This window comes from Anomaloglossus baeobatrachus, chromosome 7 (genome assembly GCF_048569485.1).
Source record: "Anomaloglossus baeobatrachus isolate aAnoBae1 chromosome 7, aAnoBae1.hap1, whole genome shotgun sequence".
NCBI classification, from domain to species: domain Eukaryota; kingdom Metazoa; phylum Chordata; class Amphibia; order Anura; family Aromobatidae; genus Anomaloglossus; species Anomaloglossus baeobatrachus.
This window is the reverse complement of record NC_134359.1, coordinates 265,825,100-266,113,457: the sequence shown is the minus strand read 5'-3', so window position 1 is coordinate 266,113,457 and position 288,358 is coordinate 265,825,100. Positions and strand designations below refer to the sequence as shown.

Below are 288,358 nucleotides of genomic sequence, written 5' to 3'. Positions count from 1 at the left end.
GGGCACAGGCTCCGCTCATCCACTAAGCTGGATTTCCCTGGAACCTGCAGTACCACTGGCTAACTGTAGGTGGCATGTGTCTTTCAGCTGAAGTTATCACCATTCAGATACAGCTAATGGGAAGACACCACACCCTTCTAATTTCCCCTCCTGTCTGCTGGTCACTGCCAGAGATAGTTCTGAATTTCTGCTTCCTGGTTCACATTCTGTTCTGTATAGTGATTCCCGTGTTTTGACCTCTGCCTGTTCTCTGACTACCCTCCTGCCTGCCACTTTTGTACCTCGCTACCCGATCCGGATTTGACCTCTGCCTGGTTTCCTGATTACGTCCTTGCCTGCCTGATTTTATCCCTGTTCTGCATTTCCTGGTTTGACCCTGCCTGACTACTACTCTCCTCTGGACTGCAGCCTACCACAGGTAGTGATCTCCAGGACCCTGCAGTAATTCCAAATCCCTGTATATGGGTTAAAGGGTTTCAGGGTTCTCAGGGTCCTGCTTTGTGAGCGGCTTTCCTCTAGCCTGTCCGTGACAGCCCGTCAGGCAGGCGTTACACATAGCTAATCTGGAGAACTATCCTAGATTTCTAATTGGAGGTACTGTATTTGCAAATGTTTTTAATATGACACCTACTATATATTAGGATAGAATCTTGGAGATGGGAATACCCCTTTAAAGATAAAAAAAATAAAGGCTATTTTGGACTCTGACAGTCATGAAGCCCTTGCGGCATTCTGATTGAAAAGCAAAAAGAGGATAGAAAAGTGACTTAAAAAAAGAGCAAATGATAAATCAGGGGCTGTTGTCCCGAATCTGAAGAGCGATCAGTATATTCAGTGCCTGTGTGACCAAAAAACCGGAGCACCATGCTGGGTCTATAATCGTGTCATCAAGACACACAACATGGTCGAGTAATCCATATAATGCCTTCATTAAACACATATTTACACCTAATCACTATATATATGTATATATGTATATGCACAGTAATTCCCCTATCTGAATAGCGCAGATGATTGCGACTTTTCTTCTTCCTTTTAATCTCCTGCGGTGCTAAATCGCCAAAAATCAGGCATATGATATGCAGCCTTGTCATTTTCCACCTCCGCGAAATAAAGATTAGGAGCAGTTTATACGGCGGAATCCAGAAATGGAGCTAATTTTTCTTTATTACGGCCATAATGATCGCTTTATAGGATTAACCTCTTGGCTCTCTTACTTTACTGCTGCCATAAAGCGAGAGGCATAAAAGCTGCGAAGTATCAGAACAGGGAAATGTGGAGACATTTCGGAAGCACTTAACCCCTGTCCTTGAGATTTAGCGGATATTTAATACCTTCAATTATAATTCTACAAATGGGAGGTAAACAGCGATTAGACAGAAGTGAGGAGGGCAGGAGGCCGCACCTGGTCTCATCTTCCATTATCGAAATCAGCGCAATTTCATTTTATCTGAAAGCTTTATAATTAAAACAGAAAATCTTGCGGCTTCGGTTAACGATGTGAGTTTTGCTCAAACTAAATGTATTTGACATTGAAAAATACCTTTTGCATATGCTATGTTGTGGCCCTGATTCACATGACATCAGCGTGGTGTTAGGACCAGGAGGACGGGTAGGCCCAGGAGGTGGATCCACTGGACTGAGCACCCCACCGAGGGCAAGGTGCCCGGTAGCTGGAGCACTACGGGTAGCAGGACAGTCCGTTCAGAGGAGTGGAGTGAAGAAGTCCCTGGGACCACGGAGTCTCTGAAGGTAGTCCGGGTGACGGAGCTCAGGTTCGGAGGCCGAGATGATGTCAGGCAGAGTCCGGAACCAGCTGAGCGAGGAGGTTGGTCAGCACACGGATCCAGGGATCGGAAAGGGTAGGGACTGACGAGATGGCGGACAGTCACCGTTCGGGGTTCTGGAAGCGTCAGGACCGGTTGGCGAGACAGGAGCGACTCTACAAGAGAGATAGGTAAGTACGGGACAAGGCACAGGGAGACCTGACTCCTAGCTTAGCAAACATGAAGAACAGGCCCCGCCCACTTGGAAAGGATCCCCCTATATACCCTGTACCTGAATCTTCAATATCCTGTTGGAGGACGCTGGCCCTTTAAGAGAGGGTCAATGACCGCGCGCGCGCGCCCTAATGCGCATGCACGAGGCCCGGGTGCCAGAAGCCAGAGCAGGAATCGGTGCACAGGACGCAGGAGTGCCGGGCTGGCTCAGCATCGCAGACGGGCGCCGGGAGCGGGGACCGGGTTGCCTGGAGGACGCAGGTGAGGGAGCATGGAGGCTGTGGAGCGGGGGACCGGGGAGCGTGGCACGGGAGGGGGGAAGCATGGCAGGGGAGCCGGGAAGCGTGGCAGGGGAGCCGGGGAGCATGGCACGGGAGCTGGGGAGCGTGACAGTACCCCCTCCCCCACACCCCCCTCCCCGCAACAGGGACAGGAAGGCACGTATCAGAGGAGTACCCACATTCTCCCGGGGTTCCCAGGACCTATCCTCAGGACCATACCGAGCCCAGTCCCCCAGGAAGAACTGTCGGCCCCGCACGGTCTTCATGGCCACGATATCCCTTACCGCATAGATGTCATCGTCAGCAATAGGAGGAGGAGCAGAACTGGCAGCAGCGGAGAAGGGACCAAGGACAACCGGCTTGGGCAGGGAGACGTGGAAGGAGTTGGGTATCCTCATCGTGGCCGGGAGCTGCAGCTTGTAGGAGACCTCATTGATCTTGGCGATGACTTTAAACGGCCCGATTAGTGATGAGCGAGCATGCTTGTAACTACTCGGTACTCGCACGAGTATCGCTGTACTCGGGCTGCTCGGCGGGGACCGAGTAATCTCGCGATACTCGTGCTGTACTCGTGGTCTTCATTTCTGCATGTTGGCGCTCTTTTGAGAGCCAGCCCTCATGCAGGGATTGGCTGGCAGACCACTGCAATGCCACAGCCCTGTTAGTTGTGGAATTGCAGTGATTGGCCGGCCTGCACAGCGTGACCGAGCCTTTATACCGGCCGGCGCGCTGTGCTCTGCTCACAGCTATCCAGACAGTCAGTGCAGGGAGAGTGTCGCTGATTCAGGGAAAGCTTTGCGGCCCTTTATAGCTTTTTCAGTTGCAGGGCTGCAAACAGTGTGACCAAAAGTCCTTCTCAGGACTATTCTAGTTGTATACAGGCAGGCAGGGTATAGCCAGGTCGGAGTACAGTAGCAGAGTCCTTCTCAGGACTATTGTTGCTATATACAGGCAGGCAGGGAATAGCCAGGTCTGAATACAGGCTAGTGACCAGAAGAGTCCTTGTCAGGACTATTATACCAGTATACAGGCAGGCAGGCAGGCAGGGTAGTGGTGACCGTATACCAGCCTTCATCATATCTGGGGCTGGTGTACACAGTGTAAAACAGTCCAGATAGTGTCTGACTTGTCTGTAATTGTCACTCCCCAAAAAAACCTGTTAGGTTCTTATTGCGTCCGTGCTTGGTTTTTAAAACCGCACGTGTGTGCCTGTTGGTGGCAGCGTACAGGTGCACTTGTGTGCAATTTCCACAAACTTTGATATAACGCACAAGTAGTGAATATACACGTCAGCAGTGCACAGCATTGCAAAATGCGCAAGGGCATTGGCAAGGAACAAGGAAGTGGACGTGATGGTGGTGCAGGCAGAGGCCGAGGTCGTGGGCAAGCTCTAATTTCGCCACAACAAAGGGCCACATCTAGTCGCTCGCACGTCCTGTCCCAAATTCTTGGGGACCGCAGCAGTACACCGCTCTTGAACCAAGACCAGTGTCAACAGGTTGTTAGTTGGATAGCAGATAATGCTTCCAGTCAGATTGGCACCACCACAAACACTCTGTCTTCCACACGGTCAAGTGTCAGTAGCCGTGATACTGCACCGCACATTTCTGAACCTGATCCTCCTTCCTACCACCAGGCTGAGTACACGTCCTCCTCGGACATTAATGATCCCACACTTGGACACTCGGAAGAGCTGTTCACGTTTCCATTCACACATTCTGGCCTCTCGCCAGCTCATATTGAAGTGGGTCATGAGGAGATCGTCTGTACAGATGGCCAAATATTTGAGCAGCCACGTTCTCACGAAGTTGGCAACGTGTCTCAACAAGTGGTGGACGATGATGAGACACAATTGTCAGGAAGTCAGGAGGAGGAGCAGGGTGCGGAAGAGGAAGACGACGTGGTGGATGATCCAGTAACTGACCCAACCTGGCAGGAGGATATGCAGAGCGAGGACAGCAGTGCACAGGGGGAGGGAGGCGTAGCATCACAACAGGCAGTAAGAAGCAGGGTGGTGGCCCCAGGCAGAAGTCAGGCAACCGTTCCCCGGAACAACACGACGACACAAGGTGCCTGTACAAATGTTAGGTCTTCCCGAGTCTGGCAGTTTTTTAAGTTGGATCCAGATGATTCAAAAAAGGCCATTTGCAACACCTGCCGTGCCAGCATCAGCAGGGGTACCAAAACTAGCAGCCTGACCACCACCAGCATGATCAGGCACATGTCAGCCAAGCACCCGACTTTGTGGGAAGTACAACAGAGTCGAGGAGCAGTGCTTGCTGATGTCACTGCTACGTCTTCGCTGGTTGTGCATGCGAGCCAATCCTCTGTCCATGCTGCCTGCGAACAAGCCTCCTCCACTCCTGCACCTGCAGTTGCCTACGCAGAAAGAACACCATCATCAAGCACGTCCTTGTCCCAGCGCAGCGTTCAGTTATCCATTCAGCAAACCTTTGAACGCAGGCGCAAATACACTGCCAACACCCCACATGCCACAGTTCTAAATGCTAACATTTCGCGACTGCTTGCGCTGGAAATGTTGCCTTTTAGGCTGGTGGAGACAGAAGCATTCCGTGACCTGATGGCGGCAGCTGTCCCACGTTACTCGGTCCCCAGCCGCCACTATTTCTCCCGGTGTGCCGTCCCCGCGTTGCATAACCACGTGTCACAAAACATCACACGTGCCCTGAACAACGCTGTTTCACCCAAGGTCAACCTAACCACAGACACGTGGACAAGTGCTTGTGGGCAAGGCCGCTACATCTCGTTGACGGCACACTGGGTTAATATTGTGGAAGCTGGGACCCAGTATGAGCGAGGGACGGAACACGTCCTTCCCACACCAAGGTTTGCAGGCCCTACCTCAGTCAGTGTTTCACCCACACTCTACAGCTCCGGAATGTCATGCTCTTCAGCCTCCTCCTCCTCCTGCGCATCCTCATCCACTGTACCCTCCACACCAGTCACAAGCTGGAAGCACTGCAGCACTGCCTCGGCGAAGCGGCAACAGGCTGTGCTGAAGCTAATCTGCATAGGTGACAAACCCCACAATGCAGAAGAGCTGTGGACAGCTCTGAAACAGCAGGCAGATCACTGGCTCACACCTCTGAACCTAAAGCCAGGAAAGGTCGTGTGTGACAATGGCCGGAACCTGGTGGCGGCTTTGAGGCGAGGCCAGCTGACACATGTTCCATGCGTGGCCCATGTGCTCAACCTCGTGGTTCAGCGGTTTCTAAAGTCATACCCAGAGCTGTCTGATCTGCTGGTAAAAGTTTGCCACCTGTCTGCACATTTTCGAAAGTCACCTACTGCTTCAGCCGGCCTTGCCGGCTTTCAGCGCAGTTTGCATCTTCCGGCTCACAGACTGGTGTGTGATGTCCCCACGCGTTGGAATTCAACTCTGCACATGTTGGTCAGGATATGTGAGCAGAAGAGGGCAGTTGTTGAGTACCTGCATCACCTAAGCCGTCGGGAAATGGGTCAAACTCCACACATAACACCTGAGGAGTGGAGATGGATGTCAGACCTATGTACCATCCTCCAAAACTTTGAGGACTCCACCAAGATGGTGAGTGGTGATGACGCCATTATTAGCGTCACCATACCGCTACTCTGCCTTCTAAAACGGTCTCTGCTGAAAAACAAACATGATGCATTGCAGGCGGAGCGCGATGAGTTGCAGCAAGAAACAGTAGTGGGTGTGGGTGATAACACACAGCCCAGCCTCGTCTCATCACAACGTGCAGTGAAGGACTATGACGAGGAGGAGGATGAAGACATGGAGCAACTCTCCGGCCAAATTGAGGATATGACATGCACACCAGTCATATCCTCGGTTCAGCGTGGCTGGCCAGAGGACAGGGTAGGTGAGGAGGAGGAGGAGGAGGAGGAGGAGGAGGACAGCATGTTCAGTCATCTTGTTGGTCAGGCTACTGAAGTCCTGGCTGTTAAGAGTCTGGCGCACATGGCTGACTTTATGGTAAGCTGCCTGTCTCGTGACCCTCGCGTTAAGAACATCTTGGCCGACAATCATTACTGGTTGGTAACACTGTTAGACCCACGCTACAAGGAGAACTTTTTGTCTCTTATTCCCGTGGAGGAGAGGTCAACCAAAATGCAGCAGTTCCGGAAGGCCATAGTCACGGAAGTAGGCAAAGCATTCCCCTCACAAAACGCTAGCGGCATAGGTCAGGAATCAGTGGACAACCGAGGCGTACAGCCGAGAGAGGCACAAGTCCAATCCGCCAGAGGTAGGGGAACAGTCTTTAAGATGTGGGACAGTTTTCTCAGCCCCTCACGTACCACAGCCCCTGAGGTGCGGGGTAGTGCCACAAGAAATCCTAAGTTTGCCCAGATGCTGAAGGAGTACCTTGCAGATCGAACAACTGTACTCCGACATTCCTCTGTGCCTTACAATTATTGGGTATCCAAGCTGGACACGTGGCATGAATTGGCTCTCTACGCCTTGGAAGTCCTGGCCTGCCCTGCTGCTAGCGTTTTGTCAGAGCGTGTTTTTAGTGCCGCAGGTGGAATCATTACAGATAAACGCACCCGCCTGTCAACTGAAAATGCTGACAGGCTGACTCTGATCAAGATGAACAAGGGTTGGATTGGGCCAGACTTCACCACACCACCAGCAAATGAGAGCGGAATTTAAAGTTTGCCATGTACCTCCACTCACCCATGGGTACACACTTCTGGACTTTGGATAATCGCTGGACTGCTCCTCCTTCTCCTCATGCGCCACCATGATGATGACCGTTACAAATTGCAATACTTAGGCCTTTGTTTCAGGTATACCCCCAGTGGTAAATTTTTTCGCCCATTCTTTGCAGAATGGACATTACAACGACAGGAGACCCGCTCCTTTGCAATGGGAACAATGTTTTGAGGCCCTCATGCACGTCTCTACCCAGGGACAACGTGGAGCCTCCCAATTTTTGGCTGCCCTGCCTAAGGGCTATACTACAATAGACCCACTTCCTTACAATGGGCACTTCAGGTTTACAGGCCATCATGCACGTCTCTATCCAGGGACAACGTGGAGCCTCCCAATTTTTGGCTGCCCTGGCAAAGGGCTATACTAAAATAGACCCACTTCCTTACAATGGGCACTTCAGGTTTACAGGCCATCATGCACGTCTCTATCCAGGGACAATGTGGAGCCTCCCAATTTTTGGCTGCCCTGCCTAAGGGCTATACTACAATAGACCCACTTCCTTACAATGGGCACTTCAGGTTTACAGGCCATCATGCACGTCTCTATCCAGGGACAATGTGGAGCCTCCCAATTTTTGGCTGCCCTGCCTAAGGGCTATACTACAATAGACCCACTTCCTTACAATGGGCACTTCAGGTTTACAGGCCATCATGCACGTCTCTATCCAGGGACAATGTGGAGCCTCCCAATTTTTGGCTGCCCTGGCAAAGGGCTATACTAAAATAGACCCACTTCCTTACAATGGGCACTTCAGGTTTACAGGCCATCATGCACGTCTCTATCCAGGGACAATGTGGAGCCTCCCAATTTTTGGCTGCCCTGCCTAAGGGCTATACTACAATAGACCCACTTCCTTACAATGGGCACTTCAGGTTTACAGGCCATCATGCACGTCTCTATCCAGGGACAATGTGGAGCCTCCCAATTTTTGGCTGCCCTGCCTAAGGGCTATACTACAATAGACCCACTTCCTTACAATGGGCACTTCAGGTTTACAGGCCATCATGCACGTCTCTATCCAGGGACAATGTGGAGCCTCCCAATTTTTGGCTGCCCTGCCTAAGGGCTATACTATAATACACCCACTTCCTGACAATGGGCACTTCAGGTTTACAGGCCATCATGCACGTCTCTATCCAGGGACAATGTGGAGCCTCCCAATTTTTGGCTGCCCTGCCTAAGGGCTATACTACAATAGACCCACTTCCTTACAATGGGCACTTCAGGTTTACAGGCCATCATGCACGTCTCTATCCAGGGACAACGTGGAGCCTCCCAATTTTTGGCTGCCCTGGCAAAGGGCTATACTAAAATAGACCCACTTCCTTACAATGGGCACTTCAGGTTTACAGGCCATCATGCACGTCTCTATCCAGGGACAATGTGGAGCCTCCCAATTTTTGGCTGCCCTGCCTAAGGGCTATACTACAATAGACCCACTTCCTTACAATGGGCACTTCAGGTTTACAGGCCATCATGCACGTCTCTATCCAGGGACAATGTGGAGCCTCCCAATTTTTGGCTGCCCTGCCTAAGGGCTATACTATAATACACCCACTTCCTGACAATGGACACAATGTTTTGAGGCCCTCATGCACGTCTCTACCCAGGGACAACGTGGAGCCTCCCAATTTTTGGCTGCCCTGCCTAAGGCCTATACTACAATAGACCCACTTCCTTACAATGGGCACTTCAGGTTTACAGGCCCTCATGCACGTCTGTATGCAGGGGCATTGGTGAACCTCACAATTTTGGACTGCCCTGGCAAAGGAAAATACTACAAAGACTCACTTCCTCAAAATGGGCACATTAGACTCAAGAGGCCTTCATGTACGTCTCTTCTCAGGGACATCGGAGTGCCACACAATGTTTTCACGTAAAATCTTTCATGTATTAATCTCAAAAAGTAACATACACCAGCTCTATCTCACTATTGGGTATGTGCCCTTAACATTTCCGCCATGAAAAATCATTTTGGGGTCATTTTGGAAGGTTTTCTGGTGAGTCCGTAAAAATGGCGTAAAACGCGGACAAAATTGTTCACAGCTGTGACTTTTCAGTGATAAATGCTTCAAGGGGTCTTCCCCATGCTGTTGCCATGTCATTTGAGCACTCTTCTGAGACTTTTGTGACATTTTTAGGGTTTCTCCATGCGGCCGGGGGGTCATTTCACAAAAATACTCGGGTCTCCCATAGGATAACATTGGGCTCGTTGCTCGGCCCGAGTACACGAGTATCTTGGGAGGCTCGGCCCGAGCTTCGAGCACATGAGCTTTTTAGTACTCGCTCATCACTAGGCCCGATGTATCGAGGACCCAGCTTGTACGATGGTAGCTTCAATCGGACATATTTGGAAGCAAGCCAGACCAGATCTCCTGGAGAGAAACACGGAGGATCTAGACGCCTCTTGTCCGCGTGTCTCTTCATCCGCAGGGAAGCGCGTCCAAGGGACGTCTTGACAGAGTCCCAAATTGTTGAAAAGTCACGGACTACGGTATCAGCAGCGGGGACATCCGAGGACGAAGATACAGGTAATGGGACGGAAGGCTGAAGTCCGTAAACGACATGTAAGGGAGAGCTGGAGGAGGACTCACTGACGTGATGGTTATGGGAGAATTCAGCCCAGGGAAGGAGCGTGGACCAATTATCGTGATGGGTGTTAACGTAGTGACGCAAGAAGGAGGTCAGGATCTGATTGACTCGTTCCACTTGGCCATTCGACTGAGGATGGTAGGCCGAAGAAAAGTCCAGAGTCACTCCCAGATGTTTGCAGAGAGCCCTCCAGAAGCGCGAGGTAAACTGAGTTCCTCTGTCGGACACAATGTGTGATGGAAAGCCATGCAACCGGAAGATGTGCTGTATGTAGGCGTCAGCGAGCTCCTGGGCAGAGGGCAGTCCAGCCATAGGGACGAAATGAGCCATCTTGGAGAAACGGTCCACCACGACCCATATGACCGTGTGTCCGGAGGACAAGGGCAAGTCTGTAATAAAGTCCACTGCAATGTGTTGCCACAGAACGGAGGGAATTGGCAGCGGCAGAAGACGACCATATGGCAGGTGTTTGGGCGTCTTGTTCCGGGCACATGAAGAGCAGGCTGAGACAAAGGACATGACGTCCGTGCGAAGGGATGGCCACCAGTAGTGACGTACAATTGTACTCCATGTTCTCTTCTGACCGGCATGGCCAGCTATTTTCGAGGCATGGCCCCAGTGCAAGACTTTTTGTCTGTCAGTTTCAGAGACATAGGTCTTCCCGGGCGGTATCTGGGCCAGAGTGACAGGAGCCACCGGAATGACTTTACTTGGGCAGATGATGGGTTGGGATGTCTCCTCCTCCTGTTCCATGGGCACGAATGACCTGGACAAGGCATCTGCTCGCACATTCTAATCCGCGGGACGAAAATGGAGTTGGAAATCGAACCTGGCAAAGAACAAGGACCACCTGGCTTGTCGTGGGTTCAGTCGCTGAGCAGACCGCAGGTATTCCAGGTTCTTGTGGTCCGTGTAAATGATCACGGGGTACACTGCTCCCTCCAGAAGGTAGCGCCATTCTTCCAGAGCCAGCTTGACTGCTAATAGCTCTCGGTCACCGATGGTGTAGTTGCGTTCCGGCGCTGAGAAGCTCTTGGAGAAGAAACCGCAAGTAACCATCTTCCCGGTGGAGGACTTCTGCATGAGCACTGCCCCGGCTCCAGAGGAGGAGGCATCTACCTCCAAGGTGATTAGCAACAACCAGGACAGTTAAAGCAGACTTATATAAGGTAAAAGGCAACAACTTCAGGGACATATTGAAACAGCAGAAAAAAAGTCTTTAAATTTGCCTTATATTACATCATATCCCATGGCCCAAGAACCACCAACACCAAAGTAAGTTGCACATAGAAAAACTTTAATTGGTTGGGTCAAGCATATAAATATTACATGGGATATAAAAATTGTGACAAGTAAGAAGGTTAAATGACACATAAGAGCGAATAAAAAACCCCATGTGGGGCTACATGGATCAAATTAGGTGCACACAAAAGGGTGTACTCCCAGCAGGGCCAGTGTAAGTGCCTTTTACAAAACGCAGGTTCACCTAATCAAGAACTCTAGGCACATTACAAATAAATGAACAGGAATATATTCCCAGCAGAGCCAGTGTAAGTGCCTATACAAAAGATAAATTCACAGTCAGTGACAGAATAACACTTTAGTAAATGACAATAAGCATGTTACCCACACACATCATCCGGTGAACAGGGATATGTTCCCAGCAAGGTCAGTGTAAATGCCATTGCAATAAACAGGTTCACAGTGAGTGATAGAGTAACACTTAAGTATATGAACATAGGCACACTGCCCAGGCATCTAGTCCAATGGACAGGGATATATTCCCAGCAGGGCCAGTGTACGTGCCATATCATAAACAGGTTCACAGCAAATGACAGAGTAACACTTTAGTGAATGACAATGGGCACATTACACAAACACATGGTCCAGCGAACAGGGAAGTATTCCCAGCAAAACCAATGTAAGTGCCTTTCCAAGTTCACAGTAATGACAGGATAACACTTAGTACATAATCATCGGCACATTACCCAAACACATAGCCCGGTGGATATTCCACCAATTATAGCACTCACATGCAGTCACACAAGGGGAAAAAAAAAGTCCCAATACGTATTTCGTGATGACTTCCTCAGGGGACCATGGTCCCCTGAGGAAGTCATCACGAAATACGTATTGGGACTTTTTTTTTCCCCTTGTGTGACTGCATGTGAGTGCTATAATTGGTGGAATATCCACCGGGCTATGTGTTTGGGTAATGTGCCGATGATTATGTACTAAGTGTTATCCTGTCATTACTGTGAACTTGGAAAGGCACTTACATTGGTTTTGCTGGGAATACTTCCCTGTTCGCTGGACCATGTGTTTGTGTAATGTGCCCATTGTCATTCACTAAAGTGTTACTCTGTCATTTGCTGTGAACCTGTTTATGATATGGCACGTACACTGGCCCTGCTGGGAATATATCCCTGTCCATTGGACTAGATGCCTGGGCAGTGTGCCTATGTTCATATACTTAAGTGTTACTCTATCACTCACTGTGAACCTGTTTATTGCAATGGCATTTACACTGACCTTGCTGGGAACATATCCCTGTTCACCGGATGATGTGTGTGGGTAACATGCTTATTGTCATTTACTAAAGTGTTATTCTGTCACTGACTGTGAATTTATCTTTTGTATAGGCACTTACACTGGCTCTGCTGGGAATATATTCCTGTTCATTTATTTGTAATGTGCCTAGAGTTCTTGATTAGGTGAACCTGCGTTTTGTAAAAGGCACTTACACTGGCCCTGCTGGGAGTACACCCTTTTGTGTGCACCTAATTTGATCCATGTAGCCCCACATGGGGTTTTTTATTCGCTCTTATGTGTCATTTAACCTTCTTACTTGTCACAATTTTTATATCCCATGTAATATTTATATGCTTGACCCAACCAATTAAAGTTTTTCTATGTGCAACTTACTTTGGTGTTGGTGGTTCTTGGGCCATGGGATATGATGTAATATAAGGCAAATTTAAAGACTTTTTTTCTGCTGTTTCAATACCTCCAAGGTGAACTGTCGGTTGAACTCAGGACGGTGGAGCACAGGAGATGAAGCAAATGCCCGCTTCAGGGAGCCAAACGCGGCGTCGGCTGCAGGTGACCAGTCCTTCGGATTAGCCCCCTTCTTGGTCAAGGCAGAGAGAGGCGCAGTCAGGGCAGAGAAGTGAGGGATGAACTGACGGTAATAGTTCGCAAAGCCAAGAAAACGTTGAATTGTCTTCAGTCCGGAAGGAGGGGACCAGTTGAGAATGGAAGAGACCTTCTCCGGGTCCATCTGCAGGCCGGTATCGGAGATTACGTAACCCAGGAAGGGAAGAGAAGACTGCTCGAAGACACACTTCTCGTACTTGGCGTACAGACGATTCTCTCTCAGTCTTTGTAGTATCAGCTGCACGTTCTCTCTGTGGGTCTGGAGGTCCGGAGAGAAGACCAGGATGTCATCCAGATATACTACCACACAGACGTAGAGAAGGTCCCGGAACACGTCGTTCACTAATTCTTGAAAGACTGCCGGTGCGTTACACAGGCCGAAGGGCATCACACAATACTCGTAGTGCCCATCGCGAGTGTTAAATGCGGTCTTCCATTCGTCCCCAGAGCGGATGCGGACAAGGTTGTAGGCACCACAAAGATCCAACTTGGTAAACACACGAGCTCCTCTAAGCTGATCAAACAATTCGGGGATGAGCGGCAGGGGGTATTTATTCTTTACAGTGATTTGGTTCAATCCCCGGTAGTCAATGCAGGGGCGCAGGTCGCCCTCTTTCTTATTAACGAAGAAGAAGCCTGCTCCAGCAGGAGAGGAGGATCTCCGGATGAATCCCCTTGCCAGGTTCTCAGTGATGTAGGCAGACATGGCTCTTGTTTCAGCAGGGGACAAAGGATATATCCGTCCTCGAGGTGGTGTGGTTCCTGGGAGTAGGTCGATGGCGCAGTCGTAAGGACGATGTGGCGGCAGTACCTCCGACTCTTTTTTATCAAAAACGTCCGCGAAGGACCAATAGGCCGAAGGCAGTCCTGGTAGGGACTCCGGAACCGGAGGGTCGTCGGATGGGCTGTATGGACTTCAGGCAGTTCTCGTGGCAAGAGGAGCCCCATCGGGTAATTTCGCCAGCACGCCAGTTGACCGACGGTTCGTGTGTCCGTAACCAGGGGAGTCCCAGCAGGATTTGATGAGACATGTGCGGGAGGATGTAGAGAGTGATTCTCTCGGTGTGCAGGGCACCAATGCGTAGTTCTACAGGCTTGGTGATCCACGATATGGTGTCAGAGAGGGGTCTCCCGTCTACAGAGGCAATCACGAGGGGTTTGTCGAGTGGAGTAACCGGCACCTGGAACTTGTCCACCGTGGCCTGCTGGATGAAATTGCCTGCTGCCCCGGAATCGAGGTACGCCTCTGCCGTGAACCGCGTCTCTCCTGCTGTCACTTGAACAGTCCACGTAACCGGGTCTGAGAGGGTCCCAGTACCTAGGGTGGCCTCTCCTACCAACCCTAGGCTTTGGAGTTTCCTGGCCTTTCTGGACAGGAACGTAGCAGGTGTGTGCCCTCTCCGCAGTAGAAGCAGAGGCCCTTGGCGAGCCGTTATGCTCGGCGTTGTTCGGACTGCCACAAACGATCAATCTGCATGGGCTCGGGGACAGAGACGCCAGACGACGCCAACTGAGGTACGATAGGCTTCTGCGGAGGAGAGGAATGCCGTATCGGACGTCTGTCGCGGGACACCTCATTGGATCGTTCCTGAAACCGGAGGTCCACGCGGGTGGCTAGTGCGATCAGGGCATCCAGGGTGGAAGGAACATCGCGGCCTGCCAGCTCGTCCTTAATACGACCGGAGAGTCCTTCCCAGAAGGCGGCGGTTAGGGCCTCATTGTTCCACCCTAATTCTGAGGCCAAGGTGCGGAAGCGGATGGCATATTGACCCACCGACAAGGTCCCCTGACGTAGCCTGAGGAGTGATGAGGCGGACGCGGCGGCACGTCCGGGTTCGTCAAAGGTGGTTCTAAATGCCTGCAGGAATTCCTGGATGTTAGTAGTTACAGGGTCCTCCTTCTCCCACAAGGGGTTCATCCAGGCCAGTGCCTCACCCTCTAGATGGGACATCACAAACGCCACCTTGGCTTGGTCGGAGGCAAACAGATGCGGAAGCAGCTTAAAGTGGAGGGAGCACTGATTCAAGAATCCTCTGCAGGTCTTAGGATCTCCGGCATATCGGGGTGGAGAGGCCAAGCGGAGTTTAGAGGCTTCTGAGGAAGCTGTCACGGGAACTGCGGCCGTGGACTGTGCTGGTGAAGACTGAGATGCCAGGGACGTGGCTGTTGCTTGCAGCGTATTCAGGCGGGTGTCCACCGAGGACATGAAGGCCAGCATGCGGGACTGGGTCTCGCGCTGTCGTCCGAGTTCCTGCTGCAATCCGGCCAGCTGGGACGCTAGTGCTTCGGCGGGATCCATGGCCTGTTCTTACTGTTAGGACCAGGAGGACGGGTAGGCCCAGGAGGTGGATCCACTGGACTGAGCACCCCACCGAGGGCAAGGTGCCCGGTAGCCGGAGCACTACGGGTAGCAGGACAGTCCGTTCAGAGGAGTGGAGTGAAGAAGTCCCTGGGACCACGGAGTCTCTGAAGGTAGTCCGGGTGACGGAGCTCAGGTTCGGAGGCCGAGATGATGTCAGGCAGAGTCCGGAACCAGCTGAGCGAGGAGGTCGGTCACCACACGGATCCAGGGATCGGAGATGGTAGGGACTGACGAGATGGCGGACAGTCACCGTTCGGGGTTCTGGAAGCGTCAGGACCGGTTGGCGAGACAGGAGCGACTCTACAAGAGAGATAGGTAAGTACGGGACAAGGCACAGGGAGACCTGACTCCTAGCTTAGCAAACACGAAGAACAGGCCCCGCCCACTTGGAAAGGATCCTCCTATATACCCTGTACCTGAATCTTCAATATCCTGTTGGAGGACGCTGGCCCTTTAAGAGAGGGTCAATGACCGCGCGCGCGCCCTAATGCGCATGCGCGAGGCCCGGGTGCCAGAAGCTAGAGGAGGAAGCGGTGCACAGGACGTAGGAGTGCCGGGCTGGCTCAGCATCGCAGACGGGCGCCGGGAGCGGGGACCGGGTTGCCTGGAGGACGCAGGTGAGGGAACATGGAGGCTGTGGAGCGGGGGACCGGGGAGCATGGCACGGGAGCGGGGAAGCATGGCAGGGGAGACGGGAAACATGGCAGGGGAGCCAGGAAGCGTGGCAGGGGAGCCGGGGAGCATGGCACGGGAGCTGGGGAGCGTGACACGTGGGCACCATCAAAGCTCCGCGAAGGGTTGTCACCCAGCTTCCCCAGAGGCCTGACAGGTAAATAGACAGCTTATAGAGACCCCAGGGCAATAATCATACTTGGCAACTTTGTATCATGCATGTGATGTCCGTCACTAGGTGGCACTAGACACTACAGTGAATGGAGAGGTAGTCAGACAAGCCGATGTCAGAAGCCAGAAGGTAACGACAGGACACTGGGAGCAGACAGAGACGAGGTCAGGATACAAGTCGAGGGTCAGTATTCCAGGACAGGATGTACAGAATACAGGGAGCAGGCAGGGACATGGTCAGGAGGAGGTCTGAGGTCAGCAGTCAGGAGGTAACGACAAAAGCAGGGAGACAGGCAGAGAAGAGTCAACAACAGTCCTGAGTCGAGAGCCAAGATCAGATCACTAAACAATACGGGAGCCAAGAGCACTACTGTATAACCAGGAAGTACAAATGGCAATATTCCAGACGAACTCCCTAATGAAGCAGAGCACTCACCAGGAACGAGGAACATCTGGGTAGGCACCTCCCAGGACCAGTGTAGAACCCAGAGCTGAGAGGCAACCCATCCATAGGTGTTCAAGACAAACAGCAAAGCATCCAAACCTGCAAAATGCTCTGTGCGATGGAACGGCAAGTACAGGCTCTGCAGGAGAGCATGGAAAAACAGAACCACACAAGATGCACCATGCATTGAAATCATGATAATGCACATACAAGCAAAGAAAAAAAGAAAGTGGAAAGTGAAGGGTACCATTGAAAATGTTGTTCCATGTGTCCTCACTGTTGCAGATTTCATCAAAATAATTCAGCACTCTAAGAATTAAAGGGATTTTCCATTACTTTTTCACCCCCTTTGCCATATATCATAGTTCTTCTACACAATATCTTTTGTAATATACTTGGATGTATAGATTCTATAAGCGCATCTCAACAGGGATCACATAGTAATGGATTGTTGTGCAAATTCGTCTTCCTCATCGGATACTTCCTTTTTAGGCACAGAAATCAGACAAAATGAAAGGAAAATGTCACTGGGCTCCTGATGGTAGGTGTAGACGTCTCGGAGTGAATCACAATTAGTCTCCCTCACTGCCTCATCAAGCTTAGCTAAGAGTTTCATTCATCAGGGACTGACACCTTTGCTTTTGAAATGCAGATCGCAGCACTTCACTAGCCAAGGGTTTAGGTAATCTAATCAATGACATGGACAGCTGAAAAGCGGCAACATTTGCATAACACACCGTGTCAGGGCTGTACTGGCAATCTTGCAATTGCTACATGGGCTGATACCTACCCTGGGCTGCTCTGACACTTGATATCTCCCAATATCTTCAACAGCAAAGGGTGGGGAAAGGATGGGGCGAGCTAAGTACTGGATCACAGGCTACTGCATTACTTTATGGAACTTTAAGTAACACAGCACAGTAAGCCAGTGAAGACTAAGGGATGGATGTAAACTTTAGCGCTGCATACACTAAGTGATGCTATCTGCTTGATAAAAGGTTTATATTACTGTAATAAGAGTATGGATGCATTTAGTGGCACATAATAGCACAATTGATGAAAAAAAAATGAAATGAGTTAGGATAGTAGATTACGTCTTTACATCACTTGCTAAAAAATAATGAGTTAAGTAACTTGTAAAAATCCCTGAGCTCCCCAGTTCTGCTGCTCTTTTACGTTTTGTTCTACGTCACTTTGTTACAGAGATATTCACATGTGTTGCTTTTGGAGTGCAGTATGTGAAATCTCTGCTTTACAGTCAACTGGGCATTTCTTCACAGTTTTCTTAGGACTGTTCTTTTTAACCCCTCCAATCAAAGCTCGCCAGTGTCTGAAACTACCAGATCAGCTGTCATACTGTGATTGACAACATCTTGAAGGGAGGGAAGAGAAAACTCAAGAAATGCCCAGTTGAACTCAAATCAGAAATTTCACATACTGCACTCCAGAGGGAACAAATGTAAATATCTCTGCAATGGAGCGACGCAGCGTAAAACGGAAAAAAGCAGCAGAATCAGATGAGCGCAGGGATTTTTACAAGATCTATAATGTTTTTCGAGTATCAGACAGGTTCTCTTTAATTGAGAAAAAATATTGTCCCCACAAGTGGACTACCTAGTCAATTTAGATATTTTGAACTTTTGAAAATCAAGTGATCGGAATTAGCTCCGATCTTGCAGTTAGACCCGGTTTAACACAACCGGTGCCTGCCCCATGTGGAATTGGCTCAGTTACATCTCTTCATTACAGAGATATTCACATTTGTTGCTTTTGGAGCGCAGTATGTGAAATCTCTGTTTCACACTCAACTGGGCAGTTCTTCAGTCTGCGAGTTTCACCCCTCCAATCACAGCTCGACAGCCGCTGAAACTGCAAGCTCAGCTGCCAACCTGCGATTGACAGCATTTGGGAAGAAGAGAAGAAAAGACTTGTCAAGTTGGACTGATAGCAGAAATTTCACATACTGCACTCCAGAAGGAACAAATGTGAATATCTCTGCAACAGAGCGACGCAGCTCAAAACGAGAAAAAAGCAGCAAAATCAGATGAGCTCAGTGATTTTTACAATATATTTAATGTGGACGGGGTTTTTTTTCCATTTTTTTGTTTGCACACTACATCCGATCACGCTGTTGTTACCCCCAGTGCGAGCCGATAAAACACTGCGCTGAGCTGAGCACCGAGAATACCCGAGCACAGCGATGCTCACGCAAGTAGTTTGCATACATAAAGCACCCGATCTCCGAACACCGAACATCGAACCTCGGGTTCGCTCATCTCAATTCCTGAGTTCACTTTATACACCCCAAACCCTTACGGATATATAGCAATAAACATCAATCACACAATGTATGAGTCTAATGATTTATAGTGGGAAAACAAAAATGCAGCAACATGGAGAATTTTTCTTTTAAACTATTTGTATACATTTCTCCAGTATTATTTTATTTTATTATTTTTTCTAGATAAAAAAAAAGCCAAGTTATGTCTCTGATCTGCTATTAAAATTCCAGCGTTTCAGCCACAAACACGAAGTAACAAGACGATAAAATGCAGCGTGAAGACAAAGATAAAAACTGTCACATTAGCGCCTGCTGTCCCGAAAGCAAAATGATAGACTCTATGAAGGCTGCATACATCTCCCAATTGAAAAGCTCTTTATACTTTTCCTTTGCTGTAAAATTGTCTCAAACAGTTATACTAAAGGTGTTGGAGAACGAGGCGGCCGCAACCATCGAGGAACCCTGATAATAAGCTGATCACCTAGTGTCCTGGTGGTGGGATCTTCAAAGAGTAGCAGTAATCAGGTTAGGTGCCTGGCAGCAAGTGTGCAATTCTCCTGTAGCGCCCCCACAGGTGAATGGAGGTACTACAGAGTTTTCATTAAAATCAATGGGCTGTTCATATTAGGCTGGAGTTCCACTTGCGTATGACTCGCGCGAGTCTCGCATCACATCACCCGGCACAGCCTGATGCTCTCCAGACACAAGCGTGCAGCTGCATAGAAATACATGCAGCCGACCCACTCCTGTCAGGAGAGTGTGCAGCCGTGCCAGGTGATGCGATGCGAGACTCGTGCGAGTCATGCACAAGTGGAATTCTGGCCTAATGCACAAAAACATTGGGTCCTTCACTATTATTAGCTAATAAATGAGTATATACACAGGGAAACACTGTTTTTTAAATCTAATATATATAAAGCTGAGTGTATGTATGTGTGTGTGTGTATGTGTGCGTGTGTATATGTGTGTGTATATGTGTGTGTGTATGTGTGTGTATGTGTGCGTGTGTATATGTGTGTATGTGTGTGTGTGTGTGTGTGTGTCCAATAAAGGAACCGCACCATCACATTTACAATTACAAAATTTTTCACAGACACCGCATTTGACTCAGCGAACGTCATAGACTATGTTTTGAGGGGAATATTTAATCCTGCGCTTTACAGTTATTTGTCAAAAAACCTGCTTACATTAAAGTTGATGGAGCTGGGAGCTACAGGTTAATAATAGGAGCTGTGATTGGTTGCTGTAGGCAAGTTGGGCTGCAGTGTGTACATCGCCCTGGCCAAAAACTGATGCTCTAGCAGGATACAGCTAAACCCCCACTAAGTGGAGACATCACAGGTGCAGGAGAAGCACATCACACACACACCTTCATGGAATGGAGGGGAGGTGACTGCTAGATGATAAAACTGCACACAAGTGGCTTGCATAGAGCGCTGTTCACATGCAGATGACACAGTCACAAACCCGCAGCCTATTAGGTAACGCCCTTCTATTAGATCAGGCGGGCTGCCAAGCCGTACTCCACTGTATATCATGCACGGACAGACACTCTACAGTGCAAGGCCCAACAGAAAGGGGCCTGGCTGTATCCTGTACAAACAAAAAAATATGAGGTTTTTGTTGGTATTTATGGCCATAAAACGTAAGCCTACACCCTCGTCAAGGGACCTCATGTCTGTAGGTCCCTGCTAGAGCATCAGTTTTTGGCCAGGGCGATGTACACACTGCAGCCCAACTTGCTGTGAGTAATACTTGATTTTTGGAGGACATTATCCTCTTATTGTTGCTTTTTTTTTTTTTTATATTTAGTGTAGGGACCTACAGACATGAGGTCCCTTGACGAGGGTGTAGGCTTACGTTTTATGGCCATAAATACCAACAAAAACCTCATATTTTTTTGTTTGTACAGGATACAGCCAGGCCCCTTTCTGTTGGGCCTTGCACTGTAGAGTGTCTGTCCGTGCATGATATACAGTGGAGTACGGCTTGGCAGCCCGCCTGATCTAATAGAAGGGCGTTACCTAATAGGCTGCGGGTTTGTGACTGTGTCATCTGCATGTGAACAGCGCTCTATGCAAGCCACTTGTGTGCAGTTTTATCATCTAGCAGTCACCTCCCCTCCATTCCATGAAGGTGTGTGTGTGATCTGCTTCTCCTGCACCTGTGATGCCTTCACTTAGTGGGGGTTTAGCTGTATCCTGCTAGAGCATCAGTTTTTGGCCAGGGCGATGTACACACTGCAGCCCAACTTGCTGTGAGTAATACTTGATTTTTGGAGGACATTATCCTCTTATTGTTGCTTTTTTTTTTTTTTTTTTTTTTTTTTTTTTTTTTTTTTGTTGCTGTAGGCAACCAAGGACATTCTTAGTATAAGAAGCTTATGTGTGAGGTAATATGATTTCGGTGGAGAGACAGAGACAAGGAAAGAGACATAGACAGGGAATGAGACAGACAGACAGACAAAGAGAGAGACAGACAGGGAAAGAGAGACACAGAGACTGAGACACTCAGAGACACACAGAGAAACACAGAGACACACAGAAACAGAGACACACAGAAACAGACAGAGAGACAGACAGGGAAAAATAGATAGCTGGAGAGACAGAGAGAAAGCAACAGAGAGAGACAGAGAGATGCAGGACGAAACAGAGAGAGACAGAGAAAGAGAGACAGAGAGAGACAAACAGAGAGAAAGAAAGAGACAAACCGACAGACAGAGACAGATACTTAGCTAGTTATAAACTAAATATACAGTTAGGTCCAGAAATCTTTGGACAGTGACACAATTTTCGCGAGTTGGGCTCTGCATGCCACCACATTGGATTTGAAATGAAACCTCTACAACAGAATTCAAGTGCAGATTGTAACGTTTAATTTGAAGGTTTGAACAAAAATATCTGATAGAAATTGTAGGAATTGTACACATTTCTTTACAAACACTCCACATTTTAGGAGGTCAAAAGTAATTGACGTGCCCGTAAAGGTCTGATCTCTCCAAATATAAAATTAATGAATACGATTGGTAAAAGCCATGAAAATCGAAAATCAGTATTGTAGTTTTTAGTTGCCACAATTCTGGCAAAAATGCAATAAGAAGAGTTCAAAACATTGTATCAGCCATCAATACAAATGTCAGCTTTCAAAAATCACATCATCACTAACGAAACATGGAAATGTTGCGAGGCTACAGAAAAGGTGACACAAGCCAAATTTGGATGGGAGTGAAAGACCTAATTAAATATCCCCTTTAGTGATCTGTAAGATCCCCTTATGTTGACTCAGTGCAGGCGTGGACTGACCCAACAGGCGCTTGGACAATATACCATGGCCGTCAAGAGCAAAACTTAAAAAATAAATAAATAAAAAATAAAGAATAAAATATATATATACATATATCTCCTCTCTCTCTCTCTCTCTCTCTCTCTCTCTCTCTCTATATATATATATATATATATATATATATATATATATATATATATATATATATATATATATATATACAGTTAGGTCCAGAAATATTTGGACAGTGACACAATTTTCGCGAGTTGGGCTCTGCATGCCACCACATTGGATGTGAAATGAAACCTCTACAACAGAATTCAAGTGCAGATTGTAACGTTTAATTTGAAGGTTTGAACAAAAATATCTGATAGAAATTGTAGGAATTGTACACATTTCTTTACAAACACTCCACATTTTAGGAGGTCAAAAGTAATTGGACAAATAAACCAAACCCAAACAAAATATTTTTATTTTCAATATTTTGTTGCGAATCCTTTGGAGGCAATCACTGCCTTAAGTCTGGAACCCATGGACATCACCAAACGCTGGGTTTCCTCCTTCTTAATGCTTTGCCAGGCCTTTACAGCCGCAGCCTTCAGGTCTTGCTTGTTTGTGGGTCTTTCCGTCTTAAGTCTGGATTTGAGCAAGTGAAATGCATGCTCAATTGGGTTAAGATCTGGTGATTGACTTGGCCATTGCAGAATGTTCCACTTTTTTGCACTCATGAACTCCTGGGTAGCTTTGGCTGTATGCTTGGGGTCATTGTCCATCTGTACTATGAAGCGCCGTCCGATCAACTTTGCGGCATTTGGCTGAATCTGGGCTGAAAGTATATGCCGGTACACTTCAGAATTCATCCGGCTACTCTTGTCTGCTGTTATGTCATCAATAAACACAAGTGACCCAGTGCCATTGAAAGCCATGCATGCCCATGCCATCACGTTGCCTCCACCATGTTTTACAGAGGATGTGGTGTGCCTTGGATCATGTGCCGTTCCCTTTCTTCTCCAAACTTTTTTATTCCCATCATTCTGGTACAGGTTGATCTTGGTCTCATCTGTCCATAGAATACTTTTCCAGAACTGAGCTGGCTTCATGAGGTGTTTTTCAGCAAATTTAACTCTGGCCTGTCTATTTTTGGAATTGATGAATGGTTTGCATCTAGATGTGAACCCTTTGTATTTACTTTCATGGAGTCTTCTCTTTACTGTTGACTTAGAGACAGATACACCTACTTCACTGAGAGTGTTCTGGACTTCAGTTGATGTTGTGAACAGGTTCTTCTTCACCAAAGAAAGTATGCGGCGATCATCCACCACTGTTGTCATCCGTGGACGCCCAGGCCTTTTTGAGTTCCCAAGCTCACCAGTCAATTCCTTTTTTCTAAGAACGTACCCAACTGTTGATTTTGCTACTCCAAGCATGTCTGCTATCTCTCTGATGGATTTTTTCTTTTTTTTCAGCCTCAGGATGTTCTGCTTCACCTCAATTGAGAGTTCCTTAGACCGCATGTTGTCTTGTCACAGCAACAGCTTCCAAATGCAAAACCACACACCTGTAATCAACCCCAGACCTTTTAACTACTTCATTGATTACAGGTTAACGAGGGAGACGCCTTCAGAGTTAATTGCAGCCCTTAGAGTCCCTTGTCCAATTACTTTTGGTCCCTTGAAAAAGAGGAGGCTATGCATTACAGAGCTATGATTCCTAAACCCTTTCTCCGATTTGGATGTGAAAACTCTCATATTGCAGCTGGGAGTGTGCACTTTCAGCCCATATTATATATATAATTGTATTTCTGAACATGTTTTTGTAAACAGCTAAAATAACAAAACTTGTGTCACTGTCCAAATATTTCTAGCCCTGACTGTACATTTGTTTTTTTCAAAATCAGTCAATGCCTGCCCTTTATGCTTCATCCACGTACATTATGAATTGGGTCATAATAGTCTATGTTTTCATGGAGCCTCCATGCACAGGGCTGAAACAGATAAAAAAAAATCCTAATTACATGATATAATATATGTATATAAAAGTGCTTGTTTTTATAAGACAACCCTTTTGATAAGCAGTCGTGAAGGAATATGAGGATATTCAATATCCAATTAGACACACAATACATTTCCAGCTAAGCAGTAAACAGCAAACATCCTACTTGATGATGGGGGTTTTTTTATCTCTTTTCGATACCTACGGAAAAAACACTCCAAAAATACATAAAAGTGCAAATGTATGAATTATGCATCTCAAGTTCCATAAACAAGTGAAGCTTCAATTTCATGTCTACCTTCTTAAAGGATACGGATATATTTGACATAGTAAAAAAAATTTTTTACATATGTTAGTGGCTACCTTTAGTTAATTATTAAAGCGGCTGTCCACTACCAGCACAACCCCTTCTGGGCTCACGTTCCCCCAATTAAAATAATAAAGACTTTACTCAACTCCTCTACCAGCGCCCTTCCAGCAGTGTCCAGGCTCGCATGGGGTTGGCATTTGGCTCAAAACGCGCCAAGTGTCATGGCGGTATCTGATGCTGTTCACACCACAGACTCTTACACTCCACACTATGGCGTCTCTGGGGCTTCGGAGTTGCACAGACAAGCTCGGGCGTCAACCATCTGTGTGCTCATTAGAGATCGGGCTAGCAGAGGTTAATTTCTCCTAGCCTGCTTGATACCTCTAGGATCACATGTTATGAGAAACCTATCACAGCTTCTCCCCACCTTTTTAAGATGGCGAAAAATGACTTCCTGTTCCGATTATAGCTTTAAGCAATCCCAGTCCATGTGCTGTTGTGATCTAGTTGCTGGGGAACTACTGAGTGCAGTTTGGTGTGTTGTGGTAATTCTCTTGTCATCTGTTTATTCCTTCCCTGCTCTTTATTTCCTCCTGATCACGTATTGATTAATATATCTGTGTGATTTCTGTGAGATAGAGTTTTGGCTTTCCCGTTTGTCTATTTTTGTGTACTCCTGTACCGGCCCTTCCCTGGGGTGGGGGAGAGGATATATTAGAGCAGGACTGGCCAGGAGCAGGGATAGGTTGGCGGTCTAGACCTCTTCACCATCAGAAGTACCTCTGGGATAAGGGACAGCTAGGGCCACGTTATCCTGAGGTCTAGTCTAGGAGTCCCGGTCCCCGGTTATGCCCTTATATTTCATGACAGAAAAGCCCCATGTCCATTCAGCCCTGGTTTCCTTCTCCCCACCTTTGCACCAAACAAGCAATCAACAGGAAGTGTGCGCAGCCGCAGCCCTCACTTCCTGTTGATCAACTGGTTTAGTCCGAAAGCAGTGAGAAGGAAACCGACGCTGATTGGACAAGGGACTCGTGCGATGTCACAATCCCACACGAGTCCGGACACCGCTAGAAGGGCACCGGTTCAAGAGTTGAGTATAGGCTTTATTATTTTAACTGGGGGAAACATGTGGAAACAGAAGTAGTGGACAACTCCTTTAAGTCTTATGCGGGCGTCACACGAGCGATCGTACCAGCCCCGTCGTTTGTGCCTCACGGGCAAATCGCTGCCCGTGGCGCACAAAGTCGTTAAACTGTCGTCACACGGACTGACCTACTGAGCGACCTCGCTGTGGGCGGCGAACATCCTCTTCCTGAAGGGGGAGGGACGTTTGGCGTCACAGCGACGTCACACAGCCGCCGGCCAATAGAAGCGGAGGGGCGGAGATGAGCGGGACGTAAACATCCCGCCCACCTCCTACCTTCCGCATAGGCGGCGGGAGCCGCGGGACGCAGGTAAGCTGTGTTCATCGTTCCCGGGGTGTCACAAGGAGCGATGTATGCTGCCCCAGCTACGATGAACAACCGGCGCAAAGAAAAATAAACGATTTTTTAAAAATAAGCGACGTGTCACCGATAGACGATTTGTAAGCGATTTGCGAATGTTCAGCGTCGCTCATAGGTGTCACACCGGACGACGTCGCAAACGATGCCGGATGTGCGTCACAAAAACCGTGACCCCGACGATGCATCGCACGATAGATCGTCTCGTGTGACGCCCGCATTAGTCTTCAATCTTCATTCCTTCTTTCATTTTCAGATCCTCTGAAATGCAGTTTGCAGTATGATATTGTACCGCCCCGCGGGCTCGGCTGCGACTGCCGAGCCGCTCGGATCCGTGCTCGTACGGTGGGTGGCTCGAGCTCCTCACGGACCCGGGGGTCACGTCGCTCTGCAAGGTGGTTGGCGCTACACGCAGGGACTTCGGTGGGGAGTTCCACGGCCAGGGCCGCAGTGGTTTGGAAGGGATGTAAGTTCGTGACGCAACCCACGGGTTTTGGTGAATGGATGGACACCACCGCTGCCATTAACCAGGCCTCCCGGGGACGGTGTTGCGCAGCTTGGTGTTGACCCCTCCATGGGTAGGGGAGGGGTGGTCCCGGGGGCCCGAGGGAGGTGCTGAGGCGTGGGGACAGGTGCGTGCTGGATGCTGGTGCGGCGCGGTGCGCGGCCCAAAGGCACTGGTAAACTCACTATGACACAATACACTGGAGTCTCTGGTAAACCAAACGGGATGATGAACGGGGCCCGCAGCCGGCAGCAGCTTCTCCCTTATCAAGTTGGTGGTTTCCACCTTTCTCCTGCACCTCTTTGTGTGAATGTTTGACTCCTATGCCTAAGCAATGGTAGTCCGCTCCCCAGCTTGCTGGGTGTCGGAAGAGCCCTGTTTGCCCGCAGACGCTGGCCCTTTGGGTCTCTATGCCTTGGCGGTGGCTTTACCCTGTATGGTTGGGCTGTTGTCTTCTAACAGGTCTTGTGTGGGAAAGGTCCTTAAGTCCAGTCCTCATTCAGTTGATTTGACTCGGCACTGTCCGTTTGGGGCTTCGTACTGGGTCTGAGTACCCCTCCTGGTGCTCCGGTTTCCAATCGGTTCCCCGGTTCGGTACCGGCGGGCCACCGCCCAACCCCGGTCCCTACGGTTCCACCGGCTGTAATCCCAGCTCCTGCAGACGGCCACCACCGCCTGCCTCCTTACTAGAGGTGACTGGGCTCCAACCCAGCCACCTGAGTAGACTATTGGCAGGCCGGGTCACAGGTCTGCCCTTGAACTCAACCTCTCTCCTTCACTGTCAAGACTAGACTCTCAGAACTTGTGTCTTTTTCCCGCCTCCAGGCCTGTGAACTCCTCGGTGGGTGGAGCGAACCACCTGGCTCCACCCCCCCTGGTGTGGACATCAAACCTGGAGGGTGGTGACAAGGTTTTTAAGTTTGGCTGCTGTCACCTTTTCAGGGAGGGGGTGTGTGTGCATGGGACTACCTGGGACGACCTGACTAGTCCAGGGCATCACAATATAAGGTTCAGATTTTTCTCTTTTTGGAGTGTCTCTTCCAGTAATACAGGCTGCATGTGAAATCTGTGTGTATTCAGGGTGCTGCTGTCAACATTTGCTGATATATCATCAAAGCTTTTATCTTATGCTTCCTTTTTATGCACTTTTGTGCTTTTATATTGCCTTTTTTATCTGCCCTCCCTAAGACAGTAGATAGTTCCCTTCTCATAATTCTTTAGATCTGTGTATAGCTTCTTCCCTGCAGCTGTCCCTGAGGGTTTGGTCAGATGAGATTATTTTTGGTCTTTGTTTTGTCAGTGTGTTAAATGGACAGCTCACGGTCCACTGCAAGTGAATTGGCCTAAAGGTGCATTGACAATACCAGATTATTAGAAAATAGTTTTCCGCTCATTTGATGTTAATCGGGCTGTGTAAAAAGGCTGTCGATTAACTGACATAGGAGCAAAACACTCATTAATCAGGTGAAATTATTTTTTATGGCTCTCGGAAGTGAATCATGCGTAAACAGGTTGCCACAGAAGGTATGGGGAAGTACGATGCATATAGTGACAGGGAAGAGAAACCCTGTGTCTAGGAAAGGGTGAGATGGTGACCCCCTGACCAAACCTACTGCTGGTCCGTGGCTCCCTGACCACCCTAGATAGGATCCGCACCTATGCGCCGAGCTGGATACCTGACCCTGGCTGACCCTGAACTAGGCCCTAGGTAAGGAACGGATGGGATGAGCGCTTAGTCAACCCCACTAAGCTCTAAAGAAGACACAGGGATAACAAACGGGAAGAGAACGAATAATGTATCTCCAAGAAGACTCAGGGAGAGGAACAGCAACAAACAACAATGTTCCTTCAGATGAATACATGCCCACTGCTTGCATCCAAGGCCTGTATAGTAATATAACTCTATCACCAGCAAATACCAAGGGATAATATGGGTATTTAAGGACACAAGGGGAAGTTATTAACATCTGAAAGGTGAGGATATCCGCAAGATCCTAAAAGGGAAGGGATTAACACCAAGCAAAAAAGATGCATAGGATACCATTTGCTCTACATCAGGAAGAATAGAAAGTCAGGGAGCAGTGTGTGTAGCCAAATGCTGTGACCTTCTACAGCCGGACACCACAGGACTGTCTGTCAGTGGTGACACACCCGTGGCACAGGGTCTGTGCTGCCGAGAACAATTGCAGGCTATGTCCACAATGCTTGTGCACAAACAAAGTGTGGTTTGCAGTCTAAAGAGGATAAAAAAAAGCGATCAAATCCTAGTGTGTTCCCAAAATTTGTACAAATAAAATTGTCAGCTCCCATACAAAAAACAAGTCCCTACATGGCTTCATTGATGGTAATATTAAAAAGTTACAGGTCACGGAAAATGGAGACATAAACCAATTTTTTTTTTTTTTTACAATATTTAGAATTTATATAACCTAAAAAAAATAGTAATCAAACAAAACATGTATGTTCATGGTATTGCCGTAGTCACACGGACCTGTAAAATCCTGCGTCTAGGTCGTCTTTACCACACAATTAACCTCATAAAAAAACAATAGAAAAGAATCAATGGCAGAATTGCATTTCTCCACCATTTCACCCAATTTGTAATTTATTGGCATTTTCCCTTACGCTATATGGTAAAATGAATGACATTGAAAACAAAAACCCATCCGGCAAAAATAAGCTTTTATGTCTATGTCTGAGAAAAAAAAAAAAAAAAGTTCTAGCTATTTGAAAAAGGAAAAAATTAAAACATAAAAAGAAAGGTTGGCTGCATGGGGAAGGGGTTAACTGATTGGAGGTCGTCTAATGCCACGCATCGGAAGGTGCAAATACACTTTTAGGCTATGTGCGCACTTACCGGATTTTTCGCGGATTTTGCCGCGGATTTGCTGCATGTTTCGCTGCAGAAAATGTTCATAACATCTCTGCAGTGAATCACCAGCAAATCCTATGGAGAAAAAAAATCCTGTGCGCACTGGGCGGAATTTGACAGCTGCATGTTTTGTTGTGGGAATCCCGCAGCAAAAACAAGTGCATGTCACTTCTTTTCCGCACATCGCTGCGGGATTTTACTCCATTGACTCAATGTTAATCATGAAATCCCGCAGGGAATAACGCAGGCAGCAAATTCTGTGCGGTTCACTGCGTTTTCCTGCGTTATTCCCTGCGGTATTTTGCGGTTTACCTCCGGTAATGTGCATCGCTTGTCTGCGGTTTTGCAGGGAAGTGATGTCATTACAGGAAGAGGAAGCCGTGCAGAGTAAACACACACACATCAGACACAGACATCACAGACATAGAACACATAGACACAGACACATAGAACACACATAGAAAGAAAACGGAAATATAGAAAAAAAAGAACGTGGGCTCCGCTGCATATTTACCTTCCAGCCGAGGTAAGCACACAGCGGTGGCCCGGTATTCTCAGGCTGGGGAGGGAGAGGGGCAGGGGTAATGTCCCCCGCCTCACTCCCCCTCCGGCAGCCGAGAATATCAGCCGCAGCTGCCCCGGCACTGTCGCATGCAATATGCGACAATACCGGCGTGTCCTCGGCTCTTCTTGCCACCGTGTAGCAGTGGTGGCAAGGTAATACAAGGGGTTAATGGTGATGGGGGACCACCGCCATTAACCCCAGGCTTGATCATGGCAGCGTCTATGTGACAGCTGACATGATCAACCCGTAAGTAAAGTGAAAAAAACACAGACACCGAAAAATCCTTTATTTTAAATAAAACAAACAAGCCTCGTTCACCATTTTATTAACCCCTCCCGCAACAAAACTCCGGCGTAATCCAGGTCCGACGTCCAGCGCTGCTTCCATCCAGCCGCGACTGTCACAGACACAGGCTGAATGAAAGCAGCAGAGGTAATTACCGGTCATTTCCCACGGCCGGTAATGTGAACTCACTGCCGACCGTGGGAAATGCAGCGATCTGTCATCTATCTCTCTATCTATCTATCCCTCTGTCTATTCTTCTGTCTATCTACTCTCAGAATTAAATGACTTTTTTTTTTTTTTCTTCAATGTGCTTTATTGCATTGAATGCAATAAAGCACATCCCAACCCGCACGCGGCAAAACCGCGGCAATACCGCGAATAATACCGCGGTAAAACCGCAGCAAACCGCGGCAAACCGCATGCGGTTTTCGGGTGCGGTTTCCTGCGGTTTTTTACCGCGGGTGCGGTAATCTTTGAGGGCATGCGGAATTTTCTCAAGAAAATTCCACTTCCCAGTGCGCACAGAGCCTAAAGCTTTGCTCTTACTTGAGTATACAAAAGGTCACCAATTTTCAGCCAGAAAATTTGGACGAGTGAAATCTGCGGGTGCACGATTTTTTTGTCATCTGGCATCCGTATGACATGCGGGTTTTTTTCGGCAACTTGTATTATTCCATAATCATTTAGAGTGTCCTATTGTCACGCTAGGTATAGGGTAGTGCCAAGTGCACGGCAAAAGGGAAGGTTAAGGAAACCCTGTGACTAGAGAAAGGGAAGATGGTGACCCCTGACTGAACCTACCGATGGTCCCTGGGGTCCCTCACCACCCTAGATAGGTTCCGCACCTATACGCCGAGCCGGATACCTGACCCTAGTTATCCCTAGTGCTGGGCCCTAAATAGGGATCGGGGAAGTACCAAGCGCATGGCGAAAGGGAAGGGGAGGGAAACCCTGTGTCTAGAGAAAGGGAAGATGGAGACCTCTGAAAGAACCTACTGCTGATCCCTGAGGTCCCTCACCACCCTAGATAGGTTCTGCACTTATGCGCCGAGCCGGATACCTTTACCCTTGGTATACCTAAAACTGGACCCTAAATAGGGAACGGGAGGGATGAGCTCTTTGTCAACTCCAGTAGCCACTATAGAAGAAACAAGGAGGACACACAGGGGGAAAATACATGAACTACTTATCTACAGATGACTCAGGTAGTTTAGCAAAGCCTTCAGCAATAATACCACAGAGGAGTACAAGCCACCTGCTTGGTCCCTGGGGTCCCTCACCACCCTAGATAGGTTCCGCACCTATGCGCCGAGCAGGATACTTGACCCTAGGTATCCCTAGTGCTGGGCCCTAAATAGGGAACGGATGGGATGATCTCTTTGTCAACCCCACTAAACACTAGAGAAGACACAAGGAGGACACACAGGGGGAAAAAATGCATGAACTACTTATCATTAGATCACTCTGGCAGAAGTTCAGCAATGATACCACAGAGGAGTACAAGCCACCTGCTTGCAACCAAGGCTTGAAGGAACTGAAAATATCATCAGGACCAGTCCAAAAGAAGGAAAGGGTATTTAAACACCAAGGGAATACTGATGATCAACAGTTGGGTGGAAGTCGAGATTCTGCTAGGTCCAAAATGGGGAGAGATGAATCCAGCAGGAAAGCTACCTATACAAATGAATACTGACCGCAGGAACAATAGAAAAACTGGGAGCATTCTGTGCAGCCAAACACTGTGACCTTCTATTGCCAGAAACCCCATGACTGTCTGTCACCCGTGACACCTATGCTACAGAATGGTAATGTATCTGTAAAAACCAGGATCCAGATTTTTACCAGTTTTGCAGATCACTGGAAAAAAGGAAAATAGCAGAACATTTTTAATGATGATAATTTAGAAAGTTGCTTAATTTTATATTTGGGAAGCAAATGAACAATAAAAATAAATTGTGTGACTGTGATCATAACTTTTACGATAATTACTTTGTTATATGTGTCTCGGTGCTGCCAAAAAACAAGAGCGCCTGCGCCTCATCACACGTCAGCGCCTTGCCAGTTATACGGGATGAGACGTCGCCCGCCGCAGGTGGTTATATACAGAGGGTCCGATCCTATCCAGCAGTTTATTCTTTATAATTGTGCTCATTACCACACATCTCCCGTCAGCGGCTCCCAACGAGGGAGGAAATATTTTCCTCATTTTACTAAACAGTCCGTGTCGGAACAATTAGAGGTTTCTACAGATCGGAGAATCACGGAGCCGCATCATTCTTTGTATGAATTATAATTACCAATTAAGGGAAAGCGGCAGCTAGTTCCAGAACGCCATTTATTGTTATGAATTAACTGCGATTTTATTAGACTTATAATAATAGCGATCTGTGAGTAATTAATGAGCAATGTTACTGAATGGCAGAGGGAAGTGTAGCTACTGGGAGTCCGCGTGCCAGGGGCAGGTGTCGCGGGCGGCGGGGCGCTGCGCTCGCTAACGCTCGGGTCCAGCACTGCGGCTGCTGCTCGGTGCCTCGAGCGGTGGGCCGGATCCGGGGACTCGAGCGGCGCTCCTCGCCCGTGAGTGAAAAGGGGGTTGTTTGTTTGGGGATTTAGTCCGTGACGCCACCCACGGATTGTGGTGAAGATGGGCACCACCGCTGCTGGTGACGGGGATCCCAGGAGCGATGGTAGGGAGCAGCTGGGATGTTGTTTTCCCCCTCCATGGGTAGGGGTTGGTGGTCCCGGGGCCCAGTGGTGTGACGGGGAGGCATGGTCGGTGAGGTGCAGGGTTGCAGGGACAGCGCGGCGCGGTGCCGGATGGCATGGGTGTACTCACTCAGCAATTGATGCACAAAGTCTCCAGTAAACCAAATGGCTGGATGGACGGGTCCCGCAGTGTGCCGGCTGCTGTGTCTCTCCCCGGACAGGTGATGGTGGCTGTCCCTCCCTGCACCTTTTGTGTACTGTGTTGACTCCAATGGCTTCCCAATGGTAGTCCACTCCCCAGTGTATAGACACCGAAGGAGCCCATTTTGCCCGCAGGCACTGGCCCTTGGACTTCTTGCCGGTGGCGGTGGCTGTATGTCCTCACGGTGTGAGCGGTTGCCTTCAATCGGGACTTGGTTGTTAGGGAACCCCGGGGGTTCCTGTCACATTCGGATTTGACTATTGTTGGCGGCTCCAAGCCTGGTCGGGGTCCGATGGCCCTGCCTGGGTGTGCTTAGCTTCACTCCGTTCCCCGGTCCGGTACCGGCGGGCCACCGCCTAGCCCCGATCCTTACGGCTCTACGGAGTTCCACCAATTCCTGCAGACGGCCACCACCGTCTGCCAACCTTGCTCTCAGTGCCTGGGCTCCAACCCAGACACTCGCAGTACGTGACCTCGCACTTTCACCTCCTGAACTAAACTGTCTGCTTTTCCCGCCTCCAGGCCTGTGAACTCCTCGGTGGGCGGGGCCAACCGCCTGGTTCCGCCCCACCTGGTGTGGACATCAGACCCTGGAGGGAGGCAACAAGGGTTTTGTGTCTGACTAATGTTACTGTCCGGGGGTGGGGGTGTATGTGTGTTTTGTCTGTGGCTACCTGGCTAGTCCAGGGCGCCACATTCCCCCTTGGTAAAATGCAGACCGTCCGCGGGCTGCCCGTCCATCACCGGTTTTATTTTTCAAAACTGTAAAAATATAAATAACATGTAAACGGTAAAACATATCAACATAAGCATTCTTCTGGTCACTTTAAACGTTGCACATATAAAACATTTTTAATACTGATGGACGGACGGATGGATGTCTTCCGCTCTCCCACTCAAGCAACCTAGCCCCCAGGAGGTTCCCTTCGCTAACGGATTTGGCAAATTCACGGCGACTCCTACCCTTGCCGGGGTCCGCAAGCCCCTGCCAGATGGTGCTGACTTCTCTTTGTGTACCGGTCCGGTACCGCCGGGCCACCGCCCGTCCACGGTCCTTATGGTAGACTCCAATAGGCCACTCCTGCAGACGGTCACCACCGTCTGCCAACCTTGCTGATCCGTCCGGGCCACACACCCGGACCAACTTCAGGCTTCTTTACCACACTTTCCTTCCTCTCACTTTCACTTCCCAACTCAATCTGCCTGCTTTTCCCGCCTCCAGGACTGTGAACTCCTCGGTGGGTGGGGCCAACCGCCTGGCCCACCCCCCTGGTGTGAACATCAGCCCCTGGAGGAAGGCAACAAGGGTTTTAGTCTGACTTCGGTGTGCCTGACCGGGAGTGTGGGGTGTGTTGGTGTTGTTCTCTGTGGCCCCTGGCTTGTCCAGGGCGCCACATTCCCCCTTAGTAAAATGCAGACCATCCGCGGGCTGCCCGTCCATCACCGGTTTTATTTTCACAACTGGAAAAGATAAAACGGTAAACACATTACAATTAAAATAGCATCTTCCCACATCGGGAGGTACTCTTATTTAAACGTTGCGTAACGGTTACGGCTTCCGCTCTCTCCCACCCAAGCAACCTGGCCCTGATGCTGCCACTAAGGAAACAGGCAGCACCCCTTGACCCCAGTCCAGCACAAGTCGCCCGAGCGGGTTCTGTCCCTTTCAGGGGACCCACATCCATGGGGGACCCCTGAAACCCCCAGAGGATCGCCACCGGTTCTGGTGGTGGCTGGGCCCCAGCCTGCTCCACTGCGGGCCCTTCCTCCAATCTGCCTCTCCGGAGGCGGTAACGGTGAAAGCCACAACAACATTATTTACATGCCACAAGTTTGTGGTTGCCCTGCTAGTTCTCGGGCCTGTTCGTAGTAGTTTCTACGCATAAATTGAAAAAGGGGTCCCAACGGGGACCAGTTGCCAGCAACGACCGGTTCTAATCAAGCAGCAAATCAGATGAATCTTCTCGGTAATCATTCACTTATCATGCATTTTCCAAAACTTTAAACGGTACTTTCTTAACACACACTTTTTCCCCTTTTAAAGAACAGTTTCCCTGTACCTAAGTGGGGGTCTACCTAGGTTGGGACGAGTGGACCTCCGGGGTCCAGTGTCAGTCGGGACAGGCAGTGGGGCAATGGGGACAATCAGTTCATCTTCCCTGCTATCGTGTGGGGCAGGCGGAGGCATAGGGGAGCTGGGTACAGGTTCATCCCTGGGCACTGGCTCATGGTCGACCACTTCCATCACTTCATCATCCACGGGTTGTAGGAACAGTATCGCTGGAAGAATCACAGCGCCATTCTGTGTGGGCCAGTCCGCTGGGAAGTCACCCATCACGGTGTGGATTACCTCTTTTGCCTTCTCCACCGATTTAGGAACCGGAACTTCAGCCGCTGCCCTCAATGCTGGTGGGCACCTCTTCAGATGGTCCCGGGAAACCGTGGCCAAAGTGCCCCCTTGGTCACGACTGATCTGGTAGGCCTTCCCATCTTCCCATCCTGTGGGCTGTATGACATATGGTGTTTGCTCCCATTGATCATCCAGCTTGTGGGTCCTCCTCTTTCGCTTCAGCACTACATCTCCAGGCTGGAAAGGGCCAGCAGACGCCTTCTGGTTGAAGCGCTGCTCCTGTTGTTCCCGACTCTGACTCAAGTTCTTCTCAACATATTCCTGAATCTGTCGGTACTGCACCCTCCGCCGAGTGTCCCATTCAGCTGTCGAAGGGAGTGCTTCTGGGGCTTCCAATCCCATGTCCAGATCCACCGGTAGCCGGCCGGGGCGACCCCTCATCAGGTATGCTGGGGTGCATTTCGTTGAGCTGGAAGGGATATTGTTGTACATATCGACCAAGTCAGGTAGCTTCTCCGGCCACAGGTTCCGCTCTTCTAGCGGCAACGTCTTGAGGAGGCCCAGGACCAGGTGGTTCATCTTTTCACACATGCTGTTGGTTTGGGCATGGTAAGGCATGGTCCGGATCTTCTTGCAGCCGTACAACTGACAGAATTCATGGAACACCTCCGCTTCAAAGGCTGGGCCTTGGTCAGTAAGCACCTTCTCAGGGTATACATGTGGTCGGCAGAAATAAGCCAGGAACGCTCTAGCGGCGGTACGGCCAGTTAGGTCTTTGACTGGGACAACCACCATGAACCTTGAATAGTGGTCTTCAATGGTTAGAGCGTAGGTGTACTCACTTCGGCTGGGGGTGAGCTTTACATGGTCCAGGGCGACCAGCTCCAGCGATTGATGTGTAACGATCGGGTGTAGGGGCACCTTCTGGCTGGCCTCGTCCTTCCTTCTCAACGTGCAAGGGCCACACTCTCGGCACCAGGCCTCTACAGATTCCCGCATTCCACTCCAATAGAACCGCTATCTCAACAGCATTTCCAGTCTCTTCCATCCGAAGTGTCCAGCACCATCATGGTATGCTTGTAGGACGGTGGGCACGTTAGCTTGGAGAATCACCAACTGGCGGATTTTCTCATGAGTCTTCGGGTTAATCAGCTCACGGTACAACTTCCCCTCGTGTAGATACAGCCGGGTCCGTTCTCGCCACAGGCGTTGGGCTTCAGCTGGGGCAGCAGGGTCTATTCCAGCAGCACCTTGTTCCACCAAGATCTTGACTAAGCGAACAGCGGGTGCCTGGTCCTGAGCTTCTTGCCACTCCTGGCTGGGCAGCGGGTCCAGGTTTACTCGTTGTTGATAGACATGCACCTTCTCAGTCGGTGGTTGATGAAATGCGGGCAGCTCAATCTCTTAGAGGTCGTCATCCTCAGGCCCTTCTTCCAACAAGTGGGGCATCCGTGAGAGTGCATCAGCATTAACGATGGCACGGCCGGCCCTGTACTTGATGGTGAAATCGTAGTTGGCTAGCCTAGCCACCCACCGCTGTTCCAATGGGCCCGTCTTGGCGGTGTCCAGGTGGGTCAGCGGGTTATTATCCGTGAAAGCTGTGAACTTAGCCGCTGCCAGGTAATGGCGGAACCGCTCGGTGATAGCCCACACCAGTACCAGGAGTTCAAGCTTGAAAGAGATGTAGTTCTCGGGGTTCCTCTCAGTCGGTCAAAGCCTTCGGCTAGCATAAGCAATCACTTTTTCTTTTCCGTCCTGGACCTGGGATAGGACTGCCCCTAAGCCTACATTGCTGGCATCGGTGTAAAGGATGAAGGGGTGGTTGTAATCAGGGTATGCTAGGATTTCTGCTCCGGTCAGGGCCGCTCTCAGCTGACGGAAGGATTCCTCATGCCTTTCTTCCCACACCAATGGGGCTCCTAGGGGTCTACCACCTTTGGTCTGTCCCACGAGGAGGTCTTGCATGGGGGGCAGCCATCTTCGTGTACCCCTCGATGAAGCGACGGTAATACCCCACCAGGCCCAGAAACTGCCTCACCTCCTTCACCGTGGTCGGCCTCGGCCAGTCCTGAATGGCGGTGATTTTATCAGGGTCAGGGGCGACACCCTCTGCACCGACCACATGCCCTAGGTACTGCACTTTGGGTTTCAGCAGATGACACTTTGAGGGCTTCAACTTCATCCCATATTTGGCAAGGGACGCGAACACCTCGGCTAGGTGCTCCAGGTGGGCTTCATATGTCAGGGAGTACACAATCACATCATCCAGGTACAGCAAGACGATCTCAAAGTTTAGATGCCCCAGACAGCATTCTATCAGCCGTTGGAAGGTTCCAGGGGCATTGCACAGCCCAAACGGCATGCTAATAAACTCACAGAGTCCCATAGGGGTAGCAAATGCAGTCTTCACTTGGTCTTCTGGTGCCACAACCACCTGCCAGTACCCACTGGTGAGGTCAAGGGTGGAAAAGTAATTAGCGGTTCTCAGCACAGCCAGAGATTCCTCAATGCGGGGCAGAGGGTAAGCGTCCTTATGTGTTATCTGGTTAATTTTCCGGTAATCCACACACATCCGCATGGTGCCATCCTTCTTCTTAACCAGTACCAACGGGGCAGCCCAGGGACTACAGCTGTCCCTAATAACCCCTGCCTCAATCATGTACCTCAACATGTCCTTGGCACATTGGTAGTGTGCAGGGGGAATTGGCCTGTACCTCTCTTTGATAGGGGGATGCTCAACGGTGGGGATATGGTGTTGGACCCCTTTAATCTGCCCGAAGTCTAGGGGATGTTTGCTAAAAACCAGCTCATACTCCCGTACCACCCGGTATACCCCTTCTTTGTGATGTGTAGGGGTATCGTCAGTGCCTACGCGTAGTTGTCGACACCACTCGTCTAACTCCCCTTGGGATGAATGAGTGCTGGCAGTAGGTGGTGAGGTTGGGGGAATGGCCTCGTGGATGGTGTGGGGATCCAAGGTGAACAACTTGGCAAGGGTAGCGTACCGGGGAAGCCTGACTTCTTCCTCCCCGCAGTTCAGCACCCTCACGGGCACTCTCCCCTTCTTTACATCCACCACCCCTCGGGCGGCCATTACTGTGGGCCAGTGTTCAGAGGGCATGGGCTCTATCATGGCAGGGTAGTCACGCCCCTGGGGCCCTACCGCTGCCCTACACCAAATCATCATCTCGCTCCTGGGAGGCACAATCAAAGGGGCAACATCCATCACTCTCACCCCACCAATCTCTCCTCCTGTCGAGTTCACATGTTGGCGGTACATCAAGGCTCGGATCTCACGCTGCACAGCTCTCTGTCGGCTCCCTGCCGCCGTGGCGGCCAGCTGCTGCAGTAGGGTCAGCACGTCACTCATACAGTGCTCCATCACGTTGGTCCCTAGCACTACCTTCGGGTTATGATCACTGGGTTCATTCATTATCATAAATCATACCCTGGTGTTGCAGTTCAGCTCGCCCCACAGTCATGGCCACTTGTTTGTATCCCACTTGGGTCAATGGGAGTCCATCAGCAGCAATCAGTGTTATACTGGCATCTGGGGGAGCCAGCTCGTCTTTTCCCCAATACCGTTGATACAGTGTGTATGGTATGGTGGTTACCTGTGATCCAGTGTCCAGGAGAGCCATCACCGGTATGCCGTCCACAGCCACGGGGATGATGGGCCGGGCCCCGATGTACCGGTCCTGCCAGTCTGGGGGGCCATGGGGTTCTACTCCTGAGGATTAACCCGTGGCCCCAGGGGTTGCTCGTTTAACGGACACTGTCGGGAGTAGTGGCCGGGTTTGCTGCACCTGTAACAGATCGGGGGTCCATTCCGTGAGTCATTAGCCCTTCTCCGCTGTATCTAGGGGACGTCCTCAGGGCTGTCGGCGAGCTGCATCTTCACCGGGGCCTGAGATCTGGTCGGAGGCTGGAGTGCGGCGAGGATCTTAGCGAGGTCCCCATCCATGCGGCGAACTTGAGCAGCGAGCTCTTCCATCGTTCCGCTTGGGGCTGCAGGCACTGAAGGTGCTGATGGGGTAGGGGCCACCACGATGGGAGCAGTCTCAACCGGCCACGGGGCTGGCTCAGGAGCTTCAAATGCGGGGGTTGCAGAGCTTTGATAGCCCGTTCCTTTAATACGGCAAAGTCCACATCAGGGTGTTTTAGGGCCCACAGCCGAAGCAGTTTGCGGTCCTCTGAGGACCTCATCCCCTGCACAAACTGCTCACTTAACATTTTGTTACTGTCCACACTGTTGATGGTGTCCACCCGCTTCAGTGTGCAGAGTGCGGTTTGCAGGCGCAGGGGACAGTCCCGAATGCTATCTGCGGGCCGTTGCCGGCATTGATAGAACTGCATCCGCAACTCGGCCTCGGTACGGGTCTCAAATGCAGTCTGCAGCTTTTCAAATATGGTGGCTACAGAGGACCGGTCCCCCTCGGCCCAGGTCTCCGCCTCTTGCTCCGCCGCGCCGGTTAGCTGCCCCAGCACTAGCGCTGCACGTTGCTTATCAATCAGGGGGTACAGTTCTAGTGGTGGACTAAGTTTTTTCCGGAAAACCTGCAAGGCATCAGGCTTCCCATCGTGCTGCGGTAGCCAGGCAGCTCCGGGCACATAGGGCAAAGAGAACGGCATCACCTGAACGAGAGCTGGAGCCGCGGCGCCCCCCGCCAGCGCGGCCGGGACCTGGGCAGGCCCATTCCCATCTACGGGTGCTCCCGCGGCTGCGTCCGCCGCTCTTCCAGCGACTCCGTCGGGCGCAGACATCTTGTTTCCGTCCCCCTTAGGCGGGCTTTGCACGTTGCGACATCGCAAGCCGATGCTGCGATGTCGCACGCGATAGTCCCCGCCCCCGTCGCAGGTGCGATATGGTGTGATAGCTGGCGTAGCGAAAATTATCACTACGCCAGCTTCACATGCACTCACCCGCCCTGCGACCGTCGCTCTGGCTAGCGACCCGCCTCCTTCCTAAGGGGGCGGGTCGTGCAGCGTCCTAGCGACATCACACAGCAGGCGGCCAATAGCGGCGGAGGGGCGGAGATGAGCAGGATGTAAACATCCCGCCCACCTCCTTCCTTCCGCATATCCTACGGAAGCCGCAGTGACGCCGGTAGGAGATGTTCCTCGCTCCTGCGGCTTCACACACAGCGATGTGTGCTGTCGCAGGAGCGAGGAACAACATCGGACCGTCGCGTCAGCGTAATTATGGATTACGCCGACGCTGCACCGATGATACGATTATGACGATTTTGCGCTCGTTAATCGTAACATCTAGGCTTTACACATTACGATGTCGCATGCGATGCCGGATGTGCGTCACTTTCAATTTGACCCCACCGACATCGCACCTGCGATGTCGTAGTGTGCAAAGCCCGCCTTAGTCTCTTTCCGGCTCCTCCTCTACAGGGGCGGGGTTTTGGCCTTCGCGCCTCTACTACTCGAGGAGACGCTCGAGCAGGAATTCTTTGCGCCCAAGATGGCGGCTTCTCCAAATTTTCGGTCGGACACCTCCGGCGGTCACACAAGGCGCACTTCCACCAGTTGGTAGAACGGTAGGATCCTGTTCGTGACGCCAAGTTGTCGCGGGCGGAGGAGGGGACGCTGCGCTCTCCCACTGCTCGGGTCCGGCTGCTGCTGCTGCTGCTCGGTGGTGGCTCGAGCGGTGGGCCGGATCCCGGGGACTCGAGCGGCGTTCCTCGCCCGTGAGTGAAGAGGGGGAATTGATTGTGGGGATTTGATATTGTCCGTGACGCCACCCACGGTTGTGGTGATATTGGTGACACCACCGCTGCTCTGGACGGGGATCCCGGGAGCGGTGACAGGGAGCAGCTTTGTTGTTAGTTCTCCCCTCCATGGGTAGGGGGTTGGTTGTCCCGGGGCCCAGTGATGGGGTAGGGATGGATGGCAGGCGGGTTACAGGGCCTGGTGAGGTGCAGGGTCGCGGGGGCAGCGCTGTGCCGCACGGCACGGTGGTACTCACTCAGCCAACGATGAGGACACAGTTCTCGGTAAAACACACGGCTGGATGGACGGGTCCCACAGACGGCTGCTGTTTTGTTTCTCCCGGCAGGTTGATGGTGACTGCCTTTCCCTGCACCTACATACTGTAAACGGTTCCAATGGGTTCCCACCGGTAACCAGCTCCCCAGCTTGGATATGGGCTGGAGGAGCCCCTTTTGCCCGCAGGCTCTGGCCCTGGGAACTTTAGCCTTGGCGGTGACTGTGTTTCCCTCTCTTGGTTGGACGGTTGCCTTCTGTCGGGACTTGGCTGCTGGGAAACCCAGGAGGTTCCCTTCGCTAATGGATTTGGAAAATTCACGGCGACTCCTAGCCTTGCCGAGGTCCGCAAGTCCCTGCCAGATGGTGCTGACTTCTCGTTGTGTACCGGTCCGGTACCGCCGGGCCACCACCCGTCAACGGTCCTTACGGTAGACTCCGATAGGCCACTCCTGCAGATGGTCACCACCATCTGCCAACCTTGCTGATCCGTCCGGGCCATACACCCAGACCAACTTCAGGCTTCTTTACCACACTTTCCTTCCTCTCACTTTCACTTCCCAACTCAATCTGCCTGCTTTTCCCGCCTCCAGGACTGTGAACTCCTCGGTGGGCAGGGCCAACCGCCTGGCCCACTTCCCTGGTGTGAACATCAGCCCCTGGAGGAAGGCAACAAGGGTTTTAGTCTGACTTCGATGTGCCTGACCGGCAGTGTGGGGTGTGTTGGTGTTGTTCTCTGTAGCCCCTGGCTTGTCCAGGGCGCCATACTAGCACTAAATGTGCACTACAGCACTAAAAAATTGGTGCACTGCCGTGGGGAAGACTCTCACCCGCTTCCTCGGACTCTGAGACCGGTTCTGTATCGGGCCCGGAATCGCTACCATCCGTTTCTGCGCCAGGTGGGTTGCCGCCAGCTGCCGCGGTCTCTGCGTCTTCTTGCAGCAGCACTTCAGGTTCTGCTGTCGCTGCAGGGGGCCGCAAACCAGTCGGGCCAGCAGTGGTGGGGCACACGGGCATTGGAGAAGGAGGCGGTGTGGGGGCCAGGGGTAGACCGGGCCCCTTAGCCGTGGCGGCCGGTCCCTCGGGGACATAGGGTTGTGGGTCTCTAACCAGCTCCTCCATCATGGCCTCCATCCCGTTCACCCTGGCGATCACAGCTAACTCCTCCACCTCCGCGGTCCACTGCTCCATCAGGAGGCGTATCTGGTTCCGGTGGCGCTGACAGATCTCCACCGTTCGGGCTCTTATCCACGCCGCTGTCCCAGGTTCGGGCTGCTGGGCCTCCGACTGTGCAGGCGGAGTTGACATGGTGCTGCGGCTTCGGGGTTCCAGGAACCATATATCCTGCAGAGTCCTGGCATCCCCGCTCTTCCCGGCCTCGGCTACTTTAAGCAGGTTTTCACCCGCCCCCCCCTTGGTTCTCTTTAGCACTTCCGCTTGTTGGGGACGGGGCTTCGCTTTTCGCGCCTTCCCTGCTCGGGGAAAACGCTCGAGCGGGAAATCTTCGTGCCAAAGATGGCAGCGCTTCAAAATTTTCGGCCGGACGCCGCCGGCAGGGATCACAAGGCGCACTTCTACTGGTAAGTAGATCGGTTCTATCCTGTTCGTGACGCCAAGTTGTCGCGGGCGGCGGGGCGCTGCGCTCGCTAACGCTCGGGTCCGGCGCTGCGGCTGCTGCTCGGTGGCTCAAGCGGTGGGCCGGATCTGGGGACTCGAGCGGCACTCCTCACCCGTGAGTGAAAAGGGGGTGGTTTTTTATTGGGGATTTAGTCCGTGACGCCACCCACGGGTTGTGGTGAAGATGGGCACCACCGCTGCTGGTGACGGGGATCCCGGGAGCGATGGTAGGGAGCAGCTGAGATGTTGTTTTCCTCCTCCGTGGGTAGGGGTTGGTGGTCCCGGGGCCCGATGGTGTGACGGGGAGGCAGGGTCGGTGAGGTGCAGGGTTGCAGGGACAGCGCGGCGCGGTGCCGGATGGCACGGGTGTACTCACTCAGCAATTGATGCACAAAGTCTCCGGTAAACCAAACGGCTGGATGGACGGGTCCCGCAGCCGGCTGCAGTGTCTCTCCCCGGACAGGTGATGGTGGCTGTCCCTCCCTGCACCTTTGTGTACTGTGTTGACTCCAATGGCTTCCCAACGGTAGTCCGCTCCCCGGTGTATAGATACCGGAGGAGCCCGTTTTGCCCGCAGGCACTGGCCCTTGGACTTCTAGCCGGTGGCGGTGGCTGTATGTCCTCACGGTGTGAGCGGTTGCCTTCAAACGGGACTTGGTTGTTAGGGAACCCCGGGGGTTCCTGTCACATTCGGATTTGACTATTGTCGGTGGCTCCAAGCCTGGTCGGGGTCCGATGGCCCTGCCTGGGTGTGCTTAGCTTCACTCCGTTCCCCGGTCCGGTACCGGTGGGCCACCGCCCAGCCCCGGTCCTTACGGCTCTGCGGAGTTCCACCAACTCCTGCAGACGGCCACCACGGTCTGCCAACCTTGCTCTCAGTGCCTGGGCTCCAACCCAGACACTCGCAGTACGTGACCTCTCACTTTCACCTCCTGAACTAAACTATCTGCTTTTCCCGCCTCCAGGCCTGTGAACTCCTCGGTGGGCGGGGCCTACCTCCTGGCTCCGCCCCACCCGGTGTGGACATCAGACCCTGGAGGGAGGCAACAAGGGTTTTGTGTCTGACTAATGTTACTGTCCGGGGGTGGGGGTGTATGTGTGTTTTGTCTGTGGCTACCTGGCTAGTCCAGGGCGCCACACAGGCACCCACCGCCACTCCACCTTCACCAAACTAGACGTAGGACAAGGCATCCCCCACCACTCTACCTTCACCAAACTAGACGTAGGACAAGTCATCCCACACCACTCTACCTTCACCAAACTAGGTGTAGGACAAGGCACCACCACCACTCTGTCTTCACCAAACTAGACGTAGGACAAGGCACCCCCCACCACTCTACCTTCACCAAACTAGATGTAGGACAAGGCACCCCCCGCCACTCTGCCTTCAAAAAAACTGGACGTAGGACAAGACACCCCCCGCCACTCTGCCTTCACCAAATTAAACGTAGGACAAGGCACCCCCACCACTCTACCTTCACCAAACTAGATGTAGGACAAGGCACCCCCCGCCACTCTGCCTTCAAAAAAACTGGACGTAGGACAAGGCACCCCCCGCCACTCTGCCTTCACCAAACTAGACATAGGACAATGCCCCCCCCCACCACTCTGCCTTCACCAAACTAGACGTAGGACAAGGCACCCACCACCACTGTGCCATCACCAAACTAGACGTAGGACAAGGCACCCCCCACCACTCTACCTTTACCAAACTAGACATAGGACAAGGCCCTCCCACCAATCTGCCTTCACCAAACTAGACATAGGACAAGGCACCCCCCACCACTGTGCCTTCACCAAATTAGATGTAGGACAAGGGCAAAAAAATGATTGTGTACCCCAAGTTAAAGGGAACCTGCTATCAGGTTTTATCCTGAACTATCATAATCGCCGTTGGACTGCTCACACTGTACAGATCTTTATACAAGCTGAAGCCCCGTGCATGCGACTAGGACAATCTGTGCGCAGAGCTTCAGCTCCACATCCAAAGTGCAAGGCTGTCCCAGATTGTATGAAATAGTTGATGACATCCACATCAATCAGAGGCATAGGGGTGATGAGGATGGTCCAGACTTACAGGAGGGGCAGAGGATGGTCCAGACTTACAGGAGGGGCAGAGGATGGTCCAGACTTGCAGGAGGGGCAGAGGATGGTCAGGACTTACAGAAGGTGAAGAGGATGGTCGGGATTTACAGGAACTGCAAAAGTTATCCAGACTTACAGGAGATGCAGAGGATAGTTTGGACACACAGGAGGTACAGATGAATGTCTGGGCTTATAGGAGTGTCGCGGGCGGAGGAGGGGACGCAGCGCTCACCACGCTCGGGTCCGGCACTGCTGCTGCTTCGCTTGCTGCTCGGTGGCTCGAGCGGTGGGCCGGATCCGGGGACTCGAGCGGCGCTCCTCGCCCGTGAGTGAAAGGGGGAATGATTTGGGGGATTTATTGTCCGTGACGCCACCCACGGTCGTGGTGAGGTGACACCACCGGTGCTTTGGACGGGGATCCCGGGAGCAATGACAGGGAGCAGCTTGGATGTTGTTCTTCCCCTCCGTGGGTAGGGGGGTTGGTTGTCCCGGGGCCCGGTGAGGGAGCGATGGCAGGTGGGTTACGGGGCCTGGTGAGGTGCAGGGTCGCGGGGGCAGCGCGGTGCCGCATGGCACGGTGGTACTCACTCAGCCAAGGATGAATGCAGAGTCTCCGGTAAAACAAACGGCTGGATGGACGGGTCCCACAGACCGCTGCGGTGGTTCTTCTCCCGGTAGGTTGGCGGTGACTGCCTTTCCCTGCACCTGTGTTAAGTTCTTGGTTCTGGTGGCTTCCCACCGGTAACCCGCTCCCCAGCTTGGATGGATGCTGAGAGAGCCCCTTTTGCCCGCAGGCTCTAGCCCTGGGAACTGTAGCCTTGGCGATGACTGTATTCCCCTTTACGGTTTGAGCGGTTGCCTTCAATCGGGTCTTGACTGCTGGGAAACCCCGGAGGTTCCCTTCGCTAACGGATTTGACCGGTTTTACGGCGTCTCCAAGCCTGGTCGGGTCCGTAGGCCCTGCCGAATGGTGCTGGCTTCTCTTCGGTCCCCGATCCGGTACCGGTGGGCCACTGCCCGTCCACGGTCCTTACGGTTCACGTCAATCAGCCACGCCTGCAGACGGTCACCACCGTCTGCCAACCTTGCTGTATGTGCCCAGGCCACGCACCCGGACACGGTCAGTCTCCTCTACTACCACTTCACTCTTCAACTCCCTAACTGATCTGACTTCCTTTTCCTGCCTCCAGGACTGTGAACTCCTCGGTGGGTGGGGCCAACCGCCTGGCTCCACCCCCTGGTGTGGACATCAGCCCCTGGAGGGAGGCAACAAGGATTTTTGTCTGACTTCGGTGTGCCTAGCCGGGGTGTGGGGTGTGTTGTTGCAGTACCTGTGACGACCTGGCTTGTCCAGGGCGCCACAGGAAGTGCAAAGAAAGGTCTTTATATAGACTGTATATAGAAGGGCTAAGTGGGGGCTCATACTGTACATAGAGAGTCTATGTGGGGGCTCATACTGTACATAGAGAGGCTGTGGGGGGGCTCATACTGTACATAGACAGGCTATGTGGGGGCTCATACTGTGTATAGAGAGGCTAAGTGGGGGCTCATACTGTACATAGAGAGTCTATGTGGGGGCTCATACTGTATATAGAGAGGGTGTGTGAGGGCTCATACTGTACATAGAGAGGCTATATGGGGCTCATACTGTGTATAGAGCGGCTAAATGGGGGCTCATACTGTACATAGAGAGGCTATGTGGGGGCTCATACTGTACATAGAGAGGGTGTGTGAGAGCTCATACTGTACATAGAGAGGCTATGTGGGGGCTCATACTGTGTATAGAGCGGCTAAGTGGGGGCTCATACTGTACATAGAGAGGCTATGTGAGGGCTCATACTGTACATAGAGAGGCTGTGTGGGGGCTCATACTGTACATAGAGAGGCTGTGTGGGGGCTCATACTGTGTATAGAGAGGCTAAGTGGGGCTCATAATGTGTATAGAGAGGCTATGTGGGGGCTCATACGGTACATAGAGAGGCTGTGTGGGGGCTCATACTGTGTATAGAGACGCTATGTGGGGGCTCATACTGTGTATAAAAAGGCTATGTGGGTGCTCCTACTGTACATATACAGGCTATGTGGGGGGTTCATACTGTGTATAGAGAGGCTATTTGTGGTCTCATACTGTACATAAAGAGGCTATGTGGGGGTTCATATTGTGTATAGGGGCTGTGTGGGGGTTCATACTGTGTATAGCGAAGCTATGTTGGGGCTCAAACTGTTTATAGGGGCAATATATAAGGTGATTTCAATATACTTAATTCTGCTCAATACTAAGTTATACAATTAATATAGAATAATAATAATTGTAATTAATATGTTTATATTAATATTGAGTAGATTTAATTTCAGCCTATTGGTTCAGCCTCCACACCAGTCACTGCCTCTCATGTGGCCCCTTGGGAAAATTAATTGTCCATCCCTTGTCTGGATTCACAGGAGGTGTAGAGGATGGTCGGGAGTTACAGAACATGTAGAGGGTTCAGGCTGACAGGAGGTGTAGACGATGGTCAGGAGTTACAGGACGGTCAGATGGTGGTCCAGGCTCACAGGAGGTGTAGAGGATGGTCAGGAGTTACAGGACGGTCAGATGGTGGTCGGGAGTTACAGAACATGTAGATGGTCCGGGCTCACAGGAGGTGTAGAGGATGGTCCAGGCTCACAGGAGGTGTAGAGGATGGTCGGGAGTTACAGAACATGTAGAGGGTTCAGGCTGACAGGAGGTGTAGACGATGGTCAGGAGTTACAGGACGGTCAGATGGTGGTCCAGGCTCACAGGAGGTGTAGACGATGGTCAGGAGTTACAGGACGGTCAGATGGTGGTCCAGGCTCACAGGAGGTGTAGACGATGGTCAGGAGTTACAGGACGGTCAGATGGTGGTCGGGAGTTACAGAACATGTAGATGGTCCGGGCTCACAGGAGGTGTAGAGGATGGTCCAGGCTCACAGGAGGTGTAGAGGATGGTCGGGAGTTACAGGACGTGCAGAGGATGGTCCAGGCTTTCAGGAGGTGTAGAGGATGGTCGGGAGTTACAGGACGTGCAGAGGATGGTCCAGGCTCACAGGAGGTGTAGAAGATGGTTGGGAGTTACAGAACATGTAGATGGTCCAGGCTCACACAATGTGCAGATTATGGTCCCTGCTCACAGGAGCTGCGAAGGTTGGTTTGGACTCACAGGAGGTGCAGATGATGTTCTGAGAAGGCCCACCACACCTCTTTTGAGGACAAATATCCCACTGACAGCAATTTGAAATGGAGAAACTTAAGGGCCGGATTCATGTGCTTAAGATTTTTCATATGAATTTTCCAAAAGGAAAATCCGTAACATGTTACATTACCAGAAAAGTGGATGTAGTTCAGTTGCGCGGTCGTCTGGTGAGTACTCAGATGCCCACCAGACCACCAGGACGCCACAAGAACACACTTTTACCCTCTGTCTATTGAATGTGGACCTATAGTAACATCATAGTACATAAAGGGAACTTTTTAAGGGATGTGCATGAACAAAGCCTTTGAGAAGGTTTCCATTCACTAACAGCAAGTAGATTGTTAAAAAAAAGTCTGTCAGAAACTTGCGTGACTCGGCAACACACGGTGGTCAGGCATTTCAGCATTTTTCATTTTTTTCTGAAGCTGGAATCAATAATTAAAGTGGAGCAGAAGAAGTGTTGCTCGCTCAGGCGTTTTCAGACACCACAGTCTGGCTGGTCTTCTTCTATCTCCTCTGGACATGTTCCTTTCCATCTGGGCATTAAAAAAAAAAGACAGCAGCGCCAGTCACCTGCCGGGCCCGCGCTCACCACTAGGCAGGCCATACCACCCCATATGCCGAGGACAGAGGAAAACTTACTGATTGTTCGACCTTTGCTTCACTCATTGTATATGGGACTGATGGAGAAAGTTGAGATCAGTGCTCCACTGTTTTAGATAGTCTCGTAGACAATGAATGGAGCAGAGGTCCACATGCTAGACCTTTGCTTCATTCATTGTATATGGGACTTACTGGAGAGACCTGAACCCAGTGCGCCACTGTTTTAGGCAGTCTCATAGACAATGAATGGAGCAGAGGTGCACATGCTCGAGCTTTGCTTCACTCATTGTATATGGGACTGCTAGAGAAAGGTGAGCCAAGTGTTCCACTGTTTTAGGCAGTCTCACAGACAATGAATGGAGCAGAGGTGCACATGCTCAATCTTCGCTTCACTCATTGTATATGGGACTGCTGGAGAAAGCAGAGTTTAGTCCTCCACTGTTTTAGGCGGTCTCATAGACAATGAATGGAGCAGAGGTGTACATGCTCTACCTTTGCTTCACTCACTGTATATGGGACTGATGGAGAAAGTTGAGTTCAGTGCTCCACTGTTTTAGGCAGTCTCAAAGACAATGAATGGAGCAGAGGTCCACATGCTAGACCTTCGCTTTATTCATTGTATATGGGACTGCTGGAGAAAGCGGAGCCTAGTGCTCCACTGTTTTAGGCAGTCTCATAGACAATGAATGGAGCAGAGGTGCACATGCTTGACCTTTGCTTCACTCATTGTATATGGGACTGCTAGAGAAAGCGAAGCCCAGTGGTCCACTGTTTTAGGCAGTCTCATAGACAATGAATGGAACAGAGGTGCACATGCTTGACCTTTGCTTCACTCATTGTATATGGGACTGTCAGAGAAATCTGAGCCTTGTGCTCCACTGTTTTAAGCAGTTTCATAGACAATTAATGTAGCAGAGATGCACATGTTCGATCTTAGCTTCATTCATTGTATATGGGACTTGCTGGAGAGACCTGAATCCAGTGCGCCACTGTTTTAGGTAGTCTTATAGACAATGAATGGCGCAGAGGTGCACATGCTCGACCTTTGCTTCACTCATTGTATATGGGACTGTCAGAGAAATCTGAGCCTTGTGCTCCACTGTTTTAAGCAGTTTCATAGACAATTAATGTAGCAGAGATGCACATGTTCGATCTTAGCTTCATTCATTGTATATGGGACTTGCTGGAGAGACCTGAATCCAGTGCGCCACTGTTTTAGGTAGTCTTATAGACAATGAATGGCGCAGAGGTGCACATGCTCGACCTTTGCTTCACTCATTGTATATGGGACTGTCAGAGAAATCTGAGCCTTGTGCTCCACTGTTTTAAGCAGTCTCATAGACAATGAATGGAGCAGAGGTGCACATGCTCAAACTTTGCTTCACTCATTGTATATTTGACTGTTGTAAAAAGCCGAGCCTCGTGCTCTGCTGTTTTAGGCAGTCTCATAGACAATGAATGGAGCAGAGGTGCACATGCTCAACCTTCACTTCATTCATTGTATATGGGACTGCTCAAGAAAGCGGAGTCTTGTGCGCCACTGTTTTAAGCAGTTTCATAGACAATTAATGTAGCAGAGATGCACATGTTCGATCTTTGCTTCATTCATTGTATATGGGACTTACTGGAGAGACCTGAACCTAGTGCGCCACTGTTTTAGGCAGTCTAACAGACATTGAATGGAGCAGAGGGGCACATGCTCGAGCTTTGCTTCACTCATTGTATATGGGACTGCTAGAGAATGCTGAGCCCAGCGTTCCACTGTTTTAGGCAGTCTCATAGACAATGAATGGAGCAGAGGTGCACATGCTCGACCTTTGCTTCACTCATTGTATATGGGACTGATGGAGAAAGTTGAGTTCAGTGCTCCACTGTTTTAGGCAGTCTCATAGACAATGAATGGAGCAGAGGTGCACATGCTAGACCTTTGCCTCACTCATTGTATATCTGACTGCTGGAAAAAGTGGAGGCTAATGCTCCACTGTTTTAGACAGTCTCATAGACAATGAATATAGCAGAGATTGAGCATGCACACTTCTGCTCCATTCAAGATGGAAATCTGCAAAGCCCAGCCCAAAACTCATGATTGATTTGAGTCCCATTGGTCAGATCCGCAGCGATCAGTAAGTTATCCCCCTTCCTATGGAATAACCCTTTACATGGCAGTAATATCCCAGGAGTACAGGCTGGTAGCATTCTTCAGACGCCCAGCATGCTTCTCACTTGCAAGGAGACTGTTACATTTATTATGCTAGTTAGTACAAGCTTTAATTCTCTGTTATCAGCCACTTAGGTCTTGGCAAAGGTGAACTAAATCTACTGCGATTGGTAAAAAAAAAAAAGAAAAAAACCTTGAAAATCTGTTTCCGCTCTGGCTGTCTTCTCTCTCCAGTGCTGAGACCCTCTGGATACATTTACATACATATGTGTGACTGATAGCAGCGCTCACTATCAGCGGTGCCATTATAGGTTTGCACTTTGGGGTCAGTGGCCCTTTAAATTAGAGGAAAGCGAAGGAATAATTTATGGCTCAAATATCTGCCATGGATCAGCCATTATAGATGTGGACACAGGAGGGAACATCAGAGCTGAACCTGCTCTCTCCGGAGGAAGAAGAGCTGGCGGCCATACAAGAGTGACCGAGACAAAGAAACACAAAAATAACGCTTTATGGGGATTTGCATGGTGGAGAAAGAAGAAGTGATGAGTGAATATACTCTGTACTATTCATTACTCGTATGAATATTAAGGTATTTGGGATATTCGTTACTCGTCGGGAATTTTGATATTCTCCTTGTGAATTTCAAGTCCCCTCCCCCATGATTGGCGCCTGATTTTCAGCCACTAAACATGTGGAGACTGCCTGCCAATCACAGTAATGCCATAGCCATCTTTGCTACTAGCATTACTGTGATTGGCAGGCACAGTCCCTGTCTATTTGTGATAAAGGAGACAGCTGGGGACTGGTATTCTCAGACTGGGGAGGCCCATGGTTATTGGGCCCTCCCCAGCCTCAAGATAGCAGCTCGCAGCTGCCCCACAATTGACGCATCTGTGACGCCCTGGCAAAACCAGGTAGTCACAGATGACTGTACCCCCCACCAAGGGTACAGGAATCGCCTCCTCCTTGGAATTAAAAACACACATCCCTCACATAGGAACATCAGCCACAAATCCTAGTCGCCCCCCATGACAGCCAGGACACACCAGTGGGCGGGACCAGGTGGATGGGAACGCCTACATAGGGGTCTTGAGGTGACAGGGGGTGGGCACAGTTGAGTTCAGTGCAGTTTCAGTTCAGTTAGAGTTGGAGTCTAGAGTGGAGCTGGAGTCGATGACAGGAGCTTAAGTCCAGCGTGGTCAGGGTTGGAGCCCTGGGACCTCGGGAGGACCGACTAGGTAGCAGACGGCTTTGTAGGGCCACAGGCGAAGGAGATCCGGTCGCGGGAGACCTGAAGTGGACCAGTGCAGGGTTGTAGCCCGCCGGTACTGATGACGGGAATCCAGTCCGGAGGCTGTGCACAGGCGGGGTACCTGGACCCTAGGACGAGGCAAGCTTCAAGACCCTTGTTAATTGACCAGCAGGACAAGGTAGAGAAGAGAGAGAAGTCCAGATAGAGCAGACCAGCAGCCCAACGCGGGGGGCAGGGTGTCCGCCAAGAACCCATTGAAGTCCCACGGGTCAGCGTCTGTGGGCAACGGATCCCTCTGCGTCCAAAACTGCAGGGGAGCGGATTTCTCCCATTTCACGCGGGGTTAATCCATACACCACAAGACATGAGTACAGGAGGAAGGGCCCCTACATTGCTAACCTGTGTGCGGGACCAGCACACCCCTCCAGAGGCAACCGGCATCCGGCCTTGGTTTACAATACAGACTTGGTGTGATTTCTTCCTAATTGTGAGTACACCGGTGTCATCCGGTCCAACCTGCAGACAGCGCCCCAGCCCTGCTCCATACCTACACCTGGGCCCCGGGACCACACCTTTCCCCTACCCGTGGAGGTGATACCACCTTGCTGCCCGGTCATCGGACGTCATCGGTCCCCTAGAGGCAGCGGCGGTGCTACCATCCCATCACCGCAACTCACATGTGGCGTCACAGACAATCTCCCTTGTAAATATCCTCTTTTCACTCGTGGGCGACGGACGGCTGTGCGAGCCCCGGATCCAGCTGCCACTTGAGCCACAGCCACCGCCTGGATCCGAGTGCCTCGAGCGGCCCCTCGGTTGTGATCTGTCCCCCGCCTGCGACACATCCATTAGATACCCCAATTGTGGTGCTTTATCCAGCTCATCCCGTTTGCCCTGGCGTGGTTGCAATTGGGGTAATATAAGGGGTTGACTTCAGCTGTGATTTGTCAAAAATCACAGCTGCCATCAAGCCTTGGGTTAATAATGGAGAGGTGTCTATGAGACCCCCCCCCATTACCAACCCTTTAACTAAAAAAACACACATCAATACTTTATTTTAAATAATAAAAAGCGCACCTCCTTTAACCAATTTATTAACCCCAAAACACTCCTGCAGGTCTAACGTATTCCTGTTGACGTCCCACAACAATTCTGGCTCTGCTACATCCAGAAGCTGGAGAGATGGAAAATGTGAAGATCACTGCAGCTCTGGGGACACACTGAGGACAGCGAGGGACCAGACTGTGAGGAGTGGTGATGTCATTCAGGTCACCGGAGTTCACAGCCGGGTTCCCACAGTACCAGGTTTGATCACCGGTGAACAAGCTGCCAGATTGCCGCACTGTTGGATTGCGGGATACGGACGCACAACAATCCGGCAATCCAGCAGTCAGGTCATCGGGCGCTCAGTGAACTTAGTTGAACCCATTGCCGGTTGAACTGCCAGGGAGCCCCAGGGTGTGAACTCCGGTGACCATATTGCCGGACTGTTGGATTGCGAGACACAGCGGTACAGCAGTCCAACAGTCCGGTACTAGCAAGGCCCGGAAAGCTTAAAGGAGCCTTTAAGGTTCCTGGAGTTCCCAGCTGCAAGAATAAGTGATAACTTATTATTCGGTGGGATTCCATTCGGTGGGATGCTACTCTCCATTCTAGAAAAGATAACAATTCCCCCTTCTACCAATCCCTGCGGGTCCCAGCGGTGGGACTTGGGTGATATCTTGTTTCCATCAGAGAACTCCTTTAATAAGATATATATAAATCACATACACATTTGAACTGAAGGTTTATAAATAAATACTGCCATATAGTGCCAAATAATATCCTTATACAGTATAATACAAATACAGTGCCACCATACAGTGCCAAATAATATATCTATGCAACGCCCACACAATACTGCCAAAAAGACAAATGGTATATCTATATAGTGCTCACACAATACTGCCATACAGTACCAAATACTATAGGTATATAATACCCATACAATACTGCTATAGACTGCCAAATAATATATCCATTCCCATCCCATACAATACTACCATACAGGACAAATAGTATATTTATGTAATGCGTGCACAATATTGCCATACAGTGCTAAATATGTATTTATTCAATGGCAAGAGAATACGGACACACTTGCAAAATAATATCTTCATAGAATGCTCACATAATACTGCCATACAGTGCCAAATAATAAATCTATACAATGCATCACATAATAGTCCCATACAGTGCCAAATAATGTATCTGTACAATGCTCACTTAATAGTCCCATACAGTGCCAAATAATGTATCTGTACAATGCTCACTTAATAGTGCCATAGAGTGCCAAATAATATATCTGTACAATGCTCACATAATACTGCCATACAGTGCCAAGTAATATAACTGTACAATGCTCACATAATAATGCCATAAAGTGCCAAATAATATAACTGTACAATGCTCACATAATACTGCCATACAGTGACAAGTAATATAACTGTACAACGCTCACATAATACATTATTTGGCACTGTATGGTAGTATTATGTGAGCATTGTACAGTTATATTATTTGGCACTGTATGGCAATATTATGTGAGCAATGGTACAGATCCATTATATGGCACTGTATGGCAGTATTATGTGAGCATTGTACAGATATATTATTTGGCACTGTATGGCAGTATTATGTGAGCATTGTACAGTTATATTATTTGGCACTGTATGGCAGTATTATGTGAGCATTGCACAGATATATTATTTGGCACTGTATGGCAGTATTATGTGAGCATTGCACAGATATATTATTTGGCACTGTATGGCAGTATTATGTGAGCATTGTACAGTTATAATTTTTGGCACTGTATGGCAGTATTATGTGAGCATTATACAGATATATTATTTGGCACTGTATGGCAGTATTATGTGAGCATGGTACAAATGCATTATTTGGCAATATATGGCAGTATTATGCGAGCATGGTACAGATACTGCTATACAGTGCCAAATAATGTATCTGTACAATGCTCACATAATACTGCCATATAGTGCCAAATAATATATCAGTACAAGGCTCACATAATACTGCCATACAGTGCCAAATAATATATCTGTACAATGCTCACATAATACTGCCATATAGTGCCAAATAATATATCAGTACAAGGCTCACATAATACTGCCATAGACTGCCAAATAATATATCTGTACAATGCTCACATAATACTGCCATATAGTGCCAAATAATATATCAGTACAATGCTCACATAATATTGTCATACAGTGCCAAATAATATATCTGTACCATGCTCACATAATACTGCCATACGTTGCAAAATAATTCCCACATTAGAACATCTGTGTTCCACAAAAACGGCTATAGTATATAAATAATACTGATACATACAGTTATGACCAAAAGTTTTGAGTGAGAACTTTTTTGTCCGAAACGCGTAATGTTTTCCTCATGTCCCGGAAATTTTTTGTTTTGTATTTTTAATGAAGTTTGAATAAAAGTGGATTTTTTTATATCTTTCGGCGCTGGATTACACCTTCCTATTCTACTGCTGTTCATTCATGGATACCGGCCCTGAAGATCCGTGTATCATGAAGGTCTCCGGATGCTTTGCTGTTGGCGCTCGCCGCTTCTTCATTCTTCGTTATGCCTCATTGTTTTCGCCTTCATGTACACTGCGGACATTAGTGGTTTGCACATTCACATACTGGCAGGTTCCTAAAAATACAAGTGAGCGTGCGCGCCAATGTACACATATATACAGGGGGGGGGGGGGGACGCTACCAGTCAATACAGCTAATGATCAGGGAGTTTCCATCTCACACTGAGAATGTGATTATTAAATCTGACCTGTCACCGCCTCCCGCTAATCTATAGGAACCATAATAAAATGTGAGAAAATCAGCCATTATTATAAGCAGTCCTTTTTCCTAATGATGCACTGCCCCCTTGTGGCAGCTTCTAGATCACACTAAGTATCTATAGTAGAAAATCCTATTTTTACATATGGACTCCTATTCTGTTATATATAGGGTTTTTTTTGTTTTTCTTTATATGGAGAATAAAGAACAGATTTTCCTTTTTTTCATTTTATATATAGATGAGTGTAGCAATCCGTACACTTCAGAATATGCTCATGAAGCCGTCTGCGTTTCACTAGGTAGCTTCATCTCTTCCCCTTTAGAACCCAGCAGAGGTCTCCTTACGTCCAGTTGATTATTATTACTATTCCCCTTGTGCTTAAATACTGCCATCTTCCCTGGACTGGTGCTGGGGATATTATTCAGTTCTTTCAAGCAGGTGGCTGGTTGCAAGCAGGTGGCTTGTACTCATCTGTGATATCGTTGCTGAAGGTTGCTGAACTCCTGCCTGTGTCATTCGTGGATAAGAAAAGTTTTCCCCTTAGATCCCACTATAGCTTCTCATAAGCCAGATCAGATCCCATACTTTGCACTGACGAGGGGCAATCACCCCGAAACACCGTGTCTGTAAATTGAGTTTCTGATCTGGTACAAATCCTAAGTGATATGAAAAGACTCATTAAAGGGCCACTTTTGACTTTTAGGATTGTGACTTCCAATAGGTGGTGCTAGAGTTCGTCTCCTTCCTCCCTGAAGAGACAATTTGAATATTTCCCGAAGAATTGCAGCTATAAGACTCCTCACTGGCAGCCAGATTGGTTTGTGAGGCCTCCGCAAGGAGAAAGGTTTTCCCCTTAGTTCCTATTTTCATCCAGCAATGATAGAATGAAGCAGTATTACATAATAAAGATGATTTTCCTGCCTCCATGCTTTACACTGCAGCTCTGCTTTCTAACATTATCTCTTGTGTATAACCACAAAATCAGTTCATATGAAAGTTGCTTTTTTTGTCACGTGATGATAGAATGAAGCCACCACCAGTATTAAATAATAAAGATAACTGTTCCACCCCCATACTTTACACTGCAGCTCTGCTTCCTTGCATTATCTGTTGTGTATAAGCACAAAATCAGCTAAATGTGTAATGTGAAAGTGACTTTTTTTGGTCAATCAATGAAAGAATGAATAAACATCCAGTATTACATAGTAAAGAATATCATCCGTCCCCCATGCTTTACACTGCAGTTCTGCTCATTCATATTATCTGCTGTATGTAAGCACTAGCTCACTGCATATATTTTTATCCAGTAATGATAGAATAAAGGAACTAGCAGTATAACAATAATAATAATAATAATTATAATAATTATATTATTAATAAAACATTATTATTAATATTATTATTAATAATAATAAATAATAAATAAATAATAAATAATAAATAATATAATAACAGAGATAACTGTTCCACCCCCATACTTTACACTGCAGCTCTGCTTCCTTGCATTATCTGTTGTGTATAAGCACAAAATCAGCTAAATGTGTAATGTGAAAGGGACTTTTTTTGGTCAATCAATGAAAGAATGAATAAACATCCAGTATTACATAGTAAAGAATATCATCCGTCCCCCATGCTTTACACTGCAGTTCTGCTCATTCATATTATCTGCTGTATGTAAGCACTAGCTCACTGCATATATTTTTATCCAGTAATGATAGAATAAAGGAACTAGCAGTATAACAATAATAATAATAATAATTATAATAATTATATTATTAATAAAACATTATTATTATTATTAATAATAATAATAAATAATAAATAAATAATAAATAATAAATAATATAATAACAGAGATAACTGTTCCACCCCCATACTTTACACTGCAGCTCTGCTTCCTTGCATTATCTGTTGTGAATAAGCACAAAATCAGCTAAATGTGTAATGTGAAAGGGACTTTTTTTGGTCAATCAATGAAAGAATGAATAAACATCCAGTATTACATAGTAAAGAATGTCATCCGTCCCCCATGCTTTACACTGCAGTTCTGCTCATTCATATTATCTGCTGTATGTAAGCACTAGCTCACTGCATATATTTTTATCAAGTAATGATAGAATAAAGGAACTAGCAGTATAACAATAATAATATTAATAATAATAATAATTATTATAATAATTATATTATTAATAAAGCGTTATTATTATTATTAATAAATAATAATAAATAATAATAAATAAATAATAATTAATAAATAATATAATAACAGAGATAACTGCTGCACATAGTAGAGTGTAAAAGTCTCCATGGCACATAGGCACACACACATTAGTGTCATTTATCGATGGTGCAAAGTGACAATTTATGGGGGGTCTTTGGGATGCATAGAAAACACATTAGTAAGTGACCCCTGTATTATTTTAGCCCGTCGCTTCCAGTTTCCAAGCTGCAATCATATGACATAGAGGCATAAGACAATCACAATGTATTGTGCGTCCTGCACCATATCTCATCATCATGATATGTACAGCTGAGGTTTCCATCAGTGACATGTTCTGTATTCTATGCGTTCACTCAACCACGTAATAATAATTCGCTTCTCTTAAAGTCACAGCCTCATCTCTGAAGTCTAATCAGTGTCTGCCCCTTATGGCCAAGTACAGAAATGCAAGAGCGCAATATTACGTAGATTTAAAGGACATTTTCAAATGTAGGTGTAGCTGGCGTAAACATCATATATACGTGACTAAAGGCCTAATCCATATAATAGCAGACTTTATTACGCCCCCTTTTTGGCAGAGGGGTATGTAAAATTATGACCAGGTATTAACAGGTAATTACTATCGTAAAGGGGTAATCTAGGCTAAATATATTATCACCTTCACACTGGATAGGGTATAACTGTTAGATCAGTTTGGGTCCCACCGACCACCAAACCAGGGGACACCGCATGTGTCGCGGGCGGCGGGGCGCTGCGCTCGCTAACACTCGGGTCCGGCGCTGCTGCTGCTGCTCGGTGGCTCGAGCGGTGGGCCGGATCCGGGGACTCGAGCGGCGCCCCTTGCCCGTGAGTGAAAGGGGTGGTTTGGTTTGGGGATTTGGTCCGTGACGCCACCCACGGGTTGTGGTGAGGTTGGGCACCACCGCTGCTGATGACGGGGATGCCGGGAGCGATGGCAGGGAGCAGCTGGGATGTTGTTTTCCCCCTCCGTGGGTAGGGGTTGGTGGTCCCGGGGCCCGGTGATGTGACGGGGAGGCAGGGTTGGCGAGGTGCAGGGACAGCGCAGCGCGGTGCCGGGTGGCACTGGTGTACTCACTCAGCAACAGATGCACGCAAAGTCTCTGGTAATCCAAACGGCTGGATGGACGGGTCCCGCAGCTGGCTGCTGTGGTTTCTCCCGGACGGTTGGTGGTGGCTGCCTTTCCCTGCACCTCTGTGTGTATATGGCTCCAATGGCTTCCCACCGGTAACCCGCTCCCCAGCGTATATGTGCCGGAGGAGCCCTTTTGCCCGCAGGCTCTGGCCCTTGGAACTCTAGCTGTGGTGGTAGCTGTATTTCCTTCTGCTGGTCGGACGGTTGCCTTTTATCGGGTCTTGGCTGCTAGGAAACCCCTGGGGTTCCAGTCACTAACGGATTTGACCTTTGATGGCGGCTCCAAGCCTGGTCGGGGTCCGTAGGCCCTGCCTGTGTGTGCTGGCTTCACTTCGCTCCCCGGTTCGGTACCGGCGGGCCACCGCCCGACCCCGGTCCTACGGTTCCGCGTTGATTCACCACTCCTGCAGACGGCCACCACCGTCTGCCAACCTTGCTGTCAGTGCCTGGGCCACACACCCAGACACAGCCAGTCCAGCTCCTACACTTCACTCCTCTCTCCTTCACTTCCCTAACTGAACTCTCTTCCTTTTCCAGCCTCCAGGCCTGTGAACTCCTCAGTGGGCGGGGCCAACCGCCTGGCTCCGCCCCACCTGGTGTGGACATCAGACCCTGGAGGGAGCCAACAAGGATTTTGCGTTTGGCTGTTGTGCCTGTCTCGGGGTGGGGGTGTGTGTGTTGTAGTACCTGTGACGACCTGGCTAGTCCAGGGCGCCACACATCCACCTTACTCTCCACCGTTTAATTAGTGGTATTCTAGACGAAAAACCGCATCCCTTATCTGGTGTCACGCCAAATACCAAAATAACAATACAACCGAGAGTCCTGGCGCTAGGGGGAGGGTGCGGGGTCATCGCTTAACAATCACCTGAGACTGATCCATGCACTTCCTAACACCCCTAAACGGATCTTTCCCCCGTGCGCCGTCATGTGCCTAGGCCCTTGATGACCCTGAACTCACACTGACTAGTGAAGACCAGCAAGCCACTAGTCTCACCACTACAATTAGACAACACGTGGAAGGTAAGACAAATGGGTGGGGAAAGACACAACAAAAAGCAGCTACAACAGCAACGACACCACAGCTCTGCAAAGACAAGCTCTTAAACCATGGACAGCATAGGTATGAGCTATAGCCAGCAAAGGGAGGAGTGAGGACAGCATAGGTATGAGCTATAGATGGCAGAAGGCAGTGGCTGCAGCTGAGGTTACAGCTACATGTTAGATCACTGCAGGATAGAAATGACCCTTAACCCCTCCAGTACCAGATGGAATTAAATATGCTCTAACTCAGGGTAAATGATGAGCGTGCGCTAAAGCAAATCTGCGATCAATAACACTTTGTGACCTTCTAATGCCACATCCCCCCGAGATCACATCAGGCCGTGACACACTAATGACACCATACCTTTCCAATGGTTGCAGGGACCCCCATCAACTGCCATAATGGGGGACTTGTGTCACCAGTTCTGGCCAGGATGAATAGCATGGTGCATTTGATTCTTGATGCTCAGTCCTCAGCTATCTTCAGCGTCAAAGACTTCCATGGAGTGGCAGTAATATCCATGTACAATTGGTAGCCGCAGGCTACCAGGGTCCTGCTAATAGTTTTGATCCTCTGTAGTATATTTACTTTTGCATTCAATTTTATGACATAGCTCCAATAGCTGAAATAAAGCAACTTTACATATACACTTACTGTAATTTAAAAAATTAAAAAAAAAAAATCTACTGTTTTTGGTATACAGCTCCCATGCTGACTTATGCGTTGCAAGGTTACAGACTACAAACAAACCCTTTGTAGTCTGAACGTAGCATTGTGTGTTTTTCTCAACTGTTTTCTACAAATGTATTTGTTTGGAGGCAAATGGAAGGGAGTAACACATGGCGGCAAATCAAGTTTGTATTCCGTATCCTTGGAAAGCCATGAGTCTGCAGGTGAGCTGAGTACAGGTTTGTATTCCGTATCCTTGGAAAGCCATGAGTCTGCAGGTGAGCTGAGTACAGGTTTGTATTCTATATCCTTGGAAAGCCATGAGTCTGCAGGTGAGCTGAGTACAGCTTTGTATTCTATATCCTTGGAAAGCCATGAGTCTGCAGGTGAGCTGAGTACAGGTTTGTATTCCGTATCCTTGGAAAGCCATGAGTCTGCAGGTGAGCTGAGTACAGGTTTGTATTCCGTATCCTTGGAAAGCTATGAGTCTGCAGGTGAGCTGAGTACAGGTTTGTATTCCGTATCCTTGGAAAGCTATGAGTCTGCAGGTGAGCTGAGTACAGGTTTGTATTCCGTATCCTTGGAAAGCCATGAGTCTGCAGGTGAGCTGAGTACAGGTTTGTATTCCGTATCCTTGGAAAGCTATGAGTCTGCAGGTGAGCTGAGTACAGGTTTGTATTCCGTATCCTTGGAAAGCCATGAGTCTGCAGGTGAGCTGAGTACAGCTTTGTATTCTATATCCTTGGAAAGCCATGAGTCTGCAGGTGAGCTGAGTACAGGTTTGTATTCCGTATCCTTGGAAAGCCATGAGTCTGCAGGTGAGCTGAGTACAGGTTTGTATTCCGTATCCTTGGAAAGCCATGAGTCTGCAGGTGAGCTGAGTACAGGTTTGTATTCCGTATCCTTGGAAAGCCATGAGCCTGCAGGTGAGCTGAGTACAGGTTTGTATTCCGTATCCTTGGAAAGCCATGAGTCTGCAGGTGAGCTGAGTACAGGTTTGTATTCCGTATCCTTGGAAAGCCATGAGTCTGCAGGTGAGCTGAGTACAGGTTGGTATTCCGTATCCTTGGAAAGCTATGAGTCTGCAGGTGAGCTGAGTACAGGTTTGTATTCCGTATCCTTGGAAAGCCATGATCCTGCAGGTGAGCTGAGTACAGCTTTGTATTCTATATCCTTGGAGCTGTGAACAGTAAGACGTGGTTGATCGAATAATTTGCAAATATGTTTTATTTAATGCATCTGAGTAGAAATAAATAATGGTTGCAAAAGTATACACACCCTTTTAAAAAAAATTACAGTTTGGTCGCTCGGATGCAGAAACAGTATTTCAGCCATGTGTTACGTTTGCATGTACATTGACCTGGTTGCCTCCAGGGGGTGTACTCATTAACAGTAATTCCAGCTTCATACCCGACCTCAAGGGGACAGGATTTGCACGTTTCGCTCTCTCTGCCCAGACCAAGGATTACACGCTATGATCTCTGATACAAGAGGATAATACTGGACTATTTAAGAGCACTTGGATAATTTCGTCTTAAGGAGCTTGTCCTGCACAGCTGACCATGGGGTTTACTTATCCCATTACATTATAAGGAAAAATGCATTATACCTTTAAGAGAAGAGGGGGGAAAAAGAAAAAAAAAAAAATATATATATATATATATATATACATATATATATATATATATATATATATATATATATATATATATATATATTACAGTCATATGAAAAAGTTTGGGCACCCCTATTAATGTTAACCTTTTTTCTTCATAACAATTTGGGGTTTTGCAACAGCTATTTCAGTTTCATATATCTAATAACTGATGGACTGAGTAATATTTCTGAATTGAAATGAGGTTTATTGTACTAACAGAAAATGTGCAATCCGCATTTAAACAAAATTCGACCAGTGCAAAAGTATGGGCACCCTTATCAATTTCTTGATTTGAACACTCCTAACTACTTTTTACTGACTTACTAAAGCACTAAATTGGTTTTGTAACCTCATTAAGCTTTGAACTTCATAGGCAGGTGTATCCAATCATGAGAAAAGGTATTTAAGGTGGCCACTTGCAAGTTGTTCTCCTATTTGAATCTCCTATGAAGAGTGGCATCATGGGCTCCTCAAAACAACTCTCAAATGATCTGAAAACAAAGATTATTCAACATAGTTGTTCAGGGGAAGGATACAAAAAGTTGTCTCAGAGATTTAAACTGTCAGTTTCCACTGTGAGGAACATAGTAAGGAAATGGAAGAACACAGGTACAGTTCTTGTTAAGCCCAGAAGTGGCAGGCCAAGAAAAATATCAGAAAGGCAGAGAAGAAGAATGGTGAGAACAGTCAAGGACAATCCACAGACCACCTCCAAAGACCTGCAGCATCATCTTGCTGCAAATGGTGTCAATGTGCATTGGTCAACAATACAGCGCACGTTGCACAAGGAGAAGCTGTATGGGAGAGTGATGCGAAAGAAGCCATTTCTGCAAGCACGCCACAAACAGAGTCGCCTGAGGTATGCAAAAGCACATTTGGACAAGCCAGTTACATTTTGAAAGAAGGTCCTGTGGACTGATGAAACAAAGATTGAGTTGTTTGGTCATACAAAAAGGCGTTATGCATGGAGGCAAAAAAAACACGGCATTCCAAGAAAAGCACTTGCTACCCACAGTAAAATTTGGTGGAGGTTCCATCATGCTTTGGGGCTGTGTGGCCAATGCCGGCACCGGGAATCTTGTTAAAGTTGAGGGTCGCATGGATTCAACTCAGTATCAGCAGATTCTTGCCAATAATGTGCAAGAATCAGTGACGAAGTTGAAGTTACGCAGGGGATGGATATTTCAGCAAGACAATGATCCAAAACACCGCTCCAAATCTACTCAGGCATTCATGCAGAGGAACAATTACAATGTTCTGGAATGGCCATCCCAGTCCCCAGACCTGAATATCATTGAAAACCTGTGGGATGATTTGAAGCGTGCTGTCCATGCTCGGCGACCATCAAACTTAACTGAACTGGAATTGTTTTATAAACAGGAATGGTCAAATATACCTTCATCCAGGATCCAGGAACTCATTACAAGCTACAGGAAGCGACTAGAGGCTGTGATTTTTGCAAAAGGAGGATCTACAAAATATTAATGTCACTTTTATGTTGAGGTGCCCATACTTTTGTACAGGTCAAATTTTGTTTAATTGCGGATTGCACATTTTCTGTTAGTACAATAAACCTCATTTCAATCCAGAAATATTACTCAGTCCATCAGTTATTAGATATATGAAACTGAAATAGCTGCTGCAAAAACCCAAATTGTTATAAAGAAAAAAGGTTAACATTAATAGGGGTGCCCAAACTTTTTCATATTACTGTATATATTTTTTTTTTTATTTAGTTATTTTTTAAACAGATGCACGCACACCCAAAAATCTTGCAAGCAAATAGAAGCAACATGTGTTGTGCAAATCCAAAGATAACAGAGTTTGTATAAAAAAAAAAAAAAGAATGTGGCGCTGATGAGTTGATGCGGAGTTCATTATCGTCGCTGGCGCGGAGCAGGAACACATGTTTTGGATGAATTACACACTGCAAAGAACAGAAGAGACTTTGGCTTCTAAAGCTCCGGAAATGATGGGATGCCAATCCTTCCACAGCGCGCAGGAGGCTCGTGACGAGATTGTGCAGCGGTCAGTGTGACACGTCGTCAGATGGTTGCGGGTTGCTCCCCATAAACCGCATTTCTACAACTAATATTATATTCAGCCTGACGGCTCCGTGATGATGTAAGACGCCTCAGTCATAATAAAAACTGAAATTTTCATTTTCAAAATTAAAAAGAGTAGAGATGAGGACTTTGATTTGTGGTCCCTGGCATGGCGTGCCATCGGATCTTCCCTTCTGATCCCGGCATACTGCTGTCACACTAGGTACAGGGAAGTACTAAGCAAACGGAAAAAGGGAAGTGTGGCGCCCTGGACAAGCCAGGACGTCACAGGTACTACAACAACACACCCAACACCCCGGCTAGGCACACCGAAGTCAAACACAAATCCTTGTTGCCTCCCTCCAGGGGCTGATGTCCACACCAGGGGGTGGGCCAGGCGGTTGTCCCCGCCCACCGAGGAGTTCACAGTCCTAGAGGCGGGAAAAGGGTTCAGTTTAGTTTGAGTTGAGTTTTGGAGTGGAAGTGAAGTGAAGTGGTAGGAGAGGAGACTGACCGTGTCCGGGTGTGTGGCCCGGGCACATACAGCAAGGTTGGCAGACGATGGTGACCGTCTGCAGGAGAGGCTAATTGGAGCGAACCGTAAGGACCGGGGACGGGCGGTGGCCCGACGGTACCGGATCGGGGAGCAAAGAGAAGCCAGCACCATTCGGCAGGGCTTACGGACCCCGACCAGGCTAGGAGTCGCCGTAAAACTGGTCAAATCCGTTAGCGAAGGGAACCTCCGGGGTTTCCCAGCAGCCAAGACCCGATTGAAGGCAACAGCTCACACTGTAAAGGGAAACACAGTCACCGCCAAGGCTACAGTTCCCAGGGCCAGAGCCTGCGGGCAAAAGGGGCTCCCTCAGCATCCATCCAAGCTGGGGAGCGGGTTACCGGTGGGAAGCCATTGGAACCGTGAACACAACAAAGGTGCAGGGAAAGACAGTCACCATCATCCTACCGGGAGCAGAAACCACCGCAGCCGTCTGTGGGACCCGTCCATCCAGCCGTGTGTTTTACCAAGGACTTTGCATTCGTCATTGGCTGAGTGAGTACTACCGTGCCGTGCGGCACCGCACTGCCCCCCGCGACCCTGCACCTCGCCAGGCCCCGTAACCCGCCTGCCATCCATCCCTACCCCTCACCGGGCCCCGGGACAACCAACCCCCCTACCCATGGAGGGGAGAACCAACATCCAAGCTGCTCCCTGTCATCGCTCCCGGGATCCCCGCCCAGAGCAGCGGTGGTGTCACAACCTCACCACAACCGTGGGTGGCGTCACTGACAATATCCCTAAACCAAACCCCCCCCCCCTTTCACTCACGGGCGAGGAACGCCGCTCGAGTCCCCGGGATCCGGCCCACCGCTCGAGCCACCGAGCAGCAGCAGCAGAGCAGCCGAACCCGAGCAGTGGGTGAGCGCAGCGTTCCCTCCTCCGCCCGAGACAGAAGGGATGAGAAACCCTGTGTCTAAGGAAGGGGGAGATGGTGACCCCTGACCAAACCTACAGCTGGTCCCTGGGGTCCCTCTCCACCCTAGATCGGTTCTGCACCTATGCGCCGAACCGGATACCTCACCCTAGGTCTCCCTAGTGCTAGACCCTAAATAGGGAATGGGTGGGATGAGCTCTTCGTCAACCCCACTAAACACTATAGAAGACACAAGGGGGGAAAATGTATGAACTACTTATCCATAGATGACTCAGGTAGAAGTTCAGCAAAGTAACAGCAACAACACCACAGCTGACTGCAAGCCACCTGCTTGCAACCAGAGCTTGAATGAACTGAATAATATCACCAGAGCCAGTCCAGGGAAGATGGGAGTCTTTAAGCACATGGAGGATAATGATAATTAGCAGGGGAATAGATGCAAATCCAGCAGGAAAGCTACCTAATGAAATGATTACTGACAGCAGGAACAATAGAAAGTCAGGGAGCATTTTGTGCAACCAAACACTGTGACCTTTTATTGCCAGAAACCACATGACTGTCTGTCACCCATGACCAATCGGTGCCGATTGCACTGCAAAATTGCTTTTAGAGAGAAGATAAATGTCACCGGCCATAGTAAGCCCCAGGATGATGAGCACAGAAGTAAAGACAAGCTGCCATGGTAGATCGAACTGGATGGCAGACTAGGGCAAAATAACCAGTATTGCCAATCAGGGCCGGCGTCAGCACCCGGCAAACCCGGTCAAATGCCGGATCCTTGGGCTACCGGGGAGGCCCACTCGCAGTGGCATGGGGGCCTGGTGCCAGCGCTGTCACCGGCCTCCCCCCACGCCGAGGATCGCACTTTTCAATTGTATCGGCATCCCAGGTGCCGATATAATTGAAAGCAAGCAGCGCACTCCCTCTCTCATCATTCTACCCGCTGTGTCTGACTCTGTCAGTGCTCTGACATCCCTACAGCGGAGCGCGGTGACGTCATCACTGTGCGCCTGCAGTGAGGTCAGAGCGACAGCAGTGGACGCGCCGAGGAGACCGGAGCAGCGGGGGAAAGAGGAAAAGTGAGTATGTATGTAATCGTGGTGGCCAGACTACCATGGAGGTGCATTAAATGATATGGGGGCAGTATACTAGGATGCCTAATGCGATATGGGGCTGTGCACTACATGAAGGTGCCTAATGCTATCTGGGTGTGCACTGTGCTATATACAGGCTGTATACTACATGAGGGTGCCTAATGCTATCTGGCTCTGCACTGTGCTATATACAGGCTGTATACTACATGAAGGTGCCTAATGCTATCTGGCTCTGCACTGTGCTATATACAGGCTGTATACTACATGAGGGTGCCTAATGCTATCTGGCTCTGCACTGTGCTATATACAGGCTGTATACTACATGAGGGTGCCTAATGCTATCTGGCTCTGCACTGTGCTATATACAGGCTGTATACTACATGAGGGTGCCTAATGCTATCTGGGTCTGCACTGTGAAATATACAGGCTGTATACCATACTACATTAAGGTGCCTAATGCTATCTGGGTCTGCACTGTGCTATATAAAGGCTGTATACTACATGAAGGTGCCTAATACTATCCAGGTCTGCACTGTGTAACATACAGGCTGTATACTACATTAAGGTGCCTAATGCTATCTGGGTCTGTACTGTGCTATATAAAGGCTGTATACTACATGAAGGTGCCTAATGCTATCTGGGTCTGCATTGTGCTATATACAGGCTGTATACAGTCTGTAAATAGTACAGTGCAGAGCCAGATAGCATTAGGCACCCTAATATGGCTATGCAGTCTTTTAATTGCAGGTGAGGTCACACATAGGTTAGGGACCCTAAAGATATTAATTACCTTGGCGTTTGGTTTTGGGGCTCCTTTGCATTGATCAATACAATGGCTAAACATCTCTCATTCCTAATATTCATAGCAATTATGCACATACCATTTTCATGTTTTTCACTTTTTTTCAGAGAGTCCATTGTATTTTTCAGTCTAGTATTCCCATAGCAGTTCTGCTTTTCATTATTCCCCTATACATTGTGACTGGTGTGCAACTCTTTATCCTATTGTTCACTGTGCTATATGGCGGCTGTATACGACATGAAGGTGCCTAATGCTATCTGGGTCTGCACTGTGCTATATGGCAGCTGTATACTACATAAGGATGCCTAATGCTATATGGGTTTGCATTGTGCTATATGAGGGCTGCTTAATGTTATATGGTGGTTGCATAGTGCCATATGTGGGTTGCATAGTGCCATATGGGAACTGCATAGTGCCAGATGGGGGCTGCATAATACTATATGGGGGACTTTGGGGTCTTCATAACACTATATGGAGGAATATGGGGACTGCATACTACCATACCCTCAGAGTTGTATGTCACCTCCACCCCGGTGCTGTATACCCCCTCAGAGCTGTATACCCCCCCGAGCTGTATACCCCCACAGCTGCATGTCCCCCCACCCCAGAACCACTGCCCCCCTCTAGACCTGTATGCCCCCAATTGCTGTATACCCCTTTCCTCAGTAATATGTATGCCCCCCCCCAGTAATGTGCATGTCCCCGGCCTCTCTTGTGATGTATATACAGCAGTGTTAGTGTTCTCTATGTGCAGCCATGTCTGTTAGTAACGGCCACCAATCAGCGAGGCACAGACACATGCCCAGGAGGAGCTGGATGGAGACAAGTGGGGAGGTGAATGAAGGCTGTTGCCGGCTTCCCAATATTAGAAATATCTCTAATGTGTCTGTGTGTGCATGTATGATGTGTATCTATGTATGTCAGTGTACAGTTAGGTCCAGAAATATTTGGACAGTGACAAGTTTTGTTATTTTAGCTGTTTACAAAAACATGTTCATAAATACAATTATATATATAATATGAGCTGAAAGTGCACACTCCCAGCTGCAATATGAGAGTTTTCACATCCAAATCGGAGAAAGGGTTTAGGAATCATAGCTCTGTAATGCATAGCCTCCTCTTTTTCAAGGGACCAAAGGTAATTGGACAAGGGACTCTAAGGGCTGCAATTAACTCTGAAGGCGTCTCCCTCGTTAACCTGTAATCAATGAAGTAGTTAAAAGGTCTGGGGTTGATTACAGGTGTGTGGTTTTGCATTTGGAAGCTGTTGCTGTGACCAGACAACATGGGGTCTAAGGAACTCTCAATTGAGGTGAAGCAGAACATCCTGAGGCTGAAAAAAAAGAAAAAATCCATCAGAGAGATAGCAGACATGCTTGGAGTAGCAAAATTAACAGTCGGGTACATTCTGAGAAAAAAAGGAATTGACTGGTGAGCTTGGGAACTCAAAAAGGCCTGGGCGTCCACAGATGACAACAGTGGTGGATGATCGCCGCATACTTTCTTTGGTGAAGAAGAACCCGTTCACAACATCAACTGAAGTCCAGAACACTCTCAGTGAAGTAGGTGTATCAGTCTCTAAGTCAACAGTAAAGAGAAGACTCCATGAAAGTAAATACAAAGGGTTCACATCTAGATGCAAACCATTCATCAATTATAAAAATAGACAGGCCAGAGTTAAATTTGCTGAAAAACACCTCATGAAGCCAGCTCAGTTCTGGAAAAGTATTCTATGGACAGATGAGACCAAGATCAACCTGTACCAGAATGATGGGAAGAAAAAAGTTTGGAGAAGAAAGGGAACGGCACATGATCCAAGGCACACCACATCCTCTGTAAAACATGGTGGAGGCAACGTGATGGCATGGGCATGCATGGCTTTCAATGGCACTGGGTCACTTGTGTTTATTGATGACATAACAGCAGACAAGAGTAGCTGGATGAATTCTGAAGTGTACCGGGATATACTTTCAGCCCAGATTCAGCCAAATGCCGCAAAGTTGATCGGACGGCGCTTCATAGTACAGATGGACAATGACCCCAAGCATACAGCCAAAGCTACCCAGGAGTTCATGAGTGCAAAAAAGTGGAACATTCTGCAATGGCCAAGTCAATCACCAGATCTTAACCCAATTGAGCATGCATTTCACTTGCTCAAATCCAGACTTAAGACGGAAAGACCCACAAACAAGCAAGACCTGAAGGCTGCGGCTGTAAAGGCCTGGCAAAGCATTAAGAAGGAGGAAACCCAGCGTTTGGTGATGTCCATGGGTTCCAGACTTAAGGCAGTGATTGCCTCCAAAGGATTCGCAACAAAATATTGCAAATAAAAATATTTTGTTTGGGTTTGGTTTATTTGTCCAATTACTTTTGACCTCCTAAAATGTGGAGTGTTTGTAAAGAAATGTGACAATTCCTACAATTTCTATCAGATATTTTTGTTCAAACCTTCAAATTAAACGTTATAATCTGCACTTGAATTCTGTTGTAGAGGTTTCATTTCAAATCCAATGTGGTGGCATGCAGAGCCCAACTCGCGAAAATTGTGTCACTGTCCAAATATTTGTGGACCTAACTGTATATGACTGTGTATAGATTTAGGTCTATTTATATATGTTTTTGTGAATTTCTTTTTAAATATGTATGTGTACGTATGCCTGTATGTGTATATCTGTGCATGTCTATGTGTGGATGGGGCCCACTGAGACTCTTTCGCCCTGGGCCCACAAAAACCTGGAGCCGGCCCTGTTGCCAATGTCTATAAAATAGCTTCCCCCATAAAATGTACTGTCATATGGTGCACAAATATTCACACCGTACAGTACCTGCTGCGCTGTGCACAAATAATAGCATCAAGATGTAAGAGGCAGACTGATTGCTGTTGCATTCCTTCCCCTGAAGACACCAATCACATTATGTAGTCTGTATTATGTCATTGTAAATAATGTGCCATGTGAACAGTGATGTGTAGTAATGTTTTTGTATAGTTATGTCCACCGTCCTTAGGGGATTGACTTCTGCAGAGGAACAGACAGTGAGCAGGGTCAGAGACAGTTAAAGTTGGGACTAGCCCACAATAGGAGGGGTTAGCTTATAGGGGTAGAGAGACAGATGCCCTATTTGACATCTTCTAGATGTCAAATAGGGCTCAGCATGTAACAAAGCAGACATAAAGTCTGAAAGGCCATCAAGGCCGCATGCAGTGGGTGAGTCGTGACACGTAGGACAAAGGAGACTGAGGCGGCGTGACCTAAAGAAGCTGACCGATACTCAGAGTAAAGGACTACGTCAGGTTCGGAGACTGACCGTTCCCATCGGAGTGACCTCTTTACAAGGGTCTGGACCAAAAGGACATATAGCCGTAAGGCCCTGAACAGCTTATAGTGTCCAAAAACGGGCCGGACGGATTACTTTGTGAAACGGTCCATTAAGCGGTTGAGGGCTTGAAGCTTAATTTTGGCCATATTGGTGAACCCCTTACCCCGTGCTCTACTAGGAGAATCAGAAGAGGAACCTCAGGGAAGATAGGATGGTTTTCATGGCCTGTGTTATGGTGCTAGGCAGGGGTGTGCTGTGCTCACTTCCTGTTGATTAACCAGTTTGGTCCAAAGGCGGGAAGGAGGAAGCCAGCGCTGATTGGACACAAGGCTCACATGATGTCATAACCTCACCCCTGGAAGGGCACCAGTACGGAAGGCGAGTATAGTCTTTATTATTTTATCTGGGGAAAACATGTGGAATCAGATGGGGTTGTCCTAGTGAAGACAACCCCTTTAAGCAGAGAAACAGGTATAAAAACTGAAGTTATGTAGGGAACCAAAAAAGCCTAACCTATTAAGAATGGCAGGTCATAAAAAATCCAGGTGTAAAGTGTACGAGTCCCATAACAGTTGTTCATATATCGTATAGACAAAAGTATTGGGACTTCTAAAATAACACTCTAATTTTGCTACAGGTTATCTTTATCACCTGTCCACTTGGTTCTCTGGTTTCTGATGTGCTCTGCCTCATTTGTTATATCCTTTAAGACCTAAGAACAGGGGCATAATGATCGCGTATGCAGTGACTGCGACCAGGCCCGAGGGCACAGGGGGCCCGCCAGTCCCAGTGCCCGTTTTCGAGAGCGTGCATTCAGCTAAAATACATTGCAGTAGAGAGACTCGTTGGGTCCCTGCACTGCAATGAGTCGGCCACCGATTAAGGCTTTGTAAATTCACTGCTCCCCACTCCCATAATCCAGGGTATGGGGAGCAGAGAATATGCCGGCACCAGGCAGCTGACCACGCTGTAATTGGGCACACAGTAACGTCATTCGCTGCAACGCTTACACGCTGTTCAGTTGCGGCATGCCATTATCGGAGAAGGACATCAGGGAAGCGGGGAATGGAGAGTATATTTGTTTATTTTACTGTATGCAGCACCCGGGGGAATCATATGTACCAGGATGTGGCCACAATGGGGGGCATAAACCAGGCTAGGGCCATTATGGGGACATGTATACCATAATGGTGCCATTATTGGGACATGTATACTAGAATGAGGCCATTATGGGGACATGTATACCAGGATGAAGCCATTATAGGGACATGTATACCAGGATGGGGCCATTATGGGGACATTATACCGGGATGGGGCCATTATGGGGACATCTATACCAGGATGGGGCCATGAAGGGAACATCTATATCAGGATGGGGTAATTTAGGGGGGGCATCTATATCAAGATGGGGCCATTATGAAGACATATATACCAGGATGGGGGCCATGAAGGAGACATCTATACCAGGATGGGGCCATTATGGAGTCATAAACCATGTTATGGACATGATGGGGACATATACCAGAATGGGTCCATGATGGAGACAGATATACCTTGATGAGGCCATATATACCAGGATGTGGCCATAATGGGGACAAATATACCAGGATGGGGCCATATATACCAGGATATAGCCATGATAAGATCATAAACATGGATGGGGGATATTTACCAGGAAGAGGCCCAGGATGGGGGCCATTACTACCCAATTAAGGGGGAGGGGGGCAACTCTCATATCTTTATAGGATATCGTATGTTACAATGCTCTATACATGTGACCAACATGTGTGGAGGGGGCCAGGCTCAAACTTTGCACTGAGGCCATCGGACTCTAGTTATGCCACTGCCTAAGAATATAGGTAAATTCTAATTCAGTTACCTTTTGGCAAAGGTTTGATGTAAGGGTGGCACGGTAAGCTCAGTGGTTAGCACTGCAGTCTTGTCACCGTGTTTGCATGGGTTTCCTCTGGGTACTCCGGTTTCCTCCCAAAGACATATTGATAAGGAATTTAGATTGTAAGCCCCAATGGGGACCAGTGTTGCCAATGTAAGTAAAGCGCTGTGGAATTAATGGCACTATATAAATCAATAAATATTATTATTATGTAAGAAGCTACTATATTTCAACATAGTGCAAGTTAATGGGGTCACATTGTGACCCGTAAGGTACCACGACAAGAAAATCATAAAATAACCAACTAGTTCTGACTTTTTGCCACCTATCTTGCCAGTCGAAATGCAAACTTATTAACCCACTTTATACCGCAGTGTGGCAATATTTGACCAAAGACCCGTTGTAGCCCCCGCCTTTATCACTACTGATTGAAGTCTTCGGGGTCCACATTTATCAGCTGCACCCGGGACCCTAGTGCCCGTCCTATCATTGCTTCACATATGAGTACGAGTTCAGCAGAGGTCATCCTACTCTTTAAAATAAGCCCTCATTTTTATTTTTTTTTTTGCAGCTGGAGGTTGTCAAGACCTCCATAAAAAGAAGTCCTGGCCTCTGTCAAAGCATTTGGGTGGCAGGACAAGCCAGGCTTTGTATGCTAAGCACACGCTAGGTAACCGGTAAGCAACGAGAAATATCTAAGCAACCAGGAAACTTTTCCATCTCATCACTTTTTTTTTTTTTTTTAGGGCAAAAAAATGGAAGAAAAGAGTTAAACCCGCAGCGTGTTGATGCATATTACTCAGAGAACCTGACTGTAGTTTTCCATAAATTCCTGAGCTCGGTGTCAAAGCCAGAGCGGTCCGCAGCGTTACACACACTAGACGCCTTTCACGAGGGATTTTCTCACAAAGTTGTAATGAAGAGAGACATCCTTCGTGAATATCCAAAGGCTTTCATTGTGAGACAAGGCCCGCACAAGACATGTCAGTGTAAGACGTGGAAATAACTTATTTCTTGCCGGAGACATTAAGAACGCGCCGCCGCTTCAAGGCCTAGCGATAATGAGAGGCCTCTATTCACTAAGTGGCTTAAAGGGGAACCACTCCGGGCCTCCACTCTCGGTTCACATGTGGTTCACCTTTAAGAGGGAATTAGCAGAAACACAGCAATTAGGATTAATTGCTTCTTAATAAGAGCGCCGGCCGCTCTCGTGAATACTTCGCCTGTCAATAACATAAACACATTTAACAACTAGTCTTCAAGTCTCATTTTCAGACCAATGGAGCCATTATCGTCCGCTGAGCCTTGATCTTCCACGAACAGACCTGACTAATCAATAACAAAAAGGTTATTATGTACACTAGTGTCCTTTTTATTTTCTATTTTCAAGAGGAAAGTAATCCAGGTATAATTGTCTAGATTTATTTATGTTTTTTTTAGTAGTTGTATTAAAGGGCTTGTCTGGTGTGACAAGTGATTGGCTGCAGCGTTCACATGAAGTCATCAATGGAGTAAAGTAAACAAAAAAATTTGCACAGACAGTTCCTTTGACTCAGGGAACGTCATAGACTATGTTTTGAGGGGAAAATATAACCCTGCGCTTTACAGTTATTCGCTAAAAAAAACTGCTTACATTAAAGTCAATGGAGCTGTGAGCTACAGGTCATTAATAGGAGCTGTGAGCTACAGGTCATTAATAGGAGCTGTGATTGGTTGCTATAGGCAACGGAGAACATTGTTAGTATAAGAAGCTTATGTGTGAGGTAATATGATTTCAGTGGAGAGACAGAGATGGATAGACACAGAGACATTGATAGACAGATGGAGAGAGAGACAGAGAAACAGAGACACAGAGAGGCAGACAGGGGAGATAGACAGACACAGATGGATAAAGAGAGAGACAGAGAGAGAAACAGGGAGAAAGACAGAGACAAACAGAGAGGGAGAGTGTGAGAGACACAAAGACAGTTACTATCCTGGGCAACGCTGGGTACTACAGATATATAGATATCTATATATATATATCTATATATATATATCTATCTATATCTATATATATATATATATATATATATATATATATATATATATATATATATATATATATATATACACACATATACTATTTATATAGCAGAGTTTAACATCTGCCCATTTTGAACATATCACCCTAAAAAAAAAATGATGTCCCTCCATATACTATGTACCGTTGGATCTGTCCTGTTGACATTCCAGTGTCCATTGTTTGCCATATGCGGGGCAGTCTCTCTGCTGGCTTCATGCTCTATGTCTGAAACGGAGTTAGTCCTGTGATGGATAATGTCACAAGCAAGGGTGAGGTCTTCATTACAGGGCAAAGAGTTAATACCAGGAAGCAGTGGTGTCTGTGTGCAGGTAACTAAGATGAGTGATGTACTGCAGGATGGGGCTGTGTATAGAGAGGCTGCAAAGAGTGATATATTGCAGGATGGCTCTGTATATACAGGGCCTAAGAAGAGTGATCTACTGCAAGATAGGGCTGTATATAGTGTAGCTCAAAGGAGTGATATACTACAGCTTTACTCTGTCTGGGATTTACAAGCTCCATGGAGGCGTAGCGCAGAGTTGAGCTCTGAGAGAAACCAGCTAACAATGATGTCAAACCACTGTGCATCTGTACTCATGAAGATGGAAGAGAATATTCTGGGTCAGTCCAGGTACTATACAAGAGCAGAGTACACAGAAGCAGAAGGGGAGTTTTACTACTTTTATTTTGGACTTTTATTACTCTGACGATAACTCAGAAGTGGGGTAGTACATTTTGGCATCATAATCCCAGCAATAGAAGTAGTTTAACGTTCCCTCATGAAGGTCTCTTCATGGTGTCGCTCATATGGTCTCCAGGAGATTGGAGGCTGAAATGGAGCAACGGAGGCTGAAATAGAGGTCTATCCTCTTCGGTGATTAGTTGTCTTGGATGAAGTTATAGTTAAAGACTAGTCTGGAGAGAACATGGGCAACTTCATGATGACACCTTCCCTCACCAGTGACATAATGAGCAGAGTATTGCAAATTTTAGAGGCCACAACAGGCATACATGGGTCAACTCCAATAGGTGCATTATCCATAAACCAATTGATTGCCCTTCATTTGCAGCTGTAAACCTATCAGTCTGAATATACAGTCTACTGTGCCGTGGTGGAGAGACATTTGCAGTGAGAGCATATCAGAAATTCTACTTTTTTTTATGCTTTTGCAGCGCCAATATATTCCCCAGCACTTTACATATATGGTCGGCACTGTCCTCATTGGGAATCCCAATCTAAATTCCATATCAGTATGTCTTCATAGAGTGAAAATAGAAGGCAGAGCACTTGAAGAAAATCCACGCAACAATAAGAACATAAAATCTCCATCCAGATGTTGCCTTTGGTCAAAATTGAGCCACAAAACTAGAGTTGAGCAAAAATGATTTGGTGGACCTTGGTAGCCCATGGCACCAGACCAGACCCCTACACATCTCCTTATAGCTGTCGGCATCCCCAGAACCCCTTCTTGCTAGTAGGCCCACTGTAATGTCATGCCGCAACGATGAGACACCGTGGCCCTACTTATCAAAAGTTTCTGGGGATGCCGGCAGGTAGGAGTTTCGTAGGAATCTGGTCTGGTGGCCACGGACTACCAACATGGAGCTGGATGAGTCTTGCAAATGTTTTCACTGGAAGACAATGAGCCACCATGTTGCCTTAAATTTAAAATATTTATTAAAAACATGGCCTACACTTGAGATAAAATTAGATAAATGGCAGCAGATAGAAATCAGGGAGTACAATAAAAATGTGCCGCCCCAGCAGCGGATCGAACCGCTCGGATCCGGGTGTAGTGTCCGTTCATGGATCGAGGGTCTCCGGACCCAGGGGCTTACGGGCCACACTCTAAAGTAAAATGTGATATTTACAGGGAAGTTATAGTTCGTGACACCACCCATGGTGTGCGGTAACTGGGGATACCGCCGCTGCCATTGGGAGTACCCGGGGTGATTGAAAGGGGCAGCCAGATGTCGTTGCCCTTCACGGGTTGGGGTAGGCCCCGGGACTCTGGATGGTGCTATGTGGTGCCGTGAAGGGGAAATCACTCCGGTACACACTCAGTCAATAAGCAGACGCTGACAACCGGGTAAACCAAGTCTCTGGGTGCCGCTGCCGTTCAAGGGGAGCTTGTCCGGGTCCCGTCCCCTGCAGTGCTGCCTGGTAATCCGTGACCTGCCTCTTGGCACAAACTTTAAATTCAACTTAGTGGCCCAGTAGTCTGGAACTTGCTGGGCCCCGTTCCCCTCTATGGCTAAGTGTGGAAGCCTGCTCTCAGGGTTCACATTCGGGATTTTAGTGGGCCGATTGTATGGAAGGCCCTATCCCCCTCGTTGCGCAAGTGCCCCGATTCTGGAGTCGGTGGGAACGATCCATAAAGGCTCCGTTCTCCGCAGGCTAATTGCTGGGGATCCCCTATGCTATCAGAAATTACAAAAAGATCCCACCCTAACTTTTCAAACCGAATTGGGTATAATGTTAGATGAAGCATATAAAGATGGCATTCTCCCTAAAATAACATGGGAAGGATTGAAGATCAAGAACCCCTCAGTGCCTACATTATATCTTTTGCCTAAAGTGCATAAAGATCTGCACAATCCCCCGGGCAGACCAATTGTGTCTTTAAATGGGGGCCTTTTAGAACCCATCTCTAGACTTCTGGACCATTTCTTAAAACCAATTGTCATGGAATTGCCTTCCTATGTACGTGACTCTACCGAAGTCCTCCAAAGCTTGGAAGGAATATATATGGCTCCCAACATGTTTCTAGTCATTTGTGACGTAGAATCTTTGTACACATGTATTAGTCATAATTTGGGTATGACAGCGCTGAGATTTTTCCTCTGTGGCCGTGATTTGGATCCCAAAATGGTGGATTTTCTCTTATCCCTTATGAATTTTGTGTTGTCACACAATTATTTTATTTTTAAAGATAGGCTTTACCTACAGAAGAGGGGCATGGCAATGGGGGCAGCTTGTGCCCCATGCTACGCTAACCTCTTCTTGGGAGTATGGGAGAGAGAATTTATACAGAACAATGATGACTTTTGTGCGTCAGTCATTTTGTGGACTCGGTATATTGATGACGTGCTGTTTATTTGGCAGGGTACGAGATCTCTCCTGGACCAATTTCTTCTCCATCTCAACACAAACACATGGAACATCAAGTTGTCATACCACGTCAGTCAAACCACTATGGATTTTTTGGATCTACATATCTCAGTCGACAGAGAAGGTCATCTCCATACCGTCTTCCGTAAAGATACCAGTGTGAATTCTCTTTTACATGCACGCTCTGCTCATCCTTCTCATGTCATTCGAGCAATCCCCAAGGGGCAATTTATTCGCACTAGACGGATCTGCGATAGAGACGACGATTTTGAGACACAAGCAGAGGAACTTAAAAAGAGATTTTCACAACGGGGCTACTGGGCTGATAACATCAACAAGGCATACCAGGCCTCTAAGAGTATTGGTAGACATTCATTATTGTATCCAAAAAAGAATCGGAAGATATCACTCGTTTCATCTCCAACTATCAATCTAGGTGGCGAGAACTCACCAATGCGGTTACAAAAATTTTGGCCAATCCTTAGAGGACTCACCTCTGACTGATATCGTTACGGAGAAACCTTATTTCATTGCAAAACGAGGGAAACCCCTAAGGGATATATTAGTACACAGCCATCATATACCCTCTTCATCCAATTTTCTATTTGGATCTAAAGGCCCTAAATGGGGTTGCTGGCCTTGTGGGAGCTGCACTGCCTGCCCTTATATCTCTAGGGTGAATGTATTCTCGGATTCCAACAATGAACGAGAATATAAAATTTTACATTTCATTAACTGCAGAACATCAATGGTTATTTATGTGGCGAGATGCCCATGCAACCTACTGTATGTAGGTATGACGACAAGAGAATTTCGTGTTCGAATACAGGAGCACATCAGAGATATAGGGGCGGCAGAGAAGGTTCCTGCAGACCAAGTGTTTACGATTGCAAAACTTAAACCTCTTGCTAGACATTTCAGAGATTGTCATCCTGGACAGTCACACCTATTGAGATTTAATGGGATAGATCGTCTCTATCCAGGTAATAGAAGAGGAGATTTTTTTCAAAAAACTTAGTTGGAATGCAGGTGGATCACACTTTTAAAGTGTATGAAACCAAGGGGTCTTAAGAACCAGTGGGGTTTATTAAATGTTTGGTCTCTTTGTCTCATCGCCCTCACCATCCGTATGTTTTACATACTGTATGATAGGTACTGTGTACATTGTTTATCTACTTTCTCTATATCTCCACCTTTTTCATAGAGCTATCTGTTCTTTGGTGGATAGGTTATGTGGGTCTCCCCTTTTGGGGTATTGATGCGGAGATATCTATGCACACTGTCTAGATTGGCTCTTTAATTTTTGAACTGAGCCAGAAAGATTTCTGGATAGGCCCCCTTTGCATTGTTATAGACGACTCAGAGGATTTTCTATGGATGTAATCTATTTGACCAATCAGGCTCACAGATAAACTTAATTGACATCTATATATTATATGAGACATATGGTTAATCTTTGTACATGTATGTTCACTTTAAAAATATACACTAAAAATATACATTGATTTATAATTGCTATCTGTATTCTCTACCTATTTGTATGTATATACTTTGCATCGCAAAGAATATTGACTGATTTATGATTGTATTGATGCTTATATCATACAGATATGTGCTATGTGCATTTAATGGGTTTAGGATACTGCAAAGAGTTTACTCTGAAAACATGAACATATATATGCACAATGTATGCTCAAAACACCTTTGAACTATATAATTTGTTTGTATCGCTGGATTTTCCATGTTTTGCCTCTTTGTAAAGTTGCACGTCTGATACCATTACCAAGATGGCGGCGGATGACGCTGTGCGGCGCGGCGCGCATGCGCGGTCCGCGGTCCGTGTGTGGCTGTTTATCCTGCGTCATCAACAGCGACTGTGTCGCCCTTGATGTACGTGGGTGGACTTCCGGACGCGGAAGCGGGGCTTTGCGCATGCGCGAATCGCGCCGCCCGATAGTATGGCGTCTCCAGGATTTTCATTAGACACAGCTGCCACTACAGGTACATAAGGCACCCACTAACCTCTCTACCTCACTTCCTGACGAAGCGGTAGCGAAACGGTCGTTGGAGTGGTGGTGAGAGGGGGCTACTACTTTTTAGGATATGGCTTGATTATTCTCTGATTATTCCTACCTGGGTTTACTATTACAATTCCTCTATTACCTTATGATCTTGTGTGCTGCTATGTACTCTTGCTCTATGTACTATGCACCTAGCACTTTATCATACTTACTTTATTTATACTATGAAGTGTTGGTGCTTTACTTTATTAACTATTCATAGTCCATTGGCTGCGAAATCTAATTTTTGATCAGGCACTTATGGTTTGACCATTGACTTAATTTATTTCTGTCATTTTGCTGGTATAACTGCTGCCAACCTTGTACTACCTCAGGATTTGTTTGTACTGTTTTTCTGCACTGTGCACTTTATTATATTATATAGATTTGATTCACATCATGAAATGGTGGTACAGTGTCTGGTTTACTGTTTACAGCACATAAGTGGCTAATATTATTCATGAATTGCACCCTGTGTTGATGAATTGTATTGGGTATGGGATTACTATGACCATGTAAAGCCATCCCTTATATACCTATTTGCCCTCTATGTTTTTGTTTTTTAAAGATGTGTGTGTATAGTTTTCAAACAATAAAAATTAATTTTTCATTACACCATGCTTATGAAATATTTTTAGGGTAATGATTGTTTTGTATTTCTGAGCTCAACTTTTATATAAGTGATTTCTGGGATGAATATCTTCCTGACTATAGGTATTAAAATTGCTGGGTTGCCTGAAGCTTCTCCCAGACCTAGGGTCCATGTACCCCGCCGTGCATTCGGTCCCGGACCGGTGATAGGACTAGGCTGCTTACCGTTTACTTTGACAGGTCCAGGCACCTAGCCTCAATCCCCTGCGACTGGGGGTCCGACTCCTCTAGGTCCAGACCACCGTCTACAACCTAGTCAGCTTCTCCTGGGAGCCACTACTCCCAATCTCCTCCACCTTACTACTCCTCTTCACAACTCTCAACAACTACTGAACACTCCTCACCTCCCCTTCCTGACCCCTAGGTGGGCGGCTCTATTCCGCTCAAACTGCCCACTGGTGTGCCTGGTGAGTGTGGTGCAGGGTGTATCTAGGATTTGATTTGCTGTTGGAGGCAACACTGCAATGTAGGGACCCAGCACCATGAGGGATTTGGATAAAGCACTTAAAGAGAAAGTGCGTGCAGTACCCTGTGACGACCTGATAGTCCAGGGGCGTCACAAAAACAAAAAAAAAAAATACAAAAAACAGGTTCTACTGACTTTGTTAGTTGGAATAAACAGTTTGGTAATTTTGAGGAGGCGTGCTCATGAAGATTGACCGTCCCGTCCAGCGGCAGCTTTCCATCAGTGCTTACAGTGGTCTATTGAGACCAAAAGGATGACAAAAGGAGCGCACGGGGATGTAGCTATAGAAGGTGGAAAGGAGCAATTAACACAAGGGCATGGGGATTCAGAGATCCTAAGGCTCCTCTCCAACTCAAAAAGACCCCAATATTAATGCCCATTACAGATTTTTCCTATTCGTTTTTGAATTTTCCCAGTTTATCCACAGCCACAGGTCATTTGGGACTGGTACAAATCTACTCCCGGATTAACAGCTCTATAGAGTTCAACATGCCTGAGTCACGGACAGAATCCGGCAGAGCAAACTCATTGATTTACGGATCAATGCGTTCTGCACAAACATGACATTTCTCCCTGCAGCACTACAGGACTGGTTTTAGAAATCAGAAATCACAAGAAGAAACACGCGGGGTCGCATAAATGTCAGCGGAGTGCGAGAACAGGGGCGTTATAGTATTCTGCATGGCCATGTTACTCCATACTGCCATTGCTTAGTCGATATGTGCGTGCAGAATGTCCGGGTGGCTCCTGGATAAGAGGGGAGACTTTATGGATTCCCAAAAGAGATGCCATAAAAATATCAACGCTTTGGGAAAGTTTTGTTCCTTTCAGGCAACATGCTATAGCAATTAATGGGCAAAGAGGGAGTAAAAGATGTATTCCGAGGAATGGGGCACAGCGTTATATCTTCCTGGAAAGGAAAGGTCAAAAGTGGCCACGTGTGAGCCAATGTTTATAGTCATTTACCAAAACTAGAAGGAACCCTTTGTTTGTCCAAAACATCGTAATTTGGGAACAGTTATGGTCACTTCATGGGGTGTAAATTAAAGTTTTTGGGTCCCATGCAGAATCTGTTACAAGCTTCATCCACCATGTGACATCTAAAATAACAGTAGTTTGAGTCCACCTTCAAGAACCAGTCCCGGGTGCAACCCACTGTCCACCCTTGTTCCATTTTTTGTTTAATAGCCTTCAGCTCCATCTCAAGTCATGGCGACTTGAGTGATGAACGATTTGTATGAAGATCGATCTCGTGCAGCCTAGTTAGGTCCACCAGCGTCTTCTGCACCATTATCTTGACCATCGAGTTGCTGGCCTTCCTCTTCGCCTTGTTCCTTCAATTCTTTCAATCATGATGTCCTTCTCCAGTGATTGCTCTCTTCGTATGATGTGTCCAAAGTAGGCAAGCCGTAGCCTGGTGATACTTGCTTCAAGTGACGTGTCCGACTTGATTTATTCCAAAATTGATCCATTTGTTCTTTTTTACTGTCCATGGTATTGATAATATTCTTCTCCAGCACAACATTTCAAAGGCATTGATTCTCCTTCGGTCTTATTTCTTTATCGTCTGAGTTTTGCATCCATTTGTTACTACAGAAAGTACCAGACTATGTATGAGTTGTGATATCATCCAGGTCTCACATCCATATGTTAGTACAGAAAAGACCAGACTAGGTACGAGTCGTGATATCATCCAGGTCTTGTATCCATATGTTACTACAGAAAAGACCAGACTATGTACGAGTAGTGAGATTATCCAAGTCTCGCATCCATATGTCCCTATAGAAAAGACCAGACTATGTACGAGTCGTGATATCATCCAGGTCTCACATCCATATGTTACTAAAGAAAAGACCAGACTATGTACTAGTCATGAGATCATCCAGGTCTTGCATTCATATATCACTACAGAAAAGACCAGACATTGTACGAGTCGTGTAATCAGGGTTTCACATCCATATGTTACTACAGAAAAGACCAGACTATGTAGGAGCCATGTCTTTATCATTAATGAAATGTTCCTCGATCTGAGGACCTTGTCCAGTGACTTGTTGATTTGCCCATAGCTTTTCTCCTATTGACTTAAGGTATCATCGCTGCATCTTGAGTGGTCATTGATCAGAGTAGGTTGAACTAACTTCAATTCCTCAAATATTGAAGCATCACTTTAAGCAGAGCCAAAATATGAGCAAAAAATTATCAAATTTGTCAACTACTGCTTCTCAAATGCCACCCATTAGATCAGGCTCCTGCAGCAGGAACCTCCCCCAACACTTTTTCTGCTTTTAATAGAGGTGGATCAGGATCTTCATCTTTCAGGCAAGAGTGGAGCGAATACAAAGAGGGTACCTGCCTTTGTCCTGTAATACACATACAACACATTGATTAGAATGGGCAATGTGTAATGTTTCACTTTTCCTGTGGTGGCGCTGCAGGAAGAAGGAAAACACTGTCAGGTTTTTCTACAGATTGAAGCTGGTCAAGAGTCTTTTTGACCCTCATTTGCGTTGTTTTTGTTAAGTGACTTTTCTTTTATGTCTCGTAGTATTTTTTACCACAAAATTCAGATTGATTAATTCTCTGCAAAACCCAAGATACAAATTTTTTTGTGCCTTTTAATAGCAAAAATTCATAGAAACCTTGTCCCGCGTTCCACTTCTGTGACATTTCGATAAGTTGCAAATAAGGAATTAGGCTAAAATATCTGAATAAAGGAAACCACACCAATATTGTCAAACAATAGAAAAATAAAAAACTAATTAAAGTTAACAAAAGAGGGCAAATTAAATTAATAAAACACAAAATAAAAAAAAAGTCAGTTTTCCACCTCTTTCTCTGGAGCAAAAATGGCTTTATGAACCAGGGCCATAGGCCATCTGGATAAAGGAAACCACTCCAACATTGTCAAACAATAGAAAAATTTAAAAAAAAAACCCTAAATTACAAAGTTAACAAAAAAGGGACAAATTAACAAAATAAATAAAAAACATAAAAAAGTCACTGTTTTCACCCTTTTTATGCAGTCAAAATGGCTCTAAGACCGTGATGAACCAAGATCATAGGGTCCCTTTAAATTTTGCGAACCATTTACACATTACATTCTGGTTCCTACAAGTAATTATGTCTCCTTATTCACATTCCTTCCTCTCATTATCACTTTCTAGTACATTTTGGATTTGTGACTGCAATTAAATTTAATGACGACCACAAACCATATCATCAGCGCAAAGTTTATGGAACAATCCCTATATGTGAAAATCATAATATCGCCATAATCTGAATATTTAAAGTGACATGATGCCCAAAATCTTTTCTATGTTAGAATGTCAATTTAATGCAATCTATTGTTACCAGTTATCAACCCCATATCCCTCTTCCCATGGTTGATCGAATAAACTACTTTTCTAGGGATTTAGTGCGCACTGTTCCTTTAAGTCCATTATGGGGTTAACTTTTTGAATTTTCAATATTTTTTCTGTGATTTACTCGGAGCTGTTTTAAGTCATCTTTTGGCCACAATCTCAGTGCAGTCTTCCCATGTATAAGACTCCTGATGCTTTACAGCTGTAGAAAATACAGATTTTTGGCTCTGGTCGTTGCTGATCCTGGCTCTCATTAGGATTTTTTTTTTGCCTTTCCCCTTGAAGGGGATACAATTCCCTCTCTCCACAAGTTTAATCCCAAAATAAAAAAATAAATAAATATAAAATATATATATATATATATATATATATATATATATATATATATATATATATATATATATATATATATATATATATATATATACACATATACACACACACACACACACACACATTCACTGTGTGTATATATATATATATATATATATATATATATATATATATATATATATATATATATTTCTTTTTTTTTTTTTTTTACACTTGTGGTGGATTTCCTTAATTTTAGGGAACGAGGGTATCCCATTTTAAGGATTAAAGCATATCTGTAGGTTAGGGGGAAAAACTATTTATGGCCACTATATGACTTGAATCCTGCATTTATCAACAGTTTTCTCCCCCTAAAGGTTCTAATTTTCAGTTGTCTCTGAGCTAGTAGGTGGAGACTGGCTGCTGTAATGTCTCCCATATGCGACACACACACAGAGACATGAAGGATTGTAGCTCTCCTGTGTCTATATAACCCATGATCAGCAGCATGGAGGACATTATACAGCAGTACTGAGCAGTGTAGCTGTGAAGCCAGCAACGTCGAGTCTCTCTTTTTCTTCCCCTTTCCTACACTTCAGTGATCTGTCAGTCCTATCTTCTATTGAACAAGCCAGATTTTAAACTGTATTTCAGAGTAAATGAGGAGTTCAGCAGAAAGGTGAAGTGGCTCATAAGTGGAGAAAGAACTATTTTCCCCTTATATTGTCTATTAGGAAGAAAAGGGGTTAACAATCAGTGCTTATGTCAAACAACATCAATGTTGATAGGGTTGAGAAAGACCACTATGGCATTAAATGGTCACTATCATTTCATCAAACCTTGCATAAAAGCAAACCCTTGTTAGAACCTTTGTAATGGGTTAAAAACTGGAAAAAGGTTTCATGTTTCACCATAACTGGCTTCATCAGGGGACTAAGGATATAAAGAGTTACCTGATGTCATTTCAGCCTCAGTCCCCAGATGAAGCCAGTCATGGTGAAACATATTGGGGGGGGGGGGGGGGAGTAGCTCCAAACGGGGGGCAGTTGGCCCCCCAGTCCTTCTCTGCCCCAATCCACATTAATATCATTTGACATAAGCGTGGATTTTTAACCCCCTTTTTTCCCTGGAATACTGTCATCATCATCGTGGGGCTGCAGCAGCCGTATATAAAGTGCACTCCATCGTTGTGATTCAAGACCTTATGTTTATTGCCCGGTCAGCTTAGGGTTCATTAACTATAAACACATTTTTCCAAAGGCAAAAAAAGGCACCCTAACTAAAGACCAATCATAAAATTTAATTTTTATTCTATAAAATCAATAATCCAAGAGAATTATTTTTAAAAACAGAGGTTGCAGGGCGCTGTATTTATTTTATAGCAATTAGGACTGTGGTGTGGGGTGTCTACCAAGGGCTATAATTTGATTCCTAGATGTCCACAGACCAATTACTCCCTATCCACTCTCCTGTTTCACTTAACCCTACCCTTCATCCGCTTATTAAAAGGATTCAGCTATTTGCTTCCCCAACACATTTCACATTGACTGGCTTCATTAGGGGACTCACAATTTGTTGAAAATTGTTGAAAATTGGTAATGAGTTAAAACTTGGAAAACGTTTCATGTTTCACCATGACTGGGCTTCATCAGGGGACTCACATAACATTATAGCCTCAGTCCCCTGATGAAGCAAGTCATGGTGAAATGTGAAATTTACTGAAAATTGGTAATGGGTTAAAACTTGGAAAACGTTTCATGTTTCACCATGATTGGGCTTCATCAGAGGACTCACATAACATTATAGCCTCAGTCCCCTGATGAAGAAAGTCATGGTGAAACGTGAAATTGTTTAGAAAATTGGTAATGGGTTAAAACTTGGAAAAAGTTACCTGTTTCACCATGACTGGCTTCATCAGGGGACTAAGGCTATAAGGAGTTATACGAGTCCCCTGATGAAGCCAGTCATGGTGAAACAGGATTCGTTTTTCAATTGTTAACCCATACAAATTTTCTAACAAGTGCTCACTTTTATGCAAGGTTTTATGAAATGATAGTGACTATTTAATGTCATAGTGGAAATCTGGCCCCCAAAAGTAATGGAGACTTCCCATCAAAGTCCTACAGATTGTTACGATTATATTGGGGGCGGGGTATATAAAAAAAAAAAAAAAAATAGAACTGTTTCTGTTGTCAGTAATGGAAAGTTATAAGGTACTTTGATTTTTAAATCTTTATGGTCTGTTGGGTTGGAGCCAATTCTATTTAAATGTACTTATATAGGAAACTATTCGGGCAGAGATAAAAAATAAAAAAAAAAAGTTTGATTTGTATGACGTTTGCCAAAAATATGTAGATGAATCAGTTTGTTATAGATAGAATCCTAAACACTACAAAGAGCACAGAAGGAAGACTTTAATACCTATAAAACTATAAAGAGTCTCATCTGCTGACCATATGAAGGTTGTTACAAGAGAACCATAAACCAATGCCAGTCTGTCCAACTCCGGGATATTTATTGGCTAGGAATTGTTTAAAAATGTTTGTGGGATTAGAAAAACATGTCTGTTTACATATATTTTTATATATAAATTTAATTAAATATTATTTACATATATAATTTTTTTTTTGTAATAAAAATAAAAAAACAGCACCACTCTTGTATACAGGTTGCATGTGGTACTGCAGGTAAACCCAAAATCAATCCAATGGAGTGGAAATGCAATAAAAGACAACTAGCAAAACGGTATGAAGCTATTTTTGCATGAAACAAGTCATCTTTTTTTTAACCCTATATATCCCCTATAAAAGTACTATTCTTGGGGCAGCAGCTAATTTTACCCAACAGAATGTGCCGACTGCTATATAGCCGGTACCTCTAATGGCAGCAGATCAGAGTTAGTGACATTCTCGTTACTTACTGATCCGGTCCCCGTACGCTCTGACCATGGCCACTGCTCCCGCTTCCCCTCGTCTGCGTCCTCCGTGCCCCCTGCTCCTCGGTCCTGCCGTCTCGTTGCGGTCCAGGACTCTGCCTCTACGTCTCCTGCACTCACTCCTCTGCGTCCTGTGCTGATCTATAGCTTTGCGCATGCGCACTAGGGCGCGCTCTCCCACCTCTTCTTAAAGGGCCAGCGTCTCTGAAACAGGATATGGCTGATAACAGGTACAGGATATAAAAGACGTCCTTTTCCATTTGGGCGGTGCCTGGTCAACGTCTTCTTGTAGCTTTGTCTCTTGCACTAGGCGTTCAGGTCCCTCTGTATCTCGTACCCAAGTTAACCCTGTCTCTCCCCATAGTTCCCGACTGCCAGCCTGAGTGCGTCCAGCCTTCTGGTTTCCCAGGAGACTCCCCGGTGACAGTCAGCTGTGGATCCCATTATCTCCCGCCAGCCAGTACCAGTCGCCGGTTCTGGACTCCATCTGATACCACCAGTCGGCACCTGTACCCGGTTCCAGTAATCCATCCTGATCCCCTTCGGCCCGCATCTACCGTTGGACCAACAGCCACCACCCGCACGGACATCTTAAGGACGCTAACCCGTATTCACTTGTGTCCAGTCTGCTGTGCATCTAGGCCCTCTGGGGCGGCCGCCAGACTGTCCCTGTATAGGGACTCGCTCCTGGTTGTCTCCCTGGGGGGAGTCCAGTGCGCGGTCCCGCAGATCCTCCTCCGGACTGAATGTCACAGTTAGTTGCTTAACCATTTAAATGCTGCCATCAATCTCTGACAGCAGCATCTAACCGTATAACCGTAACAATCACAGTATATAGGAGAAGTGATGAAATCACACGATCAAACTTATTATTCCATAAATATATAATAAAAAATATTCAATAGGGGATAAAAAAAGGTACCAGTACAAATAAACCCATTGCTCAGCACACACAAAGTAAGCCATGGATGCTGTTTAAAAAAAATAAATAAAATAAAAAAAATAAAATAAAAAAAAAAAGAAAATGTTAAAGTTACGGATCTTGGAATTAGGAAAACTAGAAAAAAAAAGGTTTTGAATCATGTTTTTCGGTCAATTTTTCAACACACTGGACGGCCAAAAAAACTAAACTCTCAAAAAGAAAGACAACATTTACTCCTTGAAACGCAACTACGACTGGCACCCCCTAAAGAAAGATCAAATCGGGGCTGTGGCTACAACGTGGCCTAAAAATATACTAAAAAATTGGAAGAAAAATTAAACAAATCAAGTCATGTGCACGATTGTACAGAAAATGAAATACTTGGCAGCTGAACAGGAGAGACATCTGGACGTCGAGCTCTGAGAAGAGAACGTCCCATCAACCATCGTAGCTTCAGGCATAACCGTGTAGCTCTCTGCATCTATTGTGAATTGCCGAGCGGAAAAATGGAAGAAGAGGCTTATGGAAACAGGGCTAAGAGGATTTACTGAAAACAGTGGAAACAAATCCCCAGATGTGTTACACCCTTCCCCCTCGGACCCATCCCAAACAGAACAGCGAAAAAGCCAAACTTGTATGTACAGGTCTACAGCCGAAGCCATTGTAATACAGTCAGACCTGTAGAAATTAGCTCCACCTCCTCTATGACGCTGCCTTCTTCTGATTGGGCAACATCAAAGAGGGGAAAAAGTAAACACCCCCAAGAGAAGAGCTCTGAGAAGAGAAAGTCCTATCAACCATCGTAGCTTCAGGCATAACCGTGTAGTTCTCTGCATTTATTGTGAAATGCCGAGTGGAAAAATGGAAGGAAGAAGAGGCTTATGAAAACAGGGCTGAGAGGATTTACTGAAAACAGTGGAAAAAAATCTCCAGATGTGTTACAACCCCACTCTGACCCATCCCAAACACAACAGTACAGCAAAAAAAGCCAAACTTGTATGTACAGGTCTACAGCCGGAATCCCAAGTAATACAGTCAGACCTGTGGAAATTTGCTCCACCTCCTCTATGACGCTGCCTTCTTCTGGTTGGGCAGCATCATAGAGGGGAAAAAGTAAACGCCCCCAAGAGAAGAATCTGGTACCGCCTCCTCGGTAAGAAGAAATTTACATATTACAGTAATGACAAAAACTTTGAAAACTATTAGGAGTTGAGGGAGGATTTTATCAGCTCTTCAACCCCTTTTGAATGAGCTAAACAGTTTAAATAACACATTGGGAAAGGTTCTCTTAAATTTGCAATTGACCAAGCAACTAGGAAGAGACAAAGAGGTTTCCTAAACACGGAAGGATATCGGGTTTTTTGTTTTTTTAGCAGCACATGGAGAAAATTTTACAGCTGTACTGAGCAGTGTATATGTGAATCCACCTCTGGGATGAGATAAAAGGCTTGTTAGAACACTCAGCACAATCTTTCTGCAGCTGCCCATTTTCTCACTCTGTTCCTGCCTCCTCTTTCCCTTTCCATAATATGCTGTGTAACCCATCAACTCACAGTGATTGTAATTATCCTTGTCTGAGCAAGATGGAATTCAGCTTTTTTTCAGCGTGGATGACAAGTCAAAAGAGGAAGGGGGAGAGGTGGCTCATAAGTGGAGAAAGAAGCAACAGTCTCTAATACGATATGTAAGACAGTTTCTTCTCTTTGTGTTTTCTACTAATACAAAGTTTGTTGAAAAAGCACTGTTCTCATTTAATCATGAAACTGTATATACAGAACTGCCACATGGGAGGTACAAGGACGTGATAAAGGTTTGTCATGTCTCCTTGGCTGGCACTCAAGGAAAAGGAGCAAATTTTGCTTTGCAAATTAGAATGTGGTTCTTTACATACAGCGGTAACACTGCTCCACAGCCATATTGGTTCAGAGACAAAAACAGTTGAAGTTAACCAATTTGTATTGCTGAAAACGAATATTCTACCTAAATTTGCTGATTGGCACTAATGTACAAGATCCAAAGGAATGGGTGTAATTACTTATGACACCTTGCATTGAGGCTTATAAAAATTTTTGTTTATATTTCATCATTAATGCAATTCTTTAAATTGTTGCTGAGGTTCCTCTAAATAAATATTAGAGCATCGGCATAAGAAAATATTCTGCATCTTTATATTTGCAAATATAATAACGTTTCAAAGTACTGAAAATGTTATGCATTATTTATAACTAGCAGTGGAGGAAAAACTGCGAAGAACCAACTAAAAATTGTCACATTTGAATTCCGGAGGTCAAAATCATTACATTTGGGCACGATGCATGTCAATGTAGATTTGGGGTGGGCAGGGGGAGATCTTGAATCAGCCATGCTTTTTTTAAGCCTAACTTAAAAATTCACCACTGGGCATTTGTTGGTCGTTCTCCCTTAACTCAGGGGTATTGGGGAGTAAGAGATACACGCTTCATATTTAAGATGTTTAAGTATTTCTATGCCCACACCAGAAATTCTGTGAGCAGCCGTCCGAACTATGGACGACTACGAGAATAAATTTATTGAACACGGATATAGAAGTAGACGTTCCCTGCAGAAGCCACTAGTGCTACAAACATCAGACAACTTATATCATCAGGGCATTCCCCAAAAAGTAGCCCAAAACCCAGGTAATGCATGTAAATCTTCTAGCCAATTACTGACCTAAGAAATCTGGTGACAGAGGTTGTACACATCTGGTGTTTTTTTTTTTTTGTTTTTTTTTTTAAACTTAAGAGGAATGTCAGGTGATTTTGTATTACAACGTTAATGTTATCTTTATATAGGGCTTAAGGAGACCTTTCAGGATCAGTAAGTTTTATTGTTCTACCTTATCCTGTTATCTTGCTGTAAGCAGCATAGAATTTAGGGTACCGTCACACTTTAGCGACGCTCCAGCGATCCCACCAGCGATATGACCCGGTCAGGATTGCTGGTGCGTTGCTACATGGTCGCTGGTGAGCGGTCAATCAGGCAGATCTCACCAGCGACCAGCCCCCAGCGGCGCGTGGAAGCGATGCTGCACTTGGTAACTAAGGTAAATATCGGGTAACCAAGGAAAGCACTTCGCTTGGTTACGAGATATTTACCTTGGTTACCAGCGCACACCGCTTAGCGCTGGCTCCCTGCACTCGTAGCCAGAGTACACATCGGGTTAATAAGCAAACCGCTTTGCTTATTTACCCGATGTGTACTCCGGCTACGTGTGCAGGGAGCCGGCACTGGCAGCTAGTAACCAAGGTAAATATCGGGTAACCAAGAAAAGGGCTTTGCTTGGTTACCTGATATTTACCTTGGTTACAGCTTACCGCAGGCTGCCAGACGCCGGCTCCCTGCACATTCAGATCGTTGCTCTCTCGCTGTCAAACACAGCATTGTGTGCTTCACAGCGGGAGAGCAACATCCAAAAAATGAACTAGCACTGTGTGTAACGAGCAGCGATCTCACAGCAGGGGCCAGATCGCTGCTCAGTGTCACACACAGCGAGATCGCTAATGAGGTCACTGCTGCGTCACAAAAACCGTGACTCAGCAACGATCTCGCTGTGTGACAAGTACCCCTAAAGGCCCAGTCACACACAACGACTTACCAGCGATTCTGAAAACGATGCGACCTGATAGAGATCGCAGGTAAGTCGCTGGGAGGTCGCAGGTGAGATGTCACACAGTCAGATCTTACCAGCGATGCAGGAACTATACAGGTCACAGTAGCGACCTGTATAACGATCTCAGCAGTGACTGTGACCCTGTCACACAGCGTCACACACAGCGATGCGTCCTTCCCAGCAGAACATAGCCTTTGAAGAAAATGGCCTGGACCATTCTGCAACGACTAAAGATCTCACAGCAGGGGCCTGATCGCTGGTAGGTGTCACACATAACGAGATCGCTAACGGGATCGCTACTGCGTCACAGAAACCGTGCCTCAGCTGCGATCTTGCTAGCGATCTCGTTATGTGTGACGGTACCTTAAGTGTCTCATGCACACTATGCAAGTGTATGTAAATGCAAGTTACATATGCACTGCTTCCACCCCCCTTAAGGTACTGTCACACTAAGCAACATCGCAAGCAACATCGCTGCTGAGGCACAACTTGCTAGCGATGTTGCTGTGTGTGACATCCAGCAACAACCTGGCCCCTGCTGTGAGGTCGTTGGTTGTTGCTGAATGTCCTGGGCCATTTTTTAGTTGTTGCTCTCCCGCTGTGAAGCGCACATCGCTGTGTGTGACAGCGAGAGAGCAACAACTGAATGTGCAGTGAGCAGGGAGCCGGCTTCTGCGGACGCTGGTAACCAATGTAAATATCGGGTAACCAAGAAGCCCTTACCTTGGTTACCCAATATTTACCTTCGTTACCAGCGTCCGCCGCTCTCACGCTGTCAGTGCCGGCTCCCTGCCTACGTAGCCGGAGTACACATCGGGTAATTAACCCGATGTGTACTATGGCTAGGTGTGCAGGGAGCCAGCGCTAAGCGGTGTGCGCTGGTAACAAAAGGTAAATATCGGGTTGGTTACCCAATATTTACCTTAGTTACCAAGCGCAGCATCGCTTCCACGCGTCGCTGCTGGCTGGGGGCTGGTCACTGGTGAGATCTGCCTGTGTGACAGCTCACCAGCAACCCGTGTAGCGACGCTCCAGCGATCCCTGCCAGGTCAGGTTGCTGGTGGGATCGCTGGAGCGTCGCTTAGTGTGACATCTCACCAGCGACCTCCTAGGGATCACTGGTAAGTTGCTATCAGGTTGTATCGTTGTTAGGATCGCTGGTAAGTTGTTTAGTGTGACTGGGCCTTAAGGTAGAGCTATAAAAGTTACTGATCCTGAAAGGTTTCCTTAAGCCCCATTTAAAGATAACATTAGTATTATATGACAAAACCACCTGACAGATTCCCTTTAAATGGGTGATTTGGGGTTAAAAGTTATTTTCTTGCGTGTTTTTTTTTTTTTTTTTCATTAAATGTGTATAAATTTAGGGCTAAAAGTCATTTTTGCAATCAGGTTTCATAAAAGATTTTTCAGTATTTGGCTTCTGCAAGCTTTGTTTCTTTGCACATTCAACTTTGATGTGGTCTGTGGTGGTAAATCAGCTGAGACAAGCTTAACCCTCAACTGGTGAGGTGGGATTTTTGTCACGCAACTAGTGATGTGGGGTTTCCTATACCCCAGTGTTTAGAAATCTTTAATTCTTACAGAAAATGCAAAGATCATGTTTGTTTTAATCATTTTCTTATTGGCGATTGAGTATACCAAATGTTTGACACCCACAAGTATCGGAAAATGTAATACATTGGAAAATGCTGGTATGAATGATCAATGAACAAAATTTCTTTGGGGGTGTTGCAAACCCCACCTCACCAGTTGAGGGTTAAGCTTGTCTTAGCTGATTTACCACCACAGACCACATCAAAGTTGAATGTGCAAAGAAACAAAGCTTGCAGAAGCCAAATAGAAGAAAAAGCACATAAAAAAAGGCCATCAGAATGCACCGACCGACAGATTCTCAGTTACCCCATTGTGTAGCCAGCAATGGACCATGCACCGAAGATTCTATAGAAGGTAAAAGGTGCAAAACGTTAAAAGGAAATTTTGACTTCCGGTCCTTTGGACACCAATGAGACAGTAGAACGCAGCGACATGGAACTGGACTGGGGAGGGTCATTAGTTAGGACTGTTCTTGGATTTGGACAGTTTCAATATACAGTAGATAACCCTTGTAAAAGCAGCAGAGACGGTCAGAACAAGACTGCAAAGATGCTTCCTTTTTCAATTGAGATACACAAGAGAAAAAAAAGGTATTGGCACAAAGCATGAAATCTGCAGATGTTATCGAGACCATTCCGTAACTGAGCGGTTTCTTCTGCCACCGGTGATAACTCCTTAGGTAATCTGCAGCTGATAACCACAGATAAGACACGGAGCACAGTGTGCTTTATCACTGGTTATTCTGCCCTTAACAGATAGAAGCATCAATGCTAAAATATACTGAAGGGCTTAACGGATATTACCCCCCCCCAAAAAAAAAACAAAAAACGTTACTCCCTATCCATGGGTGTACGGCACTGTAGAAACCTGTATACAAGTCCCAACCCCCTCTCCATTAACCCCAAAAAGCTTATACTCCTCTCATATGGCGTGATCTAGTCCGGCGCGCATTGCTGGTCTTGCTCAACAATTGCCGCCATCCACATGGTGCCCTCGTTGCTGCTCAGGCGTACTTTACTGTTCTCTGCGGAGGAGAGTAGTGCAAAGTAGTGTAATGCGCATGCGCCAACTTTATTTTGTTCGTCACTGGTGCTTTTTGTGCTCTCCCGGCGCATGCGCATTATCGGACTTTGCTCTGTGAAGTACGCCTGCGCAGGAGCAAGATTGGGGGTGCCGTGTGGAGGACGTTGCGTCCGTCATCAACACAAAGTAGGGCAGGATGACGAATGCGGGGAATGGAGGAAACACTGAGCAAGATGAGCAATGTCCATCAGACAGAAGCGCGCCCGTATGAGTGAATTATAAATGAAATATTTTGGTATCTGCAGAGGGGGTTGGGGGCTTATATATAGGTAAGGAGACTGCTGTAAAGCAGGCGTTAAAGGTGATGGTCTTAGTTTATACTGTCAAAACCTAGTGATACCCTAAGCCCTATAAAACCCAGAGAGCAGGATTCTCCAGCCCAGTCCTGAACAGTGAAAGGTGCGCATGCGCAGCTTCTGCTTCATGTATTGTTTATAAGACTGCAGTGCTCTGAAGACCCAATTGCAGGTTCCCTTCTGGTCCCAGTGATCAGATTTGTCCCCTATAAGCTGTGGCCACCACCAGTGAGCCCTTATATACACCATTCTAGGATATTGTATATAAGAGCACAGGCTGCTCTGTAGAACATAAAAAAAGACCTTTATTATACTCACCTAGGGGGGGTGATCCGATAGGAGTTTCAGGTCTCGGTCCAGCGTCTCCTGTCTTCCTTCCATCGCCGTCCTCCTTCCCAGCTCCGTGTGGATGACGCATCCTACATCATCTACACAGTGTCTTCCATTGCACTCCTGCACATGCGCAGTTCGATCTACCCTGTTGAAGGCACATAAAAGTATTGTATTGCGCATGTGCGGGCATTCCTTGACCTTTCCCTGCGCCTTACAGTATTCTGTGCTGCCCGCAGCAAGAAGTGCGCATGCGCAGGAGTGCAATGGAGGATCTGTGTGGATGACATAGGACACATAATCCACCAGGAGCTGGGAAGGAGGGCGGTGATGGAAGGAAGAGAAGAGGCGCCGGACCAAGACTTGCGATGCCCATCAGATCAGACCACCCCACAGGCGAGTATAACAAAGGTCTTATGTTCAACAGAGCGGCCTGGGCTCTTATATACAGTATTTTGGAATACTGTATATAAGGGCTCACTGGTGGTGGCTGCAACTCATAGGGGACAAATCTGGTGACAGGTTGCCTTTAAAATGATAAGCTCCCGGATATATGCAGTCACCAGTAGGGGGAGCTTAAAGACGACCAACCACCAGGATTTTCATATATAAACTAAAGTCAGTGCTATACTGGGGCTATCATGCTGATTTTATACATACCTTTGTGAGATCGGATGTATACTTTCTGAAATACAGGCAGGTAAAGTTTGTGAAATACACTGTTCCTTGATTGATAGCAGCTGCAGAATATCTAGTAAGTGGGTTGGGTTTTGCTAGTTATTCCGGCCCCTGTCTGCCTGTTCTTCCTCTCCCTATCTCTGTTATTACAGGGGGAGGAACGAGGAAGGACCGGTAGGCAGAAGGGGCGGGAATAACTAGCAAAACCTGACCCACCTATTAGATATTCTGTAGCTGCTATCAATCAAATAACAGTGCATTTCGCAAACTTTACTTGCCTGTATTTCATAAACTATACATCCGATCTCACAAGTAAAGGTATGTATGGAATCAGCATGATAGCACCAGTATAGCACTGGCTTTAGTTTATACAGGAAAATCCTGGTGGTTGGTCCTCTTTAAGAGCTTTTGCACACTGGATACACATTAAAAGCTATAATAAACCAGTAAGCTCCCTCTAGTTATTTAAAGGGTCATTAAAACAGGCAAAAGCTTTTGAATGTGAAGAAATGTCAGAAGCTTTCATCAATAGTTGGAGGAGGAAAAGTCTTGGGTGTGGAGATCCCCAGTGACCGATAAAACAAAGGCTTACGAAAGTCAAATTTAGTTTATGGCCACCCCGTACAATGCTTTGGTCATCACAAGGTGTAACATAAAAAAATCACTCGGGGACCCAAATCCTAAACCAATGGCTGCCCAAACCGGGCACATTATGACCCAGACTATAAAACATTACGGTACTCATTCAAGTTCTCAGACACTTTATTAAATAGTTAAATAATATATTAATTTATAAAATAAGTAAAAAGCATTTCTGCCAACTCCTCATGAAAAAGTAGGAATTTCAAAGACTTAAGTTTTCAAAAAAGTGGAATAAAAACAAAAAAATAAAAATTAAAAAAAGGAAAAAACAAAAAACTAAGTATCCTTCAAAAAAACAAAACACATCCATGTAAAGAAAGGAGTAAAAAAACATGTACCATTCCAGGAAAGGCAGCAAATAAGGGTTCGTTTTTTTTGGTATTGTAAATTAGTTTTTGGGTTTGTTTTTTTTTTTCAAACATTTAAAATATTTTCGGGTTTGGGGTACCCAAATAGAACGAAATCGGGCTCATATAATTTGTAGAGTTTTTGTTTCCACTCTAGAGGTATCTTGGAAAACCAGTCCTCCTCCCAGCTACTCGCAGTCCTGTTCCTATAACTGGGAGGAAACTGGAAGAGTGAATCTAGGTTTAATTGTCTTAGAAGTAGAGAGGCGTCCTCGTCGAGGGTCTCCAACTTCCCTACAAAGTCGTAATCGATCTGACATGGGTGGCACAGGCGATACACTTGGCGCCAGTGCTCGTTGAAAGGTCTCTGCTCCTCGGTCCGGGCATCTAGAAGGTACTGTATAAATTGAGAAAACGATGGCTTTGCCCCAGAAGAGAAGGCTTCTCCGGCCGATAGAGGAACGTTGGTCCAGTTGGAAAAACGGGTCAATATGGGTATAGCAAAGCTCTTATAAAAGTCTTCATTTTCCAGCTCAAACTTACTCCGGAAAGCCGAGATGAGACGGACGAAAGGGTCGCGAACGAAGATAAATTTAGTGTACTTTTTTAACTTAATTTTCATCATATGTCTTGAGAACTTCCCATACCTTCTCCAGAACTTGTTAAAAGTGAGATGACTACTTGTATTGTGAACGTCCTCACGGGGAATCTCAAGAGGGTCCTGGTATGGAACTCCTTTTTTGTCTAAAAGGCTCTCGCTCAACACAATCATGACTCGTTTCCAATTGGTGCAAGCTACTTTCGGCACGGAGCAGTAAATTATTCCGTGTCGGTCGTCTACTATGAGATGATCCAGCTCTTTATTTGGAATGTCATCGAAATCAAAGTCCTTGGTTGGAAAATTAAAACTGGAATTGGCACAAAATTTGCGTAAATTCAATCTTCTTTCCTCCTGGATTAGTTCCTGATCTAAAAGGCCTTCCTCCAGTTTGGTCCTGGTGGACCAGTCATAGCCTCTTACATTTTCTTCAAAACTATTTGTTCCTCCTCGATTGGACAGTTTTCCCCCTTTTGTGCTCGGCACCTCATTTTTTGTTGCCTCAACGTTAAGAAAACTATCTAAAAACCTGTCCACGTCCGAAACATCATCTGTTTCTGGAGTTGAGAGGAAAGAAGGACGCTCAGCGCTTAGACGGGTTGGAGAAGACTTGGAGAAGGATGTGTGGTGGTTAAAATGTGCTGGGCCAACATTGTCCCAATAAACGATGATATAAAGGACCATAAAAGCCGAGCCGAGGACCAACAGCAAACAGAAGAGCCGTGACTTGGTCATTCTTCTCCAAATTATCTAGAAGCTTCTCAAATACACCTTGTACATTGGCTCCCCTAACGCCATGCTGAGTCAGCTCCGACAATCCTAAAACAAAGCAAAAAAATAAATAAAGATGAGGAAGTTAGGAGTTTCTTAAACGGGGTCAAAGACAAGTAAAGCCGAAAATACTTGACTCACACTTCCTGCTACTGGAAGAAGTTGGGAGGAGGGGGGTGCTCTTATAGTGTAACCATTATTTTCATTTTTTGTGCGGAGGGCTATGCGGGGCCCCATTACTCTACGCGGAGGGCTATGCGGGGCCCCATTACTCTACGCGGAGGGCTACGCGGGGCCCAATTACTCTACGCGGAGGGCTACGCGGGGCCCCATTACTCTACGCGGAGGGCTACGCGGGGCCCCATTACTCTACGCGGAGGGCTACGCGGGGCCCCATTACTCTACGCGGAGGGCTACGCGGGGCCCCATTACTCTACGCGGAGGGCTACGCGGGGCCCCATTACTCTACGCGGAGGGCTACGCGGGGCCCCATTACTCTACGCGGAGGGCTACGCGTGGGCCCCATTACTCTACGCGGAGGGCTACGCGGGGCCCCATTACTCTACGCGGAGGGCTACGCGGGGGCCACAACTTTGCCAAGTTTTTAATTTTGGCCCTGTTTGTATTCCAGTTTGACATCCCTGCACTAGAAAGATATTCACATACAAAATATAACTTATTCTTATGCATGCAAAGTGGGGAAATAGACCAACTCCAGGCAAGAAGAAAAAAAGAAGGAACTATCAGAGGGTGAAGAGGAATCTTGTGAAAATTAACAAGTAGGTCACCAACATAATGAAGTTTTAGTAACTGATAAATTCTTCAAAAGGGTTAACGAGATTAAGATAAGGCGCCATCACAATAAGGGGCTATCAATGAGAGCCCAAGGTAAGGTCTCCCATGGATTCTCCAGAAAGTAGTGTCTGGTGCATTGGAATTTGGTCCCCGAGCGCCCAGAGCCAATGCCCCATTATACACGTGGACATTCTGGAGTCTGGTCTGGAAAAGATGGGTGTTATCAAAAGAGATCTCCCCTTATAAAGACCCCCAGGAGAAGCAGACGCCGCGACATTCCGCTGTTTCCACTTAACATCTGAAATAAGAAAAAGCTCTGACGTCACCAGGGACCGGGAAGCCAAAGGGTTCAGCAAAACACCGCAATGATGGAATTAAGACAGAATGACGGGCCGGGGGGCCTGCAGTTAATACTAGGTGTACGTAAAAAGGGAGATTGCTATAGATATAAGTGGACACATGTTATCAAGTGGCACGTCAGGAAGTCGCCTGTCTGTATCCATAGCAATGTGGTATATAGCAGCCAGGTCTAGAAGCCAGCAACAAGTAGGAGGACCACGAGCGCTCCGAAAACAGATCAGCCAGCCTGGCCTTACACGTCACTGGTAGTAGTTCCCCCTATTAGTCAGAAATGTTCTTTCCTGACTAAAGCAATGAACACCTACAGTTTACCCATAGTAGTAAAACCTGTCTTGCACTATCGTGGCCTCGCCCCTCCAGGGACAGCGCAGAGTGGGGCCCCTCAACCGGCATCTCCCCCGGGAATGGTGAGGAGCGGGGGTCGTCCCCCCCCCCCATCAGCCTCACCCCCGGGAATGGTGAGGAGCGGGGGTCCCCCCCATCAGCCTCACCCCCGGGAATGGTGAGGAGCGGGACCCGCCCCCACCAGCCTCTCCCACAGGGGGACGGCAAGGAGAATGCCCCAGGGCCTCTTCCCTGGGGAACAGCGGGAAGCAGGCCCTCACTTCACCCGGGGACGGCGCGGAACGATCCCTCCAGCCTCACCCTAGGGTCGGCACAGAGTACGCTCCCTAGTCTCTTCTTCGGGCGGCACGGAACAAGCCTCTAATTTTCTACAAGAAATAGTAAGACCTCAATTCCCACTTCCCCGGTAGTCAAGAATGATCCCAAGAATGATACCCTCCCCCCCCCCCCTCCCCTCACCTTCACAACAGAGATTAAAGCCCACCATACACATTAGATTGCTGTAGGAAGAAGGTTGGTTTTCCATGAGAAAGCCACCGAGTGACATCTCGGCTGGTGGCTCATTTCTGGGAGACAATACAATCGGTAATCTGAAATTGGACCCGTTAGATTAATATCCACCACCCCAACAATACATTATCCAGGACCCCCATGAACAGACTGAGGGTGAGCTTGGTCGACATTAGTCTAATGTGAAAGGCAGTTTAACTCTAAAGGTGGCTTTACACACTGCAACATCGCAAACGACATCGCTGTAACGTCACCGGTTTTGTGATGTAATAGCGACCTCCCCAGCGACATTGCAGTGTGTGAAACCTATCAGCGACCTGGCCCCCGCTGTGAAGTTGTGATCGCTACAAATCATTCAGGACCATTCCTAGGTCCTTTGTTTCCCGCTGTGCAGCATGATCGCTAGAAAGATTCAGTGTGTAAAGGGGACTTTACAGCGACTTCCCTTTCAAAAAGCAGCTTTGACACGTCCCCAACAACCAGCTAGGTTGCTCTGCAGGTCCGGATCGCTGTTGCGTCGTTTGCCAGGTCTGCCTGTTTGACAGCTCACCAGAGACTTTGTAGCGATCCCGGCCAGGTTGAGATCGCAGGTTGGATCGCTAGAAAGTCTCAGTGTGTAAACCCAGCTTTAGTGTTCCATGAGTTTTGCAGTAGCAGGACAGTCACAGGTCTACAGGGGGAAGTCTCTAGAAGTCACTAGAAGTCTCCCATTAGGGGGCAGTGGCCAGAAATGTGGACATCTGTAGAGATGAGGCATCAGATTTGGGGCAGACACTTATCTAACTCCAGAGAAATAAAAGGACAAGTCAGAAGGAGGAACCAGCAGAGAATCTTATCTTCGGTGACAGCAGATAAGACTGAGCACACACAGGCTGGGTCCATCACTGGCCTTATCTCCACTAATTACTGCATCACAACATAAACTCACACCTGGGGCAACAATCGGAGGGTTAATGATCTACAGACATTCCTGCACTGTGTATACAGCAGCACAAAGGATAGAGTGCCAGTACAGCCAGCACTGGTGACCACGAGGGATCCAAGAGATCACCATCTGACATGATCCAAAAATATCTATAGCGTCCGCCCCAATATACAGCCGCCCTTACTTATATCTACAGTGTCCTCCCATATACAGCCCCCCTGCTTCAATCTATAGTGTCCTCCCATATACAGCCCCCCTGCTTCCATCTATAGTGTCCTCCCATATACAGCCCCCCTGCTTCCATCTATAATGTCCTCCCATATACAGCCCCCTGCTTCCATCTGTAGTGTCCTCCCATATACAGCGCCCCTGCTTCCATCTATAGTGTCCTCCCATATACAGCCCCCCTGCTTCCATCTGTAGTGTCCCCCCATATACAGCCCCCCTGCTTCCATCTATAGTGTCCTCCCATACATAGTCCCCCTGCTTCCATCTGTAGCGTCCTCCCATATACAGCCCCCTGCTTCCATCTGTAGTGTCCTCCCATATACAGCCCCCCTGCTTCCATCTGTAGTGTCCTCCCATATACAGCCCCCCTGCTTCCATCTATAGTGTCCTCCCATATACAGCCCCCCTGCTTCCATCTATAGTGTCCTCCCATATACAGCCCCCCTGCTTCCATCTATAATGTCCTCCCATATACAGCCCCCTGCTTCCATCTGTAGTGTCCTCCCATATACAGCCCCCTGCTTCCATCTGTAGTGTCCTCCCATATACAGCCCCCCTGCTTCCATCTATAGTGTCCTCCCATATACAGCCCCCCTGCTTCCATCTATAGTGTCCTCCCATATACATCCCCCCTGCTTCCATCTATAGTGTCCTCCCATATACAGCCCCCCTGCTTCCATCTATAGTGTCCTCCCATATACATCCCCCCTGCTTCCATCTATAGTGTCCTCCCATATACATCCCCCCTGCTTCCATCTATAGTGTCCTCCCATATACAGCCCCCCTGCTTCCATCTGTAGTGTCCTCCCATATACAGCCCCCCTGCTTCCATCTGTAGTGTCCTCCCATATACAGCCCCCTGCTTCCATCTGTAGTGTCCTCCCATATACAGCCCCCTGCTTCCATCTATAGTGTCCTCCCATATACAGCCCCCTGCTTCCATCTGTAGTGTCCTCCCATATACAGCCCCCCTGCTTCCATCTATAGTGTCCTCCCATATACAGCTCCCTGCTTCCATCTATAGTGTCCTCCCATATACAGCCCCCTGCTTCCATCTATAGTGTCCTCCCATATACAGCCCCCCTGCTTCCATCTGTAGCGTCCTCCCATATACAGTCCCCCTGCTTCCATCTGTAGTGTCCTCCCATATACAGCCCCCCTGCTTCCATCTGTAGTGTCCTCCCATATACAGCCCCCTGCTTCCATCTATAGTGTCCTCCCATATACAGCCCCCTGCTTCCATCTATAGTGTCCTCCCATATACAGCCCCCCTGCTTCCATCTGTAGTGTCCTCCCATATACAGCCCCCCTGCTTCCATCTGTAGTGTCCTCCCATATACAGCCCCCCTGCTTCCATCTGTAGTGTCCTCCCATATACAGCCCCCCTGCTTCCATCTGTAGTGTCCTCCCATATACAGCCCCCCTGCTTCCATCTGTAGTGTCCTCCCATATACAGCCCCCTGCTTCCATCTGTAGTGTCCTCCCATATACAGCCCCCTGCTTCCATCTGTAGTGTCCTCCCATATACAGCCCCCCTGCTTCCATCTGTAGTGTCCTCCCATATACAGCCCCCCTGCTTCCATCTGTAGTGTCCTCCCATACATAGTCCCCCTGCTTCCATCTGTAGCGTCCTCCCATATACAGCCCCCCTGCTTCCATCTGTAGCGTCCTCCCATATACAGCCCCCCTGCTTCCATCTGTAGCGTCCTCCCATATACAGCCCCCCTGCTTCCATCTGTAGTGTCCTCCCATATACAGCCCCCCTGCTTCCATCTGTAGTGTCCTCCCATATACAGCCCCCCTGCTTCCATCTGTAGTGTCCTCCCATACATAGTCCCCCTGCTTCCATCTGTAGCGTCCTCCCATATACAGCCCCCCTGCTTCCATCTGTAGTGTCCTCCCATATACAGCCCCCCTGCTTCCATCTGTAGTGTCCTCCCATATACAGCCCCCCTGCTTCCATCTGTAGTGTCCTCCCATATACAGCCCCCTGCTTACATCTATAGTGTCCTCCCATATACAGCCCCCCTGCTTCCATCTATAGTGTCCTCCCATATACAGCCCCCCTGCTTCCATCTGTAGTGTCCTCCCATATACAGCCCCCCTGCTTCCATCTGTAGTGTCCTCCCATATACAGCCCCCTGCTTCCATCTGTAGTGTCCTCCCATATAAAGCCCCCCCTGCTTCCATCTGTAGTGTCCTCCCATATACAGCCCCCTGCTTCCATCTGTAGTGTCCTCCCATATACAGCCCCCTGCTTCCATCTGTAGTGTCCTCCCATATACAGCCCCCCTGCTTCCATCTGTAGTGTCCTCCCATATACAGCCCCCTGCTTCCATCTGTAGTGTCCTCCCATATACAGCCCCCTGCTTCCATCTGTAGTGTCCTCCCATATACAGCCCCCTGCTTCCATCTGTAGTGTCCTCCCATATACAGCCCCCCTGCTTCCATCTGTAGTGTCCTCAAATATACAGCCCCCTGCTTCCATCTGTAGTGTCCTCCCATATACAGCCCCCCTGCTTCCATCCGTAGTGTCCTCCCATATATAGTCCCCCTGCTTCCATCTGTAGCGTCCTCCCATATACAGCCCCCCTGCTTCCATCTGTAGTGTCCTCCCATATACAGCGCCCCTGCTTCCATCTGTAGTGTCCTCCCATATACAGCGCCCCTGCTTCCATCTGTAGTGTCCTCCCATATACAGGGCCCCTGCTTCCATCTATAGTGTCCTCCCATATACAGTCCCCCTTCTTACATCTGTAGTGTCCTCCCATATACAGCGCCCCTGCTTCCATCTGTAGTGTCCTCCCATATACAGGGCCCCTGCTTCCATCTATAGTTCCCTCCCATATACAGTCCCCCTTCTTACATCTATAGTGTCCTCCCATATACAGTCCCCCTGCTTCCATCTATAGTGTCCTCCCATATACAGCCCCCTGCTTACATCTATAGTGTCCTCCCATATACAGTCCCCCTGCTTCCATCTGTAGTGTCCTCCCATATACAGTCCCCCTGCTTCCATCTGTAGTGTCCTCCCATATACAGCCCCCTGCTTCCATCTATAATGTCCTCCCATATACAGTCCCCCTGCTTCCATCTGTAGTGTCCTCCCATATACAGCCCCCTGCTTCCATCTATAATGTCCTCCCATATACAGTCCCCCTGCTTCCATCTGTAGTGTCCTCCCATATACAGCCCCCTGCTTCCATCTATAATGTCCTCCCATATACAGTCCCCCTGCTTCCATCTGTAGTGTCCTCCCATATACAGCCCCCTGCTTACATCTATAGTGTCCTCCCATATACAGTCCCCCTGCTTCCATCTGTAGTGTCCTCCCATATACAGTCCCCCTGCTTCCATCTGTAGTGTCCTCCCATATACAGCCCCCTGCTTACATCTATAGTGTCCTCCCATATACAGTCCCCCTGCTTCCATCTGTAGTGTCCTCCCATATACAGTCCCCCTGCTTACATCTATAGTGTCCTCCCATATAAAGTCCCCCTGCTTACATCTATAGTGTCCTCCCATATACAGTCCCCCTGCTTACATCTGTAGTGTCCTCCCATATACAGCCCCCCTGCTTACATCTATAGTGTCCTTCCATATACAGCCCCCCTGCTTCCATCTATAGTGTCCTCCCATATACAGCCCCCCTGCTTACATCTGTAGTGTGCCCCCATAAACAGTACCCCTAGTCATGCATATATCTATAGGACCCCCATATACAGACCCCCTAGAGATCTAGATTTATAGTGCCCTTATAAACAGTAGCCCTGGTGATGCATACAGCTATAGTGCACCCCATGTACAGCCCCCCTGGTGATGGAATCTATAGTACATCCCATATGCAGTCCCCCTGGAGATACATATATCTATAGTGCCCCCCATGTACAGCCCCCCTGGTGATGGAATCTATAGTACACCCCATATGCAGTCCCCCTGGAGATACATATATCTATAGTGCCCCCCATGTACAGCCCCCCTGGTGATGGATGCAGAGTTCTATAATACACCCCATATGCAGTGCCCCTGGTGATGCATATATCTATAGGACCCCCATATACAGTTCCCCCCCCATGAACAATTCCCCAGATGATGAATATATCAAAAGTCTCCCCCCCACCATATAGTCCCAATAGTGATGAATATATCATTAGTGCCACCCCAGAATGCATATATCTATAGTCCCCCTAGTGATGAATATATCTATAGTGCCACCCCAGTAATGCATATATCTACAGCCCCCCCCCCCCCCCATACAGCCCAACGGGTGCTGCAGATATCTATAGTGCATATATATATCTATAGTGCATATATATATCTATCTATAGCGCCCTCCCCGGTAATACAGATATCTACAGCCCCCCATACAGCCCAACGGGTGCTGCAGATATCTGTAGTGCATAATATATATATATAAATTATGCACTACAGATATCTGCAGCACCCGTTGGGCTGTATGGGGGGACTGTAGAAATCTGTATTACCGGGGAGGGCGCTATAGATATAGATATATATATATAGATATATATAGATATATTATCTATAGCGCCCTCCCCGGTAATACATATATCTATAGTCGCCCCATATACAGTCCCCCTGGTGATGCATATATCTATAGTCGCCCCATATACAGTCCCCCTGGTGAAGAATATATCTATAGTCCCCCCCCTATATACAGTCCCCCTGGTGATGAATAGATCTATAGTCCCCCCTATATACAGTCCCCCTGGTGATGAATAGATCTATAGTCCCCCCTATATACAGTCCCCCTGGTGAAGAATATATCTATAGTCCCCCCCCTATATACAGTCCCCCTGGTGATGAATAGATCTATAGTCCCCCCTATATACAGTCCCCCTGGTGATGAATAGATCTATAGTCCCCCCTATATACAGTCCTCCTGGTGATGAATATATCTATAGTCCCCCTGGTGATGAATATATCTATAGTCCCCCCTATATACAGTCCCCCTGGTGATGAATATATCTATAGTCCCCCTATATACAGTCCCCCTGGTGATGGATATATCTATAGTCCCCCCTATATACAGTCCCCCTGGTGATGAATATATCTATAATCCCCCCTATATACAGTCCCCCTGGTGATGAATATATCTATAGTCCCCCCTATATACAGTCCCCCTGGTGATGAATATATCTATAGTCCCCCCTATATACAGTCCCCCTGGTGATGAATATATCTATAGTCCCCCCTATATACAGTCCCCCTGGTGATGAATATATCTATAGTCCCCCCTATATACAGTCCCCCTGGTGATGAATATATCTATAGTCCCCCCTATATACAGTCCCCCTGGTGATGAATATATCTATAGTCCCCCCTATATACAGTCCCCCTGGTGATGAATATATCTATAGTCCCCCTCTATATACAGTCCCCCTGGTGATGAATATATCTATAGTCCCCTCTATATACAGTCCCCCTGGTGATGAATATATCTATAGTCCCCTCTATATACAGTCCCCCTGGTGATGAATATATCTATAGTCCCCCCTATATACAGTCCCCCTGGTGATGAATATATCTATAGTCCCCTCTATATACAGTCCCCCTGGTGATGAATATATCTATAGTCCCCCCGGTGATGAATATATCTATAGTGCTACCCCAGTAATGCATATATCTATAGCACCCTCATGTACAGCCCCCTGGTGATGCAGAGATCTATAGTCCCCCCCCCCCCCCCCCATATACAGTCCCCCTGGTTATACATATCCCTATAGTACCCCCATATACAGTCCCCCCGGTGATGAATATATCTATAGTGCTACCCCGGTAATGCATATATCTATAGCACCCTCATGTACAGCCCCCTGGTGATGCAGAGATCTATAGTCCCCCCCCCATATACAGCCCCCCTGGTTATACATATCCCTATAGTACCCCCATATACAGTTCCCCTGGTGATGCATATCCCAATAGCGCCCCCATATACAGTCACACAGTGCACACACTAATATCTCTTTGCAGCTCTCACATTTAACGCCTTCAGCGCTGGATAGAGGCGGATTTCTGCACTGTACCGCTAGCAGTGAGCTGTGAGCCAGCCTCCCGTGCCCAGGCCCCTGGAGAGAAGGGGGGAGCTGTGACTGCAGCCACGGGGGGGAGAACCGGCATCAATCCCGTTATACCGCACCTAAGCGCTCCGGAGGATGTCTCTCTATCGCGACACAGGCTCCATGTTATCGTCCTGCTGCACCTCGTCCCCGACATGAGCCACGAAACAGCGCATCCAGCTGGACAGGCGGCTCAGCCCGGAGTCCCAGCCCTCCACTCACAGCCTCCCCATCTCCTGACTGAGCCCCGCCCACAGCCCCAGGAAGGGAGGGGGAACTGCTCACGTGACCTGCACAGCGGGCGCCATGATTCTTGTGGTAACTGAGGGCGAATCTACACATAAGTACAATGTACACAGTGAACAGTGTAAAAACATCTGGAGCTATTCAGTATGGAGCATAATGATCACGTGTAGAAGTCTCCGCACTTACAGATCAGTGAGGTTATCAGGCCATGTGCGCACATGTGCTTTTTTCCTGCGTTTTGGCTGCGTTTAAAACTGCACTGTGTCATTGACAAAATGCATGCGTTGTACTTCCCCAGCAAAGTCTATGAGAAGTCAGAAAATTCCGTTCTCACGTTGCTTTTTTTCTAGGCAGCGTTTTGTTTGTCGAATATTTGTCAAAATCGTTGCGAAAAAAAGCAGCATGTCACTTTTTTTGCGTTTTGGATGCATTTTCCACCCATTGAAATGAATGAGGTGTCAAAACGCAACCAAAATGTTTACCTGTCTGTTTGTGTTGCATTTTGGATGCATTTTGGATGCGTTCTTGTCAACAAAAACGTAGGTCTCTATCTCTCTCTGTCGGTCAGGTCACTGTCTCCCTCCTTCATACTCACCGATCACGGGTGCGGCGCTGCACGGCATTCACACTACGGCGGCTTCTCCTGCTTTGAAAATGCCAGCCGCTCATTATTCCATCTCGTATTCCCTGCTTCCCCCGTCCACCGGCGCCCATAATTGGTTGCAGTCAGACACACGCCCACGCTGAGTGACATCTGTCTCACTGCAACCAATCACAGCCGCCGGTGGGCGGGTCTATATCGTGCAGTAAAATAAATAATTTAAAAAAAAACGGCGTGCAGTCCCCCAATTGATACCAGCCAAGATAAAGCCACACAGCTTCTGGCTGATATTCTCAGACTGGGGAGGCCTATTGTTTTTAGGCTGCCCCCAGCCTAAAAATATCAGCCAGCAGCCGCCTGGAATTGTCGCATCCGTTAGATGTGACAGCCCAGGACCTTACCCGGCTCTTCCCAAATTGCCCTGGTGCCGTGCCAATCGGGGTAATAAGGAGTTAATGGCAGCCCATAGCTGCCACTAAGTCCTAGGTTAATCATGGCAGGCGTCTATAAGACACCCCCCAGGATTACCTGTAAGTTAAAAAAAATAAATACATACACCCGAAAAATCCTTTATTTGGAATAAAAGACAAAAAAAGCCCCCTCTTTCACTACTTTATTAATCCCCAAATACCCCACCAGGTCCGGCGTAATCCACACGAGGTCCCATGACGTATCCAGCTCTGCTACATCGGAAACTGACAGGAGTGACCGTAGAACACCGCCGCTCGCTGTGAAGCTCCATGCAGCAACTGAAATGAGTCGCGCTGTCAGCGATGACGTCCCTCAGGTTACTCGCGGCCACCGCTGGATCCTTCAACTGTGACAGCAAATCACCTGAGTGACTGAAGTGATCAGTGGTGCCCCCACTCGGGTGATTTGCGGTCTCAGCTAGAGGACTTCAGCTGGCCGCAGGTAACCTTAGTGACGGCACCACTGATCGCACGATTTTTTTTGTCAAATCAAGAACACAGAATGCGGACATACCCTAATGGTCATCTGAGGAAGGTTCTGCAGGACTAAATGCAGGTGAGCAAATCATCAAGGTCCGCTGCTGGCAGCTCCCTGTGTAATTGCCGACCAATGACGTATATTAGTTTGCATCTCCCAAGTTTTCCCCCTTTTTAGATAAAGAAATGTAGAAGAAAATGAAAACTAAATGTTTACGTATTCAGTTTTGCCAGGCACAAACTTACAAGACTCCATAGGATTCAATGGGCGTCGTGGGACATTACTCTTTGGATTACGTCAGAACTTCTAGGATTCCTTTTTGAAGTAATAAATTGGTGAATGAGGGAGTCTTTATTCAAACAAACTTTTTTTCCCCAGTGTGTGTACATGTGATGGGTTAGTAATGGGGTGTCTGATAGACACCTCTCCATTACTAACCCCTGGGCTTGATGCCAGCTGTCAAATCACAGCCGACATCAACCCCAAAAGAATTACCCCAATTGCAACCGCACCAGGGTACTCGGAAAGAGCTTGGCACCATGCAAGAATTGGTGCATCTAATGAATGCACCACTTCTGTGGCGGCTGCAGGCTGCTATTTATAGGCTGGGAAGGATCACATAACAATGGGCCTTCCCAGCCTGATATTACCAGCCCCCAGCTGTCTGCTTTACCTTGGCTGGTAATCAAAAAAGGGGGGAACCCTCGGCGTGTTTTTAAGTTAGAATTGGTGCATCTAATGAATGCACCACTTCTGGGGTGGCTGCGGGCTGCTATTTATAGGCTGGGAAGGGCCACATAACAATGGGCCTTCCTAGCCTGAAAATACCAGACTCCAACTGTCTGCTTTACCTTGGCTGGTAATCAAAAATAGGGGGGACCCCACGGCGTGTTTTTACGTTATTTACTTAATTTACAAAAAGTAAAGGATTGCAGCCCCCAGCTGTCTGGTTTACCCATGCTGGTTATTAAAAATAAGGGGGATTCCACATCATTTTATTTTTTACATTTATTCCCTATCCATATTTGTTTGCAGGGCAATTGTCCTGCTCTTAACCCCATTTTTGATTCCTGTTGCAGCCCAATAGCCCTTCCTATGACTATTTCCCACCATCAACGTTCGGGTCCCCATTGACTTATAAGGGGGTTCAGGGTTTGGGGTCAAGTTCGAGTCCCGAACCCAACTTTTTTTTAATGCCCGACCGAACCCGGACATCCACGGGTCCGCTCATCCCTAACTAAAGCATAAAAAAGTTATGGATCCAGGGAGAAGTGGAGGGAAAATGCAAATCTGAAAGTTTCTGTTCATTGACCGCAAGCAGAGAGCTTGAAAAGGTTGAAAAAAATTGAAAACACACAAAATATTAAAAAAAGATAAACATCATATGCAAAAGGTAAAATAGACACGGGACAGCTCATCTTTTCAGGTTATTCTTTATCAGACATTACAGTTTTACATCATTCACAGGTTCTTGGGGGGATTGTTGTTGTTTTTATACAGTCTGGTCATTTTCTTCTTTTCTCGGGCCTTGATGGGTTTTTACTCGCTGGGTTTGTGTGCTGGTGACTTCCAGGAAATGCTGTTCTGGTTTTGCCTGGTGTGACTGGACCTGTGAAATGACAAAACATGATACGCGGGTGTGAACAAATACCAAAGAAACGTCAATTAAGTACCTATAGGTGGCGCTAGATGATGAGTGATGAGGAGAAATGGTCCTCCCTCGTCGCTCCCCACAGCCCGGACACAGCACCAGGACCCATTATAGTAATATGCTGCCCTATGGACCGGACACAGAGCACCAGGACCCATTATAGAAATGCACGGACCGAACACAGAGCACCAGGACCCATTATACAAACACACGGACTGAACACAGAGCACCAGGACCCATTATAGAAACGCGCTGCCCCACAGAGCGGACACAGAGCACCAGGACCCATTATAGAAACGCGCTGCCCCACAGACCGGACACAGAGCACCAGGACCCATTATAGAAACGCGCTGCCCCACAGAGCGGACACAGAGCACCAGGACCCATTATAGAAACGCGCTGCCCCACAGACCGCACACAGAGCACCAGGACCCATTGTAGAAACGCGCTGCCCCACAGACCGCACACAGAGCACCAGGACCCATTATAGAAACGCGCTGCCCCACAGACCGCACACAGAGAACCTGGACCCATTGTAGAAACGCGCTGCCCCACAGACCGCACACAGAGCACCAGGACCCATTGTAGAAACGCGCTGCCCCACAGACCGCACACAGAGCACCAGGACCCATTGTAGAAACGCGCTGCCCCACAGACCGCACATAGAGCACCAGGACCCATTGTAGAAACGCGCTGCCCCACAGACCGGACACAGAGCACCAGGACCCATTGTAGAAACGCGCTGCCCCACAGACCGAACACAGAGCACCAGGACCCATTATAGAAACGCGCTGCCCCACAGACCGCACATAGAGCACCAGGACCCATTGTAGAAACGCGCTGCCCCACAGACCGCACACAGAGCACCAGGACCCATTATAGAAACGCGCTGCCCCACAGACCGAACACAGAGCACCAGGACCCATTATAGAAACGCGCTGCCCCACAGACCGCACACAGAGCACCAGGACCCATTGTAGAAACGTGCTGCCCCACAGACCGCACACAGAGCACCAGGACCCATTGTAGAAACGCGCTGCCCCACAGACCGGACACAGAGCACCAGGACCCATTGTAGAAACGCGCTGCCCCACAGACCGCACACAGAGCACCAGGACCCATTGTAAAAACGCGCTGCCCCACAGACCGCACACAGAGCACCAGGACCCATTGTAGAAACGCGCTGCCCCACAGACCGCACACAGAGCACCAGGACCCATTGTAGAAACGCGCTGCCCCACAGACCGCACACAGAGAACCTGGACCCATTGTAGAAACGCGCTGCCCCACAGACCGGACATAGAGCACCAGGACCCATTATAGAAATGCTCTGCCCCACAGACCGGACATAGAGCACCAGGACCCATTATAGAAATACGCTGCCCCACAGACCGGACACAGAGCACCAGGACCCATTGTAGAAACGCGCGGACCGGACACAGACCGGACATAGAGCACCAGGACCCATTATAGAAATACGCTGCCCCACAGACCGGACACAGAGCACCAGGACCCATTATAGAAACGCCCGGACCGGACACAGAGCACCAGGACCCATTATAGAAACGCACGGACCGGACACAGAGCACCAGGACCCATTATATCTATATGCTGCCCCACGAACCAGACACATGTCGCGGGCAGAGGAGGGGACGCTGCGCTCTCCCACTGCTCGGGTCCGGCCGCTGCTGCTGCGGCTGCTGCTGCTCGGTGGTGGCTCGAGCGGTGGGCCGGATCCCGGGGACTCGAGCGGCGCTCCTCTCCCGTGAGTGAAAAGGGGATTTGATTGGATTGTGGGGATTTATTGTCCGTGACGCCACCCACGGTTGTGGTGATATTGGTGACACCACCGCTGCTCTAGACGGGGATCCCGGGAGCGGTGACAGGGAGCAGCTTTGTTGTTAGTTCTCCCCTCCGTGGGTAGGGGGGTTGGTTGTCCCGGGGCCCGGTGATGGGGTAGGGATGGATGACAGGCGGGTTACGGGGTCTGGCGAGGTGCAGGGTCATGGGGGCAGCGCTGTGCTGCACGACACGGTGGTACTCACTCAGCCAATGATGAGGACACAGTTCTCGGTAAAACACACGGCTGGATGGACGGGTCCCACAGACGGCTGCAGTGTTGTTTCTCCCGGCAGGTTGATGGTGACTGCCTTTCCCTGCACCTGTGTACTGTAAATGGTTCCAATGGCTTCCCACCGGTAACCCGCTCCCCAGCTTGGATATGGGCTGGAGGAGCCCCTTTTGCCCACAGGCTCTGGCCCTGGGAACTTTAGCCTTGGCAGTGACTGTGTTTCCCTCTCTCGGTTGGACGGTTGCCTTCTGTCGGGACTTGGCTGTTGGGAAACCCAGGAGGTTCCCTTCGCTAACGAATTTGGCAAATTCACGGCGACTCCTAGCCTTGCCGGGGTCCGTAAGCCCCAGCCAGATGGTGCTGACTTCTCTTTGCGTACCGGTCCGGTACCGCCGGGCCACTGCCCGTCCACGGTCCTTACGGTAGACTCCGATAGGCCACTCCTGCAGACGGTCACCACCGTCTGCCAACCTTGCTGATCCGTTCGGGCCACACACCCGGACCAACTTCAGTCTGCTCTACTACCACTTCACTTCCTCTCACTTCCACTCTCAAACTGATCTGCCTGCTTTTCCCGTCTCCAGGACTGTGAACTCCTCGGTGGGCGGGTCCAACCGCCTGGCCCACCCCCTGGTGTGGACATCAGCCCCTGGAGGAAGGCAACAAGGGTTTTTGTCTGACTTCGGTGTGCCTGACCGGGAGTGTGGGGTGTGTAGGTGTTGTTCTCTGTGGCCCTTGGCTTGTCAGCAGGACCCATTACACAAACGCACGGACCGGACACAGAGCACCAAAACCCATTACACAAACGCACGGACCGGACACAGAGCACCAGGACCCATTACACAAACGCACGGACCGGACACAGAGCACCAAAACCCATTACACAAACGCACGGACCGGACACAGAGCACCAGGACCCATTATAGAAACGCACGGACCGGACACAGAGCACCAGGACCCATTACACAAACGCATGGACCGCACACAGAGCACCAGGACCCATTGTAGAAACGCGCTACCCCCACAGACCGGACATAGAGCACCAGGACCCATTGTAGAAACGCGCTATCCCCACAGACCGGACATAGAGCACCAGGAAACGCGCTGCCCCACAGACCGAACACAGAGCACCAGGACCCATTATATCCATATGCTGCCCCACGAACCAGACACAGAGCACCAGGACCCATTATACAAACGCACGGACTGGACACAGAGCACCAGGACCCATTATAGAAACGCGCTGCCCCACAGACCGGACAAAAAGCACCAGGACCCATTACACAAACGCACGGACTGGACACAGAGCACCAGGACCCATTATAGAAACGCGCTGCCCCACAGACCGGACAAAAAGCACCAGGACCCATTACACAAACGCACGGACCAGACACAGAGCACCAGGACCCATTATAGAAACGCACGGACCGGATACAGAGCACCAGGACCCATTACACAAACGCACGGACTGGACACAGAGCACCAGGACCCATTATAGAAACGCGCTGCCCCACAGACCGGACAAAAAGCACCAGGACCCATTACACAAACGCACGGACTGGACACAGAGCACCAGGACCCATTATAGAAACGCGCTGCCCCACAGACCGGACAAAAAGCACCAGGACCCATTACACAAACGCACGGACCGGACACAGAGCACCAGGACCCATTGTAGAAACGCGCTGCCCCACAGACCGGACATAGAGCACCAGGACCCACTATAGAAACGCGCTGCCCCACAGACCGAACACAGAGCATCAGGACCCATTATATCCATATGCTGCCCCACAAACCAGACACAGAGCACCAGGACCCATTATACAAACGCACGGACCGGACACAGAGCACCAAAACCCATTATACAAACACACGGACCGGAAACAGAGCACCAGGACCCTTTGTAGAAACGCGCTGCACCACAGACCGGACAAAAAGCACCAGGGCCCATTATAGCCACGTGCCAGTGCACACAGAGCTGCAGACGGGATTGTCCGGGGTTTTAGTTCAGCCATCTGATCCCAGCCTTATTTACATGCTGCTTATCCATTTTAAAAAGATCAATCACCTGATATCATAATGCAAACTGTGTACATTAGATACTGAGGTAAAAAACTCATCAAGTACTCAACATATGGCCTTCAGATCAGAGCTGGATCCAACTTAGGCTATGTGCACACGGTGCGTTTTTCTCGGCGTTTTTGCGCGTTTTTCGGGTGCGTTTTTGGCCTCAAAACTGCATGACTTTGCTTCCCCAGCAAAGTCTATGAGTTTTCATTTTTGCTGTCCCCACACAGCGTTTTTTTTCAGCTGCGTTTTTGTGGTGACCACAAAAACGCAGCATGTCAATTATTCCCGCGTTTTTCACTGCGCTTTTCATCCATTGAGTTCAATGGGATGTTGAAAGACGCAATGAGAAACGCAAATAGCTGCGTTTTGGTGCGTTTCTAAGACCAAAAACGCAGCTATAAGCGCAGGAGGTGGGTAGTAAAGTGACGTGTACAGGAAGAGGATTCCTTCTGTCAGTATAGACAGAAGCATGAATCCTCCCGGTACCGTCACCGCCGCATCCACCTCCCGTCCTGTGCATGTATGCTGCCGTGCGACGCCATGTACAGGCAGGAGGTGGAAGCGGCTGCGAAAACAAAAGTTAACAGTAGAATAAAAAAAAAAAAAGTTATACTCACCTGTCTGCAGCCTCGCGGTGCCATGCCCGCTCCCAGCTCCTGTCACGGTATCGCCGCTCCCGCTCCGGCTGTGTGCAGTCTCCCCGGGGCAGGACCTTGCTTGCAGGACCTGGCGATGGATCACCTGATGCAGTCACCTGACGCATCAGCTGATCGAGTCTCGGGCTGACGCGGGCGCCCGGCCGGTATCAGCGGATGCGTCAGGAGACTTCATCCCTGATTACCGGCAGCTGCTGCAGCGATCGGACGGGATCAGACTCCCGCCCCATCGCTCCAGGAGCTGCCGGTAATCAGCACATAAGTGAGTATTATTTTTTTTTTTTTTTCTACTGATGCATCTGCTGATTGTATAATCGGCTTTTATACAATCAGCTGATGTGTGATGGGATTCACATCCTTTAACCTGACACATCATCTGATCGCTTTACCTTCCAGCAAACCGATCAGATGATATTGGATCCTGATTGGACGGCGCGGGACCCTGACCCAGGATTACTGCGGAGGGGGGTTCTTTATTTCAATAAAGATGGAGTCACTAATTGTGTTGTGTTTTATTTCTAATAAAAATATTTTTCTGTGTTGTGTTTTTTTTTTATCTTTACTAGAAATTCATGGTGGCCATGTCTAATATTGGCGTGACACCATGAATTTCGGGCTTAGGGCTAGCTGATAATATACAGCTAGCCCTAACTCCATTATTACCTGGCTAGCCACCCGGCATCAGGGCAGCCGGAAGAGTTGGATACAGCGCCAGAAGATGGCGCTTCTATGAAAGCGCCATTTTCTGGGGTGGCTGCGGGACTGCAATTCACAGCGGGGGTGCCCAGAAAGCATGGGCACCCTGCACTGTGGATTCCAATCCCCAGCTGCCTAGTTGTACCCGGCTGGACTCAAAAATGGGGCGAAGCTCACGTCATTTTTTTTTTTAAATTATTTCATGAAATTCATGAAATAATTAAAAAAAAAAGGGCTTCCCTATATTTTTGGTTCCCAGCCGGGTACAAATAGGCAGCTGGGGGTTGGGGGCAGCCCGTACCTGCCTGCTGTACCCGGCTAGCATACAAAAATATGGCGAAGCCCACGTCATTTTTTTTTTTTTTGGGGGGGCAAAGAAATCCTGCATACAGTCCTGGAAGGAGGATGCTGAGCCTTGTAGTTCGACAGCTGCTGTCTGCTCTCCTGCATACACTATTGGATGGAGGATGCTGAGCCTTGTAGTTCGACAGCTGCTGTCCTGCATACACTATTGGATCGAGGATGCTGAGCCTTGTAGTTCTGCAGCTGTCTGCTCTTCTGCATACACTAGTGGAGAATGAAGAACACATTGAAGAAGGAAATGACATCAGACCTTTTTTTTTTTTGTTCACTGATAAAAAACGCATAAGGACGCAGTGAGCAAAAACGCAGCAAAACGCAGCAAAAAACGCACCAAATCGCGGCAAAACGCGTGCGTTTTTTGCCGCGTTTTTTCGACGCAGGTGCGTTTTTGTGCGTTTTTAGCGGCCAAAAACGCACAAAAACGCAGCGTCAAAAAAACGCAGCGTGTGCACATAGCCTTATGCTGTTCACCCCCCCCCCACCCCCCCCCCCCCCTGTTAAATGGAGCAGTTAATCAGTGACAGCTGCAGTTAGGCCTCCTTCACACATCCGTACAAAACACAAACGTTTTGCACAGTCCTTGGTGAAGGTACGTATGTGTGTCCGTGTGTGTGTTCTACGTGTGCTGTCCCTGTCCTAGCCGGGTAACATCCGGATAGCACACAGACAGCATGAGCTGGTATACTTACCTGTCCCTGGCGCTGCTGTTACTTCCAGGTCTACTGTGAATGCAGTGAATATTCATGAGCATAATGAGCAGGCCAGGAAGTAACAGCAGCGCCAGAGACAGCAGCGCCGGAGACAGGTAAGTATAAAAATTCTTTATGTTACCTGTGTTTTCTCCGGTACATGTCACACTGATGTCACACGGATCACATCAGTGTGTGGTCCGTGTGACACCCGTGCTGCTGGTAGAAAATGGACACGTCGCCGTGTGGAGCACACAGACACACACATATGCTCCATACGGACACATTGTCCCTATCAAAACATGGACGTGTGCGCAAACTCATTGATTTTAATAGGTTACGTTTGTCCGTGTCTCCAATACGTGGTGTGAAAATGAACGTCACCTGTACCGGAGACATGTACGTGTGAAGGAGGCCTTTAGTTGCGTGACCAATCAATAAAAGCAACAGTTACATAGTTACATAGGTTGAAAAAAGACCTAGGTCCATCTAGTTCAACCTTCCTCCACCAGTTATACATTTTGTCATTAAGTCATTTATAACCAACAATGTTGTGTGTACTGAGGAAATCATCCAGCCCTGATATCAAGCTGTTATAGTATCTGCCATTACTACCTCTTGTGGTCGGTATTCCACAGTCTGACTGCTCTAACTGTAAAGAAACCTTTCCTATTTAGCTGCCGGAATCGCTTTTCTTCCATTCGCAGTGAATGCCCCCTGGTCCTTAGTATTGTCTTTGGAAGAAATAAGTCATGTGCCAGTCCTTTATATTGACCACACATGTATTTATACATATAAATGAGATCTCCTCTGAGACGTCTTTTTTCTAAGCTAAACAAATCCAGCTTTTCCAACCTCTCATCATACGGGCGGCCTCCATTCCTTGCAATAATCTAATTGCTGCCTTTGAACTGACTCTAATTTCTGAATATCCTTTTAAAATGTAGAGCCCAAAACTGGATCCCATATTCCAGATGTGCCTTACAAGTGATTTATAGAGGGGTAACAATACGTTGGGATCACGGGATCTAATCTCTCTTTTTATACACCCTAAAATCTTGTTTGCTTTAGCAGCTGCTGCCTGACATTGAGTGCTGCTGCTCAGCCTATTTGTAATGAGAATACCCAAGTCCTTCTCCTGTTCTGTAGTCCCGAGTTTACTTCCATTTAATGTATACGCAGCTATAGGATTACTCCGTCCTAGGTGCATTACTCTACACTTATCAACATTAAATCTCATTTGCCAAGTATCTGCCCATTCTGACATCTTATCCAGATCTTTTTGTAATATTATACTATCAAGGTCAGTTTTTAATATCCTACATAGTTTGGTGTCATCAGCAAAGACTGACACTGTACTATCAATCCCATCCACAAGGTCATTAATAAAGAGAGTAAAAAGAATTGGTCCTAGCACAGATCCCTGCGGCCCCCACTGCTGACTATAGCCCATTTAGAGAATGTACCATTTATGACTACTCTTTGTTTCCTATCTTTTAGGCAGTTCCTTACCCAATAGAGCAATCCCACGCCAGAGTTTTTCTGGGCACTCATTGGTCCCTCTCTCCCCTCACATTGGAGGGGTTGCCATGGCAGCTACTAAAGACCCCCATTGTCACCATTTTTGTGCTCCAGTGATTAGCACTAAGGAGAGATTTACACGTTGCGACATCGCTACCGATATATCATCGGGGACACGTCGTTAGTGACGCACATCCGGCGTCGGTAGCGACATCGCAACGTATAAATCCTAGGTGCGACGATGAACGAGCACAAAAGCGTTCAATATTGCTGATCTGTGTAACGTCGTTCATTTCCATAATGTCGGTTCGGCCGCAGGTACGATGTTGTTTGTCGCTCCTGCGGCAGCATACATCGCTATGTGTAAACCCGGAGGAGCGACAAACATCTCCTTACCTGCGTCCCGACGACAATGCGGAAGAAAGAAGGTGGGCGGGATGTTTTGTCCTGCTCATCTCCGCCCCTCCGCTTCTGTTGGCCAGCCGCTTAGTGACGTCGCGGTGACGCCGAACGCACCTCCCCCTTGAATGAGTGATTGTTCGGCGGTCACCGCGACGTCGCCGACCAGGTATGTGCGCGTGAAGCTGCCGTAGCGATAATGTTCGCTACGGCAGCGATCACCGGATATCACATGTGCGATGGGGGCGGGTGCTATCGCGCTTGACATCGCTAGCCGATGCTAGTGATGTCGCAACGTGTAAAGTACTCCTAAGACTAAAGCGCTGGAGTATTTAGTACAAGTGATAAAATAATTGGCCAAAAAATTAGAAAAAAAAATAAAATAAAAAATGTTTAATCAGCCTCTCTTTTTCCCGATTAATAACGAAAGCATAAAAATGAAGAAGAAAAAAAAATCGCCTGTTCCTTTAAGGGTTAATAATGTATATAGATTATATTGTGACGTGAAGTGTTTCTTGACCCTGAGCTCGGACTTTCTACCCTTATTATTTTCTCGGAGTGTTTATTATATGCATCACATAATGAAGTCGGGTGAAAGAACTTTAAGCCGCTTAACCCTGGAAACATCTGTGATCTTCATAATAGCCGGGGATTTCTCTACCTGTGTGATCAAATATTCATAGCCCCACGTTGTTTTTTTTTGGGGGGGTTTTTTAGTCGATTGACGTCACAGATCACTTAAGAGATTACCAGTACGGTGAATGCTATAGAGCCCGGTTGGAGCAGATTTGTACATGCGGTACCCATTGTGCCATGATCTTAATATTTAAAGGGTAACCCTTGATTTCATTTTTTTCCCATAAATCCATAGTACAAGTGAAGAAAATAAACTTTATCCGATCGCCTTCTTTCACGCTCAGAGTAAAATCTGTAAAAATGTGTATTCAGTGAAAACAGATCTAGGAGATGACAGTTGGTGCTTTTAAGATTCTATGTAGAGGGGAAGGAAGGAGCCAAGGACTGAAACAGACATTCTGCTGCAAGTTCTCCTCAAACCACAGTTATATTTTAAAGAAGTCATCCACGACTATAATACATCCATAATATCCACTCTATCGAGGCATTCCAGCCGGAAGGGAGGCAGCGACTACGCGACAAATCTTGTCTTTGGAGGACACATTAAACATGGCTACTGCTGTGACTTTAAAAATAGGCGTTTACTTTTTCACCCTCTATGATGAAGCTGTGTTTTGATTGGCCGGGGTCATAGAGGGGTTCCTGTGATATATGCCCAGTTGGTCGAAAGGTTAAATTTGGATATTGGGTGCTCCTTAGTGCCAGGGGGTATACAGTTAGGTCCAGAAATATTTGGACAGTGACACAATTTTCACGAGTTGGGCTCTGCATGCCACCACATTGGATTTGAAATGAAACCTCTACAACAGAATTCAAGTGCAGATTGTAACGTTTAATTTGAAGATTTGAACAAAAATATCTGATAGAAATTGTAGGAATTGTACACATTTGTTTACAAACACTCCACATTTTAGGAGGTCAAAAGTAATTGGACAAATAAACCAAACCCAAACAAAATATTTTTATTTTCAATATTTTGTTGCGAATCCTTTGGAGGCAATCACTGCCTTAAGTCTGGAACCCATGGACATCACCAAACGCTGGGTTTCCTCCTTCTTAATGCTTTGCCAGGCCTTTACAGCCGCAGCCTTCAGGTCTTGCTTGTTTGTGGGTCTTTCCGTCTTAAGTCTGGATTTGAGCAAGTAAAATGCATGCTCAATTGGGTTAAGATCAAGTGATTGACTTGGCCATTGCAGAATGTTCCACTTTTTTGCACTCATGAACTCCTGGGTAGCTTTGGCTGTATGCTTGGGGTCATTGTCCATCTGTACTATGAAGCGCCGTCCGATCAACTTTGCGGCATTTGGCTGAATCTGGGCTGAAAGTATATCCCGGTACACTTCAGAATTCATCCGGCTACTCTTGTCTGCTGTTATGTCATCAATAAACACAAGTGACTCAGTGCCATTGAAAGCCATGCATGCCCATGCCATCACGTTGCCTCCACCATGTTTTACAGAGGATGTGGTGTGCCTTGGATCATGTGCCGTTCCCTTTCTTCTCCAAACTTTTTTCTTCCCATCATTCTGGTACAGGTTGATCTTTGTCTCATCTGTCCATAGAATACTTTTCCAGAACTGAGCTGGCTTCATGAGGTGTTTTTCAGCAAATTTAACTCTGGCCTGTCTATTTTTGGAATTGATGAATGGTTTGCATCTAGATGTGAACCCTTTGTATTTACTTTCATGGAGTCTTCTCTTTACTGTTGACTTAGAGACAGATACACCTACTTCACTGAGAGTGTTCTGGACTTCAGTTGATGTTGTGAACGGGTTCTTCTTCACCAAAGAAAGTATGCGGCGATCATCCACCACTGTTGTCATCCGTGGACGCCCAGGCCTTTTTGAGTTCCCAAGCTCACCAGTCAATTCCTTTTTTCTCAGAATGTACCCGACTGTTGATTTTGCTACTCCAAGCATGTCTGCTATCTCTCTGATGGATTTTTTCTTTTTTTTCAGCCTCAGGATGTTCTGCTTCACCTCAATTGAGAGTTCCTTAGACCGCATGTTGTCTGGTCACAGCAACAGCTTCCAAATGCAAAACCACACACCTGTAATCAACCCCAGACCTTTTAACTACTTCATTGATTACAGGTTAACGAGGGAGACGCCTTCAGAGTTAATTGCAGCCCTTAGAGTCCCTTGTCCAATTACTTTTGGTCCCTTGAAAAAGAGGAGGCTATGCATTACAGAGCTATGATTCCTAAACCCTTTCTCCGATTTGGATGTGAAAACTCTCATATTGCAGCTGGGAGTGTGCACTTCCAGCCCATATTATATATATATAATTGTATTTCTGAACATGTTTTTGTAAACAGCTAAAATAACAAAACTTGTGTCACTGTCCAAATATTTCTGGACCTAACTGTAACTTTGGAGTGGAGGGGCATAGAATAAAAAAGGGAAAAACTTGCAAAATCAGTGCTACTTAGTTCCAATAAAAAAAAAATCTATATCTAATCTATCATATTAATCAATATATCTTATAATAATAATTTCCACAATGGATGTATTAAAAAAAAAAATTTCCTGTGCGGAGATAATCTTATATTCAGTATGTGCCCCTGCTATGTACTGTGTAATGGCAGTGTCTGACCATACAGAGACATTGTGTGATCATACCACATCTCATGGGTAGGGGGGATTGCAAAAGAGTATACAGACAGGACAACATGAGATTTCAGCTGATATTTTCTGTAAAACATTTCTCTGCCTGTTTAAAACCATTGTTTACCTCACAGAAAAATATATTTTACTTCACAGAAAAAAATATTTTACCTCACAGAAAAATATAATTTTCTTCACAGAAAAAATATTTTACCTTACAGAAAATAAAATATTTTACCTCACAGAAAAAAATATTTCATCTTACAGAAAAAATATTTTACCTCACAGAAAAAAAATATTTTACCTCACAGAAAAAAATATTTTATCTCACAGAAAATAAAATATTTTACCTCACAGAAAAAAAATTATCTCACAGAAAAAATATTTTACCTCAGAGAAAATAAAATATTTTACCTCACAGAAAAATATTTTACCTCACAGAAAAAATATTTTACCTCATAGAATTGTTTTTTACCTTACAGAAGGCAGCATCTGCAATACTATACTGTCCTGTCTGTATACTCTCTATAGGTCCAGGGTATTAGAAGCAAATATAGTCAATAGAGTCAAGGGTTCTCTGACCTTTCACTATCTTGTGTAGGACTTGGCCTTTCTCTGGTCCGGCATTGATCTGTTGGATCATACTGGGAGGCGTCCGGCTGACCTGAAGAACTTGAATAGGGCCTTCTTCTGAGGAGATAATTGAGTCATATTTTTAACAATCAAAGTTTCTTGAAGAAGACTGATAAATTTACATCTAAAGTGTCTCTGGGAGCTCTAGGCCCCTCCAAACAATACATTAGATACATGCTGGAAAATCCTTATACAGGCTGCACTTCACATCATGACTTCATATAGGCACATATAGCAGAAACATCTCCCAATAGGTATTACAATTTTATATACTTTTTTTTGTTTGCTTTTGTTTCTTTTTATCAAAATTGGCTTATCTCCAGAACACCACTATCGTCAGTCCAAAATTGGACATGCCCAAACTTCACATTTTTGGCTGTTGACTTCATACATATTAGAGGGTCAGCCATACCCATCAATATCAGTGGGTTCAGCTGACATTAGTCTTAAAGAGCATACGGGAGCCATTACAAACTCCTCCGTCAGAATGAGCTCACTGACTGATTCTCAGTTAACTCCTTATGCAACAATAGACAGTACATTACAGGACCTGAAGAAGCCAAATGGTCCAGCAGTTTTAATAAAGTCTAACTGTTAAAATATTTTTATAGGCCCTAAAAAAAGTGGACAATTCCTTTAATTCCAGTCTCCTCCATAGTAAAGTGCTAGATGTTATCAACACTCCTAGTGGTGGCAGGCAAAGCAAGAAGCCATATAGCTATAGGGGGTGCAGTGTTATCAGTAGCACTTAGGTCCCAGTGATTTAGGGGGTCCATAGACCGCTCTGTCATATACGAAGGCACCAGTATTATAAATGGCGCATGGTAGGGGGTACCTGTCACAAATTTTGTATTGGGTCCCAAAACCTTCAATTTTTCCAATCTGAAGAGCTGATTGAGAGATGGTAGCCAATCACTGGCGACAATGGAGATGTGACTACCTGGGGCATTAGTCCATATTCTGCTGTGGGGCCTGGAGCTATGAGCTGCACCACACCACGCTGTGTATGGCCAGCTGAATGTAACATAGCTGTGAAAGGTTGGAATAAAGACCCCCGAGATGCTCAGAAGGACTATCAATGCCACCCTATAGCTACATTGGTGATACATACAGTCTATCATGTGCATTATTACATAGGAATGAACAGACCGGATGGTTGATCACAGTCCTCCCGCATCCTGGTAGGTGGTGGCACCCTGTCCGGAACACTCTGCTTCCCCTTGGACCTCACATACGTCTTAGTATTTAGCACGACCTTGTCTTTAGAGGTAGTCTGTGTTGGCTTGGTTGGAATTCCAGAATACGTTGATGTCCGGTGATGTATGTCAGGATTTACTCTAGGTATACTGTGCGGATTTACTTGTGTCATCTGAAAGAAAGATCTATAACTATGGAATCTGTAAGATGAAATAACATACCGAGGTCGATTCACGAGAGGTCCTCATCCCTTTTATATTGGTCATTTGTAGAAAGTTCTTAGGAAAGACCACATACAATTAACAGGACAAAGAGGCAGCAAAGCTTCAAGGACCCCCAATCATCAGGACAAAGAGGCAGCAAAGCTTGAAGAACCCTCAATCATCAGGACAAAGAGGCAGCAAAGCTTGAAGAATCTCCAATCATCAGCACAAAGAGGCAACAAAGCTTCAAGGACCCCCAATCATCAGGACAAAGAGGCAGCAAAGCTTGAAGGCCCCACGATCATCAGGACAAAGACAGCAAAGCTTGGGGACCCCCAATCATCAGGACAAAGAGTCAGCAAAGCTTGAAGGACCTTCAATCATCAGGACAAAGAGTCAGCAAAGCTTGAAGGACCTCCAATCATCAGGACAAAGAGGCAGCAAAGATTCAAAGACCCCCAATCATCAGGACAAAGAGGCAGCAAAGCTTGAAGAGGACCTCCAATCATCAGGACAAAGAGACAGCAAAGCTTGAAGAACACCCAATCATCAGCGCAAAGAGGCAGCAAAGCTTGAAGAACCCCCAATCATCAGGGCAAAGAGACAGCAAAGATTCAAGGACCCCCAATCATCAGGACAAAGAGGCAGCAAAGCTTGAAGAGGACCTTCAATCATCAGGACAAAGAGACAGCAAAGCTTGAAGAACCCCCAATCATCAGGGCAAAGAGGCAGCAAAGCTTGAAGAACCCCCAATCATCAGGGCAAAGAGACAGCAAAGCTTGAAGAACCCCCAATCATCAGGACAAAGAGGCAGCAAAGTTTCAAGGACCCCTAATCATCTGGACACAGAGGCAGCAAAGCTTGAAGGCCCTACAATCCTCAGGACAAAAAGACAGCAAAGCTTGGAGACCCCCAATCATCAGGACAAAGAGGCAGCAAAGCTTGAAGAATCTCCAATCATCAGGAAAAAGAGGCAGCAAAGCTTGAAGAACCCCCCAATCATCAGGACAAAGAGGCAGCAAAGTTTCAAGGACCCCCAATCATCTGGACACAGAGGCAGCAAAGCTTGAAGGCCCCACAATCATCAGGACAAAGAGACTGCAAAGCTTGGAGACCCCCAATCATCAGGACAAAGAGGCAGCAAAGCTTGAAGAATCTCCAATCATCAGGAAAAAGCGACAACAAAGCTTGGAGACCCCCAATCATCAGGACAAAGAGGCAACAAAGCTTCAAGGACCCCCAATCATCAGGACAAAGAGGCAGCAAAGCTTGATGGGCCCCAATCATCAGGACAAAGAGGCAGCAAAGCTTGAAGGACCCCCCACGAGGACATCCAAGTGAGTGTGATTGTGCCTGGTACTGAAAGTCAATGGAGCTGTACAATAGTTTATGGAGTGTGCCTAGTCTTATATCAGACAACAAAAATAGGTCTTAACAGAGAGTCGGACGGACGGACGGATGTGCTGTCTACTTTTCTTCTGTGCTGCAGATTTTTGTCAGTCCAAAACTGCAAGCAAAAAAAATTCTCATAGACTTTGCTGGGGGAAGGAAAGACATGTAGTGTTTGTCCACAAAACTGTACCAGAAACGCATCAAAAACTACAGCGTGCGCATGGAGCCTTAGAGTGATTAACTCCACTAGGCAACACTACATCCCCCGTCTTCTTTCTCTAAGCTACCTGCATATCAGACAGCTTTATGACGCACGTTATACGCGGCATTGACGTCTCGCCTCCACTTTATGACTGTTGTTATCACCTGGATTCTGCTTTTTATGGTATGTGAGATGTACACAGTGACAGCAATCCATTACTGATCAGTAATAAATAGACAAGTCCCTAATGGCGGTGTCAACTACATTTTATTATTAACTTGCATTAGTGGAATGAAATGTGAAAAGACAGATCCATGAAATCGCTTACACCTTTACTCCACTCTAGCGCCATTTATCTAAAAGAAAAAATAATAATCTAAGGTTATCTTGACTGTTTCTGCGCCCTGTTAGCGCGGGGTAAACTTTGGCCTCAGCGTCCAGACCTTGGGAGAAGTCACCGTCTTACATCAATGTTGGTAAACTGCTATCAGGAGGTTATTCCCAAAATATTTCACTCCCAATTCCCCGTTAAAATCTGTCTTCACTGAAGACAGATTTTACCCATGAATTGAAAATATTGAGAATGAATGGAAAGATCAGTCTGGGAGGAAAAAGAAGCAGATTTTTCTGATGGGATATATTACAAAGTTTTGTATTTCTACATGTATCATTGATTAATGGGGAAAATTAATTTGATGTATACTGTTTAACGGGAATCTGTGACCAAATTTGTCCCCTATAAGCTGCGGCCACCACCAGTGAGCTCTTATATACAGCATTCCAGAATACTGTATATAAGGCCGGGGCAACATGGGGATCTACTGTGATCCTCGCATGACACTTGGCTCACGCTGGCAGCACAGCAGAAGCCGAGTGTCATGCGAGTGTAACTGCGACTGAGGTCCGATTATGCGATCAGACGTCAGCTGCAGGGGGGGCGGGCCGACACTCAGGAAGGGCGGGCCGGTGATGCAAAGGGGCGGGCCTGCACTGAGGAGGGGAGGGATTTATCTCTCTCCTCCGTTGCCGGCTATTGCCATTCTCGCCCTGCACTCGCGGTACACCAGTGTACTGCGAGTGAAATGCTATTTTTCTCTCGCCCCATAGACTTCAATGGGTGCAAGAGAAACCTGGATCGCATTACAGTCGCAGCATGCTGCGATTGTTTTCTTGGTCCGATTAGGGCTGAGAAAATAACCGCTCATGTGCGCTATGACATAGGGTAATATTGGTCCAAGTGGAATGCGATGTTTCATCGCATTCCACTCGCTCTGATTTTCACGCCATGTGTCTTAGGCCTAAGAGCCCAGGCCGCTCTGTAAGACGTAAAAAAGACTTATTATAGACACCTAGGGGGCGTTCCAATCCACTGGGTGTCACTGCTCTCCGTTCCGGCGCCTCCTGTCTTCGATCCTCTTACTTCTGAGGCCCTTGTGCATGATGCATCCACACTGGTCGGCATTGAGGTCCTGCACAGATGCACTTTGATCTGCCCCGCTGAGGACCAGAGATCAGAGAGTATCAGAGTACTGTAGTGCGCATGCACGGACGGTCTTTAACCTTTACTCGCGTTTGAGCATTACAGTACTTTGATCAGCAGGGCAGATCAAAATGTGCCTGCGCAGGACTGCAATGTCGGCTTGTGTGGATGACGTAGATGCGTCATCCATGCTGGGCTGGGAAGAAGGAGGACGGAGATCGCAGCAAAGAGGGTGCGCTGGACCGGAGAGAGGAGGCGCCGGACCGGAGAGCAGCGACGCCCATCAGACAGGATCACCACCCAAGGTGAGCAGTATAAAAGTGTTTTTTAACGTTATACAGAGCGGCCTGGGCTCTTATATACAGTATTATATAATGCTGTTTATAAGAACTTACTGGTGTTGGTCGCAGCTTATAGTCGCCAAATCTGGTGACAGGTTCCCTTTAAGTAAATGGAGCTGAACTGCAGTACCCAAGAATGACCATTAGATAGTTTATGGAGCTTAGTATGCTGTGATATTCCAGCCCTCGTAGCACATGGTGACCTTCCAGCCCTCATGGCACATGGTGACGTTCCAGCCCTCATGGCACATGGTGACGTTCCAGCCCTCATGGCACATGACGACGTTCCAGCCCTCATGATACATGATGACGTTCCAGCCCTCATGGCACATGACGACGTTTCAGCCCTCGTGGTACATGATGACGTTCCAGCCCTCATGTCACATGGTGACGTTCCACCCTCATGGCACATGGTGACGTTCCACCCTCATGGCACATGGTGACGTTCCACCCTCATGGTACATGATGACGTTCCAGCCCTCATGGCACATGACGACGTTCCAGCCCTCATGGTACATGACGATATTCCAGCCCTCATGGTACATGATGACGTTCCAGCCCTCATGGCACATGATGACGTTCCAGCCCTCATGGCACATGATGACGTTCCAGCCCTCATGGCACATGTTGATGGCTGAAGTGTAAGTACCATATATTGGACCTCCACCAATCTGATATTGATGACCTACCTAACCTAAGGACGGGACATCAATAAATTCCTGGACAACCCTTTTAAACTTACAATTCTTGTAAACATTCATGTACTTACCTGTAAAGAGGCAGCTTCAAATGAACGTGACCTTTTTCCCCAAAAGTTTTTTTTTATATGGAGTCTCTTGGGGCTGGCGGCTGATGAGAGAAGCTTGTGGTCCTCGTCTTTCTTTGGAGCTGCCAGGTTCTCGGTGCTCGCAGCCTTCCTGACCGGTGGACGGAGTACAATCCTTGGGGCCTGGAGTGCACTCAGCGAGGGGAGTGCATTCTCTTTCTTTATGATGAATGAAGACTCGGTACTGGCAACTTTTGAACGTCTTTTCGCCGCAACCAGAGAAATGCTTTTCGTTCCGGCAGCAATCTCTTCGAGGGCCTCAGGACTAAGGGGCAGGACTGAGAGCGAGCGTCTACGATCAGTATCAAATGAATTTGGAAACACCATGGTCACGGGACCTTCTTTAAAAGGATTGGTGACTTTCTAATGGAGAAACAGGAGAAATAATAAACCAGTATTTTGTCATCAGCATAATCTTGGAAGGCAGCATTAATATATGTTATTCCTGGGACCGCCATAGCAAATATACAAATGCACCTCACCCCGGTGCTGGTTTTCACCAACTCAGTTAATGTCAAGAGTATATGGCATTCAGCTGAGACCTTTGCGGTATCTGGGATTAGAAGGTCACAGTGATTAGCAGATCGTAGGTCCTCTTTAAGGGTACTTTCACACTTGCGTTCAGCGGAGTCCGTCACTATGGAGAATAGCGCAGTCCGTTAACGCACTGCGCTATTCTCCATAGACTTGTATGGATGACGCACTGTAACGCAAGTGTCAGCGTTGCATCCGCTGCATGACGCAGCGTCGTTAGTTTGACGCTGCGTCGGGCGGAAGAAACGCAGCTTCTGTTGTTTTGTACGATCCGTAGCATCCGTTGTGCCACTATATGCAACACATCCGTTACATCAGTCACACAACGCAATGCTACGGAAGTCGTCCAACGCAAGTGTGAAAGTAGCCTAACATGAGTAGAGTGGATTTAACTTCATTCGGTGTTGAAGGAGTTAAGTGTTCCTTTTTGATCCTGCTGAGATTCTATATACCTCTAATCTCAGGTACTGCACCTTAATGCCACTCTCCTTGCCAGTTCTAGTTCTTCTATGCTGACCTTCTGTCACAATGACTTTGGGATAGCGGGGAACCAGGACTTCTTAACTGTCCCTCAAGCTAAAGGGCCCTATGCTATTCCTATTCTAAGGGATACTCCTAATGATGAAGAGGCCTTAGTCTCCTTCCTGGCCCTGCTCCTGACCAGTCTTGATCTAATATCCCCTCCCCCAGAGAGGGATGGGACAGGAGTATGTTGAAGAAAACGAGAGACAAGGGAAAAACCAAAACTTTGTCACACAGCACGCACGCACACAGTATAAGACAATAAGAGATTCAGGAGAAAAACACAAAACAACAGGGGTACATTCCACAACCACACCAGGCAAAAAGCAACACTAAACACAACTTTCACTAGAGAGAGTCTGGGACGCCACACCTCAAAGACCATCACAGAATAAACAATAGCAGGCATGGGTAGAAGAATTCCACAAGCATAAATAGGAGGGGAGCAGATATGATAGGCTTCCCCAGAACATGTGATTAAAGGAGCAAATAGACCAGCAGTCTACATCGGTAACGATATATCGTCGGGGGTACGTCGTTAGTGACGCACATCCGGCACCGGTACCGACATCGCAGTGTGTAAAACCCTAGGAGCGACGATCACCGATTGCAAAAACGTTAAAAAAATCGTTGATCGGTGACACGTCGCTCCATTCCATAATGTCACTGCTGCCAGTACGATGTTGTTTGTCGTTCCTGCAGCAGCACACATCGCTGTGTGTGAAGCCGCAGGAACGACAAACATCTCCTACCTGTGTCCCGCCGGCAATGCGGAAGGAAGGAGGTGGGCGGGATGTTACATCCCGCTCATCTCCGCCCCTCTACTTCTATTGGCCGGCCGCTTAGTGACATCGCGGTGACGCCGAACGCACCTCCCCCTTGAGGGAGGGATTGTTCGGCAGTCACCGCGACGTCGCCAACAAGGTATGTGCGTGTGAAGCTGCCGTAGCGATAATGTTCGCTACGGCAGCTATTAACGCATATCGCATGTGCGACGGGGCGGGTACTATCGCGCTCGACATCGCTAGCCTTACTCTTGCTAGCCTGCCTATGAATCAGTACACAGCAGGTTGATGTCTGATTCTGCTTGTGCTGATCCCAGACACCAGAGAAACCAATGGGCGGAGTGTCAGAATCTCCAATCTGAACAGAGTCCCAATGCTACCATGACAGTCGGAGACGTTTGTGCAAAACTCTGTGTGACACCTCCCAGACTAAATTGTCCTTGTGGGAGCTGTGGATTTCTGTTTGTTGTTTTATTCCCATTTGTTTGTCTTTCTCCTCATGTTGTCTTATTGTAATAGTAAGACTAGCGTCTTGCTGCCCAGCTCACTAGCCAGGACTAGCCCAGGGTCATAAGGGCTTAGACAAGTGATCACGCGAGAAGGGGGGGGGGCATCAAGGGAGGATAGGGAGTGCAGAATTCAACCTTAGGTGAGTGTTCAGGGGTCACCCATACCCCCTCTCCCTATCGTAAGGGCCCCTACCTTTTCCCTTATCTATATGCCGCATACTGGGTGTCGTTTTTCTCTGTCATGACAGTTAGTTAAGAGAAATAATGCTTTTTCACCTGCTCAACTATTTCTGCACCAAAACTTCTCATTCCCCGTTTGCAAAGGTTGCATTACTGCAATGCCATACACTGAGAGATCAGATTACAGCTGCCTATTACAGTCTATGGACAGGAGTAGTGAAGGGAAAAAAAAAGCACAGACACAGAAATCTGAGCTATAGCTTTCTAGTAAGTATTTAGCTCATCCTAGTGCTGGATTCACAGTTACATTGCTCAGTATAGGCAAAAAGTGACCTCCATGCTGCTGGTGCTTCTGAATATGTACTACATAGAAACTGAAGAGCAGGAATCCCTCATGTACAGACATGGCAACAAGTCTTCACCCACTAGCTCAGACACAAATATGCAGGTCAAAATACCCATAGGTAAGTGCTCATTTGCTCTGGCTATAACCCAGCAGTGGTCACAGACGTACAGTTGAAACCAGAAGTTTCTATCCACTATTATTATTATTATTATTATTATTTATTATTATAGCGCCATTCGCCATCCACTATCTAAAAAGACACATCTGCATGTTTTTCTCAGTACCTGACATGAAATCAGAATAAACCTTTCCCGTTTTAGGTCAATTAGGAACCAAAATTATTTATATTTGCCAAATGCCAAAATAATGAGAGAGAATATTTTAAGGCATTTTTATTACTTTCTGCAAAGTGAAAAGTTTACACTAAGAGTACTATGCCTTTAAACAATATGGCACAGCCCATATGATGATGTCATGTCTTTGGAAGCTTCTTATAGGTTTATTGGCAACATCTGAGTTAATCAGACACACCTGTGGATGTATTATAACGCACACCTGTAAAAAACTGCTTCTTTGTGTAGCATCATGGGAAAGTCAAAAGAAATCAGCCAAGATTTCAGGAAGAGAATTGTGGACTTGCACAAGTGTGGTTCATCCTTGGGTGTAATTTCCAGATACCTGAAGGTGCCTCGTTCATCTGTATAAACAATTATATGCACGTACGAACAAGATGGGAATGTCCAGCCATCATACCGCTCAGGAAGGAGACTGTTCTGTGTTCCAGAGATGAACATGCTTTGGTCAGACATGTGCAGATCAACCCAAGAACAAAAGCAAAAGACCTTGTGAAAATGCTGGCGGAAGCTGGTAAGATTGTGTCATTATCCACAGTGATAAGTAGAAAAGGACACCAGCAAAAAAAAAAAAAGGCACACCACAATATATCACTCAATATAAATCTTTATTAAACACCACACATAAAACATTTTTTAAAAACTATGGAGACTGGTTTGCAAAGCATGTCCGATCTAAGACCGTGATAGGGTTTGTTCTTTATGCAGCATGCATAGAGTCAGACTCCCTTTAAAGTCATGGTAACAAGGACAATTATAAGCACATAAATGACCCAAAAAGGAGGTAGAAGAGTAAACCCCGATAAGGTAAGATGACAGAATATATATAACAAGAATCAATAAACAGGAGATAACATAAAATCCTAATACAATACCCCAATGCAGGCCAGATAAGGTAGCCTATATGGTAATAGAAGATAACAACAACAGAGATCCCCTGCTGCTGGATTATCTCTGTTATATCTGTCATCTTACCTGATCAGGTTTACTCTTCTACCTCCCTTTGGGTCCTTTATGTGCTTACCATTGTTACCATGACCTCATCAGTTGTCTGACCCTATGCACTCTGCTAAAATCCCTATCATGGTCTTAGATCGGCATGCTTTGCAAACCAGTGGTCCTTGTATACAATCGAGGTGTGGGTTTTATAGTCTTGTTCCATGTTTTTTTGGGGTTTTTTTATGTTTTATTGGTGGTGTTTAATAAAGATTTATATTGAGTGATATATTGTGGTGTGCCATTTTTTTGCTGGTGTCCTTTTCTACTTACCATTGTTGTTACCAGCAATTGAGCACCTCTTCTTTGTGTATATATTGTGCATTGAGGTGTATCTCCATCCTCGAAAATTATTATCCACAGTGAAACGACTACTGTATCAACATGGGCTGAAAGGCCACTCTGCCAGGAAGAAGCCATTACTCCAAAAGAAACATAAAAAGCCAAAATACAGGAACATAGACCTTAATTTTTAGAGACATGTCCTGTGGTCTGACAAAGCTAAAATTGAACTGTTTGGCCATAATTACCATCGTGACATTTGGAGGAAAAAGGGAGAAGCTTTGAAGCCTAAGAACACCATCCCAACCGTGAAACACGGTGGCAGCATCATGTTGTGGGGTTGTTTTGCTGCAGGAGGGACTGGTGCACGTCACAAAATAGATGGCGTCATGGGGAAAGAAGATTATGTGGCAATACTGAAGCAACATCTCAAGACATCAGCCAAGAACTTAAAGCTTCTGCGGAAATTGGTCTTACAAATGGACAATAACCCAAAGCCTATGCCAAACTGGTTACAAAGTGGCTTAAGGATAACAAAGTCAATGTTTTGGAGTGGCCATCACAAAGCCCTGATCTCAATCCTACTGAAAATTTATGGGCAAAGCTGAAAAGGCCGGTGGGGGCGGCGACCTCCAAACATGGCTCAGCTACACCAGTTCTGTCAGGAGGAATCGGTCGAAATTCCTACCAACTATTGTGAGAAGCTGTGGAAGGAGATCCAAAATGTTTCCCCCAAGTCATACAGTGTAAGGGCAATGGCACCAAATACTAATGAAATGGAGGGAAACGTTTGACTTTGCAAAAAGTAATAAAAATGCCTTAAAACATTTATCTCTCTGTCTCTCTCTCATTATTCTGGCATTTGGCAAAAATTAACAATTTTGGATCCTAATTGACCTAAAACGGGAAAGGTTTATTATGATTTCATGTCAGATAATGAGAAAAACCTGCAGATGTGTCCTTATAGAGAGCGGAGGGAAAAACCTGCAGATGTGTATTTATAAAGAATGGAGGGATAAACCTGCAGATGTGTCTGTATAGAGAGCGGAGGGAAAAACCTGCAGATGTGTTTGTATAGAGAGCAGAGGGTAAAACCTGCAGATGTTTCTGTATAGAGAGCAGAGGGAAAACCTGCAGATGTGTCTTTATAGAGAGCGGAGGGAAAAACCTGCAGATGTGTCTTTATAGAGAGTAGAGGGAAAAACCTGCAGATGTGTCTTTATAGAGAGCGGAGGGAAAAACCTGCAGATGTGTCTTTATAGAGAGCAAAGGGAGAAACCTGCAGATGTGTTTGTATAGAGAGTGGAAGGAGAAACCTGCAGATGTGTCTTTGTTTTCACCTAGATCTTCGGTAATAAATACTCCAATATGGACCCAAACAATCACTTATTCATCTTCTGTATCCAAGACAATCCCACCCTATAACTGACCGGATGTATCGGGGTCCTCAAATGGCGAAAAGGTGTCAGGCTCAAGGAAGAATTCTGTCTCGTTGGCTTTAATCCAGGCGTCGATTTTGACGTCCTACAGTCACTGGAGTAAAAATATAGATATGGTAATTTTTCATGTTAATTTATAAATGGGGCCATGGATTCAATTAACATTGCAAGGAGCTAAATGGACAGTGAAGACGCAGTAGGAAAAAACTCTGACCCAATGACTGTCTGCTGCAGCATAACCAGAATAAAGGATGACCTGATAAACTATTAAAGTGAGTCTGATCATAGAGCCCAAGAAGAGACTAGCCTCACAATGTCCATTCTAGTTCATCCCCAAAGTGTTGGATGAGGTTGCAGTCCGGGCTCTGCATAGCCGGTCATGTTCTTCTACACCAAACTCCCCCAACCATGTTTTCATGGACCTTGTGCACTAAACACAGCCATGGAGAACAGAAAAGGGTCCTCCCCATACTGTTCCCAAAAACCTGGAAACTACAATTGTCCAAAGCGTCTTGTATACTGAAGTGTTAAGACTTTCTTTCTATGGAACTAAGGGCGGCTTTGCACACTACGACATTGCAGGTGCGATGTCGGTGGGGTCAAATCAAAAGTGACGCACATCCGGCGTCACTTGCGATGTCGTAGTGTGTAAATCCTAGATGATACGATGAACGAGCGCAAAAGCGTCGTTATCGTATCATCGCTGCAGCCTCCGACATTTCCATAATGCCGGTGCCGCGACAGGTGCGATGTTGTTCCTCGCTCCTGCGGCAGCACACATCGCTGTGTGTAAAGCCGCAGGAGCGAGGAACTTCACCTTACCTGCCGCCGGCTGCAATGAGAAGGACGGAGGTGGGCGGGATGTTTACATCCTGCTCATCTCCGCCCCTCCACTTCAATTGGCCGCCTGCCGTGTGACGTCGCTGTGATGCCGCATGACCCGCCCCCTTAGGAAGGAGGCGGGTCGCCGGCCAGAGGGACGTCGCACGGCAGGTATGTGCGTGTGAAACTGCCGTAGCGATAATAATCGCTACGGCAGCTTTCACTAGATATTGCACGTGCGAGGCAAAAAGGGCGGAGCGCACCACTACAATAAAAAATGAATGAGTCAAGAGAAGGTGCATCCTGGTGCAGGGAGGAAGACAAGTGCAAAAAAAGGGGACAGATCCTGCACACAAAATCAGGGGCACACTGGGTGAATACAATAAACAAAGAACACCTTTATTGGGTACATAGCAATGACATGTTAAAAACATTAAAAACAAACATGAAGACAAGAAACATCCATTTGGCGGAGCCAAGCCCAAAAATATCACACCAAAGTACCAATATGTATATGAGGAAAAAATCAAACAGCATAAATAGTATAAAATACACTAAATTTGTGCAGTATCAAATATCATATGTCATGAGAATCCTCTGGTGATATTATAGCATAATCAACCTGCGTAAATAAAGTGCATAAAGCCTATATCATGAAGCCAACAAGGAGCCAAGTATATTGGTGGCTATAAATGGTTGATGTACATGCAGTCACAGCGGACATAGATGCCCTGGAAAAACCAGTAAGTAAACGTGATATCACAATAGCGAAATGGCACCAGAGCATATGTGCAACAAGGTGGTAAAAACACAATCACTGTGGCGCAAAAGCATATATAAGCCCAAAATAAGAGGGCATAAACATTCAGCCAAGGGGTGCAAACCTATGTGAGCCGGAGATGGAAAACTGAAAGCTCCAAGGGCTGCATGGTGATACAATGAATACCAAAATATGGCATGAGAAGCAGGGCAAATAGATGGTGGCAAGGGGGTCACCAGAGGGAAATGAAGGAGGTCAAATGCACATGGCCTGAGGTGGGGCAAGGCAAGAGTAACCGCTCAAAGTGGACGGCCCGACGCGTATCGCCGCAAGGGTGGCTTCATCAGGGAAAGTAAAACAAATACCCAACGGAGGAGTATATATGTACATAAATAAATTAGGTGAACACACGCACCTGTGCAGCAGCAAAGCAGGGTGCAATCAGCGCTGTGCAACATCACATGGCAATATGGTGGCATGATGATCAGCCGGCCGGGAGTGAGGCCACAATACTGGCGCGATAGTGTGGTCTGCGCGCCTGCGCAGTACATGGGGACGGAATGGCAAGAGGATCAAAAGAAAAACTGCTGAGCACAGAGCAGGAGGAGCGCGCATGCGCAGAATATGTAAACAAGACGCACATGGTGGAGTCGGCGCGGTACAGAGGTACAAAACCACCGCGTCAGATCGCCCACTGTTAGCAATGATAGCACACGGGTTCACAAAGAATAACCCTGTGTGTGAGGGCATCTCCCACCTGAGGGCAGAACAATGGGAGGATACCAACAAGAAAAGGACCAGATAATAAATAGAAATATAATAACTTTATAATGGAAAAACAGTGTGGGCCCACACAGACAGACATGTTAGTATGAGAAGACGCATACAAAGATCAATATATATAATGGATATGACCCTATCTATGCAGTAATTGCATGAGGAGGAATAAGGCAATATAGACAGTTATTAATGGGCATTTTGAACCTAAGCCATTTTTTATTGTTGTATAGCAAAGGCGGATGTACCAGTCAAAGAAAATAGCCAGACATGAAATGAATCATGGCACATACGATGGTGCATAAGTATGATGAAAACTTATGCGCAAAATGGTACAAATGAGCTGCAAATAGTACAGGCAAGCACGCACGTGCCCACATACCCATGTACGCATGTGCGTGCCCGGCATTGCGCAAAAGTAACAGCAGGGTGGCCACAATTGGGACACAAAACCCATTATAACAATAGTAATATGTTTATAGCTGTACAGAAAAAGCATGTAAAAATGGTCACAATTGGGACAAGCTGCCCATAGTGACGATGATATATTTGATACTGCACAGAAATATCGAATGTGTCGCCACAATTGCGGTATAATACCCATAGAAACAATGGCAATACACTTAATGCTGCGCCGAAGTATCATAAAGACAAATGTGTCATAACAACTAAGGACACTTGCAGGTGAGCAACCAGATGGCATGATAACAAGAGAACGGAATTCAGGATGCACGAAGAAGAAGCCAGCCCATGGGATGCCGTATTCATGATGTTTTCCAAACTCATGGACATGGGTTGGATAAACCAGGTCCAGTGTTCCACTTGAGCAGAAATCCAAGGGTAGGCAAAAACCTGTAGATCCACAGAAAAATTTAAGCAGAAATGTGCCTAAGGAAGAGAAAAAGGAAAACAAAGGAATAATTTAGAAAATTTAAATGAAAAGAACGTGACATGAAGGTGACATGTTATGGTAAAGTCCAGAAACAAGGGCAGTAGATCAACCAAGAAAACCAGTGAAGAGGAGTTCCTCATTCAACCCAAATGGGGTCATGGAATTCAATCTGAAGATCCATCGTGATTCGTTTTGGAGGAGCCATCTAGTGCAGGTGCCCCCTCTGGCATTGGTGCTGCATTTTTGTAGCCCATACACACGGATACCACGTGGGCTACCCCGATGTTGTTGCAAAAAGTGTGCTGCCACTGAGGTGAGGAGTCCAAACTGGCGAGATTTGAGGACCGCTCTCTAGTCACTACATTCCAATCTAAACTTAAGGAGCAGATGGACAAGTATGAGAAAGAAATACTTGACAGGAAGTGTGGGAAGTTTCAGCGTGATAGGGCTGACTTTGATAACAAGGTGGCTTTCAAGTGGAGGCACAGAGGTAACTCCCGTGGTCACAACACCAATCGGGCTTATAGGAATGCTGCCAATACGTTTCCCTCGGCACAGGAAAACAGTTCCAGTGATTTTTTATCCACCAGCAGCGACCCCGACGCAGGGTCAGAAGAGGTGGGCGCTAGGGGCAAGGCCGCAAGAAAACAGGGCTACAAAAACCGCCAATTACCCTTCAGGAAGACGAGGTATCGATTCTAAATAGGGATGGCACTCCAAACATGGATACAGACAACCAGGTAAGAGGCTCTCTGCAGATTATCAATTTATCCACCTACGAACTATCTCTACAGGAAATTTCAGTGTTGGAAAGAAGACTCACCTTTTCACCCACACACTCGTTTGATAAATTTTCTCTGATCAAAGACCTTTATCTTTTTTGTCGTAACCTCGTCTTCCAGGTTATCTACAGGCGACCTCAAATCATGGACCAATTAGCACCGGATGAACAACAAACCTTCCAGGATTTATTGGAGTTACTGGATGAAAATTCGGACATACCAGGTAGGAAACACTTTCCACTCAAAAATAAATCTATTGCCACTCCCTCATTTTCCTTGGTACCCGCCATAAAAATTTTCTTCGAGTTGGCCAGAGCAGATATGACCAAGCTCACATCTCGCTCCCCTAGGGCACCAAATCTGTCCTCTCAGGAAAAACAGGCTATCTCAAAATTAAAGAACAACAGTGACTTCCTTATTAAGGAAGCCGATAAAGGTGGGAACGTGGTGCTGTGGCCCACTGATATGTACCTCGATGAGGCTCATAGGCAGCTCAACAACACCACCTATTATATCAAACTTCCCTCTGATCCAACACAGGTGTTTACCTCTAAACTCCATCATCTACTGCATTCTGCCCATCGCTTAGGTGTCATATCCGAGAAGGAGAAGAAATATATGTGGGTCACTGACCCCATTGTTCCAACCTTCTATTTACTGCCCAAGGTCCATAAATCCACCTCCAGGCCCCCTGGCCGACCCATCGTGGCAAGCATAGGGAGCCTGTGCGAAAGGGCCAGCACCTATGTGGACTTCTTCCTTCAACCCCTTGTCAGTAAACTCCCTTCCTTCATCCAGGACACCATGAATTTTGTTCAAATCTGCAGAGGAATCTCTCTTCCCCCTGGTGCTCTCTTGGTAACATGTGATGTTGAATCACTGTATACCAGCATTCGACACCCAGATGGCATGCATGCGGTCACACATTTTTTGGACTTACAACTCCGCTCTGACCGCATGCATGACTCTTTCCTGATTGACCTCCTTGATTTTGTCCTATGTCATAATTATTTTCTTTTTGACAGGACATACTATAGACAGGTCTCAGGAGTGGCAATGGGTGCTCGCTGTGCGCCTTCCTTTGCCAACCTTTTTTTAGGTTGGTGGGAGTCAACCATTGTCTTTCAATCCCAGGCATTTAAAGAACATGTGCCTCACTGTTATCGCTATATTGATGACATCATCTTTATATGGGACGGCCTTGAGGAAGAGTGCCATGCCTTTATCTCCAGCTTGAATGTCAACAATTTTAACATTCTTCTCTCCCATCATATCTCGTCTACAGCGGTATATTTCCTGGACCTGGAGGTTTCCATCAAGGACGATGGCCTCTCTACAAATCTATATAGGAAGGCCACAGCAACTAACAGCTTGCTCCATTTTACAAGCTTCCATCCACGGCACACCAAATCTGGTATACCCACTGGGCAATTCCTTCGAGTTAGACGTAACTGCAGTGAAGACAGTGATTTCAATAAACAGGCTCTCAATCTTACTTCCAGGTTTTTGGATCGAGGCTACCCCAAGAAGATAATCTCTCAGGCATACCAAAAGGCTAAAAGTGAAACGCAAGCATCCCTCGTCAGACCTAAACCGAAATTTAAGGACAATTGTGTCAGGTTTATAACCACGTTTAACGACGAATGGAAACAGGTGAGAGATATTTTACAAAGACACTGGCCTATTCTTACCACAGATACACAGACTTCGTTGGTGGTCTCTCCACAACCTCTTATTACTGCACGTCGGGCACCCAATCTCAGGGACCTCCTGACTTGTAGTCACTTTGTCAGACCCACGACCAGATTGCATCGTGGTGTTATCCTCAAAGGTTCTTTTCCATGTGGTGACTGTAACATTTGTGGCTTCATGAGGGCTACCCATGATGTCTTTTACAATCCACAGGATTCTACGAATTATTCCATCAAGTCTTACATTAACTGTAAGACTAAGAATGTAATTTACTGTATCGTATGCCCTTGTGACAAAGTATATGTGGGGCAGACTACACAAGAACTCAGGAAGAGGATTCAGAAACACATCTCGACAATCAATCTGGCAGCCTCGGATTCTCCAAAAGGTAAATCCATCACCTCAGTGGCAGCACACTTTTTGCAACAACATCGGGGTAGCCCACGTGGTATCCGTGTGTATGGGCTACAAAAATGCAGCACCAATGCCAGAGGGGGCACCTGCACTAGATGGCTCCTCCAAAACGAATCACGATGGATCTTCAGATTGAATTCCATGACCCCATTTGGGTTGAATGAGGAACTCCTCTTCACTGGTTTTCTTGGTTGATCTACTGCCCTTGTTTCTGGACTTTACCATAACATGTCACCTTCATGTCACGTTCTTTTCATTTAAATTTTCTAAATTATTCCTTTGTTTTCCTTTTTCTCTTCCTTAGGCACAATTCTGCTTAAATTTTTCTGTGGATCTACAGGTTTTTGCCTACCCTTGGATTTCTGCTCAAGTGGAACACTGGACCTGGTTTATCCAACCCATGTCCATGAGTTTGGAAAACATCATGAATACGGCATCCCATGGGCTGGCTTCTTCTTCGTGCATCCTGAATTCCGTTCTCTTGTTATCATGCCATCTGGTTGCTCACCTGCAAGTGTCCTTAGTTGTTATGACACATTTGTCTTTATGATACTTCGGCGCAGCATTAAGTGTATTGCCATTGTTTCTATGGGTATTATACCGCAATTGTGGCGACACATTCGATATTTCTGTGCAGTATCAAATATATCATCGTCACTATGGGCAGCTTGTCCCAATTGTGACCATTTTTACATGCTTTTTCTGTACAGCTATAAACATATTACTATTGTTATAATGGGTTTTGTGTCCCAATTGTGGCCACCCTGCTGTTACTTTTGCGCAATGCCGGGCACGCACATGCATACATGGGTATGTGGGCACGTGCGTGCTTGCCTGTACTATTTGCAGCTCATTTGTACCATTTTGCGCATAAGTTTTCATCATACTTATGCACCATCGTATGTGCCATGATTCATTTCATGTCTGGCTATTTTCTTTGACTGGTACATCCGCCTTTGCTATACAACAATAAAAAATGGCTTAGGTTTAAAATGCCCATTAATAACTGTCTATATTGCCTTATTCCTCCTCATGCAATTACTGCATAGATAGGGTCATATCCATTATATATATTGATCTTTGTATGCGTCTTCTCATACTAACATGTCTGTCTGTGTGGGCCCACACTGTTTTTCCATTATAAAGTTATTATATTTCTATTTATTATCTGGTCCTTTTCTTGTTGGTATCCTCCCATTGTTCTGCCCTCAGGTGGGAGATGCCCTCACACACAGGGTTATTCTTTGTGAACCCGTGTGCTATCATTGCTAACAGTGGGCGATCTGACGCGGTGGTTTTGTACCTCTGCACCGCGCCGACTCCACCATGTGCGTCTTGTTTACATATTCTGCGCATGCGCGCTCCTCCTGCTCTGTGCTCAGCAGTTTTTCTTTTGATCCTCTTGCCATTCCGTCCCCATGTACTGCGCAGGCGCGCAGACCACACTATCGCGCCAGTATTGTGGCCTCACTCCCGGCCGGCTGATCATCATGCCACCATATTGCCATGTGATGTTGCACAGCGCTGATTGCACCCTGCTTTGCTGCTGCACAGGTGCGTGTGTTCACCTAATTTATTTATGTACATATATACTCCTCCGTTGGGTATTTGTTTTACTTTCCCTGATGAAGCCGCCCTTGCGGCGATACGCGTCGGGCCGTCCACTTTGAGCGGTTACTCTTGCCTTGCCCCACCTCAGGCCATGTGCATTTGACCTCCTTCATTTCCCTCTGGTGACCCCCTTGCCACCATCTATTTGCCCTGCTTCTCATGCCATATTTTGGTATTGATTGTATCACCATGCAGCCCTTGGAGCTTTCTGTTTTCCATCTCCGGCTCACATAGGTTTGCACCCCTTGGCTGAATGTTTATGCCCTCTTATTTTGGGCTTATATATGCTTTTGCGCCACAGTGATTGTGTTTTTACCACCTTGTTGCACATATGCTCTGGTGCCATTTCGCTATTGTGATATCACGTTTACTTACTGGTTTTTCCAGGGCATCTATGTCCGCTGTGACTGCATGTACATCAACCATTTATAGCCACCAATATACTTGGCTCCTTGTTGGCTTCATGATATAGGCTTTATGCACTTTATTTACGCAGGTTGATTATGCTATAATATCACCAGAGGATTCTCATGACATATGATATTTGATACTGCACAAATTTAGTGTATTTTATACTATTTATGCTGTTTGATTTATTCCTCATATACATATTGGTACTTTGGTGTGATATTTTTGGGCTTGGCTCCGCCAAATGGATGTTTCTTGTCTTCATGTTTGTTTTTAATGTTTTTAACATGTCATTGCTATGTACCCAATAAAGGTGTTCTTTGTTTATTGTATTCACCCAGTGTGCCCCTGATTTTGTGTGCAGGATCTGTCCCCTTTTTTTGCACATAGATATTGCACGTGCGACGGGGGCGGTACTATCGCTGCAGCATCGGAAACACATTGTTACCGATGTCGCAACGTGCAAAGCCCGCCTAAGAATCCAAGGTTGACCCCTGAAAAACAAGCCCAGAGCATTATCCCTCCACCACCGAACATTACAGTTGGCACAGAGTAGTCAGGCCGGTAACGTTCTCCTGACATTTGCCAAACCCATACTCATCGTATCAGATGCCAGATAGGGAATTATGATCACGATCAGTCACTCCACAGAACACATTTTTGAAGTGGCGGCAGCTTTACACCGCTTCATCTGATGCTTGGCATTGTGCTTGGTGATGTAAGGCTGGCCTTTCACCTCGCAAAAATACCACTCACATCTGATGGTGGAATATTTACATGTGCCTGTAAGATATGTTTACTCTTTTAGAAGACTATGAGGTATCCCCTTTTTCCCGGTAGCTATCTTGAAATTTCAGGGAAGTTGGCAATTATTGGTTGGACTGGTCCACAAGAGGATTCTCTAGAAGGCCCAGGAGCTGAATCAGCAGAAGACAACTCCATTTAGGCAATTTTTGGAGACAGTCAATTGACAACAGGGTCTTATAAGAAAATTCACAAATAGCGTAATAAACCATACTAATCATATGACTGGTATGTGAAATGATCAAAAAATATTATAAAATCGGCTGAGTAATCAATTCACTTGCGTTCCTAGCACAACGTTAGTCTTATTTTCACTATCGCTCAGCTCTGCTCCATTTGCTCTACACTAGAATAACTCTGCTGTTCCAGCTCTGCACTATAATAACTCTGCTGTTCCAGCTCTACACTATAATGACTCTGCTGTTCCAGCTCTGCACTATAATAACTCTGCTGTTCCAGCTCTGCATTATAATAACTCTGCTGTTCCAGCTCTACATTATAATAATTCTGCATTATAATAACTCTGCTCCACTACGATAATTTTTTTGTTGCTCTAGTTTCCACTACTCTAGTCCTGCTGCATGAGTACAGATTAGCTTCTGCAGATCACTACATTTTTGATACGGCTGCTTACCCACTCACTTGCCCTGCTGCACAAGCACCACCTGTTCGAGCTGCCGAAGATTCTTCTGACCTGAGGCTTCACATATCCACTTCACAAGTTGAGACAAAATGCAATTGTATCTGTCCGTGCAAATAGCATAATCCTGGCCAAGGAGAATAATAAGAGTCATACCCGTCTGAGTCCATGGTATAAGGAGACAGGTTGTATCTTGGGTGGTTATCGTCACTCTTCTTCCGGTGACGGACTGATTTTTCAGGCTGTTCTATATCCAAGTGCAGTGGTGACCCTTCATAAATGTCTGCGTCAACCCCATTTTGCACAGTATCATCCTGTAAAATCAAAATCAATTATCAATAATCTAAAAAAATAGGACTAGTGTTGGCGTCAGGTGGTAGAACACAATGCCCACTGGACTTGTTGGGCTCATGGAGACAAGGATGTAAAATAGTGGCTACAGAGGTTACAGTCACACCCAGGCCTTGAAGCATTGGATGGACCAAGGTTCCTATGGCCCATATGATAAAAGATATATTATTAAAGGCCCAAGATAGTTTGGGGCTCTGTCGAAAATTTTTCATTGTGGCCCAGGAGCTTCAAGTTACAACACTAAATGGAGATCTAGGTAAACTTGTCAACCTGAGGGTATGATAAAACAAAGGGGCTACGGTGACTGATGGGGACCACAATTGCCAAGAGGTTACTCGTAACTGGACAATTGACCGGGCTCTCTAAGAGTGGTGGGGATTGTTGACCACAGTTGCCAAGAGGTTACTTATAATTGGATTGGACAATTGACCAGGGACCCTAAAAGTGGTGGGGATTGTTCCCAAAAGCATAATGAATAATAAAGCACCCAAATACAAGACACGTTTCCCAACTGTAGACAAGCCAGATAATAATAATATACCTCCAATCTGCCTGATAACAGAGAGTGTAGCTGCTCCAGCCGGCTGATGGTCCCGTTCTCCATCTCCTGTGAGTATGAGTGATGAAGCTTCTCCAGCAGCTCCGGACAGTGAACCCTATCGTCTACAGATATGAAAGGGAAAACAAATCTGGAAATAAGGAAACTTTTTGAATTTAAAGGCAAAAATAAAACCACTCAAGGTTAGGAAGTTAAGATAGCACCAACTATTTCAAAGGGTTTCCTCAACACTAGAAGTCCCAGAGAGGGGTCATTTAACATTTCTACCATTGGAACCCTATGGAGCTTGAAATTCCTGGGACTTCTAGTGTTAAGAACCTTGTCCATTTAAAAGAAGTTATCACCTATCCTGGGTGGAGAACTTACTGATCGGTGGAGGTCGGACCTCTGAGACTCGCATCAGTCAGCAGTTCTCGAAAGGTTTACCCCAGCAAGGAACTTCTATCTCCATTACAAAATGGAGCAGCAGGTCAGATGTCTTCATTTTTTTATTGAACTGTTGTAAATAGCCGAGTGCACCACTTGGCAAACCAATAAAAAATGACTGGAGCGGCGGTCTACCATGTCAACTGCCACTTCATTCTAACGAGGATGAGCTCTGCCGATCATTGCAGGTGCCACTGGACAACCCCCTCCGATCAGTAAATTATCACCTGTCCTGCGAAACTGGACAATCCCTTTAACCAACGCCTCCCGAGATTTTCTTTACCTTTCACCTCTGACAAACCCTCTGCTAGAAATCATCAAAGACCATTGTGGTCCCACCATAACACTACAGTGTAAGGAGCCTTATTCCTGATTCCAGTGCAACATCAGGCCATTCTGATAGATCATAGGGTGCCATGTGACTTATTAGTGTTACAAGGTCTCAGGTGTGAATGAAGGGAGCAGGTGTGTTACATTTGGGGTTATCACTCACACACTCTCTCATACCGGTCACTGGAAATTCAACATGGCGCCCCATGGCAAAGAATTCTCTGAGGATCTGAAAAAAAAGGATTGTTGCTCTACATAATTATGGCCAAGACTTTAAGAAGATTGCCAACACCCTGACACTGAGCTGCAGCATGGTGGCCAAGACCATACAGCTGTATAACCAAACAGTAATCAATTATAAGATTGTCCCATAAAGTGATGGAATATACGGTGTTGGTCCCAGAGCTCACTTTGTCACCAATTGTAAAGTGATGGTATATCCTAGTGGTATGAGAAAACCCGTAATTTTCTTTGACGTGGCTAGATCTTGCTATCATCCTTGATGTAATCACCAGCGATGCGTGACCAGAACACCCTGTCTTCTCCTACCATTTATTATTATTTTATATGATTTTGAATTTTGGATCATGAGTTGTCACCTTCTATCAGTGCCTTTTGCAGATGGATGATTTTTTCACATAAGGACCTGTACTGCTGATAGCTCAGGATCACAAAGTCCTTCTGGTACAGTACGCTATTGTCCTTGCAGCCACTCTGGGCCCGTAGTTCCGTGTTCCAGGCCTGCAACTTGTGAAGTTCGTGCAGCAACCTAAAGACCTCGCGATGGTCAGAAGTAAGCTGATCTGGGATCATCTGCTCTAACTGAGACGTTCTCATCTTAGCTCTTGCCCAATGTTCTTCCAGTTTTTCCTATAAGGCATAGAGAGAGAAAGCTTTAATAATAGTCTACATATCACAGCAATATCGAAGGAAAATTATTTTACTGGTCTCCATTTTTGGTTTAAAAAATATTGCCTTCTCATACTCGTGTGAATTGCACCTACAAGACACTGACAACAGAAGGGCCAAGCTTTCGTTTCCCAAACACTGCTCTTCATGAACAGGGCTCCAGATGGAAGGAGAAAACCATCCTGATGGTCAAGTCATAAGGAAAGATCAGGCAGCACTTAGACCTCCTGTCAATGGATGGAGGTGTAAAGAGGGTAGTATTTTGATGATGAGGCCATCTCTCCTATAAGATGGTTATTTGAGTAGGATTGGCAAATCTATGACCTCACGGTATGGCTCAGATATGGTTAAGACATTGTGATCCCGATAGTCCTCTGCAGAACACTTGTAGTCACAGCAGGTGACCACATTAGGGTATGTCATGTCTCTGTAGACAGTAGAGGCCTAAAAAGCCACCAATCCTGTTCATTACTCAATCTGCTCTTGTCATGGGTGTGTCGCATTCGGCTGAGACCGTTGCAATGCGGTGATTTCCAGATTGCAAGTTCTCTTTAACACAAGTGGTTTTAACTTAATTTGGTGCTGAAGTGGTTAACAGTTCCTTAATGATTCTGTTGAGATTCGATTTAGCGCTAATCTCAGCTGCTGCACCTTAATGCTATTCCCCTTCATTATTTAAAGTCACTCATATGCCAGTGATAGTTCATTCTATACTGACCGGTTAAGGAATTGTCTCTGGAGAAAGCTGTAGTTATGTTTCCACCAGATGCGTTGGTGTCACTTACTAGAGAAGAATTGGAGTTCTTTTGTTGTATCTGTCTCACTTGTTTGTCTCCCCTTCCTCATGTTGTCTTTATATTAGTAGTAAGACTAGTGTCTTGCTGCCCAGCTCACTAGTCAGGACAAGTCCAGCGTCAGTCAGTGCTTAGGCACATGATCACGCACGTTGGGAAGGACCCATCTAGGGACATTTGCGAACCGCAGAGATCAGACACAGGTGGATGTGAAGTGGTGACCCCTCTCTCTATAACTAATGTCTTCCTTTCCATCTTCCATGGTGTACCCATCCTGTTATGACACACGCCGGGTGTTCCCTCATCCCGGCATGACAGGCCTTGGTGCTATGTGAGGTGCACCAATTTAACCCCAATTTTTTATCACCCATATCTTTTATACAAGTGATTCTCAAGACATGGCACGTGTACCACAGGAGTTTTATGCCACAGCCTTAAGGGGTATGCGCAGGAACTGGAAAAATATATACATTTCCCTGTTCTTACTGGCAAGCAGCAAGGCTAGGGTTTAGAAGGCTGATAAAGTTCCACCTGATGTAGCTCCAAAACCCCCTCCTTCTGTGGCACCTCCCATCTGTGCCACTTCTGTATTTTGGGGCATTGCTTGCACTGACAGTATGCTGGGGTGAGTTGGGGTTGAAAGGGGCATTTGGAATGGGTTGCTGTCACTTTGGTGAGGAGCAGTGTAGAGTAGTTGATAGTCCTTGTAGGGCTGACGATCAGCGTTCATGTGGTAAGGGCCTTGTGTTGCTCTTGGATGCCTGTTATACCATGAGGGCATTTTTTCTCGGTGAGAATTGGGGAAGGTGGTGATGGTTACTGTGGTGGGGTCCTGTATGATGGGGGGAGGTGAGGGCTTCAGCTCATATCTTTATGTAGGAGGTCCGGCTAGAGAGCTATTGTGCCGCCCCCACGTCAGTAGCAGCCGGGCTGCTCGGCTCCAGATCCGCAGTGTCTCGAGGGGTCTCCGGGCCTGGGGGTCACGCGGACACTCAAATAAAAAGGGGCGACGTATATGTACGGGGATTGCTGTGAATACTTCGTGACGCCACCCACGGTGTGTGGTAAGATGTAGTACCACCGCTGCTGTTAGGGAGCACCCGGGGGCGATGGGATGGCAGCTGGGTGTTGACCCCTCCGTGGGTAGGGGTGGACGCCCCGGGGCTCAGAGTCCAGGATGCGGGGGAATGATGTGGGCCGGAGGTGGTGCGCCGGGACGAACCGGGTGATGCTGGTGTACTCACTGTTGAATAATTGCACACGAGTCCGTTGGTAAACCAAAAGGGGTCAGTGGCCGGCTGCCACGTCCGGGTGTACTCGGGTCCCACACGCGGCTGGTGTACCGATGTCCCTTCCTCCAGCACTCTGTACTTTCTCAATTCTGGACGACCTCGTATGGAACGGGAAAGTCCGGATCTCCGAGGTCGGTACCGGCGGGCTCCAACCCTGTCCCGGTCCACTCTGGATTTCCCGCAACCGGACTCCCGTCGCCTTTGGACACGGTCCACTGCTTGCCACCTAGCCAGTAGACCAGAGCCACTACCCTGACTACTCTGCCCTAGGCGCAGACTTGACCTTGCACTGTCACTTGGACTTGAGCTACACTTCAACTTGGACCTCACTATTCGAGATTTCAGACTCATCTACTCTGTTCCCGCCCTCGGATCCTCAAGACCCCTAGGTGGGCACTCCCAATCAGCCTGGTCCTGCCTACTGGTGGGTCCTTCCTACCCTGAAGAGGGGTCGCTAGGATTTTGTGACTGATGGTACCTAGTGTGGGATGGTGTTATGTCGGGTGAATTTCTCTTCTGTGACCACCTGGCGGCGCCAGGGCATCACACTATATCCATTTTGAGGTCTACTGAAATGATCAATGTTTACAAAAAGGGGTGTGTTGCATGTCCCCCTCTTTCCAACAAAGCCCTGACACACAACCGGTGCCAATGGATGGGGCTCATTACGATGTTCGTAATTTTGATGTGAAAAATAATACCTCATGTTGTATTAGAAAAATAAAATCACTGCTGACGTAGCAGCCATCAGCCTCTGATGTGAGGATCGCCCATTTTTTTTTTAACATGTACAGCCGATTGCTTCTTGGGGGAGCTCAATTGGAACATCACAATACTAAGGGGGTACTAGGCCTAAAAAGGTTGAGGATCATTTTCTATACCATCATAGATGCTGTTTTCTTCTGCTCAGAAAGAAGCATATTAATTTCTTCTCTGGCCAGAATCACTTCAGGGGGCTCGGCCACATCCGCCGCATCTTCATCCTCGTCGCCCTCGGAATCTATCACTATGTCCTCGGTGACGTCATCTCTTTTCGGAACTGCGGATTCCTGAGTTTTCTCCTTCTCCCAGCTGCATCATACACAATTAAATATTAAAACAATAATAATATGGTAGGGCATTCACTAAAGAGCTGTGAGCCATGAGAGCATGTGAAGATGTAGAAAACAAGGTTTCCTTCACTCACCAGGAAACATAAAACCGAAGAAAAAATAGATATAGAAAGAAGGGAGAGTCTGCTGAGGTTTCATCTTCATTTTATTGCACCTCTATTTTATAGCACCTCTATTTTCTTGCACCTGTATTACACAGCTCCCTTATGTAAATATATATCATTTATATTATTCTCATGAAAACAAATGACTACTCACTCAGCAATTGTAGCCAGATGTCTGATAACTTCCATACGCATCTCCATATTAGCATTATTCAGCTGCAGGAGGCTGCGTCTTACTTCTATATGCTCCTGAAAGGTATTGATAAGCTGGTCTTCTAAGCTCATATAATCTTGATCCGAGAAGTCATTCTGATGCCCATGCTCTATGAAACATAGTAAAAGACATGTATCGGAACCAATTTTTTTATTTTTTATGGCCCTAAAGTTGCTGTCTTCATTACCTATCCTATTATTATGTACAGTATATCCCAAAAATGAGTACACCCCTCACATTCTTGCACATTTTTTCTTATATCTTTTCATGGGACAACATTTAAGATCTGACACTTTGACACAATGTAGTGTCAGTGTGCAGCTTGTATAATAGTGTAAATTTGGTGCCCTCTAAATAACTCACACAGCCATTAATGTCTAAACCGCTGGCAACAAAAGTGAGTACACCCCTAAGTGAAAAATGCCTAAATCTTCATAAACTAAAACGTTAACCATCCAGCCTACATTAGCGCACTCCAGAGAACTGGTGCAGCACAAGAATAGTCTTGGAGATGGTGTGTTCAAGTTCTTGCCAATATCCAGCAACTTTGCAGCCATTGAAGAAGCGTGGCCCCAAACTCCACAGGCCACAATCACCAACCTGATCAACTCTATGCAAAGGAGATGTGCTGCATTGTGTGAGGCAAATAGTAGTCACACCGATACTGACTGGTTTTCTGGCCCCCCCTCCCACCTTAATACTGTAAAACTGCACATTTTAGAGTGGCCTTTTATTGTGGCCAGCCTAAGGCACACCTGTGCAATAATCATGCTGTCTAATCAGCATCGTGATATGGCACACCTGGGAATCATGCTATCTAATCAGCATCTGATAAGGCACACTTGTGCAATAATCATGCTGTCTAATCTGCATCTTCATAAGGCACACCTGTGAAATAATCATGCTGTCTAATCAGCATCACACCTGTGCAATAATCATGCTGTCTAATCAGCATCTTGATATGGCACACTTGTGCAATAATCATGCTGTCTAATCAGCATCTTGATGTGGCACACCTGTGCAATAATCATACTGTCTAATCAGCATCTTGATAAGGCATACCTGTGCAATAATGCTGTCTAATCGGCATCTTGATAAAGCACACATGTGCAATAATCATGCTGTCTAATCAGCATCTTAATAAGGCACACCTGTGCAATAATCATGTTGTCTAATCAGCATCTTAACATGGCACACCTGTGAATCATGCTGTCTAATCAACATCTTGATATGGAACACCTGTGCAATAATCATACCATCTAATCAGCATCTTGATGTGACACACCTGTGCAATAATCATACTGCTGTCTAATCAGCATCTTGATAAGGCACACATGTGCAATAATCATGCTGTGTATTCAGCATCTTGATATGGCACACATATGCACTAATCATACTGTCTAATCAGCATCTTCATAAGGCATACCTGTGCAATAATCATGCTGTCTAATCAGCATCTTAATATGGCACACCTGGGAATCATGCTGTCTAATCAGCATCTTGATATGGAACACCTGTGCAATAATCATACTGTCTAATCAGCATCTTAATAAGGCACACCTGTGAGATGGATGGATTATCTCAGGAAAGGAGAAGTGCTCACTAACAGAGATGTAGACAAATTTATGAACAATGGTTGATATAAAAAGGCCTTTTGTACATAGAAAAAGTCTTAGATCGTGGATTTCAGCTCATGAAAAATAGAAGCAAAAACAAAAGTGTTGCGTTTATATTTTTGTTCTTCTCATTCCACATTCTCACAGGCTGCTATTAATATTATAGCATTGGTCTCTGTCAGCGTAACAAGAAAACTGACATCTTAATGTACTATAGTAATTACCTCTCTAGATAAAACGGATTTGCTAATGGAAAGTGTTTGGACAATTATTTATAATGACGCTTCTTTTATATTTTTGTATTATCTGTTTTCTATTAATGGAAAACCCATTTACGGTAATATAAAGATAATACACTGTCCAGTGGTGCCTAGGGTAGAGCGTACAACCCATATAACCAGTAAAGCTGTGTCCACGGGAGAATGTAGCTGCGGATTTTTCTGCATCAAAATCCGCAGCTTTCCCGCAAAATCCGCACCTTTTCAAGGGTGCGGATTTGCCGCGGATTTACCGCAGAATTGCCGCGGATTTTGGTGCGGATTTTTTTTTTTTCTCCCAATTTTAAAGCCAAAATCCGGATGAAAATCCGCAACAATAATTGACATGTTGCAGATTTTTCCGGATCAAAATCCGCACGAAATCCGCTGCGGAAAAATCCGCAGCGTGGGCACAGCATTTCCAAAATGCCGTAGAAATGGCTGGGAAGTGCCTGAGCTGCAGATTTTCGGGAAATCCGCGGCTTTTCCGCGAGAAATCCGCGGCAAAATCCGCGCATTTTCCGCAGCGTGTGCACATAGCCTTACTGGTGACAATACCTCGTCTATCCCGGATCTTTCGTCCTATGTCTTTCAGTTGTCTCAGCTCTCGCTCGTGTTGTCGGATTCGGCTCTGTAACTGATGAATCTCTCGATGAAGGTTGGCGATTAATCCACCGTAGTGACTAATGTGATGTGTGACGCTCTCGTAGTTTCTCTTCACCTGGAGGATGGAGATTTCACCAAAGATTTATTAGTAAGAAGACATAAAGAGAACACGGAATAATGACCCACAAGCGTAATGAATACTTATCAGGTATAGGATGTGATGGCAGGATCTATCTAGAGTCCATTTTGTTGTGTACATATATTTCTTCTCTCTATGTAATGGATTCCATTGGTTGTTTTTGATAAAAGATACACGTCCATCTCTTTGTTTAAATCAAAACTAAGAAAAGCTCAAGAATGTGAAACTAAGAAGTGTATGCCTCATCCAGACTCTTAAGGGGGCTTTACACGATACGATATCGTTAATGTTTTATCGTCGGGGTCACGTTGTCAGTGCCGCACATCCGGCGTCATTAACGATATCGCAGCGTGTGACACTTACCAGCGACCTTAAACATCCTCCAAAGTGGTGAAGATCGTTCACCATGGAGAGGTCGTCCTAAAACCAAAAATTGTTAATGGTTGTTTATAGATGTAGTTCCTCGTTGCAGCGGCACCACACATCGCTGTGTGTGACACCGCAGGAGCGAGGAACCTCACCTTACCTGCGTCCTGCCCGCAAGGAGGAAGGAAGGAGGTGGGCGGGATGTTCGTCCCGCTCATCTCCACCCTTCCGCTTTGATTGGCCGGCCGCTTCGTGACGTCGCGGTGACGTCGCTGTGATGCCGAACACACCTCCCCCTTGAGGGACGCCGACGACCAGGTAAGTGCATGTGACGCTGCCGTAGCGATAATGTTCGCTGCGGTAGCGATCACAAGATATCGCATGCACGACAGGGGCGGGTGCTTTTGCGTACGATATCGCTAGCAATTGCTAGAAATATCTTAGCGTGTAAAGCCCGCTTTAGGGGTACTTTGCACGCTGCAACATCGCTACTGCGATCTCGTCAGGGTCAAATAGAAAGTGACGCACATCCGGCGCCAGTAACGATGTTGCAACGTGTAAAGCCTAGACGCGCCGATAAACGATCGCAAAAGCGTCGTAAATTGGTGATCTGTGTAGTGTCGGACATTTCCATAATGTCGCACCAATAGGAGATACGATGTTGTTCCTTGTTCCTGCGGCAGCACACATCGCTGTGTATGAAGCCGCAGGAGTGAGGAACATCTCCTTACCTGCGGCCCGCCCGCTGTGCGGAAGGAAGGAGGTGGGCGGGATTTTTACGTCCCGCTCATCTCCGCCCCTCCGCTTCATCTCCGCCCCTCCACTTCTATTGGCCGCCTGCTGTGTGACATCGCTGTGACGCCGCACGACCTGCCCCCTTAGGAAGGAGACGGGTCGCCGGCCAGAGCGACGTCGTAGGGCAGGTAAGTGCGTGTGAAGCTGCCGTAGCGATAATGTTCGCTACGGCAGCTATCACAAGATATCGCATGTGCGACGGGGGCGGGGACTATCGCGCTCGGCATCGCTGCCATCGGCTAGCGATGTCGCAGCGTGCAAAGTACCCCTTAGAGCTGGGTGCAAAGGATGCTAACATTTAGGTAATAGGATATATATATATATATATATATATATATATATATATATATAGTAAGAAGGCAACCGGCTACACTGTCAATGGCCAGTATGTACCTACCACACAAGTGGTGTGAACCTGGAAGCCCATGCTGGTACTTGTAGTGCCACTATATAATGTTTTCTCCCAGGTATGTGACTGCCCTGTTTCTTACAAATCTTCTCCCAGGTATGTGACTGCCCTGCTTCTTACAAATCTTCTCCCAGGTATGTGACTGCCCTGCTTCTTACAAATGTTCTCCCAGGGATGTGGCTGCCCTGCTCCTTACAAATCTTCTCCCAGGTATGTGACTGCCCTGCTCCTTACAAATCTTCTCCCAGGTATTTTACTGCCCTGCTCCTTACAAATCTTCTCCCAGATATGTGACTGCCCTGCTTCTTACAAATCTTGTCCCAGGTATGTGACTGCCCTGCTCCTTACAAATCTTCTCCCAGGTATTTTACTGCCCTGCTCCTTACAAATCTTCTCCCAGATATGTGACTGCCCTGCTTCTTACAAATCTTCTCCCAGGGATGTGGCTGCCCTGCTTCTTACAAATCTTCTCCCAGGGATGTGGCTGCCCTGCTTCTTACAAATCTTCTCCCAGGGATGTGGCTGCCCTGCTTCTTACAAATCTTCTCCCAGGTATGTGACTGCCCTGCTCCTTACAAATCTTCTCCCAGGTATTTTACTGCCCTGCTCCTTACAAATCTTTTCCCAGATATGTGACTGCCCTGCTTCTTACAAATCTTGTCCCAGGGATGTGACTGCCCTGCTCCTTACAAATCTTCTCCCAGGTATTTTACTGCCCTGCTTCTTACAAATCTTCTCCCAGGTATGTGACTGCCCTGCTTCTTACAAATCTTCTCCCAGGTATGTGACTGCCCTGCTTCTTACAAATCTTCTCCCAGGTATGTGACTGCCCTGCTTCTTACAAATCTTGTCCCAGGGATGTGACTGCCCTGCTTCTTACAAATCCTCTCCCTGGTATGTGACTGCCTTGCTTCTTACAAATCTTCTCCCAGGGATGTGGCTGCCCTGCTTCTTACAAATCTTCTCCCAGGGATGTGGCTGCCCTGCTTCTTACAAATCTTCTCCCAGGGATGTGGCTGCCCTGCTTCTTACAAATCTTCTCCCAGGTATGTGACTGCCCTGCTCCTTACAAATCTTCTCCCAGGTATTTTACTGCCCTGCTCCTTACAAATCTTTTCCCAGATATGTGACTGCCCTGCTTCTTACAAATCTTGTCCCAGGGATGTGACTGCCCTGCTTCTTACAAATCTTGTCCCAGGGATGTGACTGCCCTGCTCCTTACAAATCTTCTCCCAGGTATTTTACTGCCCTGCTTCTTACAAATCTTCTCCCAGGTATGTGACTGCCCTGCTTCTTACAAATCTTCTCCCAGGTATGTGACTGCCCTGCTCCTTACAAATCTTCTCCCAGATATGTGACTGCCCTGCTTCTTACAAATCTTGTCCCAGGGATGTGACTGCCCTGCTTCTTACAAATCCTCTCCCTGGTATGTGACTGCCTTGCTTCTTACAAATCTTCTCCCAGGGATGTGGCTGCCCTGCTTCTTACAAATCTTCTCCCAGGGATGTGGCTGCCCTGCTTCTTACAAATCTTCTCCCAGGGATGTGGCTGCCCTGCTTCTTACAAATCTTCTCCCAGGTATGTGACTGCCCTGCTCCTTACAAATCTTCTCCCAGGTATTTTACTGCCCTGCTCCTTACAAATCTTTTCCCAGATATGTGACTGCCCTGCTTCTTACAAATCTTGTCCCAGGGATGTGACTGCCCTGCTCCTTACAAATCTTCTCCCAGGTATTTTACTGCCCTGCTTCTTACAAATCTTCTCCCAGGTATGTGACTGCCCTGCTTCTTACAAATCTTCTCCCAGGTATGTGACTGCCCTGCTTCTTACAAATCTTCTCCCAGGTATGTGACTGCCCTGCTTTTTACAAATCCTCTCCCTGGTATGTGACTGCCTTGCTTCTTACAAATCTTCTCCCAGGGATGTGGCTGCCCTGCTTCTTACAAATCTTCTCCCAGGGATGTGGCTGCCCTGCTTCTTACAAATCTTCTCCCAGGGATATGACTGCCCTGCTCCTTACAAATCTTCTCCCAGGTATTTTACTGCCCTGCTCCTTACAAATCTTTTCCCAGATATGTGACTGCCCTGCTTCTTACAAATCTTGTCCCAGGGATGTGACTGCCCTGCTCATTACAAATCTTCTCCCATGTATTTTACTGACCTGCTTCTTACAAATCTTCTCCCAGGTATGTGACTGCCCTGCTTCTTACAAATCTTCTCCCAGGTATGTGACTGCCCTGCTTCTTACAAATCCTCTCCCTGGTATGTGACTGCCTTGCTTCTTACAAATCTTCTCCCAGGGATGTGGCTGCCCTGCTTCTTACAAATCTTCTCCCAGGTATGTTACTGCCCTGCTCCTTACAAATCTTCTCCCAGGTATGTTACTGCTTTGCTTCTTACAAATCTTCTCCCAGGTATGTTACTGCTTTGCTTCTTACAAATCTTCTCCCAGGTATGTTACTGCCCTGCTTCTTACAAATCTTCTCCCAGGTATGTAGCTGCCCTGCTCCTTACAAATCTTCTCCCAGGTATGTGACTGCCCTGCTTCTTGCATATTTTCTCCCAGGTATGTGATTGCCCTGCTTCTTACAAATCTTCTCCCAGGTATGTGACTGCCCTGCTCCTTACAAATCTTCTCCCAGGTATTTTACTGCCCTGCTCTTTACAAATCTTGTCCCAGGGATGTGACTGCCCTGCTCCTTACAAATCTTCTCTCAGGTATTTTACTGCCCTGCTTCTTACAAATCTTCTCCCAGGTATGTGACTGCCCTGCTTCTTACAAATCTTCTCCCAGGTATGTGACTGCCCTGCTTCTTACAAATCCTCTCCCTGGTATGTGACTGCCTTGCTTCTTACAAATCTTCTCCCAGGGATGTAGCTGCCCTGCTCCTTACAAATCTTCTCCCAGGTATGTTACTGCTTTGCTTCTTACAAATCTTCTCCCAGGTATGTTACTGCCCTGCTCCTTACAAATCTTCTCCCAGGTATGTGACTGCCCTGCTTCTTGCAAATCTTCTCCCAGGTATGTGATTGCCCTGCTTCTTGCAAATCTTCTTCCAGGTATGTGACTGCCCTGCTCCTTACAAATCTTCTCCCAGGTATGTGATTGCCCTGCTTCTTGCAAATCTTCTTCCAGGTATGTGACTGCCCTGCTTCTTACAAATCTTCTCCCAGGTATGTGACTGCCCTGCTTCTTACAAATCTCTCAGGTATGTGACTGCCCTGCTTCTTACAAATCTTGTCCCAGGTATGTGACTGCCCTGCTTCTTACAAATCTTCTCTCAGGTATGTGACTGCCCTGCTTCTTACAAATCTTGTCCCAGGTATGTGACTGCCCTGCTTCTTACAAATCTCTCAGGTATGTGATTGCCCTGCTTCTTACAAATCTTCTCCCAGGTATGTGACTGCCCTGCTTCTTACAAATCTCTCAGGTATGTGACTGCCCTGCCTCTTACAAATCTTTTCCCAGGTATGTGACTGCCCTGCTTCTTACAAATCTTCTCCCAGGTATGTGACTGCCCTGCTTCTTACAAATCTTCTCCCAGGTATGTGACTGCCCTGCTTCTTACAAATCTTCTCCCAGGTATGTGACTGCCCTGCTTCTTACAAATCTTCTCCCAGGTATGTGACTGCCCTGCTTCTTACAATTCTTCTCCCAGGTATGTGGCTGCCCTGCTTCTTACAATTCTTCTCCCAGGTATGTGACTGCCTTGCTTCTTACAATTCTTCTCCCAGGTATGTGACTGCCCTGCTTCTTACAAATCTTCTCCCAGGATGTGACTGCCCTGCTTCTTACAAATCTCTCCCAGGGATGTGACTGCCCGGCTTCTTACAAATCTTCTCTCATGGATGTGACTGCCCTGCTTCTTACAAATCTTCTCTCATGGATGTGACTGCCCGGCTTCTTACAAATCTTCTCTCATGGATGTGACTGCCCGGCTTCTTACAAATCTTCTCTCATGGATGTTACTGCCCTGCTTCTTACAAATCTTCTCCCAGGATGTGACTGCCCTGCTTCTTACAAATCTTCTCCCAGGTATGTGACTGCCCTGCTCCTTACAAATCTTCTCCCAGGTATTTTACTGCCCTGCTCTTTACAAATCTTGTCCCAGGGATGTGACTGCCCTGCTCCTTACAAATCTTCTCTCAGGTATTTTACTGCCCTGCTTCTTACAAATCTTCTCCCAGGTATGTGACTGCCCTGCTTCTTACAAATCCTCTCCCTGGTATGTGACTGCCTTGCTTCTTACAAATCTTCTCCCAGGGATGTAGCTGCCCTGCTCCTTACAAATCTTCTCCCAGGTATGTTACTGCTTTGCTTCTTACAAATCTTCTCCCAGGTATGTTACTGCCCTGCTCCTTACAAATCTTCTCCCAGGTATGTGACTGCCCTGCTTCTTGCATATTTTCTCCCAGGTATGTGATTGCCCTGCTTCTTGCAAATCTTCTTCCAGGTATGTGACTGCCCTGCTTCTTACAAATCTTCTCCCAGGTATGTGACTGCCCTGCTTCTTACAAATCTCTCAGGTATGTGACTGCCCTGCTTCTTACAAATCTTGTCCCAGGTATGTGACTGCCCTGCTTCTTACAAATCTTCTCTCAGGTATGTGACTGCCCTGCTTCTTACAAATCTTGTCCCAGGTATGTGACTGCCCTGCTTCTTACAAATCTTGTCCCAGGTATGTGATTGCCCGGCTTCTTACAAATCTCTCAGGTATGTGATTGCCCTGCTTCTTACAAATCTTCTCCCAGGTATGTGACTGCCCTGCTTCTTACAAATCTCTCAGGTATGTGACTGCCCTGCCTCTTACAAATCTTTTCCCAGGTATGTGACTGCCCTGCTTCTTACAAATCTTCTCCCAGGTATGTGACTGCCCTGCTTCTTACAAATCTTCTCCCAGGTATGTGACTGCCCTGCTTCTTACAAATCTTCTCCCAGGTATGTGACTGCCCTGCTTCTTACAAATCTTCTCCCAGGTATGTGACTGCCCTGCTTCTTACAATTCTTCTCCCAGGTATGTGGCTGCCCTGCTTCTTACAATTCTTCTCCCAGGTATGTGACTGCCTTGCTTCTTACAATTCTTCTCCCAGGTATGTGACTGCCCTGCTTCTTACAAATCTTCTCCCAGGATGTGACTGCCCTGCTTCTTACAAATCTCTCCCAGGGATGTGACTGCCCGGCTTCTTACAAATCTTCTCTCATGGATGTGACTGCCCTGCTTCTTACAAATCTTCTCTCATGGATGTGACTGCCCGGCTTCTTACAAATCTTCTCTCATGGATGTGACTGCCCGGCTTCTTACAAATCTTCTCTCATGGATGTTACTGCCCTGCTTCTTACAAATCTTCTCCCAGGATGTGACTGCCCTGCTTCTTACAAATCTCTCCCAGGGATGTGACTGCCCGGCTTCTTACAAATCTTCTCCCAGGTATGTGACTGCCCTGCTTCTTACAAATCTTCTCCCAGGTATGTGACTGCCCTGCTTCTTACAAATCTTCTCCCAGGTATGTGACTGCCCTGCTTCTTACAAATCTTCTCCCAGGTATGTGACTGCCCTGCTTCTTACAAATCTTCTCCCAGGTATGTGACTGCCCTGCTTCTTACAAATCTCCCAGGTATGTGACTGCCCTGCTTCTTACAATTCTTCTCCCAGGTATGTGACTGCCCTGCTCCTTACAAATCTTCTCCCAGGATGTGACTGCCCTGCTTCTTACAAATCTTCTCCCAGGATGTGACTGCCCTGCTTCTTACAATTCTTCTCCCAGGTATGTGACTGCCCTGCTTCTTACAAATCTTCTCCCAGGATGTGACTGCCCTGCTTCTTACAAATCTCTCCCAGGGATGTGACTGCCCGGCTTCTTACAAATCTTCTCTCATGGATGTGACTGCCCTGCTTCTTACAAATCTTCTCTCATGGATGTGACTGCCCGGCTTCTTACAAATCTTCTCTCATGGATGTGACTGCCCGGCTTCTTACAAATCTTCTCTCATGGATGTTACTGCCCTGCTTCTTACAAATCTTCTCCCAGGATGTGACTGCCCTGCTTCTTACAAATCTCTCCCAGGGATGTGACTGCCCGGCTTCTTACAAATCTTCTCTCATGGATGTGACTGCCCTGCTTCTTACAAATCTTCTCCCAGGATGTGACTGCCCTGCTTCTGACAAGTCTTCTCCCAGGATGTGACTGCCCTGCTTCTTACAAATCTTCTCCCAGGTATGTGACTGCCCTGCTTCTTACAAATCCTCTCCCTGGTATGTGACTGCCTTGCTTCTTACAAATCTTCTCCCAGGGATGTAGCTGCCCTGCTCCTTACAAATCTTCTCCCAGGTATGTTACTGCTTTGCTTCTTACAAATCTTCTCCCAGGTATGTTACTGCCCTGCTCCTTACAAATCTTCTCCCAGGTATGTGACTGCCCTGCTTCTTGCATATTTTCTCCCAGGTATGTGATTGCCCTGCTTCTTGCAAATCTTCTTCCAGGTATGTGACTGCCCTGCTTCTTACAAATCTTCTCCCAGGTATGTGACTGCCCTGCTTCTTACAAATCTCTCAGGTATGTGACTGCCCTGCTTCTTACAAATCTTGTCCCAGGTATGTGACTGCCCTGCTTCTTACAAATCTTCTCTCAGGTATGTGACTGCCCTGCTTCTTACAAATCTTGTCCCAGGTATGTGACTGCCCTGCTTCTTACAAATCTCTCAGGTATGTGATTGCCCTGCTTCTTACAAATCTTCTCCCAGGTATGTGACTGCCCTGCCTCTTACAAATCTTTTCCCAGGTATGTGACTGCCCTGCTTCTTACAAATCTTCTCCCAGGTATGTGACTGCCCTGCTTCTTACAAATCTTCTCCCAGGTATGTGACTGCCCTGCTTCTTACAAATCTTCTCCCAGGTATGTGACTGCCCTGCTTCTTACAAATCTTCTCCCAGGTATGTGACTGCCCTGCTTCTTACAATTCTTCTCCCAGGTATGTGGCTGCCCTGCTTCTTACAATTCTTCTCCCAGGTATGTGACTGCCTTGCTTCTTACAATTCTTCTCCCAGGTATGTGACTGCCCTGCTTCTTACAAATCTTCTCCCAGGATGTGACTGCCCTGCTTCTTACAAATCTCTCCCAGGGATGTGACTGCCCGGCTTCTTACAAATCTTCTCTCATGGATGTGACTGCCCTGCTTCTTACAAATCTTCTCTCATGGATGTGACTGCCCGGCTTCTTACAAATCTTCTCTCATGGATGTGACTGCCCGGCTTCTTACAAATCTTCTCTCATGGATGTTACTGCCCTGCTTCTTACAAATCTTCTCCCAGGATGTGACTGCCCTGCTTCTTACAAATCTCTCCCAGGGATGTGACTGCCCGGCTTCTTACAAATCTTCTCCCAGGTATGTGACTGCCCTGCTTCTTACAAATCTTCTCCCAGGTATGTGACTGCCCTGCTTCTTACAAATCTTCTCCCAGGTATGTGACTGCCCTGCTTCTTACAAATCTTCTCCCAGGTATGTGACTGCCCTGCTTCTTACAAATCTTCTCCCAGGTATGTGACTGCCCTGCTTCTTACAATTCTTCTCCCAGGTATGTGACTGCCCTGCTTCTTACAAATCTTCTCCCAGGATGTGACTGCCCTGCTTCTTACAAATCTCTCCCAGGGATGTGACTGCCCGGCTTCTTACAAATCTTCTCTCATGGATGTGACTGCCCTGCTTCTTACAAATCTTCTCTCATGGATGTGACTGCCCGGCTTCTTACAAATCTTCTCTCATGGATGTGACTGCCCGGCTTCTTACAAATCTTCTCTCATGGATGTTACTGCCCTGCTTCTTACAAATCTTCTCCCAGGATGTGACTGCCCTGCTTCTTACAAATCTCTCCCAGGGATGTGACTGCCCGGCTTCTTACAAATCTTCTCTCATGGATGTGACTGCCCTGCTTCTTACAAATCTTCTCCCAGGATGTGACTGCCCTGCTTCTGACAAGTCTTCTCCCAGGATGTGACTGCCCTGCTTCTTACAAATCTTCTCCCAGGTATGTGACCAGGGCCGGATTATAGGCGGGGCAGGCGGGGCTTCAGCCCAGGGGCCCCCACCACAAGAGCTTCTGAGGGGGCCCCCACCACCATCAGTGTGGGCGCCATTTTATTAAGGTTCAGGACCACACTGTACCTTTAAAAAATTTCAATCCGGCCGTCACTGTGCTGCAGACACGCCCACTGCATGCTGTGTGGGCTGAGTCTGCAAGGATGACGTCACCGCGCGCCTGCTGCTGCTTCTTCGTGCCGTACAGGAGCTTGTGGGAGGACCGGAGCAGAGGCCTCTGTGGATGACGGTGAGTGTGACGTCATCCATCATGGTGCCGGGCAGGAGGTTGCAGTGAGGAGGGAGCAGGACGGGATTCCATAGTGTCAGCGGCAGCTCTGCCGGCGGGATCAGTGTGAGTTAGGGTACTTTCACACTTGCGTTTATTTCCTTCCGTTACAATCCGCCCTTTTGGAAAATAGCGGAATCCGTTAACGGATTCCGCTGTTTCCCATAGACTTGTATGGGTGACGGATTATACCAAAAGGACCTGCGTTGCTTCCGCTGGGCGACGCTCCGTTGCTTCCGCCCAGCGGGAGGAACGCAGCATGTAACGTTGTTTTGAGCAGCGGAATCCTCTGGATTTCACTGTGCATGCTTTTTTTTTTTTTTTTAAATCAAACCTTATTTTGGCTCGCGGTGGCCGAACGTTCAGCTGAGCGCCCGGCTCAAAAAGAAAAAGGAGAAGATCTGAGCTCTGAACTTGTAGTTCCACAAGCAGCTATTTCATAGAAAGCAACCAATTATTTTTCCCCATTTTCCCTGTAACATATGATCTTCTATCCCTTCATTGTCATCGCACTAGATATGTCTTACCCTTGTCTTGATGTTCTTGGCTCTGCTGGCATAGATCAGTGTGGTGCGGGATTCCTCGAACGCGGCAGCTGCGGGGCTGATGTGCACGATCATCACTGTCCTGCTGTTCCCACCGAGTGCATCCTGTGATTCAGAGAGCGTTTGCTGCCATTAGCATTTGCACTGAGAATTTTACAGATCTACATTGTACTTTCCATTTAATTAGAAATCCATAATTGTTATAAATTGGCCCCGGCTCGGAGATTTCCATGGATTATTAATAACGATTTGTGTTACTGTCTTAATAGCATCAATGAGCTCTAATGAGCCAACCGGGTGTTATATAGAAAATTGTAGAAATTTATTAACATGTATCTGTAGCTTGTGGACCGCCAACGGCTGTGAAACTACAAGCCCCCGCTGGCCCCAGATAGCCACAGGGCATAAAGTAATATAGAATTTATTTTAAGAAAATATATACTGGAATTCCCACCGATTTCCAGAATAGAGGACACTGGTTCCCCTTCTACCTATGTTTGTAAGTGCCACAGACTCGGCAGGGCATATGTCCTACCAGTGCACAATTCTGTGATGATTGTCACTAGGTGGCGCTAGACACTACTTGCATGCAGTATACGGAGAGGTAGTCAGACAGGCCAAGGTCATAAACCAGGAGGGCACGACAGTACATGGGGGGCAGACAGATATGAGGTCAAAATACAAGCCGAAGGTCAGGGTTCCAGGAGCGTACATACAAAATACAAGGAGCAGGCGGGGATGTGGTCAGGGGGAAGTCCGAGGTCAGAGGCCAGGAAGTCACAACAGAAACAGGGCAGAACAGGCACAGACAACAAGAATCCGGAGTCGAGAGGCCAAGATCTGAACATTGAGCACCACGGGAGCCAACAGTACAACTGTAAACAGGAAGTATGACTGCCGGCGTCCTGAGCTAACACACTCCCTAATGAAGCAAAGCAAGCACCGGGAACGAGAAGCATCTAGGAGAGCACCTCCCAGGATCAGCGTGGAACCCAGTGCTGTGAAACAACCAGCAGAGCATTCATCCTGCAAAATGCTCTGCACCATAAGCAACATATACCGGCTCTGCAGCAGAGCATAGCTGAACAATACAGAATGTTCTACACATAGCAATAATGACAAATTGAAGGACCTCTGAGCCTTGGTCTGGAGGCCAGGGTGGGCAAGGGGCCTGGAGGACCTCCCTCAAACTATCATTTAATGTCTATCTAACAAGGGGGTGATTCACGTATGGGGGAGGTTTGTGGCTGATGAGGGTGCTCACTGAGCTCTGAACTTGTAGCTGCACAAGCCCTTCCACCATCAGCCCAGAAACACCCCAAACTAGTCCCTTTAGTACAAAAAGTTTCATAAACCACGACCCTGTGTGAATATTATCCAGTTTGCTGATATTAGTCATGAGGGCAGCCATATTGATTGTCCTGCAGATTTTCCGGAAGGAGACATACTTAGAAACGTAAAGGAGCATGTCTCCTGTGAAATGCCTTTATGCTCCATCACTGACATCATCATGAATGTCCCATTAGTCAGAGGCTGTCACCTTAATTTCCTAGACCCCCCTCTAAATGGCTAATGGCGGAATCAAGACTCCAGGAAAGTTAGCCGTCAATCAATGCGGGAAACATATCATTGGCCATATAAGTTGTCGAATACACCAGATAGACCAATTTTTTGTACACCCTCTGACACCAGGGACGTTACCTTTAAGAGTCGGGTCAATTTGCTGTCTCGGTAGTTTATATGATGAGTATGGCTCCCCCCTCGCTCGCTCAGTGCTGTTATACAGTTTCCAAGGGCCAGCAGGGAGCGGTTAATGTGCGCCCCTTCTTTCATCCTCTGCCCTCGGTTTTGTGTCTGTGACAATAATACAGAAAAACGAGAAGAAATAAGAGCAAACAACTCTAAATAAGAATCACAATATATAAACAGCCAATACAAGTGTATGATTTACCTTGATAAGTAATTGTTCTTTTTTACAATTATATGACCACTAGGTGGCACTGTTTAATTGAGTTTATGGAGTTATTGTAATTTAAAATGGAATCTACCAGTCCCATTGATTGTGACATTCAATTGTCTCTGTGTTCTCCATCTCCCCTTGTAGCCAGTGATACCCCAAGTATCTTAAAGGGGTTTTCCCTTTAAAATTGTTGATTAATAGGGACACCAAACAATAAAAAAAAAAAAATCTTTATTTTTATATAGCGCTAACATATTCCGCAGCACTTTACATACATCAGGAACACTGTCCCCATTGGGGCTCACAACCTAAATTCCCTATCTGTATGTCTTTGGAGTGTGGGAGGAAACCGGAGTACCCGGAGGAAACCCACGCAAACACGGGGAGAACATACAAACTCCTAGCAGATGGTGTCCTTGGTGGGGTATGAACCCAGGACCCCAGCGCAGCAAGACTGCAGTGCTAACCACTGAGCCAACCCAACCCCCCCCCCCACGCCGCCAATCCCGAGATTGAAGAAGCTGCAGCACTAATTCAGGGCCGCTACTGCTTCTGGAGCACCGGGCAGGTTAATTGTGGCCCAGATCCAAGCTGATGTGAAGGGAACAACAACAGAGAGGTCGTAACGCCGAATAAGTCTCATGATCATAGGGGTGCCAACAGAAAAAAAAAGTGATGGCATAGCCATAATTACCAATATTTGTCTGGGCAATAGAGGTATAATTTAGCTCGGCCTAATGTAGGACAGAATTTGGGTAAACTGCACTGTTTGCAAAAATTGGGCACATTTTTCAAAAATTGTCAAGTGTGTATGTTCTAAAAAAATGACTTTACAATAGAGAAACATCAATTTAACAGTCTACTGCACACCCCTGCCTAAATCCATGCCCTGGCCAGCGGTCACAGATTACTGACCTGAATGATGGACTCGACTTCGGTGAATCAATTCTCTTTTTTCTGATTTTTTTTTTGTTGTGCACCCATAGACTTTAAAATATGGAAGAGACAATTGCAGTTTTTTTTCACAAGAAGATTCGGCCCGTGTGAAAAAAGGATGATCTGACCAGCCCAATTGAGCATCATAGGTCCAAGTCAGGAACAAACTCACATAAGTGTCATGATGTGACTGTAGGATAAAAAGGGAAGGGGGTTCCTATGCTGTCTCTCACGCTAGGGTTCCCTAGGCTATCCCCAACCTCAGGGTTACTCCTAATGGTTGAGATGCCCGAGTCCTGTGTCTGGCTAAGCTGTGGACCAGATCTAATCTGATTCACCCATCCCGTCAGGGAAGGAAGGGGAAGAAGTGAGAAGGAAACATAGACAAGGACAAAGATATGCAAGGGAAAACCAAAACGCTAACACACTGCACACACACAGGAATAGACAATGATAGACTCAGGAGAAAAGCAAGAGCAGGAAGGTAGCAACTAAGGTTAACTGCACAACTGCACTCAGCAATAAGAGCCACAATAACTAGATAGTCTGGATCACAACTCCTCACCACACCAGCTAAGATAAACTATACCAGGTATGCCATATGTGGCATCGGGAGGAATTTATTTCCCTATTGTGGCGCTTACTGTCTGTTGCATGGTTTTTTTTGCCTTACTCTGGACCAACATATTAGGTTAGGTCATGGCTTGAACTCGATGGACTTAAGTCTACCTTCAACCTTAAACACTATGAAACTATCAGAAGGATCTAGCCAGCATATATACGAAGGGAGCAGATGTAATTAGCTTCTCGAAGAAGACTAACAAGCAGACTAACAGAGATTAACTTTTGCTAGCCTGCCTATTAATCAGCACACAGGAGGACGAAACACGAATCTGTCTGCATTGATCACAGATACCAGACCAGTTATCAGAATCAGTAGTCTGAACAGACCCCAACGCCATCATGAAAGTTGGCGAAGTAAGAGGACCCCTGTGCAAGAACAGTATATTGGCCCTTTGCCATCCTACAGTGTATCATAATGGAGTCCGACATGTCTCTGTGATAAAAACTGTTTGCAACTTTGGTGGTGTATACCTCTTAGGCCCCTGTATGGTTGGACAGGTTGCACCAATGTTGGCATGTCCACCTCTGTACCAAGTGCTGTCCATGTGAGAATAACACTTGGGCCAAAAATACCTTTGTGTGAACATAGACATATAGATCATCGGAGTCTTATCGGCATACAATGCCCATAGAAGCTGATACCTGGGCCGCTCTCTCCGACCCTGCGAGGTCAACCATAAACAGCTTTCCAGTTCTCAGTTCGTCATGGACCTTCTGTGATTTACTCCTGTGCTTCACAATGACTTGTAGCACTGTGTGGGAGCGGGAGGACGTCTTGTTAGCGGCAGTAGGTTCTTGCGTCCGGTGTCGGTTTCCCTTTTTTAATAGGGCTATGGCCTAGGAGAGAAAAAGTAGTGTAAAGTGTCAGGATTACAATGATTCACAACACCTCAGTAATAAAGCTGGAGGTCGATGGCGCAGGAGCTCAACAAGAACGCTCGCCCGGAAGACGGTGAATTATTCTGAGACTGCAATAGTCATTAAAAGGGGCATTTTATGATGAATTTAGAAAAGTAACTTGATTTATTAGTAATACATTTTGCTAATAAACTTAATTTAATTAGTTATCCAATGAGAACAGTGTGTCCGTCACTGATGGCACCATCCGTCTATTAGTTTGGCTTCCAATCTCTGTAAGTATATAGATAGGTCCTGTGAGGTCGTCCTACTGCAGCCCATGGGGGTTGTTTTATCCTTTTGTAATCAAGGATTTTATTATTATGCACTTGTAACAAGGGAAGAGCAGATGGTTTCAGGGCTCCTCATGTGACTCTAAGACTGGGGACCCTAAGCTGTCCCTTATCCCGATGGTACACTTAATGGTAGTCAGGGTTGAGCCTCCAACATGGCCCTGTCTCCTATTCTGGCCCTAACGACTATGTCCCCACCACCCAGGGAATTGACCAAGATGGAGTTCCCAAAAACCCAACCAACACAGAACAACAGACGGGGGTAAATAAAAACTCATACACACCTAAAACCTGCACCAGGAGATAACAAAGGTGTACGGGTAAGGGTACAAAGATAATGAGGTGGTAGAAACAACTTACAACAATTACAGCATATAGCAGCAGTGCTGCCCTGATACTTAATTGAATCCATCACCGAGCCAGCACTATGCATCACTATAGACATCACCAAGCCACTACTATGCTTCATTGTAGAAATTACTGAGCCACCACTATGCTACACTGTAGGCATTACTGAGCCACCACTATGGTTCACTGTAGGCATCACTGAGCCACCACTATGCTTCACTGTAGGCATCACTGAGCCATGTCTATGCTTCACTGTAGGCATCACCGAGCTACTGCTATACGTCAATATTGGCTTCATTGAACCACCACTATGCTTCACTGTAGGCATCACAGAACCACCACTATGCTTCACTGTAGACATCACAAAACCTACACCATGTTTTACTGCAAGCATCACCGAGCCACCACTATGCTTCACTGTAGGCATCACCAAGCCACCCCTATGCTTCACTGTAGGCATCACCAAGTCACCACTATGCTTCACTCTAGGCATCACCGACTCATCATGTGTTTCTTTACGATCCCTGCCCGACTCCTCAAACTATTTTTTCTCTGACACACAAGAGCATTTGTAGCATATTTGGCAGAAGCCTGGCTGTGTTATATAACTGACATCTACCTGTCATAGTAGCAGCTGGAGCAAGATCCAGTTACTGCTGTTAACCATTTATATGCTGCGGTCAATCAGGTGATTGACGGGTCTCTACGTATGTACACACAGGAGATCCAATCACTGCTGTTAACCATCTAGATGCTGCTGTCACTTGCTAACATCAGTATTTAAATGGTGCCGGTTGTGCATGCCAGTTCCCATCAGCCTCCAATTGAAGGGAGTTCATGTGTTACAATTTCAGTGAGGAGCCCCCTGGCTGCCATCTTAGACCCCTTGTAACGCTCAGACAGAGGCAAAGATTCACAGGAGTACAGTAATATTGCGGTATAGAGTATAACAGATCAAATGATCACAACAGGTTCAATGTTCTCTAGAGTGACTAAAAACAAAATAAAAAAATAGGTTTTTTTTGTTTTTAAATATTTTTTAAAATTATAACAGTTTATATAACCCACCCCCTCTTTTTACCCATTAAAATTTAATTAAAAAAAAACATTTAAAAAAGTTATCATGATGGAAAAAGTCTGATCTATCAAAGTATAGAATTATTTAAACCTGTGTTAAATGTTGAAAAGGAATAAAAAAAATGTAGTCCCTAAAAAATACAATAAATATCACACAGCCCCAAAGACGGAAAATAAAATAGTTACAGGTCTCAGAAAATGGCAACACAAATATATTTTTTAGAGCTACTTCTTTAGAATGATGGGAGTTGTACTTTTGGCAGCGCAGCATTACATCCAGTACTCCTTCTGTTTTCTATGAAGATAGCACCATCTGCTGGACAAATAGGAACATTACATGCTTTGACTATAAAATTTGTGTTTCTAATGGTCTCATATACCTCTTCAGAACTGTACGTGTAGAATTCAGTAATCCCAGCAATCTGCACATTTCCTCTCGAGTCCTCTCTAAGCTCCAGAAACCCAGAAGAAGGGTTTAACAGGTCACGGATTAATTCATTGTAAATCTGCAAATTAGAAGAGGCTGCGTTAGTCGCTGTCATGTTACCCCTGCTGTGGCCACACTATGTACTCAGAGAAAGGCAAGCTTTAGATAAGCATCTTCTGATGTTATCATAAGAAAAGTAAAAAAAAAAGTAAAAAAAAAAAAATTAGAGAGACCATTCATTGAGTAAAACAACAACCAAGGATGTTTGCAGGACCTTAGGTAAAGTCTTTTCACCAAAGGATAAGGACGCCAGTCAAACTAACGGATTCACTTAAGAACAATAATTGCAAAAACAGCAGGTATTCTTCCATATTCTTTATTCAATCATCAAATATACGACGTTTCGCCCTTCAAATGCGCTTTTTCAAAAGCCCATTTGTAGGGCGAAACGTTGCATATTTGATGATGGAATAAAGAATATGGAAAACACCCCCCGGGATGCTGTCTGCTGTTTTTTGCATTCATTGAGTAAAGTCTTGCAGAATATATTAGATAACTGGTTAAATAACAATTCCTTATTGTTTTATTGGATGTGATTTAATAAAATCTGGATCCACCATAGAATTTTGCATTTCACTCTATGTGATTATACAATGCAGCATTGGATCCAGTGATCGACTAACACCAATTACAGGCAGCAGTAGTGTTATAACTCCCGAATTTGGCAGACACGGCATCTGGTGCCACGCCAAACCTCCAGAGTGGGCTGAGCTGAATCCATAGGGTAGATTAGGAGTATGCCTCTATTTATTATTTTTCAACAATCAATGCCTAAAAAAAATGTTTTTACTGTCAGACAATCTCGCTAAAGATACAGGACTCTCCTGGTTCTCTTCATACATCTCTGACTGCTCCTTCACTTGTTTCATTTGCCGGGTCCTCTTCTCCTTGATGTTGGGTTTCCTCAGTTTTCAGTCCTAGGTCCCCTCCTCTTCCCTCTCTATACAGCCCCTTTTGTATAAACTGTGTTTGACTGAGATCTTTCCTTCACTGCCTAAATCCAACCACTTGCTTACTCAAAAAACATCTCCACAATCCAATCGTTTCTCACCTTTGAAACTGCAAAAACTATTACTGCCCCTCCAAATCATTCTCATCTTGACTACTGAAAATCTCTTCTATTCATTTTATCTTTCAATAAACCATCTTCTCTCTAATGTCTCCAGAATGCAGCAGTCAGGGTGAGATCACTGTCCAGCTGCTACACTGATGCTTCCATGATGTGCCAGTCATTGCACTAGTTGTCCATCCAATTCATCCTCATCTTGATTATTGCAACTTTCTATTAATTAGTCATTCTTTCAAAAAACAATCTCCTCTCCAGTATCTCCAGAATGCGGTACCCAGGGGTCCAGCTGCTACACCGAGGCTTCTATGCTATGCCAGTCATTGCACTAGTTGTCCAACCAATTAATTCTTTTATTTTTTAATTCTCTTTATTAATTTTAATAACAGTACCATTTATATTCTCAATACAATATAACGGTGTTATAATACTAGGTTACAGGTATTAAATCCCCAAACTCCAAACCCTCCCCCCATCCTCCCCATCCAATTAATTCTTATTTTGAATATTGCAACTCTCTATTGATTAGTCTCTTGTTCAATAAACCATCTCCTCTCCAATGTCTCAAGAATGCGGCACCCAGGGTGAGATTACTGTCCAGCTGCTACACCGATGCTTCCATGCTGGGCCAGTCATTGCACTAGTTGTTCACGTAATTCTTTCTTATCTTGATTATTGCAACTTTCTATTAATTAGTCTCTCTTTCAATAAACTATCTCCTCTCCAATGTCTCCAGAATGCAGCACACAGGGTGATATTACCGTCCAGCTCCTACACCACTGCTTCCATGCTGGGCCAGTCATTGCACTAGTCGTCCATCCAATTCATTCTTATCTTGATTATTGCAACTCTCTATTAATTCATCTCTTTTTCAATAAACTCTCTCCTCCCCAAGTCTCCAGAATGCGCACCCAGAGGTCTAGCTATTACACCGATGCTTCTATGCTGTGCCAGTCATTGCATTAGTTGTCCATCCAATTCATTCTTATCTTGATTATAACAACTCTCTATTAATTTGCCTCTTTCAATAAACCAGTTCCTCTCCAATGTCTCCAGAATGCGGCACCCAGGGTGATATTACGGTCCAGCTGCTAAACCATGCTACCATGCTGTGCCAGTCATTGCACTAGTTGTCCATCCGTTACAGAAAATAAAATAATCTTATTAAATTCACACACAAAGCTCTCTTCAGTTCTGTACTCTCATACATCTCCACCCTCACCTCTTGTCTATCACTCTACCTGTGCTCTCCTTTCTGCTAAAGATTTAAGACTAACTTCTTCCTCCTAAAAAAGTTATGGCTCTTGGGAGAAGAGTAGTAAAGAGCGAAAGTGCAATAATGGAACATTGCTGGTGATGAAGGGGTTAAAAGCCTTAATTAATTAGTGTGTATATAAGAATATGTGACATATATCACCTCTAGGTAGGACATCGATACAGAGTAGTCCGTGCTGTCGCTGATCTCCTCGATGGTCCTGAAGAGATCGTTCAGAGTTCGGATAAATATTCCCGGCTCGCCGTCCATTCCCAGCATTGTGTGCGTCTTACCTGTGCCTGATATATAACTGGTATTACAAGCATAGAAGAGGCTGGAACATCAAAGAAAATAACTGCATGCTCCTAAACAGTGGTCCCCAACCTATAAGACTACAACTCCCAGCATGCAGCTGTAAGGAAAGAAGCTTAAAAAGTGCTCATACCAACGCTTACAAGCAGGATCGACGTGAAACACCTAAAATAAAACCTTGCTCACATTACATTTTTATCTTATGGTTAGTTTGTACGCTGAGGGGACAACCACCATACCTGCTGGCCGTGTCGAAAAAGCTCTTTTTTATGGATACGATCACAGGTGGAGGACCATGGGAACCTCCAGCTGTGATCGCAAATAACCTGACTGACATCACTGCTCATCACGTGGTTCAGTCTCTGTCTGAAACGCACAGCGGGCGGTCACGTTCTATGGCCGTGCGCTGTGCCTTCAGATGTAGCAGAGCTGGAAACTTCGTGGGACCTCGAGTGGGTTACCTCGGACCTGGGTGTTTTTGGGGTTAATACATCGGTGAAAAAGGGTGTTTTTTTGTATTTTATTTCAAATAAAGAATTTTATTGGTGTGTGTGTGTGTGTGTTTATTTCTTTTCACTTACAAATTAGTAAAGGGTGGATCTCATAGACCTTCCCCAATACTAATCTAGGGCTTAGTGGCAGCTGGGAACTGTTATTGACCCCTTATTACCCCGACTGCCACCGCACCACGACAATCGGTAGGAACAATGCGACAATCCTGGGAAGCTGCAGGCTATTTTTAGGCTGGGGGACCCAATAAGCATGGGTCTCCCCAGTCTGAGAATACCAGCTTCCAGCTGTTGGCTTTATCATGGCTGGGTATCAAAATTGGGGGGAACCGCACGCCGTTTTTCAAAATTATTTATTTAAATAATTTTTTAAAAAGTCGCATGCAGTTCCTCTCATTTTGATACACAGCCAAGAAAAACGCATAGCTGGGGGCTGCAGCCTGTAGCCGTATGCTTTATCTGTGCTGGGTATCATAATATGGGGGGACCCTACGCCAATTTTTTTTTACTTATTTTTACTCCAATCTACAATGACCCTCAGACAGGGTCGGTGATTGCAAGCATTCACAGTCACACAGGCTGGGGGTGCGTCTGACTACAACCAATCACAGACCTCAGGACTGCCAGTGAATATGCATGAAGGTAAATGAGCGGCCCTGGAAGAAGAGTGAGCAGCGGCGGGAACAGTTACAGACGTGACAGAGAATCGGTAAGTATAATGCGCTTGCTCCCATTCCCCTATCCCTTCTAACACCAATTTTTAAGCGTTGGATTCTGGTACCCATAAACTTATAAAGGGACCCGTGTCTGTCCAGATATCTGAGATCAATTCCGGACCAGAACCGATTTTTTTTTTAAATTCGGTTAGACCCGACAATCTCAGATATCTGCGAGTCCACCCATCACTAAGGTATATCGATTGAAAAAAAAACAGGCAGCACTCCACAAAATATGTGAAAAAAGAGGACCTTTTATAAGCCCATTTGGCGACATGCCAGGCCTAGAACAGGACTTTTCTTAAGCTTGAAAAATGTCCTGTACTAGGACCGAAATGTAGATCGAAAGGAAGATATATAGATGGTTGGATGGATGGAAACATCCATAAAAAAAATTGAACATTACTCAGAAATCAGAAGGCATGCAAGTGTTGTCTGACGTTTTTCACAGACGTATAGATTTGCATTTCCCATTTTTGATTCGACACTTGGGTCAACATCAGACATGTCTCCATGATTTTGCATGGGCCGCACAGGGCGCATGGGGCGCACGGGGCGCATGGGGCGCACGGGGCGCACGGGAGTGTGAAAGGCCCCATTCACTATTATAAGTACCAGTAAAAAACACGCAAACACGCAAAAAAAAACTTGACATGTGAATAAGCCCTTAGATAAGATAGATAAATGTGAGATTCAGATGAGATTACCTGTAGCACCATAGGCAAACACAGTGGCATTGTACCCAGAAACAATCCCTTCTACCAGGCTTTTGGTCGTGGATTCATACACATGGTCCTATAAAGGAGACATGTTCATTAGGCCTATATCACTAATTACATTGCCGTTTTTGATGAGAGCTGTGGTGACATGATTATTGGGGGTCCGGTTGTTGGATGCTTATATTGTGCGATTGTTGGATGCTTATATTGTGCGGTTGTTGGATACTTATATTGTGCGGTTGTTGGATGCTTATATTGTGCGATTGTTGGATGCTTATATTGTGCGATTGTTGGATGCTTATATTGTGCGGTTGTTGGATGCTTATATTGTGCAGTTGTTGGATGCTTATATTGTGCGATTGTTGGATGCTTATATTGTACGATTGTTGGATGCTTATATTGTGCGATTGTTGGATACTTATATTGTGCGGTTGTTGGATGCTTATATTGTGCGGTTGTTGGATGCTTATATTGTGCGATTGTTGGATGCTTATATTGTGCGATTGTTGGATGCTTATATTGTGCGATTGTTGAATGCTTATATTGTGCGGTTGTTGGATACTTATATTGTGCGGTTGTTGGATGCTTATATTGTGCGGTTGTTGGATGCTTATATTGTGCGATTGTTGGATGCTTATATTGTGCGATTGTTGGATGCTTATATTGTGCGATTGTTGAATGCTTATATTGTGCGGTTGTTGGATACTTATATTGTGCGGTTGTTGGATGCTTATATTGTGCGGTTGTTGGATGCTTATATTGTGCGATTGTTGGATGCTTATATTGTGCGATTGTTGGATGCTTATATTGTGCGATTGTTGGATGCTTATATTGTGCGATTGTTGGATGCTTATATTGTGCGGTTGTTGGATGCTTATATTGTGCGGTTGTTGGATGCTTATATTGTGCGATTGTTGGATGCTTATATTGTGCGGTTGTTGGATACTTATATTGTGCGGTTGTTGGATGCTTATATTGTGCGATTGTTGGATGCTTATATTGTGCGATTGTTGGATGCTTATATTGTACGGTTGTTGGATGCTTATATTGTGCGGTTGTTGGATGCTTATATTGTGCGGTTGTTGGATGCTTATATTGTGCGGTTGTTGGATGCTTATATTGTGCGATTGTTGGATGCTTATATTGTGCGGTTGTTGGATGCTTATATTGTGCGATTGTTGGATGCTTATATTGTGCGATTGTTGGATGCTTATATTGTGCGATTGTTGGATGCTTATATTGTGCGGTTGTTGGATGCTTATATTGTGCGGTTGTTGGATGCTTATATTGTGCGATTGTTGGATGCTTATATTGTGCGATTGTTGGATGCTTATATTGTGCGATTGTTGGATACTTATATTGTGCGGTTGTTGGATGCTTATATTGTGCGGTTGTTGGATGCTTATATTGTGCGATTGTTGGATGCTTATATTGTGCGATTGTTGGATGCTTATATTGTGCGATTGTTGGATGCTTATATTGTGCGGTTGTTGGATGCTTATATTGTGCGATTGTTGGATGCTTATATTGTGCGGTTGTTGGATGCTTATATTGTGCGGTTGTTGGATGCTTATATTGTGCGGTTGTTGGATGCTTATATTGTGCGGTTGTTGGATGCTTATATTGTGCGGTTGTTGGATGCTTACATTGTGCGGACACTTACCTGGGAGTCGCACTGGTCCAGCACTTCATCAAATATAAAAGTCCTCTGCCGGGCACGACTCGCTCTCCAGTCATCGGCATCTTCATTCGGATCCTTCAGCAGTAACATCTCAAATAAAAAGAAAAGCTCACTTATACAAGACCCAGGTGACATTAGTTATGCCTCTCCCCATTCAGTGGTCCCATTGTGGCTTCTGTCTGAGCCACCCGAAAAACGGGATTCGGATGTATGCGCAGATGGGACCATTGACTATAATGGTGCAGATGGAGTCACCATGTGCTCTGTCGTGCAGCATGCTAGCCCTGGACTCACCCTGACTAGTGGGCAGGCTAGCGAGACACTAGTCTCATTACTATAATAAGACAGCACGAGATAGGTAAAACAGACATACAGTATACTCCAGTAGGAACTTCGTTGCAGCAATTGCAAATGAACTTCTAAACTTGTCCATAGCCAGGCTCCTTCAAAGTGGTCAGTATAAGGAATATAACCTGCACTATGTTGGCTGAAAACGGCAATAACGATGTCTAATGTGTATGGGTGCACCGGCTGACTGATGGTCTGCAGATATGTCTGACTTTGGACATCCAATTGCATTGTTCTCCCTGAGATAAGCCACCAGCCAACGTGTCAGTAGGCGGCTTTCTCATAGAAAACACAGGAGCACTCGGCCGAACGAGCCCCCCGTGTATGGGAGAGACGGCTGGGATGCTTACTAGCTGATTGATTGACATCCATTTAATGTGTATGGCCGGCTTCAAAGAGGTTATGCCATTCAATAAAATAGCTTTAAAAGAATTATCCCACAAATTAAATGTATCACCTTTCTACAGGATTGGTCATACACATATTGGCAGGGGTCTGTCCACTAGAACTCCCATTAATAATGAGAAGAATGGGGGTCCCATGTTCACCAAGTGAATGGAGAGATAGCACACATGTAACCATTGCTTATTAACGTCTATGTGTCACAAGGAGGTTTTTACATCGCCGACTGTCATGGCGGAATCAGGTTCTGTGACAGCTACAGATTCTGGCACTCTGCCTGCTAACTTCTCTGATGTCTGTGATCAGCGCAGGGAGACGCGGGCCTCAACCCACAGACTTGTAGTGTATAGGCAGGCTAGCAAGAGTTAATCTCTGCTGGGCTGCTTGTTAGTCTCCTTTGATCACATGCTGTGGGGGAGCCAGTCATATTTCCTCCTCTCCTACATATGCTGGCTGGACTATGCCAATAATGCCAGCTATAGCTTTGCTATAACTTCAGTAAGTCTGGTGAGGTGTTGTGATCGAGACTTACTGGTGGTTGTGGTACCTTATTACTGTGGTGTTAACCCTTGTTGTCCTTTTGTTGCTGCCTTCCTTCTCTTGCTTTTCTCCTTAGTCTCTTACTGTTTCTTGCTGTGAGTTTGCAGTGTGTCTGAGTTTTATGTTTTCCCTGTCTATCTCTGTTAACATCTTATGCCTTCCCCTTCCTTCCATGGTGGGTGAACAAATTAGTTCTGGTCAGGAGAACGGTAAAGTACAGGACTCCGGTGTCTCCACCATCAGGGGTAATCCGGAGGTTAGGGACAGCCTAGGGTCCCCTAGCTTGAGGGACAGCATAGGAGCCCCCGTCCCTGACTATCCTACAGTCACATAGTGACACTATGGGTCTATGAAAGCAATAGTGCACAAATCTGACTTCTACGTTTACTTCTATGGGTCTACTGAAGCGGTAGTGCGCCTATCTGACCATTGCCGCAATAGTCAAAAAGGGAGAGTGGGTGTCACTGCTCCATTCAGAATTTAGATGGTGTACTTGATACTTGAGACCCCCATTCTCATGACAGTGGTCAGGTCCTCATCAGACATGGTCTCCCCTGTAAATAATGGACGCCCGGAGTCCAGCAGATTAGGGGACGCTGCTTGTTATCCGCACTCCTGTCCAGCCATATGGACAGAGATTATCCTGGTGGGACAACCCCTTTAATTGTTAGTTTGGGGTCATAAATGTTATCCTGATGGCTGTCAGCATCTTCTTTGGAGATCTCCATGCTCTCACTACTACCCCGATCATTTTAGATAATTCCGTCTGCAGGTTTGCAGTCAGCGTAAAGGAAGAATACAGGTTTCATGGACAAGTAAAGGGCTCTTCAGTCCATATCTATCAGAGATACAATTCCCCGGCATGTAATTGTATTGTGTCTTATGTCAGATATAATATGTTACTCTCAGATAAGGAAGGCGACAGAGCTAATGTGAGGACTAATCCGTTCCATAGGGAAGCGAGCGCCGCAGCAGGAACTTTACCTACAGGGAATAGACACTTTTCAGAAATTGCCGGATGTCATTGGCTGCAGAAAGACACGTGATAGTCATATGTTATCACTAGGAACAAACGAGCCCAGGGGGACGTTCACCGGTACGCCACGGCCGAGCATGAGAACAGCCCGGTGCCAAACATGACACATGGGAACAATTACAAAAGGCATATTCTGCTGTAATAAAGTTGTAACCCATTGTTAAAAAATGTATATAAAAAAAAGCATTGTTTATGTCGGAGTTTATTGTGCCCTCACTATTTGTCAGGCTGTAGGATTTTCTGCATGCTCCCCGAATATACGAGACTCGTAAAGTCTCATCTGTCCACAAGGCGCTCTCCTAGAAGGATTTTGGTTACTCATGTACATTTTGGCAAAATGCAGTCTGGCTTTTTTATGTCTCTGTGTCAGCAGTGGGGTCCCCCTGGGTCTCTTGCCATAGCATTTCCTTCACAATGCAAATATTGAGTCAACTTTTCCCCCCTTTTATCTGGTTTCAGGTGTGATTTTCATATTGCCCACACCTGTTACTTGCCACAGGGTTACTTTGAACGAGCATCACATGCTTGAAACAAAGTTTTAAGTGGGGTCCTCCTGGGTCTCTTGCCCATAGCATTTCCTTCGGATGTAGATGGATAGTTCACGCTGACACTGATGCCCCTGAGCCTGCAGGATATCTTGAATTTCTTTGGATCCTGATTGGGGCTTATCCACCATCCAGACTATCCTACGTTGTAACCTTTCATCTATTTTTCTCTGCCAACCACAGAGATTAGTTACAGTGCCATTATAAACCTCTTGATTATGTTGTGCACCGAGGACAAAGGAACATCAAGATCTCTGGAAATGGACTTGTAACCTAGAGATTGTTGATATTTTTCAACAATTTGGGTTCCCAAGTCCTCAGACAGTCCTCTTTCTCCTCTTTCTGTTCTCCATGCTTAGTGTGGCACAGACACAATGTAAAGATTGAGTCAACTTCTCCCCTTTCTATCTGGTTTCAGATGTGATTTTCATATTGCCCACACCTGTTACTTGCCACAGGGTTACTCTGAACGAGCATCACATGCTTGAAACAAAGTTGTTTTTCCAAAATTTTGTCCGGCCCATTTTCGCAGTTTTGTGTGAAATTATGTCCAATTTGCACTTTTTTCTTAAGGTTTTTTTTGATCCAATACACAAAGGAAATAAACATACACCGGAGATCAAAATTAGAGAACAACACACAATTTCCTAAATGTTGCGGTCATTGTGTCGTCCTATGTGATTATATCCTAACATGAGGAAACTCACAGTATTTTAGGCTTATTTCATGAATTGATTGTAAAGCACATAAAAATAAAATGAGATGAATTAAAAAGAACACTGATCAAATTTAGAGAACAGTTTCAGATCCCTGTAAGTTATTGGTATTAATCTGGCACCTAGTGCTAACTTCCTTAATTGTCTGACAAGCCCTATGTAACTGGCAGCCAATTCCAATTTGCACTGACTTTGCAAAAATGGTGTGTCAATCCAATGTGACTGAAATCCTCCGGCAGCAGGCCATCCAGATGAAGGCCAAAGGGGTTACCCTATCAGCTATAGCAAGAGACGTTGGTCGTTCCAAGTCTGGGATTTCCAGAATTATGCATCTTTACAACATCACAAACTCTTTCAAGTCCCCCAAGAAGGCTGGTCGCCCTCGTAAGACAAATGCAGGAGAGGACAGGATAACGCATAGACTCTCCATGGGTAATCGTTTCAACACTGCAGCTAGAATTACTCGGCAGTTCAGCACTGAACAGAGTAAGGATCTGTCTCGTCATACTGTGTCACGATGATTAAGAGCATTTGGACTGAAAGCCCACTCTGCAGTGACCAAACCTCTCATTAGGAGAAAGAATCATAAGGCAAGACTCACCTTTAGTGAGGAACATGTTGTGTGGACACAGAAGTGTCCAAGGTTCATTTTAGTGATGAAAGCAAGTTTAATTTATTTAGGTCTGATAGGAAACATTACGTTCGTCGACAAACTGTGGAAAGACTGAACCTAAAGTGTGTTAAGAAGTCAGTGAAAGGCGGTGGAGGAAGGGTCATGGTTTGGGGAATGTTTTCTGCAGCAGGAGTTGGACCTGTCATACAGCTACATGGCAGAGTGAATGCAAGTGTGGATCAGAACCTTCCCCTACAACACGTGGTTCCTTACTTGTGTTCATCACTCAATCAGCCAGCAATTTTCATGCAGGACAATCTCCCCGGTCACACAGCAAACCGGGAAAAGCATTGAAACAATGAAATGGCCGCCCAGAGTCCTGAGCTAAACCCAATAGAAAAGCTCTGGAAAATCCTTGGTGACAAAGTTATGGCCAAGAAACCCACAACAGTCAGAGAACGGTGGAAGAGGCTGGAAGAAGAGTGGGCCAAAATCCCACCAGAGCAGTGGGAGAGAGTAGTGATGTTCTGTGGTCGCAGATGTGCTGAAGTCATTCACAGCGACGGCCGGTGCACGTCCTACTGATTGTGAGTGACTGTTGTTACCTTCAGAAAATATACTTAAAATCTCTCTCTGTGCTATAGTCATTGCTGTTCTCTAATTATCAGCAGCATCATCATCATATTTTAGGTAAAATAAATTATTTATGGTGTTAAACTCTGGATCTTTTGTAATCACTGTTCTGGTGGCATGGAGCACCCCTAACAAAAAAAAAACTGCGAATGTTGATTAATGTAGATTACATTATTTCATTAAAAAACAAGTGATCAGACCTTGTTCTCTAATTTTGATCTCTAGTGTATGTATAACTAAACGTGTGATTGCAATCATTTTTTGTGAGAAATGCTTTATTTTATGGAACAATTTAAACGGTGCCAACACTTTCGGCCATGACTGTATATAAGATAAGATATATAGACTATGAGAGAGTATTATTCCTTACTTGTTCTCCAAGTTTATATGTTATACTCTGCATCCCATCCTCTATTTCCGTCTGATTCAATGGTCGTATCCGCACAGCTACCTGTAAAAGAACAGCAAAGTACCGACATCATACTCCGCCACACATCAACCGCACTCCAGCAACGTAACACGAGCCTTGTTTCGCTTTACAGGAGCAAAAACATGACATGGTATTAGTCTGTTTACCTCACAGGTACCCCCGCTCCGGTTCGGATACACTTCTCCACAGTAGTATCCCAATGGAGCAACCTCAGGCTCCGCTCAGTGACCCCGGGTCAGTGCAGACAGCTCCTTTTCACTGAGATTACCTTTAGGAGGCTTGGCAACCTCCACACACACGCACACATATTCGGACTGTGTCCAGTTCACCACACCTCTCTCAGAGGCTCCTTCTAACTCAGTGTGTCAAATAAACAGACACTATTAAAACATATGAGACACACCCATGGGTGCGGTAGGTGGACAGCCAGACTCACCCATCTCTCCAACTATCCGTAAACCTGGCCGTGTAAATGCCTTAAAGGGAAGCTGTAACCTACTAATCTGTGGGGCAGGCCAATACGTTTCGGTCTGATCGGTGTTGCGGTTCTTGGTCTGGCGCCTCCTTTAGCCTTGCTGTTTTCGGTCTGGCACCTCCTTTAGCCTTGCTGTTTTCGGTCTGGCAACTCCTTTAGCCTTGCTGTTTTCGGTCCGGCGCCTCCTTTAGCCTTGCTGTTCTCGGTCCAGCGCCTCCTCTATTCTTGCTGTTCTCAGTTCCAGCGCCTCCTCTATCCTTGCTGTTCTCGGTCGGTGCCTCGTCAATCCTTGCTGTTCTCGGTCGGTGCCTCCTCTATTCTTGCTGTTCTCGGTCTGGCGCCTCCTTTATCCTGGCGGCTCTCGGTCTGGCGCCTCCTTTAGCTTTGCTGTTCTCGGTCCAGTGCCTCCTCTATTCTTGCTGTTCTCGGTCCGGTGCCTCCTTTATCCTGGCGATTCTCGGTCTGGCACCTCCTTTATCCTGGCGGTTCTTAGTCTGGCGCCTCCATTATTCTGGAGGTTCTCGGTCTGGCGCCTCTTTTATCCTGGCGGTTCTCGGTCTGGCGCCTCCTTTATCCTGGTGGTTCTCGGTCTGGCGCCTCCTTTATCCTGGTGGTTCTCGGTCTGGCGCCTCCTTTATCCTGGCGGTTCTCGGCCTGGCGCCTGCTTTATCCTGGCGGTTCTCAATCTGGCGCCTCCTTTCTTCTTGCGGTTCTCAATCTGGCGCCTCCTCTCTTCCGTCAATCACCATCCTCCACACAGTGCCCTCCACTGCAGTTCTGCACAAACGCACATTGCTCTGGCCTGCTGAAAGCAGATCAAAGTACTGTAATGCGCATGCGCGGGCGTTTTGACCTTTACCCACACCTGCGCATTACAGTACTTTGCTCTGCCTTCAGATCAGAGCAAAGTGTGCCTATGCAGGAATGCAATGGTGGCATCTGTATGATGTAGGACGCGTCATCCACACAAAGCAAAGAGAACGGTGATTGCAAAAATAGAGGCGGCACCAGACCCAAGAACAGTGACCCTCAATGGACCGGACTGTATCGGACCACCGCGCAGGTGACAGGTTCCCTTTAAAGGGAACCAACCAGCAGGATTTTACCATATAAAGGAAAGGCAGTTCCATACTGGCACTAGCATGGTGATTAAAATCACACTTCAGCTTTGAGATTGGATCTTTCGATTACAGATAAAAATGTTGATAAAAGGTTCAGGAATTGGTGCATTCTTTGGCTATGTGCACACACTGCGTCTTTTTGACGCTGCGTTTTTGGCCGCTAAAAACGCACAAAAACGCACCTGCGTCGAAAAAACGCGGCAAAAAACGCACGCGTTTTGCCGCGATTTGGTGCGGTTTTTTTGCTGCGTTGTGCTGCGTTTTTGCTCACTGCGTCTTTATGCGTTTTTTATCAGTGAACAAAAAAAAAAGGTCTGATGTCATTTCCTTCTTCAATGTGTTCTTCATTCTCCACTAGTGTATGCAGAAGAGCAGACAGCTGCAGAACTACAAGGCTCAGCATATTCCATCCAATAGTGTATGCAGGAGAGTAGACAGCAGCTGCAGAACTACAAGGCTCAGCATGCTCCATCCAGGACTATATGCTTGAGGGAGAGTCAGGGGGAGCAGACCTACAAGGCTCAGCATCCTCCTTCCAGGACTGTATGCAGGATTTCTTTGCCCCCCCAAAGAAAAAAAATGACGTGGGCTTCGCCATATTTTTGTATACTAGCCGGGTACAGCAGGCAGGTACGGGCTGCCCCCAACCCCCAGCTGCCTATTTGTACCCGGCTGGGAACCAAAAATATAGGGAAGCCCTTTTTTTTTAAATTATTTCATGAATTTCATGAAATAATTTAAAAAAAAAAAATGACGTGAGCTTCGCCCAATTTTTGAGTCCAGCCGGGTACAACTAGGCAGCTGGGGATTGGAATCCACAGTGCAGGGTGCCCATGCTTTCTGGGCACCCCCGCTGTGAATTGCAGTCCCGCAGCCACCCCAGAAAATGGCGCTTTCATAGAAGCGCCATCTTCTGGCGCTGTATCCAACTCTTCCAGCTGCCCTGAAGCCGGGTGGCTAGCTAGGCAATAATGGAGTTAGGGCTAGCTGTATATTATCAGCTAGCCCTAAGCCCGAAATTCATGGTGTCACGCCAATATTAGACATGGCCACCATGAATTTCTAGTAAAGATAAAAAAAAACACAACACAGAAAAATATTTTTATTAGAAATAAAACACAACACAATTAGTGACTCCATCTTTATTGAAATAAAGAACCCCCCCTCCGCAGTAATCCTGGGTCAGGGTCCCGCGCCGTCCAATCAGGATCCAATATCATCTGATCGGTTTGCTGGAAGGCAAAGCGATCAGATGATGTGTCAGGATCAAGTGCCTGAATCACATCACACAGCAGCTGATTGTATAAAAGCCGATTATACAATCAGCTGATGCATCGGTGCAAAAAAAAATAAAAAAAATAATACTCACTTATGTGCTGATTACCGGCAGCTCCTGCAGCGATGGGGCGGGAGTCTGATCCCGTCCGATCGCTGCAGCAGCTGCCGGTAATCAGGGATGAAGTCTCCTGACGCATCCGCTGATACCGGCCGGGCGCCCGCGTCACCGCGATACTTACGATCAGCTGATGCGTCAGGTGACTGCATCAGGTGATCCATCGCCAGGTCCTGCATCCATCGGAGCTTTCCCGGCCGTCTGCACACAGCCGGAGCGGGGGTGGCGATACCGTGAGAGGAGATGGGAGCGGGCATGGCACCGGGAGTCTGCAGACAGGTGAGTATAACTTTTTTTTTTTTTTTTCTACTGTTAACTTTTGTTTTCGCAGCCGCTTCCACCTCCTGCCTGTACATGGCGCCGCACGGCAGCATACATGCACAGGACGGGAGGTGGACGCAGCGGTGACGGTACCGGGAGGATTCACGCTTCTGTATATACTGACAGAAGGAATCCTCTTCCTGTACACGTCACTTTACTACCCACCTCCTGCGTTTATAGCTGCGTTTTTGGTCTTAGAAACGCACCAAAACGCACCAAAACGCAGCTATTTGCGTTTCTCATTGCGTCTTTCAACATCCCATTGCACTCAATGGATGAAAAGCGCAGTGAAAAACGCGGGAATAATTGACATGCTGCGTTTTTGTGGCACCACAAAAACGCAGCTGAAAAAAAACAGATGTGTGTGGACAGCAAAAATGAAAACTTTTGCTGGGGAAGCAAAGTCATGCAGTTTTGAGGCCAAAAACGCACCCGAAAAACGCGCAAAAACGCCTCGAAAAACGCACTGTGTGCACATAGCCTTTGACTGACGTGTGCAGTGCTGTGGTCCTTTGTGTAAATTCCTCCCCTGGCATCCTGCTGCTTTGTCCCTTTTCTTTAACTTTTGTGCTGTGCCGCCATTACCGGCGCATGCACATTGGTGCAGTAATGATATCTTCATTAAAATGGCACAGGAGTCAGCGCATGTGCGTACCCGATCTCCGGTGGCATTTTATTGAAGGCACTGTGGAGAAGACTATGAGCAGCATAGGTGCATGCGTAGATTTACATTTTTTTTCCATCTGCGCATGCGCCGATGCCGTCCATAGTCTTCTCCACAGCTTCTTCAATAAATTGGAGTCGGAGATCGCGGTATGCGCATGCGCAGACTCTTGTGCCATTTTAATGAAGACATCATTACTGCACCAATGCACATGCGCTGGCAATGGTGGTGCAGCGCGAAACAAAGGGGCAAGGCAGGAAAATGTTGGAGGAATTTAAACAGAGGACCCAACCCACAAAGGCCCGCACCGCTGCTCACGTCAATCAACCAATGCACTAGTTTCTGGACCTTTATCAACACTTTTTTCTGCAATCCAAGGTCCAATCTGCAATCTGAAGGTATGATTTTAATCACCATGCTAGGGCCAGTATGGGCAAAACCTCTTGGGTGGTTCCCTTTAACAAGATTCGTGGCACTACAGGTACCACAGTAGACATTCCAGGTTTACATCCAAGAAGACAACCACCTCCATGATACATACCGGACACTCACAATGTAGCCGGTCACCATCTTACACTCTGTAGATGTATCTGGGGGCTCTTGCAGGTGGAGATAGTGACTACAGGAGTAAGGATTTTTTCTAGATTTCCCATCAGCCATCATATTACAGAACGCTACATTTGCCTGACATGGCTGATAACAAAAAACAACAGCTTGCATATATAGTGCAGTTCCTGTGAGCAGGTACTTACTGTGATCGGACGATACTGACAGTCATCTTTTGCATTCTTCATAGTCCCAAATTGTATTGCAAGAGGCGCAATAATAATGTGTGATAGGAGCTGCTGTATCCAGCTGCCGTATCCAGCTGCCTCTGCTACACTGAACGGTCCTGCTGAGACGCAGAGAGAAGCATACGGCCCCATGGCAGCATTACATCAGCACTGGGTCCTTTGTGCCTGGGGACACTGGGAATATGACACAGGCGCATGACAGCAGTGGGGTTATATAGCAGTTACGTTATATTAATATCCGGTGCGTCCATTAAAGCATTTTTTAGGGTTTCCTGTTCCTCTATACAGCAGGACTAATGGGGTACCACTAACACCAGGATTTGATATACCATCGCTCAGCACCAGAGAGGCCGACAAGATGCAGCCGCCCGCCTGCCACCAGCAGTTTGTAGAGCAACTGCCACTGCAGATGGAAAAATGCAGCCAGACGTTGACCCCCTTCAGCCTCCTGCCACATTAAAGCCCAAAATTCTGTATTATATATATATATATATATATATCCTAGTAGAGGTTGATTTTTTTTTCTCTTAATACAGTTAAAAAAAAAAAAAAGTTAAAATTATATACAAAACTCCACCTCCTAGCAGCCACCACTAGATGGCGCTCCTGAGCGTTTACCGTATAAGCAGCAATGCTCCCCCTATTGGTGGCCAAAATATAACATGCAGCTGAAGTGCATCATGATAGTATGGAGCATAGCCCACGTCACACAGCACCAGGGAGTAACTGCTGTTATCAGAGCCACAGTGTAATTGCTTAGATGCTGCGGTCAGGAGTGACTGCAGCGTTTAAAGGGTTAGGAGGGGGAGATCGCAGTCATACCAAACGTCTGCCCTCACAGCATGATCACAAAGTGCTGATGGTCCCATCTTCCATGTTGGATCTCCCATGAAGCGCTGTCTGTGGAGGCCATCACATTTACCGGTATCCTTCAACACTGTAGTATTGCGGTAACATAAAAAAAAAAGGGGGGAGCCAGCACTGCTTGAGAATGGCATGCAAATAATTAAAAGTGAAAATTCACAGATTTATTACAACTGTACTAAATGCAAAATGATATTTTTAGCAAATAATTGATTCATGTTTTGAGCCGCCCCTGCCACGTCACAGCAGGTACATGAGCCGCCCCTGCCACGTCACGGCAGGTACATGAGCCGCCCCTGCCACGTCACGGCAGGTACAGGTTTCTTTAATATGGGTCTGCTTTTAATGAATTTAGGAGGCCGCATGGTGTACCGCCCCGCGGGCTCGGCTGCGACCGCCGAGCCGCTCGGATCCGTGCTCGTACTGCGGGTGGTGGCTTGAGCTTCTCACGGACCCGGGGGTCACGTCGCTCTGCAAGGGAGTTGGCGCTACACGCGGGGATTTGGGTGTTTGATTTGGAATGACAGTTCGTGACGCCACCCACGGGTTGTGGTGATTGTGGACACCACCGCTGCGGTGAAGGTGCGGGGATCCCAGGAGCGGTGTAATGGCGCATCTAGGTATTGACCCCTCCGTGGGTAGGGGGTGTTGGTCCCGGGGCCCGGTAGGTGAGGGCCGGGGTGCAGGGTGAAGTGTTGCGATGCGGAGCGGTGCCTGATGGCACTGGCGTACTCACTCTGACACAAGACACTGGAGTCTGGTAAACCAAACGGAGTGATGAACGGGGCCCGCAGCCGGCTGCAGCTTTTCCCAGATTAGGTTGGTAATGTCCACCTTTCACCTGCACCTCTATGTAAATGTTCTGACTCCTATGCCTAGACACCGGTAGTCCGCTCCCCGACTGGTATTTGCCGAGGAGCCCGTTTGCCCACAGACGCTGGCCCTTTGAGTCTCTATGCCTTGGCGGTGGCGTTACCCGGTATGGTTGGGCTGTTGTCTTCTAACGGGTCTTGTGTGGGGTAGGTCCTTAAGTCCAGTCCGCAATCAGTTGATTCGACTCGGCCCTGTCGGTTCAGGGCTTTGTACTGGGTCTGAGTACCCCGCCTGGTGCTCCGGTATCCAGTTGGCTTTCCGGTTCGGTTCCGGCAGGCCACTACCCTGTCCCGGTCCCTTACGGTTCCACCGGTCGTATTCCCGGTCTCCTGCAGGCGGCCACCACAGTCTGCCTCCCTGCCAATGGCGACTGGGCTCCAACCCAGCCACCTAAGTACTCTTTGGCAGCATGAGCACAGGTCTGCTTCTGGACTCAACCTCCCTCCTTCACTGTCGAAACTACTCTGTACTTCAACTTGAACTAAACTACTTAGGTTCCCGCCTCCAGGCCTGTGAACTCCTCAGTGGGCGGAGTCAACCACCTGGCTCCGCCCCCCTGGTGTGGACATCAAACCTGGAGGGTGGTGACAAGGGTTTTGGTTTGGCTGGTGTTACCTAACTGGAAAGGAGGGTGTGGTGTGGTACACATGATGGCACTGATGGGTCAACGCCTGTATAAATCAGACTTTACTCGTTCGGAGAACAAATGATGGCAGTGATGGGTCAACGCCTGTATAAATTAATATCAGACTTTACTCGTTCGGAGTACAGATGATGGCAGTGATGGGTCAGCACCTGTATAAATTAATATCAGACTTTACTCGTTCGGAGTACAGATGATGGCAGTGATGGGTCAGCACCTGTATAAATTAATATCAGACTTTACTCGTTCGGAGAACAAATGATGGCAGTGATGGGTCAACGCCTGTATAAATTAATATCAGACTTTACTCGTTCGGAGTACAGATGATGGCAGTGATGGGTCAACGCCTGTATAAATTAATATCAGACTTTACTCGTTCGGAGTACAGATGATGGCAGTGATGGGTCAGCGCCTGTATAAATTAATATCAGACTTTACTCGTTCGGAGTACAGATGATGGCAGTGATGGGTCAGCGCCTGTATAAATTAATATCAGACTTTACTCGTTCGAAGTACAGATGATGGCAGTGATGGGTCAGCACCTTTATAAATTAATATCAGATTTTACTCGTTCGGAGTACAGTTGATGGCAGTGATGGGTCAACGCCTGTCTCCTCATCTGTTCTGATAAGTACATCACTCAATCTCCTGCAGCAGCTTATCCCCAGAATTAGGCGGGCTTCACATCAGGAATATTCTGCTGCAATGCCGGATCCGGCACAAATGCGGTTCACTTCAATGCATTACCTATGGACTCGCGGCAAGTTCCGATCACATGCGGTTGCGTGCGTCACACACAACCGCATGTGACCGGAACTTGCCGCGAGTCCATAGGACATGCATTGAAGTGAAACATTTGTGCCGGATCCGGCATTGTGGCAGAATCGTGGCAGAATATTGCTGATGTTAAGCCCGCCTTAGTGAGACGCAGGTGCTGAGCTGACACATCACTGCCATCATCAGTACTCCAAAGGAGTACATTTTGATATCTATGCAGCTGGAGGCCACTAGACTGGGGAAAAGCAGCGGTTTGGAAGCCAAAGCTATGCAATATTTTTGGAGGTGTAAAGACAATTCCCTTAATAAAGCGATTTGCAAGATTCATACATTCCATACAGGACATAAGAAAAAAAAAAACAAAAAACAAAAACAGTAGTAATTTGATCTCACCATAAACCATTTTCAGATACTGACCTGTACAACTAGTTTCCCCATCAATTTTATACCAGCGAGTGAATGTTGTAGAAACAAAAGCCAACAAAAAGTTACTCCCCTCACCCACCCCCCCACCCACCCTTAGAAATTGGAAAGGTACATTAAGGCCCCAATTAAAGAAATTTGGAGTAATAGGAATAATATTATAGTTTGAAAAGTCTCAATAATCTTTGCGTAATGTGAGGCTACACAAGGGTGTCGCAACTTTTGGCATTTTGAAGCATTTCAGAAATGGCAAAATGGGCAGAGCTGGGGTGTGGTGAAGCACTCATCTAATTAATGACAAGCTGTAGTGTTCCTTACATTAGAAATCCTACTCCGGTCTCTTGACTAGAATAGGACTTATGGTGGGGCGCACGTCATTGATTGCTTCAGCGGTGTGCATCTTGTAATGAGTCAAAACACTTATGACTCCAGCACTTTCTCTGATCAAGATTAGTGTGAATCGAGGCATACAGCGCCTTGGAAAAGTATTCCCACCCTCGGCTTTTTACCTATTTTGTTACATTACAACCTGTGTTTAAAAAAAATTTTAAAATCAGATATCTGATGCATCAGCACTAAAATGTCTGTGTTGGAGACGTGAAATGAGTAAAATATATGCACAATTTAAAATTATAGGATAAAGAAGGGAATTTTGTTTACTTACCGTAAATTCCTTTTCTTCTAGCTCCTATTGGGAGACCCAGACAATTGGGTGTATAGCTTCTGCCTCCGGAGGCCACACAAAGTATTACACTTTAAAAAGTGTAACCCCTCCCCTCTGCCTATACACCCTCCCGTGCATCACGGGCTCCTCAGTTTTGGTGCCAAAGCAGGAAGGAGGAAACTTATAAATTGGTCTAGGGTAAATTCAATCCGAAGGATGTTCGGAGAACTGAAACCATGAACCAAAAGAACAATTCAACATGAACAACATGTGTACACAAAAGAACAAACAGCCCGAAGGGAACAGGGGCGGGTGCTGGGTCTCCCAATAGGAGCTAGAAGAAAAGGAATTTACGGTAAGTAAACAAAATTCCCTTCTTCTTTGTCGCTCCATTGGGAGACCCAGACAATTGGGACGTCCAAAAGCAATCCCTGGGTGGGTAAAAGAATACCTCGATAAAAAGAGCCGAAAACGGCCCCCTCTTACAGGTGGGCAACCGCCGCCTGAAGGACTCGCCTACCTAGACTGGCGTCTGCCGAAGCATAGGTATGCACCTGATAGTGTTTCGTGAAAGTGTGCAGACTAGACCAGGTAGCCGCCTGACACACCTGCTGAGCCGTAGCCTGGTGCCGCAATGCCCAGGACGCGCCTACGGCTCTGGTAGAATGGGCTTTCAGCCCTGAAGGAATCGGAAGCCCAGAGGAACGGTAGGCTTCAAGAATCGGTTCCTTGATCCACCGAGCCAAGGTTGACTTGGAAGCCAGCGACCCCTTACGCCGGCCAGCGACAAGGACAAAGAGCGCATCCGAACGGCGCAGGGGCGCCGTGCGAGAAATGTAGAGCCGGAGTGCTCTCACCAGATGTAACAAGTGCAAATCCTTTTCACATTGGTGAACTGGATGAGGGCAAAAAGAAGGTAAGGAGATATCCTGATTGAGATGAAAAGGGGATACCACCTTAGGGAGAAATTCCGGGACCGGACGCAGAACCACCTTATCCGGGTGAAACACCAGGAAGGGGGCTTTGCATGACAGCGCTGCTAGCTCAGACACTCTCCGAAGTGATGTGACTGCCACTAGGAAGGCCACCTTCTGCGAAAGGCGTGATAGAGATAACCCTGAGGACGCTAGGAGCCAGGACTCAATGGCCACACAGTCAGGTTGAGGGCCGCAGAATTCAGATGGAAAAATGGCCCTTGAGACAGCAGGTCTGGTCGGTCTGGGAGTGCCCACGGTTGACCCACCGTGAGGTGTACCACTCTGGGCAGCAGTGCCAGAGGAGGAAATACATAAGGCAGTCGAAACTGTGACCAATCCTCAACTAAGGCGACCGCCGCCAGAGCTCTGTGATCTTGAGACCGTGCCATGAATGCCGGGACTTTGTTGTTGTGCCGAGACGCCATGAGGTCGACGTCCGGCGTTCCCCAGCGGCAACAGATCTCTTGAAACACGTCCGGGTGAAGAGACCATTCCCCTGCGTCCATGCCCTGGCGACTGAGAAAGTCTGCTTCCCAGTTTTCTACGCCCGGGATGTGAACTGCGGAGATGGTGGAGGCTGTGGCTTCTGCCCACAGCAGAATCCGCCGAACTTCTTGGAAGGCCTGACGACTGCGTGTGCCGCCCTGGTGGTTGATGTACGCGACCGCCGTGGCGTTGTCCGACTGTATTCGGATCTGCCTGCCCTCCAGCCACCGCTGGAACGCCTTTAGGGCTAGATACACTGCCCTTATCTCCAGCACATTGATCTGAAGGGAGGACTCTGTCGGAGTCCAGGTTCCCTGAGCCCTGTGGTGGAGGAAGACCGCTCCCCACCCTGACAGACTCGCGTCCGTCGTGACCACAGCCCAGGATGGGGGCAGGAAGGATTTTCCCTTCGACAAAGACGTGGGAAGAAGCCACCACTGAAGAGAGGTTTTGGCTGCCAGTGAAAGAGAGACGTTCCTGTCTAGGGACGTCGACCTCCTGTCCCATTTGCGGAGAATGTCCCATTGAAGTGGACGCAGATGAAACTGCGCAAAGGGAACTGCCTCCATTGCTGCCACCATCTTCCTTAGGAAGTGCATGAGGCGCCTCAAGGGGTGTGACTGGGCCCGAAGGAGAGAGTGCACCCCTGTCTGCAGCGAACGCTGTTTGTCCAGCGGAAGCTTCACTATCGCTGAGAGAGTATGAAACTCCATCCCGCGGTAAGTCAGTGATTGGGTCGGTGTCAATTTTGACTTTGGGAAATTGATGATCCACCCGAACCTCTGGAGAGTCTCCAGAGCAATGGTCAGGCTGTGTTGACATGCCACCCGGGAGGGTGCCTTGACTAGAAGATCGTCTAAGTAAGGGATCACCGAGTGGCCCTGAGAGTGTAGGACCACCACCACAGCTGCCATGACCTTGGTGAAGACCCGTGGGGCTGTCGCCAGGCCGAAAGGCAGTGCCACGAACTGAAGGTGTTCGTCCCCGATGGCGAAACGCAGGAAGCGTTGATGCTCTGGTGCAATCGGCACATGGAGATAAGCATCCCTGATGTCGATTGATACTAGAAAGTCTGCTTGGGACATCGAGGCGATGACAGAGCGGAGAGATTCCATCCTGAACCGTCTGGTTCTCACGTGTCTGTTGAGCAGTTTGAGGTCCAGAACGGGACGGAATGATCCGTCCTTTTTTGGCACCACGAACAAGTTGGAGTAAAAACCGCGACCACGTTCTTGAAGGGGAACGGGGATCACAACTCCTTCTGCCCTCAGAGTGTTTACCGCCTGAAAAAGTGCATCGGCTCGCTCGGGGGGCGGAGATGTCCTGAAGAAACGAGTCGGAGGACGAGAACTGAGCTCTATCCTGTAACCGTGAGACAGAATGTCTCTCACCCATCGGTCTTGGACATGTGGCCACCAGGCGTCGCAAAAGCGGGAGAGCCTGCCACCGACCGAGGATGCGGTTTGGGGAGGCCGAAAGTCATGAGGAGGCCGCCTTGGGGGCGGCTCCTCCGGCGGTCTTTTTAGGACGTGACTTAGACCGCCATGCAGAAGAGTTCCTCTGGCCCTTCTCTGACCTGTTGGACGTGGAGGAACGGGACCTGGCTGAGGGCCGAAAGGACCGAAACCTGGGTTGTATCTTTCGCTGCTGAGGTCTGTTTGGTTTGGACTGGGGTAAGGACGAGTCCTTTCCCTTGGATTGTTTAATAATTTCATCCAATTGCTCGCCAAACAAACGGTCGCCAGAAAATGGCAAACCGGTTAAGAACTTCTTGGAAGCAGAGTCTGCCTTCCATTCGCGTAGCCACATGGCCCTGCGGACTGCTACCGAATTGGCGGATGCTACCGCTGTACGGCTCGCAGAGTCCAGGACGGCGTTCATGGCGTAGGACGAAAAAGCCGACGCCTGAGAAGTCAAAGACACAACCTGCGGAGCAGAGGTACGTGTGACCGCATTAATCTCAGACAGACAAGCTGAGATAGCTTGGAGTGCCCACACGGCTGCGAATGCCGGAGCAAAAGACGCGCCTATGGCTTCATAGATGGATTTCATCAGGAGCTCTATTTGCCTGTCAGTGGCATCCTTGAGCGATGAGCCATCTGCCACTGATACTACGGATCTAGCCGCCAGTCTAGAGACTGGAGGATCCACCTTGGGACACTGAGCCCAACCCTTAACTACGTCAGGGGGGAAGGGGTAACGTGTGTCATTAAGGTGCTTAGTAAAGCGCTTGTCCGGAAATGCTCGGTGCTTCTGGACAGCATCTCTGAAGTTAGAGTGATCGAAAAACGCACTCCGTGTACGTTTGGGAAACCTAAATTGGTGTTTCTCCTGCTGTGAAGCTGACTCCTCAACAGGTGGAGTTGGGGGAGAAAGATCTAGCACCTGGTTGATGGACGCTATAAGGTCATTTACTATGGCGTCCCCTTCAGGTGTATCAAGATTGAGAGCAACGTCAGGGTCAGAGCCCTGAGCTGCGACCTCCGCTTCATCCTCCAGAGAGTCCTCATGCTGAGACCCTGAGCAGCGTGATAAAGGAGAGGAAGGTTCCCAGCGAGCCCGCTTAGCCGGTCTGGGACTGCGGTCCGTGTCGGAGTCCTCCCCGTGGGACCTAGGTGTCACCCCAGGAGCACTTTGCTGCGCCGACCGAGAGGGGCCTGGGGGCGATGAACTCTCAGTGCCCTGGGCCTGTGTTACCGGTCTGGACTGCAAGGCCTCTAGTATCTTAGCAGACCATTTGTCCATAGACTGAGCCATGGATTGTGAAAGCGACTCAGAGAGTTTGTCAGCCAAAACTGCAAACTCTGTCCTTGCCACCTGGACAGTGGAAGCCGGTGGTTCTACCTGAGCCGAGGGTCCCCCCAGTGCCTGAGGCTCCGGCTGAGTGAGTGCCACAGGGGCCGAGCATTGCACACAGTGAGGGTAGGTGGAACCTGCAGGTAACATAGCCGCACAAGAGGTACAGGTTGCAAAATAAGCCTGTGCCTTGGCACCCTTGCTCTTTGTGGACGACATGCTGTTGTCTCCTGTTAGAGTAATCAGTGAGGGTATATAGCCAAAGGCAAATAATGCGGCCGAACAGAGAAAATGTATACAAATATACCATATGTATATACAGTTCGGCACTCTATGGGGCCCAGCACCGGGTGACCGGTGTGGCTTACCGACCGCTCAAGCGGTGTGTGGCCCCCAGATTCCCTGCCTCGGGTCTCCCAGAGATGCAGCCAGAAGTCCTCCACCGGCAGAATGTGCTTAAAAACATGGCTGTCGGCGTTCACAGGGGAGGAGGGAGCCGTGGGCGTAACTACAAAAGTGCGGGAATCTGGCCCCAGAGTGATTAGTGAGGGGGGCGGAGGACAGCTACGGGTGCTCCAGCCCTCACTGTCGGCGTCCGACCGACCGTCCCGCCCTTACCCCTGACTGGCAGGCCCGGGGGCGGGAGTTTAATGCACTAGGCCGCAAAAGCCGGGGACTAAAGTTAAAACCGCGGCCGGCAAGCAGGCGCGGTCGGCGCGGTAGTCCCGGTCTCATACCAACACCGCAGTCGCTGCAGCGTCTGAGGCCAAGGTGCTCCATGCACCGTCCCCAAGGGGACACAGAGTACCTATAGATGCAGGGCCCTGTCCCTGATGATACTCAGTCTCCTGTCCGTCAGAATCCCACAGGGGCTGCGGAGGGAGCCCGGTCCCAGTGCCTGGATGACCGGATAGGATCCCACTTCTCCCAGAGCCCCTAAGGGATGGGGAAGGAAAACGGCATGTGGCTCCAGCCTGTGTACCCGCAATGGGTACCTCAACCTTAACAACACCGCCGACTTAGTGGGGTGAGAAGGGAGCATGCCGGGAGCCCTGTTAGGGGCCCTCTTTTCTTCCATCCGATATAATCAGCAGCTGCTGCTGACTAAAATGGGAGCTTGAGTGAATGTGTGCCTCCTTCAACACAAAGCATAAAACTGATGGGCCCGTGATGCACGGGAGGGTGTATAGCAGAGGGGAGGGGTTACACTTTTTAAAGTGTAATACTTTGTGTGGCCTCCGGAGGCAGAAGCTATACACCCAATTGTCTGGGTCTCCCAATGGAGCGACAAAGAAATAAAATTGCCATGTGCATATGTATTTATCCCTTTTGCTATGAAGCCCCTAAAAGAAGGGAATTTTGTTTACTTACCGTAAATTCCTTTTCTTCTAGCTCCAATTGGGAGACCCAGAAAAGTGGGTGTATAGGCTATGCCTCCGGAGGCCGCACAAAGTATTACACTAAAAGTGTAAAGCCCCTCCCCTTCTGCCTATACACCCCCCGTGCTCCCACGGGCTGCTCAGTTTTGGTGCAAAAGCAAGAAGGAGGAAAAACAATTATAAACTGGTTAAAGTAAGCTCAATCCGAAGGAATATCGGAGAACTGAAACCATTCAACATGAACAACATGTGTACACAAAAAAACAGGGGCGGGTGCTGGGTCTCCCAATTGGAGCTAGAAGAAAAGGAATTTACGGTAAGTAAACAAAATTCCCTTCTTCTTTGTCGCTCCTAATTGGGAGACCCAGACAATTGGGACGTCCAAAAGCAGTCCCTGGGTGGGTAAATAATACCTCATAATAGAGCCGTAACGGCTCCGGCCTACAGGTGGCTAACCGCCGCCTGAAGGACTCGCCTACCTAGGCTGGCATCTGCCGAAGCATAGGTATGCACCTGATAGTGTTTCGTGAAAGTGTGCAGGCTCGACCAGGTAGCCGCCTGACACACCTGCTGAGCCGCAGCCTGGTGCCTCAAAGCCCAGGACGCACCCACGGCTCTGGTAGAATGGGCTTTCAGCCGTGAGGGAACCGGAAGCCCCGCAGAACGGTAAGCTTCGAGAATTGGTTCCTTGATCCACCGAGCCAGGGTTGATTTGGAAGCCTGTGACCCTTTACGCTGGCCAGCGACAAGGACAAAGAGTGCATCCGAGCGGCGCAGCGGCGCCGTACGAGAAATGTAGTACCTGAGTGCTCTCACCAGATCTAACAAGTGCAAATCCTTTTCACATTGGTGAACTGGATGAGGACAAAAAGAGGGTAAGGAGATATCCTGATTCAGATGAAAGGGGGATACCACTTTAGGGAGAAATTCCGGAACCGGACGCAGAACCACCTTGTCCTGGTGAAACACCAGGAAGGGGGCTTTGCATGACAGAGCTGCGAGCTCCGACACTCTCCGAAGTGAAGTGATTGCTACTAGGAAAACCACTTTCTGTGAAAGGCGTGCGAGAGAAATATCTTTCATTGGCTCAAACGGTGGTTTCTGAAGAACCAGCAGCACCCTGTTCAGATCCCAGGGTTCCAACGGACGTTTGTAAGGAGGAACGATGTGACAAACCCCCTGCAGGAACGTGCGTACCTGTGGAAGCCTGGCCAGGCGCTTCTGAAAAAAACACAGAGAGCGCAGAGACTTGTCCCTTAAGGGAGCCGAGTGACAAACCCTTTTCTAATCCGGACTGAAGAAAAGACAGGAAAGTGGGCAAGGCAAATGGCCAGGGAGAAAAACTCCCAGCAGAGCACCATGACAGGAATATTTTCCACGTCCTGTGGTAGATCCTGGCGGACGTTGGTTTCCTAGCCTGTCTCATAGTGGCAATGACCTCCTGAGATAATCCTGAGGACGCTAAGATCCAGGACTCAATGGCCACACAGTCAGGTTCAGGGCCGCAGAATTCAGATGGAAAAACGGCCCTTGAGACAGTAAGTCTGGTCGGTCTGGTAGTGCCCACGGTTGGCCCACCGTGAGATGCCACAGATCCGGGTACCACGACCTCCTCGGCCAGTCTGGAGCGACGAGGATGGCGCGGCGGCAGTCGGCCCTGATCTTGCGTAACACTCTGGGCAACAGTGCCAGAGGAGGAAACACATAAGGGAGTTGAAACCGCGACCAATCCTGAACTAAGGCGTCTGCCGCCAGAGCTCTGTGATCGTGAGATCGCGCCATGAATGCCGTGACCTTGTTGTTGTGCCGGGACGCCATTAGGTCGACGTCCGGCATCCCCCAGCGGCAACAGATCTCCTGAAACACGTCCGGGTGAAGGGACCATTCGCCTGCGTCCATGCCCTGGCGACTGAGAAAGTCTGCTTCCCAGTTTTCCACGCCCGGGATGTGAACTGCGGAGATGGTGGAGGCCGTGGCTTCCACCCACATCAAAATCCGTCGGACTTCCTGGAAGGCTTGCCGACTGCGTGTCCCGCCTTGGTGGTTGATGTAAGCCACCGCTGTGGAGTTGTCCGATTGAATTCGGATCTGCTTGCCTTCCAGCCACTGCTGGAACGCCTTCAGGGCAAGATACACTGCCCTGATCTCCAGGACATTGATCTGGAGTGAGGACTCTTGCTGAGTCCACGTACCCTGGGCCCTGTGGTGGAGAAAAACTGCTCCCCACCCTGACAGACTCGCGTCCGTCGTGACCACCGCCCAGGATGGGGGTAGAAAGGATTTCCCCTTCGAAAGTGAAGTGGGAAGAAGCCACCACTGAAGAGAAGCTTTGGTTGCCTGAGAAAGAGAGACGTTTCTGTCGAGGGACGTCGGATTCCTGTCCCATTTGCGTAGGATGTCCCATTGAAGAGGACGCAGATGAAACTGCGCAAAAGGAACTGCCTCCATTGCTGCTACCATCTTCCCTAGGAAGTGCATGAGGCGCCTCAGGGAGTGCGACTGGCCCTGCAGGAGAGATTGCACTCCTGTCTGTAGTGAACGCTGTTTGTTCAGCGGGAGCTTCACTATCGCTGCTAGAGTATGAAACTCCATGCCAAGAAATGTTAGCGATTGGGCCGGTGTCAGATTTGACTTCGGAAAATTGATAATCCACCCGAAACTCTGGAGAGTTTCTAGAGTAGCGTTGAGGCTGTGTTGGCATGCCTCTTGAGAGGGTGCCTTGACCAGCAGATCGTCCAAGTAAGGAATCACTGAGTGACCCCGAGAGTGGAGTACCGCTACTACTGAAGCCATGACCTTGGTGAAAACCCGTGGAGCTGTCGCCAGGCCGAACGGCAGTGCCACGAACTGAAGGTGTTCGTGTCCTATGGCGAAGCGCAGGAAGCGCTGATGCTCTGCAGCAATCGGTACGTGGAGATAAGCATCTTTGATATCGATCGATGCGAGGAAATCTCCTTGGGACATTGAGGCGATGACGGAGCGGAGGGATTCCATCCGGAACCGCCTGGTCTTTACGTGTTTGTTGAGCAGTTTCAGGTCCAGGACAGGACGGAAAGACCCGTCTTTCTTTGGAACCACAAACAGGTTGGAGTAAAAACCGTGACCCTGTTGCTGAAGAGGCACAGGGACCACCACTCCTTCCGCCTTTAGAGTGCCTACCGCCTGCAGAAGAGCATCGGCTCGCTCGGGGGGCGGAGATGTTCTGAAAAAACGAGTCGGAGGACGAGAGCTGAACTCTATCCTGTAACCGTGAGACAGAATGTCTCTCACCCAACGGTCTTGTACCTGTGGCAGCCAGATGTCGCAAAAGCGGGAGAGCCTGCCACCGACCGAGGATGCGGTGCGAAGTGGCCGCAAGTCATGAGGAAGCCGCCTTGGTAGCGGCACCTCCGGCGGTCTGTTTAGGACGTGAGTTAGACCGCCATGAGTCGGAGTTCTTCTGATTTTTCTGAGGCCTTTTGGACGAGGAGAATTGAGACTTGCCCGCGCCCCGAAAGGACCGAAACCTCGACTGCCCTCTCCTCTGTTGGGGTATGTTTGGTTTGGGCTGGGGTAAGGATGTATCCTTTCCCTTGGATTGTTTGATGATGTCATCCAAACGCTCGCCAAACAATCTGTCGCCAGAAATTGGCAAACTGGTTAAGCGCTTTTTGGAAGCAGAATCTGCCTTCCATTCCCGTAGCCACAAGGCCCTGCGGAGTACCACCGAATTGGCGGCTGCAACCGCCGTCCGGCTCGCAGAGTCCAGGACAGCATTAATAGCGTAAGACGCAAATGCCGAGGTCTGAGTGGTAATGGACGCCACTTGTGGCGCGGACGTGCATGTGGCTGCTTCAATTTGCGCTTGACCTGCTGAGATAGCTTGTAGCGCCCATACAGCTGCGAATGCTGGGGCAAAAGAAGCGCCGATAGCTTCGTAGATGGATTTCAACCAGAGCTCCATCTGCCTGTCAGTGGCATCTTTGAGTGAAGCCCCATCTTCCACTGCAAGTATGGATCTAGCCGCCAGTCTGGAGATTGGAGGATCCACTTTGGGACACTGAGTCCAACTTTTAACCACGTCAGGGGGAAAGAAGGGAATTTTGTTACTTACCGTAAATTCCTTTTCTTCTAGCTCCTATTGGGAGACCCAGACGATTGGGTGTATAGCTACTGCCTCCGGAGGCCACACAAAGCATTACACTAAAAAGTGTAAGGCCCCTCCCCTTCTGGCTATACACCCCCCGTGGGAACACGGGATGCTCAGTTTTAGTGCTAAAGCAAGAAGGAGGAAAGCCAATAACTGGTTTAAACAAATTCACTCCGAGTAACATCGGAGAACTGAAAACCGTTCAACATGAACAACATGTGTACCCGAAAAAAACAAAAATCCCGAAGGACAACAGGGCGGGTGCTGGGTCTCCCAATAGGAGCTAGAAGAAAAGGAATTTACGGTAAGTAACAAAATTCCCTTCTTCTTCGGCGCTCCATTGGGAGACCCAGACGATTGGGACGTCCAAAAGCAGTCCCTGGGTGGGTAAAGAAATACCTCATGTTAGAGCTGCAAAGACGGCCCTCCCCTACGGGGAGGCAACTGCCGCCTGCAGGACTCTTCTACCTAGGCTGGCGTCCGCCGAAGCATAGGTATGCACCTGATAATGTTTGGTGAAAGTGTGCAGACTCGACCAGGTAGCTGCCTGGCACACTTGTTGAGCCGTAGCCTGGTGTCGTAATGCCCAGGACGCACCCACAGCTCTGGTTGAGTGGGCCTTTAGCCCTGAAGGAACCGGAAGCCCAGCAGAACGGTAGGCTTCAAGAATCGGTTCTTTGATCCATCGAGCCAGGGTGGCCTTGGAAGCCTGCGACCCTTTGCGCTTACCAGCGACAAGGACAAAGAGTGCATCGGACCGGCGCAGGGGCGCCGTGCGGGAAATGTAGATTCTGAGTGCTCTCACCAGATCTAACAAATGTAAATCCTTCTCATACCGATGAACTGCATGAGGACAAAAGGACGGCAAGGAGATATCCTGATTAAGATGAAAAGAGGATACCACCTTAGGGAGAAACTCCTGAATGGGGCGCAGCACTACCTTGTCCTGGTGAAACACTAGGAAGGGAGCCTTGGATGACAGCGCTGCTAGTTCAGACACTCTCCGAAGAGATGTGATCGCTACCAGAAAAGCCACTTTCTGTGATAGTCGAGAAAGTGAAACATCTCTCAGAGGCTCGAAGGGCGGCTTCTGGAGGGCAACTAGTACCCTGTTCAGATCCCATGGATCTAACGGCCGCTTGTACGGGGGTACGATATGACAAACCCCCTGCAGGAACGTGCGCACCTTAGAAAGTCGTGCTAGACGCTTCTGAAAAAAGACGGATAGCGCCGAGACTTGCCCTTTAAGGGAGCCGAGCGACAAACCTTTTTCTAACCCCGATTGCAGGAAAGAAAGAAAAGTAGGCAATGCAAATGGCCAGGGGGACACTCCCTGAGCAGAGCACCAGGATAAGAAAATCTTCCACGTTCTGTGGTAGATCTTAGCAGACGTGGGCTTCCTAGCCTGTCTCATGGTGGCAACGACCCCTTGGGATAATCCTGAAGACGCTAGGATCCAGGACTCAATGGCCACACAGTCAGGTTCAGGGCCGCAGAATTCCGATGGAAAAACGGCCCTTGGGACAGTAAGTCTGGTCGGTCTGGTAGTGCCCACGGTTGGCCGACCGTGAGATGCCACAGATCCGGGTACCACGACCTCCTCGGCCAGTCTGGGGCGACGAGTATGACGCGGCTGCAATCGGATCTGATCTTGCGTAGCACTCTGGGCAAGAGTGCCAGAGGTGGAAACACGTAAGGGAGCCGGAACTGCGACCAATCTTGCACCAAGGCGTCTACCGCCAGAGCTCTTTGATCGCGAGACCGCGCCATGAAGGTCGGGACCTTGTTGTTGTGCCGAGACGCCATTAAGTCGACGTCCGGCACCCCCCAGCGGCGACAGATTTCCTGAAACACGTCCGGGTGAAGGGACCACTCCCCTGCGTCCATACCCTGGCGACTGAGGAAGTCTGCTTCCCAGTTTTCCACGCCCGGGATGTGAACCGCGGATATGGTGGATGCTCTGTCCTCCACCCACATCAGAATCCGCCGGACTTCCTGGAAGGCTTGCCGGCTGCGTGTCCCTCCTTGGTGGTTGATGTATGCCACCGCTGTGGAGTTGTCCGACTGAATTCGGATCTGCTTTCCTTCCAGCCACTGCTGGAAGGCTAGTAGGGCCAGATACACTGCCCTGATTTCCAGAACATTGATCTGAAGGGTGGACTCCTGCTGAGTCCACGTCCCCTGAGCCCTGTGGTGGAGAAAAACTGCTCCCCACCCTGACAGACTCGCGTCTGTCGTGACCACTGCCCAGGATGGGGGAAGGAAGGATCTTCCCTGCGATAAAGAGGTGGGAAGAAGCCACCACTGCAAAGAGTCCTTGGTCGTCTGGGAAAGGGAGACTTCCCTGTCCAGGGATGTTGACTTCCCGTCCCATTGGCGGAGAATGTCCTACTGAAGTGGGCGCAGGTGAAACTGCGCAAACGGGACTGCCTCCATTGCTGCCACCATCTTCCCTAGGAAGTGCATGAGGCGCCTTAAGGGGTGCGACTGACCTTGAAGGAGAGACTGCACCCCTGTCTGTAGTGACCGCTGCTTGTCCAGCGGAAGCTTCACTATCGCTGAGAGAGTATGAAACTCCATGCCAAGATACGTTAGTGATTGGGTCGGTGACAGGTTTGACTTTGAGAAGTTGATGATCCACCCGAACGTCTGGAGAGTCTCCAGCGCAACATTCAGGCTGAGTTGGCATGCCTCTTGAGAGGGTGCTTTGACAAGTAGATCGTCCAAGTAAGGGATCACCGAGTGTCCCTGAGAGTGCAAGATCGCTACCACTGCCGCCATGACCTTGGTGAAAACCCGTGGGGCTGTCGCCAGACCAAATGGCAGAGCTACGAATTGAAGATGGTCATCTCCTATCACGAAACGCAGAAAGCGTTGGTGCTCTGTAGCAATCGGCACGTGGAGATAAGCATCTTTGATGTCTATTGATGCCAGGAAATCTCCTTGAGACATTGAGGCAATGACGGAGCGGAGGGATTCCATCCGGAACCGCCTGGCGTTCACATGCTTGTTGAGCAGTTTTAGGTCCAGAACAGGACGGAATGAGCCGTCCTTTTTTGGCACCACAAAGAGATTGGAGTAAAAACCTTGTCCTTGTTCCTGAAGAGGAACAGGGATCACCACTCCTTCTGCTCTTAGAGAGCCCACCGCCTGCAGAAGGGCATCTGCTCGGTCGGGATGTGGGGAAGTTCTGAAGAACCGAGGCCGAGGACGAGAACTGAACTCTATCCTGTACCCGTGAGACAAAATGTCTGTTACCCACCGGTCCTTGACCTGTGGCAGCCAAATGTCGCAAAAGCGGGAGAGCCTGCCACCGACCAAGGATGCGGAGGGAGGAGGCCGAAAGTCATGAGGCAGCCGGCTTGGAAGCGGTTCCTCCGGTTGCTTTCTTGGGGCGTGAGTGAGCCCGCCAGGAATCTGAGCTCCTTTGCTCCTTCTGAGTCCCTTTGGACGAGGAGAATTGGGGCTTGCCCGAGCCTCGAAAGGACCGAAACCTCGACTGCCACTTCCTCTGTTGAGGTTTGCTTGATCTGGGCTGGGGTAAGGAGGAGTCCTTACCCTTGGACTGTTTAATGATTTCAGCCAGTTGCTCACCAAACAGTCTGTCTCCAGATAGTGGCAAGCTGGTTAAACATTTCTTGGAAGCAGAATCTGCTTTCCATTCCTTTAACCACAAGGCTCTGCGCAAAACCACAGAGTTGGCGGAAGCCATTGAGGTACGGCTCGTAGAGTCCAGTACCGCATTGATAGCGTAGGTCGCAAACGCAGACATTTGCGTAGTTAAGGACGCCACTTGCGGGACTGCTGGACGTATGATAGAGTCCACCTGCGCCAGACCAGCTGAAATAGCTTGGAGTGCCCACACGGCCGCGAATGCTGGAGCAAACGACGCGCCGATAGCTTCGTAGACAGATTTTAACCAAAGGTCCATCTGTCTGTCAGTGGCATCTTTAAGTGAAGCCCCGTCTTCCACTGCAACTATGGATCTAGCCGCAAGCCTGGAGATTGGGGGGTCCACCTTTGGACACTGGGTCCAGCGTTTGACCACGTCAGGGGGAAAGGGATAACGTGTATCCTTAAGACGTTTGGAGAAACGCTTGTCTGGATAAGCATGGTGTTTCTGGACTGCTTCTCTGAAGTCAGCGTGGTCCAGAAAAGTACTCAGTTTACGCTTGGGATACCTGAAATGGAATTTCTCCAGCTGAGCAGCTGCCTCCTCTGCTGAAGGGGCTGGGGGAGAAATGTCCAATAGTCTATTGATGGCCGCTATAAGGTCATTTACCATGGCGTCACCGTCAGGGGTATCTAGATTGAGAGCGGTTTCAGGATTAGACTCCTGCTCACCCTCGTCTGTGTCCTCATACAGAGATTCTTCTCTCTGAGACCCTGACCAGCGTGATGACGTGGAGGGTCTTTCCCAGCGAGCCCGCTTAGGCTGCCTGGGACTGTCTTCTGAGTCCGAGTCCTCAGCCTGAGAAGCCCGGGACCCCCTTGAAGCACGGATTAGTTCCAACTGAGGGGGACCGGGGAACATTGACACAGCAGCGTCCATGGTCTGAGTGACTGGCCTGGCCTGCAAGGTCTCCAGGATTTTTGTCATAGTCACAGACATCTTGTCAGCAAAAACTGCAAACTCTGTTCCCGTCACCGGGGCAGGGTTCACAGGCGTCTCTGCCTGGTCCACTACCACCATAGACTCCGGCTGACGAAGTGGCACAGGGATCGAACATTGCACACAATGGGGATCATTGGAACCTGCCGGTAGATCAGCCCCACATGCGGCACAAGCAGCGTATACAGCCTGTGTCTTGGCACCCTTGCGTTTTGCGGATGACATGTTGTTGTCTCCTCAGAGCAATATAGGGTCTACAGCCAAGAAGCGACCTTACAGTGCAAATATATATGAATATATGGTACAGAGAAAAGAGTACACTAATATCACACTGTGGCACTAGAGGGGCCAGCACTAATGTGCTGCTTACCGCCCGCTTAACGCGGGTGTGTGGTCGCCAGAAATCCCTTGTCTGAGTCTCCCAGGGCTATGTCCGTTCTCCAGCCAGACTGCATGCAGGAATGGCTGCCGGCGTCCTGTGGAGAGGGGCGGGCCCTGGGCGTGTGCAGACAAAGTGCGGGAAACCTGCGTCCCCACTGTGCCAAGTGAGAGGGCTGGAGTATGTAAATAAGACTCCAGCCCTCGGCGCCGACTATCGTACAGCGTCTCTCCCCTTCCCTGAGTGACAGGGTGGGGGCGGGAACGAAGCGGAGCTAGGCCGCAAAAGCCGGGGACTAAATTTATAAGCGCCGCCGTCGTAAAAGCACGGTCGGCGCTAAGTCCCCGGCGCACCACAAGTCTCAGCCGCGCCGCCGCTCCAGGGGCGGTCGGCGCGGCAGTCCCCAACACATAAAGTCCCTCAGCAAAGTTGCAGAGACTGTAGCCCTAGCGCTCAGCGCTACTGTCCCCGGCGCACTAGCACACCCAGCAAGTCTGGAGTGTGCGCGGCCTTTCCATACGGGGACACAGAGTACCTGTTAATGTTGCAGGGCCTTGTCCCTGAACGGTACCCAGCTCCGTATCCAGCAGGTTCTATGGGTCTGTGGATGGAGCCCGGCCTCAGGGCTTGGGGGCCGGTAAGATCCCACTTCCTCAGAGCCCCTCAGGGGGATGGGGAAGGAAAACAGCATGTGGGCTCCAGCCTCCGTACCCGCAATGGGTACCTCAACCTTGACAAACCACAAGTGGGGTGAGAAGGGAGCATGCTGGGGGCCCTATATGGGCCCTCTTTTCTTCCATCCGATATAGTCAGCAGCTACTGCTGACTAAACAGTGGAGCTATGCGTGGATGTCTGACCTCCTTCGCACAAAGCTTGAAAACTGAGCATCCCGTGTTCCCACGGGGGGTGTATAGCCAGAAGGGGAGGGGCCTTACACTTTTTAGTGTAATGCTTTGTGTGGCCTCCGGAGGCAGTAGCTATACACCCAATCGTCTGGGTCTCCCAATGGAGCGCCGAAGAAAGGATAACGTGTATCCTTAAGACGCTTAGAAAAACGCTTATCTGGACAAGCATGGTGATTCTGGACTGCCTCTCTGAAATCAGAGTGGTCCAGAAACATACTCTGTGTACGCTTGGGGAACCTGAAACGGAATTTCTCCTGCTGAGAAGCCGACTCCTCTGCCGGAGGAGCTGAGGGAGAAATATCCAGCATTTGATTGATGGACGCAATAAGATCGTTCACTATGGCGTCCCCGTCTGGAGTGTTAAGATTGAGAGCGCCCTCAGGATCAGAATCCTGATCAACTGTTTCCGCTTCATCAACCCGAGATTCCCCTCGCTGAGACCCTGAACAATATGAGGATGTCGAGGGAAAATCTAAGCGAGCTCGCTTAGTCGGTCTGGGGCTGGGGTCTGTGTCAGAACCCTCAGCCTGGGATCTATGAGATACCCCGGGAGGACATTGTTGGTCCAACTGAGGGGGGCCAGGGAACACAGATTCAACAGAGTCCCTGTGCTGAGATATCGGCCTGGACTGCAAGGCTTCTAGTATCTTAGCCATAGTCTCAGAGAGTTTTGCAAACTCTGTCCCCGTCACCTGGACATTGTCAGCAGGTGGCTCCCCCTGGGCCCCTCTTAGCAGAGGCTCTGGCTGAGTAAGTGTCACAGGGCCCGAGCACTGTACACAATGAGGGTCAGTGGAACCTGCCGGTAGCGGGGTCGTACATGCGGCGCAGGCAGCATAATAAGCCTGTGTTTTGGCACCCCTGTCTTTTGTGGGCGCCATGCTATTATCTTCCCTGAGTAACACAATAGGGTATATAGCCAGAAATCAACTGTGCACCATACAGTGTAAAGTATATACCATAAACATATACTGTATAGTTACACTACTGCACAATGGGGCTAGCACCACAGGTGCTGCTTACCACCCGCTTAAAGCGGTTGTGAGGCCACCCAAGTCCCTGCCTGGGTCTCCCAGACTTTGTCCCCCTCTGCTGTGTCCGAGGAGCTGACAGGAATGGCTGCCGGCGTCCTGAGGAGAGGAGGGAGTCGTGGGCGTGGCCCAGAAAGTGCGGGAACTGGAGCCGCACTGTGCACAGTGAGAGGGGTGGAGTATGCAAAGCATGCTCCAGCCCTCAGTGCTGCTCGTTCTGTGCAGCTTCCCGCCCTTCCCCTGCCTGTCAGGGCTGAGGGCGGGAGGAAAAGAGACTAGGCCGCAAAAAGCCGGGGACTCGAGTAATAAGCGCGGCCGCCGTATAAGCGTGGCCAGCGCGGAAGTCCCCGGCGCACTACAAGTCCCAGCCGCGCCGCAGTGTTCCGTGGCAGCGGCGGTCAGCGCGGCAGTCCCTATACATAAACACACTCAGCAACGCTGAGTGTGTAATGGCACATTTTAACCCGGTCAGCGCCGCGGCCCGGTGCACTAGCACACCCAACAAAGCTGGAGTGTTGCTGTGCGCGGTCCCCACAGGGATACAGAGTACCTCCACGTAGCAGGGCCATGTCCCTGAACGGTACCCGGCTCCTATCCAGCAGGCTCCACAGGAGTTGTGGACGAAGCCCGGTCTCAGTGCCTGGAGACCGATAGGATCCCACTTCACCCAGAGCCCTGAGGGGGATGGGGAAGGAAAACAGCATGTGGGCTCCAGCCTCCGTACCCGCAATGGATACCTCAACCTTAACAACACCGCCAACAAAAGTGGGGTGAGAAGGGAGCATGCTGGGGGCCCTATATGGGCCCACTTTTCTTCCATCCGACATAGTCAGCAGCTGCTGCTGACCAATCTGTGGAGCTGTGCGTGCATGTCTGCCTCCTTCGCACAAAGCATAAAAACTGAGCAGCCCGTGGGAGCACGGGGGGTGTATAGGCAGAAGGGGAGGGGCTTTACACTTTTAGTGTAATACTTTGTGCGGCCTCCGGAGGCATAGCCTATACACCCAATTGTCTGGGTCTCCCAATTAGGAGCGACAAAGAAATTAGTGGTGCAAGAAATTATCGTCATAAAGGATGTCCACCTGTGTGCAATCTAAGCGTCCAGAGGTCTGTCCGTATATACACAGCATTGCAGCTCAGGTATCCATGGTTACGACCGCAAGAAACTGTCACTAAGTGGTTGTAACCATGGATACCTAAGCTGCAATACCCTGCACATGAGGTAAGACATACCTAATCAGGAGAACTATACTGCATTTCTAATTGGAGGTATTTGCTAATATTATAGCTACTACATATTGGGATAGGATCTTGGAGAGAAAGGTAATAAGTTGCTTAAGAGCAGATACAATATATACACAGCATTGCAGCTTAGGTATCCATGGTTACGACCACAAGAAACAGTCACTAAGTGGTCGTAACCATGGATACCTAAGCTGCAATGCCCTGCACATGAGGTAAGACATACCTAATCAGGAGAACTATACTGCATTTCTAATTGGAGGTATTTGCTAATATTATAGCTACTACATATTGGGATAGGCAACTTATTACCTTTCTCTCCAAGATCCTATCCCAATATGTAGTAGCTATATTAGCAAATACCTCCAATTAGAAATGCAGTATAGTTCTCCTGATTAGGTATGTCTTACCTCATGTGCAGGGCATTGTAGCTTAGGTATCCATGGTTACAACCACTTAGTGACTGTTTCTTGTGGTCGTAACCATGGATACCTAAGCTGCAATGCTGTGTATATATTGTATCTGCTCTTAGGCAACTTATTACCTTTCTCTCCAAGATCCTAAGAGCAGATACAATATATACACAGCATTGCAGCTTAGGTATCCATGGTTACGACCACAAGAAACTGTCACTAATTGGTCGTAACCATGGATACCTAAGCTACAATGCCCTGCACATGAGGTAAGACATACCTAATCAGGAGAACTATACTGCATTTCTAATTGGAGGTATTTGCTAATATTATAGCTACATGTTGGGATAGGATCTTTGAGAGAAAGGTGATAAGTCGCTTAAGAGCTGATACACGCTGAATATGGGGACCTGTAACGATGTATTCGGAGAATTTCGAGCTGGAAATTGTCGGACTGAAACCAATGTACAAACTAAACCGGACAGAGTAAGACCAGAGACGTTTTCGATTAAGGTTAAATTCCATCTTTAATCCCACAACGTTGCAATCTGAATGGAGGAGGATACAGTCCACTGTAGTGCTGGTTCAGCACACTAAAATCTGGACCGAGTACAAGAGTATCTTTACTAATCATCCGCCAGGAGCTGCTGACTGTCCATTCAGTACGGAAGTAGAAAAGGCCCTGAACCCACGTGCATGGAGGAGGCAGAGTCATGGCGAGGCAGAGAGAGGCTCTTGTCGTTCAAGCAGCGGAGCAGGAGTTCCCTTTTGCTTGGAGAAGGATGGAATTTGGTGGTGGTGCGGGAAATTAAGAGGTTAAAAAGTAGCGCTCTTTAAAAGATCCTCCGGTGAAGGTTAAAGGCACAACTTCAGACAAGAACGATGTAAATGTCCATTCACGGTCGCGGGAGGAGGATTAAGACAGAACTTTTGGAGTTTTGTATTTTGGTAGAGGAGAAGTGTTGATGCTGGATAGGAGAACGCTGCAGAGAAAGAACAGAAGGTGAGTGCACACTAAACCCGGATAGAACAGCCATCGCCCTTCACTCGATCGTCACTGTGAAATTGAAAAAAAAAATGGGGTCTGTTTTATAATCTGGTGGCGTCTTACCAGGGAGAGGGGGGGGGGTCACAGGAGGCAGGGGCGGTACTGGTGTGCTGCAATACTGCGAATAGTATAGAGGTGGGCCCAGATACTCACTGCGGATGCTGTTCTGTGCGGGGGAAGCAGCGACGCCGCTCTGCGCTGCCCGGGGGACAGTGAGTCACCAGCCATTCTAAAGAGGTTGGCAGTTGGCAGTGAGCGCTTCAAATAATGGCGGTCGGAGTCAGCGCGTGAGCAGATGAGAACTTGAGCAGAGATCTCCATAAACGCACGCGCTGACCGAAGGCGCCATTATTTGAAACCCTGACTGCAGTCATCTTCAGAATGACCGCACGCCGCACACAGAGCAGCCGCCCGCCGAGCAGAAGAGCGCTAAGCAGAACGGAGCAGCCGCCCGCCGAGCAGAAGAGCGCTAAGCAGAACGGAGCAGCCGCCCGCCGAGCAGAAGAGCGCTAAGCAGAACGGAGCAGCCGTGCACAAAGCAGAGCGGCGCTGCCCGTTGCACAGAACAGCGTTGCACACCACATAGTATTACCCCTGGCTCCTTTGATCCCTATGCACAACCTCCCGATAAGCTATATTCTGATTTTAAGATGCACCCCTCATTTTCCTCTCAAAGTTTTGGGAGGAAAAGTGCGTGTTATAATCCGAAAAATCAGGTAACTGTTTTGAAGACATTGAAAAAACAGGTCCGTTAGCATAGCAAATACTCATTATTTCCCAACCATGCTGCAGTCTTACATACACATCTACTAAAGAGGAGGAGCTAAAGAAAACAAGACTTGTGTCGCCACATCTTAATGGAAAAATATGCACCATCAATAAACTAACCCCCAATACAGCTGACATCTGTCCCATCCACCCTGGTAAGCAAAGAAGGGGGCAGAGAACTTCCAGAAGAGCAGTGGTCTTCTCAATCACCTGATCTCTGGAGGTGCCAGGAATCAGACTCCGATTGACATTAACCAAAACCCAACTCACCAGAACGCTAGCGGACTACTCCTCCAGTGGGATAATTTCCTCTGTGACAAAGAATTCAATGGTCTCCTCTTCCCAGTCGTCCACGTTGCTGTCGAGCTCGTCTGTATCAACTCCTAGTGAAAATGACAATTAAAAAGGTAAATCAGGGTAAGTTTAAAGGTACCGTCACACTAAGCGACGCTCCAGCGATCCCACCAGCAACCTGACCTTGCAGGGATCGTTAGAGCGTCGCTACACGGGTTGCTGGTGAGCTGTCACACAGGAAGATCTAACCAGTGACCAGCCCCCAGCGACGCGTGGAAGCGGTGCTGCGCTTGATAACTAAGGTAAATATCGGGTAACCAACCCGATATTTACCTTGGTTACCAGCGCACACTGCTTAGCGCTGGCTCCCTGCACACCTAGCCAGAGTACACATGGGGTTAATTACCCGATGTGTAGTCTGGCTACGTATGCAGGGAGCCGGCACTGACAGCGTGAGAGCGGCGGACGCTGGTAACGAAGGTAAATATCGGGTAACCAAGGAAAGGGCTTCTTGGTTACCCGATATTTACATTGGTTACCAGCGTCCGCAGAAGCCGGCTCCTGCTCACTGCACATTTAGTTGTTGCTCTGTCACTGTCACACACAGCGATGTGCGCTTCACAGCGGGAGAGAAACAACTAAAAAATGGCCCAGGACATTCAGCAACAACCAACGACCTCACAGCAGGGGCCGGGTTGTTGCTGGATGTCACACACCGCAACATTGCTAGCAAGTTGTGCCTCAGCAGCAATGTTGCTAGCGATGTTGCTTAGTGTGACGTGGCCTTAAGGAGTGAACGAACATTAAATGGAAATATATCAATGATAGTGTTAACTATCTTCGGTCCTACAAAAATAAATTATTATCTGGAGGAGACAATATCTGGAAAGTGACAGGTAACCGGCCTGAGAACCGCATGTGACGCCTGATCAAAAGGGGTTCCTGCTACCAATGTTTCTGTAAAACAAGACAATTCCTTTAATGCAGCAGGTTACAACATCACTCACCGCCTCGGAGCTCCAAGCGAGCAGTCTTCTGCTCCATATACAGTTTCTGCGCCATCTCTCTGTATTTTTTGTATTCTTCCATCATGGTTCTCCTGCGGTCAACCAGTTCCTTTAAAATTATAAAAAAAGAAAACACTTACATTTACCTACACAGTGGTGTACATTACTGTGCTTAGGATGCATATGCCAGATAATATCTGGATGGCAAAAACGATATAAGAACAGAGAAGGGTTGCACCAAACACTGCTAAGGGTGAACATTTTTACCTTTGAAGCCTTGGATTGGCTTAAACGATCTTTCTGCTCAAATATTTTGGAGTACTTCTTCAGATCCTTCTTGATAGTCTATAATTATAAAACCAAAACACAAGTTTACAGCTGTTCTGCATAAGAGGCCAAAAACAAAGCCAAACTATACATTCTTTACCGACCTTTATCTGATCCTGACTTAGCAGTGTTGGCGGTCTTGGCCTCCACAACAGCTGGCAAAATCTGTCCTTGTTGTTCTTTTGGAGAAGTCGGCCTTGGAAAGTCCACAGCCAGTATGCATTGTCCACCTAAGTATAAAAGAAGGGAATTTTGTTACTTACCGTAAATTCCTTTTCTTCTAGCTCCTATTGGGAGACCCAGACGATTGGGTGTATAGCTACTGCCTCCGGAGGCCACACAAAGCATTACACTAAAAAGTGTAAGGCCCCTCCCCTTCTGGGTATACACCCCCCGTGGGATCACGGGCTGCTCAGTTTTAGTGCTAAAGCAAGAAGAAGGAAAGCCAATAACTGGTTTAAACAAATTCACTCCGAAGTAACATCGGAGAACTGAAAACCATTCAACATGAACAACATGTGTACCCGAAAACAACCAAAAATCCCGAAGGACAATAGGGCGGGTGCTGGGTCTCCCAATAGGAGCTAGAAGAAAAGGAATTTACGGTAAGTAACAAAATTCCCTTCTTCTTCGGCGCTCCATTGGGAGACCCAGACGATTGGGACGTCCAAAAGCGGTCCCTGAGTGGGTAAAGAAATACCTCATGTTAGAGCTGCAAAGACAGCCCTCCCCTACGGGGAGGCAACTGCCGCCTGCAGGACTCTTCTACCTAGGCTGGCGTCCGCCGAAGCATAGGTATGCACCTGATAATGTTTGGTGAAAGTGTGCAGACTCGACCAGGTAGCTGCCTGGCACACCTGTTGAGCCGTAGCCTGGTGTCGTAATGCCCAGGACGCACCCACGGCTCTGGTTGAGTGGGCCTTCAGCCCTGATGGAACCGGAAGCCCAGCAACACGGTAGGCTTCAAGAATTGGTTCTTTGATCCATCGAGCCCAGGTGGCTTTGGAAGCCTGCGACCCTTTGCGCTTACCAGCGACAAGGACAAAGAGTGCATCCGAGCGGCGCAGGGGCGCCGTGCGGGAAATGTAGATTCTGAGTGCTCTCACCAGATCTAGCAAATGTAAATCCTGTTCATACCGATGAACTGCATGCGGATAAAAGGAAGGCAAGGAGATATCCTGATTAAGATGAAAAGAGGATACCACCTTAGGGAGAAACTCCTGAATGGGGCGCAGCACTACCTTGTCCTGGTGGAACACCAGGAAGGGAGCCTTGGATGACAGCGCTGCTAGTTCAGACACTCTCCGAAGAGACGTGACCGCTACCAGAAAGGCCACTTTCTGTGAGAGTCGAGAAAGTGAGACATCCCTCAGAGGCTCGAAGGGCGGCTTCTGGAGAGCAACACGGACCTTGTTTAGATCCCACGGATCTAACGGCCGCCTGTACGGAGGGACGATATGACAAACCCCCTGCAGGAACGTGCGCACCTGAGAAAGTCGTGCTAGACGCTTCTGAAAAAACACGGATAGTGCCGAGACTTGCCCTTTAAGGGAGCCGAGCGTCAAGCCCTTTTCCAACCCAGATTGCAGGAAGGAAAGAAGGACAGGTAACGCGAATGGCCAGGGGGATACTCCTTGTGCAGAGCACCAGGATAAGAAAATCTTCCACGTCCTGTGGTAGATCTTAGCAGAAGTGGACTTCCTAGCCTGTCTCATGGTGGCAACGACCCCTTGGGATAATCCTGAAGACGCTAGGATCCAGGACTCAATGGCCACACAGTCAGGTACAGGGCCGCAGAATTCCGATGGAAAAACGGCCCTTGGGACAGTAAGTCTGGTCGGTCTGGTAGTGCCCACGGTTGGCCGACCGTGAGATGCCACAGATCCGGGTACCACGACCTCCTCGGCCAGTCAGGGGCGACGAGTATGACGCGGCCGCAATCGGATCTGATCTTGCGTAGCACTCTGGGCAAGAGTGCCAGAGGTGGAAACACATAAGGGAGCCGGAACTGCGACCAATCTTGCACTAAGGCGTCTGCCGCCAGAGCTCTTTGATCGCGAGACCGCGCTATGAAGGTCGGGACCTTGTTGTTGTGCCGAGACGCCATTAGGTCGACGTCCGGCACCCCCCAGCGGCGGCAGATTTCCTGAAACACGTCCGGGTAAAGGGACCATTCCCCTGCGTCCATGCCCTGGCGACTGAGGAAGTCTGCTTCCCAGTTTTCTACGCCCGGGATGTGAACTGCTGATATGGTGGAAGCTCTGTCCTCCACCCACATCAGAATCCGCCGGACTTCTTGGAAGGCTTGCCGACTGCGTGTCCCTCCTTGGTGGTTGATGTATGCCACCGCTGTGGGGTTGTCCGACTGAACTCGGATCTGTTTTCATACCAGCCACTGCTGGAAGGCTTGCAGGGCAAGATACACTGCTTAGATTTCCAGAGTCCTGTGGTGGAGAAAGACTGTTCCCCACCCTGACAGACTCGCGTCTGTCGTGACCACCGCCCAGGGTGGGGGTAGGAAGGACCTTCCTTTTGACAATGAGGTGTCTGAGAAAGGGTGACGTTCTTGTCTAGGGACGTCGACTTCCCATCCCCTTGGCGGAGAATGCCCCATTGAATTGGACGCAGATGAAACTGCGCGAAAGGGACTGCCTCCATTGCTGCTACCATCTTCGCTAGGAAGGGCGTGAGGCGACTTAAGGGTGTGACTGGCCTTGAAGGAGAGACTGCACCCCTGTCTGTAGTGAACGCTGTTTGTCCAGCGGAAGCTCCACTATCGCTGAGAGAGTATGAAAACTCTATGTCAAGATATGTCAGTGATTGGGTCTCAGATTTAACTTTGAAAAGTTGATGATCCACCCGAAACTCTGGAGCGTCTCCAGCGCAATGTTCAGGCCGCGTTGGCATGCCCCTTGAGAGTGGTGCCTTGACAAGTAGATCGTCCAAGTAAGGGATCACAGAGTGACCCTGAGTGCAGGACTGCTACCACTGCTGCCATGACCTTGGTGAAAACCCGTGGGGCTGTCGCCAGACCTAAGGGCAGGGCTACGAACTGAAGATGCTCGTCTTCTATAACGAATCGTAGCAACGCTGGTGCTCTGGCGCAATCGGCACATGGAGATAAGCATTGTGATTGCCTGAAGTGGAACAGGAATTACCACTCCTTCTGCCTGCAGAAGAGCAGCGGCTCGGTCGGGAGGTTTTTGAAGAAATCGAGCCAGAGGACGAGAACAAAAACTCTATCCTGTACACGTGAGACAAATGTCTCTCACCCAACGGTCTTTGACCTGTGGCAGCTAAATGCCGCCAAGCGGGAGAGTCTGCCCTCGACCGCGGATGCGGAGATAGAGAGAGGCTGAAAGTCATGAGGAAAACGCCTTGGTAGCGGTTCCTCCGGCTGCCGTCTTTGGGCGTGAGTGAGCCCGCCAGGAATCTGAGCCTCTCTGAGCCTGTTGAGTCATTTTGGACTAGGAATTGGGACCTGCCCGAGCCTGGAAAGGACCGAAACCTCGACTGTTTGATCTGGGCTGGAGTAAGGACGAATCCTTACCCTTGGACAGTTTGATTTCATGCAATCGGTCACCCAACAGTCTGTTACCAGATAATGGCAAATTGGTTAAGCTCTTTTTTGGAAACAGAATTTGCCTTCCATTCCCTTGACTCCAAGGCTCTGCGCAAAACCACGGAGTTGGTTTACGCCACCGGTGTACGGCTCGTAGAGTCCAGGACAGCATGAATAGCGTAAGTCGCAATGCAGACATATGCGAGATTAGGAACGCCACCTGCAGCACAGATGTACGTGTGACAGTGTCCATCTGCGCAAGACCAGCTGAAATAGCTTGGAGTGCCCATACGGCTGCGAATGCTGAAGCAAACGACGCGCCGATAGCTTCATAGATGGATTTCAACCAGAGCTCCATCTGTGTCAGTGGCATCTTTAAGGGAAGCCCTATCGTCCACTGCAACTATGGATCTAGTCGCAAGCCTGGAGATTGGAGGATCCACCTTTGGACACTGGGTCTCGCTCTTGACCACGTCAGGAGGAAAGGGATAACGTGTATCCTTAATACGTTTGGAGAAACGCTTATCTGGATAAGCGTGGTGTTTCTGAACTGCTTCTCTGAAGTCAGAGTGGCCAGAAAAGTACTCAATATACGCTTGAGATACTGAAAAGGAAATTTCTCCTGCTGTGAAGCTGACTCCTCCACTGGAGGAGCTGAGGGAGAAATATCCAACCTCCCATTGATGGACGCTATAAGATCATTCACTATGGCGTCACCATCCGGTGTATCCGGATTGAGAGCGGTCTCAGGATCAGAGTCCTGATCAGCCACGTCTGTCTCATCATACGGAGAGTCCTCCTGCTGGAACCCAATCAGTGATGAAGCCGAGTGCCGCTCCCAGCGAGCTCGCTTAGGCTGTCTGGGACTGTCGTCCGTGTCAGAGCCTTCACCCTGGGATGCAAGGGACCCCCCCGGAGCACTGATTTGTTCCAAATGAGGGTGGCCAGGGAGCATTGAATCAACATTGCCCATGGTCTGTCTGGACTGCAAAGTCTGTAAGATGTTAGTCACAGTCACAGACAATCTATCAGCCGAAACTGCAACTCCGTCCCTGTCCCTGGACAGGGTTCACAGGTGGTTCCTTTGGCCACCTCTAGCAGAGACCCCTGAGCAAGTGCCACAGGGGAGCATTGCACACAATGGGGGTCAGTGGAACCTGCCGGTGGAACAATATCACCTGCAGTACAAGCAGCATAGAAAGCCTGTGCCTTGGCACTCTTGCTTTTTTGCTGCCTCTGCTGCTGTTGCCAAGAATAGCGACCGTACAGTGCAGTGTATAGCATACAAGCATAAAGTACAAATGAACACTTCAGCACATGCAATACAAGCAGCATAGAAAGCCTGTGCCTTGGCACCCTTGCTTTTTTGCTGCTGTTGTCTAGCCATCTAGGATAGTATATAGCCAGGAATAGCGACCGTACAGTGCCATGTATAGCATACAGCATAAAGTACAACTGAACACTTCAGCACATGCAGTACAAGCAGCATAGAAAGCCTGTGCCATAGCACCCTTGCTTTTTGCTGCTGTAGTCTAGCCATCTAGGAGAGGATATAGCCCAGAATAGCGACTGCACAGTGCAGTGTATAGCATACCAACATACAGTACAAATGAACACTTCGGCATTAGTGGGGTCAGCACTGCTTACCGCCCGCACAAAGGCGGGTGTGAGGTCGCCAGAATCCTGTGACTGGTTGCCCAGAGCTTGTCTCCGTTCTCCAGCCCAGACTGCAAACCGTAATGGCTGCCGGCATCCTGTGAAGAGGGGCGGGCCGTGGGCGTGCCCCAGACAAGAGCGGGAAACTGGCTTCCCACTGTGTCCAGTGAGGGGGGTTGGAGAATGCAAAGCAGACTCCAGCTCTCGGCGCTGACTTTCTGTACAGCGTCCCGCCCCTCCCCTGACTGGCAGGGCTGGGGGCGGGAACGAAACGAAAACTAGGCCGCAAAGCCGGGGACTCGAGTAATAAGCGCGGCCGTCCTATGCACGGCCAGCGCGGAAGTCCCCGGCGCACCACAAGTCCCAGCCGCGCCACAGTGTAAAAACACCCAGCAGCGGCCGGCGCGGCAGTTCCCAATACATAAATTCACTCAGCAAAGCTGCAGTGAATAATAGCACAAGCGCTCCGCGCTGTTGTCCCCGGCGCACTAACACTCCCAGCAATGCTGGTGTGTGTGTGCGCGATGTGTCTGGGGACACAGAGTACCTTGATGTAGCAGGGCCCTGTCCCTGACGATCCTCAGCTCCATATCCAGCAGGTTCTCTGGGTCTGTGGATGGAGCCCGGTCTCAGTGCCTGGAGACCGGTAAGATCCCACTTCCCTCAGAGCCCTCAGGGGGATGGGGAAGGAAAGCAGCATGTGGTCTCCAGCCTCCGTACCCGCAATGGGTACCTCAACCTTAACAACACCGCCGACAAAGTGGGGTGAGAAGGGAGCATGCTGGGGGCCCCATATGGGCCCACTTTTCTTCCAACCGACATAGTCAGCAACTGCTGCTGACCAAAAACAGTGGAGCTATGCGTGGATGTCTGACCTCCTTCGCACAAAGCTTGAAAACTGAGCAGCCCGTGATCCCACGGGGGGTGTATACCCAGAAGGGGAGGGGCCTTACACTTTTTAGTGTAATGCTTTGTGTGGCCTCCGGAGGCAGTAGCTATACACCCAATCGTCTGGGTCTCCCAATGGAGCGCCGAAGAAATATAGATTATCTAAAAATATCTCAAACCTTGAGGAACAAGCAAAGAAAAAAAAACACGTTTTCATCCGGAAGTAAAAAAAAACAACAAAACATTTCATTCGATTTGTAGAGTTAAAAGGGACTAAATATGTATTTTCTAGAAATCTTGCAAGAGTTGCTCTGACAGGGACAAGATCACTGGATCCGACTGGTGTCCGTTCCCCCGCACCACTCTAATGCTGCAGAGGTAAAGCTATCCCTACTTACCACATGGAAGGACGGACTAGGGGGCAACCATGCTACTATTGTTTTTTGCTTGGATTCAGCAGTGATCTCTCAAGCCTTAAAATGGACATGTGCAGATCCCAGAGGTGAGACCAAAATCAGACATTTTTACCATATCCCATAAATGTCTCAGGAATACCCCTTAAGATTTAGGCTTTGCGCGCACGTTGCGTATTTGCATGCAGTTATGCTGTGATCTGCACCGTAGCGCAACTGCATGCGTCCTGCGTCCCCAGCATAATCTATGTAGATTGTGCAGGAGCCGTGCGCACGTGGCGTATTGTAGCGCAGCGCTTCGGCTGCTGCCCGAAGCACGCGTTCTATGAAGTGACATGTCACTTCTTTCGTGCGCTCTGCATGCAGCCCCCCGCTCTGTCTATGGGAGGGGCTGCACTCAGAGTGCATGAAATCGGCTTTTTTTTTCATTACGGACTCTTTCTGCAGCGATTTGAAGCGCACGTGTGCTGTTCAAATCGCTGCAGAAATTTCTGGAGGGACAGAACGCAACGTGCGCACATAGCCTTAATTAGTTTTTGACAATGTCAGGAGGAAAAGCCTAGTACGAGCACTGAAGAGAGGAGAATAAGAAGTGATGTTTTTTACTTTGTGGCTCCACCATGACACTGAAGTGACGACGTAGCGGCCTGTCGGATCCCATTCCACGTCGGATGCTGTATAATGCTCTGCAATGTTCATTATGGTGCAATCTGAAGTGTCCACAAAGGCAAGGGCTCCGTTCATGCTGTAAGCACAAATCAGTGAATTAAAACGGCGGCCGTGAATCCTGCAAAACCTCTTCAGAAGCTTATATCCTTTTACACTACTCCAATATATGCCAAAAAAAAAAAAGTGGGACAGGTGTATCTGTTCACCGAAGGAAACATTTGTCAGTTTTCTGCAAAAGGTTACAATCTCAGATGTTGCACAAAATACACTGTGTGCAGAATTATTAGGCAAGTTGTATTTTGGAGGATTTTTTTTTATTATTGTTGAACAACTGTGTTCTCAATCAACCCAAAAGACTCAAATATCAAAGCTTAATATTTTTGGCAGTTGGAGCGGGGTTTTTAGATTTGGCTATCTTAGGAGGATATCTGTTTGTGCAGGTAACTATTACTGTGCAGAATTATTAGGCAACTTAATAAAAACCAAATCTATTCCCATCTCACTTGTTTATTTTCACCAGGTAAACCAATATAACTGCACAAAATAAGAATTATTCTTACCGTTAATTCGGTTTCTAGGACCTTCCACGACAGCATAGGAGGTTGTCTCTCCACGCCCTAATTGGGACAGGAGGCACAAGAGAGGTTAAAAAGGACCCTCCCACCTCCCATAGCCAGTGTCTTACAAAGAACCCATAGCATATGAGAAGTGCAACACATCCAGGAACATCGAGGATAAGGGAGGGAATTACCTGCTGTCGTGGAAGGTCCTAGAAACCGAATTAACGGTAAGAATAATTCTTATTTCTCTAGTCCCTTCCACGACAGCATCGGAGGAATACCAATGAATTGATACCTATGGGGGGACCACAGCCTGCAGGACCTTCCTGCCAAAAGCCAAATCCCTGTTGGAATCCAGATCCAAACGAGAATGCTTCGTGAAAGTATGGAGGGAAGACCATGGAGCCACCTTGCAGATCTGCTCAGGAGGAGCCCACGCCCGTTCAGCCCAGGAGACAGAGGTAGCCCTGGTGGAGTGCGCCATAAATCCGGTAGGTCGAGACAGATGCTGAGCGAGGTAGGCCTCTCTAATGGCCCGCACAATCCAGTTGTCGACGGTACTCTTAGCCACCTTCCTGCCCTTATTTCGACCAAAGGGCTGGATAAATAGGTTATGATCAAGACGCCAAGGTGCAGTAACAGCCAGGTAGTGCAACGCTGTCTGACGAACGTCCAAAGAATGGAACACTTCCTCCCCCGGAGTCCTAGGATGCTGACAGAAGGAAGGCAGGACGACGGACTGAGAACGGTGAAATTCCGAAACCACTTTGGGAAGGAAGGAAGGGTCCAGCTGAAAGACAATGCTGTCATCTCTGACGGTCAGGTAAGGCTCCCGAATAGACAATGCTTGAAGTTCCCCGACTCTCCGAGCAGACGTAATAGCCACGAGAAAGGCAGTCTTGTGAGAAAGAGAACGGGTGTGACAGGAGGACAGCGGCTCAAAGGGCGACTGAGATAGTCCGGTAAGGACCACAATGAGATCCCAGCAAGGTGTCAGGATCCTCTGCCGCAGACAGAGCCTACTAGCGGACACCATGAAACGGCGGATCCAGCGACGATCTGCCAGAGCCCTGTCAAAGACTGCACTGAGTGCCGAGATCTGCACCTTCAGGGTGCTGGGCCGAAGGCCTAAGTTCAATCCACTCTGGAGGAAGCCGAGAATCTGAGCAATGTTAGGCCGGAGCGGGTCAGGAGGCCGAGAACCACACCAGGAGGAAAATCTCATCCAGATTTCATTGTAAATACAATTAGTCACTGGTGTACGGTTCTTCTGTAGAGTAGCCACGATCTTGTCAGAAAGTCCCTGGGCCTTCAGTGCCCGGGCCGCAGAAGCCAGGCAGCCAACTTGAGTTTCTGGGGGTCCGGATGGAATATCGGATCCTGAGACAGTAAACTGGGGTCTGAACCCAGGAGGACCGGCCGTCGATTGAGAGTCAGGATCAGGCTGTACCAACTCCGCCGCGGCCACAGAGGAGCTACCAGGATAGTCGTGGCTCCGCCGTTCCTGATCTTCCTCAGGGTTCGTGCGAGAAGAGGAATAGGCGGGAACGCGCAGGCGAGGCAAAAGGACCAATTGTGGCAGAAGGCGTTCACCCCCAACGCGTTGTCCCGAGGGTTCAGGGAGAAAAATGTTGCGACCTTGCGATTTCCTGCCGAAGCAAAGAGGTCTACCTCTGGAGTACCCCACCTTGCCACCAGAGAGCAGAACACCGCTTGGTCCAGACTCCACTCCCCTGGGTGAACATCCTGATGAGTCTGTTGACGGAGTGTATATAGATCTTGCATTCCTCGTGTTCCAGCAGATTTGATGTACTTTTTCCTGTATGTCCTGAGGAAGGGAGCAGAGACTCCAGAAACGTGTTGACCTGAATATGAAATAAAAAGTAACATTGATCTTACTATCGGTCATAGTGGTCACTGGCGCGGCCTTGAAAGCCCTACTTCATTACTCTCCATTATCAGGAATTCTGCTGGAAGGTTTAGGGATCCCTTTAGATGGACTGCAGAAAGGGATAGCAGGGACTGTTCCGCCCAGTGGAAGATCCGGGAGGACACGGACTTCAGGGTGCCTGAGCTTGCACTGCCCTGATGGCGGAGATGTGCCATTGTGGTGACATTGTCCGAGTAGACTAGGATGTGAGTGTCCCGGACGAGATCCTGAGCAGCGAGGAGGGCTTCTCTGACTGCCCTGAGTTCCCGGTAGTTGGAGGACTGGGCGCTGACATAAGGGCTCCAGACCCCCTGAAACGGAGAGTTTGCCACCATAGCTCCCCAGCCCCTCTGGCTGGCATCGGATGTCAATGTAACCAGGGGTGACCGGGTCCAGGCAACCCCTACCATCAGGTTGTTGGGACACAGCCACCAGAAGGGACGAGGAGACGGTTGCCGAGAGGCGAAACCGGGTGTTCAGGGAGGAAGGGAGTCTATCCCAATGAACCAGGATATGACCCTGTAGACAACGAGAGTGGGCCGGAGCCCACAAGACTGAGGGAATGCAGGACGTCATAGAACCCAGGGCCGACATAGCGCCTCGAAGGTCCGGGCGCGCTTGACTGTGAAGCGTCGAGATTTTGGCCAGTAGCGTCAACCTGTGATCCTCTGAGGGAAGGATGCTTGTCTGCCGGAGTCCAACCTTGCAATCGTAGAAAGGCGACCACCTCAGCAATGATCTTTGAAAAGATTCTTGGAGCCGAGGAGAACCCGAAGGGAAGTACGTGTAATTGGAAATGAAGCATGTTCCCTCCATACAGAACCGCAAATTTGAGGTACTGCCTGTGACAAGGATGGAAGGGCACATGGAACTAGGCGTCCCTCAGGTCTATCGAGGTCATCTGGTGGTGCAGACAGAGTAGTGGAACAACAGATTTCACAGACTCCATTCTCGAAACGTCGGTATCTGACCCGCTGGTTGGAGACGCTGCAGATTGACGATAATCCGGACGTCTCCAGATGGTGGTTTGACAAGGAAGAGACGGAGTAGTGACCTACCCCTACTTCCTGACTCGGGACTGAGAAAACGACCCCCGAATGTATTAACTCCCGAATCATCGAGCACAGGAGATCCTGAGAACCCTGTGACGACCGACAGGGCTGTGACTCGGAGGCCTGGTGGGGGAGAATCCTACCAAGAGACCCTCTGAGACGAGCTTGTAGGACCCCTGGGCAGGCGGTGAAGGTCCGCCACTGGGGAAGAAGGCAGAGAGCCGTCCCCCCACCCGAGCTGACTCACTGTGTCATGCAGAGGACGTTGTGGATGGGAAGGGATGAGAATATTACTCCCCCTACCCTAAGGGTAGTTCCAACGCCCAGACTCCCCTTTCCCCTTGGGCTGGGAGGCCCTAGGCATCGAGGGACGAAAGGACCGTTGCCTGGAGGGTGTCGGATCCGGCAGGCCTGACAATCAGTTGCCTTGTCCAGAATGTCATCCAGGGCAGGCCCAACACTAAGTCCCCCTTAAACGGAAGGGAGCAAGCCTCAGTGTGGAAGTAGAGTCCCCACTCCAAGCCTGAAGCCTAGAGCTCGTCTGTCCAAGTTAGACAAGACTGAGGTCCTGGCAGCTAGGCGGACCGACTTCACAGAGGTATCCGCCAAAACTAGTAGCCTTCCTAAGGAAGGGAAGGGATTCCAGGAACCCATCCCTAGGAGTACCCCAGGAATATGAGCCTCAACTGGTCGAGCCTCCGGAGGAGGGACAGGGAGACATAAGCGGAGGCAATATGGGCCCGAATGGGAGAAGATGAAGCCTCCCAGGACTTCATCATGAGGCTCTCGACCTTCCTATCCATCAGATCCCTAAGCTGGGAATCGGCCGCAAAGGGGAGCGCTGTTTGCTTAGCAACCTTGGCCACCTGCACATCCACCTTGGGAATCTCCCAATGCAACCCAGAACTCTCCAGGGGAATCTGTGTCAGGGGACACTCCGGAATTGCTTCTCAGGGAAATCCCATTCCTGAGAGAGGACCCAGAACATTAGCATGGACACGTCACCCTGAACGTAGGGGTGGACCTACTCATCCTCCAACCCCATAGTGCTCTTAACTGCTCCATTAAAATCCCCCAATCGTCTAAGGGAAAAAGAAAAGACCGGTCAGGCCTCCTGGAGGAAAAACCTTTATCGGGACCATCCGAGGCGGATCATTTTTGTGGCAGAAGGGTCAGCAGCAGGGAGGGAGGCTAGTGAGGCCTGAATCTCTGGTATCATCATGGACCGCAGCTCGCTACAAGGGACAGTTGTTCAGCCCTAACAATCTATACACACGATGCATGCCCTCTCCATCCAATGGAAACAGAGGCGTCATCAGAGACCAGGCAGCTAGCCCATGGGACCATGACACAGCAACTATCCAGGAGCGTCCACTGGGATTCAAACTCCCAAGCTCACACACCCAAGGTCATCAGCCTACCACTAGACCATGGAAGGGACATACGTACACTGCTGGCAAAGTTTCTCTTAGTCTTGTCATCACACTTGACACATATTCCAGCAGGCTCATCCTCCTGGAAACCAGAAGGAGCCAACAACAGTAGCCTGAAAACAGGCAGAAGGGACCGCCCCTCAGCCACTTACTGTGGCAGGGGGAACGCTGGGCTCTGCAGAAGCAGAGGAAGACATGGCAGTGCACACAGGAGAATCCTTACCGTGGGTCTGATGCCTGCAGAGCAGCTTTCCGGTGGAAAAGGCCTGCCCCCCCCCCCCCCCCCCCCCCCCCCCCCAGCGACTGGTGACGTTCCCCGCCTCCCGCATCTGGTACATGACAGGCAGTGGAAGCGACGGCGTGTCTCTCACGCTGCCTCCGCGACCGGAAGTGCCCACACAGGAAGCGCGAGAACCGGAAGTCCCGCCCGCGGTAGCACCTCCGGGTCGCATCGGCAGCGTGCATACGGGAGGCGGCCGGCGGCTCAGGGAAGACGCCGGCCGGGGAGCAACACAGCCCACATCGCCCCAGAGGAGCTCCGGAAGGCTGGTGCGGCGGTCCCTCACAAGGTGAGGGAACAGCATGGGAGGAGAGGCGAAGGCCCGACAGACACTGCCCGGCTTAAGGTAGGGGAAAAAAAAATGCATACTGCAGTTCGCCGGCCACCACAGTATAGGAGAAAAACAAAAACCTCTCCATGCCCCATGGGGACAGGAAAGACACTGGCTATGGGAGGTGGGAGGGTCCTTTTAACCTCTCTTGTGCTTCCTGTCCCAATTAGGGCGTGGAGAGACAACCTCCTATGCTATCGTGGAAGGGACTAGAGAAATTTAGAAATAAACAATTCTGACATGCAAAAATGAAACCCCCAAAAACTATTAACCAATATAGCCCCCTTTCTTTCTGATGACACTCAGCAGCCGACCATCCATATATTCTGTCATTGCTTTCTCTGTTTACGATCAACATTGCGTGCAGCAGCCACCACAGCCTCCAGACACTGTTCTGAGAGGTGTACTGTTTTCCCTCCCTGTAGATATTACATTTTATGAGGGACCACAGGTTCTCTATGGGGTTCAGATCAGGTGAACAAGGGGGCCATGTCATTATTTTTTCATCTTTTAGACCTTTACTGGCCAGCCACGCTGTGGAGTAGTTGGATGCATGTGATGGAGCATTGTCCTGCATGAAAATCATGTTTTTCTTGAACGATACCGACTTCTTCCTGTACCACTGCTTGAAGAGGTTGTCTTTCAGAAACTGGCAGTAGGTCTGGGAGTTGAGCTTCACTCCATCCTCAACCCAAAAAGGTCCCACAAGTTCATCTTTGATGATACCAGCCCATACCAGTACCCACCTCCACCTCGCTGGCGTCTGAGTCGGAGTGGAGCTCTCTGCCCTTTACTGATGCAGCCTCTGGCCCATCCATCTGGCCCAACAAGAGTCACTCATTTCATCAGTCCATAAAACCATAGAAAAATCAGTCTTAAGATATTTCTTGGCCCAGTCTTGACGTTTTATCTCATGTTTCTTGCTCAGAGGTGGTGGTTTTCAGCCTTCCTCACCTTGGTCATGTCCCTGAGTATGGCACACCTTGTGCTTTTTGATACTCCAGTAACGTTGCAGCTCTGAAATATGGCCAAACTGGTGGCAAATGGCATCTTGGCAGCTTCACGCTTGATTTTCCTCAATTCATGGGCAGTTATTTTGCGCCTTTTTTGCCCAACACGCTTCTTGCGACCCTGTTGGCTATTTGCCATGAAACGCTTGATTGTTCGGTGATCACGCTTCAAAAGTTTGGCAATTTTAAGACTGCTGCATCCCTCTGCAAGACATCTCACAATTTTGGACTTTTCAGAGCCCGTCAAATCTCTCCTGACCCATTTTATCAAAGGAAAGGAAGTTGCCTAATAATTAAGCACCCTTTATATAGGGTGTTGATGTCATTACACCGCACCCCTCCTCATTACAGAGATGCACATCACCTGATTTACGTAATTGGTAGTTGGCTCTCAGCCTATACAGCTTGGAGTAGGACGACATGTATAAAAAGTATCATGTGATCACAATACTCATTTGCCTAATAATTCTGCACATAGTGTATTTGGATCTCTCAAAGATTCATTCGGATATGATTGCCATCAGGGGAAGAAACGTTGTGCTTTTATGACTAGCTTGGGCAAGTTTTCCAATCTTGTCATGACATTGGAGATCATATTAGCACAAGCTTCTTCAATAGACACTGAGCATTTAAACGGGATGTTTAATGCGGATGACAATCCGCACTCATTCCCCTTGTTGTAAATAAGCCTATACTCCCCATCGGTGCGGCCACGGATCCAGCAATGACTGACGTGACGTTCCCAGGGCCCACATGACATTGGTTGCAGGTGTCATGACAATCAGCGCTCGGCGTCTGTCTCCGCACCTTCAGACATTTCAGCAGAATGTGAGCAGTGCTCTGACTTCCTGCTCAAATGTCCAAAGGCGGGGGAAAAGGAAGCCAGCGCTGATTGATCGCAGGGCTTGGATGTCATAATGTCACGTGGGTCCAGGGAATGCAACTTCACACATCACTAACCGAGGCTGCACTGGTGGCGAGTATAGGCTTATTCAGTTTTCTGGGGCGAACATGGCAAATGAGAAGGGGCTGTCCAAGTAGAGAACAACCCTTCTCAAGGAATCCTTTAAAACGCTTCTCGACATAAAATAATTAAAAACATAAAATTCAACTTTACACACATTATTCTCACCTTCGTAAACCTGCAAGGACCAAGAACTGACCCTGTGGACTCCAGAAGATTGTATTAGCTTGCTGCTTGTCATACATCTCTGAAAAGAAAAAGCACACAAATAAGAATGTAGTACAGGTAAACTAAGGTTATAAAAATCAGATAAAATGTTGTTGTTTTTTTTCTTTTTAATCAATACTACCGCAACTAATATTATGAACTTACTTATCAATTCTATTTTCCCATTGTTCTTGACATGGTAGAATGATACCGATATCCGAGGAACTTCTCCATGAAGCACAGCAAACTTGCTTCCATTGGGCTCCCAAGCAAAGGCGATGATGCCATCTACAGAACAGAAAACGTACGGTTTGGGGGAGTCGGCAGAGCGCAGCCTGCTGATCAATCATTTGGCCAACTATTGTTAACGGGGTGGGGGGGGGAGCTCGACTATTAGAGTTTGAGAACTACTGCATCTATATTGCAAAAGGCTACAAACCCAAGAAGGCTTAATGGGTACAACCCTGCAAGATTTTCATATATAAAGTAAAGCCAGTGCTATACTGCTGCTAGGATTCTGAATGGAAGCACAGCTTTTGTTCTGAGATTAGATGTTTTATTTTGTAAATATATATATACACATATAAAAAAAGATTTTTGGAAATATGTGCAAGTTCCAGCAATGCACTGCTATCTGACAGGTGCAACAGGAAGTGAATATGTGGGTGGGGTCTAACCATCTATTCCCGCACCTGTGCCTGTCTGGCCTTAATAAACCCCCCGTCGTCGTCAGACATTGCGATCCAGGCAGACAGACAGGGGCGGGAATATATATCTAAACCCCACCCACATATTCCCTTCCTGTTGCACCTGTCAATCAAAAGCAGTGCATTGCTGGAACTTTAGTTGCACATATTTCTGAAATAAAACATCCAATCTCAGAACAAAAGCTATGCTTAGATTCAGCATCCTAGCACCAGTATAGCTCTGGCTTTACTTTATATAGGAAAATCCTGCTGGTTGGTTCCCTTTAAAGGCGAGTTCCCATCTCGGGACATTTATGGCACATCCTCAGGTGTGAGCTTATGGTAGCATTAGCGGGACCTGTGACTAAATTGAAAAAGGGTCCTGCCTGGCACCATTACCAATGTGTAGGAGGCAGCATACAGATTTACAGTCCGGTCAATGGAAATCGAGTAAGTCATAAAGAAGGGAATTTTGTTTACTTACCGTAAATTCCTTTTCTTCTAGCTCCAATTGGGAGACCCAGACAATTGGGTGTATAGCTACTGCCTCCGGAGGCCACACAAAGTATTACACTTAAAAGTGTAAGGCCCCTCCCCTTCTGGCTATACACCCTCCCGTGGGATCACGGGCTCCTCAGTTTTAGTGCAAAAGCAAGAAGGAGGAAAGCCAATACAGGTTTAAAGACAAATTCAATCCGAAGAAACATCGGAGAACTGAAACCATTCAACATGAACAACATGTGTACCCGAAAAAAACAAAAATCCCTAAGAAAACAGGGCGGGTGCTGGGTCTCCCAATTGGAGCTAGAAGAAAAGGAATTTACGGTAAGTAAACAAAATTCCCTTCTTCTTTGTCGCTCCTAATTGGGAGACCCAGACAATTGGGACGTCCAAAAGCAGTCCCTGGGTGGGTAAAAGAATACCTCGTGATAGGGCCGTCAAACAGCCCTGTCCTACAGGTGGGCAACCGCCGCCTGAAGGACTTGTCTACCTAGGCTGGCGTCCGCCGAAGCGTAGGTATGCACCTGATAATGCTTGGTAAAGGTGTGCAGACTCGACCAGGTAGCCGCCTGGCACACCTGCTGAGCCGTAGCCTGGTGCCGTAATGCCCAGGACGCACCTACGGCTCTGGTAGAATGGGCCTTCAGCCCTGAAGGAACCGGAAGCCCCGCAGAACGGTAGGCTTCAAGAATTGGTTCCTTGATCCACCGAGCCAGGGTGGATTTGGAAGCTTGCGACCCTTTACGCTGACCAGCGACAAGGACAAAGAGTGCATCCGAGCGGCGTAAGGGCGCCGTGCGGGAAATGTAGATCCTGAGTGCTCTGACCAGATCCAACAAATGCAAACCTTTCTCAAATTGATGAACTGGATGAGGACACAAGGAAGGTAATGTGACATCCTGATTGAGATGAAAGGGGGATACCACCTTAGGGAGAAACTCAGGAATCGGACGTAGAACCACCTTGTCCTGGTGAAACACCAGGAAGGGAGATTTGCATGAGAGCGCCGCTAGCTCGGACACTCTCCGAAGAGACGTGACTGCTACTAGAAAGGCCACTTTCTGTGAAAGACGAGAAAGGGAAATATCCTTCATAGGCTCAAAAGGCGGCTTCTGGAGGGCAATTAGAACCTTGTTCAGATCCCAGGGCTCTAACGGCCGCTTGTAAGGAGGGACGATATGACAAACTCCTTGCAGGAACGTGCGTACCTGAGTAAGTCGTGCTAGGCGTTTCTGAAAAAATACAGATAGCGCTGAGACTTGTCCTTTAAGGGAGCTGAGCGACAAACCTTTTTCCAACCCGGATTGCAGGAAGGAAAGAAAAGAAGGCAATGCAAAAGGCCAGGGAGAAACTCCCTGAGCAGCGCACCAAGATAAGAATATCTTCCACGTCCTGTGGTAGATCTTGGCGGAGGATGGTTTTCTAGCCTGTCTCATGGTGGTAATAACCTTTCGAGATAATCCTGAAGACGCTAGGATCCAGGACTCAATGGCCACACAGTCAGGCTCAGGGCCGTAGAATTCAGATGGAAAAACGGCCCTTGGGACAGTAAGTCTGGTCCGTCTGGTAGTGCCCACGGTTGACCGACCGTGAGATGCCACAGATCCGGTACCACGACCTCCTCGGCCAGTCTGGGGCGACGAGGATGGCGCGGCGGCAATCTGTAGCTGGAACTGCGACCAATCCTGAACTAAGGCGTCTGCCGCCAGAGCTCTTTGATCGTGAGACCGTGCCATGAAAATCGGGACCTTGTTGTTGTGCCGAGACGCCATTAGGTCGACGTCCGGCCTCCCCCAGCGGCTACAGATTTCTTGAAACCCGTCCGGGTGCAGAGACCATTCCCCTGCGTCCATGCCCTGGCGACTGAGGAAGTCTGCTTCCCAGTTTTCTACGCCCGGGATGTGAACTGCGGATACGGTGTATGCTCTGTCTTCCACCCACATCAGAATCCGCCGGACTTCCTGGGAGGCTTGCCGACTGCGTGTTCCGCCTTGGTGGTTGATGTATGCCACCGCTGTGGAGTTGTCCGACTGAATTCGGATCTGTTTGCCTTCCAGCCACTGCTGGAAGGCTTGCAGGGCAAGATACACTGCCCAGATTTCCAGAACATTGATCTGAAGGGTGGACCCCTCTGAAGAGAGTCCTTGACCGTCTGAGAAAGGGGGACGTTCCTGTCTAGGGACGTCGACTTCCCAACCCATTGGCGAAGAATGTCCCATTGAAGCGGACGCAGATGAAAACTGCGCGAAAGGGACTGCCTCTGCATGAGGCGTCTTAAGGTGTGTGACTGGCCTTGAGGAGAGACTGCACCACCGTCTGTAGTGAACCGCTGTTTGTCCAGCGGAAGCTTCACTATCGCTGAGAGAGTGTGAAACTCCATGCCAGGATATGTCAGCGATTGGGTCGGTGTCAGACTTAACTTTGAAAAGTTGAAGATCCACCCGAAAACTCTGGAGAGTCTCCAGCGCCACGTTCAGGCTGTGTTGGCATGCCTCTTGAGAGAGTGCCTTGACAAGTAGATCGTCCAAGTAAGGGATCACAGAGTGACCCTGAGAGTGCGGGACTGCTCCCACTGCTGCCATGAACTTGGTGAAAACCCGTGGGGCTGTCGCCAGAACCAAAGGGCAGGGCTACGAACTGAAGATGCTCGTCTTCAATAACGAATCGTAGCAAACGCTGGTGCCCTGGAGCAATCGGCACGTGGAGATAAGCATCCTGATGTCTATTGATGCTAGGAAATCTCCTTGAGACATTGAGGCAATGACGGAGCGGAGGGATTCCATCCGGAACCGCCTGGTTTTCACGTGCTTGTTGAGCAGTTTAAGGTCCAGAACGGAACGGAAAGAGCCGTCCTTTTTTGGCACCACAACCAGATTGGAGTAAAAATCGTATCTTGTTCCTGAGGAGGAACAGGGATTACCACTCCTTCTGCCTGCAGAAGAGTCTCGGCTCGGTCGCGAGGTGAGGAAGTTCTGAAGAATCGAGCCGGGGAACGAGAACAGAACTCTATCCTGTACACGTGAGACAAACTGTCTCTCACCCCACCGGCCTGTGACCTGTGGCAGCTAAATGTCGCCAAAGCGGGGGAGTCTGCCACCCGACCGCGGATGCGGAGAGAGAGGGCTGAAAGTCATGAGGAAACCGCCTTGGTAGCGGTTCCTCCCGGCTGCCTTCCTTGGGCGTGATTGAGCCCGCCAGGAATCTGCGCCCCTCTGAGCCTTTGGAGTCCTTTTGGACGAGGACAATTGGGACCTGCCCGAGCCTGGGAAGGACCGAAACCTCGACCGTCCCTTCCTCTGATGGGGTTTTGTTTGATCTGGGCTGGTGTAAGGAAGAATCCTTACCCTTGGACTGTTTAATGATTTCATCCGATCGCTCACCAAACAGTCTGTCACCAGATAATGGTAACCTGGTTGAGCAGTTTTTTGGAAGCAGAATCTGCTCTCCAATCCTCAACCACAAGGCTCTGCGTAAAACCACGGAGTTGGCGGACGCCACTGACGTACGGCTCGTAGAGTCCAGGACAGCATTAATAGCTTAAGTCGCAATGCAGACATTGCGAGGTTAAGGACGCCACCTGCGGCACAGATGTACATGTGACAGTGTCCACCTGCGCAATACCAGCTTGAAATAGCTTGGAGTGCCCCTACGGCTGCGAATGCCGGAGCAACCGACCCGCCGATAGCTTCATAGACAGATTTCAACCAGAGGTCCATCTGTCTGTCAATGGCATCTTTAAGTGAAGTCCCATCTTCCACTGCAACTATGGATCTAGCCGCAAGCCTGGAGATTGGGGAATCCACCTTTGGACACTGGGTCCAGCGTTCGACCACGTCAGGGGGGAAGGGATAACGTGTATCCTTAATACGGTTGGAGAAACGCTTATCTGGATAAGCGTGGTGTTTCTGGACTGCTTCTCTGAAGTCAGAGTGACCAGAAAAGTACTCAATATACGCTTGAGATACTGAAATGGGATTTCTCCTGCTGTGAAGCTGACTCCTCCACTGGAGGAGTTGAGGGAGAAATATCCAACCTTCCATTGATGGACGCTATAAGATCATTCACTGTGGCGTCACCATCCGGTGTATCCGGATTGAGAGCGGTCTCAGGATCAGAGTCCTGATCAGCTACGTCTGCCTCATCATACAGAGAGTCCTCCTGATGGGACCCTGACCAGTGATGAAGCCGAGTGCCGCTCCCAGCGAGCTCGCTTAGGCTGTCTGGGACTGTCGTCCGTGTCAGAGCCTGCACCCTGGGATGCATGGGACCCCCCCGGAGCACTGATTTGTTCCAAATGAGGGTGGCCAGGGGCATTGAATCCACATTGCCCATGGTCTGTCTGGACTGCAAAATCTCTAAGATGTTAGTCACAGTCACAGACAATCTATCAGCCGAAACTGCAACTCCGTCCCTGTCCCTGGACAGGGTTCACAGGTGTTTCCTTTGGTCACCTGTAGCAGAGACCCCGGCTGAGCAATTGCACACAATGGGGGTCAGTGGAACCTGCCGTGTGGAACAGTATCACATGCAGTACAAGCAGCATAGAAAGCCTGTGCCTTGGCACCCTTGCTTTTTTGCTGCTGTTGTCTAGCCATCTAGGAGCATATAGCCAAGAATAGCGACCATACAGTGAATGTATAGCATACAAGCATAAAGTACAAATAAACACTTCAGCACATGCAATACAAGCAGCATTGAAAGCTTGTGCCTTAGCACCCTTGCTTTTTGCTGCTGTTGTCTAGCCATCTAGGAGTATATAGCCAAGAATAGCGATCGTACAGTGCAATGTATAGCATACAAGCATAAAGTACACATGAACACTTCAGCACATGCAGTACAAGCAGCATAGAAAGTCTGTGCCTTAGCACCCTTGCTTTTTTGCTGCTGTTGTCTAGCCATCTAGGAGTATATAGCCAAGACGATCGTACAGTGCAGTGTATAGCATACAAGCATAAAGTACAAATGGACACTTCGGCATTAGTGGGGTCAGCACTTCAGGTGCTGCTTACCGCCCGCACAAAGGCGGGTGTGTGGTCGCCAGAATCCTGTGACTGGTTGCCCAGAGCTTGTCTCCCTTCTCCAGCCCAGACTGCGTGCAGGAATGGCTGCCGGCGTCCTGTGAAGAGGGGCGGGCCGTGGGCGTGCCCCAGACAAGAGCGGGAAACTGGCTTCCCACTGTGTCCAGTGAGGGGGCTGGAGAATGCAAAGCAGACTCCAGCTCTCGGCGCTGACTTTCTGTACAGCGTCCCGCCCCTCCCCTGACTGGCAGGGCTGGGGGCGGGAACGAAACGAAAACTAGGCCGCAAAGCCGGGGACTCGAGTATAAGCGCGGCCGTCCTATGTGCACGGCCGGCGCGGAAGTCCCCGGCGCACCACAAGTCCCAGCCGCGCCACAGTGTAAAACACCCAGCAGCGGCCGGCGCGGCAGTTCCCAATACATAAATTCAGTCAGCTAAGCTGCAGTGAATAAAAGCACAAGCGCTCCGCGCTGTTGTCCCCGGCGCACTAACACTCCCAGCAATGCTGGTGTGTGTGTGCACGATGTGTACGGGGACACAGAGTACCTTAACGTTGCAGGGCCCTGTCCCTGAGGATACTCAGCTCCATATCCAGCAGGTTCTCTGGGTCTGTGGATGGAGCCCGGTCTCAGTGCCTGGAGACCGGTAAGATCCCACTTCACCAGAGCCCTTCAGGGGGATGGGGAAGGAAAGCAGCATGTGGGCTCCAGCCTCCGTACCCGCAATGGATACCTCAACCTTAACAAACACCGCCGACAAGAGTGGGGTGAGAAGGGAGCATGCTGGGGGCCCCATATGGGCCCACTTTTCTTCCAACCGACATAGTCAGCAGCTGCTGCTGACTAAAAACAGTGGAGCTATGCGTGGATGTCTGACCTCCTTCGCACAAAGCTTGAAAACAGAGAGCCCGTGATCCCACGGAGGGTGTATATGCAGAAGGGGAGGGGCCTTACACTTTTTAGTGTAATACTTTGTGTGGCCTCCGGAGGCAGTAGCTATACACCCAATCGTCTGGGTCTCCCAATGGAGCGCCGAAGAAAAGCGTGGTGTTTCTGGATTGCCTCTCTAAAGTCAGAGTGGTCCAGAAATGAAGAGAATTTTGTTACTTACCGTAAATTCCTTTTCTTCTAGCTCCTATTGGGAGACCCAGACGATTGGGTGTATAGCTACTGCCTCCGGAGGCCACACAAAGCATTAGACTAAAAAGTGTAAGGCCCCTCCCCTTCTGGCTATACACCCCCAGTGGGATCACTGGCTCACCAGTTTTAGTGCAAAAGCAAGAAGGAGGAAAGCCAATAACTTGGTTAAACAAATTCACTCCGAGTAACATCGGAGAACTGAAAAACCGTTCAACATGAACAACATGTGTACCCGAAAAAACCCAAAAATCCCGAAGGACAACAGGGCGGGTGCTGGGTCTCCCAATAGGAGCTAGAAGAAAAGGAATTTACGGTAAGTAACAAAATTCCCTTCTTCTTCGGCGCTCCATTGGGAGACCCAGACGATTGGGACGTCCAAAAGCTGTCCCTGGGTGGGTAAAGAAATACCTCATGTTAGAGCTGCGAAGACAGCCCTCCCCTACGGGGAGGCAACTGCCGCCTGCAGGACTCTTCTACCTAGGCTGGCGTCCGCCGAAGCATAGGTATGCACCTGATAATGTTTGGTGAAAGTGTGCAGACTCGACCAGGTAGCTGCCTGGCACACCTGTTGAGCCGTAGCCTGGTGTCGCAATGCCCAGGACGCACCCACGGCTCTGGTTGAGTGGGCCTTCAGCCCTGATGGAACCGGAAGCCCAGCAGAACGGTAGGCTTCAAGAATTGGTTCTTTGATCCATCGAGCCAGGGTGGCCTTAGAAGCCTGCGACCCTTTGCGCTTACCAGCGACAAGGACAAAGAGTGCATCCGAACGGCGCAGGGGCGCCGTGCGGGAAATGTAGATTCTGAGTGCTCTCACCAGATCTAACAAATGTAAATCCTTCTCATACCGATGAACTGCATGAGGACAAAACGAAGGCAAAGAGATATCCTGATTAAGATGAAAAGAGGATACCACCTTCGGGAGAAACTCCTGAATGGGGCGCAGCACTACCTTGTCCTGGTGGAAGACCAGGAAGGGAGCCTTGGAAGACAGCGCTGCTAGCTCAGACACTCTCCGAAGAGATGTGATCGCTACCAGAAAAGCCACTTTCTGTGATAGTCTAGAAAGTGAAACCTCCCTCAGAGGCTCGAAGGGCGGCTTCTGGAGGGCAACTAGTACCCTGTTCAGATCCCATGGATCTAACGGCCGCTTGTACTGGGGTACAATACGACAAACCCCCTGCAGGAACGTGCGCACCTTAGGAAGTCGTGCTAGACGCTTCTGAAAAAAGACGGATAGCGCCGAGACTTGCCCTTTAAGGGAGCCGAGCGACAAACCTTTTTCTAACCCAGATTGCAGGAAAGAAAGAAAGGTAGGCAATGCAAATGGCCAGGGAGACACTCCCTGAGCAGAGCACCAGGATAAGAATATCCTCCACGTTCTGTGGTAGATCTTAGCGGACGTGGGCTTCCTAGCCTGTCTCATGGTGGCAACGACCCCTTGGGATAATCCTGAAGACCCTAGGATCCAGGACTCAATGGCCACACAGTCAGGTTCAGGGCCGCAGAATTCCGATGGAAAAACGGCCCTTGGGACAGTAAGTCTGGTCGGTCTGGTAGTGCCCACGGTTGGCCGACCGTGAGATGCCACAGATCCGGATACCACGCCCTCCTTGGCCAGTCTGGGGCGACGAGTATGACGCGGCTGCAGTCGGATCTGATCTTGCGTAGCACTCTGGGCAAGAGTGCCAGAGGTGGAAACACATAAGGGAGCCGGAACTGCGACCAATCTTGCACTAAGGCGTCTGCCGCCAGAGCTCTGTGATCGCGGGACCGTGCTATGAAGGTTGGGACCTTGTTGTTGTGCCTGGACGCCATTAGGTCGACGTCCGGCCTTCCCCAGCGGCTACAGATTTCCTGAAACACGTCCGGGTGAAGGGACCATTCCCCTGCGTCCATGCCCTGGCGGCTGAGGAAGTCTGCTTCCCAGTTTTCTACGCCGCGGATGTGAACTGCGGATATGGTGGAGGCCGTGGCTTCCACCCACATCAAAATCCGCCGGACTTCCTGGAAGGCTTGCCGACTGCGTGTCCCCCCTTGGTGATTGATGTATGCCACCGCTGTGGAGTTGTCCGATTGAATTCGGATCTGCTTCCCTTCCAGCCACTGTTGGAAGGCTAGTAGGGCAAGATACACTGCTCTGATTTCCAGAACATTGATCTGAAGGGTGGACTCCTGCTGAGTCCACGTACCCTGAGCCCTGTGGTGGAGAAACACTGCTCCCCACCCTGACAGACTCGCGTCTGTCGTGACTACCGCCCAAGACGGTGGTAAGAAGGATCTTCCCTGTGATAATGAGGTGGGAAGAAGCCACCATTGCAGAGAGTCCTTGGCCGTCTGTGAAAGGGATACTTTCCTGTTCAGGGATGTTGACTTCCCGTCCCATTGGCGGAGAATGTCCCAATAAAGAGGACGCAGATGAAACTGCGCAAACGGAACCGCCTCCATTGCCGCCACCATCTTCCCGAGGAAGTGCATGAGGCGTCTTAAGGAGTGCGACTGACCGTGACGGAGAGTCTGCACCCCGGTCTGTAGTGACCGCTGCTTGTCCAGCGGAAGCTTCACTAGCGCTGAGAGGGTATGAAACTCCATGCCAAGATACGTTAGTGATTGGGTCGGTGACAGGTTTGACTTTGAGAAGTTGATGATCCACCCGAACGTCTGGAGAGTCTCCAGCGCAACATTCAGGCTGAGTTGGCATGCCTCTTGAGAGGGTGCCTTGACAAGTAGATCGTCCAAGTAAGGGATCACAGAGTGTCCCTGTGAGTGCAAGACTGCTACCACTGCCGCCATGACCTTGGTGAACACCCGTGGGGCTGTCGCCAGACCAAATGGCAGAGCTACGAACTGGAGATGTTCGTCTCCTATCACAAAACGTAGAAAACGTTGGTGCTCTGTAGCAATCGGCACGTGGAGATAAGCATCTTTGATGTCTATTGATGCTAGGAAATTTCCTTGAGACATTGAGGCAATGACGGAGCGGAGGGTTTCATCCGGAACCGCCTGGCCTCCACGTGCTTGTTGAGCAGTTTTGGGTCCAGAACGGAACGGAAAGAGCCGTCCTTTTTTGGCACCACAACCAGATTGGAGGAAAACCGTGTCTTGTTCCTGAAGAGGAACAGGGATTACCATTCCTTCTGCCTGCAGAAGAGCATCGGCTCGGTGGGGAGGTGGGGACGTTCTGAAGAATCGAGTCGGAGGACGAGAACAGAACTCTGTCCTGTGCACGTGGGCACAATGTCCCTCACCCACCGGTCTGTGACCTGTGGCAGCTAAATGTCGCCAAAGGCGAGCGAGTCTGCCATCAACCGCGGATGCGGAGAGATGAGAGAGCTGAGAGTCATGAGGAGACCGCCTTGGTAGCGGTTCCTCCGGCTGCCTTCCTTGGGCGTGATTGAGCCCCCGGAAGCTGAGCCCCTCTGAGGCTTTTCAGCTCTTTTGGACGAGGACAATTGGGACCTGCCCGAGCTTGGGAAGGACCGAAACCTCGACTGTCCTTCCAGGACAGCATTAATAGGGTAAGTCGCAATGCAGACATTGCGAGGTTACGGACGCCCCTGCGGCACAAATGTACATATGCTCAAGACCAGCTGTGCAAGAACAGCTGAAAAGCTTAGGGTGCCCATACGGCTGTAAATGCCGGAGCAACCGACACGCCGATAGCCTCATAGACAGATTTCAACCAGAGTCCATCTGTCTAGCATCTTTAAGTGAAGTCCCATCTCCACTGCAACTATGCTCTAGCCGCAAGCCTGGAGATTGGGGGATCCACCTTTGGACCCTGGGTCCCGCGCTTGACCACGTCAGGGGGAAAAGGATAACGTGTATCCTTAATACGTTTGGAGAAAACGCTTATCTGGTAAGCGTGGTGTTCCTGGACTGCTTCTCTGAAGTCAGCGTGGCCAGAAAAATACTCAATATACGTTTGAGCTACTGAAATGGGACTTCTCCTGCTGTGAAGCTGACTCCTCCGCTGGGGGAGCTGAGGGAGAAAGATCCAACATTCCATTGATGGACGCTATAGGATCATTCCTTATGGCGTCACCATCCGGTGTATCCGGAGTGAGAGCGGTGTCAGGATCAAAGTCCTGATGAGCTACGTCTGCCTCATCATACAGAGAGCCTCCTGGGACCCCCCCGGAGCACCGATTTTATTCCAAATGAGGGTGGCCAGGGAGCAATGATCCAGATTGCCCATGGCCTGTCCGGACTGCAAGTCTCTATCCCATTGCAACTCCATCCCTGTCCTTGGACAGGGTTGACAGGTGGTTCCTTTGGCCACGTCTAGTAGAGACCCCGGCTGACCAAGTGCTACAGGGGAGCATTGCACACAATGGGGTTCAGTGCCGTGGAACAGTATCACATGCAGTAAAAACAGCATCGAAAGCCTGTGTTGCTTATATGCTGCTGCCGACTAGCCATCTAGGATATAGAGCCAAGAATGGCGACCGTACAGTGCAATGTATAGCATACAAGCATAAAGTACAAATGAACACTGCAGCACATGCAATACAAGCAGCATAGAAAGCCTGTGCCTTGGCACCCCTGCTTTTCTGCTGCTGTAGACTAGCCATCTAGGGGAATATAGCCCAGAATAGCGACCATACAGTGCAATGTATAGCATACAAGCATAAGTACAAATGAACACTGCAACCCCTGCAATACAAGCAGCATAGAAAAAACCTGTGCCTCAGCACCCTTGCTTTTCTGCTGCTGTAGTCTAGTCATTCTAGGCGAAAATAGCCCAGACTAGCGACCGTACAGTGCAGTGTATAGCATACAAGCATAAATACACATGAACACTTCCGTACATGCAATACAAGCAGCATGGAAAGCCTGTGCCTTAGCACCCCTGCTTTCCTGCTGCTGATGTGTCGCCATCTAAGAGGGCATATAGCCAAAAATAGCGACCTATGCAGTGTAAGCATAAAATACAAATGGACAACTGCGGTATTTAGTGGGGTCAGCACTTCAGGTGCCGCTTACCGCCCGCCTATAAGCGGGTGTGTGGTCGCCCTAGTCCTGTGCCTGGTTGCCCAGAGTCCGATCTCTGAGCTCGGACTGCAGGAATGGCTGCCGGCGTCCTTCTCCAGCTCGTGTGGGTAGGGGCGGGCCGTGGGCGTGCCCCCAAGTCAGAGCGGGAAACCGGCGTCCCACAGTGTCCAGTGAGAGGGCTGGAGCATGTAAATAAGGCTCCAGCCCTCGGCGCTGCTGATTGTACAGCGTTTCTCCCCTACCCTGATTGACAGGGTGGGGGCGGGAACGAAGCGGAGCTAGGCCGCAAAAGCCGGGGACTGGATTTATAAGCGCCGCCGCCGTAAAAGCGCGGTCGGCGCTAAGTCCCCGGCGCACTACAAGTCCCAGCCGCGCCGCCGCTCCCGGAGCGTCCGGCGCGGTAGTTCCCAATACATAAAGTCACTCAGCTAGGCTGCAGTGACTGTAACCCTTTACTGTCCCCGGCGCACTAGCACACCCAGCAAGTCTGGAGTGTGCTGTGCCTGTGTGTACGGGGACACAGAGTACCTGAATGGTGCAGGGCCATGTCCCTGAACGGTACCCAGCTCCGTATCCAGCAGGTTCAATGGGTCTGTGGATGGAGCCCGGCCTCAGGGCTTTGGGGCCGGTAAGATCCCACTTCCTCAGAGCCCCTCAGGGGGATGGGGAAGGAAAACAGCATGTGGGCTCCAGCCGCCGTACCAGCAATAGGTACCTCAACCTTACAAACCACAAGCGGGGTGAGAAGGGAGCATGCTGGGGGCCCTATATGGGCCCTCTTTTCTTCCATCCGATATAGTCAGCAGCTACTGCTGACTAAACAGTGGAGCTATGCGTGGATGTCTGACCTCCTTCGCACAAAGCAGAAAACTGGTGAGCCAGTGATCCCACTGGGGGTGTATAGCCAGAAGGGGAGGGGCCTTACACTTTTTAGTGTAATGCTTTGTGTGGCCTCCGGAGGCAGTAGCTATACACCCAATCGTCTGGGTCTCCCAATGGAGCGCCGAAGAAAAACCCAAAAATCCCGAAGGACAACAGGGCGGGTGCTGGGTCTCCCAATAGGAGCTAGAAGAAAAGGAATTTACGGTAAGTAACAAAATTCCCTTCTTCTTCGGCGCTCCATTGGGAGACCCAGACGATTGGGACATCCAAAAGCAGTCCCTGGGTGGGTAAAGAAATACCTCATGTTAGAGCTGCAAGACAGCCCTCCCCTATGGGGAGGCAACTGCCGCCTGCAGGACTCTTCTACCTAGGCTGGCGTCCGCCGAAGCATAGGTATGCACCTGATAATGTTTGGTGAAAGTGTGCAGACTCGACCAGGTAGCTGCCTGGCACACCTGTTGAGCCGTAGCCTGGTGTCGTAATGCCCAGGACGCACCCACGGCTCTGGTTGAGTGGGCCTTTAGCCCTGAAGGAACCGGAAGCCCAGCAGAACGGTAGGCTTCAAGAATTGGTTCTTTGATCCATCGAGCCAGGGTGGCTTTGGAAGCCTGCGACCCTTTGCGCTTACCAGCGACAAGGACAAAGAGTGCATCGGAGCGGCGCAGGGGCGCCGTGCGGGAAATGTAGATTCTGAGTGCTCTCACCAGATCTAACAAATGTAAATCCTTCTCATACCGATGAACTGCATGAGGACAAAAGGAAGGCAAGGAGATATCCTGATTTAGATGAAAAGAGGATACCACCTTAGGGAGAAACTCCTGAATGGGGCGCAGCACTACCTTGTCCTGGTGGAAGACCAGGAAAGGAGCCTTTGATGACAGCGCTGCTAGCTCAGACACTCTCCGAAGAGATGTGATCGCTACCAGAAAAGCCACTTTCTGTGATAGACGAGAAAGTGAAACATCCCTCAGAGGCTCGAAGGGCGGCTTCTGGAGGGCAACTAGTACCCTGTTCAGATCCCATGGATCTAACGGCCGCTTGTACGGGGGTACGATATGACAAACCCCCTGCAGGAACGTGCGCACCTTAGAAAGTCGTGCTAGACGCTTCTGAAAAAAGACGGATAGCGCCGAGACTTGCCCTTTAAGGGAGCCGAGCGACAAACCTTTTTCTAACCCAGATTGCAGGAAAGAAAGAAAAGTAGGCAATGCAAATGGCCAGGGAGACACTCCCTGAGCAGAGCACCAGGATAAGAATATCCTCCACGTTCTGTGGTAGATCTTAGCGGACGTGGGCTTCCTAGCCTGTCTCATGGTGGCAACGACCCCTTGGGATAATCCTGAAGACCCTAGGATCCAGGACTCAATGGCCACACAGTCAGGTTCAGGGCCGCAGAATTCCGATGGAAAAACGGCCCTTGGGACAGTAAGTCTGGTCGGTCTGGTAGTGCCCACGGTTGGCCGACCGTGAGATGCCACAGATCCGGGTACCACGACCTCCTCGGCCAGTCTGGGGCGACGAGTATGACGCGGCTGCAATCGGATCTGATCTTGCGTAGCACTCTGGGCAAGAGTGCCAGAGGTGGAAACACATAAGGGAGCCGGAACTGCGACCAATCTTGCACCAAGGCGTCTACCGCCAGAGCTCTTTGATTGCGAGACCGCGCCATGAAGGTCGGGACCTTGTTGTTGTGCCGAGACGCCATTAGGTCGACATCCGGCACCCCCCAGCGGTGACAGATTTCCTGAAACACGTCTGGGTGAAGGGACCACTCCCCTGCGTCCATACCCTGGCGACTGAGGAAGTCTGCTTCCCAGTTTTCCACGCCCGGGATGTGAACCGCGGATATGGTGGATGCTCTGTCCTCCACCCACATCAGAATCCGCCGGACTTCCTGGAAGGCTTGCCGACTGCGTGTCCCTCCTTGGTGGTTGATGTATGCCACCGCTGTGGAGTTGTCCGACTGAATTCGGATCTGCTTTCCTTCCAGCCACTGCTGGAAGGCTAGTAGGGCCAGATACACTGCCCTGATTTCCAGAACATTGATCTGAAGGGTGGACTCCTGCTGAGTCCACGTACCCTGAGCCCTGTGGTGGAGAAAAACTGCTCCCCACCCTGACAGACTCGCGTCCGTCGTGACTACTGCCCAGGATGGGGGTAGGAAGGATCTTCCCTGTGATAAAGAGGTGGGAAGAAGCCACCACTGCAAAGAGTCCTTGGTCGTCTGGGAAAGGGAGACTTCCCTGTCCAGGGATGTTGACTTCCCGTCCCATTGGCGGAGAATGTCCCACTGAAGTGGGCGCAGATGAAACTGCGCAAACGGGACTGCCTCCATTGCTGCCACCATCTTCCCTAGGAAGTGCATGAGGCGCCTTAAGGGGTGCGACTGACCTTGAAGGAGAAACTGCACCCCTGTCTGTAGTGACCGCTGCTTGTCCAGCGGAAGCTTCACTATCGCTGAGAGAGTATGAAACTCCATGCCAAGATACGTTAGTGATTGGGTCGGTGACAGATTGGACTTTGAAAAGTTGATGATCCACCCGAAAGTCTGGAGAGTCTCCAGCGCAACATTCAGGCTGAGTTGGCATGCCCCTTGAGAGGGTGCTTTGACAAGCAGATCGTCTAAGTAAGGGATCACCGAGTGTCCCTGAGAGTGCAAGATTGCTACCACTGCCGCCATGACCTTGGTGAAAACCCGTGGGGCTGTCGCCAGACCAAATGGCAGAGCTACGAATTGTAGATGGTCGTCTCCTATCACGAAACGTAGAAAGCGTTGGTGCTCTGTAGCAATCGGCACGTGGAGATAAGCATCTTTGATGTCTATTGATGCAAGGAAATCTCCTTGAGACATTGAGGCAATGACGGAGCGGAGGGATTCCATCCGGAACCGCCTGGCGTTCACATGCTTGTTGAGCAGTTTTAGGTCCAGAACAGGACGGAATGAGCCGTCCTTTTTTGGCACCACAAAGAGATTGGAGTAAAAACCTTGCCCTTGTTCCTGAAGAGGAACAGGGATCACCACTCCTTCTGCTCTTAGAGAGCCCACCGCCTGCAGAAGGGCATCTGCTCGGTCGGGATGTGGGGAAGTTCTGAAGAACCGATGCGGAGGACGAGAACTGAACTCTATCCTGTACCCGTGAGACAAAATGTCTGTTACCCACCGGTCCTTGACCTGTGGCAGCCAAATGTCGCAAAAGCGGGAGAGCCTGCCACCGACCGAGGATGCGGAGAGAGGAGGCCGAAAGTCATGAGGCAGCCGGCTTGGAAGCGGTTCCTCCGGTTGCTTTCTTGGGGCGTGAGTGAGCCCGCCAGGAATCTGAGCTCCTTTGCTCCTTCTGAGTCCCTTTGGACGAGGAGAATTGGGGCTTGCCCGAGCCTCGAAAGGACCGAAACCTCGACTGCCACTTCCTCTGTTGAGGTTTGCTTGATCTGGGCTGGGGTAAGGAGGAGTCCTTACCCTTGGACTGTTTAATGATTTCAGCCAATTGCTCACCAAACAGTCTGTCTCCAGATAGCGGCAAGCTGGTTAAACATTTCTTGGAAGCAGAATCTGCTTTCCATTCCTTTAACCACAAGGCTCTGCGCAAAACCACAGAGTTGGCGGACGCCATTGAGGTACGGCTCGTAGAGTCCAGTACCGCATTGATAGCGTATGTCGCAAACGCAGACATTTGCGTAGTTAAGGACGCCACTTGCGGCACTGCTGGACGTATGATAGAGTCCACCTGTGCCAGACCAGCGGAAATAGCTTGGAGTGCCCACACGGCCGCGAATGCTGGAGCAAACGACGCGCCGATAGCTTCATAGACAGATTTCAACCACAGGTCCATCTGTCTGTCATTGGCATCTTTAAGTGAAGCCCCATCCTCCACTGCAACTATGGATCTAGCCGCAAGCCTGGATATTGGGGGATCCACCTTTGGACACTGGGTCCAGCGTTTGACCACGTCAGGGGGAAAGGGATAACGTGTATCCTTAAGACGTTTGGAGAAACGCTTGTCTGGATAAGCATGATGTTTCTGGACTGATTCTCTGAAGTCAGAGTGGTCCAGAAAAGTACTCAATTTACGCTTGGGATACCGAAAATGGAACTTCTCCTGCTGTGCAGCTGCCTCCTCTGCTGAAGGGGCTGGGGGAGAAATATCCAACAGTCTATTGATGGCCGCTATAAGGTCATTTACCATTGCGTCACCATCAGGGGTATCTAGATTGAGAGCGGTGTCAGGATTAGACTCCTGATCACCCACCTCTGTCTCCTCATACAGAGACTCTTCTCGTTGAGACCCTGACCAGTGTGATGACGTCGAGGGTCTTTCCCAGCGAGCCCGCTTAGGCTGCCTGGGACTGTCATCCGAGTCAGAGTCTCCAGCCTGTGATGCCTGGGACCCCCTTGAAGTACGGATTAGTTCCAACTGAGGGGGACCGGGGAGCATAGACACAGCAGTGTCCATGGTCTGAGTAACTGGCCTGGACTGCAAGGTCTCCAGGATTTTTGTCATAGTCACAGACATCTTATCAGCAAAAATTGCAAATTCTGTCCCCGTCACCGGGGCAGGGTTCACAGGCGTCTCTGCCTGGGCTACCACCACCATAGGCTCTGGCTGCCGAAGTGGCACAGGGATTGAACATTGCACACAATGGGGGTCATTGGCCACATGCGACACAAGCAGTGCATACCGCCTGTGCCTTGGCACCCTTGCGTTTTGCGGATGACATGTTGTTGTCTCCTCAGAGCAATATAGGGTATATGCAATATAAATATATATGGTACAGGGAAAAAGTGCACCAAATAACACTGTGGCACTAGTGGGGCCAGCACTTGTGTGCAGGTAAACGCGGGTGTGTGGTCGCCAGAGCCCCTTGTCTGAGTCCCCCAGAGCCTGTGTCCGTTCTCCAGCCAGACTGCATGCAGGAATGGCTGCCGGCGTCCTGTGGAGAGGGGCGGGCCCTGGGCGTGTTTAGACCAAGAGCGGGAAACTTGCGTCCCCACTGTGCCCAGTGAGAGGGCTGGAGTATGTAAATAAGACTCCAGCCCTCGGCGCTGACTATAGAACAGCGTCTCTCCCTTTCCCTGATTGACAGGGTGGGGGCGGGAACGAAGCGGAGCTAGGCCGCAAAAGCCGGGGACTAGATTTATGAGCGCTGCCGCCGTAAAAGCGCGGTCAGCGCGAGTCCCCGGCGCACAACAAGTCCCAGCCGCGCCGCCGCTCCCGGAGCGGCCGGCGCGGTAGTTCCCAACACATAAAATCACTCAGCTAAGCTGCAGTGACTCTAACCCGAGCGCGCAGCGCTACTGCCCCCGGCGCACTAGCACACCCAGCAAGTCTGGAGTGTGCGTGGCCTGTCTGTGCGGGGACACAGAGTACCTGAATGTTGCAGGGCCTTGTCCCTGACGGTACTCAGCTCCTCCAGCAGGGTCTCTGGGTCTGTGGATGGAGCCCGGCCTCAGGGTTTGGGGGCCGGTAAGATCCCACTTCCACAGAGCCCCTTAGGGGGATGGGGAAGGAAAGCAGCATGTGGGCTCCAGCCTCCGTACCCGCAATGGGTACCTCAACCTTAACAAACCGCAAGTGGGGTGAGAAGGGAGCATGCTGGGGACCCTATATGGGCCCTCTTTTCTTCCATCCGATATAGTCAGCAGCTACTGCTGACTAAACAGTGGAGCTATGCGTGGATGTCTGACCTCCTTCGCACAAAGCTTGAAAACTGAGCATCCCGTGATCCCACGGGGGGTGTATAGCCAGAAGGGGAGGGGCCTTACACTTTTTAGTGTAATGCTTTGTGTGGCCTCCGGAGGCAGTAGCTATACACCCAATCGTCTGGGTCTCCCAATGGAGCGCCGAAGAAACACTTAATTTACGCTTGGGATACCTGAAATGGAATTTCTCCTGCTGTGAAGCTGATTCCTCCACCGGAGGAGCTGGGGGAGAAATATCCAGCATTCTATTGATGGACGCTATCAGATCATTCACTATGGCGTCCCCATCAGGTGTATCCAAATTGAGAGCGGTCTCAGGATCAGAATCCTGATCAGCTATCTCCGCCTCATCATACAGAGAGTCCTCCTGCTGGGACCCTGACCAGTGTGATGAAGTCGAGGGCCGCTCATAGCGAGCTCGCTTAGGCTGTCTGGGACTGTCGTCCGTGTCAGAGCCATCACCCTGGGATGCAAGAGACACCCCCGGATCCCGGAGCTGTTCCGACTGAGGGGGACCAGGGAGCAATGAGTTAACAGTGTCCATGGCCTGAGTTACTGGTCTAGACTGCAATGTTTCAAGAATTTTAGTCATAGTCACAGACAATCTGTCGGCAAAGACTGCAAACTCCGTCCCTGTCACCTGGACAGTATTCACAGGAGGTTCTGCCTGGGTCACCTCCAGCAGAGGCCCCGGCCGAGCAAGTGCCACAGGGGCCGAGCACTGCACACAGTGGGGGTCAGTGGAACCTGCCGGTAGAACAGCCCCACAAGCGGTACAAGCAGCATAGAAAGCCTGTGCCTTGGCACCTTTGCTTTTTGCGGTCGACATGCTGTTGTGTCCTCTGAGAAATCTAGGAGGGTATATAGCAGAGAATCCCCAGCGACCGTACAGTGCAATGTAAAGCTGCAAGCATAAAATACAATATACACTTCGGCACCAGTGGGGGTCAGCCCTTGAGGGCAGCTTACCGCCCGCTGAAAAGCGGGTGTGTGGGCACCAGAATCCCGTGTCTGGGTCTCCCAGTCTCCTCTCTCCAGCTCCGACTGCACACAGGAATGGCTGCCGGCGTCCTGTGAAGAGGGGCGGACCGTGGGCGTGCCTCAAACAAAGTGCGGGAAACTGGCGTCCCACTGTGCCCAGTGTGAGGGCTGGAGTTTGCAGAGCAGACTCCAGCCCTCTGCGCTGACGTTCTGTACAGCGTCCCGCCCTTCCCCTGCTGGCAGGCCTGGGGGCGGGAACGAAACGAAACTAGGCCGCAAAAAAGCCGGGGACTCGAGTAATAAGCGCGGCCGTGATATATGCACGGCCAGCGCGGAAGTCCCCGGCGCACCACAAGTCCCAGCCGCGCCGCAGCGAAAAAACTGACAACAGCGGCCGCGCGGCAGTTTCAAATACATGTCCCCTCTCAGCAAAGCTGTAGATAGGAATGGCACCAGCGCGCAGCGCTGTTGTCCCCGGCGCACTAACACACCCAGCAACGCTGCGGTGTGCGCGCGATATGTACGGGGACACAGAGTACCTTGACGTAGCAGGGCCTGTCCCTGACGATACTCAGCTCCATTCCAGCAGATTCTCCAGGGGCTGTGGATGGAGCACGGTCTCAGTGCCTGGAGACCGGTAAAATCCCACTTCACCCAGAGCCCCAAGGGGGATGGGGAAGGAAGCAGCATGTGGGCTCCAGCCTCCGTACCCGCAATGGGTACCTCAACCTTAACAAACACCGCCGACACAAAGTGGGGTGAGAAGGGAGCATGCTGGGGGCCCTAGTATGGGCCCTCTTTTCTTCCATCCGACATAGTCAGCAGCTGCTGCTGACTAAACAGTGGAGCTATGCGTGTATGTGTGCCTCCTTCGCACAAAGCATGAAAACTGAGGAGCCCGTGATCCCACGGGAGGGTGTATAGCCAGAAGGGGAGGGGCCTTACACTTTTAAGTGTAATACTTTGTGTGGCCTCCGGAGGCAGTAGCTATACACCCAATTGTCTGGGTCTCCCAATTAGGAGCGACAAAGAAAATGAGATAATACCCCGTCAACACTGTCTTTGCAGTTTAGTATTAGTTTGTAGATAATCATAATTAGTATATATTAATATCAAATTTATAACCTAGGCTGGAGGTAAATCTTATGCCTTCAGTGGATGTCTGCAGTGTATCCAACTATATAGGTATATAGCAGAATATATAACCCATAGATTACCATTGTAAAAACAAAAAATTCCCTGTATGTATGCAAGTATCTTCATGATAAAAGAACAACGGCGCACTGGTTTGACCTACGTCAGGTAAACAGATCTTGTGTACCCCAATATATAGCATTTACTGTCTAATGGTATGTATGCACAAACCAGCTTCCAATCCCAATCTTATGGCTACTGCACATGTACAACTGTCTCCATCAATGACTAAAAGGAGTTGAGAAAGAAGGGAATTTTGTTTACTTACCGTAAATTCCTTTTCTTCTAGCTCCTATTGGGAGACCCAGACAATTGGGTGTATAGCTTCTGCCTCCGGAGGCCACACAAAGTATTACACTTTAAAAAGTGTAACCCCTCCCCTCTGCTATACACCCTCCCGTGCATCACGGGCTCCTCAGTTTTGGTGCAAAAGCAGGAAGGAGGAAACTTATAAATTGGCCTAAGGTAAATTCAATCCGAAGGATGTTCGGAGAACTGAAACCATGAACCAAAAGAACAATTCAACATGAACAACATGTGTACACAAAAGAACAACCAGCCCGAAGGGAACAGGGGCGGGTGCTGGGTCTCCCAATAGGAGCTAGAAGAAAAGGAATTTACGGTAAGTAAACAAAATTCCCTTCTTCTTTGTCGCTCCATTGGGAGACCCAGACAATTGGGATGTCCAAAAGCAATCCCTGGGTGGGTAAAAGAATACCTCGATAAAAGAGCCGAAAAACGGCCCCCTCTTACAGGTGGGCAACTGCCGCCTGAAGGACTCGCCTACCTAGGCTGGCATCTGCCGAATCATCGGCCTGCACCTGATAGTGTTTCGTGAAAGTGTGCAGGCTCGACCAGGTAGCCGCCTGACACACCTGCCGAGCCGTAGTCTGGTGTCGCAATGCTCAGCACACCGACGGCTCTGGTAGAATGGGCCTTCAGCCCTGCAGGAATCGGAAGCCCAACAGAACGGTATGCTTCAAGAATCGGTTCCTTGATTCACCGAGCCAAGGTTGACTTGAAAACCTGAAATCCCTTACTCTGGTCCGCGATAAGGACAAGAGCGCATCAGACCGGCGCAGGGGCGACGTGCGAGAAATGTAGAGCCGGAGTGCTCTCACCAGATCTAATAAATGCAAATCCTTTTCACATTGGTGAACTGGATGCGGACCCAAAGAGGGTAAGACGAAACGGGGATACCTTAGGGAGAAAGGCCGGGATCGGACGTAGAACCACCCTATCCTGGTGAAACACCAGGAAGGTGGCTTTGCATGACAGCTCTGCCAGCTGAGATACTCTTCTGAGTGATGTGACTGCCACTAGGAAGGCCACCCTTTGCGAAAGAAAGTGGGCAAGGCAAACGGCCAGGGAGTAAAACCCTGATCAGAGCACCAGGATAAGAAGATCCTCCAAGTCCTGTGAGAGATCTTGGCGGACGTTGGTTTCCTGGCCTGTCTCATGGTGGCAATGACATCTGGAGATATCCCTGATGACGCTAGGAGCCACCACACAGTGAGGATTAGAGCCGTAGAATTCCGAAGGAAATATGGCCCTTGAGGCAGCAAGTCAGGTCGGTCAGGGAGTGCCCACGGTTGACCCACCGTGAGGTGCCACAGATCCGGGTACCACGATCACCTCGGCCAGTCTGAAGCAACGAGGATGGCGCGGCGACAGTCTGACCTGATCTTGCGTAACCCTCTGGGCAGTAGTGCCAGAGGAGGAAATACATAAGGCAGTCGAAACTGCGACCAGTCGTGAACTAGCGCGTCTGCCGCCAGAGCTCTGTGATCCTTGGACCGAGCCATGAATGAGTGCTGAGACGCCATTAGATCGACGTCCGGCGTTCCCCAACGGCAACAGATCTCTAGAAACACGTGCAGGTGAAGACCATTCCCCTGTGTCCATGCCCTGGCGACTGAGAAAAATCTGCTTCCCAGTTTTCTATGCCCGGGATGTGAACTGCGGAGAAGTTGGAGGCTGTGGCTTCCGCCCACAGCCGCATCTGCCGAACTGCTCGGAAGGCTTGACGACTGCGTGTGCCACCCTGGTGGTTGATGTACGCAACTGCCTTGGCGTTGTCCGACTGAATTCGGATCTGCCTGCCGTCCAGCTACCGCTGGAACACCTTTAGGGCTAAATCCACTGCCCTTATCCCCAGAACATTTAACCGAGGGGAGGACTCTGTCGGAGTCCAGGTTCCCTGAGCCGAGTGGTGGAGGAAGACCGCTCCCCACCCTGACAGACCCGCGTCCGTCGTGACCCCAGCCCCGGCTGGGGGCCGGAAGGATTTTTCCTTCGCCCAGGAAGTGGAAAGAAGACACCACTGAAGAGAGGTTTTGCTGCAAGGGAAAGAGAGACGTTCTTGTCTAGGGACGTCGACCTCCTGTCCCATTTGCGGTGTCCGAAAGACTCGGACGCAGACGAAACTGCGCAAGGGAACTGCCTCCCTTGCTGTCACCATCTTCCTGGGACAGTGCATGAGGCGCCTCAAGGGGTGACTGGGCCCGAAGGAGAGATTGCACCCCTGTCTGTAGTGAACGCTGACTATGCAGCGGAAGCTTCACTATCGCTGAGAGAGTATAAAACTCCATCCCGAGATAAGTCAGCGATTGGGTCGGTGTCAGCTTTGACCCTGGAATTTTGATGATCTACCCGAACCCCTGGAGAGTCTCCAGAGCAATGGTCAGGTTGTGTTGACATGCCACCCAGGAGGGTGTCTTGACTAGAGGATCGTGTAGGTAAGTGATCACCGAGCGGCCCTGCAGGACCGCCACCACTGCTGCCATGACCTTGGTGAAGACCCGTGGGGCTGTCGTCAGGCCGAATGGCAGTGCCACGAACTGAAGGGGTTCCTCCCTGATGGCGAAACGCAGAAAGCGTTGAAGCTCGGGTGTGATCGGCACATGGAGATAAGCATCCTTGATGTCAATTGATGGTAGGAAGTCTCCTTGTGACATCGAGGCTTCAGAGTGTTCGGCTCACTCGGGGGGCGGAGATGTTCTGAAGAAACGAGTCGGAGGGCGAGAGCAGAGCTGTATCCTGTAACCGTGAGACAGAATGTCTCTCACCCATCGGTCTTGGACTGCGGCAAGGACGAGACTGTCTAGTAACTTCATCCAATTGCTCGCCAAACAAACGGTCGCCATAAAATGCCAAACCGGTTAAGAACTTCTTGGAAGCAGAGCCTGCCTTCCATTCACGTAGCCACATGGCCCTGCAGACTGCCACTGAATTGCTACCGCTGTACGGCTCGCAGAGTCCAGGTACGGCGTTCATGGCGTAGAACGAAAAAACCTACGCCTGAGAAGTGAAGGACACAACCTGCGTGGCAGAGTTATGTGCAACCGCAATAATCTCAGCCGGAGAAGCTGAGATAGCTTGGAGTGCCCTCACGGCTGCGAAGGCTGGAGCAAAAGATGCGACTATGGCTTCATAGATGGATTTCATCATAAGCGTTATTTGCCTGTCAGTGGCATTCGTGAGAGATGGACATCTGCCACTAATACTACGGATCTAGCCGCCAGCCTAGAGACTGGAGGATCCACCCTGTGACACTGAGCCCAACCGTTAAGCACGTCAGGGGGGAAAAGGGTAACGCGTGTCAATAAGACGCTTAGTAAGCGCTTGTCCGTCAAGTTCTGTGCTACTGGACGGCCCCTCTGGAGTTAGAGTGATCGAAACACGCACTCCTGATGAAGTCGGGGAAGGTTCCCAGCGGGCCCGCTTAGCCTATCATAGGCCGCGGTCCGTGACGGAGTTCTCACCGAGGGAACTGGGTGTTACCCCAGGATGTTGTACCGACTCAGAGGGACCCGGGAGCGATGAACTCACAGCTCCCTGGCCCTGTGTTCTCGGTCTGGACTGCAAGGCTTCCAGTATCTTAGCAGACCCCCTGTCCATAGACTGAGTCCTGTGATGTGAAAGCTATTCAGAGATTTGCTGATTTCATCATGCAAACTCTGTCGCTGTCATCTGTGCAGTGCCCGTAATATAGCCGCACAAGAGGTACCGGTTGTAAAATAAGCCAGTGCCTTGGCACCCTTACTCTTTAAGAGCAGACAACAGCATGTCGTCCGCAGAGTAATCAGTGAGGGTATACAGCCAAAAACAAATAATGCTGCCGAACAGTGAGATCATATACCATATAAATAAACATATATATATATATAAATACACATACATACATACATACATACATACATACATATATACACACACTGCGGCACCAAGGGGGGGACAGCACCTGAAAAACTGGTGCCCCCCAGTGCTCAGTGAGGGGGAAGGAGGATACCAACGTATGCTCCAGCCCTCCCTGCCGACGTCCAGTCGGCCGTCCCGTCGTTACCCCTGACCGGCAGGCCCGAGAACGGGAGTATATGGCACTAGGCCGTAAGAGCCAGGGACTAAATTTAAAAACGCGGCCGGCAGACATGGCGCGGTCGGCGCGGTAGTCCCAGTCTCACAAACCAGTCAGCAACCGCTGCGGCGTTTGTAACACAGATGCTGCATGCACTGTCCCTCAGGGGACACAGAGTACGTTATGATGCAGGGCTCTGTCTGCGGGAATCTGGTGGCCTATAGTGATCAATGAGGGGGGGCGGAGGACAGCGAGGTGTGCTCCAGCCCTCACTGTCGGCAACAAACCGACCATCCCGCCCTTCTCCCTGACTGGCAGGCTCAGGGGCGGGAGTTTAACACACTAGGCCGCAAAAGCCGGGAACTAAAGTAAAAACCGCGGCCGGCAAACAGGCACGGTCGGCGCGGTAGTCCCGGACAAAAAATCCACACCGCAGTCGCAGCTGCGTCTGAGGCCAAGGTGCTTCATGCACCGTCCCAACGGGGACACAGAGTACCTGTAGATGCAGGGCCATGTCCCTGACGATACTCCGTCTCCTGTCCGGCAGATTCCCCCAGGGGCTGCGGATGTGGCTTGTGGCCACCAGATTCTCTGCCCCGGGTCTCCCTCAGCTGCAGCCAGAAATTGCTGAAAACATGGCTGACGGCGTTCTCTGAGGAGGAGGGAGGCGTGGGCGTAGTCACAAAAAGTGCGGGAATCTGGTGCCCCAGCGTGGGTAGTGGGGGGGGCGGAGGACAGCTCAGTGTACTCCAGCCCTCACTGTCGGCGTCATACCGACCGTCCCGCCCTTTTCCCTGACTGGCAGGCCTGGGGGCGGGAGAATCCCATACTAGGCCGCAAAAGCCGGGGACTAAAGTTAAAATCGCGGCCGGCCGGCAGTGCACGGTCGGCGCGGTAGTCCCGGACCCATACGCACGCTGCAGTCGCTGCAGCGTCTGGGCCCAAGGTGCTTTATGCGCCGTCCCAACGGGGACACAGAGCACCTTGCCCTAGAAAGTGCGGGAATCTTCCAGTGCAGCGTCCCTCCCTTCCCCTGACTGGCAGGCCTGGGGGTGGGAATATGCGGTACTAGGCCGCAGAAGCCGGGGACTAGAGTTATAAGCGCGGCCGGCAAACAAGCGCGGTCAGCGCGGTAGTCCCGGCGCACTAACACGCCCAGCAGTGCTGCAGTGTGTATGACACAAGCGCTCCATGCGCCGTCCCCAAGGGGACACAGAGTACCTCACAGTAGCAGGGCCATGTCCCTGACGATACCCAGCTCCTGTCCAGCAGATTCCCCAGGGGCTGCGGAGGGAGCACGGTCCCAGTGTCTGGAGACCGATTATGGATCCCACTTCACCCAGAGCCCTGCAGGGATGGGGAAGGAAAACAGCATGTTGGCTCCTGCCTATGTACCCGCAATGGGTACCTCAACCTTAACAGCACCGCCGACCAGAGTGGGGTGAGAAGGGAGCATGCTGGGGGCCCTATATGGGCCCACTTTTCTTCCATCCGATATAGTCAGCAGCTGCTGCTGACTAAATTGTGGAGCTATGCGTGCATGTGTGCCTCCTTCGCACAAAGCATAAAAACTGAGGAGCCCGTGATGCACGGGAGGGTGTATAGCAGAGGGGAGGGGTTACACTTTTTAAAGTGTAATACTTTGTGTGGCCTCCGGAGGCAGTGCTATACACCCAATCGTCTGGGTCTCCCAATAGAGCGCCGAAGAAAAAGGCAAGAAAGCATGTTTAGCTATTTTTTTTGGGACTCCCAGGGGAGTGAATGATACATTAGCTGCTTTTTCGCCATTCAGTTGGCTAAGACATGACAAACATCTCAGATTGGAATACCCCTTTAAGACTCTGATCCAAGCCAATACACAATTGCAACTGAAAAGCAATAAAAATTCATGCAACATCCTTAAAGCAGCCCAAGACGTCATTTTCGAGGGGACGGCTTACCTTTCATTTCAACTACATCAACTGGAACTTGCTTCTCTCTCATTCTAAAGATCTCAAAATTGGTCACCACCCCCTAAATGGAAGATAAGAAACACTTAGGCCCTGTGCCCATGGGCGAAAATACCTGCGGATTTTGCGGCAGAAAACCAGCGGATTTTCCAGACAAATCCACAGGTTTACGCAAGTACAGACATTCCCCATGTTATCCTATGGGATTTGGGGAGTGCTGTATCAATGCTGCGGTTTTTGCGGCTGCGGAAAATGTTGCAGATTTCCCGCAGCCGCACGTAACTGCATGTCAAATATTCATGGGGATTTTTCTGCGCGGACCTGTTGCTGTGCGATACAGGTAAGTATAGTGCCCAAGCCATGGTACTGCATCCTTAATGCAGAATGCCCGCAGCATATCCGCAGGACCTCCGCACCAAAAACGCAGCACAACTCTGACAAAGTTGTGCTGCGGATTTCTGGGAGCTCCTGCGGATATGTCCCGCGGATATATCCGCAAGACACTTTCCCCGTAGGCACATTGACTTAGTATCACAAAACGGATTGTTGGCACAGCACACCCGGACAGGAGCCTACCTGCGTGCCCTTAGGAGTCCTGTCCACCTTCACGCACAGATAGTCGCCATTCTTCTGCCAGTGCAACTTGCAGTCGACCACATTGAACAGGTTTCTGACTCGGATCTCCTGTCTGGATGGCAGCTGCATTAGCGTCACTCTGGCTGGGATGTCTTTATCCTCTGGTACCCAGAACGCTATGATATTACCACCCGGGGACCAGGAGAAGTCTCTGAATGGACAAAACGCAATGTAAGGGTATGTGCACACGATGCCATCATGTCCTCCTGAAAAACTCAGTGGTTAACACATGTCTAAAAGACATCACCCTTAAAGCGGTAAAGTGTTTACATGGCTGACACAATAACAGCTTTTACTCACTTTATCCCTGTAATCTTGAGACTCTTCTTATCCAAAAGGCCCATAGACTAAAGAAGAAAAAAAAATAAAATTATGAAGTTAAAGGGGCTGTCTAGATATATTATACCATTAGGCTAGGTCATTATTATCAGATTAGTGTGGATCCGCCACCCGACAACCTCAAAGATCAGATGCGGCAGCACTGATGGGAGCTAAACGGCTGCTGCTGGGTACATAAGATCCTATCCATCAGATGTAAAGGATTGTCCAGTAATATCCAGAGCGGCTATTCTATCAATCCCCTCCTGCTTACTCCCTACAGAGGAATCGTGATGCACCGCTGCAGCCAATCACTGCAGAAATTAGAGCAATGGATAAACAGGGGAGAACAGTAGTTTTCTTATATTCAACTCATTTTCTGATTTGCCAAAGATGGCCAACCTACAAGGGATTGCAGTCATTTATCGTAAGTCTATATATAAGGGAATAGTGCAGTCCATATAGAGGTACCAGGCAAAAGTCAATTTTTCTTTTTTTCTTAACATAAGTCAATGGCGATGCCAAAACCATGGCATATGTAAGCAACATCAAATCGGAGGAAATCCTACTGAAGCATACTACAACACAGTGTGAACTGACCCGAAGTGAAGAAGCATTTTCTTACAGCCCTTAGGCCGCTTTCACATTGCGTTCTGAACTCCGCTCAGTGGTCACATTGGGGCTTCAGTCTGCAAAATGTTCGGGTGTCTGCCTCCAGAAAGCGTACACTCCCGAAAACCGTGCACGACAGAGCACAGGGTGACTCCTTATGCGCCGTTATAGTCAATGGCCTCGTCAGCAGATATCTCTGAATCCCGTTTTGCAGGGGGATCGGACAGAAGCCCTGACGGGACCACTGAACGGAGAGATTAACACAATGTGAAAGGGGCCTAACAGGTTGCCTTCTATACAATAAAAATAAATAGATTATAAGAAGGGAATTTTGTTTACTTACCGTAAATTCCTTTTCTTCTAGCTCCAATTGGGAGACCCAGACAATTGGGTGTATAGCTATTGCCTCCGGAGGCCACACAAAGTATTACACTTAAAAGTGTAAGGCCCCTCCCCTTCTGGCTATACACCCCCAGTGGGATCACTGGCTCACCAGTTTTAGTGCCAAAGCAAGAAGGAGGAAAGCCAATAACTGGTTTAAAGACCAATTCAATCCGAGGAAACATCGGAGAACTGAACCATACCACATGAACAACATGTGTACCCGAAAAAACAGAAAAACCCCGAGAAAACAGGGCGGGTGCTGGGTCTCCCAATTGGAGCTAGAAGAAAAGGAATTTACGGTAAGTAAACAAAATTCCCTTCTTCTTTTTCGCTCCTAATTGGGAGACCCAGACAATTGGGACGTCCAAAAGCAGTCCCTGGGTGGGTAAAAGAATACCTCGTGATAGGGCCGTCAAACAGCCCTTTCCTACAGGTGGGCAATCGCCGCCTGAAGGACTTATCTACCTAGGCTGGCGTCTGCCGAAGCGTAGGTATGCACCTGAAAATGCTTGGTAAAAGTATGCAGACTCAATCAGGTAGGTGCCTGACACACCTGCTGAGCCGTAGCCTGGTGCCGTAATGCCCAGGATGCACCCACGGCTCTGGTAGAATGGGCCTTCAGCCTTGAGAGAACCAGAAGCCCAGTAGAACTGTAGGTTTCAAGAATTGGTTCCTCGATCCCCCGAGCCAGGGTGGATTCAGAAGCTTGCGACTGTTTACGTCGACCAGCGACAAGGACAAAGAGTGCATCCGGGTGGCGCAGGAGCGCCATGCGGGAAGTAGAACCTGAGTGCTCTCACCAGAACCAACAGATGCAAATCCTTCTGAAATTGATGGACTGGACGAGGACACAAAGAAGGTGAGGTGATATCCTGATTGATATGAAAGTGGGATACCACCTTAGGGAGAAATTCCGGAATCGGACGCAGAACTACCCTGTCCTGGTGAAGGACCAGGAAGGGAGAATTGTATGAGAGCGTTGCTAGCTCGGAAACTCTCCTAAGAGACGAGACCGTTACTAGAAGGCCACTTCCCGAGAAAAGCGGGAAGGGAGACCTCTTTGAAAGGCGGCATCTGGAGAGCAATTAGAACCTTGTTCAGATCCCAGGGCTCTAACGGCCGCTTGTACGGAGTGCTGAGACGACAAACTCCCCGTAGGAACGTGCGTACCTGAGGAAGTCGTTTCTGAAAAAATACAGATAGCGCTGAGACTTGTCCCTAAAGGGAACTGAGCGACAACCCTTTTTCCAACCTAGATTGCAGGAAGGAAGGAAACATAGACGATGCAACCGGCCAGGGAGAAACACCCTGCGCCGAGCACCGAGATAAGAATATCCTCCACGTCCTGTGGTCAATCTTGGCGGACGTTGGTATGCTAGCCTGTCTCATGGTGGCAACCACGTCCTGAGGTAATCCTGACGACACTAGGTTCCAGGACTCAATGCCACACCATCAGGTTGAGGGCCGTAGAATTCAAATGGAAGAATGGCCCTTGAGACAGCCAGTCTGATTGGTCTGGTAGTGCCCCCGGTTAGCCTACCGCGAGGCACCACAGAACCGGGAACCACAACATCCTCGGCCAATCTGTAGCGACGAGGATGGCGCGGCCGCAGTCGGTCCTGATCTAGCGCAGCACTCTGGGCAACAATGCCAGAGGTGGCACATAAGGTAGCTGGAACTGCGACCAATGCTGAACTAAGGCGTCTGCCGCCAGAGTTCGATGATTGTGAAACCGTGCCATGAAGCTGGCACATTGTTGTTGTGCCGTGACGCCATTAGATCGACGTCCGGCCTCTGTCAGCGGCGCCAGATCTCCTGAAACCCGTCCGGGTGAAGAGACCATACCCTTTCGGCCACACCCCGGCGACTTAGGAAGTCAGCTTCCTAGTTTTCCACGCCTGGGATGTGAACTGTGGATATGGTGGATGCCGTGTCTTCCACCCACATCAGAACCTGCCGGACTTCCTGGAAGGCTTGCCGGTTGCGCGTTCTTCCTTGGTGGTTGATGTATGCCACCGCTGTGGAGTTGTCCGACTGAAGTCGGATTTGCTTGCTGTCCAGCTGCTGTTGGAAGGTTTGTAGGGCAAGATACACTGCTCTGTGTTCAAGAACATTGATCTGAAGGGTGGACTCTTGCTGAGTCCACGTACCCTGAGCGCTGTGGTGGAGAAAAACTGCTCCCCACCCTGATAGACTCGCGTCTGTCGTAACTATCGCCCAGGATGGGGATAGGAAGGACCTTCTTTTTGACCATGAGGTGGGAAGAAGCCACCACCGTAGAGATTCCTTGGCCGCCTGAGAAAGAAAGACGACTCTGTTGAGGGAGGTCGACTCCCCGTCCCATTGGCGGAGAATGTCACATTGTAGTGGACGCAGATGAAACTGCGCGAAAAGAACTGCCTCCATTGCTACCATCTTACGTAGGAAGTGCATGAGGCGTCTCAATGTGTGCGACTGGTTCTTAAAGAAGAGATTGCAGCCCGTAGTGAATGCTGTTTGTCTAGCGGAAGCTTCACTATCGCTGAGAGAGTATGAAACTCCATGCCTAGATATGTTAGCGATAGGGTCGGGGTCGGATCTGACTTCAAAAAGTTGATGATCCACCCAAAACTCTAGAGAGTCTCCAGCGCAACGTTCGGGCAGTGTCGGCATGTTTCCTAAGAGAGTGCCTTGACAAGTAGATCGTCAAAATATGGGATCACAGAGTGACCCTGAGAGTGCAGGACTGTGACTACTGCTGCCCTGACCTTGGCGAAGACCAGTGGGACTGTCGCTAGCCGGAAGGTAGAGCTACGAACAGAAGGTGTTCGTCTCCTATAACGAAGCGTAGAAACGCTAGTGCTCTGGATCAATCGGCACGTGTGGATAAGCATCCTTGATGCCTAATGATGCTAGGAAATCTCCTTGGGACATTGAGGCGATGACATGGCGGAGGGATTCCATCCGGAACCGCCTGGTGTCCACGAGCTTGCTGAGCAGTTTTAGATCCAGAACGGGACGGAACGGCCCGTTCTTATAGGCACCGCAAATAATTTGGGGTAAAAACCGTGACCTTGTTCCTGAAGAGGAACGGGGGTCATCACTCTTTCTGCCTATAGAGTGCACCCTGTTTGCAGAAGAGCAGCGGCTCGGCCGGGAGGTGGAGAAGTTCTGAAGAATCGAGTTGGAGGACGAGAAGTGAGCTCTATCCTGTACCCGTGAGACAGAATGTCTCACACCCAACGGTCATTGACCTATGGCAGCTAAATATCGCCAAGGCGGGTGAGCCTGCTACCGACCGAGGATGCGGAGAGAGAGGAGGCCGCAAGTCATGAGGAAGCCGCCTTGGAAGCGGGTTTTCAGACTGTCTCTTTTTTGGGCGTGACTGAGCCCGCCAAGAATCTGAGCTCCTCTGATCCTTTTGAGTCCACATTGGACGAGGCAAAATGGGACCTGCCCGAGCCTCGAAAAGACCGAAACCACGACTGCCTCCTGCTCTGTTGGGGTTTGTTGTGTCCGGGCTGAGGAAAGGATGAATCCTTACCCCTGGACTGTTTAATGGTTACATCCAAACGCTCACCAAACAGTCGGTCAGCAGAAAAAGGCAACTGGTTAAGCAACCTTTTTTGGAAGCAGAATCTGCCTTCCATTCACTTAACGAGCAGACCAGGCTCTGCTTAAAAACACGGAGCAGCGGAGGCTACTGCCGTACGGTTCGCAGAGTCTAGGGCAACCTGAATCGCGTAAGAAACAAATGCAGACATTTGAGAGGTTAAGGATGCCACCTGCGGCACAGATGTACGTGTAACCGTGTCAATCTGTGTAAGACAAGCTGAAATAGCTTGGAGTGCCCCAAGGGTGAGAATGCTGGAGCCAACGGTGCGCCGACAGTCTCATAGATGGATTTAGACCAGAGATCCATCTGTCTGTCAGTGGCATCTTTAAGTGCAGCTCCATCTCCCACTGCAACTATGGATCTAGCTACAAGCCTGGAGATTGGAGGATGCCGCTTGGGACACTGGGTCCAGTCCTTGACCACGTCAGGGGGCAGGGATAACGTGTATCCTAAGCCGTTTGGAGAAGCGCATATCTGGATAAGTGTGGTGTTCCTGGACTGCCTCTCTGAAGGCAGAGTGGTCCAGAAAAATACGTGAAGCTGACTCCTACACTGGAGGAGCTGGTGAGAAATAACCAACATTCTATTGATGGACGCTATAAGATTATTCACTATGGCGTCACCATTAGGTGTATCCAGATTGAGAGCGGTCTCAGGATCAGAATCCTGAGCCGCTACTTCCGCCTCATTACACAGAGAGTCCTTCTGCTAGGACCCTGATGAAACCGAGGGCCGCTCATAGTGAGCCCGCTTAGGCTGTCTGGGACTGACGTCTGTGCAGAGCCGTGACTCTGGGATGCGTGTGACATTCCCGGAGCTGTTAGTTGTTCACACTGAGTGGGGCCATGGATCAATGATTCAACAGTGCCCATGTTGTGAGAGACATGTCCGGACTGCTAGGCTTCTAGTATCATAGCCATAGTCTCAGAAAATCTGTCAGTAAATACTGCAGACACCGTCCTCATCCTCTGGCCATTAGCAGAGACTCCGGCTGAGTTGGATATAATGGGGGTCTATGTAACCTGCCGGCCGTATAGCCGTACATGCTGTACCGGCTGCATAGAAAAACATGTGGTTCTGCACCTTTGTTTTACACAGAGAATATGCTGATAACTCCTCCGCACAATCCAGGAGGGTATATACAACGTGCGACCAAACAGTGCAATGTATATAGTACAAGCATATCTATAAGTGCACTTCTGCACTAATGGGGTTAGCACCACAGGTGCTGCTTAACGCCTGTTGCAGCGATTGTGTGACTATCAGAATGCCAGGGTCTTCCACACTTGTCTCTGTATCGTACAGAAACTGACACTAATGGCTGCCGGCGTCCTTGTAGAGAAGGAAGCCGTGGGCGTGCCTGAGAAAGTGCGGGAATCCGGTTTCACAGTGCACACAGTGAGAGGGGTGGAGTATGCAAAACATACTCCAGCTCTCAGCGCTGCTGTGCTATGCAGCGTCACGCCCCTACCCTGACTGTCAGGCCTGTGGGCGGTAACGAAGGGAGACTAGGCCCAGAAGCCGGGGACTCGAGTTAATAAGCGCGGCCGGCATATCAGTGCTGGCCGGCACGGAAGTCCCCGGCGCACCACAAATCCCAGCGGCGCCTTAAATAAAAATGGCAGCGGCGTCTAGCGCAGTAGTCACCCAATACACTAACACACCCAGCAACGCTGTGGTGTGCGATGGCACTAGTGCGGACAGCGCCGCTGTCCCTGGCGCACTAACACACCCAGCAGTGCTGCCGTGTGTCTGCGCGGTCCCCACAGGGACACAGAGTACCTCCATGTAGCAGGGCCATGTCCCTGAAGATACTCCGCTCCATGTCCAGCAGATACCAGGGGCTGTGGATGGAGCACGGTCTCAGTGCCTGGAGACCGATAGAATCCCACTTCACCCAGAGCCCTGTAAAAAGGGATGGGGAAGGAAGCAGCATGTGGGCTCCAGCCTCCGTACCCGCAATGGGTACCTCAACCTTAACAAACACCTCCGACATGAAGTGGGGTGAGAAGGGAGCATGCTGGGGGCCCTGTATGGGCCCTCTTTTCTTCCATCCGACATAGTCAGCAGCTGCTGCTGACTAAACAGTGGAGCTATGCGTGGATGTGTTGCCTCCTTCGCACAAAGCACAAAACTGGTGAGCCAGTGATCCCACTGGGGGTGTATAGCCAGAAGGGGAGGGGCCTTACACTTTTAAGTGTAATACTTTGTGTGGCCTCCGGAGGCAATAGCTATACACCCAATTGTCTGGGTCTCCCAATTAGGAGCGAAAAAGAAATAGGGATGACCGTATACCACAAATATTCGGCTTCGCGAATATCCGACGAATAGGTCGTCGCTATGCGAATATTCAATGCACATGGGAAGCCCGAATAGTTGCTATTCAAGTTTCCCATAGATTTACATTGCGCATTGAGTATTCGCAAATAGTCGAATAGCGGCGACCTATTCGGCGAATATTTGCAAGTCCGAATATTTGTGGTATTCGATCATCCTTATTTATAAAGATAAAAATCAGCAAAATACTTACAGGCGTTTCATAAATACTGAGCGTGTCTGGAGTCATCCTAGCGAAGAACTTGCCGTCGTGACTCCACCTGCGGAAAGGATGGAAGATGCTCAGGCACGTGATCGGTAAATGGTGAACGTACCACAAAACACAAGATTACGTCACATACTTAAAGATTGGCCAGTGCGCCGAGCTCTCACAGTGGAATCCTCTCTTCTTTTGTCCTGTCAGTGTGTCCCAGATAATTATGGCTTGAGGGTCGTCTTTAGTGTCCATAAGAGGGCTGAATGTAACAAGATACCTACAAGAAAATAAAACATTTTAGCCATAAAAACTCCAATATATAAAGAAACAATTGAGCCAACGCTAACATACGCCAGATAAGCCGCAGTATAGACAACGGAGAGCTACAACGTTGTGGCCCTTCACACGCTGATCGCTGGAGGCCAAAGTCAACAACACCAACACCCCCACTCAACAAATCTGATATTTTTGGCCTCTCCTAACGAGAGGGCTTCAATTTTGTGATCATTTCTAAAAAGAGAACCTGTTAATAGATGTCACTGTCCAATCCACAGAGCACATAGATCACACTGGATGCACAATGTCAGCCTGATATATTACTTTGAAATGCTGCAACGTTTTAGAGAAATCATACCTGGCGGCAATCGCGCAGTCAACGTCTCATTTATGTGGCCCATGAACTGGACAAAGTGTATACATTTAGATGTAGAAACTTGGCACCCAAAATAAATGTGACTAGTGGTCTTTTATTGTCTATGTGCAATGGACACCTAGTCATACCTGACTACGCCAGTTGCTATACCTTCTGAGGACCCCCTGCACGCACACTGATGAAGGTCTTTGACCGAAACGTCTGCTTGTGCTGGTCCTACAAGTTCTCAATAAAAGATCACTATTCACATTTATTTTGAATGCCAAGTTTCTACATCTACTTGAGACGGTTTTGGACCCTACTTGGGCACCACCCCAGAAGTGCCGTGTGTATCAACTCAAGTGTGTATACAATGACCGGTTCCCTTTAAATACCTACCTTTCACATGGAGAAAAGTCAATAAGTTGTACGCCTTGATGGCTGAACCTCTGGATCTGCTTGAATTTCTCCCCACCCCAAAGGGCGATTCCTCTCTGATGGAAAGTGGCCAGGTAGGTGCCTCGTGGAGACCAGCGCACATATGTTTCAGTCCATCTCTAAAATAAAAAAAAAATAAATCACCCTTTATTAAGAATTTACAGCTAAAAAGAGGACTATCCTACTTGGCAAAATTTACAAAAAATCCAGCCATTTCGGCTGGAACTATTCATCCCATTGATTTCTGCAAGTGCCAATGGAAAGAGGCGTCCATTTTTGGGATTCAAACCTTGTCTGCCAGGTACAATGATTTAGCAGTACATATTAGGAGGTGGAGAAGGCCACACAGGGCAGATCTGTTGCTACTAAAATTAGGTTCCAATCATGTCAATGGGGTTGCTTCTGTATCTAAGGCTAGTTTCACACTTGCGTTAAACGGGATCCGTAGCATTGCGTTGTGTGACGCATGCAACGGATGCGTTGCATATAGTGGCACAACGGATGCTACGGATTGTACAAAATAACGCAATCCATTATAGGTTTTTTCCTTGACTTTACACATCTGGGCATGCGCAGGTGTGTAAAGACGGATGCGTTAACGGAATCCTTCAAATGACGCATTCTAACGGAATCCGCCACCATAGGCGTCCATTATAAAAACAACGGACGCCTAACGGATTCCTGCAGGTTGCGTTTTTTTTGACACTCCGCCAAGCGCAGAAAAACGTTACATGCTGCGTTCCATCCGCCTGACGCAGCGTCAAAATAACGACGCTGCGTCGTCCAGTGGATGCAACGCAGACACTTGCGTTACAGTGCGTCGTCCATACAACTCTATGGAGAATAGCGCAGTCAGTTAACGGACTGCGCTATTCTCCATAGTGACGGAATGCGCTGAATGCAAGTGTGAAACTAGCCTAATACATGGATTTCTGCAGATCCCATCCAGGTGACTGACACAGTCACAGAAATATCTACAACAAATCTGACCCTTGAATAAAATAGAGAAGTGGATGCAGAGTTAAAGGGACGACATGAGCTAATCTGATCACACTGCTCATCATCGGGATACTGAACCACGCACAGCTCTCTCCTCCACCGGAACCGGCTCTTTCACATCGTTCCAGAAGATCGTCGTCCTATCACCCGACTCAAATATAACACTGAACTGATCCCTGCAGTCTGCATCTTCAAGCCAAGATCGGAGGTTACCCTAGAAAAAAAAAAAAAAACAAGACGGGTGAGATATATAATTAAAGAGGAGCGCACGCAGAACTCATCCCATATCATTCACGTTGCCAACGTCAAGGTCTTACGCAAGAACAGGCAGCCTTACACCCATAAAGAAACCCATGTACTTGTCCCTACACTTACAAAGTCTTTAAATGGCTGCTTTTCAGGGACTTCCCATTCATCACAAATGACCATGTATCTGCAAGAGAGCAAACAAGTGGTTAGTTATATCTCTCTTTAGTCATGGGCGTATAGTAACTATTCGTGTTTGGATATTGCTTACCGAATACAGAGTACTATTCCAGTATTCGTCACGTCAAGAAAAATGCTCGATTTCCCCTTTCACTTGCATTAGGTTCGTTATTCGTGACGAATACCGGAATAGTAATTTGGGATTCGTTACGAATAATCCAAACACGAATAGTTACTATTACCCCATCACTCCTTCCTATGCTATATGATTGGACTCACTTGTCAAAATCTGTGAAGAGGTTCACTCGGAAGGTGTGCTGCTTGTCCAGCTTGTATCCGTCCGCGTTCTTCACGGCGTCCTGAGCGTGGGCTGGTAATGCATATTCCAAGAAAATGTACCTAGGGTAGAGTAACAATGAAATTAATGGGGGGGGGGGATCAGAAGTAATATGCCCACCAAGGGAGTAAGGGCGGCCATATATGTATTAACGATGGCGAACCCACTGATTTTGGGGGGCCCAGTAATCAGTCTAATATGCACGGGGATGTCCCAAATATCCCCCAGGCATTAGTTTTGGGAAGTGAAAGGTCAGGTACACCGGGACATTATCATGCATTTGTTCTCCTGGGAGAAAATGCTACCGATGAGTGAAAACCAAGTGCAATAACCAATCTTCATTCATTGAACTGCACAGAAGAGCTCAGTTAAATGGAATCTGTCAGCACAAAATCACTGCTCAAATCAAGAACAGGCGCTTGGTGCACCCCAAACAATTCAGTGCAGCGTTCAATCTACTTGATTTCCATCTATTTTCCCACATTTCTCCTTTCTTAGAAGCCAAAGCAGTCAATCAAGGAAGAGGTAAGAGGTAAGAGGTGAGATGGAAAACAAGTGAGTAGGAAAGTGCACTTTACCGGTCGGGTACACCAGGGGTGCACAGAGCGCCTGTGCTTTGTTTGATCAGTCATTTTATGCTGACAGACGCCCTTTAACCCTAGAACGCGCAACCATTGAAAACAAGTAACCTAGCAGGCCTGCGAGGCCCCAGGTATGCGTTCTAGGGTTAAAAGGAACAAGTCATTTTTTTTTTTTGCTTATAAACCTGGCCCATCACCTTTATGGCCATGTGAATAGGGTTCCTGTATGTACCCCTGCATATTTCAGGCCCGCGCTGTGTGTAAATTCTCCAGTTTGATTGGTGTCTGCATATTGCAATCAGCGCTGTGCAGGTGCCTTCAGACACCACCTGTTCTTACTGCATGTAAGGGAATGACGTCTCAACGTTATCCACAAGGTGCCCTGAGTCATGTTTGCACAGTGGAATCGGATACCTTCGCAGCTCCGCCTCACTGAGCCGTATTGAACAGCCAATGGTTCCACTGTGTAACACAAGGTAGTGCTATGAATCGGAGAGACCGAACGGAGATAACGGGCCAGCTCGAGTGACCGGAGAACAAAGAGGACATCAAGGCCGCCATTAGGACAGCCTAATGCTGGCGTCACACGGTATGATATATCGTGCGATATGTCGTCGGGGGTCACGGAATTTGTGACGCACATCCGGCATCGTTACAGATGTCGTACCGTGTGACACCTCCGAACGACTGTTAACGAGCAAAAATACTCACCTTATCGTTGCTCGTTGACACGCCGTTCATTTTCAAAATGTCGGTCCTCCTTCTGTGCTCCGGTTGTTCATCGTTCCCGAGGCAGCACACATTGCTCCGTGTGACACCCCGGGAACGACGAACACAGCTTACCTGCGTCCCGCCGTCAATGAGGAAGGAGGTGGGCGGGATGTTACGTCCCGCTCATCTCCGCCCCTCCGCTTCTAGTGGCCGGCCACTGTGTGACGTCGCTGTGACTCTGAACGTCCCTCCCCCTTCAAGAAGAGGATGTTTGCCGCCCACAGCGACGTCGTCCGGGAGGTAAGTGCGTGTGACGGGGTGGGTTAACGACTTTGTGCGCCACGGGCAACAAATTCATGCGATCGCACGATAGCCAGTCTCGTGTAACGCCGGCATTAGCGTGCAGGAGCGCCACAGGCAGCTTTTACCCATTAACACACTTTGGATGAAGCCACAGGGGTAGAAGCTTGTGCCACCATGAGCTGAGGCAAGCGTGACAGCAAATCCTCAGTCTTTCAAATAGGAGACTCCACATTCACAGTTCTGAAGCGCTACCAAAATTTGAAGCCTATTGGGTCTGGAGCACAAGGAATAGTGTGTGCCGCTTATGATACTGTTCTTGAGGGTCATGTTGCCATAATAAAGCAGAGCTGGCCCTTCCAGAACCAAAGTTATGCGAAGAGGGCCTACCGGGAGCTCGTACTCATGAAACGCGTCAATCACCTGATGGATAATGTAGAGACGTCATCCACTTACATGCACTTAGAAGAGGTGGTTGTTGAAGAAACATGGACAGCGCCGATCGCAATCTGGAAACACCCATCCAATTGAAGAATTTGCACGCAGTGCGGGTGTGAAATATGCAGGGGCACGTGTAAGGACATACAGGGGTTGCAGGAACCCCATGCACATGATCCGAAGGGTGCGTGCCCATGATCAGGGTTTGTAGCGTTTTGGATGCAGCGTGTTTTCGCCGCATCCAAACCACTGCGTTGTACAGTAGAAGCACAGTGGATGCGATTTATAGAAATCCCGTGCCCAATGTGTGTGTAAGGCCCGCAGCGAAAACTGACCTGCGGTGTGGCTTTCCGAGCCGCTAGAGTGTCAATTCTTTGCTGCAAAGACGCAAGGTTCCTCCGTAAGGAGAACACAAGCAAGAGACCACAGAGCACCGAACCCTCATCGTGGGCACAAGCAGCTGTGGTCTCCAGCAGAGGAGACTTGCAGGCCCGTAGGTCAGGACCCGCTATGTCCAGGACGCAAAGGGTCCAGACTCGCGGGCCCGCAGGTCAGGACCCGCCACGTCCGGGACACAAAGGGTTCAGACTCGCGGGCCCGCAGGTGAGGACCCGCCACGTCCAGGACACAAAGGGTTCAGACTCGCGGGCCCGCAGGTGAGGACCCACGATGTCCAGTGCACAGAGGATCCAGACTCGCGGGCCCGCAGGTCAGGACCCGCCATGTCCAGGGCACAGAGGATCCAGACTCGCGGGCCCGCAGGTCAGGACCCGCCATGTCCAGGGCACAGAGGATCCAGACTCGCGGGCCCGCAGGTCAGGACCCGCCATGTCCAGGGCACAGAGGATCCAGACTCGCAGGCCCGCAGGTCAGGCAGGACCCGCCATGTCCAGGATACAAAGGGTCCAGAGTCGCGGGCCCGGAGGTCAGAACCCGTTATGTCCAGGACACAGAGGGTCCTGCTCGTGGGCACGTACCCTAAAAGGTAATGTGCATTGTTTATAGGCGAAAAAACTGGTGACGGGTTAAACATCGCCACCTTTTACCGATACGCACCCTTTAGTTGACCCTTCGGCTTCTGGATAGAATTCATTAGTAATTTTTCCAAATTTGGAGAAAATCTTATTGATGACATTTTTGAGCTTTTCCAGGCGGTCAGGGCCAACCTGCGGGACGTTATCCACTACGACCACAGAATCGATACCGTCTGCTTCCTGAGGGCGATCTTTGAGGATATCACCAAGCAATTCTGCGGATATGAAAAGATAAAAAAAACCACCCAATTAATAAATGGCTTTCCTTATGCCATTCACAGAACAATCACCTAAAAGGATCTGTTGCTCAGTTCTATATATTTGTGCCAAGAAACTAAAAAAGGGGGGCGCAATCAGATGTAGACAAGATTCACCTGCACCCTGCCCGAAGGATTCTTGCTCCCTAGGCAGAGAGTATGGCAGTCAAATGCAAAAACTACCAAAATGATGACTGCTCCATCTACAAATGGAGTGGAAACTGATCACAGCCGAGACACGGTGGCGGGAAGGGTTCATGGACTATTAATAGGAAATACCACAATGCTTGTACTGGAGAGATCACACTGCAAAGTGAACAGCAGCCACTTCAGCAGCTTTTCTCCAGCACAGCGGCACTGCAGCATGGTAGCATTACTGCTTGCAAAACCTGACGATACAGGGCAGAGACGGCATTGTGTCTCATCGGGGAAACAGAGCCCCTGGGGTAATCAGCTGCTAACACAGAGTCACGCTGCCGGCAAACAGCAAAACACATGGTATCACATTACATGACAGCCATGCAGAGGAAGGTGGGTCCAGCCGCATGTGATGGAGGACCCCCAGCATCACACAGGGTGGTCTCCGCACAGAATAAGCTGTATTTTGTACTGTGTGAGGATATGTAATACCGCCTACAGCACTCTCCTATGTGACGTAATCTCCTGCACCCGCTGGGAAGGTGCACATGTGCTGAGCGGGCAAGGCAAGGTTATCATCAATAGCCAGCCTCGCCTGTAGTCACTGGCGGCAGCTGCAAGTCCTCATATACTACAACGCCCATCATTTATCACTAAATATGAATGTCCTTAGAGAGGGGGGGGAGAGGGGTAATGTACAGAATCCTGGTGGATGATTAGTTTTAGTTATAATAATAATTTTATTCATTTATATAGCGCTATTAATTCCATAGCACTTTACATACATTGGTAACACTGTCCCCATTGGGGCTCACAATCTAGAGTCCCTATCTGTATGTCTTTGGAGTGTGGGAGGAAACCGGAGAACCCGGAGGAAACCCACGCAAACACGGGGAGAACATACAAACTCCTTGCAGATGGTGTCCTTGGTGGGGTATGAACCCAGGACCCCAGCGCTGCAAGACTGCAGTGCTAACCACTGAGCCACCACAAGACTGCAGTGCTATCCACTGAGACACCACAAGACTGCAGTGCTATCCACTGAGACACCACAAGACTGCAGTGCTAACCACTGAGCCCCCACAAGACTGCAGTGCTATCCACTGAGACACCACAAGACTGCAGTGCTATCCACTGAGACACCACAAGACTGCAGTGCTAACCACTGAGCCACCACAAGACTGCAGTGCTATCCACTGAGACACCACAAGACTGCAGTGCTATCCACTGAGACACCACAAGACTGCAGTGCTATCCACTGAGACACCACAAGACTGCAGTGCTAACCACTGAGACACCACAAGACTGCAGTGCTAACCACTGAGACACCACAAGACTGCAGTGCTAACCACTGAGACACCACAAGACTGCAGTGCTATCCACTGAGACACCACAAGACTGCAGTGCTAACCACTGAGACACCACAAGACTGCAGTGCTAACCACTGAGACACCACAAGACTGCAGTGCTAACCACTGAGACACCACAAGACTGCAGTGCTAACCACTGAGACACCACAAGACTGCAGTGCTAACCACTGAGACACCACAAGACTGCAGTGCTATCCACTGAGACACCGTGCCGCCAGACTTTCGCACATACAAGGAGCCAGTTATCAGTACTCACAATCATCCTTTACGGTATATATACCACATGGCAGAACCACAGAGGATGTCGTACACACGTGGGTTTGGTTCAATCATCTAAATTACACTCTATGGAAAACTTTTGACATGTCAGACTTTCTGATCTATGGGAGTCCCCCGATATACGAAGGATCCGGAGCACTGCTCTCCCCGAACACAAAAGCCGGACTGCGCAGAAACCTGGTATGATCCTATGTCCGAGGCCAGGTCAGAGCAATCAATGATGGTCTTAGCTCAACACCAAAACGTCTGAAGTTTTCTAGAAGCGCAGTCACATTCCGGGTACGGTCTGCCGTTGCGCATTATAGTGACCAGGATTAAGGATGAGATTTTAGGAAATATACACTGTGGGCAACACCTGTAGGTTAAATGCTGCAGTGCGGAAGCTGCCATAGCCACAGCTAGTTCATTTTTTGAGCATGGATATGACCCTACACGATGTAAATACAAGGTGTAATCCATAGCAAAATTTGTACAATTTAGTGGAGGACCCTTTATAGGGTTATCGCTAACATACCGGTATGTTTTTCTCCATCCACAGATAAACGCCAAGTCCCTCTCCAAAATGTGAGCAACTCAGGCGACAAGCAGAGGACAGATTTAATAGAAAGAGGAGGCAGACATTACAGCCTGTGCCCTCTACTGAGTCTGCTCTGTACGGGTTCAGGCAGGAACACCTCTAGGCAAAACACCTCTTGGGTTGGTATTTTTTTTTGTTGGGGGGAGGAGGGGGTGTCATGACTTGGACCCCTTATTTATTTTACTCACTTAGGGTACTTTCACACTTGCGTTTTTGTCCTTCCGTTACAATCCGCCCTTTTGGAAAACAGCGGAATCCGTTAACGGATTCCGCTGTTTCCCATAGACTTGTATGGGTGACGGATTGTACCAAAAGGACCTGCGTTGCTTCCGCTGGGCGACGCTCCGTTGCTTTCGCCCAGCGGGAGGAACGCAGCTTGTAACGTTGTTTTCAGCAGCGGAATCCTCTGGATTCCACTGCGCATGCTCTTTTTTTTTTTAAAATCACAAACTTTATTTTGGCTCGCGGTGGCCGAACGTTCAGCTGAGCGCCCGGCCATCGGCAAGCGACAGCGCTAAGCTGAACGACCGGCCGCCGACATGCCAGGGCGCCGGCAAGTGACAGCGCTCAGCTGAGCGCCCGCCGGCTGCAGGGAGCGATGAGCTGATCACCCGGCGGCCGGCTGCGGGGAGCGATCAGCTGATCACCCGGCGGCCGGCTGCGGGGAGCGATCAGCTGATCACCCGGCGGCCGGCTGCGGGGAGCGATCAGCTGATCACCCGGCGGCCGGCTGCGGGGAGCGATCAGCTGATCATCCGGCGGCCGGCTGCGGGGAGCGATCAGCTGATCATCCGGCGGCCGGCTGCGGGGAGCGATCAGCTGATCATCCGGCGGCCGGCTGCGGGGAGCGATCAGCTGATCATCCGGCGGCCGGCTGCAGGGAGCGATCAGCTGATCGTTCACAATAGTCTGCTGCTGGTAAAACTGTAAAAAAAATAAAAAAAAAATAAATAAAAACGAATTGCTTTGTTTTGCAGCATCCGTTGCATCCGTTGTGCCACTATATGCAACACATCCGTTGCATCCGTCACACAACGCAATGCAATGGATACCGTTCAACGCAAGTGTGAAACTAGCCTTATATAGCACTATTAATTCCAGAGCACTTGCTCATCACAGTCCCCATTGGGGCTCACAAGATTATCTGTCTTTGGAGTGTGGGAGGAAACCGGACAACCAGGAAGAAACCCATGCAAACACGGGGAGAACATACAAACTCATTGCAGATGGTGTCCTTGGTGGGATTTGACTGCAGTGCTAACCACTGAGCAGTTAAAAGGGTACTCAAATCTAATGAAAGGTACAAGGGTTTAGTTACTTTTTAAAGGGAACCAATCACCAGGATTTTCCTACATAACGTAAAGCCAGTGCTATACTGGCACTATCAGGCTGATTCTCTACATACCTGTAGTGGTCAGCTCGGATGTTTAGGTTTGGAAACCCAAGAAAGTGAAGTTTATAAAGTCATCAGCTTCTTGAGTGACAGCAGCTGCCGATCAGAGAATATCTGGGGGTGGGGTATGCAGTTATCCCCTCCCCCTGTTACAATTAGCATAAGTATTATACAAACTATTCCCTTTTTCTCTTACAGGACCTGTGCTGAGGTCATACCCATGTGACCAGAATGGGTGGGGCCTCAGCCATTAACTGATACCACAAAGCAACATTTTTCTGTTGGCTGAGGCCCCACCCATTCTGGTCACATGGGTATGACCTCAGCACAGGTCCTGCAAGTGAAAAACGGAATAGTTTGTATAATACTTATGCTAATTCTAACAGGGGGAGGGGATAACTATGCATACCCCACCCCCAGATATTCTCTGATCTTCAGCTGCTGTCACTCAAGAAGCTGCTGATTTTATAAAACTTTACTTTCTTGAGTGGCAAAATCTAAACATCCAAACTGACCACTAAAGGTATATAGAGAATGTGCCTGATAGTGCCAGTATAGCACTGGCTTTAGCTTATATACGAAAATCCTGGAGATTGGTTCTCTTTAAAAACTAATTCTAGCAAAAAATATATATAAAAATATATAGTTTGAGGTTAGGTTCTCTCTGGAGATTTTGAAGCATATTTGTCTACCAAAATTTAGGGTTGACCGTTACTAAACTAACAAGCAAAGACTTCTGCCTCTGACAGATCTTAAAGGGAACCTGTCACCACTTTTTTGGCCTATAAGCTGCGGCCACCACCACCGGTCTCTTATACACAGCTTTCTAACATGTATATAAGAGCCCAGGCCGGGGGTATAACATAAAAAACACTTTATAATCCTTACCTAACGGTCGCACGGTGGGCCTTATGGGTGTCTCCATTGTTCGGTGCCGGCGCCTCCTCTTTCGGCCAGCTTCGTCCTCTTTCTGAAGCCTGTGTGCATGATGTGGTACGTCATACACACTCGCCGGTCCTGCGCAGGCGCACTACAATACTTTCATCTGCCCTGCTCAGGACCTGAATACCGGCGAGTGTGGATGACGTCGGACCCATCATGCACCGCGGCTAGAGAAGGAGGACAAAGATGGACAAAAGAGGCGGCGCCGGACAACGAAGATGCCCATTAGGCCCACCGCGCGACCGTTAGGTAAGTATTATAAAGTGTTTTTTAGGTTATACCCCTGGCCTGGGCTCTTATATACATGTTAGAATGCTGTATATAAGAGCCCGGTGGTGGTGGCCGCAGCTTATAGGCCAAAAAAGCGGTGACAGGTTCCCTTTAAGACTCCTCTAGCCGGAGGCGAGCTATGAGCAGAGTGGCTCTGGTTAATTTGGCTGTCATGGATATACCCCCTCATCAGGGGCAATGGGAACCTTATTGGGTCAATCAGGCGCAACATATCTGCATGACAGATTTTTTATATTTTTGGGTGGGCTTGTGTGATATCAGGCTTCGCCGTAAATCATCCCCCCCCGTACACATTAGATGGCTATTGGCCAAATGTTTACCCAGTGACCATCTCCGCTTCCTCTCCCATACACAAAAGCGCTCGCTCAACCAAGTGCTCCCATGTTTTCTATGGGAGCCGCCTTGGCAGCTGATCTATGATGGTCAGGATCGTGCATGGACGATCTACAATTACCGATTGCGTTATTCTCTCAGTCAGTCGGCGCCCCATACACATCAGCCCCTCGGCAGAACCTGTTATCGGGACATTCAGCCGACAATGTGTACAGGGGCTTAAGCCGTGCAATCACCATCATCCAATCACTAAGAAAGTCCCTAGAAGCCTCTGGGCACCAACAGAAATGCTGCGGCCGGGTGCTCATCATACGGCAAAAGGAGGATTATGTTATTACAACTGGTTCAAGGAATTTTTAAGAAAATATTAGAATCATAGACAACCCGTTATGGAACAGGGACGGCTCCTACACTCATCCCCTATCAGATTTAAAACTGATTTCTATTGCAAAATCCCTTCCCGATGTACGGCGAATAACGAGTGCGCAATGTGTGCGAAGTATACAGCACCAGGGATCATGAGATCAAGAGTACCAGGGGCACAACATACAAAGAATGTAATGGGAGAGGATAGAAGTAACGATATCTGATAAAGTCCTATCAATATCTACAATTCACAGGCTGTGAGCCGGCCCGCACTGCTCGTGGCATCTGCTGAATTGTGATATTCTGTAATGTCTGATATAGTCCTCTGTGAACTGTAAAGAGCTGCAGCATATGTTGGCGCTATAGAAATAAAAACTATTATTACAGCTAAATAAATCCATATGTAAAGATAAAAGTTATTTAAAAATTGTTTTCACATTATTTATGCATCTTTCAAAAAAAAAAAAAAAAAAAAGTTCTCATCCAAAATTTAAGAAAAAAAACAAACAAATCTATACAAGGTTTCATATCGCCGTAATCGTACAGACCCGGACTGTCATGTATCCAGGTCATTTGAACAGCACAATAAATGTTGCACAAATGCGTGACACTGGGACCTGTAGTGCGTGCTTCTGGAACCTGCCCCTGCTAGGACCTGTGGCGCGTGCTTCTGGGACCTGCCCCTGCTGGGACCTGTGGCGCGTGCTTCTGGGACCTGCCCCTGCTGGGACCTGTGGCGCGTGCTTCTGGGACCTGCCCCTGCTGGGACCTGTGGCGCGTGCTTCTGGGACCTGCCCCTGCTGGGACCTGTGGCGCGTGCTTCTGGGACCTGCCCCTGCTGGGACCTGTGGCGCGTGCTTCTGGGACCTGCCCCTGCTGGGACCTGTGGCGCGTGCTTCTGGGACCTGCCCCTGCTGGGACCTGTGGCGCGTGCTTCTGGGACCTGCCCCTGCTGGGACTTGTTGTGCGTGCTGCTGGGACCTGCCCTGCTGGGACCTGTAGTGCGTGCTGCTGGGACCTGCCCTGCTGGGACCTGTCCTGCTGGGACCTGTAGTGCGTGCTTCTGGGACCTGCCCTGCTGGGACCTGCCCCTGCTGGGACCTGTAGTGCGTGCTTCTGGGACCTGCCCCTGCTGGGACCTGTAGTGCGTGCTTCTGGGACCTGCCCCTGCTGGGACCTGTAGTGCGTGTTTCTGGGACCTGCCCCTGCTGGGACCTGTAGTGCGTGTTTCTGGGACTTGCCCCTGCTGGGACCTGTAGTGCGTGCTTCTGGGACCTGCCCCTGCTGGGACCTGTAGTGCGTGCTTCTGGGACTTGCCCCTGCTGGGACCTGTAGTGCATTCTTCTGGGACCTGCCCCTGCTGGGACCTGTAGTGCGTGTTTCTGGGACCTGCCCCTGCTGGGACCTGTAGTGCGTGTTTCTGGGACCTGCCCTGCTGGGACCTGTAGTGCGTGTTTCTGGGACCTGCCCTGCTGGGACCTGTAGTGCGTGCTTCTGGGACCTGCCCCTGCTGGGACCTGTAGTGCGTGCTTCTGGGACCTGCCCCTGCTGGGACCTGTAGTGCGTGCTTCTGGGACCTGCCCCTGCTGGGACCTGTAGTGCGTGCTTCTGGGACCTGCCCCTGCTGGGACCTGTAGTGCGTGCTTCTGGGACCTGCCCCTGCTGGGACCTGTAGTGCGTGCTTCTGGGACCTGCCCCTGCTGGGACCTGTAGTGCATGCTTCTGGGACCTGCCCTGCTGGGACCTGTCCTGCTGGGACCTGTAGTGCATGCTTCTGGGACCTGCCCTGATGGGACCTGTGGTGCGCCGCCCCCGCTGGGACCTGTGGTGCGCCGCCCCCCGCTGGGACCTGTGGTGCGCCGCCCCCCGCTGGGACCTGTGGTGCGCCGCCCCCCGCTGGGACCTGTGGTGCGCCGCCCCCCGCTGGGACCTGTGGTGCGCCACCCCCCGCTGGGACCTGTGGTGCGCCGCCCCCCGCTGGGACCTGTGGTGCGCCGCCTCTGCTGGGACCTGTGGTGCGCCGCCCCCGCTGGGACCTGTGGTGCGCCGCCCCTGCTGGGACCTGTGGTGCGCCGCCTCTGCTGGGACCTGTGGTGCGCCGCCCCTGCTGGGACCTGTGGTGCGCCGCCCCTGCTGGGACCTGTGGTGCGCCGCCCCTGCTGGGACCTGTGGTGCGCCGCCTCTGCTGGGACCTGTGGTGCGCCGCCCCTGCTGGGACCTGTGGTGCGCCGCCCCTGCTGGGACCTGTGGTGCGCCGCCTCTGCTGGGACCTGTGGTGCGCCGCCTCTGCTGGGACCTGTGGTGCGCCGCCTCTGCTGGGACCTGTGGTGCGCCGCCTCTGCTGGGACCTGTGGTGCGCCGCCTCTGCTGGGACCTGTGGTGCGCCGCCCCTGCTGGGACCTGTGGTGCGCCGCCCCTGCTGGGACCTGTGGTGCGCCGCCCCTGCTGGGACCTGTGGTGCGCCGCCCCTGCTGGGACCTGTGGTGCGCCGCCCCTGCTGGGACCTGTGGTGCGCCGCCCCTGCTGGGACCTGTGGTGCGCCGCCTCTGCTGGGACCTGTGGTGCGCCGCCCCTGCTGGGACCTGTGGTGCGCCGCCTCTGCTGGGACCTGTGGTGCGCCGCCCCTGCTGGGACCTGTGGTGCGCCGCCTCTGCTGGGACCTGTAGTTCCGGGGCAGGCGGAGGCCCTGCACACACAGCCCCATCGCCGCGGTCGTCCTCACCCTCCTCCGTGATGTCATCTTCGAAGTCCTCCGGGTCGCTGAACGCCATCTCCTCCTCCGTGGCCTCCTCGTCCTCCATGTCCAGCTCGGGCCCGTCTAGCGCGTTATCCGCCCGGTGCATTCCCCGCTCTCACCGCTCTCCTGGTGCTCGGAGTCTCCGTGGTGATGGACGACGGTGAACGGTGACCGACTCGGTGCTTTGCCGTCGTCTAGAGATGAAGCTTCTGGCTTCGCGGTACTACCAGGCCATGTGCACTGGACCCGGCGCCGGGCGGAAAAGGAGCGAACCAACACCACGCAGAGGGGACGACACTTCTCCAGTCTGGGACCTCCTCTACAACCTGGACTGCTATACTGACGAGAATAACGTGTGCAAACAATAGTATTAGGATTTACATTCTTGATAATATTATAACCAGTTACTTGAATTTTTACATAAAAATATTTAATTCCACACTATGAAATGTGCCTCCCCTACGAGCAAGAAGTGGACTCGTCCAAGATGGCGGCCGATAAGTTGCGTTCTAACATTGCTGACTCCTCAGTGCGGGCGGCGCGGGGGAGTCGTGACTTTTGTTACTAAAGTTCAATAAAACCATATAAAAATAATAAAATTTCTTTCAAATAACATTAATAAAGCCAAAAATGTCTCGTTCTGTTTGAGGGAAAAGCTGGGTTATTATGGCGGGTTATATCATTTAAGGGGCTGTTACCCAGCTTTCCCAGTATCCTGAAAAGAAGTAATTAGCACATTATATCAGGGCTGTGGAGTCGGTATAAAATGCACCGACTACGACTCCTAAAATCTAATATATAAAGCTGTGTGTGTGTGTGTGTGTGTGTGTGTGTGTGTGTGTGTGTGTGTGTGTGTCCGGGATTGGCATCTGCACCGTCGCAGCTACAGCCACAAAATGTTGCACACTCACACTTCTGGACCCCGAGAGCGTCATAGGCTATGTTTTGAGGGGAAATTTTAACCCCACTCTTAACAGTTATTCACCAAAAAACCTGCCTCCATTAAAGCGAATGGAGCTGGGAGCCACAGTGCAGCCAGAACTTCAGAAGAATGCGCAGCCATGCCCTTATATGGAATGTTGGCCTGTCACAATGCAGCCAGGGAAAGAGACAGACACAGACAGGGAAAGAGGCAGACACAGACAGGGTAAGAGACAGACACAAAGAGACAGACACAGAGAAAGAGACAGACTGACAGGGAAAGAAAGAGAGGGAAAGAGAGACAGGTTAAGAGACAGACACAGACAGGTAAAGAGACAGACACAGACAAAGAGACAGACACAGGGAAAGAGAGGGAAAGAGACAGACAGAGAAAGAGAGGGAAAGAGACAGACAGGTAAAGAGACAGACAGGGAAAGTGACAGAGATAGATAGACAGAAAAGGAAAGAGATAGACAGACAGACAGGGAAAGAGATTGAGACAGACGGAGAAAGAGACAGAGACAGTCAAAGACAGACAGGGAAAGAGACAGACAGACAAAGAGATAGAGAGAGAGACAGGGAAAGAGACAGACAGACAAAGACAGAGAGAGAGACAGAGAATGGGAGAGAAACAGAGAGACAGTTACTATCCCGGGCGTTGAATATATTCTATTTGTACATTCTATCCCGGGAATGTTAATACATTCTATTTTGTTAACAGCAGTTATTAACCCGGGTGAAGCCGGGCAGTACAGCTAGTATATAATAAATTGGGGTCAGTACTGCAATGAAGAATGTGCTGAATATTTTTTCATAGGAATTTGCGAAAGTCATGAAATGTCCTGTCTTGTGGCTGTTCTATTCCTGATCTAAGGCTACATTCACACATTACGTTTTTGCTGCGTTTTATGAGGATACGTTTTTCAGTTGCAAAAGCAGATCAGCTTTTTAAAAAACCGCATCACCTGAAAGGTTGTTGAGCTCATAGATAATGCTTTCAATAGCAAAAGCAGATTAGAAAAACACCACAAACTGACTGCTCATTCTTTGTGAGGATCCTCACAACACACTGTGTCTGAATGTCCTATCTTGTCACCCATTGCCTTTGCTGGGTGCCAGAGTCACTGCATTTCACTGAATTATTTTGCCATCAATGTTTGATATGTTTGTGACAAGAAAGAAATAGTAAGCAAGACACTGGCAGTAAAAGATTGTAAAGCTCATCACACCGGCCAGTTTCTCCAGGCCTTAGTGGAAAAAGTTCTGCAAGATTAGGAACGCAAAAAAGAGCAGGTTCTTGCTATTGTAAAGAACAATGCTTCAAACTTGACAAGTACAATTACACTGATGAATGTGAATAATGAACAACAGCTAGAAGAAAATTTAGGATTCAGTATGTGTGAGATGGAGCCACAGCGCTGCTCATGTAACTGAGGAACAAACAGCAATTACAACAGAAGAACAGCAAAATTATACGTTAGGATTAGATGATCTTGTTGAAGCTGCTTCAAAACACTTTCATATTCCTCACATGCGCTGTGTTGTGCACACGCTGCAGCTGGCAATAAGAGATAGTCTGCAAGAGGGACCCCGGTTTCACACATCCATCTTTTCGCCGGTTTGGCGGATGCAGCGCACTCCAGTACAGTGTATACAGTACAGTGGCAGCGCAACAAATGCCGGTCACATGCTTTCATGTGACCGGAGCATGTGACCCAGAAGTGGCGGCGCTGCCACTGTACTGTATCGTACTATACTGGCGTGCGCCTCATCCGCCAAACCGGCGAAAAGACGGATGTGTGAAACTGGGCAGATATGCTGGAAATCTAATTGGAAAAGTGAGGAAGTTGGTTATTGCCGCCAGAACCCCTAAAATTGATTCCATCTTGAAGAGACGTGCTGGGAAAGGGGCAATTGTTGATCAAGCCACTCGGTGAGGCAGAGCTTATTTAATGACTGAGTGATTGCTTGAAGTAAAATAATTTCTTATAGATATGGTGTACCCTCAAGTAACATTAAATGAAGGTCAATGGACACAGGCGGCTGAATAGAAGGAATTTCTTAATCACCCATTTACAGTGACCAAAAAATTACAAGCTGAGGATTTAACTCCTGGCATTTTCATAAGGGAGTGCAAGAACTTGCTATTTTGCCTGTCCCAAAGAGGAGGTTTAATTGCAGATGGCATTTCTGCTTCAATGAAACGGAGAGAGACACAGCTATTGGAAAATAAAATTCTTCTGGCAGCTGTTTATGTGGACCCAAGTCATCGTATACTGCTTGATGATAAACAGCTTACTAAAGGAAAAGAAGCTTTGAGTGAGGTAGCAGTTAGGATGAGCGGCTACAGGACTGCCAGGCGCAAGAGGACTTGGGGCCTGACAGTGCTACCGCTGCCATATCTTCATCCTCATCAGATGAGGAGTTTAACTTTGACAAGTATTTAGATGACATGGAGCAGCAAAGTGTTGTCGCAAGGAAAAAGATTTCACTCCGTCTCCTATAGCAGCAGATTGACCATATTTCAGCAAAATTTTTCACTTGCTCTCAAAGAAATAGAAAAATTCAACCGTTCATCAAAACTGACTGTGCATGAGGCAATTCCTTTATACCCGGAAATTGTTAGAGATGTTGCCCGTGTGGTTATGGCTTTGCTCCAACCCAAGTTACTGTAGAGAGGATGTTCTCTAGCCTTAACATTATTAGGTCAGATTTGAGGTCATCTGCGAAGGAGGATCTGATGGAGGCAATTCTATCTCTTACAACAAATTCATAGACTGCGGAAATGGTATTTAGTATGTTTTTGTTGAAAACTGTTTTTTGCCACTTACATAGTGTATTACATAGTGTATTACATAGTATTATATATAACACTATAATTACACTATATAACACTATGTAATATGTATATACCACTATGTGCTATACTATGTAAGTGGCAAAAAACAGTTTTCAACAAAAACATACTAAATAACATTTAATATATTGCTTATATTTAAGTGAAAAATGTATTGTAGTACAATGTGAACATCAGACATTTAATCATTTTTATGATACAATAATCAAGATATTTAGAACATAAAATATATTTATTGGAATACAACTTTAGAACACAAAAAACTGTAATAAATTGTAAATATGTAATACAATATGTAATTTTATATATATATATATATATTATATTTTATATAAATATATATATATATATATATATATATATATATATATATATATAAAAAATACATGCACACACAAGATATATATGTAATCTACTGTATATTACATATTGTATAACATATTTACAATTTATTACATTTTTTTTTTGTGTTCTAAAGCTGTATTCCAATGAATATATTTTATGTTCTAAATATCTTGATTAATGTATCATAAAAATGATTAAATGTCTGATGTTCACATTGTACTACAATACATTTTTCACTTAACTATAAGCAATATATGTGGGAGTCTGAGTCGGTGCAAGGGAAAGTGAGGAGTCGGAGTCGAAGGTTTGGCTTACCGACTCCACAGCCCTGCATTATATCGCCATATATTCGCCATCGCCATTATATCACCATAATCGGCATTCAATAATATAACCCGTTCCACAAATAGTCCCATGTGGCTATGTCTTGAGAGCTGAAAAGTGAAAAATGACAGAAATCCTGTGGATTGTGTTTCTGTCTATGCACAGCGCACACCTGAACTGGAATGGGTTCTGAATTACTGAACTCTCTGGATTATTGGACGTCGGGGTTGTCAAGACGACAGTGTCGTAATACGGGGGCCATGTTCTGACCCTGACTGTATAAGTGACCCCTATGATGCCGTCAGCCATTTTTTACGCTTTTGTTTTCCCTCCTCTTCCTCCCTGAGCCGTCCATTTTGTATTTTTCGGTACCCATAGCCGTGTGACGGTGTCAGGGCTTGTTTTTGTGGGACGTTATAGGTTTTACTGACACCCTTCACCTCACCATACAATCTAGCGAGTCCCCTTGGATACCTTGACCCTTCTATCGAGGGCGATGCAGAGACAGTCGGCCATATTATGGGCCGTGCTGTCATTTCGGGACATTATGGCCATTCTCCACAACTTGATAAACTTTGCCAAAGCCAAGGAATCATTGCCGGATGATGCCGGGGAAGTTAATAATCTGGCATGTCCAATTTCAGACCGGCAATTCTTTTCTTCTCCCTTATATACAGTGGGTACAAAAAGTATTCACACCCCTTTACATTTTTCACTCTTGGTTTCATTGCAGCCATTTGGTAAATTCAAAAAAAGTTCATTTTTTTTCTCATTAATGTACACTCTGCACCCATCCCCCATCTTGTCAGATAAAAACCAGAAATGAAAACATTTTTGCAAATTTATTAAACAAGAAAAACTGAAATATCACATGGTCATAAGTATTCAGCCCCTTTGCTCAGTATAGAGTAGAAGCACCCTCGTTTTGAGCTAGTACAGCCATGAGTCTTCTTGGGATCCTGGATTTGGGGATCCTCTACCTTTCTTCCTTATAGATCCTCTCCAGTTCCGTCAGGTTGGATGGTGAACGTTGGTGGACGCCATTTTCAGGTCTCTCTAGAGATGCTTAATTGGGTTTAGGTCAGGGCTCTGGCTGGGCCGGTCAGGAACAGTCACAGAGTTGTTCTGAAGCCACTCCTTTGTTATTTTAGCTGTGTGCTTAGGGTCATTGTCTTGTTGGAAGGTGAACCTTCAGCCAAGTCTGAGATCCAGAGCACTCTGGAAGAGGTTTTCTTCCAGGATATCTCTGTATTTGGCCGCATTCATCTTTCCTTTAATTGCAACCAGTCGTCTTGTCCCTATAGCTGAAAAACACCCCCATAGCATAATGCTGCCACCACCATGTTTCACTGTGGGGATTGTATTGGGCAGGTGATGAGCAGTGCCTGGTTTTCTCCACACATACCACGTAGAATTATCACCAAAAAGTTCTATCTTCGTCACCGTTCGGTGAAATATTTTTGAATACTGTGTAGGGACTTGTAAGCGCGAGGACCCTTGACGTTTGGGGTACGAGCTTATGTATTTTGGCCAAAATATGGACCAATACCTCACATTTATTATCGGATATCATTATCATTGCACACTTTTCGCAGGATGTAGCCAGGCCCTCCAGGGTGTCAGTCCTGTGTGTCCAGTGCACTTAAATAGTGCTGGGCAGCCCGCCTGATCTAATAGAAGGGCGTGATCAATAGGCTGTGAACCGGACGCTGTGCATTGCACATATCTGTGTGACTCGTGCCCTATGTAAAACCCTATTAGTGTGCATGTTCAATACCAGCAGCCACCCCCTCCATGATTTGGTAGGTTGAGAGTGGCTGTTTCATCGGTATTTGTGTTACCTATACCTTTATCATGGTGGGCCGGCTGCATCCTGCGAGTGCTATTGCCATTTTGACCTGAGTTGGCTGGTGGCTTTTTTCTGGTGAGTTTTTTTGATTTTTTTCCTTGAATTTATACCGGGAGACTAGGTCACAGATGTATGGAGGAGACAGGTTGTATCCGGTCAAAGAAGGAGCAGGGGGAGAGGTATGAGGACAATTCAAGATGGACATGCTATTCCAGTAGTTTTGAGGCATAGGGGAGAAGAAATATAGGGCGATAGCTCGACACAGAGGAAGGGTCAAGGGAGGGCTTTTTGAGGATGGGTGTGATGGAGGCATGTTTAAAGCATGAATACATGAATACAGGAATACACCAGATATTAGTGATAGGTTGAAGAGATGGGTTAGGGTTGGGATGAAGACTGAGGTGATGTTGGGGATGAGGTGGGATGGGAGTGAGTCAAGTTGACAGGTGGTGAGATGTGATCTTGAGAGTAGAGTGGAAAGATGATCTCCTGTCATGGTGGAGAAACTGGATTTGGAGGAAGAAGGCCGAGTAGTTGTGAGGAAGGGCTGTGGTGATTGTGGACCAAAACTTGATCTGATGTTGTCATTCTTCTGCTTGAAGAAAGAGGCAAAGTCTTCAGCTGAGATGAGAGGAGACGGCGGTGGTGTAAGTGGACAGAGGAGAGAGTTGAAAGTGTTCAATAGCTGTTTAGGGTTGTGACATAGGGAGGATATGAGGGATGAGAAGTAGGTTTGTTTTGCAGCAGTGAGTGTAGACTTGAAAGTGGTGAGGGACTGTTTGTATGTGATGAAGTGCTCAGTGGAGTGAGACCTCTTCCATCCTTCCTCAGCAATTCTGGAAGCCCGTCTCAGTTCTTTAGTCTGGCTCGTGTGCCAAGGTTGCCTGTTGATCATATGGGTTTTGGTATGACCACCGAGATCCCCACAATCACTGGAATCAAGGAGTCACAGCGCTCTATACAGTGAGTGAGACTATATTGTAGTTCCTACGCAGGTGAAATGGTAACGCTACAGTTCCTTTTCTTTGTGGATCTAAAGGGGTTTTAGTTCATCATCACCATTTCTAATATCTCTGTACCCTGCCAGTGAACAAAAACTTTTTTTGCTTATTTCCTGAGACTAAAAGACTTATTTTGCCTGTTGCAGCTCATGAATTTGCACTTCAGGCGCAGCTTCAGTCACCACTCACTGTATAGTGACTGTAACCGTGCCCTGGCAATGACTGACAGCTGAACTGATGCGCTGCTGAGATGCTATGAACCGCATTTCATGAATCTGTCCAAAATATAAGCATCATTGTCGAGGACATATAAAGTATGGTAGGACCCCCCCCAAACACAGGGAGAACAGGCAAGCTCCTTGTAAATGGTGTCTTTAGGCCCCATTCATACGTCCATGAAAAAAAATTGTGTTTTGCAAAGCCATGTTGAAGGTGTGTATGGCCTATCCATGTGCCGTGATTTTTGCACACGTGTTCTCCGTGTGCTATCCGTGATAGAACACGGAGAGCAGGAACTTGTTACTCACCTGTCCCCAGCACTAATGTCTCCGGCACAGCTGTCCCCGGCGCTGATGTCTTTGGTGCTGCAGCTTACGGGTCAACGGTGCAGTGAATATTCATGAGCATATTGAGCCAACCCGGAAACAAGTGACAGCAGCGCCAAAGACAGCAGCGCTGGAGACAGGTGAGTATAGAAAATAATTTTATTTCAAGGACTTGGGTTTTCTCCAGTATATGTCACACGGATCACATCAGTGCTGCTGGAGAAAATCAGACTTGTCTCCATGCGGAACACACGGATACGCGTGTGCGCTATACAGACACACGGTCTTTGGAAAAACACTGATGTGTGCGCAGATCCATTGATTTTAATGGGTCTGCGTATGTCCGTGTCTCCAAAAACGGATGTGACACGTACCGGAGTCACTAACATGTGAAGGGGGCCTTAGTGGGATTTAAACCCAGGACCCCAGCGTTGCAAAGCAACAGTCCTAACCACTGAGCCTCAGGGGGAGCTGATATATATATATATATATATATATATATATTTTATGTAGCTAAAAAAAAAATATTAAAGGGAACCTGTCACGTGGAATTAAGCTATTAACCTGCAGATATGAAATTAATCTGCAGATTAATAGCATTCAGAGCCTGATCGGTGCCAGCACATTAAAGGGAATCTGTCACCAGGTTTTTGCTCTATTGCTCGCACATCTGAGAGTAGCATAATGTAGAGACAGAGACCCTGATTCCAGCGATGTGTCACTTAATGAGCTGTTTGCTGTTATTTTGACAAAATCAATGTTTTATCTGCTGCAGATCTAGCAGTTATACAGAGCTCATTAATATGCTGGACTACCTGCAGCACGCCAAGTAGTCCTATAATGATAATCTCCTGTTAATTAAACAGTGATTTTATAAAAACTACACTAAGCAGCCCAGTAAGTGACAGATTGCTGGAATCAGGATCTCTGCCCCTACATTATACTGCTCTCAGATTAGGTGGCAGAAACCTGGTGACAGATTTCCTTTAAACCCTACTGCCAGGAGTAAATTAACTTTATTCCTCCTGACAGAATTCCCAATTCAGTCAAGGAGGCAGCGCCAGTGCGGGTTCAGTCACCGCTCTGTGTATGGAGAGCACCGGCTGTAACCGCCCCCGCACTGACTGACAGCCGCTAATCATTAGAAGCAGCTGTCAGTCAGTGCAGGTGGCGCAGTTAGTTACACACACTGAACCTGTGCCAGCGCCGGCCCCGTGACTGAAACCGGAAATCTACTGGGAGAAAAAAAAATAATTTCCTCCCTGCATTGGGGATCAATATTCAGGTGCCGATCAGGTTCAGAAAGCTATTACCCTGCATATTAACCACGTATGTGCAGGTTACTAGCATTTTTTAAAGTGAAAGGTGCCCTTTAATGAAATGTTGCAATTATTTTACTGATCATTAGATGTCAGTATAACACTCCCTGTGACCCCAGCGTCTTGTGATGGATGGATGGATGGATGGATGGATGGATGGATGGATGGATGGATGGATGGATGGTCAGTATAACACTCCCTGTGACCCCAGTGTCTTGTGCTAGATAGATAGATAGAGGGATAGATAGATAGAGGGATAGATAGATAGAGGGATAGATAGATAGTCCCCACCCTGGATGTGCCCCATCCATCCTTCCTACAGTCCCCACCCACCAGCCCCAGTCCCTAATGTACACTTGCTTTGGCAAAACTAATTTGTATTTGGTCCTGCCAATAAAGCTGATTTGATTTGATAGATAGATAGATAGAGGGATAGATAGATAGATAGAGGGATAGATAGATAGATAGAGGGATAGATAGATAGAGGGATAGATAGATAGATAGATAGATAGATAGATAGATAGATAGATAGATAGATAGATAGAGGGATGGATAGATAGATAGAGGGATAGATAGATAGAGGGATAGATAGATAGATAGATAGATAGATA

General features: G+C 48.4%; 3 protein-coding genes across 3 annotated transcripts; all 3 read right to left on the bottom strand.

Moving 5' to 3' along the window:
- Positions 1–97,613: 97,613 nt before the first annotated feature.
- CHST12 (carbohydrate sulfotransferase 12) lies at positions 97,614–108,693 on the bottom strand. Its single transcript, XM_075319206.1, has 2 exons — positions 108,548–108,693; positions 97,614–99,275 (listed from the first exon to the last, which is right to left on the bottom strand). Exon 2 carries the CDS (start codon positions 99,189–99,191, stop codon positions 97,926–97,928), a length of 1,266 nt encoding a protein of 421 aa, XP_075175321.1. The 5' UTR covers positions 99,192–99,275; positions 108,548–108,693; the 3' UTR covers positions 97,614–97,925.
- Positions 108,694–111,714: 3,021 nt separating this feature from the next.
- On the bottom strand, positions 111,715–187,865 carry LOC142246178 (kinesin-like protein KIF19). Its single transcript, XM_075319205.1, has 20 exons — positions 187,499–187,865; positions 182,713–182,793; positions 177,492–177,599; positions 175,817–175,904; positions 173,735–173,871; positions 171,145–171,270; positions 168,792–168,986; positions 166,331–166,483; positions 164,612–164,734; positions 153,965–154,127; positions 151,474–151,642; positions 150,985–151,174; positions 147,708–147,978; positions 146,335–146,456; positions 145,599–145,756; positions 135,832–135,934; positions 129,838–130,257; positions 125,403–125,622; positions 124,203–124,310; positions 111,715–111,871 (listed from the first exon to the last, which is right to left on the bottom strand). The coding sequence occupies exons 1-20, from the start codon at positions 187,670–187,672 to the stop codon at positions 111,768–111,770; spliced, it is 3,213 nt and encodes a 1,070-aa protein (XP_075175320.1). The 5' UTR covers positions 187,673–187,865; the 3' UTR covers positions 111,715–111,767.
- Positions 187,866–210,635: 22,770 nt separating this feature from the next.
- On the bottom strand, positions 210,636–278,860 carry EIF3B (eukaryotic translation initiation factor 3 subunit B). Its single transcript, XM_075318114.1, has 19 exons — positions 278,572–278,860; positions 269,926–270,118; positions 266,782–266,901; positions 266,452–266,509; positions 266,162–266,290; positions 265,039–265,196; positions 264,154–264,285; positions 264,006–264,072; positions 256,867–256,913; positions 256,507–256,717; positions 255,922–255,994; positions 228,699–228,821; positions 228,495–228,573; positions 220,704–220,842; positions 213,683–213,808; positions 213,519–213,596; positions 213,252–213,360; positions 212,221–212,333; positions 210,636–211,117 (listed from the first exon to the last, which is right to left on the bottom strand). The coding sequence occupies exons 1-18, from the start codon at positions 278,690–278,692 to the stop codon at positions 212,236–212,238; spliced, it is 2,061 nt and encodes a 686-aa protein (XP_075174229.1). The 5' UTR covers positions 278,693–278,860; the 3' UTR covers positions 210,636–211,117; positions 212,221–212,235.
- Positions 278,861–288,358: the final 9,498 nt, after the last annotated feature.

Bases quoted from the DNA above. Each gene is read 5' to 3' on its own strand.
- CHST12 (XM_075319206.1), bottom strand. From the start codon at position 99,191: ATGACCAAGTCACGGCTCTTCTGTTTGCTGTTGGTCCTCGGCTCGGCT.
- LOC142246178 (XM_075319205.1), bottom strand. From the start codon at position 187,672: ATGGGGCCGTATGCTTCTCTCTGCGTCTCAGCAGGACCGTTCAGTGTA. The intron at 168,987-171,144 runs GTATATGAGACC...TTTCTCTCCTAG, and splicing joins ACACGTACAGTTCTGAAGAG to GCCATAGCCCTATTAAAAAA. The intron at 166,484-168,791 runs GTATCAGCTTCT...TTATTGTCACAG, and splicing joins GGTCGGAGAGAGCGGCCCAG to ACACAAAACCGAGGGCAGAG.
- EIF3B (XM_075318114.1), bottom strand. From the start codon at position 278,692: ATGCACCGGGCGGATAACGCGCTAGACGGGCCCGAGCTGGACATGGAG. The intron at 220,843-228,494 runs GTGAGAATAATG...TTGTGCTTACAG, and splicing joins GTCCTTGCAGGTTTACGAAG to CATGAACGGAGCCCTTGCCT. The intron at 212,334-213,251 runs GTGAGTGATGTT...CATTTTCACTAG, and splicing joins TCGCTTGGAGCTCCGAGGCG to GAGTTGATACAGACGAGCTC.